This window comes from Staurois parvus, unplaced genomic scaffold (assembly GCF_062004578.1).
Source record: "Staurois parvus isolate SC_StPar_1 unplaced genomic scaffold, SC_StPar_1.0 ptg000560l, whole genome shotgun sequence".
Classification (NCBI taxonomy): domain Eukaryota; kingdom Metazoa; phylum Chordata; class Amphibia; order Anura; family Ranidae; genus Staurois; species Staurois parvus.
Genome location: NW_028318356.1, coordinates 848,114 through 1,091,906, shown reverse-complemented (window position 1 = coordinate 1,091,906; position 243,793 = coordinate 848,114). Strand labels below are relative to the sequence as shown.

General features: G+C 42.6%; 2 protein-coding genes across 5 annotated transcripts; one reads left to right on the top strand and one right to left on the bottom strand.

Annotated features, from left to right (window-relative positions):
- The first annotated feature begins 290 nt into the window (after window positions 1-290).
- On the top strand, window positions 291-168,998 carry LOC149450909 (coagulation factor XIII B chain-like). Of its 4 annotated transcripts, XM_089691273.1 has the most exons (14): window positions 291-553; window positions 18,900-19,082; window positions 28,640-28,745; window positions 37,555-37,631; window positions 82,086-82,271; window positions 85,430-85,621; window positions 107,770-107,955; window positions 117,018-117,203; window positions 133,166-133,357; window positions 136,802-136,993; window positions 138,904-139,095; window positions 155,696-155,884; window positions 164,058-164,276; window positions 164,797-168,998. In XM_089691273.1, exons 1-14 carry the CDS (start codon window positions 484-486, stop codon window positions 164,844-164,846), a joined length of 2,220 nt encoding a protein of 739 aa, XP_089547399.1. In that variant the 5' UTR covers window positions 291-483; the 3' UTR covers window positions 164,847-168,998. The 4 variants fall into 4 exon arrangements, with proteins under 4 accessions (XP_089547399.1, XP_089547400.1, XP_089547402.1 ...); XM_089691274.1 differs by lacking the exon at window positions 107,770-107,955; XM_089691276.1 differs by lacking the exon at window positions 85,430-85,621 and having other exon boundaries at window positions 292-553.
- LOC149450908 (coagulation factor XIII B chain-like) lies at window positions 164,675-236,860 on the bottom strand. The gene is made up of 10 exons (XM_089691284.1): window positions 236,702-236,860; window positions 226,567-226,743; window positions 222,324-222,491; window positions 221,943-222,128; window positions 218,162-218,341; window positions 209,878-210,060; window positions 206,057-206,263; window positions 194,172-194,372; window positions 172,697-172,933; window positions 164,675-164,835 (listed from the first exon to the last, which is right to left on the bottom strand). The coding sequence occupies exons 1-9, from the start codon at window positions 236,787-236,789 to the stop codon at window positions 172,716-172,718; spliced, it is 1,608 nt and encodes a 535-aa protein (XP_089547410.1). The 5' UTR covers window positions 236,790-236,860; the 3' UTR covers window positions 164,675-164,835; window positions 172,697-172,715.
- Between the last annotated feature and the right edge of the window lie 6,933 nt (window positions 236,861-243,793).

Here is a 243,793-nt window from a genome sequence, read left to right as displayed (position 1 = left end):
AAGTATAAAAGCCCAGGACAATTAGCAATATTTGTTGTGGGCTTCTATACTCAACCCAAGATTTACTTTGCATTGCTGAATCTGTCCTTTAGCACGCATTTCTGCTATTAAGGGATTTGATTGTGCACTGTGTGGGACATTCATGGTTGGTATTGTAATTGACATATTTCAGAGAACAGAAAACCAAGGAAAACAGGAAATCATACATTCCACAGCGTCACATGTTCACACAAACACGATATTATTAGCAGGCAGACATAACTCATGGAAAAAAAAAGTACCCATGATTTTCTGATGGAGAAATGGCCAGCCAGTAGTCAAAACAAGACATCACCCTATCTCATTTCCTATATTTGAACTGAAAAGATCTTTGAAATAAAAGGGAAGTTCACCTATATATTAAAGGGGAAAACTGTAAGAAGGTTTTAGAACTTTTCAAGAGCCAAATCAGTTATTAGAGTGATCAGCTTCTTCTGTGCCAGAATGTACGTGCTGGGATTGATGTTATCTATTGGAGCAGTCATTTTTAGCTGTGCTTTTCCACAAGCGAAAGGTAAGATCACAGCATGCTAACAGCTGTGTCACCAAGTTATATTCCTTTAGATTCTCTCTTTCTCTGCCCCACCCCACACACTCTCCCACCCTTCTGTCCCCCCCATTACTTATCTCCCCCCATCTCTCTGTCCATCTCTACCCCCCATCTCTCTCTCTCTCCCTGCCTCACTGTATCCCCTTCACTGTGTTTATGTCTTCCCTTCTCCCATACTGGATGTCTGATAAAGCCTTAAGCCTCATATATTCAGTATAAATATATATTATTCTCTCTCATTGCTTATATTTTTAGGTACACACCAAAATATTTCTTAGCTATTATGATTTTTTATATATTTTGAGGAATAATATAACTGACAGCTTTAAGATACGGTATATGTGTATTTTTTTTTATTTTTCGGATTTTGGACAGATTAGAGAAAGTGTCTCTTTGGGGAGATATTCCTTCACTTTCTGTCCTAGGCGCATAACAAGAAGTGGGAGGAATACTCCTCTTAGACTGTTGTCACCAGAATGGGTATCTCAGTCCGAAGGTATTACCGCATCTCCAGTACAGTAACTATAAAGTTTGAATTGAGCATCGCCTTCTGCCACAGAAACAATGGTCACCAGGACAAATACAAAGGGTGAATTTTCCCATTGGGGATACAGACAGCAAAACCTGACAGAGGTTCTAACCTTTCTTAACTTAGTTTTGGCTTTGCATACTGTACACTCTAAGGCTCAGTTCACACTGCAGCAATTTGGGATCCGACTTGTGAGACCCAAGTCGCATGACATGTGAAATCTCATGTTAGTTAGTGAGAGTTGTCTTGATTAGCACTACTAAAGTCGCTCTGACGTTGGAAAAGGTTCCTGTACTACGTCAAGGTGACTTCTAAACGACTTGTGTCCATAGACATTAATGGAAGTCGCCTCCAAGTCGGATCCTCATCTATTTGATGTTATTTGGATCCGACACACTTTTTTTTTTTTGACCAATTGGAAAATATTGTTGTATTCATTAAATTTAATTTAATTTACTGAATTTCTAATGAAATCAAAATTTTGGGAAGGAATAGAATTCAAATTGGTCAAAAATTGTGTGTAAAAAAACTCATCAGCTGTCATTGGGTTGACAGCTGAACATACATAAAAGAATAATGCCAGCAATTAATGATTTTTTTAAAAAAAAACTGCTTGGGGGTCCCCTATACGGAGTTTAAGGGAAACCCCATGCTAAAATTTACAAAAAAAGCAGTGTGGTCCCCCCCCCCCCCCAAAATCCATACCACACCCTTATCTGAGCATGCTGCCCAGCAGGTCAGGAAAGAGGGGGGGGAACAGTGAGCACCCCCCCTCCTTAACCATACCAGGCCACGTGCCCTAAACATGGGGGGGTGCTTTGGGGTAGGGGGCCCCCCCAGCAAAGCACTTTGTCCTCATGTTGATGGGAACAGGGGCCTCTTCCCCACAACCCTTTTTGGGACAATTTTGTTAGTTTTTTAATAAAGGACTTCTAGATTCTGATAACTCGCCCCCCCCCTCCCTTAGACCCCCCACAACCTTAACCCAGGGTTGTGGGGAAGGGGCCCTAGTCACATGGCAAAGTCGTGTATCAAGTCGTACTCAAGTCACCAGAAAATCGTCAGGAAGTCACCTAGCAAAGTCATACTGTAAGTCACACGACTTTCAGGTTGCAGTAGTGTGAGCCGAGCCTAAAGCAGCAATTACATAAATACTGAGATATGCAGTAGTTGGAGTTACCCGTGTTGTAGTAACACAAGGTAAAATCTATGCCCTAAAGCGTGCCTGAAAATAACAAAGCTATGGTAAATGTTACTGTATAGTGCCATAAAAGATCTTCTACATTCATGTACTTTGTCAGGGTGGGTTTTATATTCTCAATTTTATCCGAATTTCAGCCCATTATATGAGGTATGGATGAGAAATAAACATTTCATTACCACCCCCAGCATCTTCCCATAGTGCGGACATAACCCGTACTGTAATCCTTCTCCATAGCCAGTGCAGCACTGGCATGCTTTGTCTATAAGAATTACATAAAAAAAAATTAAAAGAAATATGATCCTACCAGGCTAATATCTTAGAATATATATGACTGAGGGGAGGAGAGCTTACCACAAAATTCAAACTCAAAATACTCTACAAATAAAAGATGGCTTTTGCTCAACATCTCAAACCCAAAGTATCTGAAAAAATGAATCACATCTGTGATTAAATATTGACAGAGAACGTGGACAGCAAAAGAAAACCTTTATTAATTAAAATGAGACATAAACACAGTAACATTAACCCAATATAAAAGAAAATTATGGGTCAGAGGTGGTAACCATGGATCCAATTACTCAAATGTTATCCATATAATATCCATATAAATCATTGGTAATTACATTCTATGAATATAATTATTGATTGGACTGAGAGATCTCAGAGAAGAGGGACAGACATAGAGAGTAAGACCAGCAGAAATATTGAGTTGCCACTTAAAATGCAGCTGCTATATTGATATATTCTTCTCTGGCCGTTGCACATTTTGGGTGAAGATATGCTTGACAAGCCATAGAGATCCAAAATGTAGTGGAGGTCAAGCAAAATAGACTGATGGACATAGAAGTGACAAAATAGTGATTTCACTAGATCAATCGCATTGAGCCATCCTTAATGCATGTGTATGGTTGTAGAGTGTCCCTGTCAGGATGTAATCCATAGGGGGACAATACAAATGTGAAGACTGACTATGAATGTAAATCCACTTTCATATATGTATAGACAAATATCTTCCTCATACACAAAGCCGCTTGAAGCTGGTATGCTTCCATGCAGGTGAGCATCAATAATGCAGGTGCAGAAAGCCGGCACATATCTCAGCATAGATCCAGGTGTGACCAAAGACCCTGCCTGACCGGTTTTGCCAGACCCCCCTGCTACATCAGAGGCATCTATAATGTGTCTATGTACTATGGACTGATAAGTATACTTCTGTCTTATACCTTGGCAAGAGGGGCTTTTCTCTGCATTTATGGAATGAAATGTGGCTATTAGCACTGCACCATTCATGAGATATGTGCCGGCTTTCTGAGGCAGCCGTTTTTTCTGGCAGCAGGAGGAAGGATGGAAATGCCGTTCATATTCTGCAACCTGGGATCTCTCTCTCCCCCCTTTCCCTCTCCCTCCCTTTCTCACTCTCTCCTCCTCTTTCTTCCTTTCCTCCTCTCTCCTTCCCCCCTCTCTATCTATCTCCCCCCCTCTCTCTCTCCCTCTCCCCCCCTCTCTCTCTCTCTCTCTCTCTCCCTTTCCCTCTCCCTCCCTTTCTCTCTTTCTCTCTCCCTTTCCTCCTCTCTTTCTCCCTCTCTCCTTCCCCCCTCTCTATCTGTCTTTCTCCTATTTTCTCTCTCTCCCCCCCCTCTCTCTCTCTCTCCTCTCTCTCCTCCTCTCTTACTCTCTCTTCCCCCTCTCTCCCTCCTCCCTCTTGCTCTCTCCCCCCTCTCCCTCTCTCCCTTTCTCTATATCACTCTCTCCTTCTCTCCCCCTCTCTCTCTCCCTCCCCCTCCCCCTCCTTACTCTCCCCCTCTCCCTTTCTCTCTCCCTCCCTCTCCCTTTCTCTCTCTCTCCCTCTCCCTTTCTCTCTCTCTCCCTTTCTCTCTCCCTCCCTTTCTCTCTCTCTCCCTTTCTCTCTCTCTCCCTTTCTCTCTCTCTCCCTTTCTCTCTCTCTCCCTTTCTCTCTCTCTCCCTTTCTCTCTCTCTCCCCTTCTCTCTGTCCAAAAAAAATTGAATTTTATGGACAGGAGATACAGGACAGTTATTGTCATTCTAATATATAGTCACTTACTGACTGAAACAATTTAGGGTTAGACTTTGCTATCCCTGGTATCTGCCCTTTTAGAGTCCATGATAGCCCTTTGTTTTATTTGATTGATTTTTACTGTATAGTCTTATGAACACTGGCGTTTTTAGCTTAAAAGTCCTCTGCACTTCCCCTCGTCCGGGGAGCTGCAAACATCACTTCTATGTCAGTGTTTCCCATGCATGTGCATATGGCGTATATCCCCAAATGTGCCATTTTTATGCTGGGAAAATATGAGGTGTGCTTGGCTAAGTGCTGGTGCAGAAATGATTGGCATTTACACAGCAATTCACATGTACTGGCAGGTGAATGCAGCTCCTGGAGCACCCCAGGTGAAGGAAAGTGCCAGGGATTTTTTGCTAATAAACATCCATGTGCATGAGGCCTAAGGTTTCTTCAAAGTACATATACATAGTACAAAGTACATATAAACTCCCTGTCCACTATTTTAGGTACACTTCTTCAATTGCTTGGTAACACAAATTGCTAATCAGCCAATCACATGGCAGCAACTCAATGCATTTAGGCATCTAAATGTGGTGAAGACGACTTGCTTAAGTTCAAGCCAAGCATCAAAATGGGGAAGAAAGGGAATTTAAGTGACTTTGAATGTGGCATGGTTGTTGGTGTATGTAAAAAACTGCTGATCTACTGGGATTTTCATGCACAACCATATCTAGGGTTTACAGAGAATGGTTCGAAAAAGAGAAAATATCCAGTGAGCTGCAGCTGTGTGGACAAAAATGCCTTGTTGATGCCAAGGGTCAGAGGAGAATGGGCAGACTGGTTTGAGATTATAGAAAGGCAACAGTAAGTCAAATAACCACTCATTACAACCATGGTATGCAGAATACCATCTCTGAACGCACAACCAGAGGTGTATTTACCACATGCAAACAATGCATTTGCCTAGGGTGCCATTTTTCAGGGGGGGGGGGGCAGCACCACTCCCCGGAAGGAGGAACAGAAGAAGGGACCCATGCGGCATGGGGACCAGGTGGGATCTGAGAGAGGCTGCAGGCTGCTTGAAGGTGTATGAAGAGCCTCAGAGACTCTCATTCTAGGGGATGTCTGGAACTGTGAAGGTGAGTGTCTTTCTTTTGCTGGGGGGTGGGGTGGCTGGTGTATGGAGGGTGGTGGTAGTGGAAGGCTCTCTCGGGTGGGGGGTCAGAGGGGAGGGAATGGAGGGGGGAGGTGGTTGTGGTTGGTGTCAGGCTCTCTCCGTGGGAGGGGGGGGGCTGATTTTTGTGTTGCCTAGGGTAGCATAAAACCTAAATACACCACTGCGCACAACACGTTGAACCTTGAAGCAGATGGGCTACAGAAGCAGAAGACTACACTAGGTGCCACTCCTGCCAGCTAAGGACAGGAAACGGACATTAGAATTTGCATAGCCTCACCAATATTGGATAATAGATGATTAGAAAACTGTTTTCTGGTCTGATGAGCCTCGATTTCTACAGAGATGGTTGTGCATTAAAATCCCAGTAGATCGGCAGTTTTGAAATACTCAGAACTGCCTGTCTGGCACCCACAACTCTGTCACGTTCAAAGTCACTTAAATCCCCTTTCTTCCCCATTCTGATGCTCGGCTTGAACTTCAGCAAGTCGTCTTCACCACGTCTAGATGTCTAAATGCATCGGGTGGCTGCCATGTAAATGGCTGATTAGCAATTCCAGTTATCAAGCAATAAGGTTTATTAACTATTTTTTTCCCAAGAACCATTTTAAACAGCTCCTAAATTACACTTGTTTGTCCTAGAGCTGTTTTAATATGGTGTTTAGCTTCAGTGGTTGCGAAAAGACTTTTAAGTGTAAGTCTGTTTGCAAAAAAAAACCAATAGTCTGTTTTTCAGTTATATAAATTACAGAGATTACATCATTGCAGGCTTGTACTGCCTCTTCTTTGGCTACAACTAACTGCATAGAATAAGGCAACCATCCAAACCTATAACCAGATTACTAGTAAGGTGCATATGGAAGGGCAATGCACATCGAAAACAAATAAAGGATTTCCAAGCAACACTTACGAGCCAGCCAGCAAAACAACCCATTTGGCCCTGTCTAAAAGTTTGCGCTAAAAGCAGCGGGTTTTGTTTGAAGACATTTGCAAATACATGCATAGGAACTCGCGTCAAGGGTCCTCTGTATACTGTGGACTTAACTCTAAAATGTCAAGAGCCTCCATAGTAGGAGCACATGTATCAATGGATAGGTTGAAGGCAGGTGTGCCTAGATGAGCCCATCCCTCCATAAAGGTACAGGGACACATGTGATGCTCAGCTATACCAAAATGATAGCAAAGGCATCCAGTGTGGCAATACACATCCCAAGCAAACAAAGGATTTCCAAGCAATACTTACCAGACAGCCTGCAAAACAACCAACCTTTAAGGAGGGATGGGCTCCTCCAGGCACACCTGCCCTTAACCCAGGGCTTAAAATTTCAAGTCCTGAGCTACTAGCCAGGCCTTAAGAGTTACTGGCCACCAACAAACACACACAAACAGAGACACCTGTACACACACAGACATGTACATACACACACACACAGAAACATGTACACACATGCACAGAGACACATGTACACACACACATACAGACACATGTATACACACACAGGCACGTGCAGACACGCTGAAACAGATACATGTACATACACACGCACATGTATATACACACACAGACACATGTACATACATACACAGACACATGTACACACAGACACATGTACGTACATACACACACATGTACATGCACACACACACACAGACACATGTACACACACACACATACATGTACATACACGCAGACACATGTACAGACACATGTACAGATACACACATGTACATAGACACACACAAACACACACATATGTACACGCACGCTGTTAAGTGCTCTCTCCTTTCCCCTGAAGCCACCACTGGCTGACATAGAGGATCATGTGACCAGAGTGAGCTGCAATTAAGTAGACACACACACACCTATAAAAAGTTGGTACTTTGTTGTTCACTCACAGAGCCAGGTACAGAGCCAGGGGGAGGCAGAGAGCACAGCACACACTCCTTCCTTTGCTTTCACTGTGCTCAGCTATTGAGCAGTCTGATGGCTTCCAGTGCAAATGACAGATCCGGTCTGAGCTCCGAGCCTGCTCAGCAAGACGGCCCTGGGGGACACACTCGCGCCCACCATAATTTCCACTCGCCATTGGCGAGCAGGCGAGTGGAAATTTCAAGGCCTGCCTTAACCTATCCATTGATATATGTGCTCCTACGATGGAGGCTCTTGAAAGTTTAGATTTAGGTCCACAGTATACAGGTAGGGTTGCCACCTCATCCCTTGAAAACCGAACACATATTAATTACATAGGTTCTGAGGCAAATTTAACGCAGATAATGCACAAAAGTGATTTTAATTACCACCTTAATCAGCCACAGTATCTGTGTAATTAATATGTGTTCGGTTTTAAAGGGAAGAGGTGGCAACCTTATATACAGAGGACCCTTGACACGGGACTGTGACTTCCACATTTATTTGCAAATATGTGCAAACAAAACCCTCTGTTTTTAATGCAAACTGTTAGACAGGGCCAAATTGGTTGTTTTGCAGGCTGGCTGGTAAGTGTTGCTGGGAAATCCTTTGTTTGTTTGCTATGTTGCTATAACTAGCATGTTAAGTCAATTAAAATATATCTAAAGCTGAAATGTATTTTTTAGGTTTGGATAGAGTGGAAGAGGATTCAACCTTTATTTGTGTTTTTACTGTTATCCAGGGCTCTATATGAGAGGACGATCCTCACTTCATGTCCTGATGACAACAGATTCACCAGACAGAAAGTGAGGACAATTCTGCAATAAGGACACAGACAAGAGTTATAGTCTTATCCTACTCTGCTATACAAAAGCATTTTTATTGAGTTCCCCTTATTTGTTGTTTAGTAAAACATTTTTAGCAGGACAGGAAGTGAGAATAAATCTCTCCAGTAGGGGTGAGTTTGGATTCGATCCAAGCACGTTTGAATGAATCCGAAAGGAAGCTCTCATTTCCTGCAAGCTGCAGGTATACAAAGGGGTCAGAATTATCGACCTAATATGAATACATGGCCATGTTAGGTCAATGTCAGGAACAAGCTCAAGCTCTGTATTACTCTTCAATAGAACCCCAGATAGCAACTATTCCCTACTCTACCCAAAACCAAAAAAAAGGTTTGGCTGGACATAATTTATACTTTATACAAGTACATTATATATGTTTTATATATAGTGTATACCTTATCCCTAGTTTTATATGGAGTGGGGAAGGATTAGAATCCCTAATAAAAGTGATACTCGTGAGCTAAAATGTGATATTCTCTCTGTGCAACGATCTTATAACATGTGAAATTTAACAAATATCAATAAAATTGTGATGCATCAACACTAAACACATACTCATAATCTGTGTGACAAATTAAATCAAAATTATATCTAAATGTGTCGCGCTCCACAATATATATTAAATCAATCATAAACATATTACTCAAAATAATATAAACGTGAAAAAACCATGTGCTACAAACAGTGCAATATCTTGTGCAACAAACATATAAATATATAAAAATATACAATCATGAATTCTTATAAAGTCCACTTTGTGCTTCAAATCTTGCTAGTGCCAATTATTGTGTTGCACGGCAACAAGAATAAGAATTCATGATTGTATATTTTTATATATTTATATGTTTGTTGCACTGTTTGAAGCACATGGTTTTTTCACGTTTATATTATTTTGAGTAATATGTTTAGGATTAGAATCCCTGTCAGATTTTTATTGCTGAGCATACAAGGAGGAAAGTGCAAAAAGCAGAACATACTGTATAAAGTCCAGATTTAATTTTACTCAGATCATTAATAGCCAACATGTTTCAGGGATTCAAAAGGCCCTCCTTCATCAGGGCTTGGTACTGCCGACGGCAGTGTGTACTGACCTGTTAAAATTGGAGGCATCCTGAGGGCTCATATGTACAGTATGTTCACTTTGCAATCGTAATTTTATTGGCTTCTTTATTTTTACAACTAGAGTCTTAAAGAAATAATATCTGGCCTTAATGCATTCTGTTTTTTTTTGGCATTTTTCTCCTTGCACACCCAGTCTCTACTCCAGCAAAGAAAAAAACAAAAAAGTACAGCACTACCTTACTAATAACTAACTGAACAATAATGGTGGTACCCTCTAATGTATGGTATTCTCAATGAACTTCAGTATTTACAACAATTCCAGTCTCTGTGGTATGTAACTTCACATATAATACACATCAAACTGAAAATAAAACATACAAAATGAAACTTAGCAGGGATGGTGGAAATCCCTCCTGTAGATAATTCAGTTTAATTTTTATGTTTTATTTTCAGTTTGTGTCTTATAATGTGTATTATATGTGAAGTTACATATCACAGTGACTGGTATTGTGGTAAAAGTGATGTTCATTGAGAATACCATACATCAGAGGGTACCACCCTTGTTGATAAGTTATTGATTAGTAAGGTAGCACTACACTTTTTGGGGGATTTTTTTTTTTGGGGGGGAGGGGGGGTGTGAGAACACATAACAGTGCTTGGCAGACAGCCTTTTACTTACAATTTTTTATTTTACCACCAATAGTTTATTGTAAATAGTAGCGAGGTAATTACCTTAAATACTTTTGGCTAGCCATACACTATACAATTTTCTTACAATTTTTTGCCCAATTTCCTTTAGATTTACCTTCAACTATGTAGTGCAAGGGCCTGCTTAATTTGATACAATTGAAAATATCGTTTAGGTTTGACCTGATAGTATATGGTTTTTGGTCAATCTAAAGCAAAATTCTCAAGAACATTGTATAATGTATGACCAGCCTTTACTCCAGCAACGAGCCAACCTCCAGCCACCACTCCTGAAAGCACTGCCTAAAGCTGGACATACACTATACAATTTTCTTACAATTTCTACCCAATTTCCTTTAGATTTACCTTCAACTATGTAGTGCAAGGGCCTGCTTAATTGGATACAATTGAAAATGTTGTATGGGTTTGACCTCATATTATATGTTTTTTGGTAAATCTAAAGCAAAATTCTCAAGAAAATTGTATAATGTATGGCCAGCCTTATACTGCTTAAGACTGAACTTAGGCTGGCCATACACTATACAATTTTCTAACAGTTTTCTGCCCAATTTCCTTTGAATTTACCTTCCACTATGTAGTGCAAGGGCCTGTCTAATTAGATCAAATTGAAAGTGTTGTTAGGTTTGACCTCATATTATATGGTTTTTTGTAAATCTAAAAATTGTATAATGTATGGCTAGCCTTAAACCCCTACTGCTTTACCTTTCATTTACTTCCCAGATTTTTATTGTCTGTGTCTTTGCTGGAAGGATTTGCCCTCTACATTTCTCCTAGTCACCATTTAGTAATTGTCATTGGAACAGGAGGTGAGGGTCACATCTTTCAATGATGACACGTTTCAATGATAACTGTCTAAGAAAAGATTTACCCTCATTTTTGAGTGATTTTTACAAACTTCCTGTTGTGAACTAGAAGCAGGGCCGCAGATATATTTTTGTTTTTTTGCGGGGGTTCAGCTCACAGCTGAGCTGCATTTGTACCACCCCTCAGTAGTAGTGCCTATCAAATGTGGTGCAGTGGTGCAGGTTTATAGTGTTTAAAACAGGCGATGAAGAGATATTAATGCCTCCTCACAGATGCATAAACATAAACAAAAAAGACAGAGAGCTAACACCTTGTCTGAGCAAATGAACTACATTAAAACGGTTGTAAACTACATAGCTGATCAGACATATGGAACACATAACATACATGGAATTCAAGTGTAAGGATGGCCATACAGTATACAATTTTCTGTCCAATTTCTGCCCAATTTCCTTTAGATTTACCTTCAACTATGTAGTGCAAGAGCCTGCCTAATTGGATACAATTGAAAGTGTTGTTAGGTTTGATCTCATATTATATGGTTTTTGGTAAATCTAAACCAAAAATCTCAAGAAAATTGTATCATGTATGGCCAGCCTAAGGCTCACCATACACAGTTCATTTTTTTTTTTCTGATCAGCCAGTGGGCTGATCAAAAACACCAAACATATTTCCCCGTCCACAAAGGCAAGGTGGATGAAGAAATCCTCCCCACTCTGTTATTGTACTCTGCCATACATGGATAGAAATTCAGCAGGGACTGGCCATATTTTGACCTATGTATGCGCAGGGAGATTGTACAGAAGTCAATCTGCCAATCGGATTTTCCCTGCTTTATCAGTGATGCAGGCTATAGCCGGCAATGCTGATCAGTGTATTTTGATGGCCTGGGGAGTCTATTCAATCTCAGAATCCAAAGGCTCAACAGGGAGAATTCCACCATCCACACACACTCAAATCAGGTCAATTTGTTTTCTGGTCAACCGTTGACTCATCTATGACCAATTTAACAGTGTGACTCCTCTGCTCTCAGAATACACTGATTAGCAGCATGAATATGTGGATGAGGGAATTGGCTCTTATTTTTTCTTTTAACCTTCATTAAAACCAGCAACTGCTGGGACAATAAACATCTTGGTCAGGTCTATGTACAGCATACGGTATTGAGTGCAGGGGTCAGGAGTAAGTAAAAATCAAAACAACATATGGTGGGCAGCAGTCAGGATGAGCACCACATTCACGTCAAAGTACTCCTTTACATCACACTCCCCAGCTTTCCCCCCTTATAACTCTGACTCCAAAGTCCCATTTTACATCAGTGTCCTCTATGCCTTTGCACAGTATTGTCAAGCCTACATGTAAAAAGCTTACAAGGGAGAACAGTTCAGTAATCTAATCACATCATAGCCCAATGATAAGGCCAGTGAATCATATTCCAATTTGCAGACAGGGGATTTAGAGTTCAATGAGCAGGCAGATGACACAAGAAATTGCAACAGTAAAGAACTGTGTCATCCTGCAGTCTATAAAATGTGCCAGTGTCCCGAGACCAGTGTACCCAGCACAGCCACACCAGTCTCAGTATTACCAGATCAGTGTAAGTTAGTAACAGTGTTCTGATCACTTCACTAGCCCACCAGTCCCAAAGTCTCCAGATCAATGTAAGCTATCCAGAGTGTCCTTGATCGCTAGTGACAGACTAGATCAGTGTAAGCCAGCAACAGTGTTTCTGATTGCTGCCACACCAGTCCCAGTGCCATCAGACCAGTGCAGCCAGCAACAGTGTTTCTGATTGCTGCCACACCAGTCCCAGTGCCATCAGACCAGTGCAGCCAGCAACAGTGTTTCTGATTGCTGCCACACCAGTCCCAGTGCCATCAGACCAGTGCAGCCAGCAACAGTGTTTCTGATTGCTGCCACACCAGTCCCAGTGCCATCAGACCAGTGCAGCCAGCAACAGTGTTTCTGATTGCTGCCACACCAGTCCCAGTGTCATCAGACCAGTGCAGCCAGCAACAGTGTTCCTGAAAAATAACTGCGCTAGTCCCAGTGTCACCAGAACAGTGGAAGCCAGCAACAGTTTTCCTGATCACAGCCATACTAGTTCCAATGTCACCAGACCAGTGTAGTCAGTATCAGTGTTCCCAACTGCCACCATGCCAGAACAGTGTTGCCAGATTGTCACTGCCAAACAATTTCTAATGTCACAAGACCAGTGTACCTAGCAACAGTGTTCCTAGTTGCTAAGCACACCAGTCCCAGTGTCACCATACCAATGTAAATAAATCACAGTGCCTTTGATCACTAGCCACACCAGTAAAGAGTAACGAGACCAGTGCAGCCAGCAAAAGTGTTCTTGATCATTTGGTACACCAATCATAGTGGCAGCAGATCAGTATAAACCAGCAACAGTGTTTATGATCGCCACCACACAAGTCCCAGTGTCTTCATACAAGTGCAGCCAGCACAGTGTCCCTGATCATTAGCTATACCAGTCACAGACCAGTATAAACTAGTAACTAGCCACGCCAGCTACAATGTCACCAGATCAATGTAAGCCACCAACAGTGTTCATGATTGCTGCCACACCAGTCCCAGATTCACCAGATCATTGCAACCAGAAACAGTGTTCCTGATCACTGGCTGCACTAGTCCCAGTGTCACCAGAACAGTGGAAGTCAGCAACAGTGTTCCTGATCGCAATCATACCAGTGTCAATGTCACCAGACAAGTGTAGCCAGCAACAATGTTCTTGATCATGGGGCCCTGTATAGCCTGTACAGTGAATAGCACTGCTTTTGTGGTGCCCTAATGCAGGGTTAAAGCATGTCCGAGGAGGTCATATAAAGAGCGATCCAAATGCTGACTGCTTAGCCCTTCACTTTTAAAAATTAGTTTTTACATTTTTTTTTTTTACATTTTTTAACTCCCCTAGTAGGGGGCTTTTGGTGAAATACAAACCTCTGATGACAGAGAAAGGGACTGAGGACATAGATTCATCAGTCCCTTTCTCTGCAGTCTCAGCTGCACTGGGCAGTAAATGAATGAGAAGCTCTTTCAGGCATCTTGTTCATTCACAAACTGAAGCATATTAAACATAGTTTACTATGCTTCAGGGATGAATAGACACATGAAAGGAAGGGGCTGGTATGTTAAAAATGACATATTTAACAGCTTCCCCTGCTCTCCAACCTGAAATAATCCCCTGTGTGCCCACATCATCTGAAAGGCGCAGAGGAGAGGGGGGAAGCTGGCAGTGCTGTGTGGGAGGGGGCACACAGGAAGGCCCAACAGCAGATGAAAGGGGGCACAGATTCAAGAACCTATCCCCCTGCAGTGCAGTCAGAGGGAGAAAGAGTAGTAGGAGCTGACAGCGCTGCAGGGGGATCCACAAGTCTCACAAGTGTCAGCAATAAGGCAATATAGCCAGCCCTCCTGCAGGTACTTGGGCCCCCCTTTTGAACTAATGGGGCCTGGTATAGGAGGGCCAGCTGTACTGCCTTCTCAGCAGCTCTGTGTGTCACCAGATCAGTGTAAGCTAGCAATAGTGTTCCTTATCACTGCCAAACCAGTCCCACTGTTACCATACCAGTGTAATCAATCCACAATGTCCTTGATCGCTAGCCAAACCAGTACAGTGTTACTAGATCAGTGTAAGCCAGAAACCATGTTCCTGACCACTTCCACACCAGTCCCATAGTCACCAGACTAGTGGAAGCCAGCAACAGTGTTCTTAATTGCCAACACACCAGTCCCAGTGTCACAAAATCAGTGTTGTCAGCAACAGTGTTCCTGATCTCTTGTGAGATGGGGAAACAGCTTTCATTGTTTGAACACTGACTGAAGTAAATTAAAAACGTTCTGACTGACATTCTGCAGTTTAGCCACAAGATGTCGCTGTTTTGTTCTAACACAGCCTCAGACTGCATAGAAATTTCTTTACTCATGAAGGGGTGGGGTTATTACACTAGGAGAGAAAGCAGTCATGCTTGAGAGAGAAGGGGGGCTGTGTGATCGGAGAATCCGTTGCCATCCAGCTGTGAAGACTGCCCTCCATAATCAGAAATCCCATTGAGTGAAGTTGATGGTGTTCAAGACGCTAATCCTGTCCAAAGAGGGGAAGATTTGCTGCCAGGAAGCTGATGGGGACAGAGGAGCAAAGCAACATACATTGCTGATAACATCGCATGATTAGCGGAGAGACTTTTGTTCTGTACAGTCATCAGCGGCTGCAATACAGACCCGGGTCGGTAAGAATTGTGCACGCACCTCCTTTCAGTGTTGGCGCCTATAAGACTGAGTTCAGGCCTATAGTTAGTTAGGGTCTCTGTTTGTGTCAGGCCACAAGTGTTATTACTGATCATTGGAAGGACTCCACAACTTAAAGTGACATTTCACATTGGAGAACTGATAAAATCCTACAAACTCAAGCCAGACTGGCATTTTGCTCAGAAGGAATACTCAGGCACGTGCTACAGGACCAGTTATGGGAGGGAGAATACTGTAGATTTGTGTAAGATTGTAAGCTGTTGTGCTGCACCGCAGGCTAGCCCATACCGTACACTCATACACTGATTCCTGCTCTTTTAGGGTAATAACAGGTAAGGTGTGGCAGCTTAGTTGTGCCCGCCAGTAGGTAAATTACTAAACTCTCTACCTTCATCCATCAGAAGGCGCCATGCTGTGCAGCACAAGGGTCTCAGCCTTTGGGCTGGGTGTATGTAAATATATTGTATATTCCAGCATTTGGGGTTGTGTTTATTTGCCACATCTAAGTAAAATTCTGTTGTGGCAAAAGCTGGTGTTGGGATTGCTTTCCTCGTACGTGACTTCACTGTATTCTGGGGAGCCCACCCCGGTACACGGCTTACACTCCAGACACACCAATGGCAGTGTTCCCAGACCAGTGTGGCCAGTGATAGTGTTCTAGATCACTAGCTACACTGCTCTCAGTGACACCAAAGCAGTGGAAACAGTGTTCCTGACACCGGTGTCAGTGTAACCAGCCCAACAATGCCAATTTCACCAGAGTCAGAGCAGTCAGCAACAGTGTCCCCAGTTGCCACCATACAGTGTAACTATAGCCAGTACAGTCAGTAACAGTATCCATGATCACTAGCCTGACCAGTGCCAGTGTTGCTAGACCAGTAAAGCCAGGGTGAGTGTTCCTGATTGCCACTACACCAGTGCAGTGTCACCAAACAAGTGCAACCAGCAACAGTGTTCTGCCTCCCACCTGAACTAACCCTGGCCTGTTTATCAACCATCATTTTTGCCTTCCGCCTGGACTGATCATTTTTCTGCATAATGACAAGGTCTCTGCCTGCTGCCTGAACTGCCTGCTGCCTTGGCTTATAGGAGCAGGGACTGCTACAAGTGAAGCAACACTAAGCTATAACCCCTGACCATTTGTACAGAGGCAGGCATTACAGTACAATGTTTATGATACAGTAACCGCTTCCCGTACACCCTATAGCAGAAATACTGCTACAGGGCAGCATGGGTGCGCAAAATCACATATATATACGTGCTTTTGCATTTCTGGGTAGGGGGCGCACAAGCCACTTGCGCGCCCTACCTGCACCGCCATTTACGGCCACAGCTGTCAATCACCAGGCCCCAACCGGTAATTACTCGCTAGTGCCCCGCGATTACTGACGATCACCGCTGGGGTGGAGGACTGTTTTGTTTACTAACAGTCCTCCTCCCTGTCAGCTCAGGCAAACACAGCACAGCCATCCAGAGCCCTGTGATTACAGTGAAACACACCGCCCCCTAGTAAAACACTCCCAGCACATAGATAACCCTTTTGATCGCCCCTCATGTTAATCCCTTCCTACCCTGTGCCATTAGTACAGTGTCAGTGCTTTTTTTTAGCACTGATCACTGTATTGGTGTCACTGGGGATGTCAGTGACACCAAGTCAGCTCCCCGCAGTGTCAGAATGTTCACCGCAATCCCGCTATAAGTTGCTGATCGCCGCCATTACTAGTAAAAATGAAAAAAAAAAATCCCAGTATATATTCTGCCATTTGTAAACACTATAACTTTCACGTAAACCAAATAATTTACAAGTATTAGGATTTTCTTTAGCAAAGATATGTCGCAGAATACATTGTGACGTACATTTATGAGGAAATTTGATTTTTACATTTTTTTACTGGACATGTTTAATAGCAAAAAAAGTCAAAAATATTGTTTATTTCTCACAATTATCGCTTTTTTTATAATGCATAAAATTAAAAAACGCATAGGCAATCAAATAACACTGAAAGAAAGCTCAATTCGTGGGGAAAAAAAGGACGTACATTTCATTTGGGTGCAGCGTTGCATGACCGCGCAATTGTCAAAGTAACGCAGCGCCATAATGCAAAAAATGGCCCGGTCAGGAAGGGGGGTAAATCCTCAGTAGGGCGAGTGGTTAAATTTGTCATACACAAGTCCCACACATGGGGTATCCCCATACTCGAATTGCAGAGTTTGTTTTGGGGTGTAGTTTTTAAGTATAACTACGCTGTGTGTTGGAAATAAATTGACAAATTTGTGTAAACAAATACAATATCGTTTTTATTCTCAAAAATATGTGGCAAAAAATTAAATCTTCAAAAGACTCACTAAGCCTCTTAGAAAACACCTTTGGGTATTTCCAAAACGTGGTAATTTCATGCATGTTTCTGCTGTCCTGGCACTTCACGTTCTCCAAAATTGGGATAGGTAGTCAAGAAAGATGTGTCATTTTTAAAGGTATTCCTCCACATCATAGCCTATGATTGAGTCGCTGGTCACATGATGAAACGCATCAGAGGGGGCGGCCACATGACGTCATCATGCCCAGAAGTGTGAGTTCAGCCATCTCAGACATCTCTCCAGGGATATGCATCAAGCAATATGATTGTTTGGAGTGAATCTTAAAAAAGGGATCTATCTCCTGCACTGGATGTTACAAGTGCACTGTTCTTGGGAGTGTTTTTAATTTCTTTTATACACCATGAGATCTTTTTTGCTTTATTTTTCAAATTGATTTGTTTGGAGTCTGCAGTCTTAAAGTGATAATTACCTGTTACAAGCTGATCGGAGGAATATTGCCAGTTATTATCGCCAGAGTGTTGGGAAAGTGTGTTTGACCTTACCTTTGTGTGGGTCAAGTCCCGAGGTAAGCTGCAGCATTGACAGGTGATGGTTCACTGTGGTGGAGAACATCAGCAAGTGTTTATGGAGCATGAATGATATATGCTTGTCACAAAGCACTGTTCTTTTTGAAGAAAGCAATTTGCAGAAGAGATTTTGGGACTTTAGTGACTTTCGAGTTTGATTACAAAAATTATCATTTGTCATATATGCATATTGCAGTCTCACTATGCCTCTTAAAAATAGTTTTTGGTGTTTGAGTTTCAAAATGTGGTAACTTGAGAGTGTTTGTACTGCCCTGGTGCTCCAGGGCCTCCAAAAATATGATAGCTAGTGTAGAGAGGTGCCAGCTATATCATTATGTCATTCTGGGACATTTACAGATGAGACTAGTCAGTCCTCCCCCCTCCCCCTAGTGGCCAGTACTGGGACTGCTATATCACTTTCTGTTAGCAAAGTGGATTGGGTTTCTGACTGCAGAGGATCTTGGGACCTGTAGTCCTATAGCCAATGCATCTTGTACTCCTGAGTGCTGATTGAACTACAACTACCAGAGAGCTGGCAAACGAGGAGGATGCTGGGAAAGCAGATATATTCTACAGCAAGAGAATGTCTCTCTCTCTCGGCTCGGAATTCAGAGCTGAACACAGTGGCCTTGTGTTCTCCTCTAGAGACAGATTGCTGGCCTACTGCTGCAGGACTGTCATTGTCCAGTCTTCACACACATTAACTGGGTGAAGATTAACTGCCACCTTCTGTCTAAAAAAAAATTATATACAGTAAATTAATTTGGTTACACTGTTGCATAGCTAAGTAATTGTCAGTAAAAATGACCTAAACAGGAAGGTGGTTTAACATGCCGGATTTCAAGTGGTAAAAGAAACAGTAACTGTATTTTTTTTATTCTAATTTTTTTATTTCTAGGTAGTTGCAAAATTCCACCAAGAATGGAACTTGCGGAGTTGATAGAGGACCTCAAACAAGAAACATTTCCCATGGGTTTCGTAGTAAATTATGCTTGCCGCCCTGGATATTCACGCTATGGATCTCTTAAAATGATCTGCTCAGAAGGCAAATGGCAACGGTTTTCAGGAGGGGAATGCAAAAGTAAGCATAATGATTTGTATGTGGCATAACAATAGATGAAAATGCTTTTATTCTTATCCTAGTGCAATACATGAATAGAATACAGATAATTAAAGTTACTAAGTATACACAAAATAAAAAAAGGTTTGTCCATTCAGCCTTATATCACAATCTTTTGGGATGGAGCACATTTATATGCATAGTTCAAAGAAACTGAGTTAAATTGGAGTTCCACCAAAAAAAAATAAAAAAAATCAGCAGCTACAAAAACTGTAGCTGCTGACTTTTAAAATACAGCCACTTACATGTCTCTCAGCCCAGTGGTGTCTTCACCACCGTTGGTTTCACCGGGCGTCTTCTCTCCCTGGCACCAGCATCTTCAGTGTGGGCACCCGGCTATGACAGCTTGTGGCTTCACAACCGGGTGCCCATTGTGCATGCGTGAGAAGCACTGCACTTTGTGAATGGCCCCGTAGTCTTCTGGGACCTGACAAGGAAGGAGGGGGAGAGGACAACTTCCGCTTCCGATCACCTAGGCGATCGAAGCAGAAGTGGGAGCGGGTCCCTGTCAAATTCTTAATGTGGAGCGGGGGACAAATCCTTAAAGTGGAACTTCCCCTTTTGGGTAGAGCTCCGCTTTAAGGCTTTTTGTATGCTTGCTAATATACAGTATATGTGCTTAGGTGGCAATTTTGTATATTTAAAATTAAGATTTTGTCTAATAAATATGTATATTAGTAAGTTAGTAAGTCTTATTTAGTTTCTTGTTGTTTGTAAACTTTGTTTTATACAGCTCCAATAATCTCTAATTTACTGTTCCTAAATTCATTCTAGTCTTTCTGATGAGATTAAAGACATCCTTGCAATAATACAGTATCATTCACAACAATTACCTTGTACCACATTGCTTTCCATAACAAAGACACGATTTGAGAAGGCACACAGTAAACTGTCAGCATACCCAGTCTAAAGGTGGCCATAGACTGTTCGAATCTCTTTCAGCAGGGACCAGCCGAGATTCGATCCATCTATGGACAGGCTGATTGTACCAAAGTCGATTCATTGATCAACTTGGATATAACCAGTATGTTGGATTTATAGCATGCAATTACTGCTAGTGGCTATAACCTAGCAATAATCATTATGTTCTCCCAGCATGGACAGCTCCCAGAATGCACAGAGAACACAATAGCTCCGCGGGAGAGATTCACACATCAACAGTGATGGTGTTGATGGGAGAATCAAGTGATTTTCACTCCTGCAACACATGGTTGCAGGAAAGGAAATCACATTATCTATGACCTGTCAATGTTTTCAGTTTTGGGTAGATGCTTTGCTTTTAGGTTACCTTCCAGAAAATACATAGTATGGATCTCTGCTGCAATAGCCATATTTCTAGCTGGGAAATCTCATCACTGGTTTCTCTGCCCACATACTGTATATATTACTTTAGGGGCTTATTGCAAATATTGCAATCACTGTGTCAAAGAATATTTTTTTAACCTTGACCATAAAGATTTGTGCTCTTTACAAAATCTTTTTTAACAGCCATTTTTAATTTGAACATACTGTAAACATATGGAGAAGAGAGGCTCTGGACTGATGGAGCTGGTCTTGGGGTAAATGTCACTGTTTGACACATTAAGGACCAAAGGCTACTCTAAGAAGGAGGGGAACATTTGTGAGCTCTTCTCTTGTAATGATAAAGACATAAAATTAGAGAAAATAACTTGTACAGTTCATTGTAGGTAGAGAGGGGCCAAGGGAGGAAGAGGCAAGATTGAAATATGCGACTGTATCACTTACCTCTGAAGTTGCTGATGTTTAACATTCCCTGATCTTGGTGGTAATGACCCACTAGACAGTACCATACTCTCTGGCACACAAGGTTGAAAGAAGGGTTTTATTTCCCAGCAGAGTAAGACAGCAACAGCAATACCAATATATATTGAAAATAGAGATGACAAACAGTGCACACAAAAAAACAAGCTACAAACAAGATATTTACATAATCATGTATGTATAATACGTCCCAACAACCTGGTTCAAGGGAAACGTTTAGACTTCCTGTGCCCTAACTTAAGGGGCTGTCCTAAATATGGAAGATACACACAGAGGCTATAAAGTTCCATCTTATCCCTTTCCCACTGGGCAGTGGTAAAGAGCTGTTGGCAGCCTGCATTGTGTCCCACAGTCTATGTTGGAGCAGAATAAACAAAATTTTATAATCCCTTACTGGGATTTATTTATTTGGAAAGGGAAATTATCTTAAGAACAAACCCTTATCCCTCCCCAAGCATGATTTTCCTGGGACTTTTAGTTCCACACAGTATTTACTGATCCTGGACTGCCCACCCCTGCAGCCCCCTGATTTAACAGTCAGGCCTTCCCCTACTCCCAGGCTGAGTCTGCAGCCAATCACTGTGTCCTCAGCTGACAATGCTGTGCAGCATTTCAGCCACTGCTACAGTGAATAATGGTCATTCTCTCATCTACCTGCAGCAACGCAGTGTTCCTGCTCTTTCTCCCGTGGCCCAGCCAATCCCCTGGCCAAGTGTAATTGTGGCTGAGGAGAGAGGAATGACAGCACTGTGGGTGGGCCTGTCAGCGCTCGGGGTCATGTGGCTGCAGCACAGACAGGCACTGCTGGAAGAGCTACATAATACCCCCACCAAAAGGTTTTTGTTCTTCAAAGAGGCAAAATGGGCACAGAAGATACAATATAACAAAATTAGCAAAAAAAAGTTTATATTCACAACTAGGCACATTTGACCCATGAGATGAAGCTAATGTTATGACATTTCCTTGTAAAAGGAGCAAACATGGGGAGCTATCACTAAGGTATGCCAGGAGGCAGTCTAGGGTCTTGTTCCACCAAAGTCATGATAGACAGCATCTGTATCTTTGGGAATCTTAGGTCTGTGGATACAGCCTCCTCCTAACTGTGGCCCAGAGAGATGCATGCCAGTCTTTTTGAAGGGAGCAATGATCTTTTGGCTCTCTGCTCCTTTGTCTCAGGTGGAACTTCTTCTGAGGACTCTTCATCAGATTTAGAGGCTGGTAGAAGGATTTCTACTTCCTCCCTCAAATGTTTTAATGGAAGACTTCTCCTGTGTTTCTTCCTCTTCAGTCTGAGGAATGAATTCAGGGGCATCAGGCTTAAGAGTCCCTGAATACGTACAGTGAGGAGCAGAAGTATTTGAACACCCTGCGATTTTGCAAGTTCTCCCACTTGGAAATCATGGAGGGGTCTGAAATTCACATTGTAGGTGCATTCCCACTCTGAGAGACAGAATTAAAAAAAAAAAATTCAGGAAATCACATTGTATGATTTTTAAAGAATATATTTGTCTTGCACTGCTGAACATACTGTAAGTATTTGAACACCTGAGAAAATCAGTGTTAATATTTGGTACAGAAGCCTTTGTTTGCAATTACAGAGGTCAAACGTTTGCTATAGTTCTTGACCAGGTTTGCACACACTGTAACAGGGATTTTGGCCCACTCCTCCACGCAGTCTCCTATAGATCTGTCAGGTTTCAGGGCTGTCGCTGAGCAACACGGAGTTTCAGCTCCCTCCAAAGATGTTCTATTGGATTTAGATCTGTAGACTGGCTAGGCCACTCCAGAACCTTGATATGCTTCTTACGGAGCCACTCTTTGTTATCCTCGCTGTGTGCTTCAGGTCGTTGTCATGTTGGAAGACCCAGCCACGACCCATCTTCAATGCTCTGACTAAGCGAAGGAGGTTGTTGCTCAAAATCTCACAATAAATGGCCCCATTCATCCTCTCCTTAATACAGTGCAGTCGTCCTGTCCCCTTTGTAGAAAAGCACCCCCAAAGCATGATGTTACCACTCCCATGCTTCACAGTAGGGATGGTGTTCTTGGGATGCAACTCATCCTTCTTTTTCCTCCAAACACGACGAGTGAAGTTTAGACCAAAAAGTTCTACTTTGGTCTCATCTGACCACATGACTTTCTCCCATGCCTCCTCTGGATCATCCAGATGGTCATTGGCAAACCAGACGGGCCTGGACATGTGATGACTTGAGCAGGGGAACCTTCCGTGCAATGCATGATTTGAAACCATGACGGCGTAGTGTTCTTCCGACAGTGACCTTTGAAACTGTTGTCCCAGCTCTCTTCATGTCATTGACCAGCTCCTCCCTTGTAGTTCTGGGCTGATTCCTCACCTTTCTTATCATCAGTGATACTCCACGAGGTTAGATCTTGCATGGAGCCCCAGTCCGAGGGAGACTGACAGTAGTCTTTAACCTCTTCCATTTTCTAACAATTGCTCCAACAGTTGATCTATTTTCACCAAGCTGCTTGGCAATTGCCCCCGTAGCCCTTTCCAGCCTTGTGGAGGTCCACAATTTTGTCTCTGCTGTCTTTTGACAGCTCTTTGGTCTTGCCCATGGTAGTAGTTGGCGTCTGACTGACTGTGGGGTGGACAGGTGTCTTTAAAGAGCTCAGACAGGTGCTACTAAGTTAGATTAATGAGTGGAGTAGAGGTGGACTTTTTAAAGGAACAGTAACAGGTCTTTGAGAGCCAGAATTCTTGCTGTTTCTTATGTGTTCAAATACTTACGTTCAGCAGTGCAAGACAAATAAATTCTTTAAAAATCATACAATGTGATTTCCTGAATTTTTTTTTTAATTCTGTCTCTCAGAGTGGGAATGCACCACAGTGTGAATTTAAGACCCCCTACATGATTTCTAAGTGGGAGAACTTGCAAAATCGCAGTGTGTTCAAATATTTCTGTGCCTCACTGTATCTCTGACAAGGGTGGTCAGAGTGGCATCCATAGCCTTAGATGGCCACAACCTATAAATACAGACAACCTCTTCCTCACTGTTATGCTCTTCTTTGACAGGTGAAGAAGCCTGTGTTCAGGTTACCAATCCTTGCCGATAATGCTTTAGTAGAAGGTGGTTTAGCCCACTGGGGCATCTGAACAGTTTCACTCAGGGGGTAAAAGATGATTTTGGTGCCAGTTGATAATAGGGGTGGCATCTACGCTGGTCACCTTGCTTATGTTTTCCAAGGATGCTCAGACTCCTCAGCAGTACCAAATTTTCCAGCTCCTGAATTCTAACTCTTACTGTAGTTCAAAAATTGCCCTTGTTCTCTTGACCTCAGATGTCCAATACAGCCTATTTGTAAGCAGTCTTCCAATTTTTTCTGACCTGACTATGTATCCTCTGTGGAATGGATACCCAGATTCCTCAGCAGTACCAGATCTCCCAGTTCTAAGTCCTGAACTCTAACTCTGACCAATACAGCCAGGACCTTTTTGTTAGCAGTCCTCAAGTTCATTTTGATCTGATTCCTTATCCCTGGGATGTGACAAGACATCTGGTCTTCTGAGGCGCTGAAAGCTAAGCCCAAAGGCAGTCAGATCTTTCTCCCAAACAAGAGCATGTATGGGGAGTAACCATTGGCATCATTCTAAGTACTAAGTGCTCCAATGCTGTTTCTTTTCTGCTGTCAAGAAGTGTACAGTTTTATCTTTTGAGATGTGGGTCCCCTTGAGGGTGATAGGTCTGGACTTATGAATGCCCAAAAGTTTTGCAGTTTCCTGATGAGTCAGCTTCCAAAGTCTTTGCTCTTATCAGAGTGAATTCTTTGAGGTAGCCCATAGTGAACAAGGAATTTCTTCACCAGGGCCTTGGCTACTGTTGATGCTCTTTGTTTTTATTGTTGGGAAAGCTTGGTTATAGTGGGTGAAGCGGATGCACATCAACTCCGTAGGTACTTGACTTTGGAGATGACCCAGTGGGGCAGCTCTGGAGGGTAATGTTTTCCTCTAAATGCAGCATAAACAATAGTGGAAGCATCTTTTACCCTTTACCCTCTTGCAGGGCCAATACAGCCTTTTTGTCTATTACATGAAAGTCCTGTCTGGTCCTAAGTGTCCATTGTCATTGAGCAAAATGGCTAGCATGGTTTCCCTACGCTTCCCTGGAAAAAAACTGTTTCCATTTTTTTTTTGGGATCTCGCAAGGGGCTTCCTTAGTAGACTGCTTCATCACACAACTGTGAACTGAGTGAGTGTAGGACAAAACAGGTACATTGGTGAAGCTCCTCCTCAACTGGAGAATAGCCATCTCACATAGGCCAGTCCTCAGAATCCCGAGACATCTACTTCATATTTGCTTCTCAGCAATTCTTTGAGGTACCATGTTTGGAGAATCCTTCCATAAATCTTTGGTAAGCAGCAGATCCAAAGGAATTACTTTAGCTCAGTCACATTGTGAGGCCTTGGCCAAAAGGTGACAGCTTCCAATTTCTTGATATCAATGGCCACTTCTTCAGCATAAATGATATGCCTAAGATAAGAGATAATTGCTTAAAAGAATTGTCACTTTTCAAGACGCAGCATCAATTCCTCATTAGTGATTGTCTGAACACCCCTTGTTCGGTTTGCGATAGGACTTTTGAACCTAAAGAAAGTTCTACCGCGAACATCAAACATAATGCAAGTCTGTGGGACTCGAACTTGTAAATTCAAAAGTGCACATATATGTTCCGTCATTTTGCATTGCTTAAAGTAAAAAAAAAAAATTAAAAATTCCCATAAATATCATGTCTGTTGGTTCCCCGTAAACTACCTGCTAAGTTGCACATCTGTCCTGCTGCAGCAGGACTAACATTTAAAAGTAATTGACATTTTTATAAAAAAATAAATAAAACAGCATGGGCCCCCCCCCAATGTATACAGACCCTTTAGCTCTAATTTTAAATCTTTTCTCCTATGATTTGTTTAAACTTGTTTTTTTGGCATAATTATTTCATATTTTATTTATGTAGGACAGGGGCAAAGCAATTTTAGTGCTCCTAAGGATGCATTAGCAGTATTATATTACAGCTATATTCTCATGCAGTCATAGTCAAAAATACAAAAAGCTGTCTACCAGTCATAGGGAACTTCTCCTGTTAGAAGAGATTGATTAAAAAGAGCTATTTCTGGTCCAACAACTATACCTTGAAGTTCTCTTAGAACTCTGGGATGAATACCATCAGGGTCCATTGCTTTTTTTAAGATTTACCTGAGCCAGTTCCTCTGCTACCTCTGTCTACAGAAATCCTAAAAATGAACTGTCATTGCAAAAACCAATATGATTCCCCAACTTATTATTGATAGTACAATTTATTTCTGAGAAGACTGAGCAGAATTAATTGTTTAAGTGGTTTGCTACATCCAGGCTTCCTTCAACATAAGTTTTGTGCCCAGTTTTACTTTTAATTATCCTATAGTATTTTTTCTTTCTGTCACTAATGTAGCTAAAAAAGGTTTTATTTCCTTTCTTAATAGATTGAGCAATTTCCTCCTCTTTCTGTGCTTTGGCAGCAGTGATAATGTGTTTGGCTTCCTTAGTCTATTTTTATACTCTTCTCTTCCAGCTACACCTCTTGTTTCCTTGAATCTTCTATATGCTGATTTTTTTTTCTCCTGTACTATTCTACTTATCTCTTTAGTGAACTACATTGTTTTTTCTTCCTTTTATTCTCACTAACTTGCCTGACATATATTCTAGTTGACTCCAGGGTGGCAGACCTTAACAATGTCCACTGATTATTTACACCTACAGTTGCAAGAAAAAGTATGTGAACCCCTTGGGATTACGTGGAGTTTTGCATGAATTGGGTATAAAATGTGCTCTGAACGTCATCTAAGTCACAACAATAGAAGAACACAGTCTGCTGAACATAATACTACAGAAGCATTAGATGTTGCCATGGTTTAATTGCACATAACATGTAAACATTCACAGTGCAGGGAGGAAAAAGTATGTGAGGCCCTAGTTTAATGACTTCTCCCAGAGCTAATTGGAGCCAGGAGTGAGCCAACCTTGACTCCAATCAGTGTGATGATATTGGATGTGTTGCTGACAGCTGTCCTGCCCTTAAAAAACACACACCTGTTTTGGGTTTACTGGTTTCAAGAAGCATTGTCTGATGTGAACCATGCCTCGCAGAAAAGAGCTCTCAGAAGACCTACGATCAAGAATTGTTGACTTGCATGAAGCTGGAAAGGGTTACAAAAGTATCTCCAAAAGCCTTGATGTTCATGTGTCCACGGTAAGACAGACTGTCTACAAATGGAGAAAGTTTAGCACTGTTGCTACTCTCCCTAAGCGTGGTCGCCCTGTAAAAATGACTGCAAGAGCTCAGCGCAGAATGCTGCATGAGGTAAAGAAGAATCCCAGAGTGTCAGCTAAAGACCTACAGAAATCTCTGGCACATGCTAACATTTTTGTTGACACATCTACAATAAGGAAAACATTAAACAAGAATGGAGTACGTGGGAGGACACCACGGAGGAAGCCATTGCTGTCCAAAAATAATATTGCAGCACGTTTGAAGTTTGCAAAAGAGCACCTGGATGTTCCACAGCACTACTAGCAAAATATGCTGTGGACAGATGAAACCAAGATTGAGTTGTTTGGGAAGAACACACAACACTATGTGTGGAGAAAAAAAAGGCACAGCACACCAACATCAAAACTTCATCCCCACTGTAAAACATGGTGGAGGGAGCATCATGATTTGGGGCTGCTTTGCTGCCTCAGGGCTTGGACGGATTGTTGTCATTGATGGGAAAATGAATTCCAGAGTTTATCAAGACATTTTGCAGGAAAACGTACGACCATCTGTCCGCCAACTGAAGCTCCGCAGAGGATGGGTGACGCAACAGGACAATGACCCAAAGCATACAAGTAATTCAACAAAACAATGGCTGCAACAGCACAGAATACGCCTTCTGGAGTGACCCAGTCAGAGTCCTGACCTCAACCCAAATGAAATGCTGTGGCATGACCTTAAAAGAGCGATTCACACCAGACATCCCAAGAGTATTGCTACACTGAAACAGTTTTGTGAAGAGGAGTGGTCCAAAATGACTCCAGATCGTTGTGCAGGTCTGATCTGCAACTACAGGAAACGTTTGGTTGAGGTTATTGCTGCCAAAGGAGGGTCAACCAGTTATTAAGTCCAAAGGTTCACATACTTTTTCCTCCCTGCACTGTGAATGTTTACATGTTATGTGCAATTAAACCATGGCAACATCTAATGTTCAGTAGTATTATGTTCAGCAGACTGTGTTCTTCTATTGTTGTGACTTAGATGACGTTCAGAGCACATTTTATGCCCAATTCATGCAAAACTCCACGTAATCCCAAGGGGTTCACATACTTTTTTTTGCTACTGTACCTTTCAATTAATTTTGATCATGATCAATGGGTTGCCGAGTCCATGTAAATGCTTCCCTGGTTTGAGGTTGAGGGCCACATCAAAGGACTCCAAGAGCCACTTGTTGCCCACGGGCCGCAGTTTGAGTACTCCTGCACTAGAGCATGCAGAAGTGAGAAGGGCCACAAGGTGCTGACTACATATAGTGACCTCCACAGAGTTTAATCTGGCACTGGGAACAGACAAAGAAATACACAAAACACAGAATCAAATCCATATTATATTTAATATTATACTATGTATCTTAACTGCATAGAAGCACAATAAGTTTGCTGTATATAACAATATATTTTATGCCAATATTTTATGTTGCTAACAGAAAGACGCTGTGGTCACCCCGGGGACATTCAGTTTGGGACATTTGAGCTTAAAAGTGAAAATGAATTTGTATTTGGAGCTATAGTGGAGTACTCCTGTGAACCAGGGTGAGTACAGCAGATATATCTATAAAATGGTTATTGTGAACATAACGTATAGAATTGGAGTGCAGTCTGATAGTTATGTAGCTCTATCCCAGAAGGAGCTGCTAGATGGTGAAGTGACAAACCAATAACTGACTACGTACATAATCATACACATGTGTAACATGATAATATATACAAATAACCAATCAGAAATGAATTACTGTGGAGCCAAATAATATGTGTTAATATATTAACCCCCTAAAGGGACATATATGACCCCCATTACAGTAGTAATATATTGCATTGTGTGTTATAAATCGCTGGAGGTTCCTCCCAATACGATCACCAACACCCACACCTCCAGGTTGGCTAGCCAGAAGGACTGATGTATAATTTCCCATAAATTCCCCAAACGATAGTTGAAGGGATTCAAATAGATAATCCTGGCTTTCTATGCCATGATACTAAAAAAAAACACAACAGTAATAACGATCTAAGTGTAGTATTTAATATGCCAAGAATAATAACAAACTCAATGCACTCACATGATAAGGTGCCTAAGAAGCCGGCACCAGCATGTATTGCCTGTATATTTTAGATCAAAGATGGCCAACGTGCGTTCCAAGCCTCTGCCTTGGCTGGGCATGACATCACCGGAGCCCTGATATGATGGTATCACGCTTTCTTCGACGTATGTTTCGCCTGGTGATGTCTTCAGGAAGACGCCACCAGACAAAACGTACATCGAAGAAAGCGTGATACCGTCATACCCGGGCTCCGATGACGGATTTCTGTTTTCATTATGATTTAAGAAGGAGCCAAACAACTATATGATAAAAAATAGCTTCATATGAGCACTATCCTTAAATAAATTACAGTTTTTGGCATGATCAGTCATATTTTAAATTTTAATGGCAAAATGCCACAATTTCTGCTAGGGTATGCAAACTTTTGAGCACAACTGTATATACAGGTGAAACTCGAAAAATTAGAATATCGTGCAAAAGTTAATTTATTTCAGTAATGCAACTTAAAAGGTGAAACTAATATATGAGATAGACTCATTACAAGCAAAGCAAGATAGTTCAAACTGCGATTTGTCATAATTGTGATGATTATGGCTTACAGCTCATGAAAACCCCAAATCCACAATCTCAGAAAATTAGAATATTACATGCAATCAATAAAACAAGAATTGTAAATAGAACAATATCGGACCTCTGAAAAGTATAAGCATGCATATGTACTCAGTACTTGGTTTGGGCCCCTTTTGCAGCAATTACTGCCTTAATGCTGCGTGTCATGGACGCTATCAGCCTGTGGCACTGCTGAGGTGTTATGGAAGACCAGGATGCTTCAATAGTGGCCTTCAGCTCTTCTGCATTGTTCGGTCTCATTTCTCTCATCTTTCTCTTGGCAATGCCCCATAGATTCTCTATGGGCTTCAGGTCAGGCGAGTTTGCTGGCCAATCAAGCACAGTAATCCCACGGTCATTGAACCAGGTTTTGGTGCTTTTGGCAGTGTGGGCAGGCGCCAAGTCCTGCTGGAAAATGAAGTCAGCATCCCCATAAAGCTCAAGCATGAAGTGCTCCAAGATCTTCTGTTAGATGGCTGCGTTGACCCTGGACTTAATGAAGCACAGTGGACCAACATCAGCAGATGACATGGCTCCCCAAATCAACACAGACTGTGGAAACTTCACACTGGACTTCAAGCATCTTGCAGTGTGTACCTCTCCATTCTTCTTCTGAGTCCTTGGTTTCCAAATGAGATGCAAAAGTTGCTCTCATCCGAAAAGAGGACTTTGGACCACTGAGCAACAGACCAGTTCTGTTTTTTTTAGCCCAGGTAAGTTGCTTCTGATGTTGTTTGTTCAGGAGCAGCTTGAAAAGAGGAATACGACATTTGTCCAGGATCCGTCTGTGTGTGATGGCTCTTGATGCACTGACTCCAGCCTTAGTCCACTCCTTGTGAAAGTCCCTAACACTTTTGAATGGCCTTTTCCTGACAATCCTCTCCAGGCTGCGGTCATCCCTGCTGCTTGTGCAATTTTTTCTTCCACACTTTTCTCTTCCACATAACTTTCTATTAATGTGCTTTGATACAGCACTTTGGGAACATCCAACTTCTTTTGCAATTACCTTTTGAGGCTTTCCCTCCTTATGGAGGGTGTCAATGATGGTTTTCTGCACAACTGTCAGGTCAGCAGTCTTTCCCATGATTGTGATTCCTACTGAACCAGACTGAGAGACCATTTAAAGGCTCAGAAACCTTTTGCAGGTGTTATGGCTTAATTAGCTGATTAGAGTGGGACACTTTGAGCCTAGAATATTGCACATTTTCACAATATTCTAATTTTCTGAAATTGTGGATTTGGGGTTTTCATGAGCTGTAAGCCATAATCATCACAATTATGACAAATCGCAGCTTGAACTATCTTGCTTTGCATGTAATGAGTCTATCTCATATATTAGTTTCACCTTTTAAGTTGCATTACTGAAATAAATTAACTTTTGCACAATATTCTAATTTTTCGAGCTTCACCTGTATATATATATATGTATATATATATATATATATGTATTGTGGCAGTGTGGTGATCTGTCACAATATAAAAAGGATATTTCACCTGGGATTCTCAACAAGGCAGGTTGAGGGGCTCCAGGATAGTTGTTTGATGCAGAGGAAAGTGGCTTTTCACTTTTCTCATTTGTTTGTAAAGTCCATTTTGGGACCTGGAGCCTGGAGATTTCAAAGTGATTTTGGAGGGATGAAATCTCCACTCCTGGGACCAGGTTTTGGGAATGGCCAGGAGACTGATTGGTCATGTGTGCATGGCTCTCTTCTAGAGTCAGGACCAGGGTTCTGGGCTCCACCCCAGCAGACAAGAGGTCATTGCCCTGGAGTCAGGAGGGCTCCACCTAGGAGAGGTGGAAGCCAGAGCAGCAAGGGGCTGCTCGCTGTGTGCAAAAAGACATTTTTTGGAAAGAGGCTGTGTGCATTCAAGGAGTCCAACGCTGTGTGCTGGGACTAGCCAGTGGTCTGGGAGACCCATATAAATAGAGATACTGCTAACCAGCAGGGCTGATAAAGAGAGACCATTGTATTGATGGTGGATACCCCTGCGTTGGAAACCTGTTATATGGAACTTTCTGTTAAATAAAATTGGGCAAAAGCAGCCCTTAAAAAAGAAGCGAGTAATGTGTTCTTAAAAAGCTCTACCCTTGGTGCTAGTTCCCACAATATATATATATTTTTATATTCTCTTCTTTATTGTCTGAGTGTCAGTCCTGATGAAGGGGGAGTGCTTAGCCCTCAAAACACATTGGATTTTGTTGCAGCATAAAATCTTTTATGGACAGTAGGAACCATCTTTTAAATTTTTTTAGCAAATTTCTCCCAGGGTCCAGCAGGACACCATGGTTGTCAGTGAGCAGCCTCCAGTCCTATCTTTCTGCAGAAATCAATGGGGCGCTTCCGCTTCTCATGGCTGCAGATACAGACAATTTCTGTCCCTTGATGTCACAAATTTGCTTGAGACAGAGAGCACAGCAAGAGTTTTGCTACTAGAATTAAGTTACTATAGACGTAAAATTGGCTAGCAGCAGGTCATTTTAACCACTTCCAGTCTGGACACTTTTACCCCCTTCCTGACCAGGGCAATTTTCAGCTTTCAGCACTATCACACTTTGAATGACAATTGCGCGGTCAAGCAAAACTGTACCCATATGAATTTTTTACCATTTTTTGAGACAGATAAACTTTATTTTGGCAGTATTTATTCACCGCTGGGATTTACATTTTTTTTGCTATGTAAATGAAAATGTCCAAAAATTTTGAAAAAAAGTGTTTTTCTTATAAAATTTTGCAAATAAATAATATTTCATCACAAATCTTGGCCAAAATTTATTCCGTTATCTTTTTAGTAAAAAAAAAAAAATAAGCCAAATTAGTTTATAACCAAAAATTATAATTTTTAAACATTTTTTTTTACATTTTTATTTTTTTTATATTATTCTTTATTTATTTTTTTTTTTTACATGCTGTCACCCTAGCAGTACAATGTCACCATGGTGACACTGTACTACTTTTGGGGGGTGATGAAGATTTTTTTTATTTTTTTTACACTGATTGCTTTTACACCCATATAGGATGTAAAAGCAATCATTTCTCTTTCTCTCTGTCTGCATTCTTGCAGCCACTGAGAACTACTGTGTGAGCTGTGATTAGTCACAGCTTGTCACATGGTACAAGGCTGTTGTGAATAGCCTTGTACCATGTGACCTCTGTGATCATTCACAGATTTCACACGTAGTAAGCAATGATGTCAGAAGTGACATCTTGCTTACTACTTTGCATGTGATCACTGATTGGCCAATCAATGATCACATGATCGGGACCTCATACAGAGGACCCGTCCGATGATCGGTGTTTCACTGTGTGGGCACCGGATCGCGGTGCTGCGCGCTCCCAGGGAGCACGCACAAGCAGGGTGCGGGGAGGCCGTTTATAAACGGCCACCCGACCCTGCAGTGCCACCGTCCGGCCGTTTATATAGAACGGCCGGTCAGGAAGTGGTTAATAAGGGATAATATGCCTTACCAGTATATGGATAACTTTCTTTCTACCATGGGGATAGATGAGGTAGGTTAATATAAGTGATGGTTTAGATGCAAACTAGACATGTGCAGAATGAAAAAGTTTGTTTCATTTGGTTTCTAATGGGTCCGTTAACTTAAAAATTTTGTTTTGTTGCATTCATTAAACTCAGATGATTTGTTTTCGTAATTCGTTTCATTTAACGTTTGTTTTCATTTTGATTATTGTTTTTGAATGGATTTGAATTCTCAGAAGTATTTGAATTTGAATCAAATCGAAAATATAGAATCAATCCAAATTCATTGTGAAGAATAGCTGGTTGTTAAGGAGGCAGCATCCTAACAATCATGACTCTGCTGTCAGCGGGATTTGGACCACAAATCTCTTGCTGCAAACCCATGATAGCATTGGACCAAATCTTGTCGCTTGTTGCTGTAAAACAAATATACACTGTGTATGATCTACAAACATGGATGGAATTTAATTAATACTGTAAGAAATTATCCTGTGTTGGGTTTGTTCAAGCAAGTGGTGAGTGCTTATCTGCAATGTGGTCAACCATCTGGGGCCATGATCAGGCATCAGTCAGTCAACTGGGGTCAGTCCTTATTTGTTGTACACTGCTGCTAAGTCTCCCAATATTTCCTCTGCTGCTGGTCCTATAACTTCCTTGAGTCTTGCAAAATTTATATTAACCCTTCTCTGCTACAGAGAAACTACTGTATATACTGTAATGTGAAGTAAAACATCAACCCATAAACAAAATAAATCAATAATAGTAAATCACCAGCATCCCTGCTAAAACCCCCCCAGAGTGTATAGAAAAGGTGAATAAAAGATTCCCCTATACAACACCACTAGTCTAAATATTAACTGCTTATAAAAAGTGCAAAACAATCCTTATCTAAGTCAGGTGAACACATAATCACATATCCCAAACAGATGAACAAGCAAACACGTGAAAACACGTTTTGAAGTCCAGATAAATGTGCAGAAAAAAATGTCCAAGTCTTAATTGTAAGATATACTGTATACAGTTGCAAGACAAAGTATGTGAACCCCTTGGGATTACGTGGAGTTTTGCATGAATTTGGCATAAAATGTGCTCTGAACGTCATCTAAGTCACAACAATAGAAGAACACAGTCTGCTGAACATAATACTACACAAACATTAGATGTTGCCATGGTTTAATTGCACATAACATGTAAACATTCACAGTGCAGGGAGGAAAAAGTATGTGAGGCCCTAGCTTAATGCTTCTCCCAGAGCTAATTGGAGCCAGGAGTGAGCCAACCTTGACTCCAATCAGTGTGATGATATTGGATGTGTTGCTGACAGCTGTCCTGCCCTTAAAAAACACACACCTGTTTTTGGTTTTCTGGTTTCAAGAAGCACTGTATGATGTGAACCATGCCTCGCAGAAAAGAGCTCTCAGAAGACCTACAATCAAGAATTGTTGACTTGCATACAGCTGAAAAGGGTTACAAAAGTATCTCCAAAAGCCTTGATGTTCATGTGTCCACGGTAAGACAGACTGTCTACAAATGGAGAAAGTTTAGCACTGTTGCTACTCTCCCTAGGCGTGGTCGTCCTGTAAAAATGACTGCAAGAGCACAGTGCAGAATGCTGCATGAGGTAAAGAAGAATCCCAGAGTGTCAGCTAAAGACCTACAGAAATCTCTGGCACATGCTAACATTTTTGTTGACACATCTACAATAAGGAAAACATTAAACAAGAATGGAGTACATGGGAGGACACCACGGAGGAAGCCATTGCTGTCCAAAAAGAATATTGCAGCACGTTTGAAGTTTGCAAAAGAGCACCTGGATGTTCCACAGCACTCCTGGCAAAATATACTGTGGACAGATGAAACCAAGATTGAGTTGTTTGGGAAGAACACACAACACTATGTGTGGAGAAAAAAAGGCACAGCACACCAACATCAAAACCTCATCCCCACTGTAAAACATGGCGGAGGGAGCATCATGGTTTGGGGCTGCTTTGCTGCCTCAGGGCCTGGACAGATTGTTTTCATTGATGGGAAAATGAATTCCAGAGTTTATCAAGACATTTTGCAGGAAAATGTACAACCATCTGTCCGCAAACTGAAGCTCCGCAGAGGATGGGTGATGCAACAGGACAATGACCCAAAGCATACAAGTAATTCAACAAAACAATGGCTGCAACAGCACAGAATACACCTTCTGGAGTGGCCCAGTCAGAGTCCTGATCTCAACCCGATTGAAATGCTGTGGCATGACCTTAAGAGAGCGATTCACACCAGACATCCCAAGAATATTGCTACACTGAAACAGTTTTGTGAAGAGGAGTGGTCCAAAATTACTCCAGATCGTTGTGCAGATCTGATCTGCAACTACGGAAAACGTTTGGTTGAGGTTATTGCTGCCAAAGGAGGGTCAACCAGTTATTAAGTCCAAAGGTTCACATACTTTTTCCTCCCTGCACTGTGAATGTTTACATGTTATGTGCAATTAAACCATGGCAACATCTAATGTTTGTGTAGTATTATGTTCAGCAGACTGTGTTCTTCTATTGTTGTGACTTAGATGACATTCAGAACACATTTTATGCCCAAATTATGCAAAACTCCACGTAATCCCAAGGGGTTCACATACTTTTTCTTGCAACTGTATGTAACAAAAACCAGTCCAAAAAAACTCCTTCATCACTGATGCACCCAGTGACTTATCAAGTGGAAGTAAAAATGTGTATCCAAGTGCTCCCTCCACAAAAATCTGGAAATGCACTCACAAAAAAAAGATACCAAACTTAATATAGAAAGGCAAGGACAGCATGGATTTCCTAAAGGTAGATGGACACACTACCTGAACAGCTTTCAGGAGAATAATCTCCCATAAACAGCTCAGATACTTAATTCCATTGTCCCAGGGTGGGTGCATGAGCAGGATTTGGGTAGAAGGAACACTTGGATACACATTTTTACGTCAACTTAAGAACTCACTGGTTGCATCTCAGGGGCGGACTGACCATTTGGAAACTTGGGCACTGCTCGAGGGCCCGGAGTCAGTAGGGGGCCCCATGAGATGCCCCTGGTACCTTTTTCATAGGCTTTTTTTAGTTTGGGCAAGGACACAGGGGCCCCATGATCCCCTATTGCCTTGGGGCCCCATGAGTTGTCAGTCTGCCCCTGTGCATCATTTATGAAGTAACATTTTTTGGACTGGCTATGAACTATTTCTATTGTTGTATTACAATTGGATGATTTTTGTCTGCACATTTATCTGGACTTCAAGATTTGTTTTAACATATTTGTTTGTTCACCTATTGGGATACATGATGTATTCATTTTCATTCTGTGTTCACCTTACTTTGATAAGGATTGTTTTGCACTTCATAAGCAGTTAATATTTAGACTAGCTCTGCTGTATAAGGGGAATCTCTTATACACCTTTCCTATACATTCCTTTGAGTTTTCCTGAAAACAAGTGTTCACTGCAAGCTAATCTGGGTGCTCCTGGGCTCCATTTCTGTCCCAGCACATGCACACTTTTTACCCATCAGGTGAACAATGCAGTAAACAGTAGTGGCCAGGTACGCTCACAACTTAGTAGGTGTCATTGTGCAATCTGATTTGTCTGGGTTCCTTTAAAAAGGAATAAGTCTAAAGTCTGGGTGCATATTGTATTGTTTACTGCTAGCCGCAACTCAGTCCAGTCTTCTTGAATTACCTTTGCTGCTGACTTGACTTGTTTGCCTCACATAAACTCTTCCTGTCCTAACCTCATTCCAATCCCAGACAGCAACGTTTTCTACATTTTGGCTTTGGTTTACAGCTCTACTAGTTAAAAATAACTTCTGACAGAATCCAAAATGATGATAATTTCACTTTTTTGTGCCATCCATGCCCAGCTACTTTGCCTCACTTGTATTAAAATTATTCTGTGTTTAATCCAATTGACTTCCTTTTGCCCACTTGGACCTAGTCTTGGACTGTTTGACTACTCCTTAGCCTTTTGCCTGCATCCTTGCCAGGTAATGGTCAGCCTGCCCATTAAACAAGTAGCTGGTAATAATGGCATTTCAGTACAGAATAATGTATAGTAAAAAAGAAAATGAATATGCATTAAGTAATCATGTGAGAATGCTTTTCACGTGTCTGTTATCATTGGCTTCTTTATTTTAAAAAAATCTTATGTATGTTGTATATTGTGCTTTGTTCTGAATGTATATATTTCTATTCCTTAGGTATCAAATGATTAGCAAACATAAAACTATTGAGTGCACAGCAACTGGTTGGTCAAGAGGCCTTCCTCACTGTGAAGGTAACAATACATTTTTACATTACAGTTACAGCAGTCCCTTCTGTAGGTTTGTTCTTAAGTTGAATTTGTATGTAAGTTGGAACAGGTACAGTTTTTCTTTGTGACTTGATTAATACTTCTGGCAGTTGTGGCTGCAATCTCTCTTGGTCCACCTGACGTTGGCTTGGTATCAAGAGATCCCTAAACTTCTTAAAAAGCGATTGAACAGTACAGACTGGCATATTCAAGGCTTTGTATATCTTTTTATATCCTGTTCCATCCTTATAAAGTTGCATTACCTTGTTATGCAGGTCTTATGACTTATTTTATGCTCCCCATGGCTCAGTATATAGTCTGCTCAGTGCATCCATGTGAGAGCTAATAAACTCACTATTTACACACAGACACTAATTGCAATTTAAAAAGTCACAGATGTGGGAAATTAACTTTTAATTGCCGTTTTACCCGTGTGTGTCACCTTGTTCATCTGTACCAAGGCTAAACATTCCAGGGTTGAGCAGCAATGTTTTCGCTCGGCGGTTTCTGGGACCAGCATGATGTCATGCTGCCTCCATTCTTAAGTATGAGTCGTATGTAAGTCAGATGTTTGTAACTCAGGGACTGCCTGTATATACTAGTTGAATTTTGTTCAATATTTTTCATTGTAAGAATGTTGTAATAATTCAACAGATAATAAAATGGTGCAGCACTAATACTGTATATCAATAAAAAAAAACTCTTCATAAATAGTTAAGCAAAAGCAAGTAGAAAAGTAAACTCCAGAAAAAAAAATACAATCATATAAAGTCTCTATTGGTGCAAAATCAAGTGTTTCTGTGCACCACTTCAACTCAACACACAAGTGCTCTTCAGGGTTTTTCCCTTCTTCCTTTGTCTGTGCTCATTCACCAGACAAATTGTGACTTATGCATATAAGAAATCACAACAGCACTTTGGGGGTTAAAAATCCTATCTCTTCCTTAGTAATCAACTTGCTCATCCATACCCCAGCAACAAGAGAGACCAGCCAGGTTCATAAACCAGGTCCACTACACTCCTCCTTAATCAGTACTCTCAGAGAAAAGAAACATTACTGCATTAATGTTTATTAAAAGCAATAAAATAAACAAGTAAAAACTCACACTTACATGGTGCCCATCCAGCACCTGGATCAATCAGCCTAGTTCCTGTATAGCAGCAATGCTTCACTTGCTTCCCACTGAGTACGAGTGTATGTTCCACAGCATCCCATGGAGTGGAAGTGACATAATCACCTGGAGACCACCCCACGCATTTCGTTAATTCATTATGTCAATCAGGGATTGCCAGAATATGTATTCATCAAAACAACAAAATTAGGAGAGAAGTAGCCAAAGCTTTTTTGGATAACAGGAGTGTAGTTTGTTCTGCACTCCTATGAGCCTATTGTTGGCTGACGTCACAGAGCCATTCCAGGCTCTGAAAAGATTCCGAACATATGGTCAGGATCCTTCAAGAAGCCTGGGCCGGCACCTGGCTTAGCCCCTCAGCAATCTGCTGAGAGCCTAAGCCAGCCCCTCCCATACTCTCCACAGCCTACCGCTCCAGTGAGCGCTGGAGGGGCAGAGCAGAGAGCCAGAGACTGACAGTCATGGCTCTCTGCTCAGAGTGGAGTGGAGAAGGGAGCGATCATCTGTGTTTGATTACTCAGTTCTCACTGCAGAGCCAGCAGGGAACAGATGCAGCATTGAATTGATGCTGCATCCACCTAGGTAAGTAATGTTTTTTTTTCTTTTAAAAGCCCATACTTCTCTTTTAAGAACGGGAAAAGTAGAGATTAGGGAAAGGGTAAAAGAAGAAGAAGGAAGGGAAAGGGGAAAAAAATGGAAGGGATCCCAGGGACAAGAGAAGTGCTCTAGAGAGCTCCCTAGAGATTAATATGCATATACTGAGCCCAAGGGCTCTATAACTTTGCAAGCCATTTATTAGAGTAATGGATAATGCTGGCTAGTTTCTTGTGAGTCATGATCCACAAGATTTTATGCCGTACCTGGGAGATGGGAACAGAAGTCTTCTTTCAAGACCTAGCATTATTTAATTTAGCTGATAAGAGGATGAAAAATGTCATTCTGAGTAGCTAATGACACTTTTTTAAGTGGTTCATTCAACAGAGCAACTTGTGCCGATTTCAGAATGAAAACTCTAGTGACCTGCCTCAGAAGCGTAAACACTCTGTTCCGAAAGCCTTGAAGATGAATGAAGAATTTTTGTGGATTTTGAAATATTATCACTGTACTGGTAGTTTGTCTGGTAAATGTACTGTGGAAGTATAGGATGTACTTCTGGGAGCAGCAGCTGGGCTAAGAGTGGTTACCAGTGTGCGCAGTGGTTTCCATATAAATGTTGTAAGATCGTTTGTTTGTTTTTGTAATCATTAAAGTGATTCTAAAGGCTTACATTTAAAAACAAACAAACATGTCTATACTTACGTGCATTGTGCAGTGATTTTGCACAGAGCAGTCCGGATCCTCCTCTTCTTGGGTCCCCCGTCAGCTCTCCTGGCCTCTCCCTCCTGTCGGGTGCCCCCACATCAAGCAGCTTGCTATGGGGGCACCCAAGCATGCTCACTCAACAGCCTCTGATCCCTGTGTCCATTCACACATGGAGCCTCAGCTCTGCCGCACCCCCGCTCTCTTCTAATTGACCAACTGGTTGTGATTGACAGCAGTGGGAGCCAAAGGCTTCCACTGCTGTCTCAGCCAAGACTTCAGTGCAAATTGCTAAATCGTGAGGTGGCTTAGGTGAGTATTGGGGGGGATACTGCACAGAGAAGGTTTTTTACCTTTATGCATAGAATGCATGCAGGTAAAAAACCTTGAGCCTTTACAACCACTTTAACCACTTCAAGTCCGGACACTTTTACCCCCTTCCTGTCCAGGACAATTTTCAGCTTTCAGTGCTATTACACTTTGAATGACAATTGCGAGATCATGTAACACTGTACCCATATGAATTTTTTAGCATTTGTTTTGAGACAGATAAAGTTTTATTTTGGTGATATTTATTCACCACTGGGATTTTTATTTTTTTTTTTGCTATATAAATGAAAAAGTCCAAAAATGTTGAAAAAAAAGTGTTTTTCTCATAAATAACCTTTCTTCATAAATCTCATAAATCCTGGCCAAAATATATTTATTTATCTTTTTACTAAAAAAAATAACACAAATTAGTTTATAACCAAAAATTATGATTGCTTTTATACCCATAAAGGCTGCAAAAGCAATAATTTCTCCTTCTCTCTGGCTGCATTCTTGCAGCCATTGAGAAATACTGTGAGAGCTGTGATTGGTCATCTGTATGTCATCTGTTGTGAATAGCCTTGTACCATGTGACCTCTGTGATAATTCACAGATTTCACTAGTAGTAAGCAATGATGTCAGCAACTGTCATCGTGCTTACTACTATTCATGTGATCACTGATTGGACCTCACACAGAGGTACAGCGATCGGTGTTCCGCTGTGTCCTCCGGACAGAGAGGGCACCGAATCGTGGTGCCGCACGCTCCCAGGGAGCGCGCACAGGCTGTAAATGCGTTTATGAACGGCAACCCGCTTCTGCACTGCTCCCATCCGGCCCATGTACAAAAATGGAGCAGTACAGGAGCGGGTTACCGTTCATAAACAGTGCCCACATTTACAGCCTGTACACGCTCCCTGGGAGCTTGCGGCACCATGACCCGGTGCTTGCTGTGTTAATCTTTGTTTTTGTTCGCAGTAATGAGAAAATGTTAATATTTTTTTGGAATGTACAAATTTCTAACAGCATATGTGCTTTTCATTTGTTAAAGTTTATTCATTCCAAAATTGAAAAGGCAATAAAATCTTTAACTTTTTTCAAATAATATTCGAATGTTCTAAGAATTGTTATACGAACTTTCCTAAGATTGTTCTTACAAACTTTTGTATGAAATTCTACTAGAGTGTACTCAGCTTAATATTTTTTATCTGTACTATAAGCTTGCTAAATAACTATTTTTGAAAAATTGTATATGTGACAAAAGTTAGCCCCTTAATCCTATTCTGTTGAGAAGCAAGCAGGAAAAAAGTTTGTTTCCATTGTGTTTTTAAACAGGATGGGTAAACAAACTCTCGTTGAGGAGGGACCTCTGGACTTGCAGTATACATTTTATCTAGAAAATTCTTGTGAAAGCTTTTGCAAAAGGCTTACACATTTAGATTTCTCTCATTTAGCTCATGGGCAACAAGAATCATGCTAATTTTATATTACAGTTCTCCATCCATTATTAGAGAAGGTCTTAGAGATGAGGGCTGGATATTTCTTTGTTGAGTTAAACAAGGGCTTGTATACAATATTTAGAATCTTTTGCCAACTTAGAAATTCCAATCGATAGAATTCATGCCTTACTTTCTTGATCATAGGAAATGGTACAATGAACCCTGGAGCTAGATTTGCTGTGGAAGCTCAATGTTTTGAGAAAGAGCTCTATGTCATCAACTGAGAAATGATGGGTGTTGGTTTGATGTCTAGTTCGAAACTGTGATATGTTACTGTGAAACAAAGTCCATACTCACAACAGAACAGCCCAGGAAACGATGGCAAAACTGCTAGTGGGAGGGTTGTTTAAGTAGTACATTTTGGGAGGGTCTCTAAACACAAAATAAAAGAGGGTTATCCAAGTAGAGTTGCAAGAAACTATTAAAGGTGAAGTCAGAAAGCAATAATTACCTTACAAATGGGGTTTCAGCACCAAAATACTGGTGCTATTACTTTTATGCATGGGTGTCAGGAATCAAGGAATGACCAGAAAGGTGTGGACTGACACAGGGAAACGCAGGTTTCAGGAATAGTATAATACAGGTTATTATTAGCCACCCAGATATATATATAAACGCACAGTGAGCAAACCAACCTTCCACTAATCTTAGGAGGTGCAAGAACACAGGCGTAGTCAGGGCTGGAGAGGTGGAATGGTCAGGCCGGCCGTAGGGTTCTGTAACGACTGCCTGGTGGTACCTCTAACGGTCCCCAGGGCAGGATTCCCCAGGGCGCGGAGTCTAAGTCCCAGTCTGCTATTCACCAGGGCCCCTGATGGTGGGGATGGACTTGGAGCAGACAGGAACCAGGTCGCGGCCCCTGAGTACACCTGCTAGTGATAGAGGGATCCGCCAGAGGTATGTGCAGGTACGGCTGGATCCGTGCAGGATGGATGGATGGCAGAGTAGTTAGCGTGGTCAGACGGGCCAAGTCAGCAACGTGCGGGCAGCAAGGTATCAAAGGAGCAGGCAGAGAATGGTCAAGGTCACAAGCCGGGTTCAGTAACTCACGGACAGCGCAGTACAGAGGATCAGGCAGAAGGATGGTCAGGGATGAGCCAGTAGTCAGAACAGGAGACGGTCAACAGGAATCAGGATCAGGCAGGGTCGGCAACAAGGTATCTTCTCACAGGAACTAGGAACAGGATACAGGGGCTCATGGGAAAACATACACCAAGGCCCAGAGTACAGGCCTGGTCATGCCTTATATACACCTTTCTGTAATCAGCCCCAGGTTTGGCTGATTGTGAGCTTCTGGCTGCTAAGAGCACCCGCTGGTCAGCTCTGGTACTGCAGCCCACACGGCAGGAGAGTCCCACCACGAGTGCTGAGAGCACCCGCTGGTCAGCTCTGGTACTGCAGCCCACACGGCAGGAGAGTCCCACCACCAGTGCTGAATCCATTCCTGACAATGGGATTAGGTTAGTGATTAGTATATTAATTGAATGTTAAATGTCAAATATTAGGAGGTTAAGGTTGTTGGAAAGCTGTTATTATTATTATACAGTATTTATATAGCGCTAAAAAGTTTGCTCAGCGCTGTACATTATAGTGGGGGGACTGCACATGAGACAATACAGTAACAAAACAAAACACGAGGGATTCAAGGGCCCTGCTCTTTCGAGCTTACAATCTAGGAGGGAGGGGATAGTGGTACAGGAGGAAGTGGCTGTGGGGGATGTAGTGGTAGGAGGAGTGGAGGAGATCAGCTGTTAGGTGAGGGTAGGCTTCCCTAAAGAGATGGGTTTTCAGGGTGTGCCTAAAGGTGAGGAGGGTAGGTTAGAGTCTGATGGATTGGGGTAGTGAGTTCCAGAGGATGGGGGAAGTCCTGGAGAAGTCCTGCAGTTGGGCGTTGGAGGTGGAGACCAGGGAGCTAGAAAGTAGGAGTTCTTGTGAGGAGCGAAGATTATGGGTAGGGTGGTATTTGGGTATCAGGTCGGTGAGGTAGTTTGGGGCTGCGTTATGAATGGCTTTGTATGTCTGTGTTAGTAGTTTGAATTTAATGCGTTGGGCTGTTATAGATATGACTCTTACCATTAGGATGTTGCTGTATGCATGGCTGAACCCTTCTTGTTTCATTGGAAAACAACAGCAACACAGAGACAGGAAATTACATCACAACCATGTAGTTCCACTAAGAAAAATATTACATTAATCATGAAATAAGCACTACCAACCAGTGGCAGAGCTACTAATTACAGTATAATAAAATAAAATAAGAGAATATAAGACAATGATTGTTGCTTCTATGTCTTTATGAACAGCATGTTAATACCATCACTCAACAACTAAATCTTGCGTAATTCCCACCTTCTTTCAGTGTTCTTCAAACATTGGCTTTGATTGTGGTTGAACTGTATAGATGTGCCCCCCTCCCCCACACTGCTTGTCTATACTGTCCATTTTTAAGTAGAAAATCTTCTCTTTCCAATTTTTGCTAAGCTGTTTCCACTGGTGTGCTTACACCTTTGCTTTTCAGCTTGGAGCTGGTTGAATGATCACATTGGTTCATCTGCTTTAATCAACTTTTTGTTCCCCTGAATAGATAGCTTTTGCATTTCTTCTCATGACGCTGGCTTAGGCTATGACACTGAGAAATATATATGACATGTGTCTAGCTGGGGTGCCCTTAATGGATCTTGCAGATTCTCTGAGGTTGCAGGTGGTTCAGCTTCTTTCTTTTCAGAAGATAAATTACTCACAACAACTTCCATTTCCGTGAAGTTCTATTCTTTCTTCGCAGTACTGGTGGGCCTTCTTGCTCATATAAAGAATGCTGCCTTCATGAGGTTTCAGGAGTCTTCTGACATGGGTATTTCATTTATGATTACACTTCTGTTGATTGTTGCCTTATTGGTGTTTAGATGTAGAATTATGTAACCCTTTTGAGACTCACTGTAGTTAACAAATATACCTTCCTTAGAGCAAGGTTGTTACTAGAGATGAGCGAATCGAACCAGGCGAACCGGAATTCGAGTCGAATTTCAGGAAATATTCGATTCGCGTCGAATCCGAAATTTTGCCTACTTCGGGTGCGCGAATCGAACATTTCTCGATCAGCCGGCAAAAGTGTCCCTGCAGTGAGCTCCGCTATTTCTGACAGTTCTCTGACAGAAGGAACACATGTTTAGCGGTTGAAACATTGTATCTATTAGTTTACATTTAGGATACAGATGTTTCAACCGCTGTACATGTGAAGAAGCTGTGAGAGAACTGTCAGAAATAGAGGAACTCTGCACATACACTTTTTGCCGGCTTGGAATTATTCTTCTTTTCATCCTACTTCTTCTTCTTCTTCTTCATCCTCATCCTCATCCTCTTCTTCTGAGGATGAGGATGAAGAAGAGGAAGAAGAAGTAGGATGAAAAGAAGAATAATTCCAAGCCGGCAAAAAGTGTATGTGCAGAGTTCCTCTATTCTGCAGATACACTTAGAGGAGCTCTGCAGATACACTTAGAGGAGCTCTGCACATACACTTTTTGCCTGTTTGGAATTAATCTTATTTTCATCCTACTTCTTCTTCTTCTTCTTCTTCATCCTCATCCTCAGAAGAAGAAGAAGAGGATGAAGAAGAAGAAGAAGAAGTAGGATGAAAATAAGAATAATTGCAAGCCGGCAAAAAGTGTATGTGCAGAGTTCCTCTATTCTGCAGATACACTTAGAGGAGCTCTGCAGATACACTTAGAGGAGCTCTGCACATACACTTTTTGCCGGCTTGGAATTAATCTTATTTTCATCCTACTTCTTCTTCTTCATCCTCATCCTCATCCTCAGAAGAAGAAGAAGAGGATGAGGATGAAGAAGAAGAAGAAGAAGTAGGATGAAAATAAGAATAATTCCAAGCCGGCAAAAAGTGTATGTGCAGAGTTCCTCTATTCTGCAGATACACTTAGAGGAGCTCTGCAGATACACTTAGAGGAGCTCTGCACATACACTTTTTGCCGGCTTGGAATTAATCTTATTTTCATCCTACTTCTTCTTCTTCTTCATCCTCATCCTCAGAAGAAGAAGAAGAGGATGAGGATGAGGATGAAGAAGAAGAAGAAGAAGAAGTAGGATGAAAATAAGAATAATTCCAAGCCGGCAAAAAGTGTATGTGCAGAGCTCCTCTAAGTGTATCTGCAGAATAGAGGAACTCTGCACATACACTTTTTGCCGGAAACCGCTGTATGGAGGGAATGTCCCAGAACTGTCAGAAATAGACTATTTCTGACAGTTCTGGGACATTCACTCCATACAGCGGTTTCAACTGCTGTATGGAGGGAATGTCATAGAACTGTCAGAAATAGACTATTAATGACAGTTCTGGGACTGTCCTTCCATACAGCGGTTGAAACATTGTATCTATTTGTTTCCATAAATGGATCCATTTATGGAAACAAATAGATACAATGTTTCAACCGCTGTATGGAAGGACAGTCCCAGAACTGTCATTAATAGTCTATTTCTGACAGTTCTATGACATTCCCTCCATACAGCGGTTGAAACCGCTGTATGGAGTGAATGTCCCAGAACTGTCATAAATAGTCTATTTCTGACAGTTCTGGGACATTCACTCCATACAGCGGTTGAAACATTGTATCTATTTTTTTCCATAAATGACATTCTGCAGATACACTTAGAGGAGCGCTGCAGATACACTTTTTGCCGGCTTGGAATTATTCTTATTTTCATCCTACTTCTTCTTTTTCTTCTTATGAGGATGAGGATGAAGAAGAAGAAGTAGGATGAAAATAAGATTAATTCCAAGCCGGCAAAAAGTGTATCTGCAGCGCTCCTCTAAGTGTATTTGCAGAATGTCATTTATGGAAAAAAATAGATACAATGTTTCAACCGCTGTATGGAGTGAATGTCCCAGAACTGTCATAAATAGTCTATTTCTGACAGTTCTGGGACATTCACTCCATACAGCTGTTTCAACCGCTGTATGGAGGGAATGTCATAGAACTGTCAGAAATAGACTATTAATGACAGTTCTGGGACTGTCCTTCCATACAGCGGTTGAAACATTGTATCTATTTGTTTCCATAAATGGATCCATTTATGGAAACAAATAGATACAATGTTTCAACCGCTGTATGGAAGGACAGTCCCAGAACTGTCATTAATAGTCTATTTCTGACAGTTCTATGACATTCCCTCCATACAGCGGTTGAAACAGCTGTATGGAGTGAATGTCCCAGAACTGTCATAAATAGTCTATTTCTGACAGTTCTGGGACATTCACTCCATACAGCGGTTGAAACATTGTATCTATTTTTTTCCATAAATGACATTCTGCAGATACACTTAGAGGAGCGCTGCAGATACACTTTTTGCCGGCTTGGAATTATTCTTATTTTCATCCTACTTCTTCTTTTTCTTCTTATGAGGATGAGGATGAAGAAGAAGAAGTAGGATGAAAATAAGATTAATTCCAAGCCGGCAAAAAGTGTATCTGCAGCGCTCCTCTAAGTGTATTTGCAGAATGTCATTTATGGAAAAAAATAGATACAATGTTTCAACCGCTGTATGGAAGGACAGTCCCAGAACTGTCATAAATAGTCTATTTCTGACAGTTCTGGGACATTCACTCCATACAGCTGTTTCAACCGCTGTATGGAGGGAATGTCATAGAACTGTCAGAAATAGACTATTAATGACAGTTCTGGGACTGTCCTTCCATACAGCGGTTGAAACATTGTATGTATTTGTTTCCATAAATGGATCCATTTATGGAAACAAATACATACAATGTTTCAACCGCTGTATGGAAGGACAGTCCCAGAACTGTCATTAATAGTCTATTTCTGACAGTTCAATGACATTCCCTCCATACAGCGGTTGAAACAGCTGTATGGAGTGAATGTCCCAGAACTGTCAGAAATAGACTATTTCTGACAGTTCTGGGACAATCACTCCATACAGCGGTTTCAACCGCTGTATGGAGGGAATGTCATAGAACTGTCAGAAATAGACTATTAATGACAGTTCTGGGACTGTCCTTCCATACAGCGGTTGAAACATTGTATCTATTTGTTTCCATAAATGGATCCATTTATGGAAACAAATAGATACAATGTTTCAACCGCTGTATGGAAGGAATGTCCCAGAACTGTCATAAATTGTCTATTTCTGACAGTTCTATGTCATTCCCTCCATACAGCGGTTGAAACCGCTGTATGGAGTGAATGTCCCAGAACTGTCAGAAATAGACAGAAACTGTCACAGAACTGTCCTTCTTCTCATCCTTCTCCTTCTTCTCATCCTTCTTCTCATCCTTCTTCTCATCCTTCTTCTCATCCTTCTCCTTCTTCTCATCCTTCTCCTTCTTCTCATCCTTCTCCTTCTCCTTCTTCTCATCCTTCTCCTTCTTCTCATCCTTCTTCTTATCCTTCTCCTTCTTCTCATCCTTCTCCTTCTTCTCATCCTTCTCCTTCTCCTTCTTCTCATCCTTCTCCTTCTCCATCTTCTCATCCTTCTCCTTTTCCTTCTTCTCATCCTTCTGCTTCTCCTTCTCCTTCTCCTTCTTCTCATCCTTCTCCTTCTTCTCATCCTTCTCCTTCTTCTCATCCTTCTCCTTCTTCTCATCCTTCTCCTTCTCCTCATCCATCTCCTTCTCCTTCATCTCATCCTTCTCCTTCTCCTTCTTCTCATCCTTCTCCTTCTCCATCTTCTCATCCTTCTCCTTCTCCTTCTTCTCATCCTTCTCCTTCTTCTCATCCTTCTCCTTCTTCTCATCCTTCTTTTTCTCCTCATCCTTCTCCTTCTCCTTCTTCTCATCCTTCTCCTTCTCCTTCTTCTCATCCTTCTCCTTCTCCTTCTTCTCATCCTTCTCCTCATCCTTCTCCTTCTCCTTCTTCTCATCCTTCTCCTTCTTCTCATCCTTCTCCTTCTCCTTCTTCTCATCCTTCTCCTTCTTCTCATCCTTCTCCTTCTCCTTCTTCTCATCCTTCTCCTTCTCCTTCTTCTCATCCTTCTCCTTCTTCTCATCCTTCTCCTTCTTCTCATCCTTCTCCTTATCCTTCTCCTTCTTCTCATCCTTCTCCTTCTTCTCATCCTTCTCCTTCTTCTCATCCTTCTCCTTCTCCTTCTTCTCATCCTTCTCCTTCTTCTCATCCTTCTCCTTCTTCTCATCCTTCTCCTTCTCCTCATCCTTCTCCTTCTCCTTCTTCTCATCCTTCTCCTTCTCCATCTTCTCATCCTTCTCCTTCTCCTTCTTCTCATCCTTCTCCTTCTCCTTCTTCTCATCCTTCTCCTTCTTCTCATCCTTCTCCTTCTTCTCATCCTTCTCCTTCTTCTCATCCTTCTCCTTCTCCTCATCCTTCTCCTTCTTCTCATCCTTCTCCTTCTCTTTCTTCTCATCCTTCTCCTTCTCCTTCTTCTCATCCTTCTCCATCTTCTCATCCTTCTCCTTCTTCTCATCCTTCTCCTTCTTCTCATCCTTCTCCTTCTCCTTCTTCTCATCCTTCTCCTTCTTCTCATCCTTCTCCTTCTTCTCATCCTTCTCCTTCTTCTCATCCTTCTCCTTCTCCTTCTTCTCATCCTTCTCCTTCTCCTTCTTCTCATCCTTCTCCTTCTTCTCATCCTTCTCCTTCTTCTCATCCTTCTCCTTCTTCTCATCCTTCTCCTTCTCCTTCTTCTCATACTTCTCCTTCTCCTTCTTCTCATCCTTCTCCTCCTTCTTCTCATCCTTCTCCTTCTCCTTCTCCTTCTCCTTCCTCATCTCCAAGGGCATTTAAATTAAAGGTACAGTGTTCTGCACTAATTTAAAGGCTCTCTGAAGCCTAGAAACCCTTTTTATAAGTCATCTTCGTAGCGAAGAAATTCGCATCGAATCGAATTTCACACTGGAGTTCGCCGAATCAGCCGAATCGAATTTTTGAGAAATTCGCTCATCTCTAGTTGTTACAGTACCACCAGGTCCACCAGGACATCTACCAGGACTTCCAGAACTCCTACTTTAAGAATTCCCACCAGTATTTCCAGAATTCCTGTGAGAACTCTTAGTCACAGAATCACTGCCACTGCTCCCAGAATCCATTTCAGAAATTCCAATATCTCTGCCAGTGCTCTCAATCATACTCACAGAATCTGTGCAAGTATTTCCAATGCTGATCACAAAATCCCTGCCAGTCCGTCCAGTATCCCTACCAATAATTTCATTGGCACCCAAATAATCTTTACCAGTACTTCCAATACTACTCGCAGAATCCTTGTCTGGACTTCCAGTATCATTTTCAGTATTTCCAATGCCACTGGCAGCATTTTCAACAGTCCTCTCCAGGTGGTTTTAGTCATATTTGTGTACTTGTGACAGAAACAATTGAGTACTGTCCGTGATACTTTTTTTATTTGCACTAACATATAATTTTCAGGACAAGCTTTCGGGGTATGTCCCCTTCTTCAAGGTCCAAGCAGTACTACTTCACAAAGTTTTAGCAGAATGTTAAAAGTAACAATCTCTGAGGGGGAAGGGGAAAATACACACTCAAACAAATGTACACAGCAATGGTTATAAAACTAGGATTAGACTAGAGATAAGACAGAGCAAAAGCAAAGACTGGGGGGGGGGACAATACTCGCAGAGGGGGTCGCAAAACTGTTGGATAATGAGAGGAATCCCATGTCCAAATAAAGGCCGTTATCTTTTATATCTAATAGAAATATCATTCTTAGTTCAAAAGTTTTCCTTTCCTGGATAGTTTTGATATTTCCTTTAAGAACTAAGATATTGAGGTCTTCCATAGTGTGGTCCAGTTGTGCGAAATGGTGTCCCACAGATGTGCAGAAGTCAACTTTAAATTCCTTGATGGTATGTCTGTGCAGATTCATCCTGTCCTGTTTCGCCAATGTAAGATACTTTGCTGCATTTTCTGCAATGGATAAGGTACACAGCATTACTGGAGGTACAGCTGAATGATCCGGTGATACTGAAGATCCCTTTTGAGTGTGTGACACTTTTTGATGGATTAATTTGGTTGCACAGTTTGCGTTGTTTTTTATTGCAGGGTTTGCTTCCATTATTTGTGACATCATAATCAGAGGTTTCCTACTGATTCGTTTATTTCTGAGGTTTGGGGGTTGTCTAAAAGCCAGTGTTGGGGGTTGCAGAAATATTTATTTCAGGTGACAGGGTTTAATTCTGAAAGAGCTCTTAACTGAATAAGTCAATGTCCCTTTAAACTGCAGTATAAGATCTTCTGCATTCTTGATGGGGCCTGAGTTGGTGCACTTTAAGAATTCAAATCCCTCTGAAAGCCAAAGGGGAAGTTACTTAATAAGAGGTGAATGCAAAGGAAAGGAGCTGCCCCTTTAAATGGTAGGTGGCTTTGGCGGTACCCCTGCAACACACACAGGGTAAAATGCAGATTTAAGCAGGAACACACATATATGAGAAGCAGCCCTTTTTTTAAGGATTAGCTCCTTTTGGGACCCCCAGTGGCAAACTACAACAAGGCAAGACCTCTTTGGAGAATGTGGGACCGATTGCGGTGGAAGTAATGATGCGGCTTAGCTTGCAGAGGGCAAGGCATGGCAGTGGGCTCCTGTGATTGGATTATGCTGAAGGTGTAGTAACCAGTGGGCTGGGTGAACTAGGCCTCAACATGTGTAACAGTTCCTCCTTCAGAGATCACTCCAGACAGCAGCACTCTGGACCACCTGCCCACGAGACAGCTCACCAGACTCGTCAGCGGTCAGCAACTTCTCCTTTTCCCTTCTCTCTCTCTGTAGCCTTGCCTGACCCGGTCCTCTGGCTTCCTGTCCTGCCTTCTCCTCCACACCTGTTCTCCAGCGCTCACTCCTCACCTCCTGACCCAGGTTCCCGGGCTTCTGTATTTATTTGCCTCCGCATACATGCCAGCTCCTCTGGGAAATGTAGTTTGTTAGCCCACTTTCAAACAGCAAAGTCCTGCAGTCAGCTTACAAATCCCTTAAAACTTTGCAACAAGGTCTGCAAAATTGGGCTGCAAGACACTGCCATCTTGTGTCCATTTAACATTGTGGTGGTTTATGTAAGGATTTATTCTACTTATAAAGGGCGTGTCCCTTTCCCTTAGATGAAATATTACAGTGCCTCCAGCCGTTAAAATACGGCAAATATTTAGTAAACCAATAATTTGGACACCTTGATAATTTGATCACCACTTATTATTATACCTTGAATTCTTTTAGCCAGTATGATTTCGTACCATACACACAAAATTTGCCTTATAATAGATAAATATAAAAATTTATTTATGTACAAAAATTATATATATATTAACACAAAATGCAAAAGACTGGTGATAAATGAATATTGATACACACGTTCAAAGATATACTATGCCAATATAATACACAATAATAATGTTTCTAAATAATGAAATCAATATAACAATTTCTAGATGATACTGATTAAAAATTAAATTTATTAATAACTAATAATTTTGAGTATCTCAAAGGTTATTTTCTCTCATTACGTGGCCATAGCAATGGAAGAAGATATTCTCTGATAAATTATACTCTGATTATTAATATTTAATAAATTATGAAATATGAAAAATTTGTAATATGACACCAAACAATTTTAACAGTAATACAGGATCTCTCTACATATATATAACTACCCAATATAGTTGTGATACACTAAGGTAATTCTATGACTCTACACAACAGAGAAAATAGGCAATGCAAAATTAAATGGACAGTCTCACCACACCCGGAATTCAGACTATGAAACTCTCCCGTGGATTCAGCTGGCAATGGAACGCCAGAGAGGTCTCTTCAGATGTCTTCAGATTTTCTTCTAATGAGGGTTTTTCTTCAGTCAGGTTTTTTCTTTTGATGAGGTTTTTTTTTCTCTAAAGGTGCATGGGCTTTTATACCAACTAACCCTTTGTTCTAAGATACCCTCCCACCAGGCTTCTTGATTGGCTAGTTGAGAAATGTATGTACATAAGCTATTTTTCACCTATCCGCCAGGTGGCGGTCTTGTACCATAGAACAATTTGAGTATTGATGATGACTCATACCTCGGGTGGAACTCAATGTAATTTTAGGTATTAAATATACGTCTTATCCAGATATATAGTTGATCATAGCTATAGTGTTCTAAATAAGAACCATGGAATATATGTGTATATTCAGTTATTCCTCCCTGAGATACAAGCTTGTGTGAAAGCATCTGTTTCCTGATAAGACATACCACTGATGCTAACTCACAATATATCTTACTTTTCATCATCTCAATACTCAAGTTAGTGATATACAATTCCCATTGCTGAATATTTGGTGGTGTGTGAAACCTATTCTTTATAACATCTATAGATACTATGCTTTTGTAGTAATATCTTTGTGGTTAGATACATTCAATTTTTAGCCTTAAATGACCGGAATTTAACTTTTAGTCTTAAAAGTGACACATTAAACCGATGTTTGTCCATTGTAAAGATGAGAGGCAATAACCAGGTGTCCTTGTAGTTTGAACAGACCATTTGAAAAGACTGATATCTCACCAGTCTCCTCAAGGGTTGTTTACTCTTCTCAAACGTTACTATAGTTTCACTTGTTGGTGTGGTGATTCACCATTTGAAGGTTTAAAGTCTTATTTGGCTGTCTATTTAACTTTTGTATATTCAGTCTTCCCGACCCCAATATACAAATAGTATTTATTTACAGTCCAAACAATCTATTGTCTTGTAAAAGAACTCACTTCACTCATTATGTCCATTTCTTAACTAGAGTCCTTCGAGGGTTCAACCAAGACAAATTAACCCTTAACATCCGGCTATGCTGAGTTGCTGTCATATAGGGTTATGTCTTGATAAAATCATGTTTTTGAGATGTAAATTCAAAAGGTCCACAACAACATCCTGCGAGCAGTATCACAGCAGGATGTTATACATGATTTGCTTTCAAATATAATGTGTTTTAGGTTAGGCTTCTTTCCATTCCATAGTGCATATGAAGTCTCTATTGTTTTTTCAGGTAAAAGGTTTTGAAGATAGCAGACTGTTATAATTTTCTCTCCCCAGTATGTTCTTAGCATATCCACATGAAAAAGCATGCTTCTGTCACTTAAACATAAAGCATGATTCATTCTCTCTGTAATGCCATTATTTTTTGAACTGTAGTACAGAGTCTGGAACACAATTTCAGGTCTTCTCAGATTAGCTTGTGAGGCCTATGAGGTAGTCTACGCGGTAGGAGGAAGTGACGTCAGATGCAAACCGGGAGCATTGCAGCGGTCATTTTAGGGAAGTCATATTGATATTGGAATTCATGTAAGCATTTACTCTTCAACAAAGGAGTATTTTTTATTGTAATGCTGCACTATGGATATTTATTATTTAGTACACATGTTGTGAGCATGGAAGTTAGAATGGAGAATCGTTATTATTATTAAGAAGGCACATTTGCAATACAGAGAGGGTAAGGTGCATGACCTAAAGGGGTATGGTGAAGCACTGTTGGTGGTGTGATATCTATGGTTACTAACACCTGGTGGAGTAATGGAGAAGACATGTTTTGCATGAAATTTATGGAGGCGGGTAAGAGTATATATTATTAATAGTGATTGGTGAAGAGCACAATATTCGGAATGCACTATATTCTGAGAGACTGAGCACATTTTATATGTTAAGGACATACTACACTATATTTATTTTTCTGTATTTGGGAGCACAAGCAGAAGAGTAGACAGAAGAAGAGTGGGGGAGTGAATGTCTTTTGGATTTTGAAGATTGATATTGTACTGATTTGATAGTGACTATACTTCTGCCCAAGGGGGGCAGTTATTTCCAGCTGCAAAATTGGTTTTGGACCTTTGGCATTTAGTGACATATAGATTGATAAGAAATACATACAGAGTAATTGGCTATAGACTTAGATCCTGTGACCAGAATTGCCTTGTAGCTTAATTGTGAACATGCTGACTTACCAGCATAGTTAAACACAGACAATTCTACATAAAATTGAAGACATATAAAAGACAATATGACTTCAGCATGGCTGACCTACTTTTCAAATCACATTAAATATACATATATCCCTTACATACATCCCTTACTAATCGAAGACATATAAAAGACAATATGGCTTCAGCATGGCTGAACTACTTTTCAAATCACATTAAATATACATATATCCCTTACTAATATTTAATAAAGCATTTGAATAAATGATACCCCAGACTCTGATTCCAAGAGGAAACCAAATTAAACACAGAGATACAGTACTTTCATTTAGACACTTTTTTGCAGTGTCTGGTGTGGATCCAATTGACTTTTCCTTCAATTTTTGTAAACTGTACATAAAATAGATGCTGTATTGTGTCTCTAACCATTTCCTTTTATATATATATATATATATATATATATATATATATATATATAAATGTCTATTAACGATCCACAAGTCACCTGGCTTTAGTTTACGAGATCCTTCAAAACTGTTGGGATCTGGAATTTGGGGAGAAAACAAGTGAGCAACACACTCCCAAACTAAATCTCATAGGGAGAGAATGCATATATCCCCATAGGTGCTTAATAAAATAGTAGAAGACAATCAGCCCTTAGCTTTCTGGTTTCTGACATCCATTTAGTTACTTTTTCCACTACATTGTGTATTTATTTTACACCTTCTATCTATCCTCGGTAGGAGGTGTAAAATAAAACCTCAAAACCTCTTGTAAGAAATGTCATATAAAATGTGTTCCTCTGTTATTCTCTCTAGCTTCTGGGACTCTGTACTTACAAACTACTTCTGATAACACTCTTTACTGTGGCCTTTGCAATAGCATTTGCCACTGGCCAAACTTCTGGCCAGTCAGAAAACATGTCCATACAGTCAAGTGCATGCTCGTAAGATCCTGACTTGGGCATCTGGATATATCCTTTTGTAACCTCCGGAAGGGATGTTCAGTTTTTGATGACATCTTTGGTAATAGGTAAAACAAGAAGCGGTATATTAAAAAACAACTGTAGTGAACCCTGGCACTATCACATGCTCATTTACTAAGGCAGCCATAACTGCTTTTGACTGATGACACAGTCCATGTGTCAAGCTGAAGGGAAAAGAGCGGCAGACATAAAAGTTCACCTTTTCTCAAACTGCTGTTTCCTAAGAAGTTGCCCCCACGGTGGACTACTTGTTGTTCTACCCAGCTCTACTGGACCAGAACTAGGGTGGAATCTGTGGGTTGCACAGACCCAGCAAATGTCTGGGCTGTAATGCAGTGTTCTTAGTCACCTGGTCTGCTCCCAATATGTGATTTTTAATGTTAGTATGGCTACCTCAGTAAGAAGCTGAAAGGCTGAAGACAGCCAATCAATTAACTTAGCATGCTTGATTGGTTTACCTGCCAAAGTATAAAATGTCTAGCCCTTAAAATGCACCACCCAAAAGCTCTCTAATTCTCCAATATCTATATAAATATATACTCTTTTGATAGCTCACAGGCTTTGCTAAAGCATGGAGCTCTGCTTCTTGATCTGGGGAAGAAGGACCATGGCTCTGAATATGGAGTGTCCTTCTGGGTGATAACTGCATATTTAGTATGGGTCTTGCGATCCTCGGTATAAAATTGGGATCAAATCTACAAAAAATCAAATATCTGGGACTTCAAGGAGTGTGTCCTGCATTGGGCTCACAAGAGCTGATTCCTACAACATAAATTTAACACATGTGGTTTTTTTTTTGTCTCCAGCCTTCTTCAGTATAGGCAATAAGGTGTCTGGGTTCAATGGTACTCCTTATTCATTGTTAGATTTGTACATAAACAACAATACAAATATATATTTTGTGAACCTTGCATTTGACAAATATTTAGTTGGGCTGTTTGCAATAATTGCTGCACAGAATGTGGGACCATTAGAGTTAAATAATTGACCAAAATAATGTCTGTAACTTAGTTTAGTAGCGCCTTGCATACAGCTACTGCTCTGATATAGCCAGGTGAACCTGGCATTACTGGGTCCAGCTTGCATCAAATATATCTTATATATCCTTTTTTCTCTCTACACCTCCTCCCTGGGCCAATTGATAACCTCTAATGACTTCCAATACCACCTATACGTTGACAACACCCAGATCTATCTCTCCACTCCCCAGCTCACACCTTCGATTTCCTTATGTATCACAAATCTACTGAGCGATATATCAGTATGGATGTCATACCACTTACTCAAACTCAATATTTCTAAAACCGAGCTTGTAATATCTCCTCCTCCCTGATCCCCCACTCATGACTTTAAGATCAACAGCACAAATATTGGTCCCTCCCCACATACCAGGGTGCTAGGTGTAAGTCTAAACTTTGACCTCTCTTTCGGGCCCCACATCCAATCACTGGCTAAATCCTACCACCTCAACCTCCACAACATTTCCAGAATTCAGCCCTTCCTGACTAACACCACAAAGCAACTTATCCATACCTTAATTATATCCTGCCTTGATTACTGCAACTCCCTCCTCACTGGCCTAACTTTATACAGGCTATCCCCTCTTCAGTCTATTATAAATGCTGCTACTAGAAATATACACCTTACCAACTGATCAGCATCCGCTGTCCCACTCTGCCAATCCCTTCACTGGCTTCCACTAGTCCAATGTACAAAATTCAAAACCCTAGCCAAAACGTGCAAAGCCATCTACAACCCTGCCCCTGGCTACATCACCAACCTCATCCGCAGATATTGTCCAAATCGTCCGCTTCACTCCTCCCAAGACATCTTGCTCTCTAATGCCCTTGTCACCTCCTCCCATGCCCGCCTTCAGGACTTTTCCAGAACCTCTCCCATCCTCTGGAACGCCTTACACTAGTATTTCCGGTCAGCCCCTACCTTGTCCGCATTTAGGCAATCTTTGAAAACCCACTTATTTAGGGAAGCCTACCCCACCTCCACCTAAGAACTGTATTTGAAACACCTACACCAGTTTATCCCATACACGTATTATCTTTTGTATCACCCCCACCTTCCTTTAGATTGTAAGCTGCAGGAGCAGGGCCCTCCTATTCCTTCTGTATTGAACTGTATTGTAATTGTACTGTCCCCTAATATTGTAAATTGCTGCGCAAACTGCTACATAAATCCTGTATAATAATAATATATCTCCATGGCTTGATTTTTTTCCTATCATGCTCTTTGTGTAAAAACTCCAGTTTCATGTTCTAAAACAATAACCTTTTCCTGGCAATAATATAATTTCCCTTTGCGTGCTCCTTTGTTAGTTTTAGCTAGATAATACAATTTCTTCCTTTCAGTCTGACACATTTTTCCAAAGTAACAACATAATATATTATAACAATACTGTGCGGTCATGCAGAGATGTCCATAAATCCAAAGTTTTCTTGAGCTTACCACCACACTTATAAGGAAAAGGAACACATCATTTCACAGTCCACACATTCTGCTTTGGATTTCAAAAATAAAAATATATAAAAAGTACAAACAATCTGTATAAGAAAGAACATAAAAATCATCAGCCAGATCAAAAAACTATAAAACAGCTGGCTACAGATGGCATCTATCCTAACAGGGTGGACTTTTTTTTATTTATTACTCTCAATTCATGGACTGCACATGAAGATATTATCAGACCTTTAGATTTAATTTTTATAGAAAAATGTATCATGTATCCCATTTATCTAGGCTCTGTTAAGTATTAAGGCAGCTATAGTATACACCTCATCTTAATATAAAGTAACCCCATATTACAAATTTTCCCAATAACCTGTATTCTATTTCCAATCAAAGGTTGTCTAAACCAAATAAAATATATCTATATTATTAATAAAACTGTTAAGAGTGTATCAAAAATTAATACTTGAGTGATAATCTCAATGTTACACCCTAATTTCAATTACACAGATACAGTACATCCCTATAAAGGAGGACACTTTACCTCATTTCCCTTTTTTAAATGCTCTATTTCCACTATCAAAGGATATTTAATTTGTGTTATTTTATACTATATGCACTTTTAAGTATAACCTTCATTTTACCATGATTACTGTGATCACATTATTTATCAGTTTAATTAAACTGGCACATAATGTTATGAAAACTCGTAGTCTTAACACGGGTGTCCTTGGTGTCCTATCTCATCCCAGCACATTCATCTCAAGGAAAGAGAAAGGGAGGAGGGAAATCTATGCAGAGCTACAGGACACACAAAAGATGTAAAACTAAATGGCCCAGCACACCCATTCACACACATAAACGATTACCTCTATAAATCATTTACATTTTTCTCATTTTTACACAACACATGCATATCATTCTCTCACTTTCTTTCAACTCTCTTTAAAATATTCCTACCTAAATTAGTTTTACCTCTCTAAACTCTGCTTTCCTTATTTTGTTCTCTGATATCCCTTCATCCCATGTACTGTAATCTCATACTCAACTTACTCCAGCTCCTATGATCAGATGGACAGCCATAGTGCTCATCCCATCTTCCTTCTCTGACTTCTCTGTTTGGGCCAAGGCCAATAATTGTATTATTTCTATACAATTTGACTCTCATTTCTCTGTTTTGGCCTTTTCCTATGTTTTAAAATGTACTAGTTGTAATGCCTGACCCTAAATTTATTCCATGACTTAACATCAAAATTTCCCCATATGTCTAATGTTACAATGTTGTCCAGTGTCACCTCCTCACACCTGATTTAAACCTCTAATTGCCATATTACTGTGTCACAATTGCATGCAATGCACAGCAATCATGGGTTTAAATCAGGTGGTGAGGAGGCAAAATATCATCACCTGTCAAACACACAGAGCGCTTCACAGAGGAGCAGCAGTGCCTGCTGCCCTTGTGAATGAGCCCTTAGTTGCATCCGCTAGCAGCACTCTTAGGGCTTGTTCGCATGTACATTTGTGGAGTGGTAAAACCCTGTGGTTGAGTCACAGTTTTACCACCCCCAGTCCCTACCCCCTTTAGCTGCTGAGGCAGCAACCAAAGGTGTACACATGCCGGAACCAGAATTACACCCCCTTTTGCTATTAGTGGATGCTACTGCCTGTCAAGTGAGACCCATTCAAGTAAATGGGACCTTTCTGCAAGTGCCCCACAACTGCATGCTTCTGCAGGGTCCAAGGGGATAAAGCAGGTGATAAGAAAGCATCACACCACTGCCTGTTTAACCCCTTGTTTGCTGTACTGCACAAGGTTGCAGGGCACTTGCAGAGTGGCCTCATTCACTTGAATGGGTCATGCTTGGCAGGTACTACACCCACCAACCTTGACAGGGTGTAGGAGCTAGCACTACAGGGGAGGCATCAGCTATTGTTACATTGTCTGTCACCCTTTATCCATCCTACTCAAGTATATAGCTCTTCCTCTAGCTGTTTAATCTGCATGATTCTTAGTCCCTGTTGACTCAGTAACTCTGTTACCCATTGTGGATCTCTGTCCTCTTTAACCATGTATCTAGGGGTTCAGTATAAGCCGAACCGCACCTTCAGTTCATATATTCTCTAGCGCTCCTCTTCAGCTGGACATTTTCTGGGGGTACCCTCTTACCTTTCATTTACTTTAATTTAGTGCCCATAATGACTGGTCAGTCTTTTCTTTTCTGTTCTTGTTTCTATACCCTCTTACCTCCGGATCTACTATTACAGCAGATGTGTGCTTCATACAACCTGTTCACCAGCGCTGTTCTTCCTTTTCCTATCTATAACACTCCAATGGACAGTAGACAGTGACAACATAACATACACTCTTCGGCCACTTTATTAACTATACCTGTTCAATTGCTTGGTAACCCAAATTGCTAATCAGCCAATGACAGCCAGTGACACTAATACAGAGATCAGTGAAAATACTGTACACTGTCACTGTACTAATAACACTGGCTGGGAAGGGGTTACCATCTAGGGCCAATCAAAAGGTTAACTGTGTGCCTTACAAGTGTAAAGTGTGCTGCTTTTCCTAAGCAATGACACTATTTTACCTCCCTGAAAAAAAACAACCACATCGCTGCACTCTGTAGAGAGCTGTGTGTTGTTTACCAACACAGGGCTGTCTTTTGCCATTCGCTCATGACAGCACAGCCAGGGTGGCAGACACGTGAGTGATCCCACTACCCAGAAATGTTTAATCACGAACATGTATGTGATCCAGTCCGGGGCTGCAGTAAATCTGCGGTAGGAGGTCCCTAAGTGGCTAAATACCACCAAAAGAAAGCTCTACCTGTCTCAAAAAATAAAAATATAAACATTTCATTTGGTTACAGCAGAATTTGTCAAACTTTCTTTGGAGGACCCCTTGGCAAAATGTTTGAGATCTCGGGGAATCCCGGAAATAATGTTCACATCTGCAGCTCTCAGAACATTGGTCTGATCAGCAAGCTGTTGATACAACAATTATTTTTAGAAATAGGAATAAATAATGGAATCGATATTAAAACATGCCTATTTAATGTGACACTTGTGCTTGCTTTTTCTGAAGGGATGCTCAATCTTTTGTGCAACTTAACCACTTCCAGACCGGACACTTTTACCCCCTTCCTGACCAGGCTAATTTTCAGCTTTCAGTGCTCTCACATTGTGAATGCCAGTTACTCAGGCATACGACACTGTATCCAAATGAAATTTTTGTCATTTTTTTCACACAAATAGAGCTTTCATTTGGTGGTATTTAATCACCACTGGGGGTTTTATTTTTTTCTAGAAAAGTGGAAAAAGACTGAAAATTTTGAAAATAAACATGTTTTTCTTCGTTTTTGTTACTAGATTTTGCAAATAAATATACTTTCTTCATTAATTTAGGCCAAAATCCATTGTGCTACCTTTGTTTGGTAGAAATAACCCAAATCAGTGTGTATTATTTAGTCTGTATTAAAGTTATAGAGTCCACAGACCACGGTATATATATTTGATATATTTGAAAATTTATCAATCCTGATGTACTGACTACCTATATAGTTTCTCAGGGCCCTAAAATAGCAGGATAATACAAATACCCCCCAAATGACCCCTTTTTGGAAAGTAGACAGTCTGAGGTATTTAATGAGAGGCAAGGAGAGTTTTTTGAAGTTGTAATTTTTTGCCAATTTTTTAAGGGGAAATGATGAAAGTAAATAATTTTAATTTTTTTTTCACAAAGTTGTCATTTTAACAAGTTCTTTCTCTCACACGGCATAGGCATACTTGCAGTTACACCCCAAAACACATTCTGCTACTCTTCCTGAGTATGGTGATACCAAATGTGTGAAACTTTTTCACAGCCTAGCCACATAGAAGGGCCCTACATCCAATAAGCACCCTTAGGCGTTCTAGGGGCAAAAATTACACATCTAATTTCTTGACTGTCTATCACAGTTTTGGAGGTCCTGGAGCACCAGGACAAAGGAATTACCCACAAAATGACCCCATTTTGGAAAGAAAACACCCCAAGGCATGTTTTAAGAGGCATGGGGAGTCTTCTGAAGACTTCATTTTTTGCCAAACGTTTTTGGAAAATGTGAAAAGAAGATGAAAATGTATTTTTTTCTATGCAAAGTTGCCAGTCTATGAGATATATCTATTACACAGCATAGGCATACTTAAAATTACACCCCAAAACACATTCTATAACTCTTTCTGAATATGGCGATACCAAATGTGTGAGACTTTTTTACAGTCTGGCCACATAGGGGGGCTCCACATCCAATAAGCACCTTTTGGAGTTCTAGGGGAAAAAATGACACATCTAATTTCTTGACTACCTAATGCCATTTTGGAGGTCCTGGAGCATCAGGACAATGGAATTACCCACAAAATGACTCCATTTTGGAAAGCAAACACCCCAAGGTATGTTTTAAGAGTCATGTGGAGTCTTCTGAAGACTTCATTTTTTGCCAAAAGTTTTTGGAAAATGTGAAAAGAAAATGAAAATGTTTTTTTTTTTACGCAAAGTTGTCAATCTATGAGATATTTCTATTATACAACATAGGCATACTTAAAATTAAACCCCAAAACACATTCTATAACTCTTTCTGAATATGGCGATACCAAATGTGTGAGACTTTTTCACAGTCTGGCCACATAGGGCGGCTCCACATCCAATAAGCACCTTTTGGAGTTCTAGGGGAAAAAATGACACATCTAATTTCTTGACTACCTAATGCCATTTTGGAGGTCCTGGAGCATCAGGACAATGGAATTACCCACAAAATGACCCCATTTTGGAAAGCAAACACTCCAAGGTATATTTTAAGAGTCATGTGGAGTCTTCTGAAGACTGCATTTTTTGCCAAAAGTTTTTGGAAAATGTGAAAAGAAAATGAAAATTTTTTTTTTTTACGCAAAGTTGTCAATCTATGAGATATTTCTATTATACAACATAGGCATACTTAAAATTATACCCCAAAACACATTCTATAACTCTTCCTGAATATGGCGATACCAAATGTGTGAGACTTTTTCACAGTCTGGCCACATAGGGGGGCTCCACATCCAATAAGCACCTTTTGGAGTTCTAGGGGAAAAAATGACACATCTGATTTCTTGACTACCTAATGCCATTTTGGAGGTCCTGGAGCAGCCGAGTCTTCTGAAGACTTAATTTTTTACACAAATTTTCAGAAAATGTGGAAATTTATCTATTTTTTTTAACGCAATGTTACTAAATTTTGCAAATAAACATAGCATAAAGCATAGTGTAGCTTCACCTACAGCCTGTTCCTAAAAGCTCAATCTACTGGTACGTGGCTGCCCACATAGCACTATGTTCACTCACCAAGAAATTAAACAAAAGATAAACCAAAGAGTACCTGTGGTTTCAGTGCAGTTGTCTATAGAGGATGGGGGCACCAGTGTCTCGCAGGAAGGTAGCCAGTGGGATGTGCAGATGGGTCAGTACCGATGTCATGCATAGACGTGGTGAGCAAACAGGCAAAGCAGTGGTCCAGGAAGAAGACAGGAACATGGTCCATAAAAAGGCCACAGTCGATACAGACAGCAAGCAGAGACGTGATCAAAGGATTGGTCCAGGCAGAAACATAAAGCTTAGGGCCTTGGTTAGGTAAGACTGGACAAAGGGGTAGAGGCTTCGTCCCACCCAAATCTCTTCGAAGCCTCTGGTCTCCAGACCCTGATCCGGGAATTACAAAACCCAAAGAAAACAAAAAAGTTTTCTCTGCTTGGAAACACTACTCTGGATCCCCTCACATAAGTGAGACCCCTGTGTTGTCTTGAATCCCACTACTAAAGTGGGAGGGAAAAAGATCAGTCCAGGAGGCAGGCAGAAAACATGGTTGATTAACAGGCCGAGGTCAGTTCAGGCAGCAGGCAGAGGCATGGTCGATTTAACAGGCCAAGGTCAGTTCAGGCAGCAAGCAGAGGCAGAATCGATTAACAGGCTGAGGTCAGTTCAGGCAGCAGGCAGAGGCATGGTCGATTAACAGGCCGAGGTCAGTTCAGGCAGCAAGCAGAGGCAGAATTGATTAACAGGCTGAGGTCAGTTCAGGCAGCAGGCAGAGGCATGGTCGATTTAACAGGCTGAGGTCAGTTCAGGCAGCAGGCAGAGGCATGGTCGATTTAACAGGCTGAGGTCAGTTCAGGCAGCAGGCAGAGGCAGAATCGATTAACAGGCTGAGGTCAGTTCAAGCAGAGGCAGAATCGATTAACAGGCTGAGGTCAGTTCAGGCAGCAGGCAGAGGCATGGTCGATTAACAGGCTGAGGTCAATTCAGGCAGAAGGCAGAGGCATGGTCGATTAACAGGCCGAGGTCAGTTCAGATGGAAAGCAGGAAAATGAATACAGGCAGAAACGTGGCAGGGAAATAGCAGGTAGGAGGACAAACAGAAATATCTTCACCATACTTCACTAATAATGTAGTGCGGTATGGTAGATACGGAAGCAATCTCCTATACAGAGACCAGGCTTTGAGGGACACTGGGGACAATAGTATCGGGTGTCACGTCGAATTCTATGTTTGGAGCATACACGACATTTTTTTTGAGGATGGCGGTCTGCTTGGGTAGTAGGGATGATATTGGGGAAATGTCTTTCATGCAATCTGCTCACTGCATCAGAGCGAATTTGTTCAGGTACGGGTCTTCCTTGATAGATGAGGGATGTGATAATCTCTTCCTGATATTGTAAGAAGGTGACAGGTCTTTGTGTGGACTTCTGGTAAACGATGTAGGAATTGTACAGGGCCATATGTAAAAGGTAGAAGGATACTTTTTTATACCAGTAGATTGATCTTCTGTTGGGTATGTAGGGCTGTAGCATTTGATCATTTAAATCTACTCCCCCCATGAACAGGTTGTATTCGTGTATGCATTGAGGTTTTCGGATGGTACCGCGTCTTCCTTGAATTTCCAATGAGCTGCTGTTATGGATAGATGAAAGGACATAAACATCCCGTTTGTCTCGCCACTTAAGGGCCAGGATTTCTTCATTTTGCAAGCTAGCTGACTCGCCCCTGTTTAGCTTGGTGGCAACCAATTGTTGTGGAAAGCCCTTCCGATTGGGTCGAGCTGTGCCACAGGCTACAATGTCCTTGAGATAAAGGTGGCGTAAAATGAGCAGACTTGTGTAGAAATTGTCCACGTAAAGGTGGTACCCCTGGTTGAAGAGGGGGTATACCAGGTCCCAGACAATTTTTCCACTAATCCCCATATAAGCTGGGCATTCAGGGGGCTCTAGCTGACTGTCCTTTCCTTCGTAGATACGGAACTTGTGCACGTATCCTGTGGACCTTTCGCAGAGTTTGTTCATTTTCACACCATATCTGGCCCGTTTGCTTGGAATGTACTGTTTTATGATCAGCCTCCCAGTGAAATGGATTAGGGATTCATCGACACAGATGTTTTTTTCAGGACAATATATTTCTGAAAATCTTTGGTTGAAATAATTGATCAGTGGCCCAATTTTATAAAGTTTGTCATACTCGGGGTGATCTCTGGGGGGGCACATGGAATTATCGTTGAAATGTAGAAAGTGCATTATTGTTCTATAGCGGGTCCTGGACATAGTGGCAGAAAAGAGCGGCATGTGATGAATGGGATTTGTTGACCAATAAGCATGTAATTCATTTTTTTTTGTTAGTCCCATATTAAATGCAAGGCCGAGAAACACTTTAAATTCTTCAACTGTGAGGCATTTCCACTCAAATGGACGGGCATAAAAGGAGTTGGGATTTTGGGTGATAAATTGCTGGGCAAAAAGATTGCATTGGTGCACAACTGAATTCAAAAAATCTTCAGTGAAAAATAAATGGAAAAAATCAATGGCTGTAAAATTTTGAGTTTCTACCTGAATGCCTGATTGGGCTATGAATGGGGGAATTATAGGTGCTCGTGATCCTGTAGGTAGCCACACAGGGTTTAAAAGTGCATCTGGGACAGCAGTATGGACCCTTGGTCGCTGACGTGACACCCGAGTACTAGTACTTGCACTTACACTGCTGGTACTAGCCATGTCAGAGGAAGATATTGAGCTGCTGGTGGTTGCTTGCTGGTCCTTGGAGCTCCTCAATCTTTTTGTTGGAACACCTTCTTCTGATTCAGAGAGTGAACCGCTGCTGTGTACTGGTTCATATACAGAATCTGAGTCTGACAGTGAGAGCTCTCCGTCACTCTCATCTGTCATACTCAGAATTTGAAATGCCTCCTCGCTTGAGTATAATCTTTTGGCCATATTTTTGGCACTGTGATCAGGAACTACTGGAATGGCGTTGATCAGGATGATGGTGCTGGTGTACAGTGGTCTGATGTTACTGTAGTGAGGGACAGATGGCTGTCTGCGGTTGGTTTACACAAGATGCTGTTGGGCAAAGATCAGAGATACCGTGAGCTGGCAGGCAATGTTTTGTGAGTGTGTGTGTAAACTGTGTGCAAAGACTAAAAAGTACTCACAGTTTGCTGTAATGGCTCTCAGGTGATCAGGACTGGTATGGTGGTGATCAGGACCCGTGGGTTTAGCAGCGATCAGGATCCAATGATGTGGCGGTGATCAGAACCCGCTGGTATGGCGGGGATCAGGACCCACTAGTTTGGTGGTGATCAGGATCTGCTGGGGTGGTGATCAGGACCTGCTGGTATGGCTGTGATCAGGATCTGTTAGTGTGGCGGCGATCAGGACCCGCTGGTATAGCTGTGATTGGGACCTGCAGGTGTGGCGGTGATCAAGACTTGGTGGTATGATGATCAGGATATGGTAGTGTGGAGGTGATCAAGACCTGCTGGTGTGGAGATCAGGGACACTGGGACGCTATGCAGTGACCAGGGACACAGCTGGGCCGCTGTGTGGCGATCAGGGACACTGACAATCAGGGACACTGACAATCAGGGACACTGACAATCAGGGACACTGACTATCAAGGACACTTGTGATCAGGGACGCTTGTGATCAGGGACGCTTGTGATCAGGGACGCTGACGATCAGAGACACTGACGATCAGGAACACTTGTGATCAGGGACACTGACGATCAGAGACACTGACGATCAGGGACACTTGTGATCAGAGACACTTGTGATCAGGGACACTTGTGATCAGGGACACTTGTGATCAGGGACACTGACGATCAGGGACACTTGTGATCAGAGACACTGACGATCAAGGACACTTGTGATCAGGGACACTGACGATCAGGGATACTTGTGATCAGGGACGCTTGTGATCAGGGACACTGACGATCAGAGACACTGACGATCAGGGACACTTGTGATCAGAGACACTTGTGATCAGGGACACTTGTGATCAGGGACACTGACAATCAGGGACACCGACGATCAGGGACACTTGTGATCAGAGACACTGACGATCAGGGACACTTGTGATCAGGGACACTGACGATCAGGGACACTTGTGATCAGGGACACTTGTGATCAGGGACACTGGCGATCAGGGACACTGGCGATCAGGGACACTGGCGATCAGAGACACTGGCGATCAGGGACACTGGCGATCAGGGACACTGGCAATCAGGGACACTGGCGATCAGAGACACTGACGATCAGGGACACTTGTGATCAGGGACACTGGCGATCAGGGACACTGGCGATCAGGGACACTAGTCACTGACAATCAGGGACACTTTTGATCAGGGACACTTTTGATCAGGGACACTTGTGGTCAGGGACAGTCAAGGACACTTGTGATCAGGGACAGACAATCAGGGACACTTGTGGTCAGGGACAGACAGTCAGGGACACTTGTGGTCAGGGACAGTCAGGGACACTTGTGATCAGGGACAGACAGTCAGGGACAGTGATCAGGGACAATCAGGGACACTGTGATCAGGGACAATTAGGGACACTTGCGATCAGGCTTGCTCTTGCTCTTCTAATCCGGCTCCTTCTCTCACAGACAGAACTCCGTGTGAGGAGAAGGAGCCGGAAGCCGCACCATGCGGCTTCTGTTTACAGTTATAATTGGTAACATGGTACAGGACGATTTCATTGGTCCTGTACCATGTTACCTGATCCCCTGTATCTGAGGGACCCGGCGATCTGTGGGCACGCGCGTGCGCGGTCAAGGGGGCGGAAGCCGCACCATGCGGCTTCTATTTACATTAGGACTGTGTCCTTATTGGACACATCGGTCACATGGTACAGAACGGTCCTGTACCACGTCAGGTGATCGCCGGTATCCGAGGGACACGGCAATCACCGGGCACGCGGGTGCACGCTCTAGGAGCCGCGCACGAGCCTCGGATGCGGGCGGCCGTTTATAAACGGCCACCCGACCCTGCACTGCCACCGTCCGGCCGTTTATATACAACGGCCGGTCGGGAAGTGGTTAAGATAAACTAGGGCTCGACAAATCCTGGGCAGTAGGTCACCATGGTGACTAGAAAATGCAGCTCGGGGCCGGGCTGTTGTCAGTCCCAATGGTGTAGCATAGGGGAGCGCAGACAGGTGCAACATTATCGGGGGGCAGTCTGCAGGTGTCACTGTGCTATGTGTGTGAGGTCGGGGGGGAGTGGCGCTGTGAGGGCGGGTTAAAGGAGGAGAGTGTAGGGACTATGAAGGGCGGGTTAGGGGAGATGCAGGGCTGTAGAGTAGTAGGAGGGGTGTGTCAGAGATGGAGTGGAGCAGGAAGAGTCCCCTGTGTGCCTCTCAGACACCTGCCACTCCGGGGAGACACTCAGCCTTACCTTGGAGCAGAAACTAGCAGCTCTGAACAAGCTCAGCAATGGCTCCAAGCTGGACACCCCCTCGCAAGGGATGCCTCAGGCGCTCCGGTTCCTACCCTGGACGGGCACAGACTGCAGCTCAGAGTCGGGTCTGGGCAACCCAGGATCCCACTACCCTCTTGACAACCAGTGTGGCCACCTATCAGTGCCCCATTATTGCAGCCTCATCAGTGTCTACATCAGTGCAGCCTCATCAGAGCCCCATCAGCGCTAGGTTTGCCACCTCATCCCTTTAAAACCAAACACATAATAATTACACAGGTTCTCAGGCTAATTTACTACAGATAAGGTACTAGGTGAGTTTATTACCATCTTAATCAGCCACAGAACCTGTGTCATTAATATGTGTTCAGTTTTAAAGGGATGAGGTAGCAACGCTAATCAGCGCATCCTCATCAGTGGCCCCATCAGTACCCCATGAGTGCAGTCTCATCAGTTCAGTATCATCAATGCAGTCTCATCAATGCAGTCTCATCAGTGCAGTCTCATCAGTGCCGCCTCACCAGTGCCGCCCCATCAGTGCCACCCCATCAGTGCCGCCCCATCACCGCGCATCAGTGAAGAAAAATTACTTATTTGAAGAAAAGGTTTTTTTTTTAATTTTCGGTCTTTTCTTCATGTATTTAGTAACAAATAAAAAACCCAGTGGTGATTAAATATGAATAAAAAAAAGCTCTATCTGTTTCCAAAAAAATCACAATGGAATCCCTGGGGAGCTCTCACAAAACTGTAGGCTTCCACAGAACCTTGGTTGAAAAACCCTTTGGGCACAGTGTTGCATACTTGATTAATTGTCATTGAAAGGGTGACAACGCTGAAAACTGGCCTGGGCAGGAAGGGGGTGAAAGTGTCCGATCTTGAGGAGGTCAATTAATCTTTTTTCCTAATTCATTCTAGATTTCCCAATTCTGTAGTTTGCCTTTAGGTAACTTGCCTTTTTGCACATAAAACATCTGCATGATTCATACGGCACATTTCTATCATTGTTGCTGTTGGTTCTTAGAGCAAGGAGCATTTTGACTGTCTGCACTTTCGGTTGTTGCTTATGTTGAGTCCTTTTCCATATCCAGGGTATACTCATTATCTGGATGAGCCCCAAGTGTGTAACCAGTGTCTTGTAGCTGTCTGGAAGACCACTGAGTAGCAGTGCTGCTATATGAATGTCTTTTGCTTCTTCCATTATGACTTGCAAGTGTTCACCCATTTACAAGGTACTTCTATCTTATAGAGTCCTGCACATCCTGGCCTTTCATTAGCCTCAATAGTTCTGTATAACTTTCTAATGAATTATATTTTTTTGCTAAGATTTGCTCTCCCCTGTTTTTTGTAGCCTCTTCCACATTCTCTTTGAAGTTTCACACTTCCATATGTGTACAATTTGGTCATCCTCTTTGGTCAGGGAAATAGTATTTTTAACTTTTTGATCTTTCTCTGTCCATTCATCTTGGTCAGAGCTCATGTATACTCTTCAGTGTGCCCTCCTATCAGTGGCATCTTCGTTTTGAATTTCCACGACCAGTAGCTTTGGTTTGTCAGATGTCAAGCAGGTTTGACTGAAAACTTTGATGAAACACTGTTAGCAGTCATTATATTTTCTTTTCAATCTTTTTTTTTTAAGTGACTAGTTTGCCCTACCTCTGAGCTGTATCTGCAGCTATGTTTATCACTTTATGCTGTAGCTGGGAGCATAACTTGTTGGAAAGCTACTGGAGATGTGACTTTTAGTCCTCATGCACACTGGACATTTTTACAGCTGCTGTTTTTGGTTTTTGGCAATTTTTTTCTACAGCCAGTAAACTCCCCAGCATGTTGTCCTATGTGTCCATGCACACATAGACTGTAATCAGCATTTTTTGGTAGGGGAATTTTTTGGCTGGAAAAAACCCCAGAACTAGTGGGTTTCTAGTGGAGTTTTTGTAGCAATAAAACACTCTAACGCTGAAAAATACAGCAAAACATGGTAAAACACGGCAAACCGGCATTTTTGGACTTTTTTTTGAGCAAAAGAATTGCAAATTTGAAAAAACACAGCAAAACACTAATGCAAAAACACTGAAAAACTTGCGTTTTTAACGTGAGTTCATGCAGCTAACGCTACCAGCATTATTAAAAAGCTTTTAATCTATAGTATATTAAAGTTTATAAATATTTAGGATTACGTCTGTTTTTTTTATAAAAAAAGCTTATTGTATATAAAGAATGATCACATTATAGGGGTTATATTAATTTATTTAATACATTCTATATATGTATTTAGGATAGGGATAATTGAGGGGGATCTAACTATGCCTTCATCCTTTTCTCCCCCCCCAAAAAATATTTTTTAAATCATTCTTTTATCATTATCCCTTGAATTCCCCCCCCCCCCTTCTTTTTAATTAATATACAGTTGTGTTTAAAATAATAGCAGTGTGTTGAAAAAAGTGAATGAAGCTCAAAATCATTCTAATAGCTTTTATTTCCATACACACAAATGCATTGGGAACACTACACATTCTATTCCAAATCAAAACATGAAGAAAAATATATCAAATTTGTGTTGTTCCTCTAAAAAAATTGAAGAAAAGTGAATATTAGACTGTTCAAAAAATAGCAGTGTTTGTATTCTTCTTTACAAACTGAAACATTCACTATATAAACTAAAACATTTTTGAAGATTTTGCTTTCCTTTGAATCACTTCATTAATATTTAGTTGTATAAGCACTGTTTCTGAGAACTGCTGTACATCTGTGTTGCATGGAGTCAACCAACGTCTGGCACCTGTGAACAGGTATTCCAGCCCAGGATGATTGGACTACATTCCACAGTTCTTCTCTATTTCTTGGTTTTGCCTCAGAAACTGCATTTTTGTTGTTACCCCACAAGTTTTCTATCGGATTAAGATCCGGGGATTGGGCTGGCCACTCTATAATGTCAATTTTGTTGGTCTGGAACCAAGATGTTGCACGTTTACTGGTGTGTTTGGGGTCGTTGTCTTGTTGGAACACCCATTTCAAGGGCATTTCCTCTTCAGCATAAGGCAGCATGACCTCTTCAAGTATTCTGATGTATTCAAACTGATCCATGATCCCTGGTATGCGATAAATAGGCCCAACACCGTAGTATGAGAAACATCCCCATATCATGATGCTTGCGCAACCATGCTTCACTGTCTTTACAGTGTACTGTGGCTTGAATTCAGTGTTTGGGGGTCGTCTGACAAACTGTCTCCGGCCACTAGACCCAAAAAGAACAATCTTACTTTCATCAGTCCACAAAATGTTGCGCCATTTCTCTTTAGGTCAGTCAATGTGCTCTTTGGCAAATTGTAACCTCTTCAGCACGTCTTTTTTTCAACAGTGGGACTTTGCGGGGGCTTCTTGCAGATAGCTTGGCTTCACATAGGCGTCTTCTAATTGTAACAGTACTCACAGGTAACTTTAGACCTTCTTTGATCTTCCTGGAGCTGATTGTTGGCTGAGTCCTTGCCATTTTGGCTATTCTTCTATCCATTCGAATGGTAGTTTTTCGCTTTCTTCCACGTCTTTCAGGTTTTGGTTGCCATTTTAAAGCATTTGCGATCATTTTAGCTGAGCAGCCTATCATTTTCTGCACTTCTTTATATGTTTTTCCCTCTCCAATCAACTTTTTAATCAAGGTACGCTGTTCTTCTGAACAATGTCTGGAACGATCCATTTTCCTCAGAATTTCAGAGGGAAATGCACTGTAACCAGCATGTTCAACATTTGCTGCCTTCCTTCCTTAAATAAGGGAAATAATTGCCACCTGTTTTTCAAAGAATGAATGACCTCACTAATAGAACTCCACACTGCTATTATTTTGAACATGCCCCTTTCAATTAGTGATTCAATTACACAGAATCAGCAACATGTATGTCATGACTGTTGGGTCTGTTGGATTTCTATTACTCTACTACACCTGCTAATAACATATTTGCCATGTAGAAATATAATTTCTGCCAAAAACAGTGATTGATCAGGTTAGTGATGTCTGAATGCTATTATTTTGAACACAACTGTATATATATTACAATTTTCATGATTATTTTATTATCATTTATTACTGTGCATAATTTATTTATCATTTGATACAATGTTGGGGACGCCATTTAGTATAGTTCCCTTTTTGCTATAACGTTTTGCATTTCTTACTTATCATTTTTCAACAATTATATTACTGTGGCCACTAGTGTCCATTTAATATACCGAATGCATACACAGTTTTTATCAGTGGCCGATCGGATTCTGTTTAAATCACTATACAACCACCAGGGGCAAGTTATGACAAAGGTGTATCCTTTGAAACGCATTACCGCCCCCTCTTTGTCCTCCCTCTCCTTCCTTCCTACAGTATATGGAGATCCACGAGGCAGTGTCAACGGTGTCGGCCATTAGCGGAGTTTGACAGCTGTCAAACTCACTCCCTCGATATGCCGGCTGAGGGATTCTGGCATGCTCCTTTACTATACACACTTGGAATTGCTTCTATGTTGAGGTCTGCACCAGAGCTGTTTGCCAAGAACTTTACACATGAGTGTACTGTTTTAATTGTTCAATAAAATTAGATGTATTGCTGACGAAGATCCCATGCTGCTGTTCTTTTGTTTCGTCGAGCTATTTTTGGATCTTCTTGGGTCTATTGGTAGCTTCAGGATCTTTTGGCAATTTTCATTCTGAGATTCGCTCCCCCCCATCCCCGCAGTCAAATGAACATTGGAACTTGAAAGCTGGGACCTGTAGTGCGCTAGATGGGTTTGTGATTTGTTTTTTTTTACTTCACTGGGTATATGTAAGGGTTTACAGCCACTTTAAGGCTGGGTTCACACTGTAGGAGTGTGTTTAGCACACGCACGTTTATGCATGTTATGCTGCACATTATTGGTCGTGCTGGGGCTGTCTAACACACCAAAATGCACTTTTTTGGAAGCAGTACCTTGCAATGCATGGAAGTGCATTACTGTGCATGATGGTGTGCTGAAAAGCATGTTCGTTGGCAAGATGCATTGGGCACTGCTGCACGCCAATGTGCAGATGCTAGTTGCTGTAAAGCAGGGGTAGGCAACCCTTGAGAGGTGGAGATCTACCTGGACAACATGGAAGAGATCAGAAAGAGAAAAGGAATTAGCTAGCAAGGCCCCAATAAAAATGAATATGTAGGGCAATGTACAGGGGTCAGTAGCTTGTAGGGCAGTGTACAGGGACCAGAAGGGTTGAGTGCAGGGGTCATGAGTGTGTAAGGCAGTGTACAGGGGTCAGGAATTTGTAGATCAGATTATAGGGGTCAGCAGGGCAGAGGAAAGGGGGTCAGCAGGGGAGTGTACAAGGGTTAGCAGCAGGTCAGAGGACAGAGATCAGTGTACAGGGAACAGCATGGTAAAAGTCAGTGGGGCAGTGTACAGAGGTCAGCAGGGTGGCAGTCAGGTAGGTCAATGTAAAGGAATCAGCAGGGTGGCAGTCAGGTAGGTCAATGTACAGGCGTCAGCAGGGTGGCAGTCAGGTAGGTCAATGTACAGGGGTCAGGGCTCTGGTGTGCTAAGCCCCACCAGCCCTCCTCCCCTGTCCCATCCATCCCAGCTTTTGAAGTATGGCTGTGTGACCACTGTCACTGCAGGTGGAGCACAATATTCACAGATGTGTTTGGTTTTAGGGCTCATGTACACTGCAGCTGATAAACACACGTTTAGGAGCTGTTCAGCATTTTTTTCAGCAGCCCCTGAACTCTCCCTAATGTTTTCAAATGCAAAACGCTTGTAAACGCGGCTAACCACTTTTATAGGTGCTTGCGTTTGAAAATTTGTTTTAACTCTTCCATTTCCAGATGCTTTCCAGAGCCTGTTTTCATCATGAAAAATGCATGCAAAGTATTTACCCTGTACTCAAATGGACTCAAATGGAAAAAATATGTTAGACACTGCAGCTGATAAACACACGTTTAGGAGCTGTTCAGCAATTTTTTCAGCAGCCCCTGAACTCTCCCTAATGTTTTCAAATGCAAAACGCTTGTAAACGCGGCTAACCACTTTTATAGGTGCTTGCGTTTGAAAATTTGTTTTAACTCTTCCATTTCCAGATGCTTTCCAGAGCCTGTTTTCATCATGAAAAATGCATGCAAAGTATTTACCCTGTACTCAAATGGACTCAAATGGAAAAAATATGTTAGACACTGCAGCGATAATTTCTGCACAGAAATGAGCTGGAACACAGCTAAACACCACAAAAAAAAGACAGCTAATCTCAACAAATACTGCTCTCTCTGCTTCTGCTCTCTCTATTTCTCTCAAAATGTCTGAAATAGTTAATTTTTTACTGTTTTCCAGTGCATTCTGGGCATTTTGAAAGGTCTCCTGAGGTTATCTTTAAAAAACGCTTTTAAACGCAAACGCATATAAATGCGCATAAACGCGGTATGCAAACGTGGCTAAACAGACCTTTTTTTAACCTACATTTTCCATCGTTCAGAAGTGTCCTGTGTATTGGGGCCTTATTCATTGTGTCTGTCAGCAGAGAAGAAAATCTATTGCTTAGGAACTGAAACCTGTCTGCCTGCCATTTCTTCCACAGTGCTTCACAGCTGATTTCCACATCTCTGCCTTGCTATGTGGGACATCCCTCAAGCACTGTTCTGTTGTCTTTGACAGAACTGTTGTGAGGGGAGAAGCAGCACTGGTAAAGAGCAGCTTGGTTAAAACAGAGCCCAGCCACTGGAGCACAGCAGGAACTCAAGCCAATCAAAGGCAGGGAAGCCTCTGCTACCTGTGATTGGCTGATGGATTTGTCAGCTTCTCGGCAGCATAGCTCAGGTGGGTCCTGACTAGTGTCTGAACCCTTCTGAGCTATTCCCTGCGATCTAACTGTCACCTCCCCGTTCTCAGGTAGATTCCAATCGACAGGTTGCCCACCCCCGCTGTAAAGCATATGCCTCACTGAAGAAATCAGTATTGGACATTTTCTGGACTAATGCTCCAGGTATTGTCAAACAAATGGCATTGGAGGGATGGACGCAGCCCTGAGAATATGTTCCAAAGCAAAAAAAAAAACTCAGCTTGGTGGGTAGCAGCAATTGTATTAATGCTTAAAGAGAAACATTAAAAATGCAAACTGCCTTTAAATATTATGTTTGGGGGATGCCCTTAACCTGTCTAATGTGATACATTTGTACTATGTACAGGTGAAACTCGAAAAATTAGAATATCGTGCAAAAGTTCATTTATTTCAGTAATGCAACTTAAAAGGTGAAACTAATATATGAGATAGACTCATTACATGCAAAGCAAGATAGTTCAAGCCATGATTTGTCATAATTGTGAGGATTATGGCTTACAACTCATGAAAACCCCAAATCCACAATCTCAGAAAATTAGAATATTGTGAAAAGGTGCAATATTCTAGGCTCAAAGTGTCCAACTCTAATCAGCTAATTAAGCCATAACACCTGCAAATGGTTCCAGAGCCTTTAAATGGTCTCTCAGCCTGGTTTAGTAGGAATCACAATCATGGGAAAGACTGCTGACCTGACAGTGGTGCAGAAAACCATCATTGATACTCTCCATAAGGAGGGAAAGCCTCAAAAAGTAATTGCAAAAGAAGTTGGATGTTCCCAAAGTGCTGTATCAAAGCACATTAATAGAAAGTTATGTGGAAGAGAAAAGTGTGGAAGAAAAAGGTGCACAAGCAGCAGGGATGACCGCAGCCTGGAGAGGATTGTCAGGAAAAGGCCATTCAAAAGTGTTGGGGACTTTCACAAGGAGTGGACTGAGGCTGGAGTCAGTGCATCAAGAGCCACCACACACAGACTGATCCTGGACATGGGCTTCAAATGTCGTATTCCTCTTGTCAAGCTGCTCCTGAACAACAAACAACGTCAGAAGCGTCTTACCTGGGCTAAAGAAAAACAGACCTAGTCTGTTGCTCAGTGGTCCAAAGTCCTTTTTCTGATGAGAGCAACTTTTGCATCTCATTTGGAAACCAAAGACCCAGAGTATGGAGGAAGAATGGAGATGCACACACTGCAAGATGCTTGAAGTCCAGTGTGAAGTTTCCACAGTCTGTGTTGATTTGGGGAGCCATGTCATCCTCTGGTGTTGGTCCACTGTGCTTCATTAAGTCCAGGGTCAACGCAGCCGTCTACCAGGAGATTTTGGAATACTTCATGCTTCCTTCCGCAGACGAGCTTTATGGGGATGCTGACTTCATTTTCCAGCAGGACTTGGCAACTGCCCACACTGCCAAAAGCACCAAAACCTGGTTCAGTGACCGTGGGATTACTATGCTTGATTGGCCAGCAAACTCACCTGACCTGAACCCCGTAGAGAATCTATGGGGCATTGCCAAGAGAAAGATGAGAGACATGAGACCAAACAATGCAGAAGAGCTGAAGGGCGCTATTGAAGCATCCTGGTCTTCCATAACACCTCAGCAGTGCCACAGGCTGATAGCTTCCATGCCACGCCGCATTGAGGCAGTAATTGCTGCAAAAGGGGCCCAAACCAAGTACTGAGTACATATGCATGCTTATACTTTTCAGAGGTCCGATATTGTTCTATGTACAATCCTTGTTTTATTGATTGCATGTAATATTCTAATTTTCTGAGATTGTGGATTTGGGGTTTTCATGAGCTGTAAGCCATAATTATCACAGTTATGACAAATCACGGCTTGAACTATCTTGCTTTGCATGTAATGAGTCTATCTCATATATTAGTTTCACCTTTTAAGTTGCATTACTGAAATAAATGAACTTTTGCACGATATTCTAATTTTTCGAGTTTCACCTGTATACAACCTACTACAGCAAAACTGACATTAACAATGAAAACATTTGCTGTTTAAACGGAGCTCCACCCAAAAGGGGTAGTTCCGCTTGAATGCATTGTTTCCTACTCCCAGTTAAGGATTGGCACCTTTGGGGAGCGGGGAGGGGGAGCTGGTACCCAAATTTGATATTTACCTGCTCCCACTTCCGCTGCGATCACCTGAGGCAATCGGAAGCAGAAGTTGTCCTTCCTGCCCGTAGTCTTCTGAGTCACGTGACAGGTCTTGTAGCTGCTGACTTTTATTTTTTTTAAATCAGCTGGAACTGCGCTTTAACTTGCTAAATGACAGCTCCTGCTAGCTTTGTTCTGTTTGTAAAGAAAGCAGATGGATATTCCCTTAATCTTTAACAAATCTTTATCCTATATTAGCGTCTGGTATAGATATTAATAAGGGTCCCCTTAGAAAAAAGCAATGGCTTGGAATCTCTTGTGATGTCACCGATCAAATTCTGGCATGTCCATTTTGGTCAATTACATCATCTGGGATACCCCACCCCTTTATTTACATTCTGCTGTGGGGACCAGGAGATGGCATTCATGGGGAGTAAGCAACAGGATTGGAAATATCGGTGGGTCCGTTTTTTTTTATTCTCAGCAGATTGTCAGGCAAGTGGAAAAGAGGATCTGCATTGCTGAACCATGTGTTTGATGCTGGCTTTAAATTGTAGGACTTCTTTAATGTACTTTGTGCCTTTTAATTAAGGGGTCTGGTATCTGAGAGCCCTCTTTTTTTAAAGGGGTCTTCCATGTTCCAAGAAGGTGAAGAGGGAGGAACAAGGGGAAGAGGCCCTTGTTGTTTATTTGGAACTGGCCATTACCTGTCCAATCAACCTCTAAAAAACACCTGAAATGCTAATAAAATTTGATAGACTTCTAAAGTCAAAGGCGAGTCTAAAGAAAAATAAAGTGTGTTTGTCTAATAAAACATTACTAACTCCTAGACCAGCAAAACCCACAGCATTACAATAATAAACTGTAATTTATTATTGCACTCTCTACATCATGCCATTGTGACCCCTGCAGTTTGTAGTTCACACTCCTGAGCCCTGCAGTCTGTGTGTTATGCAGTCTAGACCCCTGAACTCTCTGTTATGCTCTCCTGACCCTTGCACTCTGTGAGTTACATTTTCCTGGACCTGCACAATAGACACTGTGTTGTACAGTTCATACTACTGACCACCGCACTCTGTATGCTGCGCTTGGTATGACATATTCCTAACCATTGCACTCTAAGTACATTATATGCTGCTGAGGTTTTTCTTTAAGGTAAGCTGTGTGCAGAAAAACATACATTAATGAGGAGATCATTCTTTAAAAATGAGTGGGCTGAGGTTTGTACATGTTACATGGTGTTGGTGACAAACATATTGGTATATATAATATTATGGTACATGCAAATGATAAATATAAAAATATATGGTAAAGATTAAATAAAAATCAATAAAAAATAATAATAATAATGAATATAAAAATAATATAAAAATATGAAGATAAAAATAATAAGAAAAAATTAAGATAAAATGAATCAGTGAAAGATCCAGGAATAAAAATGGTGGTTGACTATGGATTAGAAAATCGTGGTGTTTATAATATAGTGTTAATGTCTAATTCCTCGTTGAGTCCACCTGGGGACAATGTGTCTAATATAAATATCCAATAGGTTTCTTATGAACAGAGTTTATTGAAGTGTTCAGACTCTGAAAGATTGTTGGGGATGGATTCTAAAATCCAGACTTGTAGGCCGTCAGTGGATTTTTGGTGGTATTCCAGAAAATGGCGGGGGACACTGTGTTTTTTGTCTTTACCATCTTCAATGAGACATCTGTGCTCGCCGGAGGGGTCTGATGGTGCGCCCCACATATAGGAGGCCACAGGAACAGGATAAACAATAGATCACATGTTCGGTGGAGCAGTTTAAAATTCTTTGAATGTGTAGGTTTTTCCTTCTGTGGTGAAGGTTTTTTGGCCATGTTTAACAAATTGACAAGTATTGCATAGAGTTTTATTGCATCTGTACATGCCGACAATGGGTACGAGGCAAAGTGTGTTGGATGTGTTGGTGGGTGGGTTGTATTTGCTAGGGGAAATCCTATTTTTAAGGTTGGTGGCTCTACGGCAAGTGTATTTGGGTTTTTTGTCTAAAATGTCTATTAAATGAGGGTCCTGTAGTAGTATCGGCCAATGTCTGTTGATGATGGACTCCATTTTGTGAAAGTTGTTGTGGAATTTAGTTATAAATCTGACCTGGTTTGAGGGCTCTGTACTGTTGTGTGTTGGGGATCTGCCCTCTTGGTACCCATTTTGATGTGCCAATGTTGCAAGGTGATCCCCATATCCCACACTACTCTCCCTTTTTTATTTGTTTAATTTTTTAATACATTTTTTATTTTTTTAAATTTTTAAATTCTTTATTTTTAAATGTTATATATTAATTAATATCTGTCTACCCCATTTTTATTGTTATATTTATTTTTATATTCATTTTCATTTTATCCTTCATTTGCAATTTTATTTTGCAATTTTATTTTTATTTTATTTTACTAATTTTATTTTTACATCTATCATTTCTATTTTTTAATTTAATTTAATTTAAATTTTATTTCGATTTTTATCCTTATTTTATTTTTATCGATCTTATTTTTATCGATCATATTTTTCAACATTTCTAATTTTCAATTTTTCCATTTTTTCTTCTTTATTTTTATTAACCTTTTTCCAATTTTTACATTCTTATACATTTTTCCATTACATCTTGTATTCTCTTTTCCCTTTTGTATTTTCTTTTCCCTTCTGACACTTCTGAATATCCATGACTTTCCACCTTTTCACCTTGCGACAATGGCAAATCACTTCTTTCATTGATATGTTCTCTCCATTATGTGTATCCCTCCCATTGGTTAATTGATGAATTAGCCCTGTGCTCCTTATAAATTGATCCTTGCACCTCCTCCTCCCCCTGCTTGAAAAAGGAGCGCACTTCCGCCTTCCACGTCCAGCGCATGCTCCAAAACGCGTCGCAGTGCACCTTGGGTACCTGAAGTCATCATGGCTACGCTGCCGCTGCATTCCAGCATGCGTTCCACCCGGCTCTGAGAGAGGACATGCATGCCGGCCGGCCTCACAGCTGTTCCCCTCCAGCCACCACGTTGCTCCAGCGGTATGCTGATCTCTACATACCGCAAACAGATGACAGCTCTTCACCATGGATACCCACCTTACTGTTAACCATGGTTTTTGTGCTAACAATTACCTTACTTATGTGAGTATTCCTACCTATATACTTTAATAAAGAGACATATTGCACTTAGAGGCGCTTCTCTCCTCTCACCTACAGAGTCTGCTACAGCCTATTTGGAAGCCTTGCCCTCAGTGCTACACGGATCCCCACGGTCTTCATATAACAGCCATAACTACCACCATTACCCCATAACAAGATTACCCAGGACTTCCAGCAGTGCTTGCACTGATACACCCCCCTCATTTCTAAAAAAAAAATGATAACCCAATTTTTTTTTTAAATATAAAAGATGATGTTATGCAGAGTAAATGGATACCAAACATATCACACTTTAAAATTCTTCTTCTGCAATGGTGACAAGCAACTTAAATTTTACTATCCATAGGCGACAATTTAAAAGCTTCTACAGGCTACTACTTTAGATTTACAGAGGAGGTCTAGTGCTAGAATTACTGCCCATGAACTGACGTTTGCGGTGATACCTCACATATGTGGGACATTCGCTGTTTGCATGTGTAAGGGACCGACGTGTGCATTTGCCTCTGAGCACAAGAGGAAGGGGGCACTTTAAAAAACATTTCTAATTATTTTTTTATTTTTTTTATTTGTAAACTGTTGCTTTAATTTTATTTTTATCACTTTTATTGCTGTCACAAGGAATGCAAACATCCTTTGTGGCAGCAATAGGCACGTAACAGGTACTCTTTAGGAAGAAATCTGAGGTCTATAAGATCCCATATCCCTCCTCTGCACTTAAAAGCATTCAAAATGCTTTTATTTTTTTTAAATGGACCCACTTATAGTCCTCTAGTTGCTGCTTATATACCAGATTCCTAGGTGCACAAGAATTTCAGAATACTGCGGTCATGAATGCAACCATTCCATGCTGTAAAACAAAAAGATATGCAAAAAGAAATACTATCACTACTATGTTCTTTACATAAGCTTTCAATTTTTTTAAAAGTATGTAAGTGTTTGGAATTATACTCAAATCTTTCTTATATTTTTTACAGCCAAACTATGTCCCCCAATAACGGATGACAGTGTGAGAGTTTTGTCCACCGTGTATGATGAAGAATATACACCAGGTCATGTAATAAACCTTCAGTGCAAAAATCCAAATAACAAACTTAATGGGCCATCCCAGATTCACTGCACAAACAATGGAACTTGGAATATGGATCCACCAACATGCAAAGGTGCGTTAATGAAGCTGTATTTGTTTATTATTCAGATATTTACAAGTAAACACCATAAATTAGCCTAGTGGAAACATGACAAGAAGTACTTTGATTTAACCTATAGTCCATAAGTGGGATTAAGTGGCCATTTTGTGGTGTACAGCATTACAGATAAATGTTAGCTTTCTTAAGAATAGATGTGTTGGTCTTCTATAAGTGTATGTACAGTGCTCAGCATAAATGAGTACACCTCAACAGATTTGTCAGACAACCTTTACTTTCCTTTCAGAATCAACATTTTCTATAGGACACTATACTACAAAATACTCCCACAAATGCAGGCCATTTTTGCTCCATAAGACGCACTCCCCCCCCCCCCCCCCCAGAAAATGGTGGAAAATGTCTGTGCGTCTTACGGAGCAAATATGGAGTGAACGGCCAGGTATCCCCGCTGCCGCTGTGTTAGAATACCGGGCCAGCCGCTCTGCTCTTCTGTGCAGCAGAACCTGCTCCTCGGTCCTACCTGTTCCTCAGTCCAGCGGTGTCCTCACCGTCTTCTCTCCTTGGTGCCGGCATCTTTAGTGTGGGCACCCGGCTGTGACAGCTTGTGGCTTCACAGCCGGGTGCCCACTGCACATGCGTGAGAAGCACTGCACTTTGTGAATGGTCCAGCAGTCTTCTGGGACCTGTCATGTGTCCCAGAAGACAGGGAGGGAGGACAACTCCACGGAAGTGGGTACCTGTCAAATTCAGGTACCCGCTCCCCCCCTCCGCTCCCCAGAGGTCTGCAGTCTCTGGTCATCTTCTGTACTTTGTCCGCAGTCTCTGGTCATCTCCTGTACTGTGTTCGTAGTCTTTGGTCATCTCCTGTACTATGTCCACAGTCTCTGGTCATCCCCTGTACTATGTCCGCAGTCTCTGGTCATCTCCTGTACTATGTCCGCAGTCTCTGGTCATCTCCTGTACTATGTCCGCAGTCTCTGGTCATCTCCTGTACTATGTCCGCAGTCTCTGGTCATCCCCTGTAATATGTCCGCAGTCTCTGATCATCCCCTGTACTATGTCCGCAGTCTCTGGTCATCTCCTGTACTATGTCCGCAGTCTTTGGTCATCCCCTGTAATATGTCCGCAGTCTCTGGTCATCTCCTGTACTATGTCCGCAGTCTCTGGTCATCTCCTGTACTATTTCTACAGTCTCTGGTCATCTGCTGTACTATGTCCGCAGTCTCTGGTCATCTCCTGTACTATTTCTACAGTCTCTGGTCATCTGCTGTACTATGTCCGCAGTCTCTGGTCATCTCCTGTACTATTTCTGCAGTCTCTGGTCCTCTGCTGTACTATGTCCGCAGTCTCTGATCATCTCCTGTACTATTTCTGCAGTCTCTGGTCATCTGCTGTACTATGTCCGCAGTCTCTGGTGATCTCCTGTACTATGTCCGCAGTCTCTGGTCATCTCCTGTACTATGTCCGCAATCTCTGGTCATCTCCTGTACTATTTCTGCAGTCTCTGGTCATCTCCTGTACTATGTCCGCAGTCTCTGGTCATCTGCTGTAATATGTCCGCAGTCTCTGGTCATCTCCTGTACGATGTCCGCAGTCTCTGGTCATCTCCTGTACTATGTCCGCAGTCTCTGGTCATCTCCTGTACTATGTCCGCAGTCTCTGGTCATCTCCTGTACTATGTCCGCAATCTCTGGTCATCTCCTGTACTATTTCTGCAGTCTCTGGTCATCTCCTGTACTATGTCCGTAGTCTCTGGTCATCTGCTGTACTATGTCCGCAGTCTCTGATCATCTCCTGTACTGTGTCCGCAGTCTCTGGTCATTTCCTGTACTATGTCTGCAGTCCATTGGTTCAGAATATTTTTTTCTTGTTTTCCTCCTCTAAACCTAGGTGCGTCTTATGGTCAGGTGCATCTTATGGAGTGAAAAATACGGGTAATCACATACCCCCTGTTCTCAGCTGCATAAGGAGCTCAAAGAGCTACGGGTGAAGAAATGGCAGCACTCTAGTCTTCTTAGTGAATGACTGTGCAAGGGAATCATGTCAGCACAAGTCTAATCATTGAAAGGGAGCAGGCTGAGGTCCCAGAACAGTCAGAAAACTGCTGTGCTCTCATGCCTAGTGTTGTCAGTTTTAAATTGGAAAGCAGAGGGACTGGCAGGAACACCAAATATTTCACACAAAGGAAGTAATGCAAAAGGAGAGCAATATACTTTTCCATACACATACATAGTACAGAAGGCACATACCAGAAATATGAAATGTTGGGGTAACATATTCTTTAATGTATAACTAAAGGAAGATATTTTTTTTCGGTTTTGGATAGAATGGAGAGAAATCGGAAGATTCATCCTCCCTATTAGTCCTGTTTACTATTATCACAAAGAGTAAAAATGAAGGAAAATCTCAAAATTTTGGGTTGCCACCAGAACAGGAATAGAAGGGAAATCTTTCCTTTGGAAGGATTTGTTCTCACTTCCTGTTGTGGTTATGGGACAGGAAGTGAAGGGAAATCTTCCCAAAGGGAACACAGATGGTAAAAAAACGGATAGTTCACAATCCTCCCTTACTCTACCAAAATAAAACATTTTAAAAAGTGCCTATATTCCTACTTTAAGATACAAATTAATGTCTGAGGCACACTAGTGTTGGCTGTGCAGCCTGCGTTTGTTCGGACACAGCAGCCCATTCGTTTGAATGGGCTGCTGTGCCGCGTGTCTTTTTTTGAAAATGCGGCAGCAGGGAAACCGCATGGTCTTTCTGACCATGCAGTTTCCCTGCGGTTCCCACACCCGCAATCATGCTGCTGGCTGAGATGTGTGCAGGTGCCATTCAGAATGAATGGCAGGCCCACGCGTCTTGCAAGAGCAGAATGCACAGTATGGGCTAGTGTAAACCTAGCCTAAAAGCAAGGAGCAGATCTCTCATTGAAAAAAAGGATATTTTAAGTATTTTCAAGCAAAAATCAGCCACAAATCATAACTAGCTGGATAGCTGACTACTGTATAAAGAGGTAAAAGAATGGTAGACTTCAATAGGCCATTCAAATTTTGGCTCTCTTGGCTTCAAGCAAAAATCTTTAGGTTTCTTCCTTTTGTTTTCATACAGAACCCATAGGTCTGATACAGACACATATGGTTTGAAGTTTTAATTGTATCTTCGTTATATTACAGGCTCATGCAGTGTATCGCACTACAAAATGAAACAACACAATATACAAGTTAAGAATTACCAAGTGCAGTATGTTAAACACAATGAGCGAATTGAGTTTGAATGCATTTCTAGACATGAAACATCAGACCTTAAAAACCTTATTGTAAAATGCAATGCAGGAGTGATCACATATCCTACGTGTCACATGAAAGGTAAATTTAAGTTTTGTTAGAGTGAATGTATTACATTGTAAAAATGCCCCCTCACCATGGTATAGAGATGAGGAGAGGGGAAGTATTCTGTAATTTTGTTCTGGGGGTCAACAAAGGCCTTCAGTAGAGCCAGTACAGTGAGTGAGCATTGTAACCCCAGAACAAAGTTTGTGTTATATGCAGGATCATAAGATGAAAAAAACAAAAAAATGCAGCCACCACCTCTGCTTTTGGATATATCTGCCATAGCATTTGTAATTTTGTTTTTGCCACTTGCAATTCACACACCAATGCTCAACCCAGATGACCACTCTGCTAATTTGTGCTTTAGATTCAATACTTCTTAGTTTCAGGAGGCTTTCCTGAACTCCCTGCTAGGGTTGAGCTTTGGATTCAACCTAAAGCCAAATTGGTCATAGTTCTACAAAATGGAAAATTATTGTATCCGTTTGGTTTATTGCAACAATTAATAACAATGCATTTCCTGGCTTCTGAACTGGGGTGTGTGTTTGAGTAGACATGAAGTAGAAAGGGACAGATGCCATAATGTTTGCAGGGAAAAATAATCCCTTTCATCTTAAATTGAGTACACATGATTAGAAATTCAAAGAAATAATTATATAGAAAAAATAAGAAATCCCAAGGGAGAAATGGCTCACTCTACTAAAGAGATCGTAAAGGTGTTCAAGGAATATTATAGTAAGCTGTATAATATTAATTCCCAGGAGGTAGTGAATGAAGGTGAAAATGAGAGTAGAGAAAAAAGAAGAATATACTTAAAAAATGCAGGACTACCAAAGTTAGATGAGGACCTATTGAAATCACTGGAAGTAGAAATTACGCAGGAGGAAATAAAAATAGCAATAAAAAACACTAAGGTGGGGAAAAGTCCTGGCCCAGACGGATATACTGCGAGGTATTATAAAAAATATAGTGAATTGTTAATACCCAAATTGAAAGATTATATGAATGCCCTGGGTGGAGAAATGGAGATTAGACAGGAATCCCTACAGGCCCATGTAACACTTATACATAAGGAAGGGAAGGACGCTACTCAATGTTCCAGTTATAGACCAATTGCACTTCTTAATATAGACACGAAGTTATACGCAAAGGTTCTAGCAAATAGAATGAAAGATTTAATGCCAGAATGGATCCATGGAGATCAAGTGGGTTTTGTATCAGGGAGAGAGGGTAGAGATAATGGAATCAGAACTATGTCATTGATCCAGAAATCTAGGAAGGGGAAAACCCTGGTAGTGGTGCTTTCGATCGATGCTGAAAAGGCTTTCGATAGAGTAAACTGGAATTTTATGATGGATACCCTAGAGATCATGGGAGTAGGTGGTAGGATGAGGGAGTGGATAGGAAAGGTATACAGAGCGCCCTCTGCGGTCATCTTGGTTAATGGTGAAAAATCTGAGCCCATAGAAATGTCAAACGGGACAAGACAGGGGTGTCCATTGTCCCCACTGCTATATGTGTTATCAATGGAACCTTTACTGGAAACAATTAGGAAGAACGTAGACATAAAGGGAATACAGATAGGGGAAACTGAACATAAAGTGGCAGCCTTTGCGGACGACCTGTTGTTTTATGTGGGAAATCCTAGGATGACACTCCCGAACTTAATAAAAAGTTTACGGGAGTATGGGAAATTATCAAATTTAAAAATCAACCCAACAAAAACTGAGATCTTAAATGTAAATCTTCCGAATAGTGAGAAAGAAAAGATACAAAAAGAATTCCCTTTTATATGGAGAGATAGGGAGATAAAATATTTAGGGGTTAAACTTACTGCTTCATATACAAAATTGTATAAATTAAACTATATTGCTCTTCTAAATGAAATCAAGGAGGAATTGAAGAAACTGGGAGGAGGAAACCCCTCTTGGTTAGGACATATAAATCTGATAAAAATTATAATTGTACCCAAAATCTTGTATAAATTTCAGATGATCCCAATTAGACTCCCAGAGGCCTTTTTTAAAGAAATTAAAAAAGATAAGTACAAGATTTATATGGAAAAATAAAAAATCTAGAATATCTTATAACCTGATGAGTAGTAGTAAAGAGAGAGGGGGATTGGGAGTGCCAGATTTCAGGAGATACTATAATGCTGTAGTACTAACAAGAATCTATGATTGGACACACAATGCAGAGGGGAAAAGGTGGGTTAAGATAGAGGATGAGTTGAGTGGAGTGGACTTGAGTAGAAGCATATGGGCACCTGCACAACATAGAGGTTTAAAAGACACTACAAGTGTATATACACTGAATGTTTTAAAGGTTTGGGATAATTTACATAAAGGTATGAAATGGGATTATAACTCACAGTTAATGTCACTAAGGAATATGGAGTATTTCCCACCAGGTATAGAGGGGAGGATGGGAAAATGGATTAAAAAGGAAGACATTCAACTGAGAGATATAATGGACGGACAGAAATTGAAAACACTGAAGGATTTAAAGAAAGGTGGAGGGGAACTTTTTATTAAGATTGATGAGTGGAAATATCACCAATTAAAACACTTTGTAGAAAGCCTTCCAAAACCAATGAGAGGGAGAAAGGAGTGGAATTTATTTGAGAGGTTGCTGGAATCACGGGGAGATGGGAAACGGGGCACGGCAAAAATTTATAAGATTCTCACTGAGTTAGTCACAGAAGTAAAACCAATGTATATAGAAAAATGGGGAAAAGATTTGGGGATAGAGATAGATGAGGATAAACAGAGGAAAATATATAGACTTACACATGAAAATATTAGTATGAGAGAGGTGGAGGTAAATTACAAATGTTTGGTAAGATGGCACATCACACCGAGTGTTGAACACAAAATAGATGTAGAAAGAACACAAGAGTGTTGGCGAGGGTGTGGACAGTTTGGTAAGTGGTTTCATATATGGTGGGAGTGTCCAAAGATTCAAAGTTACTGGGAGACAATAGTCAACTTAATAAGGAAATTTTCAGGGATAAAGATAGGACTAGATCCAGAAGCGTGCCTATTACATAGTACAGAGATACCAATGAATAAATATAAAGATTTGGGTATATGGTACTATGTAAATGCAGCAAAGGGTTTGATACCTAAATTCTGGCATAGTCCAGAGGTGCCGAGAGAAAAGGACTGGGTAGAGAGAGTAAATCAGATCAGTAGGATGGAGAAACTGTATTATATCCAAGAAGACAAGATGGAGGTTTACAATGGGAGATGGAGGAAATGGGAAGATTTTGTATATCAAACGAATATATGTGAAGCAATGGAAAGTGATAAGTGAAGATTCTTTTGAGTCTATAGAGAAAGATGCAAGAGAGCAATGCAGAGTGGGAGGGTGGGGGGATGTGGTAGGGAGTAGGGGTGGAGGGAAGGGAAATAAAAAGGGGGAAATAGAAGGGGATAAGAATTTTATATGATATATGAGATTGTTGCAGAAATGTATTGCTATGCTCCTTTGTATTTTCTTTTTTCTCTTTTTATATGTATTTATAAATATGAAAAATTAATAAATATTTGAATTAAAAAAAAAAAAAAAAAAGAAATTCAAAGAAATAAAATGATTTCAGAGCGATAATCTGATCGTTAGTACACAGCTTTTGAGAGCTGATGACAACAGTTCATCCGAAATGTTTTACAAGAGCAAATATTTTTCTTGGCAGACAACACATCTACCGATAATCTTACGATTAGCATGGTGTTCATACGACAATAGCCAAGGTCCAAACACTGTGCATGATCGGGAATACAGGAATGAAATGGAAGAAAACTTGGTACAACTAAACAAATATGAAAAATATAATATCCCTTGTCATGTATCATGATTGTGGATGAATATTTTTTGCAATTACACAATTCTATTAATGTCAATTTCTATCCTTCTAAGCATTTGTGTATTGTATGTGATGTGTGCTGTGAAGAGTAATCACCCCCCTGGGGCACACAGACAATAAAGGGTGACATAGGTTTTAACCCTTTCCCAAAAAACATTAGGTCCCAAGCAAGAAGCCGTAGCCTCTGCATGGTAAATCCAGGTGTGTTAATCCACTTCTATAATGGTGGCACCTCCTCTAACAGGGTATTGGATGTCTCTGTGCACTAAAACAATAAACAAACTAAATGTATCAATTTTATTTAAAAACAAGTAAAGGAGAGGGTTAAAATACACTCACAAGGATGAGAGTAAATGGGCATATTATCAGTCCTCGGTGGAAAGTGGATGGATGGATGAGATGCATCTTGAAAACAGCTCTGCAGTATAGGTGGAATACAGCTGGACTCTGTCAGAATGCAGATTAAGTCCATATGACAGGCTGTGTCTTCCTCCAGCAGTAAATATAGCCACACTGGAACGCAAGCAAGCACTAGGAGCAGAATCAGAAGTGACGTCTGAATGCATTGACGTCAAAGCGTGATGGGTGGTAACATGTTTCGGAGCCCACAATTGCTCTTTTGTCAAACCATGAGAGGGAAAAGGAGGAAAGGATAACTATTTATTAGGCACTGAAAGAGGAAGAGAAAGGGAAATGTAGCACACATGGAAACCAATTCCATGAAGCTCTCTATGCACTGTTGTTGTGCTATTCTGAAGTTCACACGAAGTTTGGAGGCCTTTAGTTATTGACTCTGCAGACAGTCGGTGACTTCTGCGCACTGTGTGCTTCAGCATGCACTGACCCCGCTCTGTCATTTTATGTGGCCTACCACTTCATGGCTGAGTTGCTGTTGTTCCCAGTTGCTTCCACTTTATTATAATACCACTAACAGTTGACCGTGGAATATTTAGTAGCAAGGAAATGTCACGGATGGGCTTATTGCACAGGTGACAACCTATCACGGTATTCTTTCACAAATGTTTGTAGAAGCAGTCTGCATGCCTAAGTGCTTGATTTTATATACCTGTGGCCATGGAGGTGATTAGAACACCTGAATCCAATGTTCTGGAGGGGTGTCCCAATACGTTTGGCAATATAGTGTATGTGTTGTGCAGTTTCAGATATCAGTGATAACATGGATACTAAGGACTGAGCTGTTTGTTCTGGAGTGTGTACATAAGTGGTGACATGGGTACTGGCAAATAAGTTATGTGTGCTTTGGCACAAATGTTACTAGTGCCAAGGATGGTAGAGAGTGAGGTGTGTCTATTGGGGACAAATCTCATTTGTTTGTTGGATGTTAGAAAATGAGTTGTGTATGCTGTGGTGCACATCTCAGTGGTGTCAAGGACACTGAAGAGTTAGATGTGTATGAAGTGCATGTATTCCTGGTGTCAAACAGATAAGAGCAATATCTGCCCTCTCTTATAAATGGGCACCATAGTTTACCTGCTGTGTGATTCCCTTCCTTATAATGACCCTGTCTGGGGCTACAAAGTTAACATCAGCCTTTTCCTTGTAAATGAAACAGTGTTATACTTTCCTGTTTCATTCTAGAAAAGCTTCAAGCTCTGATCCTACCTGACCCCTCTGATATGTGTTGAATAGTGCGGCCCCCCTCTAGCCACTGTGAGCAACTCATTCTGTCACAAATGTTTGTAGAAGCAGTCTGCATGCCAAAGTGCTTGATTTTATACACCTGTGGCCATGGAGGTAATTGGAACACCTGAATCCAATGATTTTGAGGGGTGCCCCAATAACGTTGGCAATATAATATATATATATATATATATATATATATATATATATATATATGGCGCTCATGTGCCAACTATATTTTACCATGTGTATGATATTTGGTGTGATTGAACACCTGTACCATGTGGGTTGCTAATTTTTTAAATTTAATAAACAAGTGGTTTTAGGATAAAGCACTATTATTTTGCCTATATATTTTTTGTTGTATGCATGCTTTTTTTTTATAAATATTTATTGATTTTCAACAAAATTCATTTTACAATAATTTTCTGCAATAAAAAAGAGAAACAATATCACTTTACTACAATAATTATCTCCCTAAATGTCTCTATTCCCCCTCCCCTCCCATCTACCCTCCTCTCCCTCTCTCCTTCCCCCCACATTCCCATCCACCCACTCTGCGTTTTCCCACCTCTCCCTGTATAAAGCAATAAGAGTATTCATCTTATTAGATGTTATATCTTCATATATTTCACCTTCACATTAAACCCTTCCCATCTTTTCCATTTCACATATGTCCCCATTTTCTAAATGCATATAATAAAGTTTCTCCATCTCACAAATCTGATTCACTCTAACTACTCAATCCTCTTCCGTCGGCACATCCTTTTTTCACCAGAACCTGGGTACCCTTTGCTGCACTTAAAAAATACCATATACCCGAATCCTTATATAATTTCACTGATAACTCCGTATTATGGAAAAGACAGATCTCTAATCTAGTCTAATCTAACGCTGATTTCAGTAATACTCCTCACTAAGTGAACTACTTTTTTCCAAAATACTTGTATTTTTGGGCACTCCCACCATATATGATACAACGTGCCTATCTTTCCACAACCCCTCCAACACAATGGTGAATTCACCCCATTCTTTTTATGTTCAACTTTCGGTGTAATGTGCCGTCTTATCAAACACTTGTAATTTATTTCCACCTCTCGCATACTTATATTTTCATGAATTAATCTATATATTTTCTTCTGCTTCCCCTCATCTATTACCACCCCCAAATCTCTTTCCCATTTCTCTATATACAACGGTTTTGTGCTGGTGTCTAACTCAGTGAAGATTTTATATACAGTCATGGCCGAAATTGTTGGCACCCTTGATATTTCTCCAGGAAATCATGTATTTCTCACGAAACGTATTGCATTAACACATGTTTTGCTATACACATGTTTATTCCCTTTGTGTGTATTGGGACAAAACAAAAAAAGGGAGGAAAGAAAGCAAATTCGACATAATGTCACACAAACCTCCAAAAATGGGCTGGACAAAAGTATTGGCACCCTTTCACAACTGCGGATAAATAAGAATGTTACAAGCATGTGATGCTCCTGTAAACTCACCTGGGGCAAGTAACAGGTGTGGGCAATATAGAAATCACACCTGAAAGCAGATAAAAAGGAGAGACGTTCACTTAACCTTTGCATTGTGTGTCTGTCTGTGCCACACTAAGCATGGACAACAGAAAGAGGAGACGAGAACTGTCTGAGGACCTGAGAACCAAAATTGTGGCAAAATATCAACAATCTCAAGGTTACAAGTCCATCTCCAGAGAACTAGATTTGCCTTTGTCCACAGTGCGCAACATTATCAAGAAGTTTGCAACCCATGGCACTGTAGCTAATCTCCCTGGTCGTGGACGGATGAGGAAAATTGATGAAAGATTGCAACGCAGAATAGTCCGGATGGTGGATAAGCAGCCCCAAACATGTTCCAAAGACATTCAAGCTGTCCTGCAGGCTCAGGGAGCATCAGTGTCAGCGCGAACTATCCGTCGACATTTAAATGAAATGAAACGCTATGGCAGGAGACCCAGGAGGACCCCACTGCTGACACAGAGACATAAAAAAGCAAGACTACAGTTTGCCAAAATGTACTTGAGTAAGCCAAAAGCCTTCTGGGAAAACGTCTTGTGGACAGATGAGACCAAGATAGAGCTTTTCGGTAAAGCACATCATTCTACTGTTTACCGAAAACGGAATGAGGCCTACAAAGAACAAAACACAGTACCTACGGTAAAATATGGTGGAGGTTCAATGATGTTTTGGGGTTGTTTTGCTGCCTCTGGCACTGGGTGCCTTGACTGTGTGCAAGGCATCATGAAATCTGAGGATTACCAAAGGATTTTGGGTCGCACTGTAGGGCCCAGTGTCAGAAAGCTGGGTTTGCGTCCAAGATCCTGGGTCTTCCAGCAGGACAATGACCCCAAACATACGTCAAAAAGCACTCAGAAATGGATGGCAAAGAAGCGCTGGAGAGTTCTGAAGTGGCCAGCAATGAGCCCAGATCTAAATCCCATTGAACACCTGTGGAGAGATCTTAAAATTGCTGTTGGGAAAAGGTGTCCTTCCAATAAGAGAGACCTGGAGCTGTTTGCAAAGGAAGAGTGGTCCAAAATTCCGGGTGAGAGGTGTCAGAAGCTTATTGATGGTTATAGGAAGCGACTGATTTCAGTTATGTTTTCCAAAGGGTGTGCAACCAAATATTAAGTTAAGGGTGCCAATACTTTTGTCCAGCCCATTTTTGGGGTTTTGTGTGACATTATGTCATATTTGCTTTTCTGCCTCTGTTTTATATTTGTTCCAATACATACAAAGGGAATAAACATGTGTATAGCAAAACATGTGTTAATGCAATACCTTTTTTGTGTGAAATACTTGATTTTCAGGAAAAATATCAAGGGTGCCAACAATTTCGGCCATGACTGTATGTTGTATGCATGCTGAGCAGAGGAGGAAGATTTGTAATAAGAAGGCTGTTCATCAGTGAAGGAAGACTCCTATCCAAGAGAAAATATAATCTTATGTCGATCCTAAGGGACGCAAGCGTTTTTTGACCAAGCTTTTATGTGAGGTCAAATACTCCAGGTGGGGGCAAATCTGGAGTATTGGTGGTGGAGGTTCACATGTTAAGATTAAGAAGACATGGATTAATATTGGGAAAGAAGTAGTCATATAGTGATTTTAAAGAAGAAATATTGAGAAGGATTTATTGAACAATTGGGACTTGGTAAATGTCACATTTTAAAGTTTATACATTTTTTTGTTGGGAATTTGAGGTCACATTTGAATGATTTGAATTGATGCTGTAAGGAAAGCGCAGCACAATTATTGTGTTATTTGTGGTTTTGAGCACATTTGAGTGTATAGGTGTGGGCAGCTTTGCTTTTTATTTTAAGTTTAAACAGCTGTTTGTGGGATTATACTTTATTAATTTGGGGATAATGAATAGATCTGTCGCACTCCGAAAAATGATGACCATATGGGGTGGACATGATTTATGACTCAAAACACAGTCAGACATTTTCATTGGTTCTTTTTTTCCCCTTCACAATACATCACCTAGGTTGTATTATAGGTTGCCTACCATTCAAATATATAAAGTAAAAGTTGCCAACATACCTACAATGAGGATAGGGGTTTTGTGGCTGTTATTTCTATTATACTACATTCTACTAAATGTGTAGAGTGTGGAGGGATAAGCCAGGAGAGATACATTTTTGCTTCTGTCAGCAACAACTTCAGTTGCTTTTTACCTGCTGCCTGCGAAACCACCCCCCCCCCATTTTTGCTTTTTGGATGTTTTTTATTTGGCCTTTGGTGTATTGGGGTTTAATATTTGGGTTTTATTTTTTGATTGGAGAACATTACTGCATGTATGTTAAGAAAAACATTTACCACTTACCCTCCAGAGGATTTACCCCCCTTCCTGGCCAGGCCATTTTTTGTGATACGGCATCGGGTTACTTTAACTGACAATTGTGCGACCATGCAATGCTGCACCCAAATTAAATTTACGTCCTTTTTTTCCACAAAAGGACCTTTCTTTCGGTGGTATTTGATTGCCTGTGCGTTTTTAATTTTTTGCGCTATAAACAAAAAAACCCGACAATTTTGAGAAAAAAACAATATTTTTGACTTTTTGCTATTGAACATGTCCAGTAAAAAAATTTTAAAAATCTAATTTCATCATAAATTTAGGCCAAAATGTATTCTGCTACATGTCTTTGCTCAAAACAATTCCCAATATGTGTAAATTATTTGGTTTACGCAAAAGTTATAACGTTTACAAATGACGGTATAGATCAGCAATGGGCAAACTACGGCCCGCGGGCCGTATACGGCCCGTTGGACCTTTTAATCCGGCCCGCGGAGCTAGGCTCCCGCTAGGCTCCTCTCACAGTCCGCCCTGAAGACCGGTGTAGCATGAAAATCTGTCTCCTATGAGGATCTGTCCCCCTCAATGTATCTGCGCATGTGCCGGAGATCGCCGATCGGCTGCTAATGCCTGAAACTGGCACATGCGCAGATACGTCGAGGGGGGCAGATCCTCATAGGAGACAGAATTTCATGCTACACCGGAACAGCACGGGAACACGGCGAGAGGAACGCGCGGAGCAAAGGTAAGTGAATTGACACAGGGGGGACTTGGGGACTTAATATGGGGGATGAATTAATATGGGGGATGAATTAATATGGGGGATGAATTACTATATGGGGGATGAATTACTATGGGGGATGAATTACTATATGGGGATGAATTACTATATGGGGGATGAATTACTATATGGGGGATGAATTACTATGGGGGATGAATTACTATGGGAGATGAATTACTATAGGGGGGATGAATTACTATAGGGGGGATGAATTACTATATGGGGGATGAATTACTATGGGGGATGAATTACTATATGGGGGATGAATTACTATATGGGGGATGAATTACTATGGGGGATGAATTACTATATGGGGGATGAATTACTATGGGGGATGAATTACTATGGGGGATGAATTACTATATGGGGGATGAATTACTATGGGGGATGAATTACTATGGGGGATTAATTACTATATGGGGGATTAATTACTATATGGGGGATGAATTACTATGGGGGATGAATTACTATATGGGGGATGAATTACTATGGGGGATGAATTACTATGGGGGATGAATTACTATATGGGGGATGAATTACTATGGGGGATGAATTACTATATGGGGGATGAAATACTATATGGGGGATGAATTACTATGGGGGATGAATTACTATATGGGGGATTAATTACTATGCTTACTATGGGGGAATATTACTATACTTACTATGGATGACACATACACATCATTCATCTACTCTTGGTCCGGCCCCCGGGTCCAATATATGAACCCATTGCGGCCCTCAAGTCAAAAAGTTTGCCCACCCCTGGTATAGATACTGGAATTTTTTTTTTTAAATAGTAAAGGCGGCGATCAGCGACTTATAGTGGGACTGCGGCGGGCATCCTGACACTGGGGGGAACTGATTTGGTGTTACTTACATCCCCAGTGACATCAGTACAGTGATCAGTGCTTTTTATTAGCTAATGGCAGTGGGCAGGAAGGTGTTAACATGTGGGGCGATCAAAGGGTTAACTGTGTGCTGTTGTATTCTCCCGGCTGGGGGCGGGGAGAGCTATTCCTGCCAGGAGAAGACAGTGATTATTGTTAGCAGCCATACCAGCCACTAGAGATAATCATATGTAAAACCTGGCAGGCTGGTTGTGCCCAAATTGCTCAATCAATCAACTTGGGTATATTCAACCTGTCCATACATGGTTTGAATCTCAGCTGGTCCCTGTTGAACTGTCTGTAGCCGGCCTTTGCTCCTACATCTTGGTTAGCAGTCTGGATTCTGTCGGGAGCCATATTCTTTATGGTTCTTTATATGATGGATGACTTAAATCTTGCTCTGTGTTTCACCCTGTATTACTCTACTGTTCAGTGAATGTGAAACTGTATTCCTTACCATATTTTTGAAAAAAATAAAAATGATTAGGTACACCGTAGCACCACATCTCAATACCCCTATTGCCATACGTGATAATAAAGTTAAAGCATATCTATGGTAAAAATGGAATATGATATATTATTTAACACATTGTATCTCAATGATTTCTAGCCTACTCCTGTTAATCTGAATAACCTTAAAAGTTCTAAACTTACTTTGTGAGGATCCCCGTCAATTTACTTCCTTGAACTTTGTGACACGTGTTTACTATGTCCCTGTGGGTAGGGACTGCTGTACCACAGAATTCACAAAGCCTGCCCTCTGTACTACAGAGCTGCCGAGAGGAGGAATTTCAGGGCAAGAGTCAGTACAGAAATCAATGCTTTTAGGCACAAAAGAAACATGAGATTTGTAGTCCTTAGAAATCGAAAGTAAAGGTGACACTACCATCAGACAGTCAGCACTGACAACATGAAAGCAGATTTTTAAGTAAGCTTATAGTTCAGGCATCACTAAATGGCAGTCCGGATGGAGTCCGAATGACAGTCCCATCTGGACCACCACTGCTCACTTTGGAGCCTGGCCTCTCTTACCTGGTGTCCTATAGATCCCTTTACCTGTTCTTTTTCCCGCCACTGCTGTCATTCTCACAGCAGGAAGCAGAGAGGAAGGCATGGCAGTTCTAGGCAGAGGGCGAAACATGACCAAGATAACTTTTTACATTAACAAGTGGGTGATTGGTTGCTGGGAGGTAGGAAAGACCTAGCAACCAATCATCAGATTGCTAACTTAAAATGTTTGGCAGCTCCAGCCCTTCATCCAGAGCTGCACTTTTTGTCGCCCACCCTGTGCAAGGTAGGACTGCGAAGGGACTAGGACACTGCTCTCAAGGGAAAGGGAGGGGCAGTTGATGTGAAGGGGACTAGGACATTGCTCAACACCCCTGTGATGTAAAGTGGGACAAATGACACTGCTGTGAAGGAAGATGGGAATGTGGTATGAAGGGGGGCTGAGTACACTGCTGTGAAGGCTGGGGGTGTGATGTGAAGCGGGACTGAGACAATGCTGTGAAGATGGAAGTGGGTGATGTGAAAGAGGACTGAGGACAATGATGCGAAAGTGAGGAGGTGTAGTATGAACGGGGACTGAAAACAATGCTGTGAAGTTGGGGGGTGTGATGTGAAGGGGACTGAGACAATGCTGTGAAGGTAGAAGTGGGTTATGGGAAAGAGGACTAAATACACTGCTGTGAAGGAGAAATGTGATTTAAAGGGGAGCTGAGAACAATGCTTTGAAGGTAAGAGGGTGTGATGTGAAGGAGGTCTGAAACAATGCTGTGAAGATGGAAGTGGGTGATGTGAAAGAGGACTGAGGACATTGCTGTGATTGAGAAATGTGATTTAAAGGGGGGCTGAGGACAATGCTGTGATGGTGGGAGGGTGTGATGTGAAAGGGGACTAAAGACAATGATGCAAAAGTGAGGAGGTGTAGTATGAAGGGGGACTGAAAACAATGCTGTGAAGTTGGGGGGTGTGATGTGAAGGGGGACTGAGACAATGCTGTGAAGGTAGAAGTGGGTTATGTGAAAGAGGACTAAATACACTGCTCTGAAGGAGAAATGTGATTTAAAGGGGAGCTGAGAACAATGCTTTGAAGGTAAGAGGGTGTGATGTGAAGGAGGTCTGAGAAAAATACTGTGAAGTTGGAGGTGATTTTTATGGGAGATTGAGTACACTGCTGTGAAGGAGGGGGTGTGTGATATGAATGGGGACTGACTACACTGCTGTGAAGGAGGGGGTGTGTGATATGAAGGGAGACTGAGTACACGGCTGTGAAAGAGGGGGTGTGTGATATGAATGGGGACTGACTACACTGCTGTGAAGGAGGGGGTGTGTGATATGAAGGGTGACTGAGTACACTGCTGTGAAGGAGGGGGAGTGTGATATAAAGGGAGACTGAGTACACTGCTGTGAAGGAGGGGGTGTGTGATATGTAGGGAGACTGAGTACACTGCTGTGAAAGAGGGGGTGTGTGATATGAATGGGGACTGACTACACTGCTGTGAAGGAGGGGGTGTGTGATATGAAGGGTGACTGAGTACACTGCTGTGAAGGAGGGGGAGTGTGATATAAAGGGAGACTGAGTAAACTGCTGTGAAGGAGGGGGTGTGTGATATGAAGGGGGACTGAGTACACTTCTGTGAAGGAGGGGGTGTGTGATATGAAGGGGGACTGAGAACACTGCTGTGAAGGAGGGGGTGTGTGATATGAAAGGGGACTGAGTACACTTCTGTAAAGGAGGGGGTGTGTGATATGAAGGGGGACTGAGTACACTGCTGTGAAAGAGGGGGGGTGTGATATGAAGGGGGACTGAGTACACTGCTGTGAAGGAGGGGGTGTGTGATATGAAGGGGGACTGAGAACACTGCTGTGAAGGAGGGGGTGTGTGATATGAAGGGGGACTGAGAACACTGCTGTGAAGGAGGGGGTATGTGATATGAAGGGGGACTAAGTACACTGCTGTGAAGGAGGGGGTGTGTGATATGAAGGGAGACTGAGTACACTGCTGTGAAGGAGGGGGTGTGCGATATGAAGGGGGACTGAGTACACTGCTGTGAAGGAGGGGGTGTGTGATATGAAGGGGGACTAAGTACACTGCTGTGAAGGAGGGGATTTGTGATATGAAGGGGGACTGAGTACACTGCTGTGAAGGAGGGGGTGTGTGATATGAAGGGGGACTAAGTACACGTCTGTGTAGGTGGGTGGTGTGATGTGAAGGGTGAGTGAAGACAATGTTGTGTAGGTGGGTAGTGTGATGTGAAGGGTGAGTGAAGACAATGTTGTGCAGGTGGGGGGTGATGTGAAGGGGGACTGAGGACATTGCTGTTATGGAGAAATTTTATTTAAAGGGGGGCTGATTACAATGCTGTGGAGGGGTGACTGATGTATGGGGTTGGCTGTGAAGTAAAGCGAAGCATCTTGTTTTGTAAGGGGGACTTTGATGTGGAAGGGGGACTGTGATATAAAAGGTGGGGGGAACTGCAGACACTGATGTAAGGGGGACTAATGCAAAGGAGGGGTGGTAATATCCAGGGGTGACTGAGGACATTAATGAAACAAGGGGACTGTGATATGTAGTAGAAGTATCTGAGCCAACGCAAAAAATGTGATTCAGACCTGGAAGAAAATTTTACTGACCGGACCTCTCTGAATTTTAATTCAATACCCCTGTAAGAATGAATCGTAGAAAAAGGGATTGTTTGCATTGCTATTACAGTGTTTAAATATGGAGTGATCCCCATGAAATATTGTATGTCCAGGTTGGACCACTGCCTGGAGCATACATGGTAATATGGTATTTTTGAGTACCTGCTCATCTGAAAAAAATGCATTGGTCAGTTTACGGAAGACAGCATCAGAAAATCATGCCCCCAATGTTATAAGAAACGGCACGATGCCGGTGGTACTATAAGTAGCATTGCCATTCCACAAAATTAATTGTTTCTTCCAGTTGCTGCTTATATGCTAGTTGCTTATTTACACAAGAACTTCAGAATACTACAGTCATGAATGCAATAGGGTAACATGCTACAAAACAAAATGAAATGCAAAAAGAAATCATATCAATAGAAGTTCTTTACTTAATCACTTCAACACTGCCCTATGGTAGAAATACTGCTACAGGGCGGCACGGGTGTCCAAAATCGTAATATATACATGATTCACGCTCCCTTGGTTTTTGCGGGCCAGTGGGGGGCCGTGATTTCATCCCAGAGGTATCAATCATCTGATTTAGGCCAGTGAAGGTCAGCCTAAATTGGATGATCAATCCCTGTCCTATCAGGGATCCTCCTGTACCTGTGTTTACAGTTACAAAGGTACAGGAAGTGATTAAATCTTCTCTTTCTGGCCACATTCTGTCCCAGAGAGATAAGAATCAAGACACAGTGAGTAAAACAGCACACTTTTCACAGTTAGAACACTGTAGGACAGTTAACCCCCCAGTTAACCCCTTCACTGCCCTACCACCAGTGTCATTACAGTGTACAGATTTTTTTGCTAATCACTGTATTAGTGTCGCTGTAAGGGAATTCCTGTACGGCAATTGGCTAGTAGAAATAAGCATAAGCTCAAGCATGCGTGTAAGAAAGGGCGCACACGGGTGCACACACGTGGGAGCATGCCCACTGTTTCTGGCGCCAGACAGGCTATTTAAAGGAAGCTCTTACTCTCCGTCAGTGGTGACTGGTCTTCAGCTACTTCCTGTTTCCTGCTGTATCCTCAGGATCAGGCACATCATCCACAACAACATGACCCTGCTTTGACTCCCGTGAGCTCCTTTTTTCTGGCCATGTCCCAGCTATACGCTGATCCTTTCCGTCACCAAACTGCTGAGACCATGCTGAGCAACTTGCAATAAGGCCAAAGACCAGTGGAGGACTATGCTTCTGACTTTCGTCTATGGAGTGCAGATACTCAGTGGAATAACTCAGCCTTGCGCTTTCAGTTTTGTCATGGTCTGTCTGAACCCATTAAAGATGAACTTGCCAGGGTGGGAACACCTACCTCTTTAGATGATCTAACTTATCTCAGCATCCAGTTCGATCGTTGTCTACGTGAAAGACAGTCTGAAAGAAGGAAGAACCTCTGCCATGCCCCAGCTAATTCCTGGGGTCCACCCGCTGCCTCTATTTCAACCATGTCAAGGGACACTGCAGGCATCAATAAATCTCCTCGCCCCAAACAAGAACGATTACGGCGCTGCCGTTGTAATCTCTGCCTCTACTGTGGGGATACAGGACACTTTTTGCAAACTTGCCCCAGAAGACACATTAGGAGATCTTCTCCTCCAACCCACACAGTGGCCGCTTTGGACTCTGGTCGAGCTCATACTATTCTGCCACTTTCTCTTCAGCTACCAGAAAAGATTCTTCCTGTTTCTGCTATTGTGGATTTTGGGGCCTGCAGCTGTTTTGTGGATTCCTCGTTTGCTGCCCAGAATGAGCTACCTCTCTGTGCCAAGAAGAGAAGTTTCTCAATCCATCTGGCAGATGGTTCCAAATTAAATCTGGACCTGTCACTCTAGAGACTGTACCTATCCTATGTTCTACAAACCTCAGGGCACTGCGAGTTCTTACATCTGGATGTTATCACTTCTCCTTTGTTTCCAATTATATTGGGTCAGCCATGGTTGAAGGCTCATAATCCCTGCATCGACTGGTCCACTGGAGAAATGACTTTCCAATCTAATTACTGCAAGAAGTTCTGTCTCCCCGCAGCAACTAAGCCAGGAGGACCACTCCTCAATGTCAATATAGACTCTGAAACCGCTAAACTGGTACCCGCAGTTTACTATGAGTACCTTCATGTCTTTAATAAAAATAACGTTGACTCTCTCCCTCCTCATAGACCATACGACTGCCCTATTGAGCTGTTACCTGGAGCTGAAATTCCCTTTGGATGAGTTTATCCACTTTCTGAACTAGAATTGGAGGAGCTGCGTAAATACATTGATGAAAATCTTAACAAGGGTTTATCAGGCCTTCTACCTCACCAGCTGGAGCTGGTATTTTCTTCGTTGAAAAAAAGGACAAGACACTTCGACCATGTGTGGACTACAGAGATCTTAACTAAATAACCATTAAAAAACCGATACCCCTTGCCACTCATTCCAGAACTATTCCAAAGACTGCAATATGCACGTGTATTCTCCAAGCTGGACCTGAGGGGAGCCTACAACTTAGTTAGAATCAGGGAAGGCGACGAGTGGAAAACAGCCTTCCGGACCCGTTTTGGGCACTTTGAATACTTTGTGATGCCCTTTGGTCTCTGTAATGCACCAGCTACTTTTCAGCACTTGGTAAATGACATCTTTTGGGACTTCCTGGACTTATTTGTTATTGTCTACTTAGATGACATTCTCATTTTTTCTGCTTCACTAGAGATCCATCGGGTCCATGTAAAAAAAGTATTAAGCAAGTTAAGAGAACACCGCCTGCAAAACCCGAAAAATGTGAATTCGAAAGACTGTCCATTCAGTTCTTGGGACTTATCTCTGCAGATGGAATTGCCATGGATCCTCAGAAGGTGTCTGCAATACTCGATTGGCCAGCCCCCACTGATAAGAAAACAGTGCAGCGGTTTGTGGGATTTGCTAACTTTTACAGAAAGTTCATTAAAGACTTTTCCGGTATCAATTCTCCGATTACGCAGCTGACAAAACAACGGACAGTTTTTTCCTGGACTTCAGAGGCTCAAGCTGCAGTTTTAAGACTGAAGGGTCTCTTTACCCATCCTTAAACATCCAGATCCTGCATTGCCATATGTCCTGGAGGTGGATGCTTCTGAGAATGCCGTGGGGGCCATACTGTCACAACGACAGGGAACTAAGCCCTTACTCCATCTTGTCGCCTTTTTCTCAAGGAAGTTAAGTCCCCTGAAGAGGAACTATGATGTAGGTGATCGGGAGCTACTTGCCATTAAGTCAGCCTTGGAGGAATGGCGTTACTTGCTGGAAGGAGCAGCACATCCTGTTCTTGTGTTCACAGATCATAAGAACATTGAATACTTAAGGGTAGCTAAACAGCTAAGACCCTGCCAAGCCAGATGGGCACTTTTCTTCTCTAGGTTTTTCCATATTACATATCGGCCTGGGTCAAAGAATGGGAAGCCTGATGCCCTTTCTCGTATGTTTCAAGATACTGGGGTGTCTCCTGAACCTGACACAATTCTGCCTGCTCAGAACTTCTTGTTATTACAAGCTGATATCGTATCACAGATAAAGATAGTAGTCCTGGATCATCCCCCACCTCAGGAATTTTGTCTCCAACTCAAGGAGGGCCTCTTCTTCCGCGGTGAGCAGATCTTTGTTCCAGAGTAATTTCGAACAGCAATTCTTTATATGTGTCATGATCATCCTCTGGCAGGTCATTTTGGAGTTCATAAGACTTCACATCTAATTCTTCACTCATTTTGGTGGCCAGACCTGATGCAAGATTGCAGGGACTATGTTAAATCATGCACAGTATGCTTACAAAATAAGACTGAGATAACTAAGAATTGGGGTCTGTTAGAGCCGCTTCCTGTACCTAACAAATTATGGAGCATGATTTCCATGAACTTTAGCTTGGAGTTACCCCAATCAGAAGAATGTACCACCATCTTTGTGGTGGTGGATCGTTTTTCCAAGATGGCCCACTTTGTGCCCTTAAAAGGAACTCCTTCTGCTGCAGAGACTGCATCTGCCTTCATCAGGGAAATAGTACGCCTACATGGTGTCCCCAGTAACATCACCTCTGACCGTGGAGTACAGTTCCCTTCCAAGTTCTGAAGATCCTTATGTGAAGGGTTGGGCATTAAACATTATCTGTCTTCGGCATACCATCCACAAACTAATGGTCAGATGGAGAGGACAAACCAGACACTAGAACAGTACTTGCATTGTTTTTCTTCCTTTGCACAAGATGATTGGGCTCCTCTTCTTTCTTTGGCAGAATTTGCTTATAATAACTCAGTGCATTCCGCCACAAAACAGACACCATTCTTTGCAAATTATGGATTTCATCCTTCCTTCCTGCTAGATTTGCCTCAACAATCTTCAGTACCAGCTGTGCAGGATCGCCTGGAATTTTGGAGGTCCAATAAACAGTTCCTACAAGAAGCATTGCTAACTCTCAAGCAAACAATAAAAGGTTTTTTGATAAGAAGAAGAGGGGTAATCTGGATCTAGAACCTGGAGATAAGGTATGGCTATCAACTACTAACTTAAAATTGGCCTGTCCCTCAAAGAAATTGGAACCAAGATATATCGGGCCTTTTTCTGTAAAGAGGAGGATTAATGCTGTAGCTTTTGAGTTAACTCTGCCTGAGAGCTTAAGAATTCACCCTGTGTTTCATGTTTCATTATTAAAACTGACTATTTCAAACCCATTTCCCGATCGGGAACTAGAGGCTCTAGCTCCACTGCTTGTTGAAGGAAATGAAGAATATGAGGTTGAAGCCAACCTAGGTTGCAGGAAAAGGGGTCAGACTCATTTCCTCATTAAATGGAAAAGCTACGGCCCAGAAGAGAATTCTTGGGAACCTTCCTCTAATGTTCATGCGCCATGGTTGGTGCAGACTTACCTCCGTCTTCACCCTAAACAACGGACTATGGTTGGCATCCAGAGGCTGCCCCTAAGGGGGGGCAATGTAAGGGAATTCCTGTACGGCAACTGACTAATAGAAATAAGCATAGGCTCAAGCATGCGTGCAAGAATGCGCGCACACGGGTGCTCACATGCGGGAGCATGCCCACTGTTTCTGGCGCCAGACAGGCTATTTAAAGGAAGCTCTTACTCTCTGTCAGTGCTGACTGGTCTACAGCTACTTTCTGTTTCCTGCTGTATCCTGTGTGTATCAGTTACTGACCCGGCTTGCCATTGACCTGCTCTTGGATTCTGTTTATGCTTCTGCTCTTCGGTTTCTGATCCTGGCTTCCTCCTGACCACGTCCCTGTCTGATGTTTCGGTACCTCATCGCCTGCTCATTACTGACCCTGGCTATTACTCTGACTACGCTTCTGGCTCCAGTTTGGGCTCTACAGTCCTGCCGAGTGCCTGTCCTGTCTGTCATTACATCAGCTCCGGTTGTCACGGTGTGTTCTGGCCTCACGCTTATCAGAAGTTCCGGCAAGCCACGTACACAGATCTTACAGTTCCAGTGGAGTGCGTCTGTAATCCCAGCTGGCTGTCCTGGCATCAATTCTGTTCCTGACTGGATGCCCATCACCAGCCGCAAGTTCCACAATCAATATCCACAGGCACTCGTGTTCCTCCTGTCCCTCGGCACCAGCTTCACCTTCAGTGGGGCCGGGGTTGGAGATACAAGAGAGGCTGACCTCGTCAATTCAGACTTCTATCAGGTACGTGACAGTCGCCAGCGACTTCAGATAGCGTTAGCGTCAGTTACGCCCCTCCCAGATAGTGTCAGATTGCCCCTCAGTACACCAGTAATCACATTTAACCCCCTGATTGCCAGGAACATAAAAGATGATGGTATGCTGAGTAAATAGATACCAAACATGACATTACTTAAAACTGAGCATGCCCTGTGCAATGGCTATAAACTGCATACATTTTTAATATCCATAGGCAACGCTTTAAAAGCCTTTACAAACTACCATTTTAGATTTACAGAGGAGGTCTAGCGATACCTCACATGCATGGTGCAATCGCTGTTTACATACTGGCACGGGGTCAATGCTTGTGCACGTGTGCAGAGGCAAGGGTGCTTTTTTTTTTAAGTTATTTTGATTTTTATAAATTATTTTTACACTGGCCCTTTCATTTTTTTTTTTTTTTTTTTTGATCACTTTTAATGCTATCACAAGGAATGCAAATATCCCCTATAACTTCAATGGGCATTGTCATATATTCTTTTTTGAGAAATCTGGGGTCTATCAGACTCTAGATATCTCCTCCCCTTTACATTATCTAATCTCACCAAGATCGGTGTGATCAGATGCTTTCCCAACTTACAAATGGCACTGTTTATATCCTGCGAAACTGAAGTTATGAAATGCTCATATCTTCCAATGTCTTAGACTACAGAGATGATTAGCACCATTCTACACCAACCACTACTGTTAGGGGGGATTAAAACTGATGACCAATGTAAAGGAAATTTACACTAGCCACAGATGTAATGGGGAATTTGCACTGACCACCAATGTAATGAAGAATTTATACTAACATCCAATGTAAAGGGGGATTTTACACTGACTATCAGCAAGGTGTTGGTGGCTGGAACCTTGGGGGAGGGGGAGGCATATATAGATATGAATGCCACATTTCCGCCACTATTTACATATGAATGCCACACTGTCAGCGCTATTTACATATGAATGCTACATTGCCACTGCTTTTTACATATGACTCTTGTCTTTATTTACATGTGAATTCTGACATGGTCTGCACATGTGAGTCATCTGTATATGGCAATAGGACAGAGCTGGTCAGCATAAGTAAACAGCACTTCACACTGACATATCATGCACAGCCTGGGACAAAGACTTCCAGGGATAAGGGAATGCAAACCAGTACAGTTGGCAAGTATGGGACAGCTGCTTTGGGCCCCACAGCAATGACTGGGCCCAGGGCAGCTGCCCCTTTTGCCCCTCCTTAAAGACAGCCCAGGGTCATGGGTTTAGTAACACTTTAAAAGAGAAGTATGGACTTATTTTTTTCTCCCATTATACTTACGGTACCTAAGTGGATGTAGCATCGAACCAATGCTGCATCTGTTCCCCGTCAGCTCTAAGTGTGAGAACTCAGCGATCACATGACCGCTGATCACTGAGTTCTCACAGCTGCTCTGAACAGAGTGCTGTGACTGTCAGTCACTGCTGTCTGCTCTGCCCCCTACTAAGCTGTGGAGGGGGAGGGAGCAGCTTGATCAGGCTTTCAGCGGCTTGCTGAGAGGCTGAGCCTGGTGCTGCTCCAGACTCTGGAGTGGATCCTGACTTTGAAGTCAGGATCTTTCTCCAACCTGGACCAGCTGAATGACGTCAACCGACAGCAGGCTTCAGTCCGCTGTCGGGTGAAAGCGGGTCATGAGTGCAAAACAAACTGCACTCCTGTGATCCACAGAAGTGCAGCCAAAAGAGCTTTGGCTGTAATTCTCTTTTTAAGCTTAACATTTCTTAACATTTTTTAAAAGTGTGTAAATGTTTGCAATTATACTCACATCTTTCTTATATTTTTTACAGCCAAACTATGTCCCCCAGTAATGGATGACAGTGTAAGAGTTGTGTCCACCATGTATGGTGAAGAATATACAGCAGGCCATGTAATAAACCTTCAGTGCAAAAATCCAAATAATAAACTTAATGGGCCATCCAAGATTTACTGCACATCCAATGGAACGTGGAATATAGATCCACCAACATGCAAAGGTGTGTAAGAACAGCTGGAATTGTTTCTTATTCAGATATTTACATATAAAGACCATCATTTTGCACAGAAGAAAACATGACAGAGAGTACTTTGATTTAACCTGTAGGCCAAAAGTAGGTTTAGGTGGAAATTTTGAGGTGCATAGCATTACAGAGAAATGTCAGCTTTCTTGAAAATAGATGTGTTGGCCTTCTTGAAGTGTATGGAAATTAATTCTTTTTTGCTTTTGAATGGAGTAAGAAAGGGGGAGTGGGGAACCTTGTGTCAAGTTTTATTGATGTCTGTGTTTCCACTGGGGAGATCCACTCTCTTTTCATCTAAGGGTTGTCACCAGAACAAAGGCAAGGATACATTTTCCAATGGGGACAAAGGTTCTGGTGACAATTATCTAAGATGGCAAGTACCCTAATTTTTTAGAGATTTTCTTTCATTTCCTATTGCATCCATAGGACAGGAAGTGAGGATATGACTGTTGTATAAAGAGATAAAAATATAGGAGACTTCAATAGAATTGTGTTTTTGTGCATTAAAAGTAAAAAAAGTGTATTTTTTTCAAAACATTTTAGTTTGATCGCTGCGTGAGTACTATTTGACATTACAAATTGCAGCACCCACCATTTTATTCACTAGTTTGTCTGCTTTAAAAATATATATAATGTTTGGGGGTTCAAAGCAATTTCCTAGCAAGAAATACATATATTTTTCATGTGCACAAAGTGTCAGAAAAGGCTTGGTCTTCAGGTAGTTAGAAGAGTGAATGATGTGTGGCATAAACTTCTAATACTGGGCATAAAATGCCCCACCCCCCAAAATGACTCCTTTTTGGAAAGTAGACACCCCAAACTATTTGCTGAGAGGCATGTTGAGTCAATAGAAGAATTTATTATTTTACCACAAGTTTTATCGAAAATGACAAAAAAAAAATTTTTTTTTTACACATAATTGTCACTTAAATGATTTATTGCTCACGCATGCCATGTGTATATGTGGAATTACTCAGCAAAATACATTGTACTACTTCTCCCGAGTATGGGGGTACCACATTGAGAGACTTTTTAGTAGTCTAGCCAAGTAGGAGGCCCTGAAATGCAAGGATAGCACCAACACCCCCCCCCCCCCCATCCCATGACCTCTTTTTGGAAAGTAGGCACCCCAAGCAATTTGATAAGAAGCATGGTGGTATTTTGCAGATCTTGTTTGTTGCCACAAGTTTTTGGAAAATGAAGAAAGAAAACAAAAACATTTTTTCTTTTCTTTTTTATATTTCAATACCTTGTGAGAAAAAATTAGATCTGCAAAATACTCACCATGTCTCCTTTTAAATTCCTTGCTGTATAGCAAAAAATGGCGTAAATTGCAGTATCTATACCATAGTTTGTAGACGCTATAACTTTCACACAAAGCAATCAATATACACTTATTAGGATTTTTTTTTACCAAAAACATGTAGCAGAATACATTTTGGCCTAAATTTATGACTAACTTTGAGTTTACTATATATTTTTTATAGCCTAAAGTAAAAAATATTGTTTTTTTTTTTTAATTTTCAATCTTTTTTTTGTTTATAGCATGCAGGTGATCAAATACCACCGAAAGAAAGCTCTATTTGTGTGAAAAAAAGGACATAAATTTTGTTTGGATACAACATTGCATGACCACGCAATTACCAGTTAAAATAGTGCAGCGCCGAATAGCAAAAAAAGGCCTGTTCAGGAAGCGGGGTAAATCCTCAGGAGGGCAAGTGGTTAAAGTGTTACTAAACCTACAACAGTTAAATCAGTCTGTGTATGCAGTACAGCCTGCTTGTTATACTCACTGTGGAACCTAAGGGGTTAGTCCTCTGCATTGTGTAAAAACACTTTGATCCTGACTTCTCTGATCCTCCCCTTCTCCCAGTGTTTCCCTTTTATCTCCTGATAAGACATATCCTGTGGAGTCACTCTGCATGTGCTCGGTTTGGTGTGTATTACTAGAGAGGTTTTTTTTTTTTGCTTGGGAGAGTGTATGTGATCAGTTCAGGGCCAGACAGAGGTCAGTGCATCTGCATCCTCCTAGAGCAAAATGAAAACTCCTCCTGAAAGCTTTAACCAGTGCTGTGCTGGACACTGATAGAAGTCACACAACTGCTCTAACTGCTGATGAGAAAAGGTATTTAGCAGTTTATATTTACTAAAATAATTGTATTTCCATGTTCTGTGTACTATGGGAGACCAGATATAGTGAATGCAGGATCAGGGCCCACCTGCTTTGAGACACAATAAATAGTAGCTAAACTCAGAATCAGTTTACTGCAGCAGATCAGGCAGCAATTGCAATTGATTGCCGGAGGTTACAGCATATCATTACCGCTCACTGACTGGTAGCTAGAGGTTACAACACACATTACAGTTCACTGATTAGTTGCTAGAGGTTTCTGTACATCCTTAATGCTCACTGGTTGCTAGAAGTTACTGCACATCAATACTGGTCACCGGTTGGTTTCTAGATGTTACTGCACATTATTACAGGTCACTGATTGTGTCAGGGCTCCCAGGTATGACCAGAGGTGTGTGACTGAAGCAGGGAAACGCAGACCTCAGATATGTTATAAACAATATAATTTATTAACACTAACAGTACAAACATAAACGCAGTGCAATACTAAAACATAATACAGTGCAAACAAACCAACCACCCACAGATGACAGTACATACAATGCAAGCGTCGTCAGGCAGGCCGGGTCAATATCAATTGGGCAGGTAGGTACAGGGGGAGCAAGCGGAGAATGGTCGGGGTCACAGGCCAGGTTCAGCAGGTAGCAAGCAGCATAGTACAGAGGGTCAGGCAGAGGGATGGTCCGGGTCACAAGCCAGGGATCAGAACAGGTAGCAAGCAGCGTAGTACAGAGGGTCAGACAGAGGGATGGTCAGGGTCACAAGCCAGGATCAGAGCAGGAGAAGTCAGCAAAGGAACAGAAACAGGATGCAGGACAGATACAGGGCCCAGGACAAACACAACACCAAGGCAGAGTCTGCAAGTCTGGCCATCCCTTAAATACACCAGTATCATCAGTTCCAGGTGTTAGCTGGCTGAAAGGTTGAGTCTCTGATTGCTGGGAGCACCCGCTGGCCAGCCCTGGTACTGCAGATCAAAAGGCAGGTGAGACCCACCATTGCTGGCCAGTCCATTCCTAACAGTACCCCCCCCTCAAGGAGCGGCCTCAGGATGCTCCAAACAGTCCTAGCTGGGCAAAATGTTCCACCGCCCGGGTCTGGCAACTGGCGGGATATCAAAGACTGGCACACTGGGCAGTACTCCGGGCAGCGGCACACCGGGCTGGACTCCGGGCAGAGGCACATCGGGCAGAGGCACATCGGGCAGAGGCACACCGGGCAGAGGCACATCGGGCAGAGGCACATCGGGCAGAGGCACATCGGGCAGGACTCCGGGCAGAGGCACATCGGGCAGGACTCCGGGCAGAGGCACATCGGGCAGGACTCCGGGCAGAGGCACATCGGGCAGGACTCCGGGCAGAGGCACATCGGGCAGGACTCCGGGCAGAGGCACATCGGGCAGGACTCCGGGCAGAGGCACATCGGATTACCAGGCGAAGCAGCAGGCAGCGGGCCACCAGGCGGGGCTACAGGCACCGGGCCCCCGGGTGGGGCGTCAGGCACCGGGCCCCCGGGTGGGGCGTCAGGCACCGGGCCCCCGGGCGGGGCAGCAGGCACCGGGCCCCCGGGCGGGGCAGCAGGCACCGGGCCCCCGGGCGGAGCAGCAGGCACCGGGCCCCCGGGCGGAGCAGCAGGCACCGGGCCCCCAGGCGGGGCGACAGGCACCGGGCCCCCAGGAGGGGCGACAGGCACCGGGCCCCCAGGAGGGGCGACAGGCACCGGGCCCCCAGGAGGGGCGACAGGCACCGGGCCCCCAGGAGGGGCGACAGGCACCGGGCCCCCAGGAGGGGCGACAGGCACCGGGCCCCCAGGAGGGGCGACAGGCATCGGGCCCCCAGGCGGGGCGACAGGCATCGGGCCCCCAGGCGGGGCGACAGGCATCGTGCCCCCAGGCGGGGCGACAGGCATCGTGCCCCCAGGCGGAGCGGCGGGCGCCGGACCCCCAGGCGGAGCGACAGGTCTCGGGCCCTCAGGCGGAGCGGCGGGCGCCGGACCCCCAGGTGGAGCGACAGGTCTCGGGCCCTCAGGCGGAGCGGCGGGCGCCGGACCCCCAGGCGGAGCGACAGGTCTCGGGCCCTCAGGCGGAGCGGCGGGCGCCGGACCTCCAGATGGAGCGACAGGTCTCGGGCCCTCAGGCGGAGCGGCGGGCGCCGGACCCCCAGGCGGAGCGACAGGTCTCGGGCCCTCAGGCGGAGCGGCGGGCGCCGGACCCCCAGGCGGAGCGACAGGTCTCGGGCCCTCAGGCGGAGCGGCGGGCGCCGGACCCCCAGGCGGAGCGACAGGTCTCGGGCCCTCAGGCGGAGCGGCGGGCGCCGGACCCCCAGGCGGAGCGACAGGTCTCGGGCCCTCAGGCGGAGCGGCGGGTGCTGGACCCCCAGGAGGAGCGACAGGTCTCGGGCCCTCAGGCGGAGCGGCGGGCGCCGGACCCCCAGGCGGAGCGACAGGTCTCGGGCCCTCAGGCGGAGCGGCGGACGCCGGACCCCCAGGAGGAGCAACAGGTCTCGGGCCCTCAGGCGGAGCGGCGGGCGCCGGACCCCCAGATGGAGCGACAGGTCTCGGGCCCTCAGGCGGAGCGGCGGGCGCCGGACCCCCAGGTGGAGCGACAGGTCTCGGGCCCTCAGGCGGAGCGGCGGGCGCCGGACCCCCAAGCGGAGCAACAGGTCTCGGGCCCCCAGGCGGAGCGGCGGGCACCGAGACACCAGGCACGACAGTGGGCTCCGAGTCAACTGGTATGACCGCAGGCACTGGGTCAGACATTGGATGGTCTGGCTGGACAGCGGGCATCGGGTCACCAGGCATCAGGTCATTTGGCTCGACCGCGGGCACCGCGTCATCTGGCAAGGCAGTGGGCTCCGAGTCAACTGGTATGACCGCGGGCACTGGGTCAGACATTGAATCGTCTGACTGGACAGCGGGCATCGGGTCACCAGGCATCAAGTCATTTGGCTCGACAGCGAGCACCGCGTCATCTGGCAAGGCAGTGGGCTCAGAGTCAACTGGCATGACCGCGGGCACCGGGGCAGACATTGAATCGTCTGGCTGGACAGCGGGCATCGGGTCACCAGGCATCAGGTCATTTGGCTCGACAGCGGGCACCGCGTCATCTGGCAAGGCAGTGGTCTCCGAGTCAACAGGCACGACAGTGGGCACCGGGTCATCAGGTACCGGATTGTCTGGCTCGACAGCGGGCATCGGGTCATCAGGTATGACAGCGGACACTAGGTCACCAGGCATCAGGTCATTTGGCTTGCCAGCGGGCACCGCGTCATCTGGCAAGGCAGTGGGCACCGAGTCACCAGGTACGACAGCGGGCTCTGAGTCAATTGGCACGACAGCGGGCACCGGATCAGGTACCGGATCATCTGGATCAACAGCGGGCATCGAGTCAACTGGCCTAATAGGATCGTCAGGCTGGATCAGTTCATCATGCTGGGTAGAGGCCTTAGGCCGAGTAGAGGCATCAGGCCGAGTAGAGGCTTCAGGCCGAGTAGAGGCATCAGGCCGAGTAGAGGCTTCAGGCCGAGTAGAGGCTTCAGGCCGAGTACAGGCATCAGGCCGAGTAGAGGCTTCAGGCCGAGTAGAGGCTTCAGGCCGAGTACAGGCATCAGGCCGAGTAGAGGCTTCAGGCCGCGGAGAGGCTTCAGGCTGAGGAGAGGCTTCAGGCTGAGGAGAGGCTTCAGGCTGCGTAGAGGCTTCAGGCCGAGTACAGGCATCAGGCCGAGTACAGGCTTCAGGCCGAGGAGAGGCTTCAGGCCGAGTAGAGGCATCAGGCTGCGTACAGGCATCAGTCTGAACCACGGAAGGCAGGCTCACCGGTTTGGATACTGGCAGGATGGTATTGGTTGGAAAGAATTTTCGCTTTTTTCTGGTTTTAACTACTGGAGCACTGCAAGTAAACGCAGGTCTGCAAACGAATGGAGCAGCTGGAGACAGAGAAGAACTGGAGGATGGAACAGGAGAGGGAGCAGTTGCTACAGAGGGCTTTTTTACAGGGTTAAAGGCAGGATAGGTGCAGCGAGTGGGAACAGGGTACTGACATGCGGTAGATAGCCAAGTATACTGGGCTGTAACTGGAGGAGCTGGTGGGAATACAGGAGTAGAGTTAGAAGCAGGACTGGGTCTTTGTAAGCTGACTGAGGCTGGGTGCAACAAATCTGTCCATGTCTGCAGTAGGGGTTGAACAAAGCTGAGCTTACACAAAGCCTGTCTGGTCAATGACTGCACTGCGTTTATACAATCTCTCAGTGTCTGTGGTGAACATGTGGAATAACGCTCCAGAAAGTAACCCACATCATCCTCTAATAACCACACCAGGGACTCTACCTGGTCTGCACTAAATGGTGGCAAAAATTCATCCCTGCATTCGGGGGAACCAGATGAAACCAACTCTGCACAAACCTCAATCAATGGCTGCACCTCAGAGAACACTGTGCCCTGATCTACTAGAACATGAGCGAGCTGTATACATTCTAGCAATTCATCCCGGGTATACTCCTTCAGAGTTTGATAAGCATACTCCCTGTCATCAAACACTAGCAGATATAAATACTCAACCTCATCCAGATCCATCCTTCCCATCAACAAGCCAAGATGGCTTCCCTGTGCAGCCACTTCTGGTCAGGATTGGCCTTGGTGTAATGTCAGGGCTCCCAGGTATGACCAGAGGTGTGTGACTGAAGCAGGGAAACGCAGACCTCAGATATGTTATAAACAATATAATTTATTAACACTAACAGTACAAACATAAACGCAGTGCAATACTAAAACATAATACAGTGCAAACAAACCAACCACCCACAGATGACAGTACATACAATGCAAGCGTCGTCAGGCAGGCCGGGTCAATATCAATTGGGCAGGTAGGTACAGGGGGAGCAAGCGGAGAATGGTCGGGGTCACAGGCCAGGTTCAGCAGGTAGAAAGCAGCATAGTAGAGAGGGTCAGGCAGAGGGATGGTCCGGGTCACAAGCCAGGGATCAGAACAGGTAGCAAGCAGCGTAGTACAGAGGGTCAGACAGAGGGATGGTCAGGGTCACAAGCCAGGATCAGAGCAGGAGAAGTCAGCAAAGGAACAGAAACAGGATGCAGGACAGATACAGGGCCCAGGACAAACACAACACCAAGGCAGAGTCTGCAAGTCTGGCCATCCCTTAAATACACCAGTATCATCAGTTCCAGGTGTTAGCTGGCTGAAAGGTTGAGTCTCTGATTGCTGGGAGCACCCGCTGGCCAGCCCTGGTACTGCAGATCAAAAGGCAGGTGAGACCCACCATTGCTGGCCAGTCCATTCCTAACAGATTGATTGTTAGAGGTTATTGCACATCATAATTGCTCACCCAATGGTTGCTAGAGGTTACTGCATGTCCTTACCACTCACTTACAGCACTTAAATACATCACACTGATTGGTTGCTGAATGTTACAACACCATCTCCTCACTGCCTGTACACCATGGACTGAGAAGGTTAGGGGACCCACCAATAGACAGAAAACTCCTAAGACTCCGGGATCAATGGCAGTGCTGGGCGGGAGTATGTGATCAGTGGCAGTTGTGGGGGGAGGGTTGATGGGATCAGTGGCAGTGGTGGGGGAATGGGATCAGTGGCAGTGGTGGGAAGAATAGGATAACTGGCAGTGCTGGGGAGATGGGATGAGTGACAGTGCTGATTGGGGGATGGGACCAGTCACAGTACTTGTGGGGATGAGATCAATGGCAGTGCTTGGTGTGGATGGGATCAGTGGCAGTGCTGGATGGGGATGGGAGGTAACATTTCTACACCAACCACTACTGTTAGGGGGGATTAAAACTGATGACCAATGTAAAGGAAATTTACACTAGCCACAGATGTAATGGGGAATTTGCACTGACCACCAATGTAATGAAGAATTTATACTAACATCCAATGTAAAGGGGGATTTTACACTGACTATCAGCAAGGTGTTGGTGGCTGGAACCTTGGGGGAGGGGGAGGCATATATAGATATGAATGCCACATTTCCGCCTCTATTTACATATGAATGCCACACTGTCAGCGCTATTTACATATGAATGCTACATTGCCACTGCTATTTACATATGACTGTTGTCTTTATTTACATGTGAATTCTGACATGGTCTGCACATGTGAGTCATCTGTATATGGCAATAGGACAGAGCTGGTCAGCATAAGTAAACAGCACTTCACACTGACATATCATGCACAGCCTGGGACAAAGACTTCCAGGGATAAGGGAATGCAAACCAGTACAGTTGGCAAGTATGGGACAGCTGCTTTGGGCCCCACAGCAATGACTGGGCCCAGGGCAGCTGCCCCTTTTGCCCCTCCTTAAAGACAGCCCAGGGTCATGGGTTTAGTAACACTTTAAAAGAGAAGTATGGACTTATTTTTTTCCCCCATTATACTTACCTAAGTGGATGTAGCATCGAACCAATGCTGCATCTGTTCCCCGTCAGCTCTAAGTGTGAGAACTCAGCGATCACATGACCGCTGATCACTGAGTTCTCACAGCTGCTCTGAACAGAGTGCTGTGACTGTCAGTCACTGCTGTCTGCTCTGCCCCCTACTAAGCTGTGGAGGGGGAGGGAGCAGCTTGATCAGGCTTTCAGCGGCTTGCTGAGAGGCTGAGCCTGGTGCTGCTCCAGACTCTGGAGTGGATCCTGACTTTGAAGTCAGGATCTTTCTCCAACCTGGACCAGCTGAATGACGTCAACCGACAGCAGGCTTCAGTCCGCTGTCGGGTGAAAGCGAGTCATGAGTGCAAAACAAACTGCACTCCTGTGATCCACAGAAGTGCAGCCAAAAGAGCTTTGGCTGTAATTCTCTTTTTAAGCTTAACATTTTTTAACATTTTTTAAAAGTGTGTAAATGTTTGCAATTATACTCACATCTTTCTTATATTTTTTACAGCCAAACTATGTCCCCCAGTAATGGATGACAGTGTAAGAGTTGTGTCCACCGTGTATGGTGAAGAATATACAGCAGGCCATGTAATAAACCTTCAGTGCAAAAATCCAAATAATAAACTTAATGGGCCATCCAAGATTTACTGCACATCCAATGGAACGTGGAATATAGATCCACCAACATGCAAAGGTGTGTAAGAACAGCTGGAATTGTTTCTTATTCAGATATTTACATATAAAGACCATCATTTTGCACAGAAGAAAACATGACAGAGAGTACTTTGATTTAACCTGTAGGCCAAAAGTAGGTTTAGGTGGAAATTTTGAGGTGCATAGCATTACAGAGAAATGTCAGCTTTCTTGAAAATAGATGTGTTGGCCTTCTTGAAGTGTATGGAAATTAATTCTTTTTTGGTTTTGAATGGAGTAAGAAAGGGGGAGTGGGGAACCTTGTGTCAAGTTTTATTGATGTCTGTGTTTCCACTGGGGAGATCCACTCTCTTTTCATCTAAGGGTTGTCACCAGAACAAAGGCAAGGATACATTTTCCAATGGGGACAATGGTTCTGGTGACAATTATCTAAGATGGCAAGTACCCTCATTTTTTAGAGATTTTCTTTCATTTCCTATTGCATCCCTAGGACAGGAAGTGAGGATATGACTGTTGTATAAAGAGATAAAAATATAGGAGACTTCAATAGAATACTAAGATTTTGACTTTCTTGGCTACAAGCAAAAATCTTCAGGTTTCTGTCCTCCAGTTTTCATACAGAACCCATAGGTCTGATATACACATACAGGTGAAACTAGAATTAGTTAAAAAATTAGAATATCCTGCAAAAGTTCATTTATTCCAGTAATGCAACTTAAAAGGTGAAACTAATATATGAGATAGACTCATTACATGCAAAGCAAGATAGTTCAAGCCGTGATTTGTCATAATTGTGATGATTATGGCTTACAGCTCATGAAAACCCCAAATCCACAATCTCAGAAAATTAGAATATTACATGCAATCAATAAAACAAGGATTGTACATAGAACAATATCGGACCTCTGAAAAGTATAAGCATTCATATGTACTCAGTACTTGGTTTGGGCCCCTTTTGCAGCAATTACTGCCTCAATGCGGTGCGGCATGGAAGCTATCAGCCTGTGGCACTGCTGAGGTATTATGGCAGACCAGGATACTTCAATAGCGGCCTTCAGCTCTTCTGCAGTGTTCGGTCTCATGTCTCATCTTTCTCTTGGCAATGACCCATAGATTCTCTATGGGGTTCAGGTCAGGCGAGTTTGCTGGCCAATCAAGCACAGTAATCCCACGGTCCTTGAACCAGGTTTTGGTGCTTTTGGCAGTGTGGGCAGGTGCCAAGTCCTGCTGGAAAATGAAGTCAGCATCCCCATAAAGCTCGTCTGCGGAAGGAAGTATGAAGTGTTCCAAAATCTCCTGGCAGACGGCTGCGTTGACCCTGGACTTATTGAAGCACAGTGGACCAACACCAGCAGATGACATGGCTCCCCTAATCAACACAGACTGTGGAAACTTCACAGTGGACTTCAGGCATCTTGCAGTGTGTGCTACTCCATTCTTCCTCCATACTCTGGGTCCTTGGTTGCCAAATGAGATGCAAAAGTTGCTCTCATCAGAAAAGAGGACTTTTGGCCACTGAGCAACAGACCAGGTCTGTTTTTCTTTAGCCCAGGTAAGACGCTTCTGACATTTGTTGTTCAGGAGCAGCTTGACAAGAGGAATACGACATTTGAAGCCTATGTCCAGGATCCGTCTGTGTGTGGTGGCTCTTGATGCACTGACTCCAGCCTCACTCCACACAAAACAGACACCATTCTTTGCAAATTATGGATTTCATCCTTCCTTCCTGCCAGATTTGCCTCAACAATCTTCAGTACCAGCTGTGCAGGATCGCCTGGAATTTTGGAGGTCCAATAAACAGTTCCTACAAGAAGCATTGCTAACTCTCAAGCAAACAATAAAAGGTTTTTTGATAAGTAGAAGAGGGGTAATCTGGATCTAGAACCTGGAGATAAGGTATGGCTTTCAACTACTAACTTAAAATTGGCCTGTCCCTCAAAGAAATTGGAACCAAGATATATCGGGCCTTTTTCTGTAAAGAGGAGGATTAATGCTGTAGCTTTTGAGTTAACTCTGCCTGAGAGCTTAAGAATTCACCCTGTGTTTCATGTTTCATTATTAAAACGGACTATTTCAAACCCATTTCCTGATCGGGAACTAGAGGCTCGATCTCCACTGCTTGTTGAAGAAAATGAAGAATATGAGGTTGAAGCCATACTAGGTTGCAGGAAAAGGGGTCAGACTCATTTCCTCATTAAATGGAAAAGCTACGGCCCAGAAGAGAATTCTTGGGAACCTTCCTCTAATGTTCATGCGCCATGGTTGGTGCAGACTTACCTCCGCGTTCATCCTAAACAACGGACTATGGTTGGCATCCAGAGGCTGCCCCTAAGGGGGGCAATGTAAGGGAATTCCTGTACGGCAACTGGCTAATAGAAATAAGCATAGGCTCAAGCATGCGTGCAAGAATGCGCGCACACGGGTGCTCACATGCGGGAGCATGCCCACTGTTTCTGGCGCCAGACAGGCTATTTAAAGGAAGCTCTTACTCTCTGTCAGTGCTGACTGGTCTACAGCTACTTCCTGTTTCCTGCTGTATCCTGTGTGTATCAGTTACTGACCCGGCTTGCCATTGACCTGCTCTTGGATTCTGTTTATGCTTCTGCTCTTCGGTTTCTGATCCTGGCTTCCTCCTGACCACGTCCCTGTCTGATGTTTCGGTACCTCATCGCCTGCTCGTTACTGACCCTGGCTATTACTCTGACTACGCTTCTGGCTCCAGTTTGGGCTCTACAGTCCTGCCGAGTGCCTGTCCTGTCTGTCCACGTACACAGATCTTACAGTTCCAGTGGAGTGCGTCTGTAATCCCAGCTGGCTGTCCTGGCATCAATTCTGTTCCTGACTGGATGCCCATGACCAGCCGCAAGTTCCACAATCAATATCCACAGGCACTCGTGTTCCTCCTGTCCCTCGGCACCAGCTGTTTCACCTTCAGTGGGGCCGGGGTTGGAGATACAAGAGAGGCTGACCTCGTCAATTCAGACTTCTATTAGGTACGTGACAGTCGCCAGCGACTTCAGATAGCGTTAGCGTCAGTTACGCCCCTCCCAGATAGTGTCAGATTGCCCGTCAGTACACCAGTAATCACATTTAACCCCTTGATTGCCAGGAACACTCTCACATACACAATAAACCTCCATTGCTAGCATATGTACTCAGTACTTGGTTTGGGCCCCTTTTGCAGCAATTACTGCCTCAATGCGGTGTGGCATGGAAGCTATCAGCCTGTGGCACTGCTGAGGTATTATGGCAAACCAGGATGCTTCAATAGCAGCCTTCAGCTCTTCTGCATTGTTCGGTCTCATGTCTCATCTTTCTCTTGGCAATGCCCCATAGATTCTCTATGGGGTTCAGGTCAGGCGAGTTTGCTGGCCAATCAAGCACAGTAATACCACGGTCCTTGAACCAGGTTTTGGTGCTTTTGGCAGTGTGGGCAGGTGCCAAGTCCTGCTGAAAAATGAAGTCAGCATCCCCATAAAGCTTGTCTGTGGAAGGAAGCATGAAGTGCTCCAAAATCTCTTGGCAGACGGCTGCGTTGACCCTGGACTTATTGAAGCACAGTGGACCAACACCAGCAGATGACATGGCTCCCCAAATCAACACAGACTGTGTAAACTTCACAGTGGACTTCAAGCATCTTGCAGTGTGTGCCTCTCCATTCTTCCTCCATACTCTGGTTCCTCGGTTGCCAAATGAGATGCAAAAGTTGCTCTCATCAGAAAAGAGGACTTTTGACCACTGAGCAACAGACCAGGTCTGTTTTTCTTTAGCCCAGGTAAGACGCTTCTGACATTTGTTGTTCAGGAGCAGCTTGACAAGAGGAATACGACATTTGAAGCCCATGTCCAGGATCCGTCTGTGTGTGGTGGCTCTTGATGCACTGACTCCAGCCTCAATCCACTCCTTGTGAATGTCCCCAACACTTTTGAATGGCCTTTTCCTGACAATCCTCTCCAGGCTGCGGTCATCCCTGCTGCTTGTGCTCCTTTTTCTTCCACATTTTTCCCTTCCACATAACTTCCTATTAATGTGATTTGATTCAGCACTTTGGGAACATACAACTTATTTTGCAATTACCTTATGGAGGGTGTCAATGATGGTTTTCTGCACAACTGTCAGGTCAGCAGTCTTTCCCATGATTGTGATTCCTACTGAATCAGACAGAGACCATTTAAAAGCTCAGGAACCCTTTGCAGGTGTTATGGCTTAATTAGCTGATTAGAGTGGGACACTTTGAGCCTAGAATATTGCACCTTTTCACAATATTCTAATTCTCGGAAATTGTGGATTTGGGGTTTTCATGAGCTGTAAGCCATAATCATCACAATTATGACAAATCACGGCTTGAACTATCTTGCTTTGCATGTAATGAGTCTATCTCATATATTAGTTTGACCTTTTAAGTTGCATTACTGAAATAAATCAACTTTTGCACGATATTCTAATTTTTTGATTTTCACCTGTATATAGTATGACATTTTAATCCAAGTGTCTTCATTGTATTTCATACTCATGCACATTATTAAATGAAAAAATTAAACAACACAATATAAGTATAGAATTACATAAACCTGCATCTCACTGCACGTTATTATAAAATGCAGTAAAGGAGTGGTCACATATCCTTTGTGTTCCTCGAGAGGTAAACCTAATTTTTTTGTTATAATAAATGTGTTACATTATAAAAATGGGATTGCAAGCCCACCACCCCACCAGGGACCACCAGCCCACCACCCCGCCCTCCGGTGCAATGTCCCTCTGGCGAAACTCCGGCGACTCCTGGCCTACCACGACCCCTGAAGCCGTGGCCTCTCCTACCAGCCGCAGCAGACCACGGAGGAGCGCGAACCGCGAAGGGCTGAGGATCGTTGCCGCGACGCCCCGCTCCGGGCCCCGCAGATTGAAGGAAGCAGCAACCACCCCCGCTGGCACAAAGAGGGTAAGCCACCACTGGCCCCGACTGGGGAAGCCACCGCTGCCACATCTCCTTCCCACTGTGCTCCACTCAACCATGCCCCTGCCCCACACAGCCCTGAGCCCCGCTCCATCCGACGGAGGCGCCCACCAACGCCTAGCCCAGTGATGGCGAACCTATGGCACGCGTGCCAGAGCTGGCACGCAGAGCCATCTCAGTGGGCACGCCAGGAAGAAGAGGATGATGAGCGCGCATGGACCGGCCATCCAGATCTCGTCCACACTGGATCCCCATCAAACTACATTTCCCACATGTCTCTGGGGCCAGGGTGGGGGTGGACGAGAGGAAACGGCTCCAATGCGGCTCTGGCACCAGGGGTGATGTACCCGGGGATGGGCGCGGAAGAGAGGAAGAGGCTTCCACACTGCTCCCACACTGCTCCGGGGCCAGGGGCAACGTGTTCAGCGTGGATGGGAATGAGCTGCTGGGTTGGAAGCCACACCGACGCTGCCAGAGGTGAGATTGCTTGCAGTGTCATCCATCAGTGCCCAGCAGTGTCGCCTGTCAGTGCCCAGCAGTGTCGCCCATCAGTGCTGCCCATCAGTGCCATCCATCAATGATGCCCAGCAGTGCCATCCATCAGTGCCCAGCAGTGTCGCCTGTCAGTGCCCAGCAGTGTCGCCCATCAGTGCTGCCCATCAGTGCCATCCATCAATGATGCCCAGCAGTGCCATCCATCAGTCCCCAGCAGTGTCGCCTGTCAGTGCTGCCCAGCAGTGCCACCTGTCAGTGCTGCCCAGCAGTGCCACATGTCAGTGCCCAGCAGTATCGCCCATCAGTGCTGCCCATCAGTGCCACCCATCAATGATGCCCAGCAGTGCCATCCATCAGTGCCCAGCAGTGTCACCCATCAGTGCCCAGCAGTGTCGCCTGTCAGTGCTGCCCAGCAGTGCCACCTGTCAGTGCTGCCCAGCAGTGCCACCTGTCAGTGCTGCCCAGCAGTGTCGCCCATCAGTGCTGCCCATCAGTGCCCCCCATCAATGATGCCCAGCAGTGTCATCCATCAGTGCCCAGCAGTGTCGCCTGTCAGCGCTGCCCAGCAGTGCCACCTGTCAGTGCTGCCCAGCAGTGCCACCTGTCAGTGCCCAGCAGTGTCGCCCATCAGTGCTGCCCATCAGTGCCACCCATCAATGATGCCCAGCAGTGCCACCGATCAGTGCCGTCTGTCAGTGCGTCCAGGTAGGCAAGTGGTTAATTGCAGTGTTGGCACTTTGAAATAAAAAAGTTGGTTTGTGTTGCAGTTTTGGGCACTCGGGCTCAAGAAGGTTCGCCATCACTGGCCTAGCCCATTCCGGACATCGGCCTACACCACCTCCTGAGGCCGGGCCCTCAGCACCCCTGACACCGGGCCCTCAGCACCCCTGACACCGGGCCCTCAGCACCCCCTGACACCGGGCCCTCAGCACCCCCTGACACCGGGCCCTCAGCACCCCCTGACACCGGGTCCTCTGCACCTCCTGCCACTGTGTCCTCTGCGCCTCCTGACGCCGGGTCCTCAGCTACTCCTGACGCCGGGCCCTCAACACTACCCATCGCCGGGCCCTCAACACATCCTGACGCCGGGCCCTCATCACCTTCCGAAGCTGTGCACTCAACGCCTCCCGATGCGTGGCCTCCAGCACCCCTGACGCCGAGCCTACAGCACCTCCAGTCACCGTGTCCCACGGCTCTTCCAGCCGCCGCACCACTTTGCCCACCAACGCCGTGCCACAACACCCGGGGACGCCGGCCTACAGCACCCACAGACTGCAACCAGCCAGCTGCGGCCCCAGCCGCCCACCACTCCCACTCCCCTCCTACGATTGGACACTGATGAACTCTGACATGGCATAACGAACTCTCCCCACCCTGACGTCCTTTATGAAACCTCCCTCCTCTCCGACCCGATCAGCATTCTGCCCACCCTAGCATGCAACCTCCACTCCTCCTCCTCGTTCTCTTCTCTTCCATCCCCAAACTTGCCTCCCTCCACCCCCCTACTCCCCCAAAACAGCTCTACATCGCACCCTCACTTCTTCCTTCCCCCCTCTACGGCTCTCACCACCTCCTCCTGATACTCCACTTCCCCGCCGACCCACATGCCACCACCAACAGACCCACACGCTCCTGCACCTCCCGTTCCCATGCCACCTTCCTCACCCTCCTCTTTCTCCTAACCGCCGGTGACATCTCCCCACTCCCCCTCCCGGCACCCCCCTACTCACGCCAACCACCGCAACCCCCTCAATCTCATATCTGTCCCCACATCCACCCCTCCCCTCTCAGTTGCACTCCTGAACGCCCGTTCGGTTTGCAACAAGCTCACCGCCATCCATGACCTCTTTGTCTCCCACTCCCTCAACCTCCTAGCAGTCACCGAAACCTGGATCCAAGCCACTGACTTCACCTCCCCTGCTGCCCTCTCCTATGGAGGCCTCGTCTGGACCCATTCACCCAGACCGAGCGGCCGCAGAGGTGGTGGGGTCGGCATGCTCCTGCCACCGCTGAGCACCTTCCAGGTCCTCCCTAACTCCCCCTCCCTATCCTTCTCCTCCTTCAAGGCCCACTGCATCCGGCTCTTCTCCCCCACCCCCCTGAGGATTGCGGTAATCTATCGGCCTCCTGGCTCCGCATCCCTCTTCCTAGACAACTTTGCTGCCTGGCTTCCCTTCTTCCTCTCCTCCGAGCTACCGACCATCATCCTAGGTGACTTCAATATCCCCATCAACGTCAACAGCCCGGCTACTTCCCAACTCCTCCTCCTAACCTCCTCTTTCGCGCTCACACAACACACTCAGTCCTCCACCCACACCAATGGAAACACCCTGGACCTCATTTTCTCCCACCTCTGCACCCCCCACGACTTCACTAACACCCCCTTCCCCCTCTCTGACCACCACCTCCTCACATTCTCTATCTCCCCCTCTCGTAATTCCCCCCCCAAAGCATCTATCCCTCACCCGCAACCTCCGCAATCTGAACTCAACCCATCTTCACTCGGCAGCTGACCGTCTGTATGACAGTATCCTCCCTCTGTCATGCCCTGACCTGGCCACTACTGCGTACAACGACGCACTGTCGGCTGCCCTTGACTCCCTGGCACTCCTAACCACACATAACATCAAACCCCGACCGCTTCAACCCTGGCAAACTGACCATACGAAAAGTCTCAAACGACGCAGTCAGGCGCTGGAGCGCTTATGGCGCAAAACCAGATCCCCTTGCGTGTTCTCCCTCTACAAAGCCGCCTACCTCACCTACACCACCTCCCTCCACGCCGCCAAGCAAGCCTATTTCGTAACCCTTATCAATACCCTCTCCACCTGTCCCCGCCGGCTCTTCTCCACTTTCAAATCCCTGCTCTCCCCCCCCCACCCCCACTCAGCACCTCACTCACCGCCCACGAGATTGCCAGTCATTTCCTTAACAAGATTGACGCAATCCGTAAGGACATTGTCAACTCACGATCTAGCTCTCCACCCAGCCTCTCGCCCTCCTTCAACCCCTCAACCCTCCCCTCCCCCGACCTCATAGCCGCTCTACCCGCCACTATCCCTAACGCCCCACACACTATCACCTTCCCAACACTCCGCTCCTTCAGCCCAGCTAGCCCTGAGGAGGTCTCTAAGGTCTTAACTTATGCCTGCTTCACCACCTGCCCCCTGGACCCTATCCCCTCTCAACTCCTCCAGTCACCCCCCCCCATCATTTGCTCCCTCACCCACATCTTCAATCTCTCTCTCTCCACTGGCACTTTCCCCTCCCCTCTAAAGCACGCGCACATCACCCCCATACTCAAAAAACCCTCCCTTGACCCCACTGACCTTAACAACCTTAACCCATCTCCCTGCTGCCATTCACTTCCAAGCTCCTTGAGCGCCTGGCCTACAATCGCCTAAGCGCCCACCTCACTGATAACAACCTCCTTGACCCTCTACAGTCCGGCTTCCGTCCCCTGCACTCCACCGAAACTGCCCTACTTAAAATCACTAACGACCTGCTAACCGACAAAGCTAATGGCCACTATTCCGTCCTCCTGCTCCTTGACCTCTCCACGGCCTTCGACACTGTCGACCACCCTCTCCTCCTTGCTAAGCTGCACTCCCTTGGCATCAGGGACGCTGCTCTCTCCTGGTTCTCCTCCTACCTTTCCCAGCGCTCCTTCAGCTTCACCTATAACACTGCCACCTCCCCCTCCCTCCCCCTCTCTGTCGGAGTCCCCCAAGGCTCTGTCCTCGGACCCCTCCTCTTCATCTACACCTCCTCCCTTGGCAAACTAATACACTCCCACGGCTTCAATTACCACCTCTATGCCGACGACACACAAATTTACCTCTCCACCCCCCACATCACCCCCTCACTCTCCGCCTGCATCGCCCACCTCCTAAATGACATATCTGACTGGATGTCGCTCCACTTCCTCAAACTTAACCTGTCCAAAACCGAGCTCCTGGTCTTCCCCCCACCCTGCGCCCCCCCCGCCCATCCTCTCCATCACTACTAACAACGCCACCATCACTCCCACCCCACATGGCAAAGTCCTGGGTGTCACCCTGGACTCCCACCTCTCCTTCCTACCCCACGTCCAATTGCTTTCAAGATCATGCAGGCTCCTCCGCAACATCTCCAAGATACGTACATTCCTCACCGGACACTACCAAACAACTCGTACACTCCCTCATCATCTCACGCCTGGACTATTGCAACTCCCTTCTCACTGGCCTACCCAAATGAATGCTATCCCCACTCCAGTCGATCCTGAATTCAGCGGCAAGACTCATCCACCTCACCAACCGTTCCACATCTGCCACCCCCCTCTGCCAATCCCTTCACTGGCTCCCGATTGCCAAACGCATCAAATTCAAACTGCTAACCCTGACCTACAAAGCCATTTACAATGCCGCCCCAAACTTCCTAACCGACCTGATACCTAAATACCACCATACCCGTGCCCTTCGCTCCTCACAGGACCTTCTACTCTCTAGCTCCCTGGTCTCCTCCTCCCACGCCCGATTGCAGGATTTCTCCAGGACCTCCCCCATCCTCTGGAATTCCCTACCCCAGTCCATTAGACTGTCACCTATCCTCATCACCTTCAGGCGCACCCTGAAGACCCTCCTCTTCAGGGAGGCCTACCCCACCCTCACCTAACAACTGACCTCCTCCACTCCTCCTACCACTTCATTCCCCACAGCCATTTCCTCTTGTTCCATTTCCCCTCCCTCCTAGATTGTAAGCTCGAAAGAGCAGGGCCCTTGAACCCCTCGTGTATTGTATTGTTTCTGTCCTGTCTCATGTTCTGTACCCCTGCTGTTGTACAGCGCTGAGCAAACCCTTTGGCGCTATATAAATACTATATAATAATAATAAAAATGCCCCCTCTACCCACCATGTTATAGAGATGGGGAAAGGGGAAGTATTCTATAATCCTGGCGTAGGGGGACAACAATGGATACAATACAGTGAGTGAGGATCACTAGGTGAAAAAGAGATAGGGCTGAAAAAACTAAACTATTGCACCTACCACTTTTGTCTTTGGATTTACCTGCAATAGCATTTGTAATTTTGATTTGCCAAGCTCCAATGCTTGTCTCCACCCTTTTTCATATTGTGAAACCTGCCCTCTTATTCATAAAAGTGGGAGGATCATATGCTGCTCTCCAACATCTCCTCTCACAGTGGGTAATTTCCTAACTTCAGGAAAGGAGAGGTTTCGGGGGTTAAATTGTAACTTGTTAACTGCCCTGAAGGCAAAGGGAAAAAGGAGGTGTGCACCCCATTCTGGATCTGAAGATTCTCAATGGGTTCTTTTGAATTAAAAAAATCCTCATGGGGTCTGCCAGCTCAGTCGGTCAGTCATCACTTCCCTTTAGTCAGGGGACCTTCTTGCCTCTGTAAACATCAAGGTTGTCTACTTGCACATCCCCATCTTCCCCCCATATCAATGCTACCTGCATTTTATGGCATGCGACATTACCACTTTATTACTCTTCTTTTTGTCCTGTCCACTGTACCTCACTAAGCTGGTGACTCCTGTCCTAGTTCTGCTGTGCTCCTAGGGAGTTCCCCTTGTGGGATTACTGGATGACCTCCACCTGAAGGAACAGTCAGTCTAGACCTTATCTGCCAATGTCCATCAGACTGTGCAGAGGATAGATACCTAGCTACATAGTTACATAGTTAGTAAAGTCAAAAGATATTAGTCCATCTAGTTCAACCAATTAAAAAAAACACAAATAGAAAACATTCATATACACTATTTTATACTGATAGTTGATCCAGAGAAAGGCAAAAAATCCCCCAATAATGCATTGTCCAATTTGTTCCAGCAGAGGGAAAACATTCATTCCTGATCCCTTAAGGGACAATCACAGATTACATAGATCAACTACCCCTGGCATCAATGAAAAGGATAGAAGTTTTATCTCATGAAGTGAGCGCTGGAGTATCTGGGCCTTATTCTGTAAGATTTTCTCCCTCTGGACAAGCTGTGTGCCCTCCACTCCCATGTTCAGGTCCTACAATCCAAGAGATAGCCCACCTTTCTCTTTTGCATGTGGGTCTTGGGCATGATGGTAGCCTCCTTTTTGAAGCAGTACTGTACACCAATTTTCACCATAGACCTTTGCAACTGAATATTTTAGATGCTTGCGACAAGCAGGTTCGGTGTCTAGATTGTCCCAGTCATCCAACTTGCAAAATGAGGCTTGCCCTGGTGTTGTGGGTTTATGGTCCGGTTCTGTAGTAGGGGAAAATCTTTCTCCCTATGTCTTCAAAGGTATTTATGATGCCTGCTAGGGTCCTTTATGCCCTCTGTATCTGCTCTTAGTTGTTGATAGATTGTCAGCTTCGGATTACAACTAGAGGAATACAGCAATTTGGTTGTCCTTGCAACGCTGGACCTCTCGACTATGAGGCCACCTGATCAAAATTCAGTCAGACCATGTCAGGGCAGTGGCATACATCAACCAAGGGGACAGCAAAAAAAAAATAGAGGACCTCATTCTAGCTTGGGCAGAACTCCGCCTTCTGGCTTTGTCCACATTCCAGGTGTGGAAGATTGACAGGCAGACTTTCTCAGTTTTGGATGTCTGGTTCCAGGACAATGTTCTCTTTACCTAGAGGTGTTTTAAGATCTCTGTTACAAGTAGGGGACACAGACAAGGATCTTTTGGCACCCAGTTTCAACAAAAAACTGCATAGGTTTGTTACCAGTACAAGGCACCCCTAAACCTTTGCTTCCAAAGAAACTAATAGAGTGTAGATTGTGGAACATGTAAATGTTTGGGCATTCATTCAAGCAATCAAGGTTCAGTCCAAATTTGTGTTTGGACCAAATCTTAAGCTCATCCCTATTCTCCTTTTCAAAATTGGGCCCAGTAAAATGCTGTAGAATTGCTTTGTAAAATACTGTTTATGGAGTCAGTACAATATTTTACAAACTTATACATAAACAAAATTATATATATATATAAACCTGTGCTTATGAAAACTGTAGTAAATTGAAGTAAATAATCAATAATCAAAATAAAGTGTAAACATATGGCCTGCTCGCTCCTGAGGCAGGTCTGTGTTTGACAACAGCAGGAGCCAATGGTTCCTGCTGCTGTGTCTCAGCTAATGAGGAAAGAGAGACCCAGGAGAGCCAAGGCTCCCGTGAATGAATGCATGAAGGTAAAAAACCTTCACCCTTAACAACCACTTTGAACTCACTGATCTCTTCCTGTGAAATGGCAGTCTTCTAAAAGTACTTAAATATGGTGCATAGAATCATTACAATATTTTTGGCTGTTTTAAGTGAACTAGTTGTTTTTAATTATAATTTCCTAATTAAAAGCTGTCTAGTGTCTTTTCCTGAACCTATGACCTAGTAAAAGTGCTTACATACTATGTATGGAGTCAGTGCAATATTTTTAGCTTTTTCTGTGAAACAATACACTCTAATTTTTATTTCTTGATAATATATAACTTGTCTCTCCCTTCCTAAAGCTGCTTACATATTGTGCATTGATGTGTATTTTGGCTATTTTCTGTGAAATATTTTAGCTAAATTCAATACTAGATACACACATTTCATTTGATGGCTTCAGTAAGAAAAATCTATTCACTTATCCCTTTAAAACACTGTTGTATGTGTTAGTTATTACTGCTCTTTTTCATTGGGTTCCATCAGAGTCCATCTCTTTCCGTTATGCTATCAACACCCTTCACATTGTCAGAGGAGCCCAGGGATGTAGTTAAGGCCAAATTGAAAAGCTGTTTTACATCAGAGAAACATGTGCAGATAATACCTGATGAATGGGTCCTGCAAGACTCCAAATGTTTGCTTCATTTACAGTGATGTGATCACTGAATAAAGTTTTGGACCAGTTCTGGAGATCTGTGGTGTGCTGGTGATGTTCTATTGCTTTTATTATCTTCTGTTCCAGCAGGTGCTCGTTGCAGCACCTATTTGTATTGTGAACAGTGCATAGGATAATGAGAACTTATTGTTGCCATCCACACCCAAGCTGCAGGCCTTATCTTGCAAGGAAATTAAAAAATCACAGTTAAAAGCAAAGTTTAAGTAAAAAAATGTAAAGGTTGAAATTTGAAGTACATGGCTGTTGTGCAAAAGTGTGCAGTGATTTGCTTTACATAAACGGCAGCTTTGTCTGCTTCCACAATAAATGTGGAACCAAAGTGTGGTGGAGCCACACACCAGATTTAATAATGGAAATTTCAGCTATGGCAAAGACTGGGGCTAAATATGAGGTACTTTGGAGAACAAGGCTGTTATGTACATAAAGGTTAGCTTTACTTGTTTTCGCAAGATATTTGTCAAACTAAAGACACCTAGTGGAAGGGGTGGCCAACATTTTCCTATCTTTTCCCGCTTTAGCTGTGCCTATAGTGCAGTGGATCCAGCCACCATCAGCAAATGTAGCAAAGAGCTTCATTGTCAGTCATCCTCAGAATGGGGGATTTTGGTTTCCCTCTTAGATATTAGCATAGACCCCCCCATGTTTTTCCCTTTGTATCAGGAAAAGATGAAACAACCACTAAGAAGTTACTCCAAATTCATTCTTCCACTTTACTGCCAGCACTGCCAACCTTCCTCCACCTCACTTCCAGCACACTAACCATCCCCCTCCTTGTTACTGCTAGTACCACAGCACACTGCATCGTTACTGTCAGCGCCCCAGCCCTCCTCCCCTTTACCAACATAATCCCAAGGTCCTCCTCCTATTCCTTTTCACATTCCTGCTGCCGCAAGGTAGTCCACGTGCAGGGATTGCTTTCTGTGCAGTGTAATGGTAGCTGGCATATGGCCTTCTGGATAAAATAGTGGCTGAGTACTTCACACCATTGTGCTAGGCAAAGCTGGCATATAGTTGCTGGTGATGGGGATGAATTGGAGAACATTTTGTCTTTCGCTTCCTCATTAGTGGAGATCTGTAGAGCAGTCACAAAAAAACTTCTCCAGCTCCTTATAACCAGTTGGCTGGGATGTGGCGAGATTAACTGAGAAGAAGGAAGAGAAAAAAGGTGCCACTGGCTGTATAATTCCCCCCCCCCCCTCCTCTCTCTATGCTGCCTTCCCTTCTCCCTGCACTTTGGAAGGACAGATGGTCTTTTTTAGTTCTGCTACACTCCTCCTTATCCTGAACACCAAAACCACAACTATCCTTCCTACCTCCAGCACCTCAAACCTCCTCCTTCTATGTCAAATTAGCCAAAGAGGAGGAGTACATTAGCAGTCCTTCAAAAAAAAATGGTTGCTATGTACCCTTGAGAAGGAAAAAGACGCATTAGCAGTCATCAAAATAAAATGGCTGCTATGCACCTTTGAGGAAAAGGGGGATAAAAATGGTGCATTGCTAACACTCTAAAATGAAGTGGCTGCTATGCGTTTCTGGGAAAGGGAAGAAAATGGTGCATTACCAGTATTCTTAAAGAATATGACATTTGAGGAACAGGGACAAACACCTTTGTAATATATATATATATATATATATATATACACACACACACAATATACTATAACCTTTAGCTGCTGACTTGTCTCAATGAGGTGCTGTTCCCACCAGAATCATGTACAGTATATCCTCTTGTATTTGTTGCCCAAATATCTGTTAAGCAGGGTATACACATTCAGTTCTTTTTTTTTTGTTGTTGTTGTTCAACTCCACTGACAGATCCCCTCATCAACACAATCTTTGATTCAGGGAGCAATTTATTCTGACAGCTGGGACTCCTCCCCCATCAGAATACACTGATCCATTGGCTGAAAGACCTGATCAAATACTGGTTTTCCAGCATGACCATTCAACAGAACCTGGTCAATAGACATTCTTCTGTTAACCAGTCAGCGGTACACATGGACCAAAAGTCGGTTGGTTCCTGCTGAAGCGGCCAATTTTCAGTCCATGTTTACCCTGGTTCACTTTTACTATGGCTGCAATGATGCAAGCAGAGGATGCAGACCAAAACTTTTAGGACAATGCAGTGTGGTACTGTGAAAAAATTGTTGATGAACTATAGTATTAAACTAAACAGAAATATATTTATATACAGTGCTCAACAGTGATTAAATCTAGTGTCCTTCCAAATGTCCAAGTAAACCTTCAAATTATATTATGTATACATACCAATTCTTCTTAAAAGTGCTCCATGCACAAGAAGATAAAGTGACAAGTGTTCTTTAAAGATGTGCTGTTAAGCAGTGCTCCTCTTGTGGTGACCCCCTTAGTGACCACACTCACCAGATTTGGTGAGCCCTTTGGTTGTGTAATAGAGTCAGAATATGCTTTATTGCTTTATCTGGTGATGGATATTTCTTTCCTTTTATCTTCCTACCGCTGACCAGTTCTTCCCCCCAGCCATATTCTTAACATTGGATATCCAGGGGGCTCTGCGTGATGAATCCATATTCCTCAGACACATAGCAATCTCCAAGATTTTGCTTTTCCATTTCACACTTTAAACATTTTGGTTGTTGTAAGATTTTTTTGTCATCTGCTTTGCATGAGCTGTAATGATCTTTTCATTTGCATTATATGTTAAAGAAGAAAATGTTAAAAATAAGCCGTGTTTTCCTCCACCTGAAATTTTGTTTGGCGAGTCAATGGCAGAGAAAAAGCAGATGTATGACTCAGGAACCATCATCCAGTTCAAATGTGTTAGCTATTATAAACTTAAAGGAAGGAAACAAATAAAATGTCAGAATGGAGTCTGGGATGACCCACCAACTTGTCTAGGTAAGGTAAACAATACAATAAAATCACATTGGCACAATTATCAAGATACAAAGACAATGAGGAAAGTCCAAAAGAATTGAAAATTTTCAAAAGTACAAATGATCTTGTGTGGGATGTCACATTTTTGTGTTTATTATAGAAACAATTATAATTAAAGAAACTTTTTTTAAAGTGCTATGTTAAATGATCCCTAAAGTTAATTGGTAATTCAAATAGAACTCCTTGGGTTTCTGACCTTTTAATATAGCATATTTGAGGATCAGTGTCTGCTTTTAATACATACATTTTTTTTTGTACTGGCATGTCTTCTATTTGGGCAGACTAATAACTTTTAATGAGCTTCAAAAAAACCATTTGCACTATATGTTACCTCATGCACACAGATGTGATTCTAACCTAAGGATTTCCTCTCCTTCAGTTACTACTATGGAAGCTACAATTCCAAAATACCTTGCTGCTGTACATTACTACGAGATAAATGAATATACTATTTTTCAGTAAAAGCACAAAAAGTTTAGAATGTGTCCTTTTTGCATTAGTTGAAAATATTTGTCATTTTAATAAATTTGTCATAGTTTTTGAATATTAATTAACAAATTTAACTAAAAAAAAAGAGCAGCTAGATTTAGTTGACTAGACTTATTCTTCATATATTTTTTAATATATAAAAAGCGCATCTCAACATACATTTTATGTGCATTTTGAAATATATTTTTGAAATATATTGAATACGACCAAAATTGTAGTATTTCTTATATATGTCAATATATTTGGGAAGAATATTTTTAAAATATATTTAACATATATTTTTCTTCCATGTGGGCAGCCCTAGTTCCTCAGGAGAGATATTACAGTGGTGGGTTGAACTCATAGGTGGAAAGAAAAAAACTCTCAGGGGCTTACGCGACAAAGGCACCTTTGGTAGTGTAGGTTGGTGATCATGGTAGGGTCAAAGTCATCAGAAGTACTGAATTTATTGGTAACACCAAAGATGCACTTTGTGCGTACACCACTTTATCAGTTTATTCAGTGTTTCAGTGCCTCCTGGTTTCTTAGTAATGCTGTGTGTTTATGTGAAGTGTGAACTGCATTCCTTCAGTTCATTTTCCCACAAAACGTTGCTGAAGGGACTGCAGCCTAGGGCCGTTAGACTATGCAATTAATTTCTGTTACTACCTGCCCTTCCCACTGGCTGTATAATTTCCCCCCTCCTCTCTCTATGCTGCCCTTTCTTCTCCCTGCACTTTGGAAGGACAGATGGTCTTTTTTAGTTCTGCTACACTCCTCCTTATCCTGAATACCAAAACCACAACTCTCCTTCCTACCTCCAGCACCTAAAACCTCCACCTTCTATGTGAAATTAGCCAAAGAGGAGGAGGAGGGGTACATTAGCAGTCCTTCCAAAAAAATAGCTGTTATGTACCCTGGACAAGGAAAAGCGCACATCAGCAGTCTTTAAAATAAAATGGCTGCTATTCACCCTTGAGGAAAAGGGGGATAAAAGTGGTGCATTTCTAACACTCTAAAATGAAGTGGCTGCTATGCGTTTCTGGGAAGAAAATGGTGCATTACCAGTATTCTTAAAGAATATGACTGCTAAGTGCATTTGAGGAATAGAGTGGCACACCTTTAGCTGCTGACTTGTCTCAATGAAGTGCTGTTCCCACCACTCTGTGGTGCAGAGTCATGTATATTCTCTTTCATTTGTTACCCAAATATCTGTTAAGCAGGGTATACACATTCAGTTCTTTTTTTGTTGTTTTTCAACTCCACTGAGAGATCCCCTCAACAATGTGTGATTCAGGGAGCAGTTTATTCTGACAGCTGGGACTCCTCCCCCATCATGCATGGGGGACCAGACCTAGGGAGACTGACAGTTGTTTTGTGTTTCTTCCATTTGCGAATGATTGCAGCAACTGTTGTCACCTTCTCACCAAGCTGCTTGGCGATAGTTTGGTATCCCAGACCAGCCTTGTGTAGGTCTACAATCTTGTCCTTGACATCCTTGGACAGCTCTTTGCCATGGTGGAGAGTTTGGAATCTGATTGTGGACAGGTGTATTTTATACAGGTAACAAAATGAGTTTAGCACCACTCCCTTTAAAAGACTGCTTCTAATCTCAGCTTGTATGACAGATACCTGGTAGCCAGAAATCCTGCTGAATGATAGATAGGGGATCAAATACTTACAGTATTTCCCTCATGAACATGCAAATCAGTGCATAATTTGTTAGACATGCATTTCTTTAATTTTTTTTGTTACTATTCTGTCTCTCAGTGTTACAATACACCTACAATTTGATTTTTAAACTGATCATTTCTTTGTGAGTGGGCAAACATTAAAAATCAGCAGGGGATCAAATACTTATTTCCTTCACTGTAAGTATGTGTGTGTATGTATATATATATACACACACACTGCAGGTTGAAATGTGTTTTTATTACAAAATATATGAGAAATAGTTTTTAAAAATACATTTCAAATATACTGTATGTCTTTAAAAATACAAATCTACATTTTTGGAATGCATTTACAGATATATGTAAAAATATAAGTTAAAATTACTTTTTTCTATGTTAAAAAAAACTGAAGAATAGAAGAATATATTTAAAAAAATATATAGATATATATATATATATATATATATATATATATATATGTGTGTGTTTTTTAAATAAATAAATTATTCTGATTTTTTTAAACATATATTTATAAATGCATTCCAAAAATGTAGATTTGTGTTTTTAAAGACATACAGTATATTTACTTTTGCTGGCATTTTAACATATAAATGTAGAACAGGGTAGTTGAAAGGAGTTTCTGTAACTCTCATGAGCTGTTTATTGTCTATTGCATCCTTAAAGTGGAACTAAACTCTCTCTATCGACATTAAGTATTTGTAAACCTTATGCTGCTAGCATTAGGAAAGATTAAAATATATATATTGTGTTTATTTGTTTTAACCTCTTATTAGGTTTCTTCCTGGTTACTGGCCCAGGCCAAAACAATGTCATACATCCCAAGAATCTTCATGGGCATTTTTGTTATTTCAATAAAATAAAAAAAGTGAGGAGAGGCTTTTTCAGCCAAGATGGACAAAGTAGAAATGCTAGGGGCAGTTTATCAAAGTGATTTTTCAACAAAATAAAGAATGAAGGTGTGGATGGATGGGTGAGTTTGTGTTAGATATTAAAAATGAAATAGTTTTCATTTTTTGGTGCTTAGATACAATTAGGTTCCACTTTAAAAACCACCAAATCATCTTAATTTTCCTATTGACTAAAAATTGTGAAATTTCACAGAAATTCCTGTTTTTTGGCTGAAATTTAGGGGAAATTAAAAATCTCGGTTTCATACTTTAAACATTTTGATTGTTGTAAGATTTTTTTTTCATCTGCTTTGCATGAGTTCTAATGATCTTTTCATTTGCATTTTATGTTAAAGAACAAAAAGTTAAAAATAAGCCGTGTTTTCCTCCACCTGTAATTTTGTTTGGCGAGTTGATGGCAGAGAAAAAACAGATGTATGACTCAGGAACCATCATCCAGGTCAAATGTGTTCGCTATTATAAACATGACGGAAGGAAACAAATAAAATGTCAGAATGGAGTCTGGAATGACCCACCAACTTGTCTAGGTAAGGTAAACAATACAATAAAATCACACTGGCACAATTATCAAGATACAAAGACAATGAGGAAAGCCCCAAAAGAATTGAAATTTCTCAAAAGTACAAATGATTTTGTGTGGAATATCAAATTTTTTTGTTTATTATAGAAACACTTATAATTAAAGAAACTTTTTTAAAGTGCTTTGTTAAATGATCCCTAAAGCTAATTTGTAATTCAAATAGAACTCTGTATTGTGTTTCTGACCTTTCAATATAGCATATTTGAGGATCAGTGTCTGCTTTAATACATACTTTTTTTGTACTGGCATGTCTTCTATTTGGGCAGACCAATAACTTTTAATGAGCTTCAAAAAACCCATTTGCACTATGTTACCTCATGCACACAGATGTGATTCTAACCTAAGGATTTCCTCTCCATCAATTACTACTATGCAGGGGCGTCCCTAGGGTTGGTGTCACCCAGTGCGATAACACTTGGTGACACCCCCTCCGTCGATCCCCTCAGAATGGATCGAATCTGTGGATTGAGCATAATGGATCAGACTCCGATCCATTATGCTACCAATCCGCAGATCCGATCCATCCTGCAGGGATCGTTGGCTTTCTTTAAAACTTACCTTTTCGTGGAGCGGGTCCGGTGTCACCTCGTATAGGTTGCATGCCGACGATCCCCGCAAGATGGTTCGGATCTGCGGATTGAGCATAATTGATTGGAGTCCGATCCATCATGCTCCCCAATCTGCAGATCCGATCCATCCTGCGGGGATCATCGGCATGCAACCTATCTGTTCCATCCTGCGGAAATTGTCGGTTTTCTTTACAACTTACCTTTTCGTGGAGCGGGTCTGGTGTCACCCCGTGCGGTAGGTGTCACCTGGTGCGGCGCGCACCCCCCACACCTGCCTCAGGATGCCACTGCTACTATGGAAGCAGGAAGCTTCAATTCCAGTATATCTTGATGCTGTACTGCGAGATAAATGAGTATACTATTTTTCAGTAAAAGCACAAAGTTTAGAATGTGCCCTTTTTGCATTAGTTGAAAATATGTCATGTTAATAAAATTGTCATAGTTTTTGAAGATTATTTAACAAATTTAATTAAAAAAAGAGCAGCTAGACTCAGTTGGTCTCCAGCAAAAGGCTCTCATCTGTAGCTGTCATTTACTAGCCATAGAATCATACTTGGTACAGATCATTCCATAATAAATTCATAATGGTTGAAGGGGAAGAGAAGAGCTACATCACTAAAGTTTGTGAGGGAGGGAAAGATGTACAGCACATTATTCTTTGTGATTTGGGACAACCCATGTAGTAGAAGGCTAGAAGCCCATCTGAGACCTGGGTCAGCTTTGTCTTCTCAACATTCGGAACTACATTATGACATGTGCAAAAAACATTTCAACCAGGATTAACTGTTCAAAATTTGCCTAAGACATTACAAACAAATAAACAGCCTTATATCTGCCTCTGCAAGTTTACAAATCTTTTAAGGCTTGGTTCACACTATGTGGTTCCTTGCAGCCATGTGTGCATAGGCACAGCAGCCCGTGGGCTGCTGTATCTTCAAGGAATGCAGGAAAAAGGTCTTTGATCCTTTTCTAAAACCACAGTCGCAATGAAATCGCATGGTGCTTTGGCACCATATATTTTCACACGTTTCTGCACAAAGGAAAACACGCTGCATTTTCCAGTGCACGGATTGGGATTCCATAAAGAATTCATTCCTGCACCAGCAATAGTGTGAACCTAGCTTAAGGTATATAAAACCGGTATATATTTGTATGATTATAAAGGTGTACATGTGCAATCAAATACTTGCAACTGTATTATTCTAAAGGCATACTGTTTCACATCATTACATTATAAGAATATGTTACAAAAAATATTACTAAAGTTGTTTTTCTGCTACCTTTTCAGTGCCATGTGTTATAAATTCTAATTATCTAAAAGGAAATAACACAGAACTTGTAAATGCCAATGAAAAGTATTTTGAACATAGCAAAACCATAAAATTTAAGTGCGTACGAGCATTTGGAATATCGGATTCTAAGCTGCTAAATGTACAATGCTTAAATGGAACGCTAAAATACCCCAAATGTGTCAAGATGGGTGAGTAGCAGTTATTACTGTAACATACAGTGGCTTAAAATGTTTTCGCATTCTTGTTTTTTAACATTTTTAACTTTTTTACTTCCAACGGCTACTTTTATCATCAAAATACCTGGTTCTCACTCTTTGTGTACTGATTAGATCAACTAGAGTTTAAAGTGGAGTTCCACTCAACCTATCAAAAAATGAAAGTCAGCAGCTACAAAAACTGTAGCTGCTAACTTTTAAAAAACAGCCACTTACCTGTCCCTCGGTCCGGTCGTGTGTCCCACGCAGCTCGTTTTACCGGCCGTCCTGTATTCCTGGAGGCCGGCGTCTTTACTATGGGCACCCGGCTGTGATAGCTTGCAGCTTCACAGCCGGGTACCCACTGCACATGCGTGAGTAGCACTGCTCTTCATGAATGGTCCTGTAGTCTTCTGGGACCTGTCACGTGTCCCAAAAGACTACAGGTAGGGAGGGAGGACACCTTCCGTTTCTGATCGCATTGGTGATCGGACCGGAAGTGGGAGTGGGTACCTGTCAAATTAGGGTACCCGCTCCCCAAAGGTGCCAATCCTTAATGGGGAGCAGGGCAGCAATCCTTAAAGCGGAACTTCCCCTTTTGGACGGAGCTCTGCTTTAACCACTTGACCTCCATAAGGTTTTTCCCCCTTCATGACCAGAGCATTTTTTGCTAGTCAGCACTGAGCTATTTTAACTGGCAGTTGCTCAGTAATGCAACACTGTACAAAAATGAAATTTATATAATTTTTTTAACATAAATAGAGCTTTCTTTTGGTGATATTTGATAACCACTGGGTTCTTAATTTTTTATTATAATTAAATTAAAAAGACCGAAATATTGGGGGGCAAACCTTTATTTTCTATTTTCTGTTTATAAAAAGTATGCAATAAAATATTTAACAAAATCAAATTTCTTCATGAATTTAGGCCAAAATATATTCTACTATATGTCTTTGGTAAAAAACAAAATCCCAATAAGTGTATATTTATTGGTTTTGTGAAAGTTATAGCATCTACAAACTATTTTGTATATATACTGGAATTTACACAGCTATAGACGTTATATTGGTAATGGTGGTGTGATAGTGTGGCGGAAAATCTGGTACTAACAGACACTGGCTGGGAGGGACACTAACGTCGCTAGTAACACTAATACAGTAATCAGATATAATACTGTACACTGTACTACTGACACTGGCTGGGAAAGAGTTAACATCAAGGGCAATCAAGGGATTAGCTGTGTACATAACAAGTAAAATGTATGCTGCTTTTACTCCCAGATCTGGCTGTTTTTTCTCCCTACTTTTCAGGGAGAAGAAACAGCTAGCTCGATTTTTTGTGTACACAGAGTTCGGTGTGTTTGTAAACGCAGAACTCTGTGCTGTGATTGGACACAGCCAATCAGCAGGTTTCAGCCAAAATCATCGGCTGAAACCTGCTGACAAACTCCTGCTGTGTCTAAACACAGCACAGGCCAGCATGGAGTGTGTGCATGCACATCCCAAACCCAGAAGAAAGCTGGCAGCATACTTGCACATTGCTGTGCCTACACTTGCCACCTGCTCTCAATATATTTACTTTGAGCTGGCCAGCAAGTAGTAAATCTATTGTTTACTTTAACAATGTTGAAAGTTGCCTTTCTATGTTATTTTGCAGATGCTGAACTGGACTTTTTTCTGAATTAAACAGAAAAAAGTCCAATCTTCAGCACCTTGTAAATTTATTAAGAGAGTAAAAACTCATAAATATCAAAATAACAACGTTTCGTACCTGTTAAGATCCTTCAGCAGGTATAACAAACTTGAAAATCAGATTACATTCATTATATAGCAGGTTCTTTCATTGACTGGAAATGAGCAACACCTGAATCATCTCAACTCAAAACATAATATGGTTTAACATCAAAGCTAATATTCAGGAGATAATTAAACAGTGTTTCTGGTTACTTCATATAAATATATGTATTGGAGTTTTGAGTGATCTCCATTGTCTGTTCTGTACCTGAAGGATTAATGCAGGCCATAGATGGGTCGAAAATCGGCCGATTTTTCTTTTAAAAAAACGAACAATCGGTCGTTCAAGTGGCCGACGTTACCACCAATGGTAAAAAAAATCGGCCGATTTTCATCCCGTCTACAGCCGGCAAAAAGTGTCCCTGCAGAGAGCTCTGCTATTTCTGACAGTTCTCTGACAGTTCCTTGACATTTACAGCGGTTGCAACATTGTATCTATTTGTTTCCATTTAGGATACAAATGTTTTTATTCGGAAACAAATAGATACAATGTTGCAACCGCTGTAAATGTCAAGGAACTGTCAGAGAACTGTCAACGAAATAGCGGAGCTCTCTGCAGAGACACTTTTTGCTGGACTGGAATTCCTCTTATTTTCATCCTACTTCTTCCTCTTCTTCTTTTTCATCCTCATCCTCTTCTTCTTCTTCTTCTTCTTCTTCATCCTCTTCTTCTTCATCATCCTCATCCTCTTCTTCTTTTTCTTCTTCTTCATCCTCATCCTCTTCTTCTTCATCATCCTCTTCTTCATCCTCATCCTCTTCTTCTTCTTCCTCGTCTTCTTCTTCATCATCCTCATCCTCTTCTTCTTCATCATCATCATCATCCTCATCCTCTTCTTCTTCATCATCCTCATCCTCTTCTTCTTCTTCTTCATCCTCATCCTCTTCTTCATCCTCCTCCTCCTCTTCTTCTTCTTCATCCTCATCCTCTTCTTCTTCTTCTTTTTCATCCTCATCCTCTTCTTCTTCTTCTTCTTCTTCTTCCTCTTCTTCTTCTTCTTCTTCTTCTTCTTCATCCTCATCCTCTTCTTCTTCTTCTTCATCCTCATCCTCTTATTATTATTATTATTATTCATCCTCATCCTCTTCTTCTTCTTCATCATCCTCATCCTCTTCTTCTTCCTCATCCTCTTCTTCTTCATCATCCTCATCCTCTTCTTCTTCATCATCATTCTCATCCTCTTCTTCTTCATCATCCTCATCCTCTTCTTCATCATCATCATCCTCTTCTTCTTCTTCTTCTTCTTCTTCTTCTTCTTCTTCTTCTTCTTCTTCCTCATCCTCTTCTTCTTCATCATCATCCTCATCCTCTTCTTCTTCTTTATCATCCTCTTCTTCTTCATCATCCTCATCCTCTTCTTCATCCTCATCCTCTTCTTCTTCATCCTCTTCTTTTTCTTTTTCATCCTCATCCTCTTCTTCTTCTTCTTCTTCTTCTTCCTCATCCTCTTCTTCTTCTTCTTCTTCTTCATCCTCATACTCTTCTTCTTATTATTATTATTCATCCTCATCCTCTTCTTCTTCATCCTCGTCCTCTTCTTCTTCTTCTTCCTCATCCTCTTCTTCTTCTTCTTCTTCTTCCTCATCCTCTTCTTCTTCTTCTTCTTCTTCATCCTCATACTCTTCTTCTTATTATTATTATTCATCCTCATCCTCTTCTTCTTCATCCTCGTCCTCTTCTTCTTCTTCTTCCTCATCCTCTTCTTCTTCTTCATCCTCATCTTCTTCTTCTTCTTCTTCATCCTCTTCTTCTTATTATTCTTCTTCTTCATCCTCATCCTCTTCTTCTTCTTCTTCTTCATCCTCATCCTCTTCTTCTTCTTCATCCTCATCCTCTTCTTCTTCTTTTTCATCCTCATCCTCTTCTTCTTCTTCTTCTTCTTCCTCGTCTTCTTCTTCTTCTTCTTCTTCTTCTTCTTCTTCTTCTTCTTCCTCATCCTCTGCTTCTTCTTCTTCTTCATCCTCATCCTCTTCTTCTTCTTCATCCTCATCCTCTTCTTCTTATTATTATTATTCATCCTCTTCTTCTTCATCCTCATCCTCTTCTTCTTCTTCCTCATCCTCTTCTTCTTCATCATCCTCATCCTCTTCTTCTTCTTCTTCATCCTCATCCTCTTCTTCTTCTTCATCCTCATCCTCTTCTTCTTATTATTCATCCTCATCCTCTTCTTCTTCTTCATCCTCATCCTCTTCTTCTTCTTCTTCATCCTCTTCTTCTTATTATTCATCCTCATCCTCTTCTTCTTCTTCATCCTCATCCTCTTCTTCTTCCTCATCTTCTTCTTCTTCCTCATCTTCTTTTTCTTCTTCATCCCCATCCTCTTCTTCTTCATCATCCGCATCCTCTTATTATTATTATTATTCATCCTCATCCTCTTCTTCTTCTTCATCCTCATCCTCTTCTACTTCTTCCTCATCCTCTTCTTCTTCCTCATCCTCTTCTCTTCCTCATCCTCTTCTTCTTCTTCAGCCTCATCCTCTTCTTCTTCAGCCTCATCCTCTTCTTCTTCTTCATCCTCATCCTCTTCTTCTTCATCCTCTTCTTCTTATTATTCATCCTCATCCTCTTCTTCTTCATCCTCTTCTTCTTCCTCATCCTCTTCTTCTTCTTCTTCTTCCTCCTCATCCTCTTCTTCTTCTTCTTCATCCTCACCCTCTTCTTCTTCTTCCTCATCCTCTTCTTCTTCTTCATCCTCTTCTTCTTCCTCTTCTTCTTCTTCATCCTCTTCTTCTTTTTCTTCTTTTTGTCTTCCTCTTGCAGGTCACTGCTCATGCGCAGATTTTTTATCGGTAAAAAATCGGCCGATTAGCCCATTATTGCCGCGAAAATCAGCCGATCGGCCGATTTTTTTCCAACTTTACCAAAAAAAAAACGGCCAAAATCACGAAAAACAGCCGACCAAATAGCCCACTAACGATTCGAAAATCGGCCGACTTTATTTTCGGCCGAAAAATCGGCCGATTTTCGACCCATTTATGGCCTGCATTAGTTCCACGCTGGGTGTGTGCTGCCCTGATCTGTTTGTGTGTGTGTATATATATATATATATATATATATATATATATTACTGTATTTCACGTATTTGATATTATAAAATCAACTAATATACCAACAACAGATTTTTTTAGGAAAATGAATAAAAAATATAGCAATGTGAACAAACAGAAATATTTTTCTCTGTATTGCAGTCTCTTATGTGTTTGTGCTCCACAAATTCAGGTGAACAACCTTCCACTTATGTGAAAATCACTACTTGCCACCACCACAACCACCATGCACTCACCTCCAATGTCTGACCTATAGGTTATATTAGGTCAAACAGCATGCTTTCCCTTTTAAGAGTGGGAGTCACTCGTCTCCTTTTCCTCCTGGTGAGGTTCCTTCCACCTTCTTAGAATCTTCTTTCACTGCTCCTGAACTCCAATTTGCACAGATGGAACTGGTTATGTTCCTCTTAATGTATTCAGTGTGCTCAGAGAGAAAAAAACATAGTGCATCTCTGTATATTCATCGCTCTTTTTATTGCTAAAATATTACGTGTACACTCAAACAATCCCGTGCACTATTCCTGATGCACTACAGATAACAGCATTCCAAATATGTACTCAAGGTATACTGGCCCCTTTATGGTGTCTGTCTGGCCAGGCTCCTACATGCTGTACAACTCACTTCCTTCCCGAAATGTGTGACATCACTGTATCTGCCCCTTATGTGTTACGCCAATAGCATGGCTTCATCAGAGGGTACCAAGGCTGTGACGTCTGCCAGATTTATGGATCCAGATGTTTACAGACTACTATTGAAGTTGCCAGTGCCATGTTGCCTGTCTAATTTAATTGCCGGCAATGTGTTTTGTCACAGAAGTAAACCCCGCTGTTTTAATGAATGGATCTGTTACATATACTCTTGCTAAGCTTATCCTACACAGATATTACCTAATTGGCAATATTACTGCACCTAATACATAATAAAATGAATGTGATTATTACTAGTTTCATTTATTATTTAAATAGTTTGTGCTGCTATTACAATTTGGGGTATCTGTGCATGTATTACAACTAATTATTATCTTCTACAATGAATATATTACTAATAGTGCTAATCTCTTAAATAGTAAGTAAAATATAATTATGAAATGGATATTCATGCCATATCTGCTGATAAGGGGGTACCACCGGGCCTCCTGTAGGGGGCCCAACCCGTCAGTTTAACAGGGGGGCCTGGCCAGCAGCAGCTTCCAACCTCATAATGTAGTACACATGAATAATGTAAACATCTATTGTTCCCCTGTGACCCCCCACCTGTTCTTTCTCCAGTCCTGCTGTGCCCCACCTGTCCCACTGCCCCTTTCCTGTCCCACTACACGCCACCTGTCCTCCCTCCTGTCCTGCTGTGCCCCACCTGTCCCACTGCCCCCCCCCCTCACCTATCCCACTGCAGTGTGACATGTGGGGGGCAGCATGACAGGAGGAGGGCAGTGTCATTCTGATCACACACACATTAGGAAGGACCAATTCTCTCATATCTCACCTATTCTGCAGCAGCTCCTCCAGATGGTGTCAGTGTAGAGGATCTGGTGCCAGGAGGGGTAGCTGTTTCCCCGGCAGGAGAAGATCTCCAGTGGCAGCTTCAGTAAAGAGTGGGGGGGGGGGGAAGGCTCCTCCACCCCAATCTCGCCCTCTTCTTCCTTCATGGGGCCAGCCACTGGCACCTCCTGGCTCCACCCACCCCATAGTTGAGTGCATACCACCATTCCTGACAGCACAGGATCCTGCCTTACAGCGTGTCCCAAATACTCCCTGCACACACCTGAGATCAGCCCACTACTCTGCACTCCTCTGCATCCTGGCAGATCCACTCCAACATGCCTGCCAGTTGCTGCTCTCTCCTCACTCTGACAGCAGCCTTGTGCAGGCAAATTTCAACTTCTGTGCTGCACCTCACTTCCCACTGAGAGCAGCATGGAAGTTTAAGTTTGCCTGCTGTACCGCACCCCCCCAAACCCCCCGTCGTCCCCCCAGCCTGGCATGCTGCCTAAGCTGCCTTATGCTGGCACCAGCCATTAATATTTTTATGCTTATTCCATATTATTATGTGTCACTTGAAAACAATTTTTTTTGCATTTTTTTTGAAACGGGACCAGGGGTTTACTCAAGGTTGGGGTCAAAAGGGGCCCCATCAGTCTGGCTGTACAGGGCCCAATAATGTCTAACAGTGTCCCTGCCTAGAGCTCAAAGGTCCAGTTTACAGATCCCATTTTGATCCCATATCCTGCATTGTGTTATATTTGTACAGACATAAAATCATAATGCATATTATGCATTATTTCTCAAAACTGTACAATTTTATACTTGCATCATTTACCTACTGGGCACTTATACCCCTTTCCTGCCCAGTCCAATTTTCAGCTTTCAGCACTGTCATACTTTGACTGACAATTATGCAACACTGTACCCATATGAAATTTTTTCTCACACAGAGGTTTTTTTTGGTATTTAATCAACACTGGGTTTTTTATTTTTTTGCGCTATAAATGAAAAGACCAAACAATTTGAAAGAAACACATTTTTCTTAGTTTCTGTTGTAAAATTTTGTAAATAAGTAATTTTTCTTCATAAATTTTGGCCAAAATTTATACTGCTGCATTTGTTTGGTAAAAATAACTGAAATCTGTCTGTATTATTCGCTCTGTGTGAAAGTTAGAGTCTACACGCTATGGTACCAATCATTAAAAATTGACCACACCTGATGTACTCATTTCTTGAGACACTAACAAGCCAGGATAGTACAAATACCCCCCAACTTACCCCTTTTTGGAAAGTAGACAGTACAAGGTATTTAGTAAGAGGCATAGTGAGTTTTTTGAAGTTATAATTTTTTCCCACAATTCTATTGAAAATGATTTTACTTTTGTGTTCCACAAAATTGTCGTATTAAAAGCTCATTTCTCCCACACAGCATATGCATATTTGTAACTACACAACAAAAACACATTCCACTACTCCTCCTGAGTATGGGGATACCACATGTGTGAGACTTTTTCACAGCCTAGCCACATGAAGAGGCCCAACATGCAAGGAGCACCGTATAGGGGTATAAATTACACATTTATTTCCTGACTACCTATTACACTTTTGAAGGCCCTGGAGCACCAGGACAATGGAGTTACCCACAAAATTACCCTATTCTGGAAATAAAACAATCTAACGTATTTTTTGTGAGTCTTTTGAACATGTCATTTTTTTTTCCACAAGTTTTAAGAAAATGTGGAATGAAAATGAAAACATATTTTTTAAACACAGAGTTCTCCATTTATAAGATATTTCTCTCACATAGCATGTACATAACAAAAATTACACCCCAAAATACATTCTGCTCCCTCTCCTGATTATGGCGATACCACATGTGTGAGACTTTTCCACAGCCTGGCCACATAGAGAGGCCCAACATTTAAGTAGCACCTTTAGGCGGTCTAGGGGCAAAAATTATACGTCTAATTTCCTGACAACCTATCATGTTTTTGAAGCCCCTGGAGCAACAGAAAAGTGGAAACACCTACAAAATGACCCCATTTTGAAAAGAAAACACCACAAGGTATTTGCATAATTGCATAAAGAGGGCATAATGAGTCTTTTGAACATTTAATTTTTTTCCACAAGAAAATGTGGAAAGAAAATGAAAATGTTTTTTTTAAAACAATGTTCTCAGTCTATAAGATATTTCTAAAAAAAACAGCATGGACATACCAAGAATTACACCCCAAAATACATTTATGCTACTCCTCCTGATTATGGGGATACCACATGTGTAAGACCTTTTCAATGTCTGTACAGATTATGTGCCCAACATTGCAACAAGTGTAACACAAAAATCAACAAACATTGTATAGAAAACGTGTGAAAACGTCCGAAGAAGTCTCAGATGAACAGGCCTGGTTGGGAGGGACACTGGGGACAATGAAAACTTGTATCTCTTCTACCTCTTCCTCTGCTTCATACTCAACATCATTTTTGGCGTCTTTGACGTCCTTCTGTTGGTGGAATGCTCTCAGGGAAGTGGAGATTATGAAGTCTGCTCACAGAATCGGAACAAATGCTTTCTGGGGGGGATCCTTGCTAATAGTTAAGGCATGTGACAACTTCTATAAAGTTGAGAAAGGCAGTGAGTCTTTCTGCGGATTTGGCGTAGGTGACATATGCATTATAAATAGCCCAATGAATAAAATAGATTGCAACTTTTTTAGACCAGAAACGGGACCTTCTTGTTGCTAAATAGGGCTGCAACATCTGATCATTTAAATCCACCCCCCATTTAGAGATTATCTTGGATGGCCACAGGCTTTTGAATTGGACTGTGTCTTCCCGTAATTTCCACCGAGGTGTCATTGTGGATGATGGACAGGATGTAGACGTCTCTCTTATCCTTCCACTTCAGCGCCAGCACTTTGATGTTTCTTAGGCTTGCTGATTTCCCCTTTGTAGCCTGGTATTCACTAGAGATTGTGTGTGGGGAGCCCTTCCTGTTTTTTTGGGAGGTACCACAGGCCAAGGTTTTCTTACGGTACAAGTGTCAGAAAAGGGGTAGACTAGTATAGAAATTGTCCAGGTAAATGTGATAGCCTTTTTGTAAAAGTAAATAAGCCAGGTCCCAGACAAATTTTCCACTTGTTCCAATGTAGGTTGGGCACTTAGAGGGCTGGAGCTAGGAATCTTTGCGTTCATATACGCAGAATGCATACAAATATCCCATGACTCTTTCACAAAGCTTGTATTGCTTAATTCCTAGCCGGCCAGTGAAGTGGACAAGGGATTCGTCTATACATACGTTTTTATTGGGGACAAGAAGTTCAGCAAATCTTTGGGGGAAAGAAAATTAAGAAGTGAGCAAACTTTGAATAATTTGTCATAGTTGAGATGATCTCTGGGAGGGCACTGGATATTGTCACTGAAATGAAGGAATCGCATGATCATCTCGCAGCGTGACATGGGCATTACAGCAGAATAAATTGGCATGTAGTGGATTGGGTGTGTGGACCATTATGCATGTCCTTAATTTTTTTTTGTAAGCCCCATGTTAAGGGTGAGGCCCAAAAATAACTTAAATTCCTCCAATGTAAGAGGTCTCCATTCAAATGGACGGGTAATTGGTAATGAATTGTGTGGCATAAACGTTTGTCTGGTCGACAATAAACTGAAGTAAAGCAAAGATAAATTAAAAAAGTCAATTTCTAAAACATTCTCAGTGTTGGCCTGCACACCTGGCTGTGCGGTGAAAGGGGGAATGCTTGCTGATCCGGAGTTGGAGGGCATTTATAATGGGTTGGCAAGAGCATCTGGGAGGTATGTTTGGGCCCTGATTCTTGGGGGTTGATAGAATATTCAAGTGCTGGTACTGGATCTTTCATCTGTGGGTCTAACGCCATTGGTGTTTGCAGATTGACCATTGGAGTATATGTCACTGTTGGTGGCTGCCTGGTTTTCAGCGCATCTTATCCTTTTTGGAGGGACCCTTTCCTCTTCTGATTCAGTCGCTGATCCACTGCTTTCGATGGGTTCATACACTGATCAGATTCGGACAGTGAGAGCTCCCCGCTGCCCTTATCTGTCATACTTAGAAATTTGAACGCCTCCTCAATAGTGTAAATTTTTTTTTTACATGTCTGGCTCTGGTGGTACTGTGACGGGTAGACTGCTGATGTTGGCTGTAGGACAGGTACCCTGATGATGGTGGCTGTGTGACTGTACTTTGATGGTGGCTGTGTGACGATACTCTGCTGATTGTGGTACTGATGGATGATGTGCAATAGGTGCACTGCTGATTGGCACTGATGGCTGACAGGTGCACTGCTGATGGGCACAGGTACTCTGCTGGGCACTGATGACACTGGTGACAGGTACACTGCTGGGCACTGATGTGTGACAGGTGCACTACTGGGCACTGATGGGTGACAGGTGCACTGCTGATTGGCACTGATGGCCGACAGGTGCACTGCTGGTGGGCACCAGATACACTGAATGGTGACAGGTACACTGCTGGGCACTGATGGGTGACAGGTGCACTGCTCATGGTCACTGATGGACGACAGATGCACTGCTGATGGGCACTGATGGGCAACAGGGGCACTGCTGATCAGGCGACAGGTACACTGATGGGCACTGATGGATGACAGGTGCACTGGTGACAGGAACACAGGTCACCAGCGATTGCCGCGCGACGTGCCATCAGGGCCATGTATGCATGGTTAGAGTGGGGAACATCATATGAAGTCCTCCTAGAACAAGAGAGCTACCACCCATCCATCATTTCCTTATATGGCGAGCGGGAGGCGGTTAAAATTACATATATCAATACCACCATTTATTAAAATTATTATATTTCTAAAAATATTTACACATACATCTTATACCGAATACATAACTCTAATTATTAGAAATACACTATTAAAAACACTAACAGGCATAAACCTAAAAACTACTAAACATCACTAATGAAGCAGTTTAGGTCAATTAGGAGTAGTGCTTCACAGTGATCAGGTTTTACTATTTGTCTATCCAGTTGCAAGTGTGTAGATCTATATAGATTAAAAAAAAAAAACAAATCAAAAGGTCCTCTATGTGAATTCTCCTTCTGCAGAGAAACTAAAAATACTACCTAATAAAAGGTAGGCACTAGAAGCAAAAACCTAAAATAGATATAATAATATGGCACAGAAAACAAGTCCACATATTAAGGAGGAGCTTTACTCATGCTCACACATTCCCAGTTCATTTAATTGCATTGCATTTACACTTTATCCAGGAAAAACATACTCATAAGTACAGCAAATCCTGCATTGGTTTTTTTTTCTGCCGTCACTACTCTTCTGCATATACCGTCCCCATGCCACAATCTTCCTTCTCTTCACCATTCCTGGGAAATGTGACATTGGTGCCCTAGGAGGCTGCAAGTGGAGGCTTTATACAATTCTTGCTCAGATGATAATGGAAGCAGGCGGTTGATTGAACATGAGTTAAAAAATGTAAATTAAAAAAAACTTGTGTAAAGAAAAATTGGTGTGCTTTTTATGTTGTGCAGAGGGGAGCATGAGCATGGTGAAAAGTATAATCATTAAGTGAAGGTCTTTAAGCAACTTACATATTTTTAGACACCAATTCCAAAATGAAGTAGATCATACTTTTAGAGACATTGGGGGTGATTTACCAAAGGAGTGGAGGCTGGTCACCTATTGAACATAAAGTGAGCATACAATTTGTTAGGTGACCAGTCTCTAGTTGGTAAGGTGAACCCGAGTGCACTTTGAATACGCAACAAAAAACAGGTTTTTTTTCTAATACATGAGTAGATATTTAACCACTTGAGCTCCTGAGGATTTACCCCCCTTAATGACCAGGCCTCTTTTTGCTACTTGGCGCTGCACTAATTCAACTGATAATTGCGCGGTCATGCAATGCTGCACCCAAACGAAATTTACGTCCTTTTTTTCACACAAATACAGTTTTCTTTCGGTGGTATTTGATCATCTGTGCGCTTTTTATTTTTCATGCTATAAACAAAAAAAGGCCAAAAATTTTGAAGAAAAACAATATTTTTTATTTTCAGCTATAAAAAATATATAGTAAACTCAAAGTTGGTTATAAATTTAGGCCAAAATGTATTCTGCTATATGTTTTTGGTAAAAAAAAATCCCAATAGGTGTATATTGATTGCTTTTTGTGGACGTTATAGTGTCTACAACAGCAATGGGCAAACTACGGCCCGCGGGCCGTATATGGCCCGCCGGACCTTTTAATCCGGCCCGCGGAGCTAGGCTCCCACTAGGCTCCTCTCACAGTCCGCCCTGAAGACCGGTGTAGCATGAAAATCTGTCTCCTATGAGGATCTGTCCCCCTCGACGTATCTGCGCATGTGCTGGAGATCGCCGATCGGCTGCTAATGCCTGAAACTGGCACATGCGCAGATACGTCGAGGGGGACAGATCCTCATAGGAGACAGATTTTCATGCTACACCGGAACTGCGCGGGAACACGGAAAGAGGAACGCGCGGAGCAAAGGTAAGTGAATTGACACAGGGGGGACTTGGGGACTTAATATGGGGGATGAATTAATATGGGGAATGAATTACTATAGGGGGGATGAATTACTATAGGGGGGATTAATTACTATATGGGGGATGAATTACTATGGGGGATGAATTACTATATGGGGGATGAATTACTATGGGGGATGAATTACTATGGGGGATGAATTACTATGGGGGATGAATTACTATATGGGGGATGAATTACTATGGGGGATGAATTACTATATGGGGGATGAATTACTATATGGGGGATGAATTACTATGCTTACTATGGGGGAATATTACTATACTTACTATGGATGACACATACACATCATTCATCTACTCTTGGTCCGGCCCCCGGGTCCAATATATGAACCCATTGCGGCCCTCAAGTCAAAAAGTTTGCCCACCCCTGGTCTACAAACTATGGCATAAATACTGCAATTTACGCCATTTTTCTGCTATACAGCGCTGCGCTAGTTTAACGGACAATTGCGCGGTCATGCAATATGGTACATAAATTAAATTTACATCCTTTTTTTCCCCACAAATTGAGCTTTCTTTCAGTGGTATTTGATCGCCTGTGCGGTTTTTATTTTTTGCACTATAAAAAAAAAGGCTGACAGTTTTGAGGGAAAAAAAACAATATTTTGGACTTTTTGCTATAAAACATGTCCAGTAAAAAAAAAAATGCAAAAATCAAATTTAGTCATAAATTTCTGCCAAAATGCATTCTGCGACATGTCTTTGCTAAAAAAAAACCCAATACGTGTAAATTAATTGGTTTACGTGAAAGTTATAGCGTTTACAAATGGCGGGAAAGATACTGAGATTTTTAGGGGTTTTTTTATACTGATAATGGCGGTGATCAGCGAATTATGGCAGCAATCAGGGACTTATGGCAGCGGCCAGCGACTTATGGCGGGACTGCGGGACTGCGGCGGACATTTTGACATTGGGGGGTACTGACTTGGGGTCACTGACATCCCCAAAAACACTAATACAGTGATCAGTGCAAAAAAAAAAACTGACACTGTACTAATGGCAATGGGGAGGAAGGGGTTAACTTTATTTAGCAGGGAAGGGTTATAGGAGTGAGGGGAGTGTTTTACTAGGGGGCGGGGGTGTGTGCTGGGTGGGACAAGGCTGATCGAGAAAGAAAAACTGTTCTTTCTCGATCAGCTCATCCTCGAGCTGTCAGGGAAGTGACAGACAGCACAGCTACTGCAGCTGTGCTCTCTGTCACTGTTTGCCACCGATCGCCGGGACATAGCCACTAAGGAGCGGCTGTGACCCGGCGACTCACATCTGCGGCAGAGAACCGCGGGACAAATAGGGCGGCGGCGCGCCTCGCGCACGCCCCCTATTTGTTTACAAAACACACGTCTTAAAACGTGGTTTTGCCTGTGAGTGCCGCCCTGCCGCCGTATATGTACAGTGGCTAGGCCAGGGGTGGGCAAACTTTTTGACTTGAGGGCCGCAATGGGTTCATATATTGGACCCGGGGGCCGGACCAAGAGTAGATGAATGATGTGTATGTGTGAATTAATATAAATTAAATTAAAATTTGTAACATTAAATGTTTAGATTAATTTAAGGTAGAAAAGCATAAAAAGAGTTATTTTACAAAACGTTTATGCCCCCCACTAGCTGCTGGCCGGCCCAGCCACTACCATGCCATCCATAGTAAGTATAGTAATATTCCCCCATAGTAAGCATAGTAATTAATCCCCCATATAGTAATTCATCCCCCATAGTAATTCATCCCCATATAGTAATTCATCCCCCATATAGTAATTCATCCCCCCTATAGTAATTCATTCCCCATATTAATTTATCCCCCATAGTACTATTCCCCCCCAAGTAGTAAGCCAAGTCCCCCCTGTGTCAATTTACTTACCTTTGCTCCGCGTTCCTCTCGCCGTGTTCCCGCGCCTTTCCGGTCTTCAGGGCGGACTGTGAGAGGAGCCTAGCTCCCCTCACATTCGTCACGCTGCCCCACCTAAACACATCCTGACAGCCAATGTTTGCCTGCCCTGGCTGTTTTTTTTTTTTTATCACGATCCGCGGGCCGGATTAAAAGGTTTGCCCATTGCTGGGCTAGGCGGCATGCGGTTAAAGTGAACAAAGCAATGCCTTGTTCACTACACTTATTTTTCAGTGAGCATTCCACTTGCTAAGTTAACAGCCACAATACCTTCAATAAATCATCCCCATTGCTTGCAAATGACTGAATGACAGAAGTGAAAGTAGTTTCACCTTATCCAACAAGCTAAGTGAACATATAGTTTGCAAAGTAGTCAGTCATAAACCAGAAATTACCTTCAGTGAAAAAATATAAATCCTTCTCCATCCTAGGAGATATTTGGATTGGGAGGGGTCCTATCTCAACCAGACCTTCAGTAACTTCAAAGACCTTACTTGGTGGCAAGATACAAAGGGAGAACCCTTCTGCTGTACTTGACTATGACACAAGTATATAGTTTTTATTTATTTATTACAGATACTTATATAGTGCTGTCAGTTTTACACAGCACTTTACATACATATTTGTGCATTCTCATCAGTTCCTAACCCTCAAGGGGTATACAATCTAAAGCCCCTAACTCACATTCATACATACACATACTTGGGCCATATTAGACAGGATCCAATTAACCTACCAGCATGTCTTTGGAATGTGGGAGAAAACCCATGCAGGCACAGGGAGAACATGCAAACTCCAGGCAGGTGGTGCCATGGGTGGGATTCAAACCAACAACCCTAGGACCGCTAGGCAATAGCACTAACCATTTAGCCACTGTGCTGCCCTGAAAGCATCGAGGGGTTTATTTGTTAAAACTGGAGAATGCAAAATCAAGTGCAGCTGTGCATAAAAAACAATCAGCTTCCATTTTTTGTTTTTTGTCAAAGCTTAACAGAACAAGCTGATATTAGAAGTTGATTGGCTACCATGCACAGCTACACTAGATTTTGCACTCTCCAGTTTTAGTAAATCAACCCCTAGATATATAAAATGTATCCATTTTGCATTAGTTAAAAATCTTTATCATTTTATTAACATTTTTGTCCCCATTCTTTGCAGACTAATTAAAAAATGTAAATATAAAGAGACTCATAATTTTGTATAATAACATAGAAATAGGATCACAGCATTCAAAAGAGAAATAAGACAAAGTTGGTCTCCAGGCAGAGGCCCTCACCTGTAGCTATAATTCCCTAGTTATGGGATCAGGCTTGCTACAGATTATTCCATATTAAATGATTGACTGTTGAAGGGGAAATAAGGAGCCACAGCACTAAAGTTTTTGTGATGATTAAAAAAAAATTAAAAACAAAAATAACAAAAAATAAAATGTTTGTGATGATGGGAGAAATGTACAGCATATTATACTTTATTTAGGACATCCCAGGTGGAAGAGGACCAACCAACACCTAAATCAGCTCTCTCTTATCTACTCTCAGAACTACATTTTGATATGTGTAAAAGATATTTCAAATTGGATTAACTGTTTAAAATTTGCTTATGATATTAGAAACAACTGAACAGCTAAAATGCATTTTGTCTGTCTCTGCAAGTTAAAAAATCATTCTTAAGATGCACCATATAAAACCAGTGTACATACAGTAGGTATACTTGATACTGTTTTATTCTAAAAGCATACTCATTCATATTGTACCATTATAAGAATATTTTGCAAAAATAATTCTAAAGTAATTTTTCTATTGCCTTTTCAGAGCCATGTATCCTAAATGATAATTTCATAAAAGGAAACAACACAGTTGTAAATGCCACGGAAAAGCATTTGGAGCATGGTGACACTGTAAAATTTAAGTGCCTGTCAACATTCAAAATATCTGATTCTAAGCTGTTAAATGTTAAATGCACCGATGGAAAGCTAAATTACCCCAAATGCGTCAAGACAGGTAAGTAGCAGCCAAAATACTGTAACTTAAAATGTTTTCACATTCTTGCTATTATACATTTTCATTTCCCGGAGTCACTTTCTTAAAAGATCTGGGTCCCACTATTTGTGTATTAACCACTTTAAGACATGCATTTACTGTACATGTAACATAAACAATTGCAACACCCACAATTTTATTAATTTGGGCAGCTGCTTAAAAAATCTATAATGTTTTGGGGTTCTAAGTAACAGGGGCGTAGATAAGGGGCAGGTCAGGGGGTCTGAACCTCCCTCAGAGGAGAGTTGCCATCCCTGCAGCCCTCGAAATAATAAGGTAGGGGCGGCAAGCAGTGCTGGGACTAGGGATGTGTGGGAGGGGTGGTGGTGGGGGCAGGGACAAGCAGCAATCTCCTGTATGGCTTTCAATGAAGCAGCTAGAATCCGCAGAAGGGAGAGGAGGAGATTCGGCTTCCAGCTGCTTCATTGAAAGCCATACAGGATGGCTGCTTGTCACCGCCCCCAGAACATACCTGATGGTTCAGTTTTATTTTCTGCCTCTCCCACGCACCACCGCTGTGTTCTTCTCCCTGCCCAGCCACTCCCTCCATCCTCCACACCAATAGGAGAAGAGGGGAGAGAGGCTGGATCTTCTCTGCCTCCCCCTGTGCCTGCCCACACTCCAGTCCGTGCAGCTTCAGAGGAGGTGTGGGCGGAAAACTAAACACAGCAGCCGACAGCTCTGACTGAGCACGAGTCCAATCTACCTTCCACCCACCTCTCCCTCCCTTCTTACCACCCACCCCACCCTTCCTTCCACCCACCCTATCCTTTCTTCCTTACAACCACTCCTCCTTCCCTTCCGTCCACCCATCCCTACCTTCCTTTCTTCCACCCTCCCTTCCTTCCACCCACTCCTCCCTTCCTTCCACCCACCTCTTACTTCCTTCCTACTTCCCATCCACCCCTTCCTTCCACCCACCCACTCTTCCTTACACCCACCCACCTTTCCTTCCTTCCACCCCTCCCTTCCTTCCTTCCACCCAACCCTTCCTTCCTTTTTTTCCTTCCACCCACCCCTCCCTTCCTTCCATCCCTCCCTTCCTTCCATCCACCCACCCCTCCCTTCCTTCCTTCCCTTCCACCTACCCCTTTGTTCCTTCCATCCACCCACCCTTCGTTCCTTCCACCCACCCACCCTTTCCTTCCTTCCTTCCTTCCTTCCTTCCCCTCCCTTCGATTCACCCACCCTTCGTTCCTTCCACCCACCCACCTCTTACTTCTTTCTTCACATCCACTCCTTCCTTCCTCCCTTCCTTCCACTAACTCACTCTCCCTTACACTCACCCCTCCATTCCTTCCACCCACCCCTTCCTTCCTTCCCTCCCTTTCTTCCACCTACCCCTCCCCTCTTTCCACCCACCCTTCCTTCCACCCATGCCTCCCTTCCTTCCACCCACCTCTTACTTCCTTCCTTCTTCCCATCCACCCCTTCCTTCCTCCCTTCCTTCCACCCCTCCATTCCTTCCACCCACCCTTCCTTCCTTCCCTCCCTTCCTTCCATCCACCTCTTCCTTCCTTCCATCCATCCACCCACCCCTTCCTTTCTTCCCCCCTCCCTTCCTTCCACCTACCCCTCCCTTCCATCCACCCACCCTATCTTCCTTCCACCCACACCTCCCTTCCTTCCACCCACCTCTTACTTCCTTCTTTCTTCACATCCACTCTTTCCTTCCTCCCTTCCTTCCACCAACTCACTCTCCCTTACACCCACCCCTCCATTCCTTCCACCCACACTTCCTTCCTTTCATCCATCCACCCCACCCACCTCTCCCTTCCTTCCTTCCACCCACCCCTTCCTTCCTTCTTTTCTTCCTTCCTTCCTGCCTTTCTTCCCTCCCTTCCTTCCACCTACCCCTCCCTTCTTTCCACCCACCCTTCCTTCCACCCACCCTTCCTTCCACCCACGCCTCCCTTCCTTCCACCCACCTTTTACTTCCTTCTTACCATCCACCCCTTCCTTCCTTCCACCCACCCACCCCTCCATTCCTTCCACCCACCCTTCCTTCCTTCCTCCCCTCCCTTCCTTCCACCCACCCCTCCTTCCTTCCTCCCCTCCCTTCCTTCCACCCACCCCTTCCTTCCATCCACCCACCCCTCCCTTCTTTCCTTCCACCCACCCCTCCCTTCTTTCCTTCCACCCACCCCTTCCTTCCTTCCTTCCTGCCTTCTCTTCCTTCTTTCCACCTACCCCTTCCTTCCTTCCACCCACCCTTCCTTCCACCCACGCCTCCCTTCCTTCCTTCCAGCCATCTCTTCCTTCCTTCAATCCACCCATGCCTCCCTTCCTTCCTTCCTTCCAGCCATCCCTTCCTTCCTTCCTTCAATCCACCCACCCCTTCCTTCCTTCCACCCACCTCTTCTTTCCATCCACCTCTTCCTTCCTTCCTTCCACCCACCCCGCCCTTCCTTCCTTCCTTCCACCCACCCCTCCCTTTCATCTACCGCTTCCTTCCTTCCACCCACCATTCCTTCCTTCCTTCCACCCACCCTTCCTTTCATCCACCCTTTCTTCCTTCCTTCCACGCATTCCTTCTTTCCATCTACCCCTTCCTTCCACCTACCCTTTCTTAATTCCATCCTTCCGTCCACCTCTTCCTTCCATCCATCCACCCACCCCTTCCATCCTTCCTTCCATCCACCCCTTCCTTTCTTTCTTTCACCCTTCCTTCCTTCCTTCCACCCACCCCTCCCTTCCATCCACCCCTTCCTTCCTTCCACCTACCCCTTCCATCCTTCCACCCCTCCCTTCCTTCACAGGAGAGAAGTTGGTGTGTGTGTGGGGAGCGGTAAAAATGCAGCAGAGCTGCAAGCTGAACCTCCCAGAAAAAAAATATATCTACAGCCCCGCTAAGAAAATTTCTAGCAAAAAAATACAGATGTTTACATGTGGGTGATAAGTGTCAGAATAGGCCTGGACTTAAAGTGGATAACCAGGTAAAATAATGTTTTAAAGGAAGGCTCCACTTTTTCTAAATTACTGATGCCACATACACTCACTGGCCACTTTATTAGGTACACCTTGCTAGTACCAAGAAAATATCTCCCACACCATTACACCACCAGTCTGAACCATTGATACACCAAATTCTGACCCTACCATCTGATTGTCGCAGTAACTGGTCCGCTCATTCTCCTCTGAACTCTGACATCAACAAAGCATTTTTGTCCACACAACTGCCGCTAACTGAATATGTTCCCTTTTTCGGATCATTCTCTGCAAACCCTAGGGATGGTTGTGCGTGAAAATACCAATAGATCAGCAGTTTTTTAAATGCTCAGACCAGCCCGTCTAGCACCAACAACCATGCCACGTTCAGAGTCACTTAAATCCATTTTCTTCCCCATTCTGATGCTCGATTTGAATTTTAGCAAGTCGTCTTTACCACGTTTAGATGCCTAAATGCAGTTGCTGCCATGTGATTGGCTTATTGGTAATTTGACTTACCAAACAATTGAACAGGTGTACCTAATAAAGTGGCCGGTGAGTGTATTCTGTATGTTGTTGACAAAAAATTCAATGTGTTTGTATATATTTAATTTCCATGATTTTAATCAATAATAACACCTCTGTTATATAGACATTTCTTATTTATTCCTGAAATTAAATGAAAAGTCAAGTTAGATTTTTTTAGGTGGTGTATTTTTGACAATATGCTTCATCTAGTAGGCTGTATTTATCAATTACACATTTCTTTCTTGTTTTAGAGGGAGTCTAAAAACCATCATTTTTTATACAGTTTGTACATTACATTGCAGATTGTTCTTCCAAATTAGTAGTGCTGCAAAAATTGTGCTTTACTGTTTGTCTGTCTCAGTGAAAGTGTATGGATTTAGACTAAAAAAAACCTCTTTGTGGATTTTCTTCTAATCTCAAAAAGGATATTAAAATAACTGCATGACATATAATAGTAGGCACCAGGGGCGGACTGACAACTCATGGGGCCCCCGGGCAATAGGGGATCATGGGGCCCCTGTATTCTTGCCCAAACTCAAAAAAGCCTATGAAAAGGTACCAGGGGCATCTCATGGGGCCCCCTACTTACCATGGGCCCTCGGGCAGTGCCAGAGTTTCCAAATGATCAGTCCGCCCCTGGTAGGCACTAGAGCAGGGTTTCTCAACTAGGGTACCTCCAGAGGTTACCAGGGGTTTCCTGAGCAATGAGCAATTTCTGCCTGTCAGGTTCCCACTACCACCATTAATCTTTTTAGCTATCTATAAGGGTATATCTTTCCAATGACCAAGTGTAAGGAGCATTCTTCCCACTGAATATGAGTTGTAAATATAGTCATTTTTAGCAGGGGTTCCCTGAGACTGGAAAATTACTTCAAGCTACTTCAACACTGTGTTGAAATGATTGAGAAAGGCTACACTAGAGGGATAAACTACACATCTTTATGATAATAGGATATAAATAATAAGCAACATAAATTTATTTTTGCCATAGAATGCAGACTGCAGCGTATCTTACTAACCATTAAAGCGGTAGTAATCCGTGTTTAAAGAAAACTAACTGCTTCCACTGCAAGCTCATGTTATAATGTGCTAGTATGCACCTCCAGTGGCACGCTCTCACCCCTGACAGGGATTCCATTGTCACATGGTCTTCCTTCCGGGTTTGCGGGCTCCGGCCATTTGAATGGCCGAGCTACAATGATGTCACTCCGCACATGTGCACCAGAGTTACTGTCCTACAAACAAGAGATACCTGTGCTCAAATCCCAAAAGCTAGTGCATGCATTTATCCATCAGGTGCTAAAGGGGTTTAACCACATATTAACACTAGAAATTCTGAAGGACTTCTGCTTTCAAGCAGACTATGCAATAAATAGGGATATTTAGTTCACACATATTGCAATACATGCTTAAGTTGGCCAACTGAGAGTTACTGTCCTGACACAGCTCTCTCAGTGGATGGCATGCCGTCCATTGAGAGCACAATGCACATGTAACAGTGATTCTGTAGGTACAGGATAAAAATTGTTGTTTACTACCACTTTAAAAACAGGTTGATCTACTAAAGGATTACAGGCTGGTCACCCAACAAAGAGTATGTTCACTTTGCTAGATGAATGTTAGTAAATAAGGTGAACCTGAGTACACTTTGAATACCCAATTAAGTGTAAGGAAAATTTTAAAGACAGGATTTTTGCTAGCACATGGCAGTGTTGCCTTATTCACTAACATTTATTTTGCAAAGTGAACATTCAGCTTGCTAGGTGAACAGCCATTATACTTTTAACTCCATTGCCTGCAAATGACTGGATGACTGAAGTGAACATACAGTTGCAAGAAAAAGTATGTGAACCCTTGGGATTACGTGGAGTTTTGCATGAATTGGGCATAAAATGTGCTCTGAACGTCATCTAAGTCACAACAATAGAAGAACACAGTCTGCTGAACATAATACTACACAAACATTAGATGTTGCCATGGTTTAATTGCACATAACATGTAAACATTCACAGTGCAGAGAGGAAAAAGTATGTGAACCTTTGTACTTAATAACTGGTTGACCCTCCTTTGGCAGCAATAACCTCAACCAAACGTTTCCTGTAGTTGCAGATCAGACCTGCACAACGATCTGGAGTCATTTTGGACCACTCCTCTTCACAAAACTGTTTCAGTGTAGCAATATTCTTGGGATGTCTGGTGTGAATCGCTCTCTTAAGGTCATGACACAGCATTTCAATCGGGTTGAGGTCAGGACTCTGACTGGGCCACTCCAGAAGGCGTATTCTGTGCTGTTGCAGCCATTGTTTTGTTGAATTACTTGTATGCTTTGGGTCATTGTCCTGTTGCATCACCCATCTTCTGCGGAGCTTCAGTTGGCGGACAGATGGTCGTACGTTTTCCTGCAAAATGTCTTGATAAACTCTGGAATTCATTTTCCCATCAATGACAGCAATCCGTCAAGGCCCTGAGGCAGCAAAGCAGCCCCAAACCATGATGCTCCCTCCGCCATGTTTTACAGTGGGGATGAGGTTTTGATGTTGGTGTGCTGTGCCTTTTTTTCTCCACACATAGTGTTGTGTGTTCTTCCCAAACAACTCAATCTTGGTTTCATCTGTCCACAGTATATTTTGCCAGTAGTGCTGTGGAACATCCAGGTGTTCTTTTGCAAACTTCAAACGTGCTGCAATATTCTTTTTGGACAGCAATGGCTTCCTCCGTGGTGTCCTCCCATGTACTCCATTCTTGTTTAATGTTTTCCTTATTGTAGATGTGTCAACAAAAATGTTAGCATGTGCCAGAGATTTCTGTAGGTCTTTAGCTGACACTCTGGGATTCTTCTTTACCTCATGCAGCATTCTGCGCTGTGCTCTTGCAGTCATTTTTACAGGACAACCACGCCTAGGGAGAGTAACAACCGTGCTAAACTTTCTCCATTTGTAGACAGTCTGTCTTACCGTGGACACATGAACATCAAGGCTTTTGGAGATACTTTTGTAACCCTTTCCAGCTTCGTGCAAGTCAACAATTCTTGATCGTAGGTCTTCTGAGAGCTCTTTTCTGCGAGGCATGGTTCACATCAGACAGTGCTTCTTGAAACCAGTAAACCCAAAACAGGTGTGTGTTTTTTAAGGCAGGACAGCGGTCAGCAACACATCCAATATCATCACACTGATTGGAGTCAAGGTTGGCTCACTCCTGGCTCCAATTAGCTCTAGGAGAAGTCATTAAGCTAGGGCCTCACATACGTTTTCCTCCCTGCACTGTGAATGTTTACATGTTATGTGCAATTAAACCATGGCAACATCTAATGTTTGTGTAGTATTATGTTCAGCAGACTGTGTTCTTCTATTGTTGTGACTCAGGTGACGTTCAGAGCACATTTTATGCTCAATTTATGCAAAACTCCACGTAATCCCAAGGGGTTCACATACTTTTTCTTGCAACTGTAGCTTCAACTTATCCACCAAGTTAATTCAACATTTTACAAAGCAAACATGCTCTTTTCCTTTAGCAAATTAGACTCATAGTATGTTGCCAATAAAAATTCAAAAAATGTAAAAAAAAATAGCAAGGCTGGATAAATGAAAACATAGGGCCCTGGAATTGTTTGATGTTATTGACCAAAGATGGTCAAGGAATATACAAGGCCATTACATCAGTTGATGAGAAACTGCTACTTTCACACAGATCTGTGGCAAAAACTGCGTTTTTACTGCATTTGTGGTGCGTTTTTAACATGACATGCGACTCAAGACCGCACCAAAAACTCACCTCGGTTTCATTTTTGATGCGTTTTTGCCACATTTCCCATTGATTCCAATTGGGATGTGCATTTTGGGTGCGTTTTGTTTTTTCTTTGGTCCGCCAAAAATGCGACAAGCAGGACTTTGAAAAACACACCTCACGCGTTTTCTTCTGCTTTTTTTTAATGCAAAAACGGAAGAAATACTGATCAGTGTGAAAGCAGCCTTAAAAATAGATCTGCTTAATGTAAATAATCATATCAATGTATGCAAATGAGTAAAAAAACTTTTTTCTGTTTATAGTTTGTAAACATAATGTATATGTATATAAAACAGACATACATTTTATTATAAATGCAGATTCTGCTTTCTTCTTTTTATTCCTACACAGCACTGTGCTTTGATGTTATATCGCTACCAGGCAGGGCTGATCTGAATAAAAGAATGTCCATGCAGAGTGTAGGAACAGTTTTATATAGCAGCCAACCTGTGAGCTCCAATGTGATATGGTCAGATATTTTAGGTCCCTTTCAGGCAGCAATGTTCAGGCCTGCCAATCGCACATTCTGGAAACCAGCAGACTGGAGATAGATTCACATGTTCCAAGATGCCTGGGACTACAATTTAACTTTTATGGATATTTCATATTTCTGGCAGGTGATTGGCAGGACAGTAAAGTGTAGGCAAGTACGAACGTATAAACGTGGAAAAAGTGAGAGGCCAGGGGAACAAAATTGTCACTTAATAAGTCCATTTTAGGGCTCAGATGTTATTTTGCAAGTTCTGTCAGTACTCTGAATTGGATATTTTTGTAAAGCAAATTTTTTCAAAAACCAAAAAAACTTTTTTAAGTATATGAATTTGTTTATGCACAAAATAATTTTATATAACTAAATGCCTGGAGCTCATATTTTAAGTATATATTTATATTACAGGACCTTGTTCTCTGAATGAAACCACAATGCTAGAAAACAACATCACAGTGAAAACCGGTCATAAGTGTGGAAATCAAAGGTTGCAAAACAAATGTGGTATTAAGGAAAATGAGAACATTGAATTTACCTGTTTCCCTGGTTACGAAACTTCTGAGCATGAGAAATTAAAAGCCAAATGTCTCAGTGGAGTTATAGAATATCCAAAATGTTTTGAAATAAGTAAGTATGAAGAAGTAAGAAGAATATTAAGTGCTAATTAATGCTCATTTTGATTTTTTTCACTTTGTGAAAGAGAGGTTAAAGCTGAACTCTGGGATTAAGCTAATAAAGCACCTAATCTTTCTTTTTCCCAAGCTCAGACCGTATGGCTTTCTTTTTCTTTTTTTTTCAAGAAACAGGCTGATGGAAATTATTATTATTATTACAGGTACTTTTACAGAGCCATCAATTTTTATGCAGCGCTTTACATGTATATAAATATTGTATATTCACATCAGTCCCTAACCCTCAAGGAGAGTACAGTCTAAGACATGTAAGCATCCATAAAAACTTATGTTGACTTGGTAAGTCAAGCAGTTCCATCACCTGACATTGAATAATTTGTCACTTACAGTATACAATATGAGATATCACTATTTAATAAATCATGCCATCACTGTATACATCAGAAAAAGAAACTTAATGCTTGTTACACAATGTCAACAACTTACAAGTTTACCCTAATATTTTCTTATTGCAGCAGATGAAATTACTGTTCAGCCATCTGTGGAAAGTGAACCTGAAATATAGTAAGAACTGGTTTCAGAAGAATTTCAACTATAATGAAGAAAGCAAGCAAAATGAAAATGCAAGGCCTGACAAGAGCGCAACAATGCATATAAATCTCTTTATCCTGCTTGGTATTACATTTTTATATAAAACATATACTGATTGAATAAATTGTTTCTGAACAGAATGGGTGCTGGCAGCAGAACATGATAGGCTGGATCAGCATGCAACTACTTGGATTACCTGAACTGTATTCAATAGCAATTTCAATTTATGGCATCCCTTTGAACGCAGTTCTTTGTTGTATTTTTCATGCTGGAGAGAGGTCTAACTTTTCCTCCCCTTTCTACCTCTACTGTTTTTCTTAGTACCCATCATATGCTATCTGTTCTATCTGCAAACCCTCTACCCCAAATGATTTTCTTATATTCTTAAATAATTTGTATTCTTCTCGTCATCATTGTTCTTTTTTTTCACCGGATAAGACTGAGTAAGAACATTGGTCAATGACAGTTGAAAAATAAACATCTTGCATAGACCATCTGTCAGATATTGTGATAGAAAAAGGCAAAGTACAGATTTTGACTGAGGATGATAAATGTTCTAGATAATGTTGATGGTTGCGCTCCCATATACCTTCTATGCTTGTGCCATTCAGCAAGTCATGTACCTAATAATTTTCAGTGTGCACCACCATGTGACTTACAATTTTGTATTTGCCTCATTATAATCAGTGAAAACCAATAAAATAAGATTGAACTAAATAAATAGTTTCTAACTTTAAAATCTGTTTTTCTGTAACATATACCTTTATTTTAGTGCATTTGTGTAAGATATACAGGTAAAGAAAGAAAAATACATAGATAAGAATATTATTTAAAGAGACCCTGTCTCTAGGAAAAAAAATGAAAACTGCTGCAGGTATAAAACACAGACACTAAAAGATGCCTGCATATACTTGCAAGTACTTCAATACGTTTTCAGATACAGTATGTTTTAATTCCTGACTGTTCTTAAAGCCAGAGCTCGGTCCCATTCTCTTAGATTCCCATTAAGCGTGGGCTGCCTCACCGGTCAATAGGAATGCACAGTAGGTAGCAAGGGGCAGGCAAGCTTTGGTACCATCAGGAAATGTTGGAGCTTTGCCAGTTGCCAATACCTCTTTGTAAGTGGCAATGTTAGATGCTGGCACACAGAGCACATGCCCAAGATCCAATGTCACATTCCCTAGACCTGTAGTTTATGACAGCCCCCCAAATGACAGTCCGATGCAGGGGCGGACTGATAACTCATGGGGCCCCCGGGCAATAGGGGATCATGGGGCCCCTGTGTCCTTGCCCAAACTCAAAAAAGCCTATGAAAAAGGTACCAGCGGCATCTCATGGGGCCCCCTACTGAGCCCCGGCCCTTGGGCAGTGCCCGAGTTTCCAAATGGTCAGTCCGCCCCTGGTCCGATGTTACATTTGTAGATGCAGGAAATACCCAGCTCTAGAATCCCTACTCTACTCCCTTTTGTTTATTCTGTGTAATTTAATTTAAATTGCTACTCACTACCAAAGAATGTAGCAATGGCTTATTTATTAGGAAAGAACGGTCTAGCAGTAGCTAGAATGTATTTAATGTAATTTTTAAAGAGAATCTAAGACACTTTTTAGAATTTCAGTGTGCTTTCACACAACAAATTTCAATGCAGATGACAGAAATATGTACCTGTACCTGTTGTATACAGATACATGAATCTGCAGCACGTTGCGAATGTGGAAACACATTGAGGCCAGAGTGCGATATGTTTGTACCTAGGGTGCAGAGCATGATAGGGATTCACAGAAACTAAAGTCTAAAATTTTTGTTGTATGATACCAGATCATACGATTTTCATTTAATTTGACAGTTTTTCATCCGAAAATACAATACAAATACAATACATTTCATAACTTCAGAATTTTTATTCTTTAGTAACCTCTTCACTTTCTCATCATGTGAATATTCTCCATCAGGTTCACTCCCCTTGTGATTAACAGCAGGCAGTGGGTGGATCCTTAGCCAATGTAAAGCCTGATATCGGCTAACGAATCAGTCCAACCATCATTTTACGGTAGCAAGCATGAAAAGGGATATTGATGAAGAGTAGTGAGATATGGTCCTGGAGTCAATCCCCCTAATCTCGCTTTGAGCCTCTCATAAACTTACCCAGTTAATTTTTTTCCACCCTTGCTTAATTATTTAAATGTAGAAAGAGGGACACGCCCATCTGTCCCAAGTGTGTTTTGCGCAAGGGGTATTTCATTCACATGTTGGGGTGCTGCCCAAAGCTCACCAAATATTGGACAGAGAACACTCAAACCATTGCATTATTTGCACAAAGATATACTCATGGACCCACTGATTCACCTTCTGAGTGCATTAGATGCTGAGCTTTACCCCTCTGGAGTTTATATTATAGTTTTGCAACTCCTATACCAGGTGAGAAAACTGATAGCTACAGTATGTACTGGATATCTCCCAATTCCCCCAGTAGACAGTTATGGCTGGAATATGTAAATTCTCTACTATTACGTGAACATCTCACTTACTGTCACCGCAATACCTCCTGCAAATTTGCTGCAGTATGGCAAGCATGATTAGATGTCCCTGGTTTGGCTCCTGCACTGCCAGTCATGGACTATTGTTACAAATACACTGATCAAAAAAATTAAAGAACACTTTGAAAACACATCAGATCTTAATGGGGAATTATATCATGCTGGATATCTACACTGATATGGACTGGGTAATGTGTTAGGAATGTATGGATGCCCCATCGTTTGATGGAAATGTAAGTTATCAACATACAGAGGACTGAATTCAAAGACACCCTGAAAATCAAAGTGAAAAAATGATGCAGCAGGCTAGTCCATTTTGCTGAAATTTCATTGCAGCAACTCAAAATGGTACTCACTAATTTGTATGGCCCCCACATGCTTGTATGCATGCCTGAAAACATCGGGGCATGCTCCTAATGAGACGACGGATTGTGTCCTGGGGTATTTCCTCCCAGATCTAGACCAGGGCATCACTGAGCTCCTGGACAGTCTGAGGTGCAACCTGGTGGCGTCGGATGGACCGAAACATGATATCCTAGAGGTGTTCTATTGGATTTAGGTCAGGCAAGCATGGTGGTCATTCAATGGTATCAATTCCTTCATCCTCCAGGAACTGCCTGCATACTCTCGGGCATTGTCGTGCACAAGGAGGACCCACTGCACCAGCGTAGGGTCTGACAATGGGTTCAAAGATTTCATCCCAATAACTAATGGCAGTCAGGGTGCCATTGTCTAGCCTGTAGAGGTCTGTGCATTCCTTCATGGATATGCCTCCCCAGACCATCACTGACCCACCACGAAAATGGTCATACCGAATGATGTTACAGGCAGCATAACATTCTCCATGGCTTCTCCAGACTATTTTACGTCTGTCACATGTGCTTAGGGTGGACCTGCCAATTTTGGTGTCCAATGGCAAATGCCAATCGAGCTCTATAGGGCTGGGCAGTGAGCACAGGGTCCACTAGAGAACGTCTGGCCCTCAGGCCACCCTCATGAAGTCTGTGTCTGATTGTTTGGTCAGAGACATTCACACCAGTGGCCTGCTGGCGTTCATTTTGTAGGGCTCTGGCAGTGCTCCTGTTCCTCCTTGCACAAAGGAGCAGATAGTGGTCTTGCTGATGGGTTAAAGACTTTCTACGGCCCTGTCCAACTCTCCTAGAGTAACTTCCTGTCTCCTGGAATCTCCTCCATGCTCTTGAGACTGTGCTGGGAGACAAAGCAAACCTTCTGGCAATGGCACGTATTTATGTGCCATCCTGGAGAAGTTGGGCTGCCTGTGCAACCTCTGTAGGGTCCGGGTATCGCCTCATGCTACCAGTAGTGACGCTGACCCTAGCCAAATGCAAAACTAGTGAAAAAAAGTCAGAAAAGATGAGTAGGGGAAAAAATGTCAGTGGCCTCCACCTGTAAAACTTCCTGTTTTGGGGGTCGTCTCATTGTTGCCCATCTAGTGCACCTGTTGTTAATTTCATTAACACCAAAGCAGCTGAAACTGATTAACAACCCACTTTGTTACTTAACTGACCAGATCAATATCCCAGGAGTTTATTTGACTTGATGCTATACTCTAATTAAAACGTTTTCCTTTCATTTTTAGTCTGATTATTTATTTTTTGAGCAGTGTATAATGCTTCCCTAGCAGTCTTTGAATTTCAGGATCCCCTTTGGTACTTTCTCATGTATGTTCAATAGTTGCACTATGCACCATTACTGGGCTTTTGCTATTACACAACTTGGAGCCCACCTTAGGTTTGGTTTGTTTAGGTTTTTTATACTGTTGTCCAAGATATATGCAGTGTCACGCTTTATGATGTTCCATTGTATGGGTTGATATCTTGTTATGATGTACGTGATTTGATTCACATTTTTTCACTTCACTGCTTTGTAATTTGTACTTTTTTATCCTAATAAAAAAGTGTTTGTATAAAAAAAAAAAAAGCATGGAAAGTAATATTAGCCCAGGGGAGGGGTGGGTGTAAGCTGTACTTTCACAGATAAGGGATGCTACCAATGTGTACGCACCGTGCATTGATGCAAATAGCAGCACTGAGGTCATTCCATCAATGCCACTCTCTGCAATACTGAAGGAAGAGGGTACCCACCACCAGAAGGAGATCCAAAGAGGACTTCTCCTGTCTCTTGACCTGCCTGCAGACATGTGGGAATCTATGTGTAAATTTAAAAAAAATCATAAAATGCACACAGTTGGTGGGGTAGTGCTCAAGGAGGGGAGGGGTATGTCTGAAGCACAGAGCTGGGCTTAAAGACTTGAAGCATAATTTCCAGGCAACAATTTTTAGCAAACAGAGTGCAATGTAGAGGGACTACTTGTAAAGTTGTAGCTATAGTAGGGAGCAAGAGCCGATGCCTCCTCTGTAGTGCTGGCTCCTGTCCCATGTGGAGCGATACCAACTGCACTCCACCTCTTATCCTGGCTAGCGGTCTCCAGAGTGGTGCCAGCAGCAGGAAAGAAGAGATCTTCAGCTCACTGTGAAGCAATACACTGGGCATAATAGTATATGTCTGCTTTCACACTGATGTGCTACGGTTTACCCACACCACAGGTGCAGTGTAGTGTACCTCCAGCTTTCCTGTAGGTTAGCTGCACTTAGCCATGGACTTCTATAATATCACGTGGGTTTGGTGCACTTTCTGAAAGTGTATTAAAACTCTTTCAGTCAGGAATTTTGGTACACTTTCAGAAAGTGCACCAGACCTGCAGAATATAATAGATGTCTATGGCAAAGCGCAGCTAACCCAGGAAAGTCGGGGAAGCACTGCACTGCACCCGCTTTGCAGGTAAACCTCAGCACATCAGTGTGAAAGCAGCCGTATAGGGGGCTCAGAACAGTAAGGGTTAATTTACCTTTGTAGAATGGGGACAGTAAAATCCCACAGTTGAGACATGTTTTCACTACCCCCGCCTCAACCGCACCCTCTTTAGCTGCAGTGGCTAGGGTTGTACACATGTCACAGCCGCAGCAGGAGTTATATGCCCTGTCATGGTTGGTGGGTGTAGCAACTGCCAAGCATGACCCATTCAAGTGAATATGGCCACTCTGCAAGTGTCCTGCAACCTTGTGCAGTACAGCAAACAAGGGGTTAAAGCAGGCAATGTTATGTTGCTTTCTCACTACCTGCTTTGACCCCTTGGACCCAGCAGAAGCATGCAGCTGTGAGGTGCTTGCAGAGTGGCCCCATTTACTTAAAGTGGTTGTGAATGGCAGGTGGTAGCACCCACCAAAAGCAAAAGGGCGTTTAATTCCTGCTGCAGCATGTATACGCCTTTGGCTGCTGCCTCAGCAGTTAAAGGGGGTAGGGAATGGGGGTGGTAAAACCACAACTCAATTTCAGGGTTTTACCACCCCCCAAATTTACATGTGAAGGAGCCCTAATGGTGCCGCTGCCGACTGCAAGGGCTCATTAACAAGTGCAGCGGGCACTGCTGATCCTCTCGATCTGAGTGTGTTTGACAGGTAAAAAAAGTCTGTAAAAAAGCTTATGCAACATGAGGAAATAATGTATACTCTGAAAGGTGTATTTGTGAAATATGTTGTGCTAAATACAAATAAATACATTTATTTGCATACATTCTATCTAGTGCGTTAAATCATATTCTCTATAGGACTGATTTATTTTCATTTAGTGTGGCATACTGTATTTCACAAATACACATTTTGTTGGGTAATTTTTTTTTTCACTTTAAATGCCAGCTGCTTAGGGTTAGGTGAAGGTTATAGTGCGGGTCTATAAGAAATATAATGTAAAAGGTATTTTCATAACATTTTATTTAATGGACACCTTGGATTGATTTACTGACAGTAGCTCTTTAAAAATCACTTGGTCACTGTGGTTGGCAATAACGATTTTTACTAATGCTGAGTGTTGGTTCTCTCCTATGTCTCATCTCACATAATAACATACAGTATATCGATAGTTGCATAGTCTCCATCTTTTCTCACTCCTTTCAAGATTTTTAAAACATTTATTACTTGTGGATTGCATGTGGTGTAATTTTGGTTAACAGTTGTAATTGTAATTCTGTGTACTATTGTAGTATTTTTATATTGTCTGTCTATCATGCATGTCGATGTGTACATTGTATTTCTAAACACTCTCCTCTTTAATTTTACATTTTGAAAAATTATTTGTAACATAGGGCAAGATATATCTCACTAAAAGCAGAACTTCAGGCAGAACACCTAAAGTCTATTTAAGTAAACTGTTTTAATTGACACACAAAATGAAAATGATCAATGCTAACCTCCTGGCAATGCTAGTTGACAGGCTGCTGTAGTGATTCTTTGGCTTCAGTGCATTCTGAGTCATTGAACCAGAACAGAAATGCAGATCAGGAAAGTCAAAATGATGTCAGTAGTCCTTATCTGCTTACATCATCAACCATCTACTGGCAGAAGGGTAGAAGCTCAGGAGGTGCAGGGTTTCTTTTGATGGCTCAGATCTTCCAGCAATGAAGATCTGAGAGAAAGCTACATAGAAATGCTGGATAAATAACTCCCAAACGTCCCTCATTTGTTGGGTCTGCCCTTTATTTGGAACCAATTCACGATGTCCCTCCTTTCCTTTTTTTAATTGTCCCTCTTTCTTCTCTAATGTGTAGACATCTATTTAAAATAATGCAATCAGTATAAGCCCTGGTTGACATATGTGCGGTTTTTCATGCATTTTGAGCTTACAGGCTCACATGACCAAAGAAAAGCAATGTATTCCTATGGAGGATGTTTAGATATATGCATTCCATCTGCTGTCCATTTTTGATAAAGGGTCATGTGCGAGTCTGGAGCAGTACGTTTCAAATTCACACTGAATGAAGCTGAATCAAGTGAAAGGTAGAGGATGAAAAATGCATTGTGCTGTTCAAGGAGAATTGCATGTAATTTGCACCATCATTGCTACGTTATATCTCACTAAAATCAAAGCGATTTTGTACCACATACTGCATGTGTCAACCTAAGCTAAAGGAAAATTAGTCATGAAAAATGATGGATATAGAAAAAAAAAATCACTCTTTGTGTATTTATTTTTTCATGTTCGTATGTGTGTTTACTCATATAGTGTTTCCTAAAAGCTGTTCCTTTTCTTGTCTCAGAATGTCAGGAGGTACGAAGCAATCTGAGCTATCCTTTTATCTAACAGCCATGTGAACCTTTGAGGCAGTGACTGTTACAGAAAGAACCACTGCTTTTCTAAAATTGTAGAAACAAATATTGTAAGTTAAAAAGGACAATTTAGCTATAAATAGTGCTTCCTAGAGTTATTTCTTACCAAAAATTTACTTTTTCCATTACTTTGCATCACTGCTTGCAGTAACTGTTTTATGACATAGAGGATATAAAATATCTTGCTTAATACATAATCCCTTGAGATCAGATTCGGAAGAATATCCTGGTTTGCATACAAAGTGAATATTTTCTCCATCCTCAAAATAAACTTTATCGTCATCAATTGCATTAAGCTCCAAAAAGTTCTCATCCACTTTTTCTTGAGATATGCGGCAAGGTCCTACAAAGCAAGAACATTTTGAAGACTCACGGTCATTTTAAATACCATCTCAGTCATGACAATATTGTAATATGTTAAATTGTTCACATAGGTTTTCTATTATATGCACTGTAAATACTAGCCCAACAATTCTTGCTTTACAATGTTGCAACAAAGTCTCCCTTCACTTTAAAGGGTTCATTCACACCTACTGTATGTGTGCACAGGAAACCATACTCATAGATGTGAATAAGCCCTTCATCCTCCAACTAATGTTTTATTGAAACTTTCAAATGTATGCCAGGGCAAAAGAAAATATGTACATGGACTACATATGTTGCACTGTATCAAACAATAAAGTGCACAAACAATGAATCAAGAATAAATAATTAAGTCCTCTTTTCCTTAAAATTAATATATCAGTGAGTCCATGTGTTCCAATCAGGGGCGGACTGACAACTCATGGGGCCCCCCGGGCAGTAGGGGATCATGGGGCCCCTGTGTCCTCGCCCACACTCAAAACACACCCAAAAAAGCCTATGAAAGGTACCAGGGGCATCTCATGGGGCCCCCTACGTACCCCGGGCCCTCGGGCAGTGCCTGAGTATCTGAATGGTCAGTCCACCCCTGGTTCCAATATAAATAAAATTCACTAATGAAAGTGTCCGAAATCAAGTAAATTCAAATAAACATGCTCCCAGTGAGTTTCACCACCATTCATGAGAATTTCAGCCTCTTACCAGAATAAGAGACCCCAAATTATAGGAGGTCTTAATTGCGCTTGGTACACTTAGGGTTAACCAACCACTCAGATCACACCACCTGGAATGGATCCTGCACATGGATGGAAGCCTCAGAGTCTCAGGGATTGGTACATCAGAGGTTACCTCAGTCACTCAGGTCACACCACTCAGAATGGATCCTACAAAGGGATGGATGGGAACCCCAAAGCTCAACAGCAGGAAAGATGGCTCAGCACCAGGAAGAGAGATCACAAAGCCTCCATGGTGTAAAACCACCAGATTTTTTTTATTTAATCAAAGGAATATACTCACAGGATGAGTTAAGAAAAAAATGCTAGTAAGACACAGAACTCTGCGGTCAGGCAGTGTGATGACATCGGCATAAGCTCCACCACCGATGTGTTTCATCCACAAAGACATTCTCAAGGGGACTAATGGGTGCTGTTGATGGATATCTTTCCATACAAATGCCAGTATCTCTGAAAGCTGCTCAGATGTCAGACTCAGCAATTCAAATAGTAAAAATGGACATTTAATCTTGCATTAAATATAACATTTCAAATTCCATAAATAAAGTAAAAAATTATCAAAAATACAAAAATAAATAATTAATGAAAATAAATTCAACCATGGCTCCATCTAGTGGGCCAAATGCAGAATACAATCACTTGATAAAAACTGCATAATTTGATGTCTCAGCAACTTTCCTCACAATGTATATTGCATATAACTGGCCAAATAAATGTAACAATTTTTAAAAAATGTAAACATCTTTTATAAAAAATACAGCTAATAAATGAAGTTAGATTAATCAACTATCATCAATAAAAACAATTTAGGTCCCAGTTGATATTAAGTGCATATGGGGTATAGGATCTTAAATCAAAAATCCACTTGATTTCCGTCTTGGAATTCTCTCGTGTCATATTGCTCACACACCAATGGGATTAGGTCCTATCTATTCCTACTACTTTCATACCAGAGGGTTTTTTCATGACAGATAGCATAGTGTCTAGGTAGGCTATGCCCATGGAGACCTTTCCTAATGTTGTTTAAATGTTCATTAACCCTTACCCGATTTTTATCCGCATGGTCCTCCCCGCATACTGCAACCTGCATGGGCACTGCTGGACATAAAAACTACATGGGTGCTGGAGCATGTCACAAACTGTGAGATTTTATATGTTCTGCTAGTATTACTAGATGTAAACATTGTAGGTTCTAACAATATTACAGCCAATGAATTTACAAAAGTTATATTTGCAACAGGGAAAAAATCCCTTTAGGCCTCCAAAAATGCTTAAATGTTTGGGTTTCTCAAAAACATTAGGAGCTATATAATTCCTAGGATTTGGGGCTTTTTTAAAAATGACCACTGGTTTGTCTGGTATCTTCCACCACAAGACCTTGCTGTTTTTTAGAATACTCCAGTGTTTTTGTAATAATTTATTAACTGCAAAATACTATTTCGAAAATGTAGTGCAAATAAACCATTGAAATGTGTCCTCTTTTTATTCTTCTCCTTGTCCTTTAAAAAAAGTTATAGTCATATCCCAGTACAGGTGTGATATTGTCCTCTAATTCTCCTTTACTGTACCTTCTGCCTCAAAAACTATTTTTTTATCATACTGGCTTGATTCTGGAAATCTTCAGCCTCTGAACAATTTCATCTCAAACGTATGAATTGCCCCTTAGGAATTCCATGTAGCCAAGGGGGATAATGACAACTATTTTTGGGTATATACCCATTTTTGTCAGTTTTTTTTTTAAATGTCCTTATGTACAAACATCCATCTCTTTTATTAATAATGAGGTCTAAGAAATTAATTTAATCACATTCTACCTTATATGACCACTTAATGCTCAAATTATTGTCATTAAAGTGGGCCATAAATTTCAATAGGGATTCCAAACTTCCTCTCCAGACCATAAATGCAGAATCAATGAAGCGTCTCCAGACTAGAATCTCTGGTCTGGAACATTTAAAGATGGCTTCTTCCTACCAGTGGCCATAAATACATTGGCCAATATGGCTTTTTGTAAGTAATGTACATTATTATGCCAAAAATAATTGTGTGTCATACAGAATACCAAAAGATCTATAATGAAACTCTTCTGTTTTGCACATAGGGTACTATCTATTTTCAAAATGATGTTTAACCACGTCTAACCCTTTGTTATGATTATCACCCACCGTAACAATTCTCAGCATGTTTATAATATCCTTTGTGTCTTTTACATAACCAGGAGTTTTCTGAAGAAAATAATCAATAAATTTACTTGCTTTTGCAGGTAATCAATTAATCTCGCTTACTATAGCGCGGCCAGGTGGGTTTTCAAGTGATTTATGAATTTTGTGAGAACAATAAATCACTGGAACCCGTGAGGCTAAAGGAATCAAAAATGTCTTCTCTTTTATATTTAACACTCCATCAGTGAAGCTTTGTTTACCACTTTATCCAGCTCTTTTATAAATTTTGTGTAGGATCCCTCTTTAACATATATTAAGTATCTTTATCATTCAGGGTTCTATTCATCTCTCCTAAACTGTCTGATTTTTCTAAAGGTAAACTCCCTGGTGGATTAAATAGAGACACATTATATAAATCCATATGTACTATTTCCTCATCAACGTTAGAGTTTTTTTCTTTAACCCATCTCTAGTGATGGGGTTACCCAAAAAGTGCCTTTTAATATTCATTTTAAAGACAAGTTGCTATTTGAATTGTGGGTAATAAGCTGGGTTTGGCATCTCAGCAGCTTTCAGAGATTCAGCATTTGTATATAAAGTGATCCATCAGCAGAGCCCATTGGTCCCCTTGAGAATGCCTCTGTGGAGGAAACACATCAGGGCTGGGGTTTATGCTGTTGCCATCACACTGCCTGATTGGCTGGCGGCATGTTCTGTGTCCTTACTAGAGTTTTATCCGAACTCATCTTGTGAGTACATTTCTTTGATTAAATAAAATATTTTGGAAGTTTTACACTATGGAGTCTTTGTGATCTCTCTTCCCGTTGCTGAGCTATCTTTCCTGCTGGTAAGCTTTGAGCTTCCCATCCATCTGTCCATGTGCAGGATACATTCCGAGTGGTGTGACCTGAGTGACTGAGTTAACCTCTGATGTACCAATCCCTGAGGCTCTGAGGCTTCCATCCATGTGCAGGATCCATTCCAGGTGGTGTGATCTGAGTGACTGGGTTAACCCTTGGTGTACCATGTGCTATTAAGACCTCCTATAATTTGGGGTCTGTTAGTCTGTTAAGATTCTCATGAATGGTTGTGAAACTCACTGGGAGCATGTTTATTTGAATTTGTTTGATTTTGGACACTTTCATTGATGAATTTTATTTATATTGGAACATATGGACTCAATGATATATTAATTTTAATTCACAGAGGACTTAATTCATGTATTTATGATTCATTGGTTGTGCATTTTTTATTGTTTGATACAGCACAACATATGTAGTCTAAGTATTATTTACACATTTGTTTTTTGGGTGCATTTTTGAGTGCAGCTGTACAAAGATATTTCACTGATTCACTGATTACTTTTGCGCCACTCGCAGTTTTAAGAGAAATTGCCAAAAGTAAATATATGCAATACATATCTGCAATACATGCACATGAGACATTGAAACATTCCTTATTTTTTCTGCATTTAAAGACCCTGAAAGAACAGAAAAATACCTAAAATACCTATTGATCTGCCAGAAATAAGATCAACTACTAAGTCTCTCTATCTCTAGAACATAGACACTAATTATTTTGTATTCTATAATAAGAGCTAAAATGGGCAATTAGACTCCTTAAAGTTGTTGTAAAACGCAGATATGAAATATGAACAAAGCATATTCCTCTGGTGTGTACTTATCTTAATTAAGAGCACTAAATGTCATTTCAGTCTGGTGCTTCATTCCTCTACTATCAGCATGAGTTACTTCTGACAAGTTTTCCTGACATCAGGGGAAGGTCTTCCAGCAGACAGTCTGATTGACAGCCTCAGTTCTGTTCCGGTGAGCTGTGTGAAGGGGAGTGTGTCGTTTCCCTGAAATCATCTATCAGAGCTCTCCTCACTGAGTTCTGCAGTGTGTAATTTCAGCTCCCCGCCCCCTGTTATCTGAAAGCTCAGACAAACATTATATATTCTGGACTCTGAACGGCTATAGAGAAGAGAAGACTGCAGATAAACAGATACAACATATGTAGGAGGATTTGTTTCATCTCTATGAATCACCTAAGGCTAGGCACTTCACTGGGTATATGTAAGAGTTTACAACCACTAAGATAATGCATGAAAACAGGACAGCTTTGAATTTCTGACAATATCAACAGTGTTTTGGGTTTTTTTCACTTATCCAACAGATAACAAAAACTCATTTAATGGTATATTTCGCAGACCAAGAGGTAACAAATAAGAAAGGCTCATTGTTAGGGTTTACATATGCTTTCAGAAACCTAGTATATAAAATCTGGTATGCACTGCACGTATTTTGGATTTTATCATTCCCTGTGATGTGCAATCTACTACCTACACTACAACTCTCAGTGACAGACAACAGATATTGCTAGGTGTGGCCAGCAATCTCTTAATCAGAGATGACTTCACTAACAGCCATACCCCATATGACATCACCACTTCCCATTGTAGTCCAAGTGGGTACAGCAAACTGAAAAGGCACAAAGGTGTTTAGAATGATTGATGGCCTTACAGAGGTGTACCTTTTAAAGGAAGTAGAGGAGAAGAAAATTGGCTGACAGGGTCAAATGGTAATTTTTTGCACATTGATGGGCAACCAAAAGCAAACTATTGTCATGTTATTGTATAACTTTGAAGCCTGAATTACATCTATTTTTCATAATGTGACCATAATTCTACTTTAAAGCGGTATTAAACCAAAAATGTATCATGTTTAAGCTTACCAATTCTAAGATGTGGTGGCTGCATTCGTTTTTCTTATTTTTGGACTTTTGTTCCTGCATTTTCACCTGATGAGCCAGCTAGTGATCTGCTATTTTTCAACTTCCTCTAGCAGACCAAGCTGTCCAGCAAACCATTTGACACTGACAGGGGCACTTACAATGGTCAGCTTTTATTTATCATTGTAAAACTTTTATCCAAAAAAAGAAAAAGCTGTTGCTTTAACTGCCTAAAAAGTGTGAAGCCTGGCTTTAATTTGCTAGTCAAGTCCATGTTAATCTGCAAGTGAATTCAACACTACATTCTCCCCAGAATAATAATGCTGCTGTCCAAGGTATCTCCATTCCTTCTCCATCCCAACTGTAAACACCCAGAGACAGGAAATGTGTTACTGGCTAGATCGCCAGCTGAAAACAAAGGGAAAAAACGCCTAAAAAAGAAAATCAATCAATCACAGTATTTAAGGATTGGTAAACTGCAATATAGTAAATTTTTGCTTTGGATTCAATATGACTTTAATTCAGTGCCCAAAAATGTTTTCAGAGAATCATTGGTTTTTGCTCCTACATATATAGTTCTAAAATGGATGTATCTACCAGATATCGATTAAGGTAAGGCTCCATTCACACTTTGGATGAGTGCAACTTTGGTGTGACTTTGGCTTTGACCATGGATGATTGCTTATGCTGTAAAAAGTCGCACAGAAGTCGCATGTATAACATTCAGGTGCTACTTTCAAACTCAAAGGTCTCGGTATGGATTGGGGGGGGGTGTTGGTGGACCCCATGCTGTTATTTTTCTTAATTCTTAATTGGCAGCAATTTTTTTTTTACATTCAGTTGTCAGCGGGAATCTCCGCTGACAGCTGATGACTCATCGGTTGTTAAGGACACAGCAGCTGCCCGCTCCTTAACCAGTATATACCGCATGCCTCAACCACTAGTTAATTACTGCATGCATTTAACTTTTTATCTCCTTCTATGAATTGACTATAAGGTCTTTTTATGCAGTATTTACCAAGCATTTTTGCTATTTGCAGTAAATACCACATACTAGCAATAGTGAATTGACATTTTTAGTATCGCATGAGATATGTGGTCACCTGGCCGACATAATGCGTGCGATAACCTTTAGTAAATTGTCCCCAATTTCCTGGTTAAGGCAAAAAGAAGAAACCATTTTGGAAAGGATAATCCACCAAACATCAAAGAGTGACCCATATATTCAATGTAAATAATGTGAATAAATCAAAGAGTGCGCTAAATATAAGTAAATACAAAAATTATTAGTAATTTCCGTGATAAAAAAATATTATGTAAAAGTCCATCCACCATCACAAAGTAATTAAACAGTTCTGAAATCTTGTATAAATCAAACGCTGTGCAAAAAAAATCCACCACCAAATGAAGTGGGTACACTCACCAGAGCTTTATGCTGACCAGATTATAAATCAGCAAAGATAGCGTTTGCTCTGGGAGCGATGATCAGCAGGAGTAATCCAAACTGGGAGCAATATACTGCAAGCAGCCAATCAGCACAATATGGAATAGCCTTACAGCAGGTAGTCATCACGTCTCCATACCATAGATCGTGTTCGGGGAATCAAAAAAGGAAATCACTGTGCAGTATGTTTAAAACCAAAATGTTTTATTAAAACGTCAGACATGCACTCACAAACAGGGTGTCTAGCCAACACCAGCAATGACAGTCTCAAGAAAGCAGGGACAAGCCTCGCTCACCGTGATATCACAGCCGGCAGTCTACGAGGAGCGTCCAGACGTCACATCCAAAAGAAGCCCCGCCCTACTAGTTTCGTCATTTGACGTCCTCACGGGGTGGAATGGATGATAGACGTCTCTACACAGCTATATATCACACACTCAGTCTGCCAACATCCCTACATATAACTGACAAGTCAATTAACAAAAAAAAAATTGGACTTTTTGGGCAATACAACAGAACAAAAAAAAATATTTGTACAAATTAAAATTGCAGGCTGACATCACAACATACCATATCACTAAAGATGTTGGAGTCAATATTTTGGTGATAGGATGTCACCAAAAATGATGACTTATCTTAAAGAGGAGTTCCACTCAAAAGTGGAAGCTCCGCTTATTTGCCTCCTCCCCCCCTCCACTGCCATATTTGGCACTATTTGGGGGGGGGGGAGGGGGAGAGGGTACCTGGTTTTGACAGGTACCCACTCCCACTTCCAGCTCAGTTCGCCGTGGTGAAGTGACCCGGAAGTTCGGCCCCCTCCTTCCTCCTGCAGTCTCCTGGGTACTTTTGCAGGTCCCAAGAGACTGCCGCACCAATAAAAAAACGTGGCGCAACTCGCGCATGTGCAATGGGCACCAGGCTGTGAAGCTGTCACAGCCTGGTGTCCACAGTAGAGGTGCCGGCGCCATGGAGGACAGATGAAGAGAAGGGACTGCATGGGTGAGACATCGTTGGATCCCGTGACAGGCAAGTGTGTGTTTATTAAAAGTCAGCAGCTACAGTTTTTGTAGCTGCTGACTTTTAATAAACACAAAACAGCTGGAACTTCACTTTAAGGATTTTGTACAAATAAAATATATTTTTGTATTTTATCTATATTTGCTGTACTGTAGAGTGCCTAAAAGTCCCACTAATGCCATACACTTTTTGTGGGTCCATTTATATATACATACATATACATACACACACTATTGCCAAAAGTATTGGGACACCCCTCCAAATCATTGGACTCAGATGCCACACTTGTATAAAATCAAGCACCTAAGCATACAGACTGCTTCTACAAACATTTGTAAAAGAATGGATCGCTCTCAGGAGTTCAGTGAATTCAAGTGTGGTAACGTGATGAGTTGCCACCTGTGCAATAAGTTCAGCCATGAAATTTCCTTGCTACTAAATATTCCACTGTCAACTGTTAGTGGTATTATAACAAAGTGGAAGCAACTGGGAACAACAGCAACTCAGCCATGAAGTAATAGGCCACATAAAATGACAGAGCGGGGTCAGCACATGCAGAAGAGCAGAGTGAGCAGAAGTCGTCAGCTATCTGCAGAATCAATAGCTAAAGACCTCCAAACTTCATGTGGCCTTCAGATTAGCACAACAACAGTACCTAGAGAACTTCATGGATGCAGTGGTGTAAATCACACCGCCACTGAACTCCAGAGCAGTGGAGATGTGTTCTCTGGAGTGACAAAAATCTCTGTCTGGCAATCCGATGGATGTGTTTGGGTTTGGCGGTTGCCAGGAAAACTGTACTTGACTGATTGCATTGTGCCAAGTGTAAAGTTTGGTGGAGGGGGAGTTATGGTGTGAGGTTGTTTTTCAGGAGTTGGGCTTGGCTCCTTAGTTCCAGTGAAGGGAACTCTCAAGGGGTCAATATCAAGACATTTTGGATAATTTTATGCTCCCAACTTTGTGGGAACAGTTTGGGGATGGGCCATTCCTGTTCCAACATGACTGTGCACTAGTGCACAAAGCAAGGTCCATGAAGACATGGATGAGTGAGTTTGGGATGGAGGGACTTGACTGGCCTGCACAGAGTCCTGATGTCAGGAATGGACTTGCCAATGGTGGTGGGACTCACCTGCCTTGTGGGCTGCAGTACCAAGGCTGGCCAGCGGGTGCTCTCAGCAGCCAGAATCTAACTCCTGCAATCAAGCCATCCCCTGAGGCTGATTGCAGGAGGTGTATTTAGGCAGGACTAGGCCTGCAATCAGTGCCTTGGTGTATTGTTTCCCATGAGCCCCTGTACCTGGTTTCATGCGTTCCTGCATATCTGCCTACCTGATTTTGTTGCTGACCCTGCTTTGATCCTGACCTTTGCTGACCGTCTCCTTTTAACACCTGGCTTGCCTGAACATCCTTCTGCCTGATCCTCTGTACCGTGCTGCCCATGAGTTACTGAACCCGGCTTGTGACCCTGGCCATTCTCTGCATACGTTGCTGACCTGGGCTGCCTGACTACGCCTTACACTACCCAGATGATCCATCCCGCACGGATCTGTCCCTGTTACCAGGTCTGCCAGCCTCTTCGCGTCAGGCTCCTTTTCCCGCACACCTCTGACGACGCTCTCTACCATTGCTGGATGTACTGCATGACCATTCCACCTCTCCAGCCCTGACTACGCCTGTGTTCCCACACATTTATGGTCATACCTGGATCCCTATCACCTGAACTCAATCCAATAGAACACCTTTGGGATAAATTAGAGCGGAGACTGAGAGCCAGGCCATCAGTGCCTGGTCTTACAAATGCGCTTCTGGATAAATTGTCAAACATTCCCATAGACACTCCTAAACCTTGTGGATAGCCTTCAACTCAATATTGAGCCCTACAGACTAAGACTGGGATGCCATTAAATTTCTCCTCTGTGTTTAAAGGAAGGTGTCCCAATACTTTTGGAAATTTAGTGTGTGTGTGTGTATATGTATATATATATATATATATATATATATTGTGGCAGTGCGGTGTCATGCCACTGTCATAATCAAGCTGAAAACCCTGGATTCTCAACCAGGCAGGTTGAGGGGCTCCAGAGAGTTGATTTATTGCAGAGGAAACTGGCTTTTCCGTTTCCTCATTTATCCATTAAGTTTGTTTTGGGATCTGGAGCCTGGAGATTTCAAAGAGATCTGGGAGGGATGAAATCTCCAATCCGGGGTCCGTGTTTTGAGAACCCCCAGCACACTGATTGCACAGGTGTGTGCAGGCCTTTTTATAGAGTCCTAACCATAGTTCTGAGCTCCACCCCGGCAGATAGGAGTCAGGCGGGCTCCACCCCGGCAGACAGGAGGTCTCTGCCGTGGAGTCAGGTGGGCTACACCTAGGAGAGGTGGAAGCCAAAAGCAGCAAGGGGCTGCTACAGAATAGCTGTGTGCTAAAGGTTCGCTGGGTGCCAAAAGAATCTTTTGGGAAGAGTCTGCAGGAGGCAGACTTAAAACTGCTTGCAAGCCAGGAGGCTGAATACTATTAATTTGCTTGATGATGGATACCCCTGCGTGGGAAGCATTCTTGTTTATTTGAACTTTCTTGTAAATAAAATTGGGCAAAAAGGCCCTTAAACAGATGCGAGTTGCTGTGTGTTGAAGAAGAGCTCTACCACTTGAAGCGAGTTCCCACATATGGTGGAGGATGCGGGCAGAACTAGAGATCCCAGCAAGGAAGTAAGTTCATGTGTTGAACTGTGTTTGGTGCATGACTCTGCACCATCAGTGTGTGCAGGTGAGGAGATCCTGCAGAGAAAAGGAACTTTCCTTAAAGAGACAGTGCTCCATTGTGTTGCTGGACTGTGCAAAATTGTTGTGGAGTGACTGCAAAGATGGGGCGGTCAAAACTCAAAAAAGAAGCAAGATTTTCTGAAATGAGAGACAGAGCCCTGTGGCTGGAGGGGTTGTTCTCACCAGAACAAGCCCCATACATGGCTGCACAGAGTTTGCCACAGTGGGAAGTGCATGCTGTTGCCCCTAGCAACACTGGTGAAAGGAAACCTGTTTTCTGTGTGCAGAGTACTAAGCCTGAAAGAGGATGCAGTGTTGGAAGTTCGGCCAAGATACTGCCGCAAGAGCGCTGTTTGCGGTGCAGTGAATGGGGGCACACTGTCTCCAAGTGCCCATTATCCCAGCTTCCAGTACAAGGTGACACAACCAGACAAAGGTCTGGGTATGCAACTGGGAAGCCTGCTTGGAGTTCCAGGAAGGAGCAGCAGGCTGCCCAAAATTTTCAGAAGAATGTGGTTGCCCATAGCAACACCTGTGACTTCAGGCCTGCGGACCCTGTGAGAGAAGTGTCGTCTGCAGAGGATTGTGGCAACGCAGAGATGAGAGTTCAGCGCATCTGGAGGAACCCACAAAGTTCAGCTGGGAGAGTGCCATCTCCCATAGCAACAGGAGAAAGCCTGCCAACCAGGAGAAGGGGCTACAAGGGAGATGTGGTTCCGTATCCCAAGAAGCTTATCTGTGGAACCATACCCTGCCTGGAATGTGGTCAGTTTGGGCATGGTATCTTTACCTGCCCCAGATTATGGAATACCACTGATGAGGGTGCTACTGGACAAAAGTCTTCATCTGCAAGCCCAGATTCGTGTTTAAAAATTTTGGTAGCCACCTCTAGCAACAGTGAGGAAGTACCTGTTGTGCCTGCAGGGGGTGCCAAGGAGTCAGAAGTGTCGGCCAGAGTATCATCCTATAGCTGCATGGATGAACTGGCTGGCCAAAGCCAAGCAGAGGAGATGACAGAAAGGATCCAGATCCCACGCACTCAAGTGAAGGTGAAGCCTGTTACAGTGGTGGGTAAGACTGGTACTGTTGAGATAAATGTGAGAGATACTGATGCACTGATTGAGACTGACTTTGAGACTCTCTGCTATAAATTTGGGATACTCCCAGTTGGGAAACCCACTGCTGGTGATTGTGAGAAAGACTTGCCTCTGTATAATGCTTTTAGTGGGGAGGCAACGGTTAAAAATGTGAAGAGTACTGATATTGGGGTTGCACCAATGTCCTATAAACAGAATGCTAAATTAAATGTAGTAGGGGTGACCACTAAGCAGGATGTGTTATCTCCCCTAGCAACGGTGGGTAAGGTAACCCAGAATAACTATGATGGGTTAATGCAATCCACTAATGCTAAAGTTTTTGTAGTGAGTGACACGCCACTAGGTCACGGTGGTGAGAGTAGGAAATTGCAACCTGCTGTGCCTAGAAATGGAGTCTCCCATTGTGATATGGATAATGAAGATATAGGTAATGGGTCTGATACAGAGCCACTCTGTCCCTCTGTGTCTCCTTCAGCGGTTGGAGTGGTACTGCGTAGTACCTCTGATGGGATCACAGGGACGATGGACTGGGACAGATGGGCAACAAGCTTGTTGGCATTAATAAAAGATACCTCTGTTGCCAACAATGAAGTGGACACAATTTCTGCTGTGCTGAATAGAGGGACTGTGGAGCAGCTATTAGTCCAGGGCGCACCTGTCGCTGCCAAAATTAACCCACCGCTGGTAAAAGGCACCATTGAGGATAAACACTCAGCAGAAGTTTTGCCCACAGCCCATAAAGGAGTTAATGGTGTGGTATACCAAATTGATATCCATAGAGAAGATGTGGAAGAGCTCATTGACACTGAGCCTCAGTGTATTTGGGTGCATCCCACACCTGTTTACGCTCTGGGAGAGCCCCAGGTTATTGTGTTGGGTACCTCCAGCCGAGAGGATGCCTCTTTAAGAAGCACCACCTCTGAAGCATCAGTAAATGAGTGTCTCCATGTCTCCAGGAAGGTCTTATGTGTGGAATCAGGCTGTCTTTTTATAACAGACCTGCTGAAGGAAATGTTAGCCTTTTGGAGTGTACAGCCGGTGTATACCTTGCTGTCTCTTCCATGTTCGGGGGAGCTGGTACAGCGGAGTACTGCTAATTGGAGCTGGGTATTACAGGCTATACAAGACAAAGATGGTCAATATAGGAATTCTGTGATACCATCCTTGTTGATAATGGTGAAAATTGTCTTTCAGTGCGTTGCTGGGTTGCTTCATAGCAGTAATCTGTATGAGAGGCACACCAGAGTACTGTTGGACAGGACAGAGGTTTGGACAGAAGTGCCAGAAGACGCATGTATATGTGATGTGGTTGGGGTCGTCTACCCAAATATAGAATTATGTAAGGATGGTTTGGCATCAGGACAGTTGCTGGCAGAGTCTTTTGTGACAGCGAAGTCAATGGGTAGTGACGTTTCCATGGGAGACACCCACTCCGCTCTGTGTAATTCCTCTCCAGAAACTGCCCTGCCAATTACTAGTGAACTGAATTCTGACAAGACTATTTTGGCTAATGATAAAAAGGGAAATGTGTTGATGAATTTGGATTGTCTGATTACTATGTGTGATAACAAAAAGAATAGTAGACCAGGTGGTCAGATTGACATGGTAGCTGGTCGTCCTGAAAGAGGTAATGAGTGCTTAACAGGCACAAGAGAGGTTAAGAGTCTAGCAATAGGCCCCCTACAGGGTCAGGAAGGTAATTTTGGGAAAGATTTCCAAAGGTCCAGGAAACTCCCAAGTTTTAAGAATGAAAGGTCTAAGGGAACTGGCCCAAAGCTTAACAAGGGGACGTTAAAAGCGTTTGATTCCCAAATAAAAGAGCCCACATATATGACTAAAGGGTCTAAAAATATAACCCCTTCAAAATTAAATAAAGCAAAAAGGGATGGTCTAGAGGAAGTTGAGGGAGCACGTTGTAATATTACAGGTACCAGGCACTTAAAGCTTAGGCGTCAACCCCGGGTTACAAAGGGTACTGAGTTTTGTAAACCCCCTAGTGGTAAAAGGACTAGCATAGTCTTAAGAAAATTAGAAAGACCGCGCTTGTGGAAGCGCACTCGTAAAAAGGCATGGGGAAGTAGTAGAGCCCAAGTAAGGGGAGACAGGGGAAGTCACCTCTTGGGGCAGGGAGTAGTGTCTCCCTTTGATGAAAATGAAGTCAGCCAGGATTGGACCTTTACAGGTGATAGTCAGCACAGAAGGGCTAAAGGAAGGGTTTTAGGTTTGTGTGTTCCGCCCCCTACGGGGTCAAAACAAAGGGGGGGGATATGTGGCAGTGCGGTGTCATGCCACTGTCATAATCAAGCTGAAAACCCTGGATTCTCAACCAGGCAGGTTGAGGGGCTCCAGAGAGTTGATTTATTGCAGAGGAAACTGGCTTTTCCGTTTCCTCATTTATCCATTAAGTTTGTTTTGGGATCTGGAGCCTGGAGATTTCAAAGAGATCTGGGAGGGATGAAATCTCCAATCCGGGGTCCGTGCTTTGAGAACCCCCAGCACACTGATTGCACAGGTGTGTGCAGGCCTTTTTATAGAGTCCTAACCATAGTTCTGAGCTCCACCCCGGCAGATAGGAGTCAGGCGGGCTCCACCCCGGCAGACAGGAGGTCTCTGCCGTGGAGTCAGGTGGGCTACACCTAGGAGAGGTGGAAGCCAAAAGCAGCAAGGGGCTGCTACAGAATAGCTGTGTGCTAAAGGTTCGCTGGGTGCCAAAAGAACCTTTTGGGAAGAGTCTGCAGGAGGCAGACTTAAAACTGCTTGCAAGCCAGGAGGCTGAATACTATTAATTTGCTTGATGATGGATACCCCTGCGTGGGAAGCATTCTTGTTTATTTGAACTTTCTTGTAAATAAAATTGGGCAAAAAGGCCCTTAAACAGATGCGAGTTGCTGTGTGTTGAAGAAGAGCTCTACCACTTGAAGCGAGTTCCCACAATATATATATATATTTATTATTATAAGGGATTTATATAGTGCCAACAGTTTGACACACACACTTATACACACAATATGTATGCGTATCACAACTTCATTTTTTCATTTTTTCTTTGAAGTGTTTATCACTTTGCTGCTTGCAGCTGCAAGTTAGGAAAACTGGTGCACAAAATCTATTGAATAATGATAGACTTTGTGAAAAGTTGATTTTCTAGCCTTTAGAAGTGTAAGGATAACTGATTTAGATGGTTCCCATACATCTGAACCTGGGCCTCAACAGCCAGGCCATTAAACCCAGTGACCAAGAAGCAGCATTGTAAACTGGTCCCTGGGACTGAAGATCTAATTCAGCTGGGAGGGCCCAAGGAGGGTCTGCCAGGAGTCTGATGAGGTCCAAGTACCAAATCTAGCTGAAGTGATAAGAATCATCAGAATGCCCTCCATCTCAATTATGTGTTCCGCAAGGTGATGGAAGAGTTTCAGAAGGGGAAAGGCATAGATCAGGTTGAACTTATCCCACAGAATCACCAGGGCATCCACTATAAAGGCGAGAGAATCCCTAGACCTAGAGACAAACCTGCTCAGTTGTTGTTAAGCCTAGAAGCTAGAAGGCCAGTGTCTGGTATCCCCACCTTCAACAGATATCATAAAAACACCTTGGGGTAAAGAGACCACTCTCCGGAGTTCAGAAAATAATGACTGAGGAAGTCCACCTGTCAATTTTCCATGCCTTGGATGTGCACTGTGGATAGGGATGGAATGTGACATTCTGTCCAAGCAAGAAACAGGTGTGCTTCTCTATGGGTTTTGAGACTTTTGGTTCTTCCCAAATAGTTCATGCATGCCATTTTTGTGGCATTGTTCACCTGAATCCTGGTCTTGATAACCTTGTAGTTGAGTGGTCCAGCACTGAATGGATAAACAAATCAATATGAGCTCCAGAATACTGATCAGAAGTTGAGATTCTTCCAGCACTCAAGTACCTTGTGCCCACGAAGTACTGAGGACTCCTTCCCTACCCAACAGCCTGGCATCTGTCATGAAAACCTTCCAGATCAGTGGGAGAAAGATTTTCCCTGGACGCAGTGGTGGACCTGGAATTCACCAGGTCAGGGAAAGCCTGATTTTGTGGGTCTGGCAAATGTGAAGGTCCTTAAGGAGATTTAGAATCCATGCAAACCTCTGTACAATCTGGATTGTCTGAAGGACATTGACTGATAGAGACTACACTGACTGTTTTCTCAGAAGAAGGCCATCTGTATATCACGCTATGGGGAAGACCTGAGAGTGAAGCAGAGCAAGAAAAGGGACTAGTACCTTTGTGATAACCTGAGGTGCAGTGGTAGACCAAAAGGCTGCATCCACTGCAATATGCAGGCATCACTGATGCAACTGGAAGATGAGGACATACAGATAGGCATCCATGATGTCCATGGAGACCAAAAGATCTCCTCGATGGAGAAGCAATAGCTAACCTGGCAGAATCCACACAGAATTTCCCTAACTGGAGAAAGGTGCTGAGGAGTATGGGGCAGATGACCTACTTGGGACTATGAAATGGTGAACAAGTTTGGAAAAATGTCTTGTAACGTTCCTTTCTGGGGCAATAGCTATGACTTCTTGAGAGAGGAGCTGCGACAGAACAGCGTGTCAATCCACCAATCTTTTCGGGGATGCTGCAAGTTAGACAACATGAAGTTTGTAATCTCTGGATACAATGTTATAGACCCAGATGTCTGGAATCTCTTGAGAACAGATAACCATAAAGGCCACCAGACCTTCCCCAACTTGGACTAAAAGCAGAACAACAAATAGAAAGGATGCAAAATGACCTTGTGCAATAAGGACACACTGTGTATGAATAGCAAAAGTACATAATGCACTAATGGTTCAAATGAATTAAAGCAGGGCATATACTAACAATCCAAGGAGATGTGCTCTATTCCCTTCTAATGACCAGTGCTCAAAGGCAGTTTCTAGACCCATAGAGGCACAGCGACTTACTCTTTGCTGGAGGATGGCAGCATCCTAGTTGTCAAGTGACCTCTAAAGCTGCACATTCTGCATCCAGGTGGCTTCAGTGTCCCTAGGTAATTTAAGGAAACTCTCCTCTTTCTCAAGCCTATGAGTAATGGTAATGACATTAAATAGCAGTCCTGTGGAAGGGCATAGGAGGAGAATGGGAACAAGACTTTTGGCTAGAACATGCTCACTACTGACCTTCACACAAGAGGTAACACTGAGAACTATGTACATTGTTTGATATTGTTATAATTATTTATTACTGGTATGTACAGTATATAGCTCTGTCAATTGACGCAGTGCTTTAAATACCGTATGTATTGTACATTTACATTAGTACCTGCCCTCAAAGAGCTTGCAATCTAAGGTCCCTAACTCACATTCATACATACACATACTAGGGCCAATTTAGACAGGAGACAATTAACCTCCCAGCATATCTTTGGAGTGTGGGAGGAAACTGAAGTACCCGGAGGAAACCAACATAGGCACAGAGAGAACATGCAAACTCCAGGCAGGTAGTGCCGTGGTTGAGATTCCAACTGATGACCCTGGTGCTGCTAGGCGGAAGCACTAACCACTTATATTTCATAAACACTAACATTGAATTAAAACAAAGCACAACTAGTATCTCTTATTTTCAGATCCCAGATTAGGTTCTGTTTTGCTTACAAAACCTAAGATTATTTTGAAGAAAGCACTAAACATAAAAAATTAAATTGAACCCAGTAAACTAACAAAGAGCAAACAAACCCATCAAGCTTTTATTTGATGATAGGATAGGTATTTTCCAGTGCAGGAAACCTACAATGCCCTATGTGTCATTTTTTTTTCAATACAGTTAAGACAGATTTCTTGATCGTTGAGGACAAACCTATGCAAACCTGAACCTGATCGAACAATTCATCACCTTTTCAAGTGACTATGTGGATAATGAACTTACTGGTCCCTGTGGCCTGTTATACATAGGCCAGAGTTCTGATTTATAGTAGATTTTGAGAACACTGTAGAAATATGAAAAAAGGTTCTCTGTATCACATCATCCCTGTCACTTTACCATTAAACATAATAAAAGCATTGAAAGCCTTAGGGTGTTTGCCATTTCCCCTAGTCTCCTACAGGCTGAACAATTTAAAAACTTTGTAACCTGGATTCTTATTGGATTTATAATGTAAACACAACAGTGCTCACTGGTCCGAATTTAAAGCTAGAAGTCCATATTATTCTATAAATCGCTCTGATTCCTGCTATTAGTTTTGCAGGTTTTTACAAAATCCCTGGTTTTCTCTCTTTTTCAGAGTTAATGAAAGACAAGGTATCCATTTAATATGATGTGTTCATGATACATTGTAGCAATTTATGTTTTGAGTAAAACATAGAGACAAATGCTCTCCCTATAGGTGTGGTTTTGCATTTTCAATTTTGTATTCACAAATACCTTTGAAAACACTTTTAAAATGAATTCATAATGAATTCTTAATACATTTTCAACTAATTTTATTGTTTCCTAATATAAAGAATGTACTGCACTATAACAATTTATTGTTTTATCAATTAATACCTATCTCTATCTAGCAACTTGTGGTTAATTCATCATATATTCATGTGTTTTCTACTGTGATATTATGTTCACCATCAATCAATATTTTGTCCATTGGACAGTGTTTTTACAACCCCTGTTAAGAACAATGTATCAATTTAATATAATGATCTAATCTTGATATATTGTAACAGGGGTGGACTGACAACTCATGGGGCCCCCGGGCAATAGGGGATCATGGGGCCCCTGTGTCCTTGCCCAAACTCAAAAAAGCCTATGAAAAAGGTACCAGGGGCATCTCATGGGGCCCGCTAATGACCCTGGGCCCTCGGGCAGTGCCCGAGTTTCCAAATGGTCAGTCTGCCCCTGCATTATAACAATTTACAGTTTAAGTAAAACTTAGTACCATATGTACTCCTGGTGGTTTTGTGTATTTCTAGTTTCATTCACATATACCATACCTTTCAAAAAGTTTTAATAATCTACCTCATATTCAAAATCTCTTCTAGGTTAATGTTCAATTAATCTTATTCATTTGGTTGTTTTCTAATATAAAGAACTTATTTCACTATTTTATTTTTTTTTTACATACATTTTTTTGATTTATAAAACCCAGGCTGGAAACTTTAGGCATAGTTGACACAGGTAGACTTCAAGTCTAGGCATGTGCAGATTGGGTCAGTAAGGATTAATTGTGTCTTTGAGCTTTGGAGTTATTTCTGCCAATTAGGACTCCTGTAACTCCTCAAATTATAATAGGGTACAGTTCTCATCCTCTGGTGACTGGTCTGAAGCAGCTGCAGCCCCAGGGAAATCAGTAATGGATTCTGGAGGAGAAGGCATGGAAGCATGCTGGCAGACTCTGCGAACATAAAATAGAGGAAAAAATTACCCCAGGATTAGGGAAGACTCTCAGGAGTGTTGCAACTCAGGCAAGGAACAGTGGTCCACATTATCAATGTCAGATCCCTCAGGAAGAATTCTGCAGGACTCACCCCATTACTGTCAGGGGATCATAAGCTGGGAAGGCCTCTTGGACCACTGCCCTTATGATTCTCCATACTAGGTACACAAATTATGTATTGCCCACAAGGGGTACATACAAACTGCCACTGCAGCAAGAAGGGTTAATACCATCTGTGATCAGGTCACAGTAGGGCAAAAATAAGTCAAAGTGTATGTCCAGAAGATCATTGAGAATGATGTATAGGTGAGGAGATAGCAGACAGGGAACAAGGTCTCCAAGAAATAGCATGTGTATACGTAGTGAGCCCCCACAGGAGCAGGAAGGCCAAAGAGCCCATGTAGCCAAACAAGGGACTGCAAGATCTCCAATTTCAAATATGACCCAGCTCTTCTTTCCTCCTTTATCACTGCAATTAATATTTGTCTTAGCTGACGTCTGGCCATGTAACCACTAGTGTCTTGACTGGAACGTTAATCCCTTAGGGTGAAAAAAGAAGTGAATGCAAGGCTCCCTACATATGAGGGCAAAGCCATGACTCACCTAAACTGAGGCATTAGAGACCCTGCAGTTTCCACACAGGCACTCTGGGGACAAAGAGACAGGATTCAGGGAACATGCCACTTCCACGGATCTTCCTCAGGTGGACAAACTCCCTAAGGAGTCTTCAGGGGCAGAGCTCCACCAGACAGGTGCTCCATAGCTCTGGAGCTGACAGCATAAGTGCCTAGGCAAGTACTTTCAGCACAGCAATGAAGGACACATTGCAAGTCAGCCTTGTTTCTTCCTCTGAGAGAGGTCTAAGTACTGCTTCTGAGGCAATTTCAAGGATCAACTGATCAAGAAACATGCAAAATGAGTCCCTTCTGGTTCTAGAGCAACTCAAAAAACCTCCAAGAAGAAAAAGAGTCTGGATGAAAAGAAAAGGTTTTGCTTCTCTTACTGGAGAGAAGAAATCTATTCTCCAAAGATACAGGCAAAAATTGAGATGTGATGGGAGTGGGAGGGGTTATACTAGACTGTCTTTACAGCTTTTGTTTTGCCAGTGTCTAGTCCCTTAAGGGCAGCAGCATAACCCAGTGTACTTGAACAATTTATCCTGTGCCCCTTAAAGTAAAACTAAAGGACTAAACATTTTTTTTTTAATTTTGAGAAGAGTAAGGAAAAGTTAAAACCCTGTCGTGTTTTTTTTTTTTTTTTTCCCCATCTGTGTCCTATTGAGGAGATCCCCCTTCATTTCCTATCTCATAGCCACAACAGGAAGTGACTGGAAACCCTCCAAAGACTGGGAATCCCTGGTTGTCACCAAGGTCACCAGAACTAGTGTCCCTAGATTTCCTTTGTTATTATTCTGGGGCTACCCAAAATTTGGAGTCTTTTACTTTCACTTATGATGGTAAACAGGAAAATTAGAGGCTGAATCTCCAAAATGGGGGCATATACAGCAATAAAAAGTGGACAGTTGCTTTAATTATTCTCAACCCCGTCCAAACCAAAAAAAATTCCTTTAGTTAAACTTTAATGTACAATTAGGAAATGTATGTTTAACATGAGGTAATAAAAGACTAAAGCCTATTAATGCTGAATAATTGTCAGCCACACACCCACTGTACTGTTTGGACTTGTGTACGGTATTTATTTTTTGTTTTCCAATGAAAGGGTTTTGGTTGTGTACTGATCCATGTATGTAACTTATTCTGACTCAATGCATTTTTGAAATTGCTTTCTTACCTTTTTTTTGGTTGTTACAGGTAACAAGACAAAGCAATATAGTGATTACTGTATTTTATGTCTGAAAGTAAGTGGCATACTTACGTCCACGTGAGCATTTCGGATAGGTCATCTTTCCATCCAAACATTTCAATTCCAGAGCAGGGGAAAGACCGAAATGTCCAGGCTTACACCTGATCTGCATATTCTCACCACTTCTGAAGACTTTACGGTGGGAAACACTCCTTGGTAGTAAAATGTTATTTTTAATTATTTTTTGTTCAGAAAGTTGGCAAGAGTCTGAACCTGATAAATAAAAACAGAAGTAACACACTTAAAATCTTACTAAACCCATGACCCTGCATTCACTATATCCAGTCTTCCACAGTACACAGAAAATGGAAATGCTCTCAGTAATTTCCACAGCACACAGAACATGGAAATTATGTTAGTAAATGTAAACTGCTAAATACCATTTCTCATCATCAGTATATAGCAGTCTTGTGACTTCTATCAGTGTCTGGCCAAGTACTGGTTAATCACATTCACCTCTGACTGTCCTATAAGGTTGAAGTGTCCAGACAGCACTGATTGGCCCCGTGCTGATCACATGTACCCACCCCCAAAAAAAACTCTAGCAATGCACACCAAACAGAATGTGCAGACTTGTCACTGCTGCTCTGTACTATGACAGATGGATTGGGAACAGTAAAAGAAAGGGAGGATCAGAGAAGACAAGATCAAACAGCCTTTTTACACAATGCAGAGGATTAACCCATCAGGTTCCATAGTGAGTATAATAACCATACTTCACTGCATATACAGACTGATTTTACTGTTGTGGGTTTATTAACACTTTAAAACTTGTAATTGTTTTATGAGAAATGAATCACTAATAGTTCATTCTTTGTGGTTTTCAGAATAAATGACCCTACCCAGAAGCCTCTTACATAGCCTGGACATAGGTTAGCAAGCCTGCTAAGGGTCAGTGGTGTACATAGGGGGTTCAGCAGGTATAGTCTGCTCCGGGAACTATCACTCTGAAGGTGCTGGCCATCCAATTGGCTGACATGGTTTTTTATCTGTCAGACAGACAGAAGCTTCTGCCTGTCTGACTGCAACAGTTCAGAGCCAAGGACAGGCTCCTCCTCTGCTTCAATCACATGTCACAGCAGAGGGGAGGAGTTCCTTCACTCTGAACTGCCTGCTGATTGGTAAGAGGAAATGCACTAAAGGGGTGTCTGTAGTGGGGGTTAGGCTGGGAAGAAGTGTCTGTACTTGGTGTCTGTACTGAAGCGGGGTCTGTACTTGAGGTGTCTGTACTTGAGGTGTCTGTACTGAAGCGGGGTCTGTACTTGAGGTGTCTGTACTGAAGGGGGGTCTGTACTTGAGGTGTCTGTACTGAAGGGGGGTCTGTACTTGAGGTGTCTGTACTGAAGGGGGGTCTGTACTTGAGGTGTCTGTACTGAAGCGGGGTCTGTACTTGATGTGTCTGTACTCAGGGATTACGCTGGCATGGATGTCTGTTCTGAAGGGGTCTGTACTGAAGGGTGCCTGTATAGATGGAAGTCTGTACTAAGGGTGTCTGTACTGAGGGGTAGGCTGCTGGGTGTGTCTGTACTGATTGGAGCCTGTACTGGGAGGGTTTGTACTGGAGGGTGTCTGTACTAAGGGTGGTCTGTACTAAGGGTTGCCTACATTGATGATGGTTTGTAATGAGGAAAGGGGGGTCTGTACTGGGGGTGTCTGTACTGATGGATTTTTGTACTGAAATATGTTTGTACTGGGGATGTCTGTACTGGGAGTTATCTGTACTGGGGGGTCTGTATTGTAGGGTGTCTGTACTGAGGGGGAATTGTACTGGAAGGTCTGTATGGTTGTCTGCACTGAAGGGTGTCTGTAATGATGGGGGGTATGTACCTCCATGATGTAGCCCATTGATTAGACAGTACTGTCAGCCCTCCTTCATGGGCCCCAGGCCCCATCAGTTCAACAGGGGGGTCGGGCACCTGCTGAGCAGAAGGGCCAGCTGTACTGCCTTATCACTGGAACTGATTTCCTTCTGGCGCTCCTGCAGCACAGTCAACTTCTACATCTCTTCCTCCCACCAACTGCACTGTAGGAGAGCCACAGGGGAATCTGTATCTGTGCCTCACCCCCAACACACACACACACACACCCTAAGGATTCATTCACACAGGTACTCTGGCCATGCAAATGAGTGGATTGTTCATGCATTATCCTTAAAACATGTTTTATTGTTAAAAAGTGGTAAGTATTGTACTCACAACATAGCAAATGTCACAAGCACATCATGCAAAAACAGCACAGCCCAATCCACGATTCGATGTGTCACATGACAGAGCTTGTGACATTTTCTGTTTTGTGAGTACAACATACAATAAAAGCATGTTTTAAGGATAGTGCACTAGGCCGGTACACCCTCTGTTTTTTTTCATGGTTAGAGTGTTCCTAGACTTCTCCAGTCTTATGAGGGCAGCAAGGCAGGAACTATCTGAGCAAGCCAGGATGTGACTGTAACCAGCTGACTTCTCTGGACCCACTCTCAAGCGCAGGAGAATTGGCATTGTTAGTCTGTTTGGTTTGTTCATGCAGCTGGAGCAGCCTGTTGCACTATGGGCAAAGCAGCTTCAGTACAAACACAGCCACAGGGCCTAGTATGACAGGTGCGTAAACGTGGGTGAGTGGTTTTGAATGCACGCTGTCTGTACAGAGCTGTGCACCTGCATGCACACGCCTGTCGAATTAAGACCTGTGGCTGTGTACTTACAGTTGATGGATCCCCATAGTACAACACAGGACGCCATAACAAAGGTCCATGTGAATGACCCCCAAGATCTCATTCACACGCAGAGCTTTATTTATTACCTCAGCATAGTTTTATCTATTTTTTATCTATTTAGATTTAACATTCATTTATTTTGCATTTGTGTCTGCTAATACTGATTTCAGTGTATTTGTAGCAAAAATATAATTTGATATTTTCTGGGAAGGGTGGGCCTGTCAGGTAGGCTATACAAGGCCCCATGATTTCTAACAGTAGCCCTGACTCAAACATGTCTCTGTGATGGAGGTCTATACTGGAAGATGCACAGAATGAGGCCTTTAATAGGGGGATATATTGGAGGTTGTATGCACTGAGGGAGGTCTGTACTTGAGGGTCTGTACTAGGGGTATCTGTACCAAGTGGGGTATGTACTGGGGGGCCTATAATGGGATTGTCATACTGGGGGTCATCTGAACTGAAAAGGGTCTCTACTGGAGGGGGTCTGTACTGATGGGGGTCTGTACTGGGGGTCATCTACACTGAGGGGTGTCTTTACTGAGTAGGGTCTGTACTGGGGGAATCTTTACTGGGGGGGTTGTCTGCACAAGGGTTTGTGTGTACTGAGGGGTGTCTTTACTGGGGAGGGTCTATACTGGAAGATGTCTGTACTGGAAAGGGGGGGGGGTTGTACTGGGGGTTGTCTGCACTGTGGGGTGTCTGTACTGATGGGGGTCCATACAGAGGGATGTTTGTACTGGTGGGCATCTGAACTAGTGGGTGTCTGTACTGAGTACTGAAACAGTTCCCCACACACAGCTAATATGTAAGGTAAAGTCTACAGGCTTTTGAAAATCCATATGTAAATGGATAGAAAATTGGCTAAAAGATTGTGTTCAGAGAGTAGTGGGTGATGATTCATACTCTGAATGGTCTAGGGTTGTCAGTGGTGTATCCCAAGGTGCAGTGTTGGGACCCTTAATTTTTAATATATTTATAAACGATATAGGGTCTGAGATTAAAGAATCACATTTCAGTCTTTGCAGATGACACCAAGCTGTGCAGTGAAATAATGTCCTTACAGGATGTCTCCAAGTTACAAGCTGACCTCAATGCTCTGTTTAATTGGGCAACTATGTGGCAAATGAGGTTTAATGTTGATAAATGTAAGGTTATGCACTTGGGGGCTAAGAATATGCATGCATCATACATACTAGGGGGAGTTCAACTGCGGGAATCAATGGTGGAGAAGGATCTGGGAGTTCTGGTAGATCACAAGCTTAATAATGGCATGCAATGCCAAGCTGCAGTTTCTAAAGCGAGCAAAATCCTCTCTTGTATTAAAAGAGGTATAGACTCCAGAGAGAGAGAGAGATATCATATTACCCCTGTACAAATCATTAGTAAAGCCTTATCTGGAATATGCAGTTCAATTTTGGGCACCAATTCACAAAAAGAACATTGAGGAACTGGAGAAAGTACAGAGAAGGGCAACCAAACTGATAAGAGGCATAGAGGAGCTCAGCTATGAGGAAAGGTTAGAGGAACTGAATTTATTCTCTCTTGAGATGAGGAGACTAAGGGGGGATATGATCAACATGTATAAATACATCAGTGGTTCATATAGTGAACTCAGTGTAGAGTTATTCACCCTGAGGTCATCATAGAGGACAAGGGGGCACTCTTTATGTCTGGAGGAAAAGAAATTTAAATCTCCAAACATGGAAAGGTTTCTTCACAGTAAGAGCTGTGAAAATGTGGAATAGATTCCCTCATGAGTTGGTTCTGGCAAGTTCAGTGGATTGCTTTAAAAAAAGGCCTGAATTCTTTCTTGGATACACAGAATATAACTGGATACTAACATTTTATAGGTAAAGTTGATCCAGGGAATATCCAATTGCCTCTCGGGGGATTTCCCCTGCAGGAGTAAATTGGATCATGTTTTGCTGGGTTTTTTGCATTCCTCTGGATCAACTGTGGGTGTAAGAACTTTTTTCTTTTTAATGGTTGAACTTGATGGACGTTTGTCTTTTTTCGGCCAGACTAACTATGTAACTGTTTAATTGTGTATTGTGGATCTATACTGGGGTTTTGTCTGCACTGAGGAGGGTCAATACTGGGTAAGGAGGGGTGTTTGTACTCTGTGGTGTCTGTACTGGGAAGTCTGTGCTTGGTGGTCTGTACTAAGCGGTCTCTATACTGAGGGGGAGCACATACTGGAGGGTGTCTGTACTAAGTGGGTACTGTACTGGGGGTTTGTACTAGGGGTGTATGTACTGGGGGGTCTGTACTAGAGGTTGACTGTACAAAGAGGGTCTGTACTGGGGTTATCTGTACTGGGTAGTTCTATAATGAGGGGAGTCTGTATTGGAGGGTATCTGTACTGAAGGAGGACTGTAACGGGGGTGTCTGTACTGAGAGGGTCTGTATTATCATTATTGTTATTCTTATACAAGATGTATATAGTGCCAACAGTTTGCACAGTGCTTTACAATCTAAAGGGAGACAATACAGTTACAATACAATAAAATACAAGAGGATTAAGAGGGCTCTGCTCATAAGAGCTAAAAAATTAATAGGGTGAGTACTGAGGGATTAGGCTGGAAGAGAGGGCTTGTAGTGGGCTGGTGTCTGTAATGATTTGATCTGTACTGGGTGGCTGTACTATGCTAAGAGGTTAGGCTGGGAGAGGTGTCTCTACTGGGGGAGGTGACTGTAATTGGGGTCTAAGGGATTAGGATGAAGGGGGGTCTGTATTGAGGGGTTGGGCTGAAAGGGGAGGGTCTGTACCGAGGGAGTAGGCAGGAAGGGGGGTCTGTACTAGAGGGTTAGGCTGGAAGGGGGAACTGTACAAGAGGGAATGGTCTGTAGTAGGGGGTCTATACTGAGGGGTTAGAATGGGAAAGGGTTTGTACTGAGTGGTTGAGCTGTAAGGGGGTCTGTACTGATGGGTTATGCTGGATAGGGGTTCTGTACTGGGTGGGTCTATACTAAGAGGTTAAGTTTGAAGGAGGGTATGTACTGGTAGGGTCCGTACTAAGGGGCTGTACTAAGGGATTAGTCTGGGAAGAAGGTTCCTCTTAAGGGATAAGCTGGCCATACATGGATTAAAATTCAGATGGTTCAGCAGGATCTGGCCAAATTTAAATCTATGACCATTCCTATTTAAGAGGAGTTGATCTAGTGATCAGCTCTTCACAAATGTGACTGTCAGTACATTTTCCCTCAATCAGTACTTGCAATCAATCAGCTGCAGCACTGATCAGTGTATTCTGGGAGCGGACTAGTCCCGATGGTGGAATACAATAGCTCAGTGAGGAAATTGATTAAGGTGGATGGGGGGGAATTTATTTTTTTTTTTTCTTTAGCAAGAGAAGGATGGAAGGGGGGTTACATGCATGTGGTGTTCCCGTACTCGGGAGGCATAGTAGAATGTGTTTTGGGGTGTAATCATAAGTTTGCCTATGCTGTGTGTGCAAAATAACTTGATTAATATTTAATTTCTTTATTTTCCCAAAAATTCTGACATTTATTAATTTTGCCTTTTATTAAATACCTTGGACTGAGTAGAGAAAACACAGGTGGTGCACACACCTAGTGCATTATCCAAGGTTTATTGAAGGGAGTGAAAAATAAAAACATACTCACAGACGAAGCATGTATCTGTAAAGAATTTGCATATAGACGATGGCCACAATGGCAAGCAAGGTGTTCCAACTGTCAGTGCGGTCAAATGGCTGACGCGTTTCGGGGTTGAATCCCCTTCCTCAGAGCTACTGACCAGCCTGTATGAAGGTCAAGCGGTAAATAACCAGGGCTAAATGCCTTGGGAGCAAAGCTCCACCTCCTCTACTTGTTATAAGGCGAGGGGTTGGAGGGGGTTATTTAAAGTGCAATATTTTGTCATTTCTATAAATGCATATACATAAATATATACACATGCACATACACATATACATACATGCACTGAAAGTGAAAGCGAATAAAAAATTAAATATACATGAATACATCATCTGCAAATGTAGATAAATAAAAATGAATATAAAAATAATCGTAGCAATAACACTGGCAACAATGATAAAAATTGAGGTAAAAATAATAATATTAGTAAAAATCATAAAAATGAAAGTCATAAGACTAGTGGATAGTAGATGATCAAAGTATCAAGTGTAGCTGAAGACTATATATATTTATTGAAACTTAAAGCGCCGAGCAAACTGTCGGCGCTACACAAGTCCTGCATAGTAACATTGTGATATTATGTGAAAAAAAAAAGGAAAAATGGGGACAGTAAAAGAGATGAAATAAAAAGTGTGTCTATGGGTAAATGAATGACCTTTAGGAGGCAATGGTTTTGTGAGTTGATAAGACATATGAATATGGTGTAGATACCTCTGATGCAGATGTGTATTGAATGGATGATGGGAGCCTTGCTGGTGATGCCTGAGTGGGATGGTGTGGGAGTGTGCGTTATGCCTGTGGGGAAATGGCTGCTGGAACGCAAGCCACGAGAACGGAAGTAAACTCCGGATGATATCACACCTGGCATCCCTAGAACAAAACATCAACACGTGCAGTGACTGCAAGGCTCCTCCCAGGGGGGAAGAAGGGACTGGAGTCAGCACAGCTGAAGGATAGTTGGAGGGGGTGAATGTGGTGTTGTGGTGATAATGGCAGGGATGGCCTCTGGAACAAAGGGACTGAACTAAAGAGTGATAAGGAGGCATAAGATGAGTGTGACAGTGTTATTGCTACGATTATTTTTATATTTATTTTTTTTTATCTACATTTGCAGATGATGTATTCATGTATATTTAATTTTTTATTTGCTTTCTCTTTCAGTGCATGTATGTATCTATGTATATGTGTATGTGCATGTGTATATATTTATGTATATGCGTTTATAGAAATTACAAAATATTGCACTTTAAATAACCCCCTCCAACCCCACGCCTTATAACAAGTAGAGGAGGTGGAGCTTTGCTCCCAAGGCATTTAGCCCTGGTGATTTACCACTTGACCGTCATACAGGCTGGTCAGTAGCTCTGAGGAAAGGGATTCGTCCCCGAAACGCGTCAGCCATTTGACCGCACTGACAGTTGGAACACCTTGCTTGCCGTTGTGGCCATTGTCTTTATGCAAATTCTTTTCAGATACATGCTTCGTCTGTGAGTATGTTTTTATTTTTCACTCCCTCCAATAAACCTTAAATAATGAACTAGGTGTGTGCGTCACCTGTTTTCTCTCTATCCAGTGGCTGATCTCCCCATCTGAGGAGGGCTGCACCCCTTAAGCATTTCCTTTGGTTGTCTCTGTCCTGGTTCCCTTGGCTTCCCTTTTGGCTGTGCATATCCTGAGGCGCTGGAGAGTACATTAAATACCTTGGACTGTCTACTTTCCCAAAAGGGGTCATTTGTGGGTTTTTTGTACTGTCCTGGAATTTTAGGGCCTCAAGAAATGAGGTAGTCAGTACTGCAGGATTAATCAGTTTTTAAATATGATGGATATACCAAAGTTTGTAGACTCGATAACTTTCACACAGACAAAATAAAATACACTGATTTGGGTTATTTTTACCAAAGTGTAGCAGGATACATAGGATACATTTTAGCCTAAATGTATGAAGAAAGATTATTTATTTGCAAAATGTTATAACATAAACTAAGACATTTGTTCCCCATGTTTTGGTATTTTTTTAATTTATATAGCAAAAAATAAAAAAAACTCTGCAATGAATAAATATCACCAAAAGATAGCACTATCTGTTTCAAAATGGCCTGGGCAGGAAGGGGTTGAAACTGTCTAGTCTTGAAGTGTTTTTCTTTCAATGAAAACACTATTTCCTGCTCTTATACTCAAGTGGCCTGGTCTGACATAGTTGAGTAATGGCCACATCACAAATGTCCGCACACAGACTGGTACTTCAGAGAAAGCCAGGGAGTGTGTCAGACCAGTTCTGTTTCTGAGAGCTGATTACTGAGTTTATTATATTATTACCTCAAATTTATATACTGCATGTATACATGGAACTTTTAGTTGCCTTGTTGACATATAATCAACCCCTTGGCTGTCGTGCACTTTTTCAGCATAACAATGATCCAAAACACACATCTAAGGCCATTATTGCATTTCTGAAGAAGAACAGGGTGAAAGTGATTTAGTGGCCAAGTATGCCTCCTGACCTGAACCCAACCGAACACCTATGGGGAATTCTGAAGAGACAAGTTGAGCATCAGTCTCCATCCAGTATCCAGGCTCTAAAAGAGGTCGTTCTTGAAGACTTCGTGCTGCCCTTACAAATCATGGAGGTCATACAAAATACTAGATGGAGGAGTTTTTGTTGTGGGGTGGATTCATTATTACATCAACTAATTTGAGTAAAACTGAATATTTTGTAATCTAAGTTATATTATTAACCTTACTTTTATGTAATGAGCTAAATAAATGTTCTATACAACTCAGTTTTGTCAGGCCTTAAGGGTTACTTGCCACCAGTTGACCCACCCAACCCCAGCCCTTCCTTGCCCATAATTCCACCCCTCCCCCACCCCTAATTCCACCCATAAACACTCCCTCATAAATTATCTCATGAAATGACACTGTTAAATGTTTTATGTAAAATAAGGTTACAAAAATAAATATTAACAACCACAGCTTTAACAATATTAACATAAAGCAATGTAAACATCTCCTCCATCCTCCTCCTTCTCCATCCCATTTCCTCCTTCTCCTGCCATCCCATCTTCCATGTCCTCCTCCTCCAGTGTCATCTCCTTCATCACATGTCCTCCTCGTCTTCCAATCCCATCTCCTCAATCCCACGTCCTCTTCCAGTACCATCTCCTCCATCTCATGTCCTCCACCAGTCCCCCACTGACAGACTTGACCCCCCAATTACCACCCCCCCATCCCCCCACTGACAAACTCCTCATGGACTCACTGATAATGGTACAGGGCACACAGCAGGGTACAGGGCACACAGCAGGGTACAGGGCACACAGCAGGGTACAGGGTACACAGCAGGGCACACAGCAGGGTACAGGGCACACAGGAGGGTACAAGGCACACACAGGAGGGTACACAACATGGTACAGGGCACACAGCACGGCACAGGACACACAGAATGGTACAGGGAACACAGCAGGATATGCAAGCTACAAGTTTTCTGTATTTACTGACAGTAGTTGGAATGTGAGTGAAGTCAGCAGAGGTCGGAGCCGTAACAGCATGTTTTCCTTGGCAGGGAAGCAGAGAGGGAGAAGGGCTTTGGCTTCATATTCTCCTATCAAGAGAGAAGGGCTGTCCTGACAGCAGGCTGCCCAGTGACAGCTCACCATAATCAGTGTTTAGACCACCCCCTCTCCTGTCCCATTTGCCATCCCGCCCACCGACAAAGAGAGCAGTCCGGCCTGCAGAGAGAGAACTCAATTACTTGCCCCCACGTTATTTTCACTTGCCAAATGTGAGCGGAAATTTTGAGGGCTGTTTATACACTATATTGCCAAAAGTGGGACACCCCTCAAAATCATTGGCTTCAGGTGTTCCAATCACCTCCATGACCACAGGTGTATAAAATCAAGCACCGAGGCATGCAGACTGCTTCTACAAATATTTGTGAAAGAATGGGTCACTCTCAGGAGCTCAGTGAATTCAAGCGTGGCACCGTGATAGGTTGTTACCTGTGCAATAAGTCCATCTGTGAAATTTCCTTGCTACTAAATATTCCACACTCAACTGTTAGTAGTATTATAACAAATTGGAAGCAACTGGGAACAACAGCAACTCAGCCATGAAGTGGTAGGCAACATAAAATGACAGAGCGGGGTCAGCGCATGCTGAAGAGCTTCATGGAATGCGTTTCCATGGCCAAGCAGCTGCAACCAAGCCTTACACGACCAAGTGCAATGCAAAGCGTCAGATGCAGTGGTGTAAAGCACACTGCCACTGGACTCTAGAGCAGTTGAGACGTGTTCTCTGTCTGGCGATCCAAAGGGTGTGTCTGGGTTTGGCGGTTGCCAGGAAAACGGTACTTGCCTGACTGCATTGTGCAAGTGTAAAGTTTGGAGGGGGGATTATGGTGTGGGATTGCTTTTCAGGAGTTGGGCTTGGCCCCTTAGTTCCAGTGAAGGGAACTCTTAAGGTGTCAGCATACAAAGACATTTTGGACAATTTCATGTTCCCAACTTTGTGGGAACAGTTTGGGGATGGCCCCTTCCCGTTTCAACATGACTGTGCACCAGTGCACAAAGCAAGGTCCATAAAGACATGAATGTGTGGACAGCACAGTGGCTAAAGGGTTTGCACTTGAGCCTGGCAGTACTATGATCGTTGATTTGAATCCCAACCACTGCACCATCTGCCTGGAGTTTGCATGTTCTCCTTGTGCCTGCATGAGATTCCTGCAGGTACTTCAGTTTCCTCCTACATTACAAAGGCATGCTGGTAGGTTAATTGGATCATGTCTAAATTGGCCCTAGTATGTGTATATATGAATGTGAGTAAGGGACCTTAGGTTGTACACCCCTTGAGGGTTAGGGCCTGATGTGAATGTACAATATATATGTAAAGTGCTGCATAAATTGACAGCGCTATATACTGTAATCACCTGTAATAAATAAAAAATAAAATGAGCGTTTAGGGTGGAGGATCTTGACTGGCCTGCACAAAGTCCTCAACTCAACACAATAGAAAACCTTTGGGATGAATTAGAGCAAAGACTGCAAGCCAGGCCTTCTCGTCCAACATCAATGCCTGACCTCACAAATGCACTTCTGGAAGAATGGTCAAACATTTCCACAGACACACTCCTAAACATTGTGGACAGCCTTCCCAGAAGAGTTATAGCTGCAAATGGTGGGCCAACTCAATACTGAACCCTACAGACTAAGACTGGGAGGTCAGTAAAGTTCATGTGCATGGAAAGGTAGGCATCCCAATACTTTTGGCAATATTGTGTGTGTATATATATATATATATATATACACAGGTGAAACTCGAAAAATTAGAATATCGTGCAAAAGTTAATTTATTTCCGTAATGCAACTTAAAAGGTGAAACTAATATATGAGATAGACTCGTTACATGCAAAGCAAGATAGTTCAAGCCATGATTTGTCATAATTGTGATGATTATGGCTTACAGCTTATGAAAACTCCAAATCCACAATCTCAGAAAATTAAAACTATCAGGTAAAGCTATGACTTACCAGAAACTTTCTTTGCACACGTAGGGTAGATTAATTTTCCTCTTTCACATTTAGTTGTTAATGTTGAGGGAGATGTCTCTAGCTGGTATCCGGGTAAGCACAAAAACTCAATTATTCTGCCATGTTCAAAATATTGTTTTTCTGTTATAAAATTCTTTAGCTGAATATTATTATTGAACAGTTCCCTTTGCCCCACCGTGCACGGCTCTGTAAACAGATCATAAATAACATATTAACACAATGTCACCTCTGATGTACACATTACCTAAGATATACACGTTACATAAGATAAAATATGAGCAAGTGCATGATTTTTATGGAAGTCTTAACCCTTCTCTTCTTTTTTCGGCAACAGATTGTCTCTATGACAAAATCTCAGCCCTGTCCTGCCCCAACCTGGCCACTTCTGTCTCCAATAGTTCAATGTCATCCACCCTGGACACATTGGCCCACTCACTACACACAGAATTAGGCCCCGACCGCTACGGCCCTGGCAAACAGACTGTACCAGATGCCTCAAAAAACATGGCTGTGCTTTTGAGCATTTATGGTGTAAGACTAAGACCCAGCAAGACTTCAACCAACACAAATCTGCCCTTCAAAAATACAGTTCTTGTCTCCACACTGCCAAACAGACCTATTTTATCACTCTCATTAACACTCTCTCACGCAATCCCCGTCAACTCTTTTCTACCTTTACCTCTCTACTTCATCCTTCTCTACCTCCACTCACTAACTCACTCACTTCCCAGGAGATCGCTAATCACTTAAAAAATAAGAATACAATTTGTGACGAGATCTCCACTGTAATGTAACACGGCAGCAGCGGGAATACCGGGCCTACCGCTCCATATTCGCTCCATAAGACATTTTCACCCATTTTTTTTTTGGGGGGGGATGCGTTTTATGGAGTGAAAAATACAGTAATCACAATGAAAAAAACTGACTCCAATAATAGTCTGATAACACCACCTAACTTTTCTTGCTCCAAGAAATGTGACACTGAAGAATCTTCAACAAAAAACAAACAGAAAAATACCATCCAAGAATGAATGATCTGTGATGAATGGCATACATGTAAACCTTCTCTGGTAGCACTGGGAAATTTTAGGCTTTTTGTAACATGCATGAAGGCAATGCTTTCTTGATCACTGGAAGCACAATTGTAACCTTTTACTCATTCTATGCAAGGGTAAGGTTATTCAATCATGACTCAATATGAAACACATTTCCAAACTGGCAGTTATGTTATCTCAAGCCACTGCTAATTTTTTATGCATTTATATTTTTAATATGTTATTTTGTATATTTTGCTTTGCTTGTATATCTGACAGGAGTTATAACCCTTCCTTGCTCTATCCAAATTGGAAAAAAAAAGTTTTGCCTATAGTTCTAATTTAAAGTGGTTGTAAACAATCTCACAGACTCAGTGAAGTGAATAACCTCAGATGATACACAGAGGTGAAACAAATCCCCCTACATAAGTTGTTTATTTGCTGTCATCTCTTTTGTACATCCCTTTAAAAGTACTGATTTTAGGTAAAATCCTGTATTTCTCAGTATCACAGAGAAGGGGCCAGGGAGCTGCAGTTAGAGCTCTGTGAGAGCTGATTGGAGGAAAGAGACACAGCCCCCTCCACACAGCACACAGGAGCTGACACAAATTTATCTCCTGGGGAAACCTGTTAGAAGTGACACATGCTGATAACAAAGGATCAAAGTGCCAGAAAGATACAACACTTAGAGTTTTGGAGAGAGAGAAATAAACACTACAGATAACTGAAACACCCAAAAGTCCATGTGCTGAAGACATAATTGAATTGTAAAAATAAAAATAAAAAATAAAAAAAATATATATAAAAAAATGAAAGTGCCCACTTCTTTTCTTCAAAAAATATTTTCACCTTCCACCAGTGCACACACCAACATTGAATACACTCACCAGAACTTGGTGAGTAAAAGACCTTTAAGGAATTTTAGGGATCCTAAACCCTCTTTGGTGCCACGCTAGGGAAAATCTTCACCCTCCAAATAGACTCCACCATCCAACCAAAAGAAAAAAACTCAAATAGCATAATATTGTCACACAATGGTAACTTATTCCAAATCGAGATTAAGGCCACTCACATGTTAATCACTTGCTAAAGGCATGTTTATTATGTATAACAGGCTTCAGTTCCAGCAGATATACAACCTTTTCCTTCCAGGACTCTCACATCCACAATGGAACAAGGACAAAACTCCTCTTAGACCAAACAGTGAACCAAGATGGCCGCTGGAACGCACCGCTCCGCGTGCGTTCCACTCACCGGAAATGACGTCAGGCGCATAGACTGTCCACACTCTATGCGCCTGACGTCATTTCCGGTGAGTGGAACGCACGCGGAGCGGTGCATTCCAGCGGCCATCTTGGTTCACTGTTTGGTCTAAGAGGAGTTTTGTCCTTGTTCCATTGTGGATGTGAGAGTCCTGGAAGGAAAAGGTTGTATATCTGCTGGAACTGAAGCCTGTTATACATAATAAACATGCCTTTAGCAAGTGATTAACATGTGAGTGGCCTTAATCTCGATTTGGAATAAGTTACCATTGTGTGACAATATTATGCTATGTGAGTTTTTTTCTTTTGGTTGGATGGTGGAGTCTATTCGGAGGGTGAAGATTTTCCCTAGCGTGGCACCAAAGAGGGTTTAGGATCCCTAAAATTCCTTAAAGGTCTTTTACTCACCAAGTTCTGGTGAGTGTATTCAATGTTGGTGTGTGCACTGGTGGAAGGTGAAAATATTTTTTGAAGAAAAGAAGTGGGCACTTTCATTTTTTTATATATATATTTTTTTTATTTTTTAATTTTATTTTTACAATTCAATTATGTCTTCAGCACATGGACTTTTGGGTGTTTTTGTTCATTATTAAGGGGAAACACGAATAATTTATGCACTTATTTTAATGATTTATTATATTGATTAATTATCTAAATTTGCGCTGTTTATTTATATTTATATTGTTTGTGTTTTCACGATTGGCACAGCAGCATTTTTAGAGTGTTATTTGGAAAGTTTTGGCGCAGTAATAAGTTTTCTTGTATAACTACAGATAACTGCTCTGTTCAGATTTCAAGACTGAGGTTTACAACCACTTGAATGTTCATGTAGATGGTTTTCCACTTAACAGTTTGAAATAACCAATTATCACCTCTAAAATCAGTGCTATAAAAAGTCAGCTCCAAAATTTCCAAATACAAGCTTTCTATCCGCAATCTTCTTCAATGAATTACTTTTCACAATAATTTAAAGATGAACTCCAGGAGCACATCATACACAGATGAAATACAAATTGAGCAATTGTTTTACCTGCCAAAGGGTTTGTCATTTTGTCCTTACAATTCTGAGATTTACACAGCTGTAACACACAGCACAGTCCTGTGTAGCATGCAGTTGACCTGACTTTTCCATGTTGCAATTAAGTAACACTTACAGGTCTTTTCCATCCTTTAGCATTGACTGGAAAGTGAAACTAGAAGCAGCTGTCGAGTTCATTCTTACATCACACTGCTCTTCCCACTGATCACCATAACCTTTGCTAACCCATGAGCACTGCAGCAAAAATTGGCTCCATGTGCTTCTTTCCATTTTCCCAGCCTAGTCTCTGCAGTAAAGGGGACTGCAACATAGATGATACAAGGTTACATTCAAGTACTTACACAGTACGCATAAAAAAAACACATGAAATGATTTAATAATGAATCCAGAGCTGCATGAATTTGTCTTTTATATCTGTAAAGAGCTCAGCTTTAAAATGGTAAAAACATTTTCTTCTAATCTCACCTAGGCAAACTGGTGGCTCTGTCCAAAGTCCATTTCTGCAAGTAATTTCCAAACTTCCCAGAGCTTTATATAATTTTGTACATTGATATTCCAATATAGAGCCAGAAGTGTATTGTTCCTGTGTTATTCCTTTTACTTCTCCATATGTAACAATCGGTGGAGATGTGCAATTCTGTCCTTGTTCTTGAATATTAAAAAAAAAAAACATAGAAAACTATTGTCACATGTACTTAGATGTATTAGATTTATTAAAGGTACATAGGTATAGCATTGACAATTTACACAGTTATTTGCATACTGTACATTCTTATTAGTCACTACCCTCAAGAAGCTTACAATGTAAGGTCTATTTCTCACATACAGTACATACATGCACATGCTAGGGTCAGGTTGGGCAGGAGCTAATTAACCTACCTTAATCCTTGAAATGTGGGAGGAAACTAGACTACCCAGTGGAAACCCACAAAAGCATACACAGTACATGCAAACTCCATGCAGACAGTGTCCCAACCAGGAGTTGAACCAGGAAGCCCAGTACTTCAAAGCAAAATTGTTAACGACTAAGGCAATGTGAATATTAGCATCTTCCCCTCCTTTTTAAAACATGCACTGATCACCTTCATACTTAAAAAATACTCACAGGACCTCAGCAGTATGAACAACTGAAGACTTATTTACTTGCTCCAGTGTACCATCATACTTCTAGAACACCTGGGGGGGGGATTTGTTAAAACTGGAGCACACAGAATCTGCTGCATTAGTACATAGTAACCAATCAGCTTCTAAGTTTTATGGACAAAGCTTACTTGATCATGCTGAAGTTAGAAGCTGATTGGTTAATATGTGCAGCTGCAGTAGATTCTGTGTGCTCCAGTTTTAGTAAATCTCCCCCCCCCCCCAAAGTCTACAAGTATCTGAGCTATTACCCCATTAATAGCAACTTTCTCAACACCCTTACAGTTAACCATCTGCTCCCACACAAAAAACTTCACTCCCTTGGCATCCAAGACTCTGTCTTAGTTCTCTTCCAGCCTAGGAAATGTTTCAGTATTAATTACAACACATATTTTCCTCTTCCTTTCCTCTTTCCATAGGGGTTCCCCAAGGCTCTGTCTTCAGACCCCCTTCTCTTCTTTAGCTACATGGGACTGAGATTGAGCTCTGCAGTCACTTTTGCAGCAGTTGTTTCCTTATTCTGGGTCACAATCAGGCGCAATGTCCTTTTATCTCTTTTGGTCAGTTGACCATATCAACCACGCTTATGATTACCAAATGACGTTTCCCCAGAAACTGTATATGCTGTCATAACCTATGATACTGTACCTTGTGACATGGCAAATAAATTGGAAACTTTAGCCACAGGGGCATCAGTTAAGCGGGCACCAACAATCAGCCCTCAGTAAGCTCTGACATGATCCCGTATTACTAGCAAAGTGCGCAGTGAATGATCAAAATGAGGCTTCCCACCTGTTATCTATATGTCTCATCACACAGTGGAAGCAAAAGAACGTTACATCACTTCCTCTTTCAACATGAATCAGACTTTTTGAAGCAATACACAAGGAGGTAACTTATAATTTATATTTTATGCAAAACTTCTTAGCATACAGACTTCTGTGTATATTTATATATTCTTAATACAAGTTTCCATGGCATCCTCCTTTCTTTTTTTCTCTCAGATACATATTTGATATTTCAAATGAGAAAAAAAGAAAGCGCACCAACCTTGCACATTGCCTCAATAACAAAATGTGAATTTATTAAAATAGGGTGTATACTCACAAATGTAGAAGTATAAAACACATGTAAAATCCAAAATTGGAATACGAGACACATGCGAGTCCTACCAAAATGGGAGACACTCGGAGTACAGCTGACACATTTTGAAGGGAGATCCCCTCTTCATCACAGCTAACAAAATTAGGAATGCCCTCTTCTATATATGTCACCAAACTAAATGTGAGCACTCCCATATGGGTTGGACACTCACAGCTAAGGAGGTGGGGCATAGATATCAAGGGTAAACATGCTTTAAAAAAAACAATGTGGAACATCAGATGTATGTACACAAGTAACAACCATGCATAAGGTTACAAAATTGTAATTAGTAATGATAGTACTCATGAAATCGATAAATGTATAAAAAAGTATATAATATGATGTTAAAACTGACTTTCAAAAGCGTTTGAATCATTTGGGGAGCATATAGGGATTACTCACAGGAAATTATAAATCAAGATTATTGGAGGTGAACAGACTCTGTATCGCCTCTTAGGAGTAGATGGGCGATAATAAGCAAAATGAACAATGGGGGGGGACAGAGCAGCTAGGATCAACAAGGGGGCTCCAGGTGCCGACGGAACGCGCACCAATGTCAGCACACAGGATGCGCCTGCATTATGTGTTCCAGCCACCATCCAGAGCCCCAAAGATAAGCTCATCCATCAATGGAATGCACGCCTATTGGAGAAGGGACGGGCGGCTGCACAATACGTGCCAGCCACGACTTTCGGCTCCCAAAAGACGTCACTTTCAGTGTATAGAGACACCTGTGCCATTGACCAAGCCTCCATCTCATACCAATAGTGGAGAGACGAGGGGAAAGTTCCAACCCTGTATCCATGGACCGCAGTGGGTGGGGGGGGGGGGGGAGGGGCATCAACAAAATTTGTATGTTAATACCCTTAAGAATAAAAGACAGTATTAGTAAAACAGTTGGTTGATTGGAAGGATAAAATATGCCCATATTATAGTCACTGGCCATAAAAAGAATAAATGAAACAAACACATGATGTATTGAGCACATAATGTGAAGTAACAACAATTGATAAATAATAAATTATAAAAACCGGCTGTCATCAATTAATAAATATATACATATGTATATACAGGTGAAACTCGAAAAATTAGAATATCATGCAAAAGTTCATTTATTTCAGTAATGCAACTTAAAAGGTGAAACTAATATATGAGATAGACTCATTACATGCAAAGCAAGATAGTTCAAGCCGTGATTTGTCATAATTGTGATGATTATGGCTTACAGCTCATGAAAACCCCAAATCCACAATCTCAGAAAATTAGAATATTACATGCAATCAATAAAACAAGGATTGTACATAGAACAATATCGGACCTCTGAAAAGTATAAGCATGCATATGTACTCAGTACTTGGTTTGGGCCCCTTTTGCAGCAATTACTGCCTCAATGCAGCATGGCATGGAAGCTATCAGCCTGTGGCACTGCTGAGGTGTTATGGAAGACCAGGATGCTTCAATAGTGGCCTTCAGCTCTTCTGCATTGTTCGGTCTCATGTCTCTCATCTTTCTCTTGGCAATGCCCCATAGATTCTCTACGGGGTTCAGGTCAGGCGAGTTTGCTGGCCAATCAAGCACAGTAATCCCACGGTCATTGAACCAGATTTTAGTGCTTTTGGCAATGTGGGCAGGTGCCAAGTCCTGCTGGAAAATGAAGTCAGCATCCCCATAAAGCTCATCTGTGGAAGGAAGCATGAAGTGCTCCAAAATCTCCTGGTAGATGGCTGCATTGACCTTGGACTTAATGAAGCACAGTGGACCAACACCAGAGGATGACATGGCTCCCCAAATCAACACAGACTGTGGACACTTCACTCTAGACTTCAAGCATCTTGCAGTGTGTGCCTCTCCATTCTTCCTCCATACTTTGGGTCCTTGGTTTCCAAATGAGATGCAAAAGTTGCTCTCATCAGAAAAGAGGACTTTGGACCACTGAGCAACAGACCAGGTCTGTTTTTCTTTAACCCAAGTAAGATGCTTCTGGCATTGTTTGTTGTTCAGGAGCGGCTTGAGAAGAGGAATACAACATTTGAAGCCCATGTCCAGGATCCGTCTGTGTGTGGTGGCTCTTGATGCACTGGCTCCAGCCTCAGTCCACTCCTTGTGAAAGTCCCCAGCACTTTTGAATGGCCTTTTCCTGACAATCCTCTTCAGGCTGCGGTCATCCCTGCTGTTTGTGCACCTTTTTCTTCCACACTTTTCCCTTCCACATAACTTTCTATTAATGTGATTTGATACAGCACTTTGGGAACATCCAACTTCTTTTGCAATTACCTTTTGAGGCTTTCCCTCCTTATGGAGGGTGTCAATGATGGTTTTCTGCACAACTGTCAGGTCAGCAGTCTTTCCCATGATTGTGATTCCTACTGAACCAGACTGAGAGACCATTTAAAGGCTCAGGAACCCTTTGCAGGTGTTATGGCTTAATTAGCTGATTAGAGTGGGACACTTTGAGCCGAGAATATTGCACCTTTTCACAATATTCTAATTTTCTGAGATTGTGGATTTGGGGTTTTCATGAGCTGTAAGCCATAATCATCACAATTATGACAAATCAGGGCTTGAACTATATTGCTTTGCATGTAATGAGTCTATCTTATATATTAGTTTCACCTTTTAAGTTGCATTACTGAAATAAATGAACTTTTGCACAATATTCTAATTCTTTGAGTTTCACCTGTATATATTTTGCCGCCTTGTTTAAGAGCTGCACAACCTTTGCTCTGTTGATGGTCAAACTCCCATAGAGGTTGATCAATCCACCTATTTCTGATCTAAGTACCTGAGCGCAGGATGTGGTGTTTCTGCTTTCACATATTTGATATTTACCTGTGTGTATATCAATCCTCTATTTGTGGCTTTTCATGCGTTGAAATTTGAATTCAAAATCCCACAAAAGATAACCACTACTTTGCAGTGATTTATTAGTGTTTCTATGATAGTTGTTTAGGAGGGTACCATCTTTTTCTTTATATGTTATATTTATATTTTCAATCTCATAGTGTTTTGCTGTGGATGGGCACTGCCCATTGTGCCTTGCCTGTGTTTGGGCTCTTTGGAGGCCCTGGCCAATTAAGTGGATGTGTGGGTTCCCTAGGGCGACTCCTTCAAACAGTGGAAATTATCTCCACAGTTGAATAACTATTGTATGTGTTTATCACATTGTTTATTGATGTACCAATGTTTTTATGAATATGTTATGTCATTGACAGTATTACAACGTCTTGTATAAATCTCTTTACCTATACATGTAAGGGCTTCTCCAGTTTCCCCTGATGAAGATGTATTGTTGAAACGCATTGGAAGTATCATACTGGAGATTGTTTTTGACACTGTAACCGCCATGTAGATTTGGTCACTGTATTGGAGATTGACATATGGCATTGTAACCTTCATGTTCATTTTTAGCCATTATGCTTTGGAGATGGCCCTTTGCTATTGCATTATAATATACATGGCATTTTTTAGTCAGCAGTGGCATTATGTCCACTGCAGACACATTTGACATTTATACTGTATGGCTTGAAGTGAGGTGATTGTAGCCGTATTAGTGCATTTGCGACAGAAACAATTGAGTACTGTCCGTGATACTTTTTTTATTTGCACTAACATACAATTTTGAGGACAAGCTTTCGGGGAATGTCCCCTTCTTCAGGTCGAAGCAGTACTGAAGAAGGGAACATTCCCTGAAAGCTTGTCCTCAAAATTGTATGTTAGTGCAAATAAAAAAAGTATCACAGACAGTACTCAATTGATACTGTATGGCTGAATTGCACTATAAGATGTTTGCATGTAACATTGGAGTCATCCAGACAAAACTGTGACCTTCTGTCTTTCATGGAAAGACTAATATACAAATATAATAAAATTTGACTTTTATGATTCTGTTTTTAAGATTCTTTACTCAAAAATACTGTTTCTTTATCGTATTAATGGTGCTGCCAAAAAAGTCCCAGGGGAGACATTTTGTTGTCTTGTGGTCCTGATATACAATATTTTGGTTTAAATTATGTATAGGACCTAGTTCATGTGTATCAATATACACTCACCGGACACTTTATTAGATATACCTGTTTAATTGCTTGGTAACACAAATTGCTAATCAACCAATCACATGGTGGCAACTCAATGCACTTAGGCATCTGGACGTGGGTAGGGCATGGTTAAGACGACTTGCTGAAGTTCAAACCGAGCATCAAAATAGGGAAGAGAGGGGATTTAAATGACTTTGAATGTGGCATGCTTGTAGGTACATGATGGGCTGATCTGAATATTTCAAAAACTGCTGATCTACTGGGATTTTCACGCACAACCATCACTATGGTTTACATAGAATGGTCTGTAAAAGAGAAAATATGAGGTCAGAGGAGAATGGGCAGACTGGTTTGTGATAATAGAAAGGCAACAGTAACTCAAATAGCCACTAATTGCAACCAAGGTATGCAGAATACCATTTCTGAAGGTACAACACATCAAACCTTGAAGCAGATGGGTTACAGCAGCAGAAGACTACACCGGGTGCCACTCCTGTCAGCTAAGAACAGGAAACAGAGGCTACAATTCACACAGACTCACCAAAATTGGACAAAAGAAGATTGGAAAAACGTTGCCTGGTCTGATGAGTCTCAATTTCAGCTGCAACATTCAGATGGTAGGGCCAGAATTTGGCATAAACAACATGAAAGCATGGATCCATCCTTCCTTGTATCAACAGTTCAGGCTGGTGGTGGTGGTGTAGTGGTGCGGGCGATATTTCCTTGACACAGTTTGAGCCCCTTAGTACCAACTGAGTATCATTCAAATGCCACGGCTTACCTGAGTATTGTTGCTGAACATGTCCATCCCTTTATGACTAAAGTGTACCCATCTTCTGATGGCTACTTCCAGCAGCATAATGCACCATGTCACAAAGCTCAAATCATATTAAACTGGTTTCCTGAACATAACAATGAGTTTACTGTACTCTAATGGCCTCCATAGTCACCAGATCTCAATCCAATTGGTAGAATGGGAGATTCGCATGATGGATGTGGGGTCGACAAATCTGCAGACACTGCATGATGCTATAATGTCAATATGGACCAAAATCTCTGAGGAATGTTTCCAACACCTTGTTGAATCTATTCCACAAATAATTTAGACAAAGGGACTCCAAGGTACTATCAAGGTGTACCTAATAAAGTGGCTGGTGAGCGTATGTTCTCTGTGTTAAATTTAGGGAATCTTCTGTACAGTGTTATGATGTGCTAACCATTGCTATACATACTGTACATGCATACATACCTATTCTTTTCAGAATGATAATTGAAGTATCATAGCTAGACATGTTTTTCTATATTCTACACACTGTTTTTCTATTTTGATTTATTTATTTGATATTCATTGGTACAATAAGAAGCGGCGAACGATGCTAAAATCTCAGCAAATCTAGACAGAATGTCCATATCACATATGCATTGTAATGTCAAGTTTTTAACTAGCAGGGAAAATTAAATATTTGCATAACAATATATAAAACCAGTGTTAGAAAAAACTCTACTCCCATCTTGTAAGAAGAGGAGCAGGGTGTTGATGCTCCATATACTGTAGGATTACAACTGTGAGGGGTTTCCCTTATACTTAGCCTGTCTATGTCAGGTATGTTTAAGTAGAGCTACCCTCTCAAGGGTCATTGAGTTTTTGGTCCCCCTAAGCTCTGCACAGTCAGGAAACATGCATTTTCCACACTTTAATCCAAGGTCAGTAAACAGTCCATGAGCTTGTTTTTTGTTGTTTTAGGGGCTAACAACTTGTATAGGGTCTAGGGGTATATGGGATGCCCAATGGAACTGAAACAACTTGGAGGACAACTTCTTAGACACAAAAAAGGACACAGTCTTTGCAAGAAGCACTTGGTCCCCTTAAATGAACCTCTTCAGACCCCAGATGAAAATTTCCCCATCCTCCTGGCTTGAGAGTATCCCAGGGCAAGGGATTCCGAGATACATAAGTAATGTAGTCCCAGGGATAACTAGTTGGGTAGTGCACCTGACCGCTCTCTCCCTTCTTTGGCCCAGGGGGTGTAGAAGTACTCACACTCTCCTGTTCTTGCAGCTTTAAAGGTTGAAGTTGCTTTCAGGTCTTACGCTGGGCTGACTCCCTTCCCTCTGACAGGCTGTTGTTCCCTGGTAGACTGTGGGATAGTGGTGCTCCTTCCTTCCAGCTTCCAGTCTGTAGGCAGACCCCCCTCCCAGGCTCCACACCAGCAGCACTTACAAGTTTCTAGAGCAAGGGGACTTATCAGAGAACAGCCCGGAAGACCCATCCAGCCTTGAGAATCTGCTAAATGGTGCAAGCTAGAAAAATTGCATATTGACATATTGCATCATGAGTCATCTTGTGAAATGTCCATAAGAATGTGTTTATAGGTTCAAGCAGTACAAAGCATTTGCTTTGAGATACAGTATTATAAACATTCGTTACTTACTGCTGCATGCTGGAGGCAAAGACCACTTCCCATTGATGCAGATGCTTTCAGCCTCCCCATTCATTTCAAAATCTTTGCTGCACTTGTATATCACAACATCTCCGCTGTAGTATATGTCTGTAGTTGCTTGATCCAGTGTCCCAAATGGGATGGATGGTGGTTTATCACATTTCAAAGTCCCTTGAATAAAAATGATATATATTTATTGCTTATTTAGCCTGTGTATATTTTCTACTCACAGAAGCTTATGACACCATACACTTTGCAGAAACATACTGTAGGTCTGAATGTTTTGAATCACATATAGCACCCTCCTAGATAGGTCCTAGGTAAGGAAAATTTAATTCTGGACTCACTGTAATCAGTGTAACTGTGTGTGATTATTCAGGTTTTTTTTCAGTGTTTCACTGGCCACGGGGTTGATTGTTTCTTCCCCCTGTCTGTAGATGTTCTGGAAGGTAGAGGTCAGGAAGATTCAAATCATCTGCTGAATATTTATGCAGGCATGGTGGTAGCTGAGAGTGTGTATAAACACTCTGTGACCTGGAACAGAGGTGTCTTATCCCTCATGCACACTGGACGTTTTTACAGAAGCTGTTTTTGGCTTTTGATGTTTCTTTCTACAGCCAGTGAACTCCCCAGCATGTTATCCTATGTGTTCATGCACACATAGACTGTAATCAACGTTTTTTGGCAGGGGCATTTTTTGGCTGGAAAAAAAACCCAGGACTAGCGGGTTTCTAGAGGAGTTTGATAGCTGTAAAAAAGCTCTAACGCTGAAAAACGTGGTAAAACGTGGTAAATCACAGGAAAACAGCATTTATTTTGTAAAAGAAACGCTCAAACTCGCAAACGCAAAAAAAAGCAGCAAAATGCCACTAAACGCTAATGTAAAACCGCTAAAAACCACTGAAAAACTCACGTTTTTAACGTGACTTTACACAGCTAATGTTACCAGCGTTATTAAAACGTCCAGTGTGCATGGAGCCTGAGAAGGAGATCTGCTTTTCAACAAGGTCCCAACTAGGCTAGCTGCGGGCCCTACTCTGATGAACGTTGCTGGAACTGACTGAGGGATTTGTCGTTTGAGGATCTAGTTTGGTATCACTAAAAAGTGTCTGGAAGATATTAAAGGAGGCAACCAACTATATAAGGGCATTGGTAAGCAAAGGTTGATGTGAGAGATCCTTGAAACTGTGTGCGAGAGTCAGTTTTGTTCCAAGAGGACATTATGTCTTTTGTCCTGGAAAATCTCGGTCCATTAACTGCTTGTGCAAGGACTATGCTTGGATCCTGAAGAGAAAGTTTAGCATCCTCAAGTTGCTACTACAAATCTCATTCCACTATCTGCTGCAAGCAAAGATTTTTTTGCTCACATTACTGCTACTGCTAAAACTCTTGCAGTAGAGTCAGTTCTATCTGAAGAGAATTCACTATTAAAGTGTTCCTGAAAAGCCTGGTCCAATATTTGCTGCAAGGAAGGACCCTTGCTGCCTTTACAGTTTTAGCGTCCTCAAGTTCACTACTAAAGTTACTGGTGTATCCCACAATTACCCTGAACCAATCCAAATTCAAGTTCTGCAATAAAGCTTCGGAAAAGCATACCCTTAGACTGTTCTTTGAGCCAAAGGAGTGACTGTGTGCCTAGCTGCGGGGCAACTACTAAAAAAAGAACCCTGGGCATAAATTCAGTGGGCCCTGCAGGGGTAAGTGCTACACAAAGAAAACCTTAGCAGTAAAAGGAACTTGAGAGGAACTGAAATCTATGTATCCATGCCATTTCTTTTAAAGTGTAACTAAAGGTATACTTTTTTTTTTTCTTTTTTAGTTTTGGACAGAGTGGGGACCGTTTCGAACACCTGTTAACTGCTGTCCAAGACCCTGTTGGGGAGAGTCATCTTATTCACCCTGTTTACTGTTATTATCGAAAGTGAAAGTTTAGGAAAATCGCAAATTTTGGGTTGACATTAGAACGCTAATAGAAGGGAATTTTCCAATGGGGCAGTAGTTCTGGCGACCCTGTTGAAACCATAAGATTGCCTCACTGTGGAGGGATTTTCTCTCAATTCCTGTTTTTACTATTGAACATATAAGGTAAACCAGATTCCCAAGACCAGGAAACCAATGCAGACCCATGTTCATGCTCATGTACATGTGCATTACACACATGCTCCTACTTCTAAGTAAAGGGGAAACATTAGATGCATGTGTGCATAGCAATTAACATGCTCATTTGGCTGACAGCAACCTATTTAAACTGGTCTGTTACTATAAGAATAGTCTTCAGCTTGCTTCTGTGCTTCTGAGTCTTTATCCACTGCACTTGCTTACCTATGTATGACCCAGTTTTCCCCTGGACATTGCCTCTGCTCCTGTCTCTACTTTGTTCATCTGATTATTCTGACCTCGGCCTGTTTACTAGACTTGTTTTTGCTTCTGATCCTGAACTGCTTTGCCCGGCTGTTACTAACCTTGCCCTGTCTCCTGGACTTGCTCTGTCTGCCAACGTGGTCCCTTGTCACTCAGCTATCACTGACTACTATCTGCCTTCTGGTTTTGCTTCCACCTTCTGCTCTGGTGGTTCAGCATCTTGTCCTGAGGACTGCAACTTCCAGCACTACTCACCTAAGAAGCGGACATCACCAGCCAGCTACTCCGGAACTCGTGCCACTGTGTGCTTTCACACTCTCTGTTTTCACCTTCAGGAATGTTGGGCAGGAGGTGCAAGAGAGGCCTCCACAAAGTTGAAGTCTTCATTCGGTATGTAATAGGACAGGAAGTGAAGGGAAATCTTCCCAATGGGACACAGATGTAGAAAAAACTGATGGGGGTTATAACCCTCCCTTGCTCTATCCAAAATGAAAAAAAAGTTTTGCCTTTAGTCACACTTTAAGGGCTTTATACACCCCCTAAAACTTGAGCACACTTGTAGTATGTACAACAGACCTCAGATACACAGAAAACAGGAACAAAAGTGTAATTGCACTTGCTGCTCATATTGATTGATTTTTAGCTTTTATTTTTCTGGGGTAATATAACAAGAAGAATGATTAGCTAAAGATGTAAGGAATTTGTACCTTGCAATGTGATTTGGCAATTGGATTATCAAATAAGATGAAGTCTGTGTTCACATCAATCATCCAATTAAGTGTAAGCAACTTTTTTATTTTTAATTTTCCCTTGCACATTGCAAGTTGAACATAGGGATTGATTTACTAAAGGTAAATAGACTGTGCACTTTGCAAAGTGCACTCTGCAAGAGCAGCTGCTCCAGAGCTTAGTAAATGAAGGGAAGCTCTGTTGACTTCCATCATCCAATCATGTGCAAGCAAAAATGCTGTTTTTTTTTCGTTAAGTTTCCTTTATTCTTTAAAAAATTAAGTTTTTCCTCATTTGCTATGCTCTAGAGCAACTGCACTTGCATAGTGCAACTTCACTTTGCAAAGTGATCAGCCTATTTACCTTTAGTAAATGAATCCCTTAGCTTTCACTTTCAATGAATGTTCTACTCTATAGCAAATTGACCCTTTGAAAAATAATTGGGTGTTGTGGGCAGCAACAAATTTTCATATATAAGCCCAATGGATCTAAGAAGGATTATTGTGAGTTCCTGATCCTGTAAACTGGAAGAATGATTGCACAGATGCATTTGCATCATGGCTGCAGGTTCAGATTTAGATTGCCAACTTTTTTTAATGTGGTACCCCACAGGGTGTTGCATAAATGCCTACATATTTAAGACTCAATGATGCAGTATTTAAAGTTTGTAAAAAGTACTCACTGACACACTGAGGAGGTGATGTCCATTTGTCATTTTGACAAACTACAGATGTGGGGCCATGAAGTTTGAAACCAGTTTTGCATTTCACCTGAATTTTGTCACCATCAAAGTAGTCCCATTTTTGTTCAATATCTTCAGTATTGGCTGGCTGTGGTGGAGATGGACACTTGGAACTTTTGTCTGCAACTGAAGGTAGACATAGTTGTTGAGCAATTTTGGACAACAGGAATATTGTAATTAGCAAAGCAAAATTGTTGGGCGTGCAGTGGTAACTCTTATTTAGGACACTCTCTGTAATGATATACACATACATACGGTACACAAATTTATGCATACACATTACTTAATTAGTGTGAGTGAGAGCATAAAATTGATATTTACCCTCACACACTGGTAACGGTGGGTCCCATCCATAGTAATAACACTGGCTAATTGCTGATCCTCTCAGTATCATTCCTCCATCACATGAAAATTTTCCTACTTGGCCATTGAAATAGACTGGATGAAGTTTACGAAAACCAGTGGATGGAAGAACAAAACATTTTATTTCTAAAAGAATAATAAAATAAATATAAATCTAACAGATAAAGAACTGAACCCTCCTAGAACATACCTTTAAAACACAAAATGCAATGAATGTATTACATTAGATAATAAAATACATATTACAACATATAAACCAAGTTAAGTAAATGTGATTGCAGGCAATGAATTCTAAGTGGCCATGGAATTCAATAAATCCTGTAAACCTGTGCTGGAAAATTGGGTTTGTGAATATCTGTGTTTAATAATGACTCTTTGTGTGAAACGTTCATAAGCATTGGTGCAATGGCCAGCAGGTTTAGCTTTTGTATCATAGGGCTCCAAAATCAAAGAGAAACCACCTGTCCAGAACCTGAATGCTGGCACTCACATAATTCCAACAGTCTGTTAAGACATATTTTGCAATGTGCAAATATTTAAAGAATAAGTTCATCTTTTTTACAAAAAAATAATAAAAACATTTTTTTTGCAGGTAAAAAAATGTGCATTTATTATTTTTTGTTGCAGGAGCCTGTAAACCATTGCACCAGCGATCAGCAGATTACTGGTGCCATGCAGGTCTCCTGCAGGTCTGTCAGTATATCTGCTTGCCCGTACAGGATGTATGGGAAAGCAGATTCTGACAGGAAGACTCAATGAACTATCATGGCTCTCCACAGCATTGTGGTAGTTCATTGAGAATTGTAGTTTCTCATTCACAGAACACAGTGAATAAGTGATGTGGCCAGGCAGACAGACACAGCCATGTTTTTGAAAAAAATTGACAGTAAACGAGGGTGGTGAAGATCTCCTGTTAGCTGTCAAAGTAGAGGAGCGGGAGCTGGTTTGATCATAACATGTTATACCCTGCATATGGCTGTAACGTGTAACATGTTATGAAAGGTGAACTTATCCTTTAAATATGGGAGTTAAAATTTACTAATGTGTAAGGTGTTATTGCCTTCATGTAGTCTGATTTTGTTATTAGCATAACAAAAATTCTATAATAAGCATTGCAGCTGTTCAAATACATACTGTATATGGGATGTGTTCTGTCTGTTAAATGATTTGTAGACAGCACACTTAGGTTGTTTACCAAACTTTTCCTTTAGAAATGCTGAGTGGTCACCTCCTCAGAAAAGCCTGTGATCAGGGCCGGAACAAGAGGGAGGCCAAAGGGGCACCTGCCCTGGGCAGAGCGTTGAAGGGGGGCATTGGGAGATTCAGCTTCTCTTGCATTCCAGTGACAGGACCAAAGTGTCAAGGTCCTACCTTTTCCCAGAGGTTATGTTACTCCATGTGCTGGCATCCATCTTGGATTTATGCTGAGCATGGTGGGAAGCTTTTATGCCTTCAGGTCTCTGAGGTCCATCCCCCAGAGAGGTGTGGCTGAGTACATATAAGCCTGTGATCCGCACATGCTCTTTGCACTTGTGTCTTGTGTCTTTGTCTTGCTACAGCTCTGTGTATATGCTCGTGACTCTTCTGGTATTTGACTCGGCTTGTGACTAGACCATTCTCTGTGTTTTCCTTCGATCTGACCTTCCGTTGCTGAACCCGGCCCGTGACCTGTGATTCTCTGTCTACTGTTCTGTACTGTTTTGTCCCGTTGTTGTTGACCCAGCTTGCCTGACTACGCTATTGTCATTCTCACCAGCTACACGCCATTGGCGGCGGCCATTACCGCAGCCGGGGTGTCTCGGGGGCCGCGACCTGGTTCCTGGCTGCGTCAAGTCCATCCCCACCATCAGGGGCCCTGGTGAAGGGCAGCCTGGGACTTAGACTCCGCGCCCTGAGGGACTTCGGTCTGTTGGTGGTGGTTGTCGTCAGCCAGTGCGTTACCCTGCCACTAGGCCTACCTGTCCGTTCCACAGCCCTGCCCTGACACAAAGATGTCAGCTTCTGTCTCCGCCCAGCAGCCCACCCACCACCTGTAAGGCTTTAGTATCCTTAGAGTTGCCAGTTCTAGTCCCAGCATTTCCTGCATTCTCTGTCAGCTTGTGTCCCCACCCGCCAGTCCACCACAAGTAAGTATTCAGTACCTATAGATCTGCTGGGTCTAGTCCCACATTTCCTTCATGCACAGTTGGCTTCCCCTAGGCTTTGTTCTATAGGTCTGTTAAGTGGTGGATGAACTGGGAGGCGTAGACAGAAGCAGACAGTGCATGCAGGAAATGCAGAACTAGACCTGGCAGATATAAGAGTACTGAATGCGTACATGTGGTGGGCAGACCCAAGGGTGGGGACCCAAGCAGACAGAGAACTCAGGAAATGCGGGACTAGACCTGGCAGATCTGATAGAGCAGTAAAGTAGTATTATGGCTACATGGGAAACTGCAAAAAAAAAAAAACAGCATGCAGACCCTTTCAAAGTTCCCCCCACAATACATAACAGACCCTTTGGGGGTTTGTATTTGGAGAGAACTTTGGGATCTGTGTGCTGTTATTTCTTTCTTGTGCCACCCTCCCCTCCATGCTATTTTTATACAACCCATCATCTATCAGTCCAGAAAATGTGCATTTTTAATTTGACAAATTTCAGTTTCTATTGATCTCAAAGGGGTTCAGTTTTGGCATCTGAACTTCTTTGAAATTTGGTAAATCCCTGCTGACCTGAGCCCAGAGCTCATCACTTCCCCCAAATCACTGATAATGGAGCAGGCTCCTAGAATTCACAGTGTGTACCCAGGTACATGCCACTGCCAACACACAAAGCAGAAAATGTTTGTAGCGCCCTCCTAGGTAGTTAAAGGGAGCCAAACTCAAATTGTTAGGGGCTTCCCAGGTGCAACAGTTAGAGGGAGGTTAAATTCGGGTCAGAGCTGAGAGGCTCTGCAGGCCAGCTCTATGAGACTACAGTGAGAGAAGGTAAGGTGTGGATGGTCTGCACTTTTGAGGGATCCTGACCTATTCCCAACAGGAGGCTTGGCATGGGGTCAGGACTGCCCTTAAAAGTGAGAGAGCCTGCTCAGCCACAGGAGAGTTGTTGGAGGGGAGTTGTTAGAGAGGAGTTGAGGAGGATGTGAGGCTGGAGGCAGGAGCCTGAGAGGGAGCCCAAATGGAAAGGGGCTCACCTACAGGCAGAGGACCTTGGAAGGAGGAAAGCTCAGGACTTCACCAGCCCCCTGAGAGAGGACCACCTGTGAGGCAGGGGAGGAGCGGTCCAGCTAAAATGCCTGGTAGCAGCCGCCAACCCATCAGCAGCACAGGAGAAGAAGTGAGTAGACCTGCACCCCCTGGGTCTGTTAGGGGAAGGACGAATTCTAGTGGCAAACTGGATTAGCCTGCCACCCAGGATTGTTTCATCCTTTTTATGTGGCAGACACAGGATCCCCTGTCCAGGGATTCCTCCAAGAAGCTAGATAGAGAAGCAACTGGGGTCTAGGGTGGTACTATAGGAGACACTGTCTAGCTCTCCAGAAGAGACTGTTTGCTGTAACCAATTGTACTACAAGTGCTACATGTTACTAGGAAAAGCTCATATTCTACATGACCTATCTGGTCAGTTTGATGACCATCAGTACTACAAATGCACAAAGACAACAAGAATGAAAAGTACCACTATAATAGTCAAGTAAAGCAGCAGCAGCAGCAAAACTTTGTCCTTTTCCTTCATATCCTACTCACAAAAGCACTCCCTGTCACTAATACCACCATTGCCAACTGTTGACTTTTGCTCTCTCTATCAATACACTGTATCGTGTCTGCTAGGAGAAACATTGCCATTTCATATTGCACCTAATGATCCTGGGGAAGGAAGCCATATAGCAGGCAAGTAAATCAAAGCAGTTTCCAGGAGTTCAATGCAGTAATTAGTGATCCAGATATAACTTGCAGTGGCACACTAAACTGAGATAAAGATCTCTCCGCCAGTTGCAGTGAAGGGAGCACTGTACCAGTAAGGGGTGTAAAAGCATCATCAAAGAATAGAAGGAGCACCATTCACCACTGTGCTCCTCCCTTTCTCTGACAATGCAGTCAGTAGTTGCAGGGAAATCACACAAAATACATAACCACAATTTAAATAAATGATGCCAGTTCATAGTATATAGCCTGTAGGAAAGAAAAAAAAGAAAGAAAGAAAGACTACATATTGCTGTACCGGAACATTGTAGAACAGCTGACCATCCAGACAAAAGGCACTCTGCTTCTTCTACAATATTTCTTTGAGCTGTCATGTAACCTTCATCGCACTGATATTGGAGCCGCTCTCCAACTTTAAAAATTCTTTTATTGGGTAAATGATATCCATTCTCCAAGTTTGAGACTTTACAGATACCTATAAATAATTCAACAGAGTTAATGTGCAATTGAAATATAAACATTTGTAGATGACAGTTCTTTAAAGATGTTTGATCTTGGTGATAATCTACTTGTGAGTTATGGGGTTCAGCTGTGTTCCCCCTGAGGTTTATTCTACTTTATAGTGAATGCTGTTTAATGGTTACCTTTTGCCCAGGAAATACTATATGAAATGGTTTTTCGGCACAAGATCTGAGGTTATTACTGTAAGCACACACAAACATTTTTATTAATATTATTCTGAAAACCCTAGACTGAAACAGTATTGGCTTTTTTAGTAAGTTTGTGAAAGTTCTCATTCATCCAGATCATGGCATATCTACTTCAAACTGAACATGTGCACACACTTATGGTTATGCTATTTAGGAAACACTGCAATTCTGTTAAAATCAATTACAGTAAAGTTAAACTGGTTTTTAGACTGTTTTTAGACAGTTTGCTTTTGTGTATTACGAACTGTTATGTCATGTAGTCTGGGATGAGTAAATATAGAATGCTTTATTAAGAAGCTCAGGCATCCATAAAGTATGTGCAGCCTTGTGAGCATATCAAAGCAGGAACTGGAACTAACTTGTACAGAGTACAGAAAGAACTATACCTAAGTAACAACTACAACATCAAATAACAACTGTAAAAAGTTGCATCTACAGGCCAGAGGTATGAACACCACATATTCTCCTCATAGTCAAAAAGTTTTTTTTCTTCATCCTCAATGTTGAAAAATATAGACAGCAACCATGCATAGAATTAAATTATAAAGCAGTAATATGCATTTTTTTTAATCCAAACAACTTTTATTGTCAAGATAATAGAGAAAATGGAACAGTACTTACAGAATCCACAATGACGTTACTGCAACAGCAGGATTACACATAAATAGAACAACATGGATATGCAGATCACGTAAAAGACAGAATAACAGAAATAATAATTAAATGAAACAGAGACCACCAGGATCCAAAACTTTCTTGACAATAACTTGCTTTTTCCTTTTTCCCTTTTATTCCTTTCCGTCCTGATGCAAACAGAAATGAGAGAAAGGAACAAAGCCCAAAACATGCCTTCAAACAATAAAAAAAATCCCCTAGAGGGGAGGAGTGGAGCCACACACCTGATATAAAATGTCACACCTGCAAAAGTCGGTCCACTATAAATTGAGGAGAGGCGAACCCAGGTGTATCCAGCCAACCCTGCCATACCTGCTGGAAGTTATGATAAGCATTGTGATGTTGGTACGTGAGCGTCTCTCGCAGGAGTAATGAATTAACATAATCTATCCATTGCTTACTAGTCAGAGGAGCCAAAGATAACTAGTACCTTGCTATCAACTTCCTAGCCAGATATAAAAGTCTAGATACCAAAATATACAGTCCTGGTTGGAGCAGTTCTTGGTCCAGTGCCCTCAACAGACATTGCAAGGGATCCTGTGGAACAGTATATTCGAATACTAGCTAAATAAATTGGAGAACCCCATCCCAATATCTATACAACTTGGGGCAATGCCAGAGCATATGAATAAAGTCACCTTGTTGGACCCTACATCTCGGACAATCAGGTGAATCATGCCTGTCCCACCGATAAAGTTGCACAAGGGTCTATATGCTCGATGGAGAATAAACAATTGAGACAATTTATGAGAGGGAGAAAGATAAATTCCCGGAATAGATTCCAGGGCAGCATCCCAGACATCTGCAGTAAATTCTCAAACATCCCGGGACCACTGCACTCTGCTCTGGAGACTAGCTTGATCTTGTACTGTGGACAATAGCTGGGAATATACCCGAGAAATCATGCCCTTCTTATGGGTAGTTTGAGTGACATCCTTAAGAAAAACTGAGTCTATCAATGTGAGATTAGAGAGCAAAGACTGAGCCTGTATTGCATGGTGTAGCTGAAGATAACGATAAAAATGCTTATGTGTAAATGTAAATTCCATTTGCAGTTGAGAAATGAACTTTAGGATTGCCCCCGAATACAGCTCAGATACAAATTTCAGGCCTCGATCCCTCCTGTCGTGAAAAACCTCCAGTTTAGCCAGTTCTACATATTGCAGATTATTTCACAAGGGAGTACAGGAAAGAAAGTCGGTAATATGAAGGGACGCTTTTGCCATACTCCAGACGCGCCTTAAGAGGTCCACAGTTGGAGCCGTGGATGGAAGGACCGGTAGAGCCATCTCAAGATGAGAAATAGCCAAAATGGTGGAATCAGGAAGGGAAACCAAACTTATAATGGGATCAGTATTATCAGGCGAATCCCAGCCAACCAGTTGCTGCAATTGGGCCGACAGAAAATAAAGTCTGGGCTCAGGAACCGCCAGCCCCCCTGACTCCTTGCCATATTGCAACATGGACAATTTTATCCTAGCCGCTTGTTTTTTCCAAATAAGACTCCTAAACTGGGTCTCTATGCGATAAAACTATTTCTTAGGAATCCATATGGGAGAATTATAAAAAATAAAAGAAGTTGCAGGGCCCAAATCATTTTAATTAAAATGACCGTACCCACCACCGACAGAGGGAGTTTTCACCAACTGTTACACTTCAATTTCTGCTGATGAAGTAGAGGTAAAAGATTAAGAGAAATATACTGCTTAGGATCAGGAGAGACTACCACCCACAAATACTTAAATGTAGACACTACTAGGATGCGTTCTGTACAGGCCGGGAGGGGGAGTTCTACAGGATCCACGGATATCAACACCGATTTGTGCCAATTAATTTTAAAACTGGAAAATCCACCAAAGCTTTCAATAAGGGACATAACAGCATCTAAGGATGTGGAAGTATCACCCAAATATAACAGTGTGTCATCCGCATAAAGGGATATATTTTCTGAACGCCCCTTGTAAAACCGATGATGTCTGGAGATTGTCGCACCAAAATTGCTAAAGGTTCTACTGTCAAAGCAAACAAATGGGGCAAGAGAGGACAGTCCTGCCTCATTCCCCTCTGCAGCCTGAATGAATCTGACCAATCCCCGTTAACCCGGATTCAGGCACTAGGGGCTGCATAGAGAAGGCGCACCCAGCTAATGAGCTTGAGACCAAAGTCAAATCTAGACAATACTTCTTATAGATAAGGCCATTCCACACTATGAAATGCATTGGCCGCATCCAAAGACAAAATTGTCCTCCCCCAGGATTGTCCACTGGAATTTGCAAATTCCAAAAAAAGTCTACGAATATTATTAGCCATCGCTCTAGAAGGAATAAACCACAACTAATCTTTATGTACGAAACTACCAATAATCCGCGCCAGTCTAGTAGCTAGAACCTGGGCCAGCAATTTAGCATCCGTATTCAGAAGGGAAATAGGTCAGTAGGAGCCAGGTTTTAATAGATCTTTTCCAGGCTTTAATAATATTATGATAACAGCTTCATTCATGGAGGGGGACAAACCATTTCCATCCATGGCGACATTCAGGGCATTGAGTAATTCCGGGAGAAGTTGCGCACCGAATACATTATAGATGGCAATCTGTCTGAACCTGGAGATTTATTACTAGGAGTGCCTGCCAAAGCTTCAGATAACTCCTCAACAGTAATTGGCATCTCCAGTTGTCTCTGCTCAGTCTCCAATAAAACAGGAAAAGAGCAGGTGTCTAGAAACTGCAAAAGCTCAGAATGGGTGGCTACAGTTTTAGAAGCATACAGATCATCGAAAAAGAGATGAAAAACTCTCAGGATTTCCACAAGACCAGATCACTCCATCAGCATCCTCAACCTTGTCTATAGTGGACACCCCTTGTTGTGACTTCCCCACAAGAGCAAGAAGGTGTCCCGTACTTTCCCCTTCCTCAAAATATTTTTGTTGCAAAAAATATTGCTTCTTATCTGCCACTTGCGTAAGCACTGATTCATAAAGGACTTGGGCCTCTTTCCAGGAGGCGCAGCTACAAGGCCTTGGGTCTTGGATCATCTGAACCTCCCGTTCTTGAACATCTAACCATTCCTTTTCCTCCCACTCCCTAGATCTATGCTTAACCGCTGAAATCTTCAGGATTAATCTAGCCCCATAGGAAGGCCTTCATCGCATCCCAAACCATTTCTGGTGGGTACAAGCCTGCATTCCGCTGCAAAAAGTCTGGTAACTCCCCCGGAATGAACTCGGACTCCGGGAACAGTTCACCTTCCACAGCGGATGAGAGCGGGTATAACACACCTTTAACTTGACTCAGAAAGGAGCATGGTCAGATAGAGCCTTGGGTTTGTACGCAGCATCAAACACATATGGCAGGATAATTGTGTTCCCAAAGCCCAAATTTATGCGTGAGAGCCCATCATGAGTAGCCGAAAAACACAAATAACATTTTGCTGTCGGATACTTCATCCACCACACATCCTGGAGGCCCAGTTTCACCAATAAATTAGCAAATGGGGTAGGCTGAGAGGATAATTGTCTGCCCCTACCGCCCAAGGGCAATCTATCCAAGCTCGGGAGTAAGCAATTGTTAAAATCACCCAACGCCAATAGAGGAACATCAGGATGATTGGCCATAAATTGAGCTAGGCGTTTAATAACCTCTGAAGAGTAGGGCAGAGGGATATATACTGCAGCCACTATGCAGTGAAACCCATTCAAAGTACACAGTAGGAAAATATACCTACCCTCCACATCAATCCACTCCTGCACATGAACAAATTGAATAGAGTTAGAGATAAGGATACACACATCTCTAGAAAACATGGAGTGGAAGGAATGAAATTTTATAGGACATAAACGAGAGCGGAGGGTACAGACAGTGTCAGATTTCAAATGGGTTTCCTGCAAACATACTACATACGGTTTTAAATGTTTAAGTACATGGAAGACAGCACCCCGTTTGGTTTTATCACCCAGGCCCCTTACATTCCAGGATAAAAACATCAATTCTTTATGGGAAACAGACATAATACATATGGACAGGCAGAATAACTCAATTGTGGACAGATATAACGCCCCCCCCGGGGGGAGCAATAAACGGATAGGCAGTAGGAGTGACCCAGATCAAATGGGTCCGGGTGACCAGGAGGATAACCGCAGGAAGCAGGGAAGATGAACCCAGCAACATGCACTCCACTAAACACAGACATCGCAGGTGAACCATAAACAGAAAAAGGGAGAATATTGAAATTATTACCGACATGTAGGCCAACAGAGCGATAATAATATTAACTGAAGACACTGGCAGGAGGCCAAAAGGTCCCCTCAGAACCAAAAACAGGTTGGGATTTGCACAATGTCTTGTGGACAAGCACACAGCAGGTAAATGTAAGGAAAGAGGGGGGGAGCCCCAACTTAAGCGGGAAATCAGATACAAAAAGGGAAAGAAATGTGAGATCAATACTCTGCTGTTCTGCTAAGCTGAGTTTAAGGCACTAATGATCAACCAGGTCCCCAAGGTCAGGTTCCAGGAGAGCTTTCGTAAGCAATGTTCTGCTCCATTAAGCCACTGCAAGGCTGCATTAGGATTATCAAAAAAGTGAGAAGCGCCATGAAGTACATGAAGTTTAACCAGATATAGCACGGCATATTGAAGGCCCAATGCCCGAAGATGTTTCTTGACATCCAGGAATTTTGCGCGTTGCTTTTGAACTTCCACGGAAAAATCTGGAAATAAGGATAATTGAACATTGTCAGCTGACAGGTTACTCTTGCTTGTGGCCCTGAAGAGAATGGTATCTCTATCCCGGTAATAGAGGTGCACGTGCAATCATGAAGGAGAATGTATCACTGCCAAAGGTAGAGGTCAGCCAAGCTTCAATAAAGGCTACAGGACTTTTACCCTCAGATTGCTCCCTTATACCCACTGCGCGCACATTGTTGTGGCGTAAACGATCTTCTAAATCTTCCAATCTAGAGGCATTAGTAAAAGTGATCGATTGCACATATCGCACGTCCCTATGTAATGGTTGACAATCATCTTCCAGGATACTCACTCTCCCCTCCAAGGCCGCAGTGCGATCCCGCCATTTCTGCATATCTTGATGCACCAGGGTCAATTCCATCCTCATCCCCTTCACCTCCCCGGTAAGAACCGCTACAGATGAGGTACACGTAGTGACTGCGGAGAGGATTTCTCTAAGGGTGGGTTCAGGATGATCTACAATGGAAGCAGCAGGCTGTGTCCCATGAGAATGGGATGGAGGGATACTCACTGCGGGACTACAGGTCAGGTATATAAGTCTAGGCAGTCCACACTTCCTGGTCCCCAGTGTGGGTGTTATTAGAAGGAATAGGAAAATGTCCTTCATCAAATGAAACTTCTGAACAGTGCTGTCTAACAGTTGGCTCCTGCTTCTGTCAATCAAATCCTAAGAGGAGGGAGTGTTGGGTGGGGTCAAGCCACGCTGTGTGTGTCAACAAACGCACACAGCTCAGCTCAGGATCAAGCCTGCACGAGTGCCCCTATAGCAAGTAGCTTTCTATGGGGGTACACTCAAAAGAAAGGAAGAGTCGAGAGCGCGGCGGAGGACCGAGAAGAGAAAGTTCAGGGCCACTCTGTTCGAAACCATTGCATAGAGCTGGTAAGTATATGTTTATTATTTAAAAAATGAACTTTTATAATCACTTTGCAACAACTGGCACACACAATGTGCTCTGTCAATATCATATTTTGCATAGAGTGGGGTTTAAGCAGTTCATCACCAAAGAACTTGCTTCTTCTGTAGTGAGGATATGTGGGGTTTAGCTTGAAGTATAGGGCTTGAAGGACTCAGCAAGTTTGTTTCCTCTATATCAATCTTCAACCCTGGGGCCCCTCACCATGTGTAGGTGAGAAACCTATGTGACACATACACACCGTCCAAAACTTTGCTGGCCAGTGGCTTAACTTTATACATATAATGGACATATTATTTTAACGTGATGTTCTGTCTCTTTCAAGCCCCTGTGTATTTTCTATTCACTAGTGTGATTATACTGCCTCTAACTGGCAGATAAAACCACATGTGAAAACAGTATTTTTCCTGGCACAACCTTTCAGAATATTTCAGTAAACTTCACACATTATGCAATGTCTACGGTAACTGCATATGACATAATGGTAAGAAGAAGGATTATACGGGTAATTTGAGCAATAGTGAGCAAACACTCCCTTGCCTCTATGAAGAAAAAGAGAAGGATTACTGGGAAATCCACAAAAGGACACAAGGGGTTGAAGATGTAAATGTTTTATGACCCATGTCACGTATCGTTGTTATTGATATTGTGAGGTTACAATGTGATAATAGGTCAAGGTATATATTTGCTTTAATTTGCTAGTGAATAATGTGACAGTATATCCTGCTTGCACACTTATATTAGTACAAATACATACAGTAACCAGTTCTCTAAAGTATACAGAGAAATGTAAAACATACAACCAGGGCTTTTTTTCAGAAGGAATGTGGGGGGAATTGCAGTTCTGGCAACTACAGTACTGACTGCATCTAATGACTAGTGGTGCTGGGGTGTGCTGGAGGGTCTATTGGTTCTGGCAACTGGGGGATTGTTTGTCACTGGAGGGCATCTATTTTTGCATGGGGGTCAAATGTTGCTGGGGAGGTCTATTGTTTCTGGTGGGGAATCTGTTGCTTCTGTGGGGAAGGAGTCTTATGTTGCTGGGGATCAGTTGTTGCTGGGGGGAATCTACTGTTGAGGAAGAGGTTTATTGATGCTGGCTGCTGGGAAATCTGTTCTTGCTGCTATGGTGGTTCTATTGTTGCTGAGGTGGTATTTTGTTGTGGGGGATCCATTGTTGCTGAGGAAGTATATTGTTCTGGGGGCAAATCTATTGTTGTGGGGGGTGGTCTATTGTTGCCGGGGGCATCTATTGTTGCTGGCTGCAGGGGATCCACTGCTTTTCTTGTTATTAAAAAATTCCATACAAATCACAAAATGATAGTTGGTTCTGTATTCTCAAATAGGGGCAGTACTCAGAAGTGCATAGGGGGTGGAACCAAGGGACAGTGCTCGGAGGTAGGCGAGAGGCAGAGACAAGGGGTGACTCAGAATAGGAGAGTTCCTGCATCTATTCTATGAGAAAAAAAAAGCTTTGTATACTACCCTTACCCACCCACCCAACCACCAGAACTTTGAACAGGGTGTGGGCAGGGCCACCTTGCCCTGCACATATTGTGATACCTTTGGCTTGTGTGCGTGCTCATCATTGCTCGGAACCAGGCGGGGCCACGTTCATGTGACTTCAACATTATGGCGGTACCCCGAGTTAGAGACAAGCAATACACTGTGTGCAGTAGTTAAATGTACAGAGACTCTCTGTGAAAAATGAGGTCCTGTGGTATTACACACCTTGTCTGTGAGATGTTGCATTTAGGAGGGACACCACTGAGCCTATGCCCACTTCATGTACACACCTCATGCGTGCACTTAGTAAACTCCTTCTGCTATCCAGTACCAGGCAGCCAGGCTGCGGGTCTCTGTAACGTGGGTTTGGTCCTGGTACTTTTCGGGAACCAACCACTGGGGAGGGAGTCAGAGCTCAAACTCCCTCGATACTGGAGGACCTGTTGCCATGCCAGGTACCATGCTTCATGACAGGGCTCTATCCACCTTCCACCAGTCCTTGGTTACTCGTGACAACTACTCGCTTCCTCCACTCCTGAGGATTTAACCTTTCCTAGTGGTCTTGCACCCTTTTAGAGTAACTCTAGACCAGGCTTGAAACAGCTTTACTGAAGATTGAACTACAAAGCTCAACAGCACTGCACACTGTGCATTAAACAGAGTGCAGCCCTAATTAACTAATGTAGGATGCCAGGTTTATACCTTCCAGGGTAGCAAAGTCCATTATGCAAAAGTCTAGTGATGGTAGGTTCCTAGTCCAGGGAGAATCCCAACAGGGTGACCCAGAAGAGGTTCATGTGCTCCATAAAGGCTTACGTGCTACAGCAGTGTTTCTTCTGAAATCCCATGTGGAAGAGAGAGAGCTTTGAGTTCTCCCCCATATTTTTGTGGCTTACAGCAGGGGGCAGGAAAAGAGTTTAGACACAGTTAACCCAGGCAACCTGTAAGTGCTCATGCACACTGGATGTTTTTACAGCTGCTGTTTTTGGATTTTAACTTTTTTTCTACAGCTACTAAACCCCCCAGCATGTTATCCTATGTGTCCTTGCACACATAGACTAATCAACGTTTTTTTAGGCTGGAAAAAAAAACCCAGGACTAGTGGGTTTCTAGAGGAGTTTTTTAGCTGTAAAAAAGCTCTAACACTGAAAAACACGCAAAACACAGTAAAGCGCAGCAGTCCAGTGTTTTTGGACTTTTTTTTTGCTCCCCCCCCCCCCCCCATTTTTGTTTTTGGTAAAAAAAATGCTAAGAAATGCAAATTTCATACGGAGAACTGATCTACACCGCTTCATAAAAAGGCATTCAGAGGAGAACTGTGTTCTCTGAGAATGCTGGAGAACTGAGCAGCGGTCATTTACCGCTGCATGATAAAAGGACACCTTAATTACAGTATTATCATTTAAATAAAATCAGATTACAACACTTTCACATTAGCAACTGTATATTTGGCAAATGTACATTTTCAACAAACAGCAATTTAGATTTGTAAGATATAAGGCAAAATATTGTAAAATAAATGCTTTTTTACCGCTTTTACTAGTAATATAGGAGTATACAATCTTTTAGCATGTAGAGTAAAAACAGAATTTAAATATTACATAACGGGTCAGACCAGTTAATACAAATCCTGCAGCAGAGAATATTGGAGGCTAATCCCAAACCCACCCCACATTCATTCAGAGATAGACAGCTGTGTTCAGACATTTTATTTTTAAGAAGATAATTCTATTTTAACCTACACAATTTTTTAGGTATATAAACATATTTTAGAAAAATAGTCTAAGAAATGTTTAATCTAGTCAAATCTGCTTCTGCTTGCTGTGTACCCATTATGTCCTTGTTCTGGATTATAGCCTGTCATTAATTTAGAAAAAAAAGTTTTACCTTGTTTATTTTCCTGTACAAAAGGTATTTCAGAGCATGATACGATAAACAGAGAAGTAAGGAAGATGTATTGTTCCAGAGAGATCATTCTTCTGCCAGCACAAAAAGGTTAATAATGAAACTTTTGCAAGAAGGAGTTCACATCCTTCCCTGACTGATGTTTCCTGCTCACAAACATTATCATACTGATTCTCAAGCCAAGTTTCCTCCTGCAGCTACTGCAATTACACTTCTGTGTTGCACAAGTACCTGTAAAGCTTAATCAGTAAACTAGTCTAAAGCTAGCCATACATGGGTCAGTTTTTTTCATTCAACCAGCAAATTAAATGAAAACAAAAAAAAACAATCTCCCCATCCACACATTAAAGGTGGATGGGGGGGGGGGAAACAACTCTAAAGCTGGCCATGCATGGGTCACTTTTTTTTTTTACCATTCAACCAGCACATTGAACGAGAAAAAATCTAAAGTCCCTAACTTACATTCATTCACATACTAGGGCCAATTTAGACAGGAGCCAAATACCTACCAACATGAACCAATGACTCTAGCACTGCCAGGCGGAAGTGCTAACCATTTAGCCACTGTGATAAATACACAATTGTAAAATACCTTTAACCTGGCTGTGGGTTACTACCAGTAAATAGATACAAACCCGTTTAGTGGTAAATGCGCTTAACCTATTAATCAAAATCTATTATATACCTAACTATGATTAGAAGGGTAAGTTAGTAAATCAGCAATAAACAATAGCTTAGAGTGCACTCTAAGGGATTGGTAGGAATGCAGTGTCTCTTAAGAGCTACTATACCTCTTTAACCACTTGCCCTCCGGAGGATTTACCCCCCCCCCCCCCTTCCTGACCAGGCCATCTTTTGCTATATGGCACAAAAAAGTTATTTTAACTGACAGTTGCATGGTCATGCAACGCTGCACCCAAATTAAATGTATGTCCTTTTGGTATTTGATCGCCTGTGCGGTTTTTATTTTTTGCGCTATAAACAAAAAAAGACCGACAATTTTGAGAGAAAAAAATAATAATTTTGACTTTTTGCTATTTTTTTTTTTTCCAAAAAAATAATGTTTATTGTGAAATACAGATTGACATAATAAGCTAAGATAAACATGAAATGTGAGAAAGACAATTAGCAACACACACATCCAGTCAAGAGTGCATGAAAACAAGTACAATTACAAAAACAAAGCAGTGTGGGGTAACTAAACCACGACACGGTAGTGCCTGAAATACATTAGAACGCTTGTAATGAAACGCGTTAGGCCAGGAGGCCCCAGACCTCCTCTGATAACGTCACAAAGTGTGGATCTGCAGCGGGGAGAAGAACGCAAACGACGTCTAAGCCAGAGTCAGTGCTATAAGTTGAAAGTGGTGGAGGCGTCTGAGCGCGGGTGTAAGAATGTGTGATCAAGTATACTGCTAGTATGAAAGGGGAAGTGATTCTGTCACCATAGCTAATTGTCCTTTGGGTAGTTGACCAATGCATGCAGAGGTTAGTCAGAAATGAAGAAAAGAAGCCATAGAGCGGAGAAAAACAAAAAAAGAAAGGGGGGGGAGAGTAAGAGAGAGAAGAACAAAACAAAACAAAATAAAAACAAAACGGGGGGGGAAGGAGCAGCACAGGGGGTGGGCAAATGAGAAAGGGAATAACAGAGTGATTGTTATCCATACGGTGATACATTCGCCAAACCTACAAAATTCCAGCCTGTCATCAGAATCGGTCGGTTGGGGGAGGAGGACAAACGGGGGTAATCTGCCCCCACAGAGTCAAACAAGAGAGAGTAGCGCCCTCAGGGGGTTCAATTGAATTCAGACCGACTGGTCCATAAGAGATCGGTATACAGGAGTAGTCAGAAAATGTGTCCAACAGGCCCATACGTGAGAAAATGTCGTGGGGGTATCCTGTGCAGTTGCAATCAACTCCTCCATATCCGCTATTTTTCCCACTCGGGTGAGCCAATCACGTATAGAGGGAGGACGGGTGGAGCCCCACAGAACAGGAATACAAAGTCTGGCCGCATTGACCATATGCATGGCCAGGGATTTGAAGTATTGTCCCCTGGGAAGGGGAGAGTGGTGAAGGAGAAATTGAGCTGGGGAAAGAACTAAGGGCAAGGTAGTTACGGACACCACAAGCCGATGAACCTCTCGCCAGAACGGTTGAAGAGCCGGGCAGGACCACCAGATGTGAAGAAACGAACCAACAGAAGTTCCGCATCTCCAACAGCTGTTGGGAAAGGAAGGATTGAAACGGTGAATCCTCAAAGGGGTGTGATACCATCTAGAGGCTATTTTGTAGCTGTTTTCCTGGGTCGAGACATTAAGGGAGCATTTATGAGAGTACTGAAAGATTAAATCCCAGTCGGAGTCTGATAGGTTAGTGTCTAAATCTCTATTCCAGGCCCGACAAGAGGGAAGAGAGTTGTATGTCCTGTTTTCCATTAAGAGGGGGTAGATCTCCGAAATCAAATGTTTACATGGTTCTGCTTTAGCGCAAATAGACTCGAACAGGGTAAGAGGGCGGGACCAGTTCTGAGTGGATTTATGTGATAGCAGGTAGTGTCTAATTTGGAGGTATGCCCAAAAGGGGAATTCGCGGATATCCAGACTCGTAAGTAATTCTTGAAGTGTTTTCAACTTGCCATTGTGGATGAAGTGTTTCGCCAAGACCTGTTTATATGGCCAGTGTTTAGATAAAAAATCTTGGTGCATCCCGGGAGGGAAATCAGGGTTAAGGCGGATAGAGGTTAAGGGGTTGGGTGTTTCAGAGATAGACGCGGATTTACACGCCAAACGAAAAATTTTTAAGGTGGGCCCTATCAGTGGGTGAGTAAGAAGGGCCAGTGGCGTATGTTTCGGTAAAAGCCAAGGGATTGAGGCCAGGGGAAGGGAGGAGGAAGCACTTTCAACATATATCCAATCCTTGGAGGACGTGTGAACGTGCCAATCGACTATCCGTGCGAGGTGACATGCCCAATAGTAGCGTTGAAGGTCAGGGAACCCAATACCACCCGCAAGTTTAGGGAGGATCAATTGGGAGTAGGCAATGCGCGGACGTTTATGGTTCCATAGGAACAACGAGCACATTCTTTTGCAAGATATGAAGAAGGTCATCGGTAACTGAATTGGTAATGTCTGGAAGAGATATAAGAGGCGGGGAAGTATGTTCATTTTGATGATCGCTGCCCGACCGAACCATGAGAAGCAAGGACGATGCCACTTACTGAGATCTTCCTGCATAGAGCGAAGCGCTGGAAGGAAATTTTTTGCATAAAGGTCACCAATGTGACGGGTAAGCTGGACACCGAGATAAGTAAAGGAATCCCTTTCCCAATGAAATGGGAATTGGGACTCACAAAAAGAGACTAGTGCGGCTGGCAGGGTCATATTAAGGGCAGAGGACTTGGAGAAGTTAATTTTGAAATTTGACAGGAATCTAAAAAAGGCGAGGTCTTTCAGTAGATTGGATAAGGTAGTACGAGGGTCTGTAAGAAACAGGAGAATGTCATCCGCGTAAGCTGCTAACTTGAACTCTTTGTCTGCTATCATGACCCCCTTAATATCAGGGTTAAGACGGATTTTCCTTAGCAGCGGTTCGAGGGACAAAACGAACAAGATGGGGGATAGGGGACATCCCTGGCGGGTGCCATTTCTCAAATGAAAGGGGTTTGACAGATGGCCGTTAACTCGCACTTGGGCAGATGGGTCAGAGTATAGGGCCATGATAAAGTTAAGCATCTTCTCACCCAATCCCAAGGCCACTAGAGACGCCTTTAGATAATCCCATGCAATCCTATCAAAGGCCTTCTCTGCATCCAAGGAGAGGTAAAAACCAGGATATCTAGAGCCATGGATCCAATGGTTGAGATTAAGAGCCTTAATCGTGTTGTCCCTTGCTTCTCTGCCCGGGATGAATCCAACTTGATCAACGTGGACCAGAGAGGGGAGCAAGGGGAGAAAGCGATTAGCAATGATCTTAGCGAATAGCTTAATATCCACGTTCAGCAAGGAAATGGGTCTATAGTTGGACACCTGGGTGGTATCTTTCCCACTTTTGGGGATAACCGTAATGTGAGCCTCCAGGAGACGGTTATGCGGTTGTGAAGGGTGGGAAAGCGTTTAAAGGCAGAAAGAAATGGAGCTCCCAAAATATCTAGAAAAGATTTGTAGTAAGCTGCCGTAAAACCATCAGGGCCCGGACTCTTACCCGACTTCATCTGTTTCACCGCGCACTGCAGCTCATTTAGGGAGATGTCTTTTTCAAGAGCGAGAACCAGGTCCTCGGAGAGGGCGGTCGGACCGTGGAGATGGAGGAAATCGGAAATCAAGGAGGCTCTGGATTTATCTGTGTGTATAAGGGGGCGCTCCGGAGGAAGATTGTATAAAGATTTATAAAAATTTTCAAAGTGAGCAGCAATGTCAGGGTTCGATGTGGCCTCAATGCCGTCGGGGCCCCTAATTTTATGAACCGTCATGGACGATCGTTGTTCACGCAGAGCTCTAGCTAAAAACCGTCCGCTCTTATTTGCGAATTCATAGTAGAGCTTCTGTGAAAGAATATATCTTTTCCTGACTACCTTACCCAGTTCTGAGAGAAGTTGTGTGCGAGCGTTCGTCAGTTCCAAGAGAGTGGAAGCGGCCAGGGTCCGCTTATGAGCTCGCTCCAGTGAGTGGATCCTGTCAGTAAGGAGTTTCATACGCTCTTGTTTGAGCCTTTTACGATTCGTCGCTTTAGCTATAAGAATACCCCGAATCACGCATTTGTGGGCCTCCCACTGCGTGAGAGGTGAAGTATCCGCGGAGTTATTCAAAGAAAAATATTCAGTTAGGGAAGAGCGGATCTCTTATTCGGTAACAATATCCGCGAGCAGGGAAGCATCTAAACGCCAAAATTTAGAGCGCGGATGTGCAATGGGGAACTGCAATATCATGGTGATGGGATGGTGATCGGAGAAGATCATTGGCTCTATGGTGGCGGCGTGGAGGAAAGGGAGATCCGATTGCGACAGAAAGAAGTAGTCTATCCTAGAGTATTTATTGTGCGGCGGAGAAAAAAAAGTGTAGTCCTTAACAGTAGGGTAAAGGGTACGCCAGGAGTCGTGCAATTGCAGGTGTTGTAGCTGTATACGTATTTGTTTAAGGGCCTTGTAGGGCAAAAATGAGCAACCTGAGGAGGAGTCTAACAAAGGACTCAAAGGGACATTCACATCACCCCCCAGTATCAGCATCCCTGACTGAAAGGCGGCCAGGGAGGAGGTGAGGGAACGCATAAACGAAACCTGCCTAGAGTTAGGAGCATAGACATTGGCAAGTGTGATAGGTCTGTTGGCGAAGGTCCCCTTTATAAACAGATATCTCCCTTCAGGGTCTGCAAGGGAATCAGTGACACGGAAGGGGAGGTGTCTAGCAAACAGGATGGAAACTCCCTTTGATTTAGCCAATGGGTTAGTGGCATGAAGGACCGTGGGAAAGTGGAAATTATGAAGCTTGGGGACGGAGTCTTGGCGAAAGTGCATCTCTTGCAGGAACACCCCGTCCACTTTCTGTTTGTGTAAATAGGAAAGTAGCATTGAGCGCTTTTCAGGTATGTTCAAACCCTTAGCATTAAGTGATAGGAGCTTCAAAGACAGTGAACCCGTCATAAAGGAAGAGGAAGGCATGACTAACGAGCAAGAATGAAGCCCGAAGCCTTGCTGCACCACTGCTTGGGAGAAAAAAAAAAGAAAAAAAAAAGGGGGGGGAGGGGGGGGGGGAGGAAGAATACAGGTGATAGACGGCTCAAGGAACAGGCCCGCTATTCCAAAAAAAAAAAAGGGGGGGAGAGAGAGGAAGGGAACAGGAAGAAAAAAAAGAAGTACAAAGAGAGTAGCAAAGAAACCAAGAGAGGAGATAGTAATAATTGCTGAATAAGGGGTTCAGTATAAGCTCACAGAGCTCACTGTGTGGGGAACTAGATCGGCGTGAAACCAGGAAGTGAACGACCGCCGGCCGGAGGCCCCCTGTTTAAAATTATGCGAAAGGAAAGCGGAAACGAGGATGCCGGGGTCGAGAGGTGCAAGTACCGCAGGGGATCTTCAGAGTTGGTAACGTAAGAACGATCAGCGATCCTCTACGGAGGACAGTGCAGGGTGTATCGTTAAAGGGTTGAGAACCGGGGCGATAGGAGTTGTCGCAACGTGAGGCGAGCTAAGTAGGCAAGAATCATCGCAATCGTCGTATATAAGAGGTATCGTAAAGTGTACCGGGGGAATGCAAAAAGGACAAACAATGTCGAGGCGAGGTCCGGAACGAGATGAGGCTCCTCGGTAAAAAAGGGAGTGATGGAGGATCCTCACCACTATTACAGGCAAACCGTGTCATGTAATATAAATGTAAACATAAGAAGTCAGCCAAAACAGTACAGGTATAATCAAAAGCACAACAGATCGGGCATGAAAACGAAAATCCCCCCCCCTCCAGCCCCTCCCCCACCCCCCCATTCAACAAACAGTAACCCTCCATACTCCTGAGGGTCAAAACCAGATCCTAGAAAAAATACAAAAGGAGTAAACAAGTCCCCCAGGGTAGTAGAGGGAACGGGCACAACCCCCCTCAAATTAAGCATATGAGAGGGGACGAGGAGGTGGAAGGAGACCACGTATGGAGGAGGTCAGGGGCATGAGAACTTTCAGGTCAACCTCTTCAGCCATGTGAGGGATCAGAGACCGGGCCGAGAATAAAGTACGACTCCAGTTGAGTCGGTCTGGCAGGTAGGGGAGAGAGGCGGTGCTCGTTCACTCCGCCAGCCTCAGTGCTCAATATGAGCAGTTATGGTCTTTAAAAAAACATTTACCCGACTGAGCAATCAATCACCCCATCAACCCCCACCACCCCCACAAAAATATAATAAGCCTCGGCCAAATTTCACATATATTATACTTAACAAGGAAGCGGAGTCCTCTTCCGGTGAATCAGAAAAAAAAAGGAGCATGCAGTCCGAAGCATGTAGGGGTGGAGACATCTACAGCAGGACAGTCGCACATCAGCAGTACGACAACTTCAAAGGCAAAGAGGATGAGGTTCGGGTGTTTCAGGACGG

What these genes read in the sequence shown, in the direction of transcription:
- LOC149450909 (XM_089691273.1), top strand. Translation starts at nt 484, where the DNA reads ATGTACGTGCTGGGATTGATGTTATCTATTGGAGCAGTCATTTTTAGC. An exon ending in TTCAGGAGGGGAATGCAAAA is followed by an intron (nt 19,083 to 28,639) that starts GTAAGCATAATG and finishes TGTTGCTAACAG; the next exon opens with AAAGACGCTGTGGTCACCCC. An exon ending in GGATCCACCAACATGCAAAG is followed by an intron (nt 82,272 to 85,429) that starts GTGCGTTAATGA and finishes GTTATATTACAG; the next exon opens with GCTCATGCAGTGTATCGCAC.
- LOC149450908 (XM_089691284.1), bottom strand. Translation starts at nt 236,789, where the DNA reads ATGATCTCTCTGGAACAATACATCTTCCTTACTTCTCTGTTTATCGTA. An exon ending in ATCACCTCCTCAGTGTGTCA is followed by an intron (nt 218,342 to 221,942) that starts GTGAGTACTTTT and finishes TTTTTATTCAAG; the next exon opens with GGACTTTGAAATGTGATAAA. An exon ending in TCCGAAATGCTCACGTGGAC is followed by an intron (nt 172,934 to 194,171) that starts GTAAGTATGCCA and finishes CTTGCTTTGTAG; the next exon opens with GACCTTGCCGCATATCTCAA.